At 38.1% G+C, this 280,144-nt stretch overlaps 11 protein-coding genes across 16 annotated transcripts; 7 read left to right on the top strand and 4 right to left on the bottom strand.

Annotated features, from left to right (window-relative positions):
- Positions 1-10,754: 10,754 nt before the first annotated feature.
- On the top strand, positions 10,755-39,399 carry LOC134541159 (ribonucleoside-diphosphate reductase large subunit). The gene is made up of 14 exons (XM_063384385.1): positions 10,755-10,925; positions 11,043-11,131; positions 14,615-14,792; positions 19,529-19,689; positions 20,205-20,407; positions 21,671-21,896; positions 22,756-22,997; positions 23,520-23,721; positions 24,764-24,913; positions 26,041-26,262; positions 31,208-31,420; positions 33,710-33,805; positions 35,080-35,268; positions 35,957-39,399. Exons 1-14 carry the CDS (start codon positions 10,880-10,882, stop codon positions 36,185-36,187), a joined length of 2,448 nt encoding a protein of 815 aa, XP_063240455.1. The 5' UTR covers positions 10,755-10,879; the 3' UTR covers positions 36,188-39,399.
- Positions 39,400-73,014: 33,615 nt separating this feature from the next.
- On the top strand, positions 73,015-87,315 carry LOC134541162 (uncharacterized). Its single transcript, XM_063384390.1, has 7 exons — positions 73,015-73,254; positions 77,097-77,189; positions 78,991-79,135; positions 81,327-81,478; positions 82,987-83,136; positions 85,179-85,315; positions 86,842-87,315. Exons 1-7 carry the CDS (start codon positions 73,155-73,157, stop codon positions 86,956-86,958), a joined length of 894 nt encoding a protein of 297 aa, XP_063240460.1. The 5' UTR covers positions 73,015-73,154; the 3' UTR covers positions 86,959-87,315.
- Positions 87,316-97,820: 10,505 nt separating this feature from the next.
- Positions 97,821-108,555, top strand: LOC134541164 (glia maturation factor beta). Its single transcript, XM_063384393.1, has 5 exons — positions 97,821-98,174; positions 98,254-98,350; positions 100,413-100,462; positions 101,496-101,628; positions 103,222-108,555. The coding sequence occupies exons 1-5, from the start codon at positions 98,169-98,171 to the stop codon at positions 103,359-103,361; spliced, it is 426 nt and encodes a 141-aa protein (XP_063240463.1). The 5' UTR covers positions 97,821-98,168; the 3' UTR covers positions 103,362-108,555.
- Positions 108,556-110,787: 2,232 nt separating this feature from the next.
- LOC134541163 (protein cornichon) lies at positions 110,788-121,861 on the bottom strand. The gene is made up of 5 exons (XM_063384392.1): positions 120,832-121,861; positions 120,684-120,752; positions 119,686-119,798; positions 117,426-117,569; positions 110,788-115,019 (listed from the first exon to the last, which is right to left on the bottom strand). Exons 1-5 carry the CDS (start codon positions 120,910-120,912, stop codon positions 114,992-114,994), a joined length of 435 nt encoding a protein of 144 aa, XP_063240462.1. The 5' UTR covers positions 120,913-121,861; the 3' UTR covers positions 110,788-114,991.
- Positions 121,862-124,045: 2,184 nt separating this feature from the next.
- LOC134541432 (START domain-containing protein 10-like) lies at positions 124,046-155,447 on the top strand. 5 transcript variants are annotated; one of them, XM_063384881.1, is made up of 7 exons: positions 124,046-124,093; positions 130,421-130,622; positions 132,508-132,655; positions 135,828-135,980; positions 137,053-137,174; positions 137,652-137,774; positions 139,249-155,447. In XM_063384881.1, exons 2-7 carry the CDS (start codon positions 130,467-130,469, stop codon positions 139,351-139,353), a joined length of 807 nt encoding a protein of 268 aa, XP_063240951.1. In that variant the 5' UTR covers positions 124,046-124,093; positions 130,421-130,466; the 3' UTR covers positions 139,354-155,447. The 5 variants fall into 5 exon arrangements, with proteins under 5 accessions (XP_063240951.1, XP_063240952.1, XP_063240948.1 ...); XM_063384882.1 differs by having other exon boundaries at positions 124,084-124,093; positions 130,448-130,622; XM_063384878.1 differs by having other exon boundaries at positions 124,088-124,397; positions 130,448-130,622.
- A 4,359-nt stretch (positions 155,448-159,806) lies between these two features.
- Positions 159,807-184,026, top strand: LOC134541470 (protein mothers against dpp). 2 transcript variants are annotated; one of them, XM_063384956.1, is made up of 9 exons: positions 159,807-160,137; positions 168,127-168,418; positions 170,161-170,332; positions 171,474-171,722; positions 172,919-173,046; positions 177,213-177,411; positions 178,096-178,336; positions 180,613-180,792; positions 182,058-184,026. In XM_063384956.1, exons 2-8 carry the CDS (start codon positions 168,146-168,148, stop codon positions 180,770-180,772), a joined length of 1,422 nt encoding a protein of 473 aa, XP_063241026.1. In that variant the 5' UTR covers positions 159,807-160,137; positions 168,127-168,145; the 3' UTR covers positions 180,773-180,792; positions 182,058-184,026. The 2 variants fall into 2 exon arrangements, with proteins under 2 accessions (XP_063241026.1, XP_063241025.1); XM_063384955.1 differs by having other exon boundaries at positions 159,813-160,000.
- Positions 184,027-189,651: 5,625 nt separating this feature from the next.
- LOC134541057 (endoplasmic reticulum lectin 1) lies at positions 189,652-208,200 on the bottom strand. Its single transcript, XM_063384199.1, has 10 exons — positions 207,869-208,200; positions 206,787-206,882; positions 205,146-205,226; positions 204,199-204,334; positions 203,128-203,386; positions 200,626-200,746; positions 199,797-199,856; positions 197,963-198,127; positions 196,759-196,998; positions 189,652-191,454 (listed from the first exon to the last, which is right to left on the bottom strand). The coding sequence occupies exons 1-10, from the start codon at positions 207,989-207,991 to the stop codon at positions 191,230-191,232; spliced, it is 1,506 nt and encodes a 501-aa protein (XP_063240269.1). The 5' UTR covers positions 207,992-208,200; the 3' UTR covers positions 189,652-191,229.
- Positions 208,201-210,300: 2,100 nt separating this feature from the next.
- LOC134541100 (bifunctional protein GlmU-like) lies at positions 210,301-212,917 on the top strand. Its single transcript, XM_063384265.1, has 3 exons — positions 210,301-210,353; positions 211,732-211,914; positions 212,283-212,917. Exons 1-3 carry the CDS (start codon positions 210,351-210,353, stop codon positions 212,526-212,528), a joined length of 432 nt encoding a protein of 143 aa, XP_063240335.1. The 5' UTR covers positions 210,301-210,350; the 3' UTR covers positions 212,529-212,917.
- A 2,121-nt stretch (positions 212,918-215,038) lies between these two features.
- LOC134541044 (flotillin-1) lies at positions 215,039-250,072 on the bottom strand. The gene is given in 12 exon segments (XM_063384181.1): positions 215,039-225,595; positions 226,022-226,186; positions 227,268-227,478; positions 229,620-229,638; positions 229,641-229,806; positions 231,704-231,788; positions 233,034-233,164; positions 242,692-242,811; positions 245,267-245,410; positions 246,194-246,284; positions 247,385-247,460; positions 249,944-250,072. Coding segments are annotated over 12 exon segments (1,278 nt in total). The 5' UTR covers positions 249,996-250,072; the 3' UTR covers positions 215,039-225,577.
- Positions 250,073-251,701: 1,629 nt separating this feature from the next.
- On the bottom strand, positions 251,702-265,250 carry LOC134541111 (putative E3 ubiquitin-protein ligase UBR7). Its single transcript, XM_063384281.1, has 8 exons — positions 264,877-265,250; positions 261,540-261,682; positions 259,882-259,942; positions 258,750-258,899; positions 256,313-256,658; positions 255,226-255,323; positions 254,144-254,309; positions 251,702-253,626 (listed from the first exon to the last, which is right to left on the bottom strand). Exons 1-8 carry the CDS (start codon positions 265,027-265,029, stop codon positions 253,469-253,471), a joined length of 1,275 nt encoding a protein of 424 aa, XP_063240351.1. The 5' UTR covers positions 265,030-265,250; the 3' UTR covers positions 251,702-253,468.
- A 277-nt stretch (positions 265,251-265,527) lies between these two features.
- On the top strand, positions 265,528-276,549 carry LOC134541186 (tetratricopeptide repeat protein 12-like). Its single transcript, XM_063384422.1, has 6 exons — positions 265,528-265,586; positions 266,085-266,217; positions 266,700-266,927; positions 268,281-268,429; positions 272,424-272,667; positions 276,370-276,549. Exons 1-6 carry the CDS (start codon positions 265,554-265,556, stop codon positions 276,402-276,404), a joined length of 822 nt encoding a protein of 273 aa, XP_063240492.1. The 5' UTR covers positions 265,528-265,553; the 3' UTR covers positions 276,405-276,549.
- Positions 276,550-280,144: the final 3,595 nt, after the last annotated feature.

Raw genomic sequence — 280,144 nt, 5'->3', positions numbered from 1 at the left:
CAAAAGCAGATGCATGTATTAATAAATAGAATGTTCCAGATATTTAGTACTTTAAACGTTAAATTGTACTACTACACACTAACATATCTTGTAAAAAAAAACCTGTTCCATTTACACTGTATTTATTCAGGTAAGATTCGCAATTTGTGCTTCTGTGAATATTTAGTTTTACTATAAACATTTAAAATAATTTATAAATGATATACTCAAGGTGTGTATTGATTTACAAACCAGTTATACTTATTTAACAGTGAAAAATTAAAAGAGGCCTATAATTAAAAACAGCTACATACATTATATGTGACTACCAAATTACAGGACATAAGTTTTGCTCAATTAAATGTATTCTTTTTAATTTTACTTTCAATGACATGGCAAATGCCTGTACTCTTCACTGTGTTTTGTATATATCTTGTTCACAATTACAAAATATTATTTATGTATGTAAATTATTACTGATTGTTGTTCGACTCATGGTTATAAAATATCTTGGCAACATATAACGCAGTATTAAAAAGAGTCAGTAGACGTATGAATGATTTCCTAAGATTCCAACACTAAAACTCTGCAAAAAGTAGTTTGTGTATATGTAAAAAAAAATTGCTATCAGACTGTCACAATTAGCTGAAATGTTTCCAGGTGAGAAAATGGTATTCTGTGTGTTGTATAATAAAAAAAATGTATGATAAAGATAACTGATATTGCAAAATGATTTAAAACATTTCATTCATATATATATATAGTGTGATTATTTTTTTACTTCGCCATATATAGTCAAGCCCCACACATGTTACAAGGTACGTACTGTGTGCGTTCTGTATCGTAGTTAATAGACCATTACTCTTTTTTTTTGTTAATGTAGATATTTTTAATTGCTGAAATACATTAGATACTGTTACAAAAGCATTTTTAATACATAATTAAATATGGTCACTGTATTCCACATGGTAAATCAAGAATAAGCATAGTAACACCTAACAAGTAACAATGGTAAACATTTTAGTAATTCATAATTTCAATATTATGTGTAGAATTTATTGTAACAAACTGACTGACAGGTTACATTTCAAAGTCCTAAGTAAGTATTTTACACCTATACGTACTAATCAGTATTTGAAAAATTGTATCTAGTTTACATTTACATCTTGGTGGTTGACAAATACTACCTTGTGAACCATTTCAGAACTTTTTCAAGAGCACTGCATAAAATTATCTTACAACAACCTTTTTTACGTCACAGAGTAGGTCTATGCGAAGCTTCCACTAAGATAATCAATCGAAGCTCTTTTTCATATTTGATTCAACTTTGCCGAGAAATAGGCTATTCGTTTAATTTGAAGCTTCGCATCTGCTGCAAAACTTCGAGACTGATGTGAAGCTTCACATTTGTTGCAAATGTTTAAAAAACATTCGAAGCCTAAGATTCGCTCATGAAAACATTTTAAATTATTTTTTTGTGTTGTGTATGTGTTGCTTGAGCAAAGTTGGTTAACTGAAAAAATCAAAAGAAGGCCCTCCATTCGCTTTATTGACTGCTCAATATTAATATTATGCACAATTATTTTATAACTCTTATTGAATCTGTTAATCACTTGATCAGTTATAAACTTAATTAAATGTTAAACTATTATTTATTTTACTTAAATCCTGTATTTTATAAAATAAGTATATTACAGCTTCACATAGAACAATATTCGTAATTCAATTCAACTTCACGAATATTATAAATATTCAATTTGATATTCGCTTCACAGCAAAAATCTAGTATTCGCACCAGCCAATCACAGAGTTTAGACATATTTATATAGTATGAAAATTAAACAACATTACATGATGTCTATAGCTCACGAAAACCAAGAAAGGTCCCTAAATAGCAATGGTAGGTACTGAAAGTAACGAAACTTTAATTTTGGAACATTTTGTTAACTTAAGTTTTTTTTGTATCCCATTTCAGTTAAATAAAATAGTTGTCGATCATCTACTTAAATCAAGTGTAAATTATGTCTAAAAAGGTTTTAGCTTTCCAACTTAAAAAGTCGATATGTTCGCGCGAACTGTAGAAAATGTCATTATTAAATTTCCTCATGTTTAATTTTGGTTATATACTGTATTTACCTGAATATAATGCTGTGGTTTTTATCGTAACTTTGGAAACTTAAAGTGGGAGTCGCATCATAATCACAAACTTGTATCGTGCCATTGGGAACGGCTTAGTTGAAGAACTACAGGCTCTGCCTCTTAAATGTGTCACTCATGTCACTCGTGTCACTTCAGTCCGGGGCTTTGTGGATCTCTGCACAGGCGTGACAGATGAGAGATGCAGGATGGAGGGGAGGGTGCAAGTGGAGTTTGTCACTTTGTTCTCTTTGCTTCTCTTCACTGGCTCTTTCAACCACCCAAGAGACCACACCACCCTTTCTGAACAGCCACCACTTTTAAAACTTCAGTCATAAAACACTGTTGTTTCTCTAACTACGGCGTCTGTTTCAAAAGAGACCACGTAAATCACTTTACTAACGAAAGTAGCACCAGAGAGGTTCTAGTAAACACAAAATAAAAAAAAAATAATTTAAATAATTTTCTAGTACTTGAAATACAATTTCCAATCCATAGTCTTTTTTATAAGCTCATTTGGGGATCGCGTTATATTCAAAGTCGATATATTTTCAGGTAAATATGGTATTTATTTAAAAATCACCCTGTGATAAAAAATAGTCTCATAGAAAAAAATTTACTGAAAAGTCTTGAAAAAATCCTGAAATTGGTTCACCCATTATTTGTACATCCCCTGCAAAAGGAAATAGATCTATTATACACCGAACTTTGTGTCAGAAAGCTAAAACCTTCTCAGATGATTTTCACTTGATGTATTTATATTTACTAGAGGTTGTCCAGCGGTTGAAAATCGACCAGAAATTGCTAGATGAATAATAAATAAGCTGTATTTCACTGATTATAAAACACAATACAGTATTTACAAATATCATAAAGTAAACAACAGTGCAACTGTTTGACCACAGACATGCAATGTAAACAATGAAATGGTTTTTTTTTTAACTCATTAGATAAATAGATAAACTGGACCTAAGTAAATGTTGTCCATTTATCTTAAAACAGTTTGAAAAATGAATTATTCAAAACTTCTGTGTAGACAATATTTTTTTGTAAAAACACTTTCATCATTTGCTAAATGTCCTTGACCATTATATTCACAAATATAAAATCTCAAACCATAAAATGATCTAACTCTACTTGCTGCAACGTACAATTGTATTATGTGTAAAAACTGGCTGCCTCAATAAAATTCCAATTTTTTTTGAATGTGTGTCCTTGAGATTTATTTACTGTAATCATAAAAGTAGGTATAATAGTAAATTGAGTTCTTTTAAAGGTAAATGGTAAAATAATACCGGAATACGTTAAATTTATACGTGAAATCAAAATTCTCTTATTGCGTGCGGTTCCAGTTAAAACAGCAATCAATAGCATTACGATGCAAAACTTGATGAGCATTCTTGTTCTATTGACTAATGCTTCCTTTGTATTTAAGTTTCTGATCAGGAAAATGATGCTATTAACTTTTAATACTAACTCATGTGGTGGCAAACCACTAATAGTCAAAGAATTTAAAAACTCTACTACATAGTTATTGATTTCATTGTCATCATCACAAATTATCTTATCATAACTGTGATATGTTTATTGTTCACCAGGTATATTCAATTAAGCATATCAGTATTAATGAAAGTGCAGTCATAATTTTTAGGTGCTAAAATAACTGACTTTAATATGTTATCTGAAAATATGTTTTCACAAATATTTCCATACACGTCATTTATAATATTATTTTCATCTCCTATTAATTGCTGAGGTATTTCAATAATATTTTTCTACCAAACTGAGAGAATTTTGGCGCTTCATCATTAACAATTTTTTTCAAGAATTCAACAAATTCTAATTTACTTGGTAAGGCTCTGATATTTTGAGTACATATAAATGTAAATTTAAGAAAATAAACAAATTTATGCCAACTCGTGACACAATTTTCAATTAAAGTTGTATGTGATCCATGTGTTAATTATTTCAGGCCAACTTGAATTGCAAGTCATTGCAATAAACAAAGAAGGCTTTCCGAAATGTTGTGCAATTGTCATTGCATCTAAATAATTCTGATACATATTTCTTGGAGATCCATTGAATGAAGATGATAAAATTACTGTACAGCCAACATTACTAGCATTGGAGTGTGATTCCAAATAATATGTGAAATTGTTGTAAACTTCAGACCTAAGACTTGTTTGATTTTGTTGAATGAAATGTAACCTTGTACCCTCTATTCTCACATACGTATCAACTATCCATTGCAGAAATAATTTTCGTGAATGGAGCAACATGCTAAAATCTTCTCTAACTGCAAGTCAATAGGCTGCATACTGAAGAATGGTTAATTTATTTCTAGGCGCTCTTGAATTAGGTGTGGTTGTTACATTATGAGAAACATTGATTTGCCACCCAGTAGCACCATTTGGAAAAAATTAATGGATACCTACGCTAAAGGGTCTAATGATGAATCCAAAACAGATTTTTTTTTTAATATTACCATTAACTTTCAAAAATGAAAATATATTTCGTTTAAAAGGTGGCTCACCATCAACTGTATTAAAAATTACTGCTACATCAGTTTGAACTGCATCACTGTAACGGCATGGATCTAAATCACGGTTTACTTTAATGAGCATACAAATTTCTTTATTTTGATTTTCAAATCTCTGACAATGATCTTTGATTGCAATGAATGACAGGAAAAAAAATTATTATTGCGTTCCAATACAAAAGATATTTCATACATTATATTGACATTGAAAGTTTGATTAAATTTTTCACGTAATCTATATTTGATAGCAGCGTCAACATCACAAAAATTTTATTGTGCATAGCATGGTGAGCGACCACACCCACCAGTCATTGGACGTGATCGTGAAGAAAAAAAATAAAAAAGGAAATTTGAAATGATACACTTCATCCGTAACATTTTCCGAAATTTTAGCTTCTGAGCATAGCAAATGATGAATTGTATTTACAAATGTTTTCAAAATAATTTTTTTGACTTTCTTTTTATTGAAGGTTCATTTTAAGTAAGTCCCTCATACAATGATTAAGAATATTCATTTTGGGTTAAGACAAGATGAAGTGAATGCAGTCCGGTCACCTAAAGTGACTTCACATTTGTAATGTTATGCATTGCAAAACCTGTGTTGTAATTTATTCAATCCACAATCAAAAGTATTAAAAATTCTTAGAATGGCATTCAGTGTGTATTTAAATTTATCTCTCAAAATGATTTCATTTGAATTTGCATTTAGCCTACTAAGCAGCAAATAATATGTATCCCTTTTATATATATATATATATATATATATATATATATATATATATATATATATATATATACACACACACACACACACACACATACACAGGGGCGTAGCCAGGGGGGGGGTTAGGGGTTCAACCCCCCCCCCCCCCCCTTAGCACCAAATCTTTAATTAATTTCTTATTCATCACTCAAACAAATTTTATATTAAAATTAATAAAAATTTTACCATTACAATATTTAAATTTAAGAACCGAAAACTGCTAAAATAGCACTATTTTACACCTTAAAATCCAAATTTTCCCGGGGGGGGACCCCCCAGACCCCCCGCTTTAATACGGGGGGCCATGCTTCTTAACACCCCCCATACACAAATCCTGGCTACACCACTGCATATACATACTTACATACATATATATATATATATACACATACACACACACACATACATATATAGGGAGGGGGTAGAGAGAGAGAGCATGAGCTTCACAATAGATGTCAAACTATGTGGTAATAAAAATAATTGTATAATATGATGTTGGGTGCCAGATACCTTTGGTACCTTTTTACCACTGTTTAACTTCTAGTAATGCTCAGGAATAATAAATAAACTAATGTTATGTTGATCCAAGGTCAGAGAATTGTTTTGACTTAAAGACATACACTGTAATGAAAGTAATATGTCTGGGAAAAGAAAACACGAAATAGTGGTTGGTCAAAGTAATAAAAAAATATATATAAACAAATGTCAGAAATATTAATAACAAAATTTATGTCTGAATGGGCTGATGTTGCAGATTACCATTAGTAGATTAATTTAACACACTTTACTCTTGTACACATACACTGAGTTACAAATCCATATCGTAAATTAAATATGTTCTGAATAAAATAAATTCAGCTTAGTAAGACTACATGCATAAAATTGTTATTCAACCGGAAAGTTATGTAGTGCAAACATAAACTTTCAAAAGTTCAGTAATATATAGTTAGTAAAATTCTCACTGACTTAGGATTTCATTACATTTTCATGAAATAAATGTATATTCTGAGCTACCTCACTGTTTTATCAATGTCCTGATTTTTACAAGTATTTAGCTTTATCTACTTTAGCTTTACTATCTGATTGGCCAGAAGACTCAGGTTAGGCTCAAAACCTCGGTATCCCTGGCCTACTGGGGAGTTTAAACAAAATTAACTCTGTAGTTATGCCTAATAGGTTGCATAAAATATGTTTTCAAAAATAAAGTCTGATGCAGAATGGATAGTACTTAATAGGCACTTAAATGTTGAATCAAATGTAAGAACATGAAATATGTTTATAATTTCACCTTAGGATAGTGAAAAAACCTTTTGAAACACAGTATCATGCAACTATGTTACCGGAAAGTTAATCAAACTCACTGCTTTTCTTGTGTGTAGATCACTCCTATTTCATAACCCTTTATAGGGTTATCCTAGCACTATTCACTGTACTAGATATATAAAATGTCAAAATTAGCCAATTAGAATTTTTTTTTTTTTTGCTAATAAATAAGCTGGATTACACACGATTTCACCCTCAGTCGCTTTTTGTGTGTTTGTACAATGGCGTTATTTTCAAATTATGTTCCAATTTTGAATCATTCAAAAATGTGCCACAGTCATATACAGCATCCTGATTGGTCGCCTGTGGACTCAAGCCAACAGACGCCAAATACAGAAAACTTTTATTTGGACGTGAATTAACACAAAAATACAAAATATAGATCTAAATTTTAAAATAAAAATAGTTAGAAATAATACAACAATAGAAACAAATGTTTATGTTTAAATAACGATAAAATTATTTCCTACAGAATGCAAGCTATTCCCTGTTGGGGAAGCCTACAACTCACATAGTTTCGGTTCCCTGCAAGAATTTCCGAAGATTTCCGAAGTTTTGCGTTTTGGTATTAACGCCACTTCAGCCGCTAAATCAGAAGTTTCCAATGAAAACAAGCATGTTGTGACTAACCTAACCTAACCCTTCGATTTTTTGACGTGACAACGTTTAATAAATCGATGAACGCCGGCTGCACGCACGAAAAAGTGTCCCACTACGGATGTCCCACTACGGATGTTCCTGTTCGCTCATTGTACGCATGTGTGGCATCTCTTCATGCTCATTGTACGCATGCGTGGCATCTCTCTTCCACTCGATTGGAACGACCATCGATTTGACTTTTCAATCATATTTTCGTTGTTTGAATTATTAATATTATGTAATTTAACGATCGTCCACCGATTTTCAGCACAATCGGTACGGTTATTTAATTTCAATTTTTGAGAGAAATCCGAAGTTGCACGAACGTGGTAGGGAACCGAAAATATGTGAGTTGTAGGCTTCCCCTATTGTTGCGTGTCTGGTCTAGTTCCATAGAGTAAAACCTTTTAGTTACGGAGCAATGCTATTTCCAAATTGGTAAAAAAACAAATGAAAACAGACGCAAACTGAAAATAATTAAAATCATAGAATAAAATGTTTTGAATTGACCACTGTGACTCTTTAAGTCACACTTAGGGATCGTCCATTAATCACGTGAGGCTCGTAAGATGGGGGGGGGGGAGGGGGTCGGGAAAAATCAAGAAATATCACAAGGGTGGAAGGGGGGTGTAAAGAGATATCACGTGTATTAATTTTTTCGCCCGATTTCTACTAAACCGAAAAGCGATGCGTGACCTTGACTCGCCATAGCAAGGCAACAATATCCCTGCCCGCCGCAACATGAACCACCCGGCTCGGCTTGCCAGTGCCAGTAAGACTGTGATTTTGGCGCCGAATACATGCGTAAATCACATATAAGCCTTTCCTTTATTATTTTTATGCCAGTGAGAATAAACCTGCAACCTTAATGTGTGTCTGGACATTTGTCTCACTGTGCTTAATTTTCCAGAATTAAATTAGAATATACCTATATTTAAAGATAATATTCTTAAATTTTTAAAAATATTTTGGACCAAAAAAATACACTTGATTTATTCATGGGGGGGGGGGGGGGAAATTCTAAAACCTCACCACAAATCACTAGGGGGGAGGGGGGGTTAAAAATTTGCTAAAAAAACATCACGTGATTAATGTACGACCCCTTAGCATGTAACGAGTAACAAAAAACCATTGTTCTTATTTTCTACAAAAAAGAAATGCAATGATTTTACAACAGAATATGCGAAGATAGGGACTCTGAAATAGAGTAAATAAAAGTGATAAAACGCAGTGTTAAAATAAGGCAAGAGAGGGACATGTAGTCGGTACTATAAAATTTAAGCGGTGTGAAAAATTGGTATAAAAATGTAATGTTACATCAAAAATTCAGAATTACATTTATTATTCCCTCTAAAACTGTCTACATGAAATTCCATAAAAACTATCCCCATCCCACTAAAAGAAGCTTTTACACGATGTGTAAATCCTGGGCAACACAAAGTACAAAGTATATAGTAAGCTCATCGCTGTCTTAATGATAGCATAACACTGTTAGATAGGCCTGCCTGCAGAATGCCAGCATGCAATGGGAAGTATCCTACCAGTAGTCTAGGGCCAGCATACTGCAGGTAACAGCACTCACTGTTTTACACACAGCAACACTATCATACTTTTTATATCTTTTAATATGTGCATTTGAATTTTCTACAGAAAATTTCTGGGGCGGCAGCATCGGTTGCAGCAGCATCGAGAGTATTGTCGTCTCAAGCAGAGACATTGTGAGCAACGTGTCGGCGTCCGCACAGTGTGACCACTCGGTTTACGTGGTCGTTTGGTCCCAAGGAGTTGTGGATGTGTGAACTTCCGGGGGCGGTGTCGTGACGATTGCGGCGGCGTCTATACACAGCTTCGCTCGGCACCAGTCACACGTAAATCCAAACATCCACGCCTCTTCTCAAGCGATCGGCTGTAAACACTCATCGTGCCTTAGATTCCCTTACTCCTCGCAGAACCATCTATCAGGTGTCTCACCAGGGCATGAATGCGCACCACACATCGTCATGCCATACACCCAGTATTAGAAACAAAATCCACATTCATAATTTGAGAAGTGCTCGCAACTTTCGCCTGGCTCTGGAAAGTCTGCGTTGGCCCAGGACTCACACGCTTCCTGGAAGTCGTTCATGTTTATAGCGACGTGCCGAGTGACAGATCTGGGCGTCGATGACAGGGTGCGAGCAGGTAGGGAGGACCACCTCCCCTCACCACCGAGTCAGTGTCCCGTGCTCGCACGCGTCCTGTCCCACGGAAGCCCGGTGATCCGTGCACGACCGTATGCTCGCGCGCGCGTGATGTCACCTTCGGCCGAGCAGGTGCCGAGCTGTAACTGATCCCGGTGAGACGCTGCGTAACCAATCTCTGCTGTATCTCACGGTGCCGGCGTTATCGCGCCGCGGCGAAACTGATCCTCGTGTCTCTCATCGCTATCTCGCGGCGTCGGCTCCCATGACCTCATGGCGCGCCGGCTTACGCTGTCGCCTTGGCGTGAAACTGTCGCGTCGAAGTTAAGAAAATAAAATAAAATTTTGAGAAGTAGCAAGTGTTATTTTGTGAATAGTCCGGAATTATTATAAAAGTCACATAAGTTGAACGCCACTTGTCGGCCTTAGAGCTACCTCGTGTTCGATTAATTTTGATACACTTTGAAGTTTGAAAGCAGTTTGAAAGTTCGTTATTGAAAAGCCACACTAGTTGGGCGCCATTTTATGACACTCCCGCTGCCTGTATCAAATTGAAAATGATCTCAGGGGGCAAAAAGGAAGGTTCGATCTTGTGGCTGCAGGCAGGAGCGTGTCGTGATTTTAAACCACCTGGGCTGTTCAGACCACCCAGGACGCCTTGAAATAAAAGGCAACTGACTGAAAAGACACTGTACTTTATTAAGGTTTGATACACTTGCTGGTCCAACCCTGGCCGAGTCTGTTGTCAGAATTTTGCCTGTGCATCCACCCCCAAAGCCCTTTGTCATCATGTCGGAAATACTTAGCCCTGCGTTCCCTCTTCCTCGTATACTGTCGTGAGATGCACAGTTTTTTTCCTTAGTATCCACTTGCCACCCATTTTCTCACTAATTCCTGATTTTCGTCTAATCCACCTCACATTATTCCGTTACCTCTCTTTTTGGCGAAGGGCGATTTGCGAGAAAGAATGTAGGGTAAAAATGTTTAGAGACTGTTATGAAACTTTTTTGCTAAATTTTAATTAGTAGTTAACAAAGACTGTCACGTCGTTTTAAAATTGTTTATAGATAACATGTTACCTTCCATTTGGCTAAATAAAGTAAATGCCTGTTTATAGTATATGTCAATCGAACACTATTAAATATTTGTAGGTACTTTTTGTATTTTTACGTTGCCTAACTTAACTGAGAAAAGCCCGCCAATACCATTCGCTGTTCCCCTATTTTGCGTACAAGGAGTATAAAAGCTGTATTAGAATAACCGTCTGAGATAGCGGTTTTATTCAATTTTAATTATTTGTAAGTGGATATTCTATTAGAAATGGTTGCAGGTTTTGGTGGAGGGAAAATGTTCGTCATCAAAAGAGGTAAGTCTCTTATAAATATGTTTTTGGCCGAATGTTTAACCTTTTTGATTGATACACTTGTACGTATTAACAATCTTTTCAGACGTTAATTTATTGTAAACGCCACTTTCTTTTCAGATGGACGAAAAGAAGAAGTTCACTTTGACAAAATAACTTCACGGATCCAGAAGCTATGTTATGGTCTTAACATGGATTTTGTAATTCCTGTAAGTACTTACATTATACTTTTATTGGACCAACCATTGTAGTTAGGGTTGGGGGCCACTGGGGTTTGAGTGGCCAGGTCATTCGCGTTTCACGAAAGCAATCAGGACTCCATTCACAGTGGGTTAAAACCCATTTGTTTTACAAGTGGAAAACTTGTACATTGTCATGAGCCTTTGGATTTCCTTGGGGTTCTTCAAATTTCCCCTCTTGTTCATTCCGTCATTGCACCAATCACATATATTGTCCTAAATAAACTTGGTTTGGACGGAACATTAAGCGCTAGTTCATTCATCATTTTGTTGATGCCCATTGTTTTGCCCACATTTCATTAATTGACTGCATCAAAACTTGATTTTTTACTCCAATTCCTATTTAAAATGCCTATTTGGCATATTACATAAATAGGTAATTATTCCGTATCACGTATCCAAGTTTATCCCTTGATCGTGATGGCAATGATCTTGCATACATTCTGTAGTTCATGATGCTTGCTGTTTTAATTTAGTACGTCGAAAGATCCTGGACATAGTAAACTTGAATATTACAACACAAACAAATTGTCCTATTTTTTTCTTTTGTATTCCTACATTTTATTATTATAATTCATTGTTAAGTCACAAGTTTTTTGTCCAGGATCTTTGGATGGACAATATTAAAACATCAAGCATTATGTACCACAGGATGGTTATATGTATACAGGGTCATGCCATCAGGATCAAGGTATAAAAACTTGGATACATAAGGAATTTTTACTCATAAATATAATATAATTATTAGTGTAGGTATAAGACAATGAAATGGTTTCGGTAAATATGTAGTTGGGCGGTATTTGCGAAAAAAAATGTTAAAAATCCGACAATACCTTTATTTTATGCTCTTCAACGTCCTCTTTTCATTAAAAGTGGCGGAGGTAAGAAATTCCAAATACTTTAGGAGATATCGAATTTTTAAATTTCATCATATGTAGTTGAGCGGTATTTGCGAAAAAAATGTTACAAATCCGAAAATACCTTTATTATATGCTCTTCAACTTCCTCTCTTCATTAAAAGTGGCAGAGATAAGAAATTCCAAATACTTTAGGAGATATCGAATTTTTTAATTTTGCAATACAAGACCTGTGGAACCATTCGAGCGACGCCATTTTTGTTATTTTGCAGTGTGTTCGTGAATACGTGAATCATCAATGCGTAATTAATAAAATGGTTGATTAGGTCAGGTCAGTTACATTATTAATACTTTCAAACTAAGCCGACATTAAAAATAATGTGAATTAATTTTAATTATTCTTTAGTTTTAAATTATTTATAATGTAACTGACCTTACATAACAAACCCGTAACAAAGGATGCACAGTAACAACTCACGTAAATTATTTTTTGTTACTTATTACTTGCGCAAAAATATCAAAAACACAAATAAGACTTTAAAATTAGAAACTTTAAAAACTCACCTAAATTGGAGGCGGTAATTAAACACCGTTTTAAACAATAAATGAACTAAATAATCACGTATTGGTTCGTTTGAATTCTGGCCTATCACGAACAATCATGCGACATCATTATCCAATAAAAAAAGTAGATACTCGTACCTCGTACGTAAACAAGAAACAATGTTAACCGCCACATCACGGCACTGGTATTGTGATGAAATTTAAAAATTTGATATCTCCCAAAGTATTTGGAATTTCTTATCTCCGCCGCTTTTAATGAAAAGAGGAAGTTGAAGAGCATATAATAAAGGTATTTTCGGATTTGTAACATTTCTTTCCCAAATACCGCTCAACTACATATGATGAAATTTAAAAATTCGATATCTCCTAAAGTATTTGGAATTTCTTACCTCCGCCACTTGTAATGAAAAAATGACGTTGAAGAGCATAAAATGAAGGTATTTTCGGATTTTTAAAATTTTTTTTCGCAAATACCGCCCAACTACATATTTACCATGGTTTCTGAAGTTGAATTGCATAAAAAAAATTTAAATTCGGAACGTGAGATTCCATCATTATTCATAAATTTGCTTTACTGTGTATCCTGAAGTGCAAGTATTGTGGTCATGCTACATTTTTGTGGTTAGTTGATCAAAGAGCTAAGATGCATGATGCAGCCTGTGTGCCTTTTGCATTGCCTCGCTTTTGCTATACAGCAAGCAGAAATGTACAAAATTGCAATCAGTAAATTTCCGAGGCTACAGCTTTTCCGTAAAATAAAATAAAATTTTGAAAATTGTGTTTTTCATTACTATAAACGTACTTTGTTTTACCCAGAAAGCAGGGTTTATAAATTTCTACTGTTTTCTGAGAAATTACCATTCATGGGTTGCATGACAAAAGCCTGTGCATTGACGTGGCCACAGTCAGTTTGTGCTTTAATTGCGTGGCCAATGCTGTAGTTCTCCATACAAAAGAACATGTATATTTTGTACTTAGGTTTTATGATGCAGTCAAAGTAAATAGACATAGTAAATAAACATTAAAAAATATTTGAGTCTCTACTGTGCATCCAGACCCAAGCATCTACCCTTGATAGGTTTCGCTTAGCAGTATTGACGTGCGGAGCGCCAACTTATTACTAGCGATAGCACGTAACCTGATGTTAAAATTACTATGCTTGATAATTCCCTTATAATTTTTTATTGCATTTTGACGTGGGAAAGAAGACTATCATTGTGTACAAAATTTTGTGGAATGCAGTTGGTCTGCTCTAAACATGTACTTACATCATACACAAACATCAAATCACTACTTCGTTTTTTAAGATGCAGCTTTTTCTGTTGAATGTTGTAGGGATGTGTGTTAGCATGCTAGACATATCCTAATCCTAGAAAAGCCAATGGATTTGAAAATGGTGAGGATAAAAACCTGGAAATATCAGTGAAAGAGTCAACGGTAACGTTAACTCAAGTTGTAAATTGTTATGTGATTTACAGTATTGTATGATTTTTCTTTTGACTGGAAAAATTCTATGTTCTCAATTAATATAATTTTTGAGTTCCAGTTGTAAAATTAGGTTTATGAGTGAAAATAATATAAAAAATAAATATTCTTCCAATAAAAGAATACAAATTATAGCTATTGTGGTTTAATACTGAGTATGAGGTATGTAGATATACATGCATGATTGAAAAAAGTAAATACGTATTGAAATTCACAAAAGAAGGGGGGAAAAAACTTGTTTGAGAAGCCATGTTACTCTTGTTCACGTGGCAACCGACTGCAGGTAACAAGACGTGTGGAACACCGTAAGAGCCAATTGTAACACACTATGCTAATAGAAAACCCCACGCTGTTGATACAGTCACATCTTTTGCTGGACTGGTGTGATGACGCTAGGTTTTCGAGTATTATTCTCTCCATTGTGTTTGCTAGTCGTCCCAATATCCCAGTTAGGCCAAGGATTTATCACTTGTGTGAGATTCCTCTTACGGGTCAGGACTAGGGTTGGTGCTCCGTACTGCATGATGCTGTGTCCCTGCCCCCACAGCCGGCGGTGACCCAGAAGGTCATCAGCGGGCTGTACTCTGGCGTGACGACGGTGGAGCTGGACAATCTGGCGGCGGAGACGGCCGCCACGATGACCACCAAGCACCCGGACTACGCCCTGCTCGCCGCCCGCATCGCCATCTCCAACCTGCACAAGGAGACCAAGAAGACTTTCAGCGGTGCGTGCTCCCGACCCGTCACCGTCTTCCAGGGTTTCCTCCGGTCTTCCAGGGTTCCCTCTGGTCTTCCAGGGTTCCCTCCTTTCTTCCAGGGTTCCCTCCGGTCTTCCAGGGTTCCCTCCTTTCTTCCAGGGTTCCCTCTTTTCTTCCAGGGTTCCCTCCGGTCTGCCAGGGTTCCCTCCTTTCTGTCGGGGTTCCCTCCGGTCTGCCAGGGTTCCCTCCTTTCTGTCGGGGTTCCCTCCGGTCTGTCGGGGTTCCCTCCGGTCTGCCGGGGTTCCCTCCGGTCTGCCGGGGTTCCCTCCGGTCTGCCGGGGTTCCCTCCGGTCTGCCGGGGTTCCCTCCGGTCTGCCGGGGTTCCCTCCTTTCTTCCAGGGTTCCCTCCGGTCTGCCGGGGTTCCCTCCTTTCTTCCAGGGTTCCCTCCGGTCTGCCGGGGTTCCCTCCTTTCTTCCAGGGTTCCCTCCGGTCTGCCAGGGTTCCCTCCGGTCTGCCAGGGTTCCCTCCTTTCTTCCAGGGTTCCCTCCGGTCTTCCAGGGTTCCCTCCGGTCTGCCAGGGTTCCCTCCGGTCTGCCAGGGTTCCCTCCTTTCTGTCGGGGTTCCCTCCGGTCTGCCGGGGTTCCCTCCTTTCTGTCGGGGTTCCCTCCGGTCTGCCGGGGTTCCCTCCGGTCTGCCGGGGTTCCCTCCTTTCTTCCAGGGTTCCCTACGGTCTGCCGGGGTTCCCTCCTTTCTTCCAGGGTTCCCTCCGGTCTGCCGGGGTTCCCTCCTTTCTTCCAGGGTTCCCTCCGGTCTGCCAGGGTTCCCTCCTTTCTTCCAGGGTTCCCTCCGGTCTGCCAGGGTTCCCTCCTTTCTGTCGGGGTTCCCTCCGGTCTGTCGGGGTTCCCTCCTTTCTGTCGGGGTTCCCTCCGGTCTGTCGGGGTTCCCTCCGGTCTGCCGGGGTTCCCTCCTTTCTTCCAGGGTTCCCTCCTTTCTGTCGGGGTTCCCTCCGGTCTGTCGGGGTTCCCTCCGGTCTGCCGGGGTTCCCTCCTTTCTTCCAGGGTTCCCTCCGGTCTGCCAGGGTTCCCTCCTTTCTTCCAGGGTTCCCTCCGGTCTGCCAGGGTTCCCTCCTTTCTGTCGGGGTTCCCTCCGGTCTGTCGGGGTTCCCTCCGGTCTGCCGGGGTTCCCTCCTTTCTTCCAGGGTTCCCTCCGGTCTGCCGGGGTTCCCTCCTTTCTTCCAGGGTTCCCTCCGGTCTGCCAGGGTTCCCTCCTTTCTTCCAGGTTTCCCTCCGGTCTGCCAGGGTTCCCTCCGGTCTGCCAGGGTTCCCTCCTTTCTTCCAGGGTTCCCTCGTTTTTCTGTCGGGGTTCCCTCCTTTCTGTCGGGGTTCCCTCCTTTCTGTCGGGGTTCCCTCCTTTCTGTCGGGGTTCCCTCCGGTCTGCCGGGGTTCCCTCCGGTCTGCCGGGGTTCCCTCCGGTCTGCCGGGGTTCCCTCCGGTCTGCCGGGGTTCCCTCCTTTCTTCCAGGGTTCCCTCCGGTCTGCCAGGGTTCCCTCCTTTCTTCCAGGGTTCCCTCCGGTCTGCCGGGGTTCCCTCCTTTCTTCCAGGGTTCCCTCCGGTCTGCCGGGGTTCCCTCCTTTCTTCCAGGTTTCCCTCCGGTCTGCCAGGGTTCCCTCCTTTCTTCCGGGGTTCCCTCCGGTCTGCCGGGGTTCCCTCCGGTCTGCCGGGGTTCCCTCCTTTCTTCCAGGTTTCCCTCCGGTCTGCCAGGGTTCCCTCCGGACTGCCAGGGTTCCCTCCTTTATTCCAGGTTTCCCTCCGGTCTGCCGGGGTTCCCTCCGGTCTGCCGGGGTTCCCTCCTTTCTTCCAGGTTTCCCTCCGGTCTGCCAGGGTTCCCTCCGGACTGCCAGGGTTCCCTCCTTTATTCCAGGTTTCCCTCCGGTCTGCCAGGGTTCCCTCCGGACTGCCAGGGTTCCCTCCTTTATTCCAGGTTTCCCTCCGGTCTGCCGGGGTTCCCTCCGGTCTGCCGGGGTTCCCTCCGGTCTGCCGGGGTTCCCTCCTTTCTTCCAGGTTTCCCTCCGGTCTGCCAGGGTTCCCTCCGGACTGCCAGGGTTCCCTCCGGTCTGCCGGGGTTCCCTCCGGTCTGCCGGGGTTCCCTCCGGTCTGCCGGGGTTCCCTCCGGACTGCCAGGGTTCCCGCCTTTATTCCAGGGTTCCTTCCAGCCTGCCAGGGTCACAGATAAAATATACACTCGCTAGTTAGAATACTGTCCCGGTTTCTTGGACCCAGTAATTTCTGCACAACAAGATTGTCATGTTTTCAAAACTACTGTGCAGTTATATGTTGGTGTCTCGACTGAAGTTAATCGTCAGCTGGGAAAAATTTTATGTCATGGTGACCTGTTGCCTGAGATTTGTAGAGCCCCTCTATGAGTATCGTACTGTCTTAAAACCAGGACTGTTAATCATAAATATATACGCCATTAATAATCCAAGTATTTTTAATACTGATTTAAATTTAACATAACCGCTCCACACTACTGTGTATTAATTGGAAGCACAATCAGTATCTTTAGAGTCTTTAGCCAGGCGACAACGGTACAGCACGGCGGCATACGCGCGGACGTAAAAAAACATTTGGTCTTTTACACTCCATAGCCGCAACTTAACTTGCCATAGCTGATGTTTGTACAACAGCCGATAGCATAGTCAGACCTGCGTGTGCATCTCTTCCCCCCTTGTATGGCTAACTGTATGCCATGGCACATCTGTTTACAGTAGTCCAAACAGACTTTGTGGCGTCATGCCTGCAGAGATTTCTCGCTAACAGATATTTACGGACGTGCTATTCAAGACTGGGGTATTATAATTAACATTATGCTAAATGAATTTGTGTAATCTGAGGACGTGTTAAGTGCAGGATTGGTGTATATTACTATTACAGTTGAAATTAGTAGGGTTTTATTTTATCATATTCATATAGTATGATTTTTTCCTTAGTAGCAATACTCCTGTCAAACAGTTTTTTTGGTATGTGTGGGTACCTTAATTGCTGGATGAGTAAACCATTTGCATGGAAACTAAATTCACTATCTTTGTAACTCAGGTGTGGTTTCTTGGCTTTTAAGTTCACTTCTCTTTCATTTGTGACGAGCAGAAACAATAGTGTTTGTTTTGCCGTTCAGGCTGTTGGTGTTTACCTCGCCGTGATAAGGGGTCGTGAACTTGGAAGGCAACCGCTGTGTTGTATGTACAAACAAATAATGTTGTGTTCTTAGTCAACAACGTTTGCAATGTGAATTTGCATAAATCTCTTCAGTTGAATGCTGGGCTGGTTTCTTTCTTCGTGGTAGGCCGTGACTAATTTCTTTTTTGAAATCCATGATTACATACAAAACTTATCTCAAAGTGTTTTGAGTTTTGGTCTCTAATGATCCAGCTGCTGACAAAAAAGTTATTTTGTGTAGAATGTGGTCAAAATAACTTTGGGTAACCAAAAGCTGAGTTCCCACATTCAGGGAAAATCTGTAACACAGGGAAATCTCAGGGGATTTGGAAGGTGTTTTAAAAACCTTGAAAAAAACTTATTAAACACCATCATCTTGTGAAACAGTGCTGTCAGCAATTTTACACATCCTATTGTGTAGTATCTTAATGTCTAAAACTGTATACGTATGTTCGTCATAAATTCGTGAGCCGGTAATAATCCGTAGCACTTGTAATAATTAAACGTAAGGGATATAAATAACGATGTATTAATTTTAAACACAATGAAGAATCAAATTTTGCTTAAACCATTATTTGTTGTGGTTTTCAGACTAGTAGTGTCAGTAATGTAAAAGAAAAAATTGCAGTGCAAACTTAAATATGTTGAATTCATCTCTGAAAAGCTTTTAGGTTTCTAACGCAAAAATTAGCTCCTTCCTGCAAATAGTAGATATATTAGTTTTATTCCTAATTTTGCATGTTGTAAGAAAAAAGTTTGAGCGATTCTTTCAGTACCCGCCAGAGATGTGTAACATCTGACCTCGGTAACGAGCAAATTCACGTGTTCTCATATTACACTTATAATGCGAAACTCGTACACGCAATTTAACGTGTAATTTATAATTATTTAAAATAATCCCAAGCGTGATTAATATGGGCAAATTGTGTTTTCAAATACATTTCTTGACTCGAACGACATGTAGTTTACGCGCTGGCCGCTAGAATTCGTTGCTGGAGCAGCTACGTCTGCTATTGAATCATTTGCTTAGCAGACCAAGATGTTAAAACTACCTATATAATGAAACTGCTAATAAATTTGAATATATATATATATATATATATATATATATATATATATATATATATATATATATATATATATATATATATATATATTTACACACACACACACACAACCCCGGATTTGGATCTTATTTTTGACAAGAAATTTTTTTAAATTACTGCTCAACTTGTTAAAATTCCTTTGACTTTGTGAAGTTTGGTTTGCCCTATCCGCTACAGATGGCAGCACCGTTGTTACACATTTCCGTTCCATGTGATTCCCGTCACATTCATGAAACTTCTCCCACCAAATGCTGTATACCGAGAAATAAGATGTGACATCTATAATTAATGTGTAATGTAAATTAAATCGTTGTAAGTTTTTTTTTTTTACTGGTTCTCAAAAAGTCTTGAAACTGTTTCAGTGGGTATTTATAGACATACTTTTAATATTAATATATGTATGTAAAATGTGTTTTTATCAATTCATTTTGTCCCTTTCAGATGTGATCGAAGATCTGTACACAATGGTGAACAGTGCTACAAATCAACTTTGTCCGATGATATCGGTCGAGCACTACAATATAATCATGAAGAATGCAGAAAAACTGAATTCATCCATCATCTATGATCGGGATTTCAATTACAACTACTTTGGGTTCAAGGTAACATTTTAATTCATCTTCTTGTGCACCCTCTTCCCTTTTTTACACTTTTATATGGGCTTGTGTTGGAGAAATATGTACAAGTATTATTTATGATGGTATATAGAAAATAGGTAATTCGTAGAGTGATGAAATGAAAATAGTCTGCAGTATAGCTCTGAACTACAACTAAAATCACTAAACTAGTCTTTATCTTAAACATGTCGTATCACTAAATATGTTTAAAATATAATAAATTTAATTAATGTAGTTTTTTATTGTGAACTTTGCGTTATTTAGTTTGATCTTGAATTTAGGGTGGGTCGGTCGAGTTCTCAAATCCCGCCAAATCTCCGGTGTTGGCTGAAAACAGCTGAAACTTTTTTTTTTTTTGTGAAGCACATTTGTTTTGAAATACCAACTTGATTACAAAAAAATAATATTTAAATTTGAAAATTTTGATCTTGGAAGTCTGTAAAGCACGTTTCTGATACCAAAGCACCAGGGGAGAACGGTTGGGATGACCTTGTCGCCAGACGCTGGAGCGCTCGTACCTGCTGCGAGTGAACGGCAAGGTCGCGGAGCGGCCCCAGCACATGCTCATGAGGGTGTCGGTGGGAATCCACGGCGAGGACATAGACGCCGCCATCGAGACCTACAACCTCCTGTCGGAGCGCTACTTCACCCACGCGTCGCCGACGCTCTTCAGCGCCGCCACCCCGAGGCCCCAGATGTCCAGGTGCCTCGCTCCCGGTTCCTTCCGTTGCTTGCGTCTCGACGCTGTGGTGCCGTGCGAATCACCCCGCATCGCCCAGTATTTTTTTACAAGAAAAATAAAGGAAATATTGTGAAGTTGTACTTCTGATGCGACTTCCGACAAGGTTGCGTTGAACGTTGTAACGCTCCCATGGAGAATTATTTGCATGCAATTAAAAACTATTTTTTAATGATGTCAAAGAAGTATAACCTCTCACGCGCGTACCTAAGTACACGCACCCATTTTTTTTTATTTTTTTTTTTGTTAAAAATTACCAGAAATATGCACTATACCTAGCAGATGATTACACCACTTTCAGCTAAAAATATCATAACTTTCGGATAGAATAACGGCACTTTGTGGCAAGTAAAAGAAAATGCAGAAAAACTACACTTAAAAAAAGGAAATGTTCTCTCTGATATTATTTTACTTAAACCTTTATAATATTTTTGTAATGTTTTATTATGTGCAAGTACCAATTAATGATTCATATAATTTAAAGTTATTGCCATAATAGTGTTTAATATGTGTAGAAACTAAAAAAAAATATAACATGATGATTTTTGCAAAACCTCTCTTTAAAGAACTTCTCTATAAAGTAGTTTCCAATTTATTGGTCAAATAAAATACTTGATAAATACCTTCCTTAGTAAATATCTACAGTTGCATCTTAGCTGTGATTCACTGTAAATGTACTGTTTGTCAACTACAAAGGTGTTTGTGTTAGAATTTTTAATTTTCCTCCTGGAATATATATTTTTTGAATCTTTTTCCTTGAATATGAAATGTTTTAAATTTCAAAGATTTGATGGTATTTGAGGATTTTATTTCTGTCTCTCTCTAATTCTGAAACTGCGCCATCCAACTTGGTCACACATTAGAGTCATCTTTGGAGGTACAGGGGAGGTTTGTTACTGATGACCAGCGATGGTGATTTTTAGTTTTCGCGAAATAGATGCGAAAATGTGCTAAATTATATTTTTTCTGCTATAAAATGCGAAATCTAGACTATTCCGAGATAAATGCGAAATCAAGGTAAAAAAAAAAGTAGATTTATTTAATGCTTTTTAAAAAATATACTTTTCTTCAGTAATGTAAAATGAGAGAATTGGTTAAATCTTGTTTTTAAAAAAATGCTACAAAATGCTAAATTTCAAATTCAAAATGTTAAATGTTATTATTTTAAATGCTATAAACCACCATATGTACTGATGACTGAAGAGTGTTGTCTGCCCAACGTCGCAGCTGCTTCCTGCTGACGATGAAGGACGACAGCATCGAGGGCATATACGAGACTCTGAAGCAGTGCGCGCTCATCTCCAAGTCGGCGGGGGGCATCGGCCTCAACGTCCACTGCATCCGCGCCACGGGCAGCTACATCAGCGGCACCAACGGCGTTTCCAACGGGATCGTCCCCATGCTGCGGGTGTACAACAACACGGCTCGCTACGTCGACCAGGGCGGCAACAAGGTGCGGCGCTCGGATCCTGACACTTCCTCAGGTTTCCTAATGTTCCTCTCACCCACACTCGCCATTCTCACTCACTCATCCTTATTCACCCGCACTCATCCATTCGCCCACACTCTCACCCACTCACCCTTACACAATCACACTCTTCCTTATCTTACTCACCCACTCACCCTTACACAACTACACACTCACCCATATCTTACTCACCCACTCATCCTTACACAACTACACACTCACCCTTATCTTACTCACCCACTCACCCTTACACAACTACACACTCACCCTTATCTTACTCACCCACTCACCTTTACACAATCACACATCCTTATCTTACTCACTCACTCACCCTTACACAACTACACACTCACCCTTATCTTACTCACCCACTCACCTTTACACAATCACACTCACCCTTACACAACTACACACTCACCCTTACACAACTACACACTCACCCTTATCTTACTCACCCACTCACTCTTACACAACTACATACTCACCCTTATCTTACTCACCCACTCACCCTTACACAACTACACACTCGCCCTTATCTTACTCACCCACTCACCTTTACACAATCACACATCCTTATCTTACTCACCCACTCACCCTTACACAACTACACACTCACCCTTATCTTACTCACCCACTCACCTTTACACAATCACACTCACCCTTACACAACTACACACTCTCCCTTATCTTACTCACCCACTCTCTCTGACTCACCCCCACTCACCCACACTCACGCTTGCTCACCCTGCCGACTCCTGGTCTAGAGCACAGAGTGTGGGAACAATGCTGGATGTCGTCGAGATGCCAGGTTGTGTACATGTTCCTTCCTCGGTTGCCCGCGCAGCGGCCGGGGGCGTTTGCGATCTACCTGGAGCCGTGGCACGCGGACGTGTTCGACTTCCTGGACCTGAAGAAGAACACCGGCAAGGAGGAGCTGCGGGCGCGGGACCTGTTCTACGCGCTGTGGATCCCCGACCTGTTCATGGAGCGCGTGGAGCGCGACGAGGAGTGGAGCCTGATGTGCCCGCACGCCTGCCCGGGGCTCGCCGACTGCTGGGGCGACGAGTTCGTGCGGCTCTACACGCGGTGAGGCTCGACTGGCCGGATCAACCTGTCTCGCTCTTAGTTCCGTATAGAACATGTTGTTTATAAACAAGGTTGGAAATGGTTTTTAGGAAATTATTAAAGTATGTTATCGCATAATTGTCGCACATTTTGTACTAAAATCAAGTTTGAAAAGGAGTGCATTTTTTATGCAAAAAAAATAATCATTTTGTTAAGTAGGTTATTCAGAGAAACAAAACCTAGTCATGGAAAGTAAGTTTATGCGAGAATTCTTTTCTCCAAATTTAGACGCCCTAAAATAACGGTGCAATATTTATGTATATGGTAAACTTAATAGAGTTGTTGGTGACGTTGATCACTTATGGGTTCGTATCGGCACAGCTCCAGTATTTTGTACGGACATGCTTTTCAGTGCAATCTCGGTTTTATCGCAGTTCACCCTGTCGTCTTGTCCTTGGCTGTCGATTGGCGTCATGACTGAAGCTGTACGTCCCGTGTCTTTGGCCGCTCTGTGACGGTTGTTCGGTTGTGTTTTGGCGGCAGGTACGAGGAGGAGGGGAGGTTCGTGCGCCGGGTGAGGGCGCAGCAGCTGTGGTACGCCATCATCGAGTCGCAGACGGAGACGGGGACGCCCTACGTGCTGTACAAGGACGCCTGCAACCGCAAGTCCAATCAGCAGAACCTGGGGACCATCAAGTGCAGCAACCTCTGCACGGAGATCGTCGAATACAGCTCCCCTTCCGAGGTGAGCCGTCTCCGTCGAGGGCTGTTTGCGGCCTTCGGTCTTCGAAAAAAAGTCACTGAAAGAGTTTCAATTTGATAATTCATTCATCGGTCAAAGAATTTTCAGCAAGATTTTTTGTCAGTTCAAAGAATTATCTGAAACATTCAAATTTATTATGTATCCTGATGTGACTATAGCGGATAAATTTAAACTTGTCTAAATTTGAATTTTATTAGTTGGAGTTTGAATAAATTGAAATGCAAGTGATTGTATCTGTTTGACACATTAAGTACCTCTGTTCCGGTTGTTATAAAGAAAAAAGAATTCTGGGTGCTACATTTAATATACGTGAATGATTGCCGAGTCATTATTTAGTTATTGAAAATAAGGCTTTGCAGATCAGGTTTTTATTGTTCCGTTCAGTTTCGGTGTGGTTTCACATCAAGAACCTTGGTTCGCGGTTTTGTTTCAGTTCTTAAGAAGCAAAAAAAAAAAAAATAGTGCAACACTATATATGCATAATATTAACTGGGTCATTATTTGGCTTTTAAAAATTTTCAAAAATTCAAAATAGAGGTTGTTCACTCTCTGCATTAGCATAAAACTTAATTTTTTAAAGCATTTTTAGGCAACCTCAAACCTTGCAATAGGTAGGCCAATTGTTGCTGGCGTCAAAAATGCTGAAGGTGAAGATACATTCTAGTTTTCTGGTTCAGTTTCACTTGTTTATATGTATGTATGTGTGTGTGTGTGTGTGTATACACACACACACATACACACAAACTGTCGGTATACAACATTTTGTAGCATTAATTTCATGATTGGGACGGAAATGTGTAGCCATGGTGCTGCCATCTGTGGCGGATGGCACGAACCGAAGTTCACATAGCCAAAGGGAAACTTATAGCATTACATTTTTAATGAATTTTCACAAAGTGGGCAGTATTTTAAAACTCATATTTGTTTGCCCTTACAAATTTGTACTTCACCTCAAAGATATTTTTGAAGTGTATATTTACATTCTTCTGTATTTTTCTGAAAATAGGTTGTATTTTGTTTCCAGATTGCAGTTTGCAACCTCGCCTCGATTGCAGTGAACATGTTTGTCAGAAAGGATAAAACTTACGACTTCCAGAAGCTTAAAGAAGTGTCGAAAATTGTGACCAAGAACCTGAACAAAATCATTGAAGTCAACTTTTACCCTGTACCTGAGGTATTTTGCTTCATTCAATTACTGGAAAAATTTTAATACATATTTGTAATATTGCATTTTATAGCCAAGGTATGCTGTTAATCATGGGTTTTTAATCACTTTCAGCAAGATCAGACATAGTTGACCAACGATGTTTTAATAGTGTAGTTGCTCAACTTAACTTGACCATTTATAAATGGCTGCAAAGGTTTTCTACACAATGGTAAAATTTTCTGAAGACAAATTCACTTTTTTGATAACAATAGTATATTTATTTTGACTTTTCAACAGCAAGTAAAACTGTACAGAAAGAATGTTTGGAGAAGTTTGTACCAAAAAGTATAGACAGGATTATTTACAAAAAAAAAATGAAATTTATTTTGTTCCAGAATTTTTTTTTTTTTTTTTTCTTTTTTTTTTTTTTTCAAATTATTTTATTGTAAGAGTGCATCATGTTCGGACTTTGTGACTTGTGTCCTTGTTGTGTGAAGTGTTACTTGTGCCCCTTTTGCGTGTCGTATAAACAGTTCAGCAAGATGGCGGGCCGCATACAGTCGGGTCGTTTGTTTTGTATTTGGCTATCGTTTCGTTGTCATATTTGTATTCACTAAATCAGACTTTTAATATATTTATGGTCCTCCGGAAGAAATTCGTTGAAATAAAGAACACATAATTTTCAGTTAAAATGTGATTATTTATAATACACTATATTCATGAATGAATACAATACATAAAAATCAAAACATTAATGCCATAATCTCCTGTTTTAGAAACAAAATTGACCGAAAAATAAAGCCACATCATCTTGTCCCTAATAATGTCTTTTATATACAAAAATAAAACACACTCGTCATTTTGAATAAATAATAATAATAAAAAATAATTTTCTTTACCAAGTGCTATGTTACATTCGTAGGACAATCAATGGTCTTCATTTTCCAGTGTTTCGAAACTGTTACTATGTTCATGCTGGATATTAATACTATGGGTTAGATGTTAGCTGTAAAAAAAATTTTTGATTTAGGTCAGGGAAAATTATTTTCTTTTTGAAGTTACTTTTCCTGTGTTACAAATCCACGGTGTGCCTTCCATCCCGAGATGGCGTCGTCTCCGAGTGTTCTGAAGCGTGCGTGGCTCCCTCCCTGCAGGCGAGGACGTCCAACATGCGGCACCGGCCGATCGGCATCGGCATCCAGGGGCTGGCGGACGCCTTCATCCTGATGCGGCTGCCGTTCGAGAGCGACGAGGCCCAGCTGCTGAACCTGCAGATCTTCGAGACCATCTACTACGGGGCGCTGGAGGCGAGCTGCGAGCTGTCGGAGCGGCTGGGGCCGTACGAGACGTACCAGGGCTGCCCCGTCAGCCAGGGGGTGAGTCCGGCGGTGCTTCAGTCGTGACGACTCTGCTCCTCGCACACACATAACGTGTACACTTGAACAGAATGTGGTTTGCTAATGATGATTACACTACTCGAGAAGACTGTTATTGGCAATTCTTAAATAAAAGAATCTGGATTTAACTACAGTAAAAGTCCGTTATAACGTAAATTTATAACGGCGCCAAAAGTTTATGTTATAGCAAATTTTTGTTATAGCCGAAATTTAAAAAAAAAAAAAATATTTTTGTAGCATTTTTAAAATATATTATTTTCTCGCTTGTTTTTACTAATTCACAACAAAAGTAAAGGAAATATACATAAAACTTACTAAAATAACATTTTTAAGCTATATCAGCACTTGCCGACGGCGAAATATGAGACCGTCACGCATCGTGGCTAAGCGCACAGCTGTTTGTTTACATGTAGACGGGCGGGCGGGGTCACGCAAGGTCATGCCGGCCGCTTCCTGTCGCTTTGACCGCAGCTGGTTTGCTGGAGACATGTGTGCTAGGCTGATGATATCGGGGGCATATTTTCGGAGTTTTGAATACAAAAAAAAATTCAAAAAATTTCTAATTACGTTGGACAACCATACAAATTATATAAAATAATTTTTCCGACAATTGGTCAGTAACACACAAATAATCACTCGTACAGACCCTTGGAAAATAACACAAAATTAAAAATCACTTTTTAAAAAACGAATCAATTTTCGTTTGCCTTGATTTCACTAGACTTTCGGACAAAATAAATGACTGGACCTCTTGGAAGTTCATCAAATCTTTCGTCCTAGCATTTGTATGCTGATAAAAATGACATTGTGTCGAGTGCCTCCATTGACGTTTTCGACGGAACAGATACGTCACTTGGTTCGTCGTCATTATTGTCATCATCTTCAGACGCCGCTTCGTTTTGATTAGAAGAGACGAGCTCGACAAGTTCCGTGTTCGTCTACTCCCCGCACGCTTACGATGCAAGTGTGAGACGAGTTATGCTCATTTACGGGCTACAATCGGGGAAGCCTACAACTCACACATAGTTTCGGTTCCCTGCAAGAAGTTCCGAAGATTTCCGAAGTTTTCCATTTTGGTATTAACGCCACTTCAGCTGCTAAATCAGAAGTTTCCAATAAAAACAAGCATGTTGTGACTGACCTAATCTAACCCTTCGATTTTTTTAATTTCGATATTGAGAGAAATCCTAAGTTGCACGAACGTGGTAGGGAACCGAAACTATGTGAGTTGTAGCCTTCCCCTACAATCGGCGTGATTCTAAATAAGTAATGCTCGCAGCGGGGCCCTGTCTTGCTTTCGTCGCCGCGAGGCAAGCTATGCTCGCTGTGGGGCCCCACCTTGTGCGGTGTTGCCAAGACGGCCACACCATGCGCGTTGTTTCGTTTGCCGGACGCGTGGAATTGTGCGAAAGTGACTTTATCCACACGAAATGAAAGTGAAAGAAAATTTATCAAGTTTCGCGAAAGTGAAACGAAAATGAATTTTTCTATGAGATAAATATATTCTTAACGAAAGTTAAGCGAAATTTTTTAATTAACAAAGAAAAAAAGTGCCCCAAAATTTGCTCTTCAGTAATAAATTCTATTACATAAATCATTTTGGTACCTTTTGATGTATATATAAATATTACTATTTAATAAAATCAACATCTGCCCTAGACCACACAACACAGCCCCATGTCACTCGTAAATTTCAAGAATCAATCCAGATCTTTCAGCGCACAGACTATTTCCTTTACAGTCGTAATGTCGCAGTCTATGATAATATATTTATCACGTGCATGGTACTGATGAAAAAATACGTGAATACTGCGGAACGGCCGCCATCTTGCACCACTGTCACACATGGCTAGCTCAGGAAGCTGTAAACTAGGCAAGGGACATGGTCAAAACATAACAAATGGTTGCTGCCAAGTGGTCATTACATGCAGTGACTTGTTGACCTTTTTGTCTAATTGGCTGTATATTATGAGGATTATATATGCCAGTCAGAGTATGTAAAATTTAAATAAAGCAGACGACAATGTTTTTGTTTGGCTGTGCGCGAATAAAAGTAGGTACGTTCTTTGTTTATGTGTATACGGTAAATACTAAATAGTGTACTAACAGTTCTGGAATGTATGTTTTATGAATATAGTACCTACACTACTGTTTGAAAGCAAATGAATCAGGTAATTTTTCAAATATTGCATGATTTTGTTTTGATACCTAGACCTACTGTAATCACGGTTGAATTTTGTTTACTTTATCTGCCATGTTTGTTCAAATTATGATTTTACTGTATTTTCATTAACGTGAGTTTTTTTCATCACCACGTAAATTAATCTTAATGGAAATCTTTTTTCTAATTAATGTCTTTATATGATTTGCATATGTTATTACATTATTAGTAATAACAAGCAAATCATATAAAGACATTACAGTAGAATCTCAGTGCTAAGTACTTACAGGTACCTCAAGTTTTTGTACTTAGCACTGAAACATGCATACATATCTTTACAAAGAGAAAAAAATATATAAAAAAAATAGCTACAGGAGAGCCGCAATGCCATATGTATTCGCAACTGCGACTTGCTTTTTTCCCCGTGTCTAGTTCTCTGAGTATATCCACTTTTTCCTTAAGCGTGAATTGCTTTCGTTTCTTTTTATCTCCAGGATCATTCATATCGTAGCACAAATACAATGCGGTGTCTAAATAACGTAACCTGAAAATAAACTCAACAATAACAATAAACAATCCCGGCACAGACATCAAACAGTATTTTTAGCGTAGCGTAACACTTGTGTCTAAATAATTAATACTTCTCTCAAACCTCCGTCTTTCGATGTATCGAATGGTGTTGTGTTGCTCACGTCGCATACTACGTACGGTATAATCTATGGTTGTGCGCGCAACTGTTTGTTAACTTTGTTTTGAGAATTTAGAGGTTAGAAAATACGTTGCGGTGGTATTTGTGTATCTTTGTTCCACTACATTAATCATTTAGCTGGAAATTTATTTACCAGTTTAAGTAAATTTTGGTGTAGTAATGCCACGCTACTAGTAGAATTTATACGTTATAGTGAAAATGATACTTTAAACTGAAACCGTTTTGCATGGCGAAGATACGATTTTTGGCGGGGACTTAAAAAAAATTCGTTAAGTGAAATATACTTTATAATAAGAAACGTTATTGTACCGGTATTATACTGTACATTTTTATTAAATTACGATTTCTTTTTCAACTAGAACAAACGAACTTCGGTAAGCTATTGAACTTTCGTTTGGCTCGAAATATTTCGCTAAAAACGAACTTCGACAGATGAAATTCTTACCGAAATCGAAAATGAAAGTAGCAAAATTTCGATTTCGGTATCGGTATACCGAACATTCGCACAACCCTACTGTTTTTCATTTATTAAGGAAATTGTAGATGTTTTCTCATTGTTTTAGAGCAAAATTGCAGGTGTGTGATCTTTCGCTATAGCGAAAATGAGCCCACACTGCATTCGTTATTTCCGAAATTTTTATCCTACGCAGCATATGCAAAATTGACGGTGCCGATGGCAATTATCGTTATAGCGGACTTTACGTTATAGACCGTATTCGCTACAACGGACTTTCACTGTACGTGTAATCTTCATCAACTTCCCGAATGAAAATACATTTGCTGGGCCGCCGAAACTGCACGACCTCTCGGCCGACAGACGAAACGAAGCGCGGTGAAAAGTGGGGGACTTCCCTGGAAAAAACAAACCTACCTTCCGATTGGCTACACACAATTTTTCTTACAACTCAACTATTCTGTGATTTCCCAGGTATGAAAGCTTTCCCAATGTCCTGGTGAACGTCTCTGTCCATCTCGAACACTGGATCGATAAGCTATCATCTGTTATTTCAGCGCCTTGATATCGCACATCTATCTTTCTTTCACAGACTGCACTCTTCTACAATGTAAAAATGTTGACGTTCATGAACCACACACGTAAAATTTTAATTGTGGGAAAAAAAAAAGTTTGGAATGCAATCAACTGCTGAAAATCACACACAAATATTAACCTAGGCAGCAAAGTGAAAACCAGTAAAAACATAAAACAGGCTTTTGCTAAGCTAGGGAGGGCATGATTTGCAACGTTACACATTGTTATCGGCCAACATTCCCAATTTACTGGATTTCTGATATACCGTGTTTTATCGCATAATCGTCGCACATTTAATGCCAAAATAAAGTTTGAAAAGTAGGGGTGTGACTTTTATGAGAAATTTTTTTTTTTGGAGGTTAGGATTTTCATAACAAAATATCTTGCAAACTAAGTACATTTAATAAAAAAAAAATAGATTTTTTCACAACGAAACAATTAAAGTTAGTTACTGAAAAATTTATTAAAAGAAATAAAAAATCTTTGAAAATGCATTTGTTGTCATTCGCGAGTCATTTTATCATTGTAACCTACAAGAAAGAAAACAAATTTTTTTTTTAACTAAGCAATAAGTAGTTTAAAATAAAACACTGTACCGGTAAATTAAATGATTTAACTCATCAGAATGACTCGGCATCGCTTGCCTATTTCTGTACTTACCAACAGTTACTTTCGCCGGGGTTGTCGTCGGAATCGTCGCCGTCACTCTGCCAGATGTCGTCATCTTCACTTTCGTCGATGGCGTTTGAGATGCGCAAAGCGTTTTGGAATCCAACAGCGGGACCGGAAACATTACGCGACTGTAACGCAGCGGCCGGACCAAAAACATCGGGCGACTTTTATGCGCGAATTGTTTTTATTCCCGATTTGGAACGCCCTATAACAACAGTGCGACGATTATGCGCGTGCGACGATTATGCAGTAAAACACGATAATCATTTCCAGCCAATAATTTTGTCCGTTCATGTCGTGCATTTGAAGTTCTCTGCGGGCGAGTGCTGACGACCCGACGTCCTGTCGCCAGGTCCTGCAGTACGACATGTGGGGCGTCGAGCCGACGGGGCTGTGGGACTGGGCGGCCCTCAAGGCCAGGATCGCGGCTCACGGCGTGCGCAACTCGCTGCTGCTCGCGCCCATGCCGACCGCGTCCACCGCCCAGATCCTCGGCAACAACGAGTCCTTCGAGCCCTACACCACCAACATCTACACCAGGCGGGTGCTGTCCGGCGAGTTCCAGGTGCGGGAGCCGTCACGCTTGAATATACTCGTGCTTCGTGTTGTCTCAACATTGTTTGAAGAAGAAATATTAATTTTTGCTCTTCATGCTGGCTTAAGATTTTGTGAAGAAGAAATATAAAAGCAGTTTTTAGGTTGTCAAATTAAAAACAATTGCCTTTGACTTTTACCTACCATTTGCCCACTTCATCATCATCATCATCAATCATCCATCAATCCAATCAATCCATCAATCATCCATCAATCCAATCAATCCATCAATCATCCATCAATCCAATCAATCCATCAATCATTCAATCGATCATCCAATCACTCATCCAATCAATCATCCATCAATCAATCATTCACTGCTTCTAGGGAAGTAAAAAATACATCTATCTTTCTCTGTAGTTTCATCCTCCATTCTGTTCCAGTCTTATTCTCTCTCGTGCACTCCTTTAACTATCTATTTAGAATGGGAGGTCGTAAGAACTTTCGATAATTTGTATGTAAAATAGATCCTCATAAATTTATTCTTGCCACAATTGTGTATTTTCCGGCCAGTAAGGTGACTAGCACTAATATACTAAAAACGTGATAAATTATTTTAAGGTTAGATCACAACCGCAATCGCCTCCATTAATCATAACACTAAACCAACAAAAGTTAAATTTTTGTACTTGCGGGGATAACATTGTAAATTTCATTTCAATACAACAGCTTTATTTCATAAATACAACATTAACAACTTTTTTTCTCCACTCGTTAAAATATCTTTAACTTCCAACGTCGGCAAGCAATAATGATGCCATGTTGATTTTAACGCAGGCTGGCCAACCGTGTTATTGATAAAAACTTTTTTTTTTGTATGCTAAATCTAATTTCACATACCGTATTGGCCCGAATATAAGGCGACCCCGAATATAAGGCCACCTGCAGTTTCAGAAGGCCAAACAAATGTAAAAATAATTTTTGGTAGAAATTAATGTGAAAATTCATTAGACATACATTTTGTGTTGATAAATCGTTTTTGCATTTATGTATAACAATTAATTTATATTTATCACATTACTTATTTAAAATAAGTTTGAATGGCCTACCCTAAAAGTCAAAAGAAAACAATTAGAAAATATTTACATTTTTAAGTATTACACTAGAAATTTTTTCGTATGTTTACTCTAATGAAGCTGCATAATTGTCATCTTCAGAGCTGTTTATTTGTCTAGAGCTCGTTCCCCGCCGTTCCACCGATGTGTGATTGTTCATTTTTCACAGTTTACTGTATCTACGAATTTAAAATTTTTACAATGGCTATTAATCACTCTTAAAATATAGCATTTAACTTTCAGTTTGACTTAAGCTACGTATTACCACAGAACAAGGCGTATTACTATTTAGTAGTGTGTTAAACGTAAAAAAAAGCAAACAAAGAATGTATCTTGCCGGAACAAAACAAGTGGCTAGCTGACATGATGAAGCATACGGCCATGAATAACTTCGGTTACGTGACCGCGTATATTTGTCCATATTACTCTCTGACAGAGAGAGTCTGTTCTATGAATTTGAAAGAATAATCTATTATAATTATGAAAGGTTTTTACATAAATAAAGAGTGGATTATTAAAATAGCTTTTGAAGCAACGTACCAAATTCCTGTTAATATGGCGTCTTCGTGCGTGTTCGGCAATGTTCGTTTTACAACAAAGAAATATTGTGTAAAGACAGTTGGCAGCCGTGAATTTCCAAACATATCCGAAATGTTTGTAAACGTAAACAATCGTTCTGAAAATAACTGTGATATTTTAGTACAAATATTTCCGTTAAAAATCTGAAGATAAATTACCGTAAATGTTAACACGCGATTGTACACAAAGTACAAATATGAATTGTGAAATAAAAGGTTGCCATTTTGAGATGCTTCAACATTCACGTTTTTACTCAAGAACAAATATTTTAATTTTCAACTTCAAACAATTGTGAATTACTGCAATATTATGTGGATTTATCGTTTTTCCCCGTGTGAGGTAACAAAGTTTTAGTTAATATAAAAAATTGTGAACGTTTTGTTAAACAATGTTTCTACTGTAGCTTTCAGCTTGGAACTAATGTTTGCGGTTCTGACGTCTTGGGTGCGAAAATAAGGCGACTTCCAATTTTTGCATCTTTCGTTTATGTAAAAATGGTCGCCTTATATTCGGACCAATACGGTACTTTTATCCATCCATCATCCGTCTACCCTGCATCACCGTGATTATCTTTATAGTACTAATGATGCACAAGTGTGTGAGTGGGTTGCTGGTGTTCCCTGCAGGTGGTGAATCACCACCTGCTGCGAGATCTGACGGAGCGCGGGCTGTGGAGCGACGAGATGAAGAACCAGATAATAGCGCAGGGAGGATCCGTGCAGGTAGGAGTGTGTTCCATTCGATGACATGCACACAGGGACACGGTCGTGTGGTGAATTACGACATTGCTAACATTGGCACTTGCTTCACACACGCAAATGCATGCTCAATTAATTAAATTTAATCCAAACAGTAGCTCTGACTTAATTGTTCTAAGTGCTTTGTAAACCACTGTCAGAATTACACTATTTTGGTGAATTTTGTACCAAGATAAAGTTTTGTGTCATGTTTGCTGTATAATACATTATGATTATGAACAAAAATTTAGCTACAGCAGTAAATGGGAGCTTGCTGTGCTCTGCTACACGTGGTTAGCAGATGATGAGCTTAACTTTTTCTATTCAATCACATTTGTGTGTGTTATTTTTTTATGCATGTTTGATAGTGTAAAAAACATATAATTCCGCTCCCTTAATTTGATTGGGGCTTCTGACATGCAGTTGGCAAGTCTAAAAAATATAAAAAAAGTTAAATTTGGTTTTCTAAATATTTTAATTTTTGTTTTTCATTTATATATTGTTTTCCTGAACTTTACACACAGAGATGATGTCATCTTTATTTACTTATACTAGAGTAATAACTAGTTTGTATTGATCGAAACTTCAAGACCAAAGTTTTTGTCCACCCTAGCATTAACTAAGAGCATGTACTTATATTGTATATGGGCTTGCTATTTGTTTGTGTCTAGCCTTTTGACATGTGAATTATGAACGATATGCAAAAAAAAAAATTAATTAAAAAATGTCAAAGACTATACACAAAAAATTACTTTAAAACTTATACAACATGATTATATGATCTTAGTTCGTGCTAGGATTGACATAAAAAAAATTGCCTGATGTTTATAAAAATTATTCAGTAAATATTCAATTTATAAAACACTTAATAAACAACTGATTATTAGAGACTGGAAAAATTCGCGGATTCATTTCGTGATAGGCTGAACTTCAAACATGTGTAAAATTCTGCTGGTTCTGCTATTGGCTCGCAGTTTAACTGGAGCTCTCTGGGCCAATGAGAGACCATCGACCAAAGAAGCGTCGAAGCACGAGCTACCCAGTGGAGACGCCTCACAATTTACTACCCAATAACACGCGTGTTTACTTGAGAAATGCAGAGGATAATGGAGGCTATCCTAGAGGTCATTGAACCCGCGAATTTTGCCGGTCCCTACTGATTATGAATCATTGTATTACAAATTTATTTAAAAACGAGGAGCAAAAACGCGGAATTGCGGAAGGAGAGCAGTGTAGGATGTGCGCCACTCCCGGGCCAGGGCGTGGACATGATCCCGGACGAGCTGAAGGCGCTGTACAAGACGGTGTGGGAGATCTCCCAGAAGACCATCATCAAGATGGCCGCCGACCGGGGGGCCTTCATCGACCAGAGCCAGTCCCTCAACATCCACATCGCCCAGCCCAACTACGGAAAGCTCACCTCCATGCACTTCTTCGCCTGGAAGTCGGTGAGTGTAACCGGGGGTTGGTCAGTCAGATCCTTGGTATTCGAAAGGATTCGTTATTCGAGGGAAAATATTACAGGAAATAAACTAAATTAAAAGAATTCCAAAACTGATAACCTCAGAAGTTCACTGGGTAAATTTCCCCCCCCCCCCCCCCCCCTCATACATATCTGGTTACCATTCCCCAGTATATATTGTAATTTAACTTGCAGTTGTGTACGTAAAATTTCAATATCCATTTGATTCGGGAAGCTTAGTTTGCGAAACAAACATTTATAAAGGGTTGAATTTTTTTCAACACCATGGTTAACATTTTTATATATTGTGCATTACCTATTTCATTTTTTTAAGTATGTAAATTGATATTGGTGAACTATTTATTTGACTCTAAAAAAAATGTGTAATGAACGTTTGAAAGGCTCTGTATATTTGAAATTATTAGTGTTTTTATAGTATAAGGTAGTGAAAAGTTGGGAAAACTGAAATACGTATCTCCTGAAATGAGGATTCGTTGGAAAATAGTTAAATAATTTTTTTTTTTTTGTTGCCTTTGAACTAAACAATTGATTCCCAGAGTTTAGTCATTAGTGACAGACATTCTGTATGTCATTTGTAGCACTTGCTCTTTTTCGCGAACCTCTCGATTTTAGTGTGAATGGCTTTTGAGATGTTGCGACCCCCGACTGCGCAGGGCCTGAAGACGGGCATGTACTACCTGCGGACGAAGCCCGCCGCCTCGGCCATCCAGTTCACGGTCGACAAGAGCAAGCTGGCGACGAGCGCGGGCGTGGGCGCGAAGCCCGAGCGCGCGGCCGCCAACGGCGCCGCCTCTCCCGGGGACCCCGAGGGGGACATCTTCAACATGAAGGCGCTGGCGTGCTCGCTGCAGAACAAGGACGACTGCCTGATGTGCGGGTCGTAGCTCGCGTTGCCTCCCCCTCGCGAATACTCCGGAGACTATCACCGCTCGGTTCAGGCCTTAGGCTTTAGGCCAGGCTTACAAACTACGCAAGAAACACGAGTCGCAAGAAGTCGGACAAGTTTTCCAAATACCCATTCAATCGCAGTACCCAAGAATTCAGTGAGCATCGGCCAACTTTCAACTTCTTGCATTTTTGGCTTGCACTTACGCATTCCATGATTCAAGTGGTGTGTGCCAAAAACTTCTAAAGATTAGTGTAAATTTTTTTTTTTTTAATATATGCAACATGTTTTAAAAAATCTCAAGGTACACGTAGAAATTTGAAATTTTTATCATAAAGGTAAAATAATTGTATGTGTTGATAGGTCCAGTGATATTTTTTTTTTTTAACTTTATTATACTGGAAAATTCTCATAACTAGGATTTTTTAACAGGTTTTTATAGACAATTTTTAATATTTTTTTATTGCGAGAAACAGGAATTGTTGAAAGAATCTCTGAGAAGAAATTTTTTCTGCTGTTTTTATTATTTCAAGTTTTTTAATCGTTTCTGTATTCTTATGACTTTAGTGCTTCATTAATGTTCGTGAGATTCTCGTGTTTCATGTTGGTTGGTTGGTTGGCTGGTTGTTGCGTTGCATTCCTCTTGTAGCTTACGGCCTGGCCTTAGTGAGACCCACTGTCCGAACGGCTAGGCTCATGACTCGTGAACAGCCTCAAGGCCCAATGAGTTAAGAGCAAGCTTACTCTGTCCCGACAACTCGTGCCTTCTCGAGATAGGGCTGCCATTCTTCTTAGTTTCAAAAATAAATTTTACTGTTACATATATAGTTTGAAACGGCACTGGTTAAAGAATAGGGAATGTTCTGTCACAAGGGAGAATCTGCAAGCATAGTCTTACAATTGACACCAGAAAATAGAAAATTGTTAAAGTGGTACTGTAGCTCAAGGTTAACTTTAGTCGTCATGAGGCATTTAAGAAATGATGTGAAAATGTTGTCCGTGTGTTTCAGAGTAATAAACTAAATACTTCACGCCATCAGGAAGTATTAAAATCTGTATCAGAATACATAAGGATGCGTTCATAGCACACACATCCCTACATCCCTTATCGATTGCAGCCACAATTGAGAGGACTGATTTCTAATGGATGGATTTTATCCAACTACTTTTTACTACTAGTTGGTCGTACTAATGTGCACATAGCCATTTCGAGTTGTGATATCTACGAATATTCAACAAAAAGTAAATTACAACACCATTTTAAAAAAATTCCATGCTCGTGCCAGTTATAAATGTCAACCAAAAAAATAATAATAATAATTTTGTTATAAATCTCAAATTATTAAAATTACTAATAGTGAGAATTAAATACCCCTGTAAGTTTGTATTTTCGTTATCATTTAGGCTTATAATGTTTTTAATGAATCTTATGTAAAAAAATTCATAGTAATATTATATGCAAACAAAATAAAACATGGTTCCGAAGCTAGTGGATGTAGGGACGCACAAGTGGATATGAATGTTGCTTCCCTAGAAATCACGATTTAAGTTGAATGCATCCTTCGTGAGAATTCTGAAGTAACACACCTTTGAGTGCATCTCTTAGCTAAGGGGTCCATTAAGCTAGTATTCAGATGCAGAGATAAAGTCTGCTTCGTTTTCGAGGGTGCAGTCCTACCTTGATGTGGCCGCGACTCATATGCCTAACCGGTTCGGATCGACTGTCGTTACTAGCGAAGTTGTACATTTTGGGCTCCACTCATTTTGGAACAGTGACTTTCCTGTCTTTGCCTTTCAGTTGGCAGTGTTACCTTGGAAGTGTGATGGCACACACTTCAGTGTGAGTTAATTTCCCTTTGCATGGGGAATACTCGTACAGGAAGAAAAAAAATAGAGCATAAGCATTCTGAGACGTTGTAGTCTAAGTTAGTTTAAGGTGGTTGAATTATTTTGAGTGAACCTTAGAACAGTATGTATTGTAGTGCTCGCTTTAGTTAAAATGTAACCTAAACTGAGATTACTCATTGCAGTAAAGATATCATTTTTTGGACTCTCATTAGGCCTACGCAAAATTCCAGATTTCAAAATAATACTTTTAAAAAAAATTGAATGTGTATTTGTTTAAATTTCTAACATATTTTGAAGTAATGAAATTTCTGTTGTATTTTTAATGTTGTGATGCTGTTGCACATGACCTCATGTTAAGTACTGGCATAGAGGTTGTGCATTATCAACATGTATACTGAACAGCAGAGAAGCTAAAGTTCAGACAGTGGAACAGTCTGTATTCTCAGATATTTTTTCCATTGGTTGAAAACAAGCATACTTTTTTAATTGTTCTGTGTTAATTGTTATTAGATTACAACTAGTATTTTAAAATGTCAATTTTTGCTGCACGAAATCATTAACAGTTATTAAAAATAATTTATAATGAAAAATTTTATTTTTTATCTTCAAATTCAATTTGAACTGAATTCACATATATGTTGTGCAGTAACAACTCATTACAAAAAAAAAACACTATTTTGGTACTTATTAATGAAAGTGCTTTATACTGAATTATTATTTCTTTTAAAACATTTTGTATGGATCTGATAATATTTAAGTACTCTAAATTGATAAACCATTTACTTTATTATGAGGTTACTGTGTGTATTTCTTAAGTTGTTTTTAAAAGTTTTATTATTTTGATTTAATTAATGATTTTTTGCCTTCTATTTCTGACCAGACTCTACAAACATATTTATACGTACTTTCATTGTGTATCGTTAATTTTTGTACACTTTTGTGGCATTGTTTCAAAGACAATTGTCACAGCTGCCTTCAGAAATCTCACGCCTATTATTTTGTCTTGTTTTTTATTTTTTTTGTTGGTTGTGTATGTCTCCTGCCACATTTTTTAAGTTCCAACCTCATCATTCATTTATGAGGTTTTATTTTTCTTACATTTGCACTAGTAATTGCTTGTTAAATATCTCTTGTGGACCAACCACTGCTCAATAACTAACAATTCACCTGTACTTCCTATAAATCTTCATGTTCTCAGTAATATAAGTTGGATTATATATGTGATGTTTAAAACTTATTTATTATTATTATTATTATTATTGTCAGTTGCACTGTGTTATACTCTTATTTAAAACATAAATGTATGCATGTAATTTCCTTGTTTATATACATGTTTTAGATTCCAAAATAAAAAATTATCTATATTATGTTTGTAATTTTTTTTAAAAAAAAAAACTCTTCTTTACCTGCTTTGTTCGATTTTTAGGTTTTTGCTAATTCCAGATTGCTGTGACTAAATGTTTCTAAAACGGAACTGTAGAAATTAAGCTATCTGCATTACCGGCCATGGAAACACAAAATTAACTTCTAGCTAGTGTACGGTTGCAATTATTAGGGGGGGGAAATTGTTCCTGATTACATAGGTATATTGTATATAGGTTGTCCACAGGTGACGAAAGGTATGAAACTCGGTTTCAAAAACAGTAACATTGTGTCGGGGTTCGGGTTTCGAGAGGGTTGCTACGGTGTTTGGAAGGGCACGTGGACCCGGCTATCATCCGTCTCGGGGCATGACGTCTGTGTGAGGCAAGACTAGACCCTCGGTTAACTCCCGTAATACGCTCAGACCTGACCCGCTCTCAGCGTCGGGCACGCTTATTGTGTAATACGTAATATTGGGCTCTCCAGGCATCACACACGCCTGCTCACAGGGTACAGTTCGTCACGTGGTCGGTGCAAAAAAATACAAGGAGACGATTAGAATTAATACGTTTAATACATGCTCGCTAACAAAAAAAATTTGTCACTTTTGTGTGAATGGTAGATTTATTTTGTATTATATTTAATTTTTTTTAAGGTACATAACAAAGGCTCTATCTATGATTAAAAATTTCATAAAAAAAAAATAATAATGAAATTTTCTGGAATCTATGTCACGTGCAATATCGACATATCGTCAAAAAAATTTATCTAAAATGTTGCCTTGAAATTCATAGGAGAACTAACAGAGTACATTTTTATTTGTCGCGTACCCGTCGCCCTAGGATCAGGGCCGGTGCAAGGTAAATTGGCACCCTAGGCGAAAAACCTTAATCCCCCCCCCCCCTCCCCCACGGGCCGGACACCCCAAAAAAAAATATTCCTTGCCTCAAAATACATCACGTAAGGCTAAGATTTTGTCAACAATCAAATGTAAGCAGGCTGTTAAAAAATTCCATTTTCATCTAGTTTCAGTAATCGTTAAACATATTGTATCAGCTGTTGTGTGTCGTGCTGCGCCGCCCCCAGCTACTTGGTGCCCTGGGTGGTTGCCTAGTTCGCCTGTTTAGCAGCGCCGGCCCTGCGTAGGATGCGTGGAGCCGTGGCGGAAGTCTCTCGGCCGTAGTCTTGTATTGCCCGGCGCCAGCTCTCGCGTAGAGCAGCCCCTTGCGGGGAGGCAGGGGTGGACCGCCCGGCCCGCGTAGCTGCCGAGGGACGTCTCCCGCGCTGGTGCAGGCTAGCTGTGTTAGTCCACGTGTTTTGGCCCGCGGACACGCCCGGTACAAAACAACACTCACGCTCATGGTAGGAAAAAAAAGAAGATAAAAGAGATTATAACACACTATAGAACAGAACCAAAAGCGATAATAGCAGCGAGTTTATGGAGTGTCTCGCGAGGGAAGCCTACAACTCGCGTAGATTTGGTTCCCTGCGAGAATTCCTGAAGATTTCCGAAGTTTTGCGTTTTGGTATTAACGCCACTTCAGCCGCTAAATCAGAAGTTTCCAATGAAAACAAGTGTGACTGACCTGACCTAACCTAACCTTTCGATTTTTTTAATTTCAATTTTTGAGAGAAATCCAAAGTTGCACGAATGTGGTAGGGAACCGAAACTACGTGAGTTGTAGGCTTCCCGTCTCGCGACCGCGCCTAGCCTCGAAGCAGGTGGCTCGCGCGGGACTGGAGACCAGAACGCGGGGGCACCACTCCCACGCGCACGGAGCGGAAGTGACGGCACCCCCAAAGTCGCGGCGCGCTGCGGACAGGACTGTGATCCGGGCTTTAACCCGGTGGTACGGAGGTACGACGTCATATTATAATATGCCAAATAAAATGTAAGAAATTAAAAACAAGTTTTTAGATTTTTTCATTATTTTATAATTACATCATTTTAATTCTTTACATCATATAATTAACTGCCATTTCATAAATACTTTTAAAAAAATTAAAATATGGTTCTGGTTGCACTATGATAAACAAGTCACCTTTTTTTGGTTTGTTCCTTGGTTTGTGATCTTAGTGTTTTAATTTTTTTTATACAGAAGAATGAAGAGAGTAGAGCTGCCATGGTTATGAGCCATTTTTGGCTGCTGTTCACAGCTAATTCAGGGCAGAATTTTTTTCCCCATCAAACTAAGGTATTTATTGTAAGAAAATCTTAATGTTTCAGGTTTGTACTGTAATTAAAGTCAGCACATTAACCTAAGTAATATATAGAAAATGTGTAATTGATGTACTTATGATAACAAAGATAGATAATTTATTTCGATTGCAATTAAAATAATAACTGTCCTAACATTTACCAATACCGCTGTCAGAAATATATGAAACTTTTCTGGAACTTTATTTCAATAGTTTTGGAAAATTTAAAATAAAAAAAAATGTTATTTATAGTATGCATGTAGAAAAAATTCCTTGCTAATTATATATAGACTTGCCATACGTCCCGGTTTCGCCGGTACAGTCCCGGATATACTGGGTTGTCCTGGTGTCCCGCCCGGTTGTTGAAATTGTCCCGGTTTAGATTCAGGGCACAGTTTCTTGGAAATAATTGAGCAAAATTATTAGATCAGAGAATGATTAATCTGCTCTTGTGTGATCAGTAACATTTTGGTAAGTAACACAGTAATACAAATTTACAGAAGTCGGCAGCAGAGAAGTCCGTTGGAGGCGAAGTGCCTGGAGTGATGAACGGGGTATGATGCATGAGTCCACTAGAGGTGTAAAAGTAACGAAAAAAAGCGTACCCGTATGTATTCGTTACTATAACAATCAGTACTCGTTACTATCGTATCGTTACTCGTTACTTCTGATACCGCATAACATGCAACGAATCGAGTCGTATTGCGTACGCGTACAATACGACGTCGCGTAAATAATAATAAATAGAATATATACAATTTACAATATTTGATAATTAACAGTTTTTGTTAACCAAGAAACAATTAAATCTCATTACAGCGGCCTTATTATATTATCTCTTATAAGATGATAATAAAAAAACGTGAATATTCGCGATAATAAAAAAACAAAAACATACATATTTCTAATTTGTAAAAAATACTTTCTTACGTTGTTTCTGTTCCAATCTCAAACTTTGTCTACACACACAATACCTTTAATAAACAGTAAAAAAACTTGGATGACGAATTTCCAAATTATACTTTACTTAATAAACAAACATCGTTTTTTGTAACGTAAATTCATCGAATATGCGCGCGCATGCGTGAAACATACAAAACATGCGAGTAACGAAATGCAGCCGTGTGTAACGTTTCGTTACTCGTATATAGACTGAAACCCACCTTCCGGTCAAATTGGAAGGGAGGTCCCGTCCCCGACTCACCCTGGGTAACTATCAATATCAAAAACGAAAAAAGGTAATTCACACAAAGTTGCACCCGGGCGGTCGAGCTAAGAAAAAAACCGTAAATACTACAAAAATATATAGCAAGACTTTGGCTCATTTCAACAATCAACATTTTATTATAATTTCCATCCTCAAAACATCCAAAATACCTATATAATCTGAAAATACAAATACTATAAAAATAAATAATAATAATAATTATAAAAGTTCCAAAAAGAGTCCTACTGGGAGCCGGGTTTATTTACGTGCACGATCATTAATATCTGCAGGTCTTGCTTTCCAAGAATCAAACAGCTGATGCGCGTGACCTTCAGAAAATACGTAGCATTAGTTCAGTCAAGTGCGCCAGGCAAAAAAATCACTCAATCGCAAGGAGGCGGTTGCAGTAAAAATGTTTTTTTACTTCAGAGGGCATATCTCGCAGGTAGACGTAATTTAAAAAAAAAATAAATCTCTTCAGGGCATAACATCAAATTCTACACTCCACCTTATCATAGTCCAGCCAAGGAGCATTGATCCATTTTATACAACGGCAAAGTCTAATCTATATGCTTACACCGTTATACGCAGTTCAAATAAAAGTTCGCCTCACAAAACTATGCTTCTTTTTAATAACAAATCTTGATCCACAACCCGCTACTGCCAAAGCTAAGTGTCGCCTCTTTACCTTAGCGTAGCTTACGAATATCTTGCCGCTGAAGACGCCTCTCGGTCAGGCAAGGCACCATCTCAGCAGGCCCCGGTGAGGACTGGCCGGTGCAGAGTCGAAAAGCCGTATCTCCTGCCTCGCAACACACGTCTGGTCGCGGCGACTCTCCAAAACCAACAGCCCGCGGCGCACAGCAGTGATGTTAGATAGATGTGCTTCTGTAATGGTACTGCGCATTCAAAATTATGGTACATTTGTAAAAAATATGGTACATAAAAAAATTGTCTAAAATCAAAATTTAGAAATGATCCATCGCAGAGAAAGGAATATTGTGAGCAGCAAAATATGCTGCAATCCTTATTTCTGCTTCTTTTACCTGGTTTTGATGAGGTGTAAAAGATTTACTCTGGTTTAAGAAAAAACTCATACAGTTTACTGATTTCATGTTCGCATCCTTCTTAGATTTTGAATGTTTGCCCGAGTTTCCATGCAGTTTTAAAACAGATATGTCAACTTTCATTTCAACACTACAAATTTTACATTTTGCTTTTAAACAGTCTTCCAGGACTGGACTCACCCACAGTTTCATGTCATCCAATTTTTCCCATTCCCGACGATATTTCTAAACACTTTTTTTTATCACCTTTGAGAGCACATTTTTTCTGAATAGGAGAATGTACTCAAAGATAATCACTATCTTCTCCGCATGAACTCATTATGTTAGCACACACTACCTCTAATCTCTAAAAACAACACTAAAAAGGCAGCTAGCAATATTAACTTTTGATGTACCTATAATTCCAATAATTCCGACTTTATAAAATATTATTACGGAACAGATATCACAACAACCGGCGAGGCGAGGTAACTAACTACTGAAAACAATCAACAATGTGCTGTAATTCGTTTCATGTTCAGTGTGATAAGCTTTCCTGCCTTTCCTTCCCCCTTCCCGCTAAGATTTGAGCAACGCGGGAACTGCCATCAAATGATCTGACAGTCCCGGCAGCCCAGTTGGAGTATTATATTACAGATAAGTAAGCAGGCGTGTGAACAGGCGACACTACGAAATTAGAATATACACTGGGCACATTTTATCTACAAGGAAGCCGATATGGCGAATATAATATACAACAAAAATCGCCAGAAACCTGATGGATAGTCAGATTATGGTACATTTGCGTACCATGACGACCTTGCCATGGTACATGGTACACTAGGTCCAATTATGGTGCAAGTACCATGAAAATGGTACGTCTAACAACCCTGGCGCACAGTTCCGTCCGACTCCGCCGGCACACGACCGCTCATGACGTCATCGATGCATCGCATCCGCGCTCCCAGTAGCCGGCCATGAAAACACAATCGATATGTATAAATAGAATAACAATAACACTAGAAAGACACCAAATCAGAATAAAACTATAAAAGAAAAAAGTTACAATAATTAAATAATTAACCAGAATAACACTAAATAAAATTTAAGACACATAAATCATTTAAAAAAAGGAAATAATTGATAAAATCAATAATGAGTAAAATAAATAAATTACATAAATGTGGCCTGGGGGCCACAAGACGTCGCACCCGTTACTCAGTAACGAATACATAAGGTTTGCTACAGCTCTAGAGTCCACAGTCCGCGGTTTGATGGTGTGCAAAGTTAACTTCGGACTTAGCTGCAATGAATTTTATGAAAAAAATTAAAGAGAAGAAGGACTTATTAGGTTTGTTTGACTCGAGGTCTCTCTTGCTCTTCGGGAGTTGAAAGAGTTGGGAGCAAGTTGACCTGAGGGCAAAAAGAGTCGGTAATTTTTAATACACGAAGAAAACGCGATTTGTTGTAAAACAATGATGGCGGAAAATATAGCAGACATCGTGAGAAATTTGTTTGGAAATGAAGATTCATCTGAAGATGAAGTAGCTATTGATTTACCATATATTGGACTACAAATTATGAGAGAGCTTGATGAAGGTAAAAAAATATATATAAATATTGCTTTTTGACTTTAAACCGCCTGTGGTATGCATAAGCTAACCTGTACTAGGAAACAATTGCAAATCTTTTTATTGGCTGTATCCGAATACTGGCCTAATGGATCCCTTAGCTAAAGGATCCACTAAAAGTGCATCGTAGTGGACGCGGCCATCTTTGTGTTGAATCCGAATTCTCACAAGGGATGCCGATGCATCCCTTCACGCATCCACTAATTCGAGATTTCTAGGGATGCGACACTCGCATCCACTAACGCGTCCCTACATCCATTAGCTTCGGAATCTGGTTTTATTTTGTTTGTGTATAATATTACTTCAGATTTTCAGCATAAGATTTGTTTAAAGCATTATAAGCGAAAGTGATAACTTAAACAGAGACAAATGAAGACATTAATAAATATAATAAAAATACGACTTTAAAGTTAAAGGATAATTCAAAATTCATAATTATTTTTAAAGTTTACAATTTATAAAATGTATTTTATTTGGATCGCTAACATGTATAACATACACGTTACATTATTTTTTAATTGGTAGGTATTTATTATTTACGTTTTGCTGAATATTCGTAGATATCCCTACACAAAATGGCTGCGTGAACATTAGTACGACTGACAGTCAACAGGTGGTGCTAGCAGTAAAAGTATTCGGATACTATCCATCCATTAGAAATGCGTCCTCTACATTGTGGCTGCATTTGCTAAGGGATGTAGGGATGTGTGTGCTAAGGACGCATCCCTATGTATTCGGATACAGCCATTGTTAAATAAAGGACGCCAAGTAAGTTATATTGTAATGTTTTTCCGCTTCAATGTCGTCATCTATTAAAATATTACCGTCATCACCAAATGTAGCTTGATAATATATTGACTACATCGTCAAAGTCGTGCCAAAACAACCAGCAGACGACTTGCCCTCGAGAGGAGGAGCATCGAGAGCATGACCTGAGTGACCTGAGTGCAACTTGCCCCTGCGAGTAAAACGACCATCCGCCATACTGCTTCCGGAAAAGGGCGCCCCGTGAGTTGACAGATCAAAAAGAGACCTCGAGTCAAACAAACCTATTGAGAAAGGTTCACTCAAGTGAAAAATATGAGTGGTACAACAAGTAGAAAACTGTTTTGTTTTGTAAAAATATAATGTTTGTGTACCATTATGAATAAAATAACAAAGATTATCTATTCTATATTTTAAGTGTTTTTTACATTACTGTTTTCATTACCCCCTCCTCCCCCCCTTTCCCACTGAAACCGACATACCTAAAAACCTAAAGTAAAAAAAAAACTGTCCCGGTTGGTCCGTGAAAAAATATGGCAACCCTAATTATATATAGACGTTACCTTTAGATATTTCGATAATGTTTAATTTTCGATGGATCGATTGTTTAGGATACGATCATAATCGATTTGAATCTTCGATGTTGTAAGTCAGTACCAACATTATAGACTTGCGCATAATAGTTCGCGACCGGGAGCGCTCCTTTTAGTTCGCAGCTCCTTGGCGAACTAGGTCGCTCTTTTAGTTCGTCCGCTCCCTCTCGAATTCAAAGAAGACAGGTCACAGATAGTTCGTTCGCTTTGCTACCACTACTGCAGGCGATCTTCTTTGTATGTTATAGTAGGTATTTTTTATAATGATCAGTGTTGTGAACGCCTAGATTATTATCTTTTTTTGGGTTATTATACATCAAATGAGTAAATAAAACAATAATTTACATAATTCGGTAAAATGGCCTATATAACAGTTATGCTTTTATTCTTCACTTAACATACACTATAATCGAACAAATTTAATTTATAAAAGGATTTATTTTATAGCTAGTTTAAGAAATATTATTTATGAAATGTGTTATTTTAGTGAATAAAATACTGTTTTATAAATATACAAATTTTAAGTCGGTGGTCGTCTCTCGGGGTGTGCGCATCTCTCTCGCGGGCTGTTGGCTGGGAGTTGGGTAACCGAAGGCTGGCAGTGCGTGTGGGATTTGTGTGCGTGCTGGGGGCGGCCTAGCAGCGCCAACTGCTACCGACCGCGTCCCGCGGGTGGCGGATACGGGAGCCCAGCTCGAAAGTTGCAATCTCGCTGGGGTGGCTGTGAATAACCAATAGCAGTCCGCGGACCAATGGCCGGCCTGTGGAGTCGTTATTACGGCTATCGGGGTGAAAGGTAGCCTGAATGTAGCTCGGCACGTGGCAGGAAGCAGCTTCGTCGGCGAAGGCACCGCAGGGGAGCTCGATGTGCCTTAGTAGCGAAGTGTAGACGAACTGCGGGCTGGAACTTGCGGAGTTGTGAACTGCTGCGCGCGCAACGGAATTGAAATGCATCGGAACTCTGAAGGAAGACATCAGGAACCTTCAGCTGGGGCTACTGTAGGTCTGGCAGTAGTAGCCTCGAGCGGCGCGACCTTCAACCGTCTCGGGGATTTTGGGTGGCGAGGTTGGTTCCCTCCCCCCACCCTGGCTTGAAAAGTACTGCTGTTAACCTGAAGAAGGAAGATGAAGATGGCACAACGTCAGGCTGCCTTTCGCTCCGTGCGCCCGCAGTTCGAGCCGGTTTACTGGCTCGTCTGCCCACTTCTGTCTTAACTATGGCTGCCTGGGCAGCTGTGGCTGGGCTGACGAGTGAAGTCACCCGCCCCTGGGGGCGCTTGCGCCCCTGGTTAATAACAACCCAGGGGTTCCCAAACTTTAAATGCGGGCCGCAAGGCCCAAGCACCCAACTCCAGCATGGTTGATTTTTCTGCCCCTCCAACTCTTCTTACCTGGACCCTTCTTCCCTCTTGTCCAGTAGCTACCTGCCTGCTTAATGCATGATAATTGATCCCCGCATGACCCGGCCCAGGGTTTTACCTGTGTCTATGCAGGTTTTACCTGGGTCACATTTAGCTAGCTTTAAGCTAGGCGACCAATGGGGCGTCAGTCATGGTGCCAATTGCAGCCATGGCTGGCCAGTAAACCCCACTACGCACACGATTGCACGCACCCTTGTCCTGCATGGTTCGAAACCCGCATGGTAGAGTGTATAGGCTTCGGCCTGAGACACACCTAGGTCCTCCTCTAACCTGGACCCTCCCCTACACACTTAAAATTAACTTAGGCTAGGAAAAAAAGTTATTACACATTTTAATTTTTTTTTTTTTTTTTTTTTTAAGTTTTAGACATGCGCATTCACAAGAGCTAAAGACATCTGATCAAAGAATATAGCATATAGGATAACATGAAAAGTATCTACAGTCGACAATGTCAAATGTTAAGTACATAGTAGTTAAGAATTTTTTCACATACACACGCGAATTATAGAAGTAATAATAAAAAATGTTAACAATTAATATGAGTAAAGTTAACAAAAAATGTGCTCCACACTTATTATTTTTGAGATAATTACTTAACACTGCATGTACTGGCATTCTAAGACAGTCATAAAAACAACTTGTTTAGTTTATTTTTTTATTAAATGAAAAATAAATAATAAATGAAATGTAAAAATAAGTTTATTTAACAATGGTTTTATATTAGTCAAAATTTTAATATTAAAGTTGTCATCAGCTGTCAAAATTATTTTATGAATATTCAAATCATTTTGTAAACACTGATAAAAGTACCTAATGTAATTATTTCTGAAATGTTCTCAGTATACACCACGGTTTCCCCACCGCGAAGTAACCCTGGGGTAACCGTGCTCGGACACGAGTATAAAGCTATCATCAACAAAACCATATTTGAAAATGTATCATTGCAGTAAACATTTGCAGCGATCAAGAGTCAACATTTTTGTAAAGTCAGTATCCGTTAGACGTCTGAAATTTCAGCTATCCGACCCGAGCAGATAACGATAGCCAGCCAAAAAGACCAGCGACAAAGCCGTAATTAATACCCAAAAGGGAGAACGAGTGACGACTTTTGATAAGAGCCAGATCATGTGCACAGAACTAAAAGAAGGAGATAGGAAAAAGAACGAACTAATGAACTGAGGTGCGAGGGATCTGGGAACTAGTTCGCGTAGTTCGTCTGTGGGAGCGCTCTTCCGAACTAGTTCGTTCGCGAACTACACAAGTCTACCTTATTCTTCTCTGTCTCTGCTACACTACTGTCATTTCTGCTGTCACTAGGAATGAGGAATACTTACTCCATTTATATGTGCTTTAAGGCAATAGACTATCGGTATGATTTTGCTGATAAACTACTTATCACCGGACAGTTCTTTGGTAATGTATTCTATTGGCTTCAAAATGTTTAGTATGTAATAGTTTGATGTCGTCCGGGCCTGCGGCCCCTTTGAGCCCGATATGCCACCGCCCAACCACCATCTCTATTCAAACCTCCCGCTCGTGTGTGCGTGTGTGCGTGTGTTGCTAGCCCGGCAAGAGGGCGCTTAGCTGCAGTGCGCCGCACCCCTAATAGATAGTAATTAATATTGTAATCCTTTTTCTTTCCACCCCAAAACAGTGTAACGATGGCTATGCATGTATGTGTTTTTAATTAATAACTTCATGATCTTTTATTATTTAATAAGTCCAAGCACGAACAAGGACGCTCCCTAGCGGGCGACAGAGGAACTAGCGTGCAACTCATTTGAACCCTGTTCTATGTTTATAAGTAATTATTACAGACATTCTGGACATGGAAGTAATTTAATAATTATTGTAAAATTAGTTATGTATTTTCTATAGTAACCCGGGGCACGCTACAGCAAAGTTGTAACGGCAATTGTGTTCGGCGCGAAGGGCGCCATGTTGCCACCTGCAAACCATGAGCTAAGCCCAGTCTTTCTCTCCCGCCGGCCGAGGGCGGACGTGTCTCTGCCTTGAGGCGGCCACGTGCGTGGTTCGCCTCCTCACCTAATCTGACTCGTGCCTCGGGCGTTTTACAGTTGTATCAGTGGAGGATCATGTAAGGACGTGTACCGTGAGTAGAATAAAAGCCAATTAACTGTGTTACGTGTTTTGTGTTCGGGGGGTTACGTGGGTCCCTAACCTGGTCAGCGGCGTGTGGGACGCCCTGAGAGCCCACTGCGGTAATTAGAAGCGTGCCCGACGCTGAGAGCGCGCTTAGTTAGGGACAGGAGCTGCGTTGAACATCTGGAGGGCTAATATCTCGCCGCACACGGGCCACGTAACACCCTGTGTTAGAGTCTTCCAGCCGGGTCCACGTGCCCACTCACGTGGTGGAACCCATTAATTTCCACCGATATTTTCACCTCAACACCGGTACGCCCTCAAGTTTAATATTCTGTATTTCTAAAGCCAAGGGAAAAGCGAAAAAAGTACATCAAAATAAAAGATGTTTACTAGTGTTTACTTGTTGGAATTTGAAAGATTTTTTTTCCCGATGTCTCTATTGTGGGGGCCCTCCGTTTATGGAGGCCCCGGGGCTTTCGCCCCAGTTGCCCTTCCCTAAATACGGCCTTGGATGTACAATAGGAGACAGTTCAATGTACCTTTCAAGCATGTAATAAAAACAATTCCAATGGGTCTTTACATCTTGAATCAACTTAAGAGGGATCTCCATTTGTTAGTTTTTTCCTCAATAAATCACTATGAATGACACATGACATTGTTGATCAATAATTTGAAATCACTGACAATCATTTTCAAATCAGCAATGTTTATTGTGTTTGTGAAACAAGGCAAATGCTTATTTTTACCCAGTAATTTTGTTAAACCTGCTACCATATTGGCACCAACATCATATAGATATTTTGTATTTTATCGATATCAATATAGATAATTATTAAAATTGATACAACATAAGTTCCAGAAAAGTGTTTATTCATTATCAAAATTTAAGAAATATAAAAATAAAACTATTTGTTAAACAATAAATTTGTTCTATTGGTGTTTTAGTTTAAAACGTATATTATCTAGTAAAGTAACAGTTTCACTTGTGGCTGTGACAAGTTTGACGTCGTCCGACCGAAGGCCACCCTAAAGCCCGACCTGCAACCGCCAGTATTCAACCCCGCTAACGGAACGCGCCCCTAGCCATGGCCCACCCGAGTCTGGCGAGCCACCAGCAACCAAGGTAGAACCCGCCCCCCCCCCCCCCCCCCAATAAACAGACCGTCATTACAGCCGACCACGTTACAAAAACAAACACAGAATATTAAACAGTATTGCGTATAAATTCAAAGTTGATTAACGAAAGTGCGACGTAGGAGTGCCCGGGCACTCACGTGTGTAAATACGTCGATACGTGTGTGAGTTTCCCCCTGGCGGCCTTCTGCCTAAATCAGTTAATTAACCCATGTGACATAATTATTAACCCCTTGTGTTGCGTTATTACCTCCCACCAGAGCAGTCCGACAAGAGACGAACAGTCGCTGGTGTGACGTATAATTTAAAGGTCATAATTCGTAAACATACTAACTTCAATTTGTAGAAGGGACGAGTGATGTTAATTTAGCCTTAATAGTTAATGTAGGAATTTAACGCCCTTAAATTCTCTTATTAACACATCACATTGGAAACTAACGTAATGAGGTCAACCCTGGCGCGAGGGACACCGAGCCTCGGCCGGACGCCATGACATCACGCCAGTACAGCGCGACTCGTGGACCGGGGCGGACGCACGTCCCATGGAGAGACATCATCCATTGTCTGCATTGAACTCACTTCTGGTAATTATAGTCACTTTCTCGAAACCTCTTTTTACTAATCTCTCCGTGCGTACCCGGTCCAATTTTCGGTCCAGGACTTAATCCGGCCGCATAACTTTTAAAAACCCCTGCACCACACTTGGTCTGCGGGGTAGTTTCAGTATACGGCACGGGCCGCCTCCCGAACCACAGAACTTTAATTAAAACCAGTCGCCCCGGCGCTGACACCACCCTATAAGGGAACTTGAACGAATTTAGCTGCGGTCCGCGCTCCACCACAGTGGACGCGAACACCGCCTCGAGACATTGATATACGGGATTGGCCGCCTCCAATCGCCTTCACCCCTCTTTTGGGTAACCAGGCTCAGAACCGCCTAGTGCCACGCTAATACGTAATATTTAGTAACTTTGTGCGACGCCTTGAAACTGGAGCGTTTTCTTTTTGTAAACTTGTGCGACGTGCCACCACATAACGTTCATAAACTTGTGCAATGCACCTTCGCGTAACATTTTTTTTTTGTAAACTTGTGCCACGTCTTATTAAGTAACTTTCAGACTAACTTTGTGTAATTGTGTAACTTCTGTATTGTGTGACGTCACCCTCTGTACGACGTGGTGTGTGATCAATGGTATTACACCAAACCCACAGTCGCATGAATAAACGACGCACATCATTTGTTACATTACTTCAGCGCCTAATCAATTAACCACCCGACTCCCAATCACCACCAAGTAGGGAATTCCTCATAACCCACGCAACAACGACGACGATCCTAGTGGGCCACCCAGGGCAACCGACCCCACGACCCACCTATCGACTAGAAACAGAGCTAGTCTGGCGCCCACCCGGAAACACTACATCGACAACAGCCATTCCCGCTAAAAGCCGCACCGGGACTCGAACCCGAGACCCTGGACGACGGCACTGTGTAGTTTGCCATTTTAAATTCAATAATATCATCCACATTATTTTAATTGCATGGCAGGTAGGTAAGATCGGAATGAGAAAAAATATATCATTTGTTTTTAGATTAAATTGCGATCGGGCAAATTTGCCTTATATCTGGAGTCTTTTGAAGTAGTACATTAAAATAGGGTTACTTTAGTAAGAATTAATGTGCATACACATGACATCGTCCCCGCTGCCTGTTTTAGAATTCGTGAATTTAAATTGTGAAAAGCTAGAATTTTGACTCGAGGGCGGGGTTCTTTGCCTCGTAGCTGCAGGCAAGGACACATCGACGAGGACTCTCCGGGCTGTTTAGGGCACCCAGGATGCCGTAACAATTAAAGGAAAACACTTGAGTGTTAAACTGATTTTATTTACACATCACCTGGTACAGTACGTCACATGGTACATGGCGCTGTCACATAACTGGCCGTATCATCGTCTACCTTCTAATCTCTGCAAACGTAGCCCTCGAATGGTGGCACTGATTCACGGTTTGCAGAGCACCCCGGAATTACCCCACGGAGGTTTGCAGGCTATCCTGAGACTAGTGGTAGGGGATATGATGGCTCATGGCGTCGAATACGGGTGCGCCAGACGACGAAACAAGGATATGTCTTCGATTAACTAATAAAATACCTTCACAGTAAACTAGAGAAAATTATGGAGCTATGAAAATACACGTGGCGGCTATCTCCTCACTTAGCACGCTCTGGACATAAGTAGAATTACACACATGGCTGAAAGCTAAAACTAAGATTAAAATTATTACTGTTAAAGAAACTCTGACTTAGCATTGTTCTGCAGAGTGAAGGGAATTTGGAACAGAATTATAGTTCAGGTTAGACTGGCATAATTACCATAGTCCCGTCCTCATTGTGGCGTAGAGGCCGCGAATGCTGGGTACGGATGCGGTGGAACCGGGGCACGGAAATCTCACACACAACCGCGGTACGTCCCAGAAGCTGATTCATTATTAAATGTCACTGTGCGCTTTTAGCTAATACGCCACCCTGCTTGGGCAAAGTCCAAACTCCTGGCGGAGGTATTATAGCGTGAAGCACGGGCACATCGCCGTGCTGCCTCTTAACAAGAGTTCTTACGTATAATAATAAAACTGCTTATGCCTGAGTCACATACAATTATTGATGGAGTGCACGAGACTTCGCACGGTAGATTTAGGGCCGGCCGTGGAGCAGATGAAAACGGATTAAAAGATCGAACTATTGAAACTACATGCTGGTTTTGGCGTGAAAAGTGAGGGCTCCACGTGCGCGGAGCTGCCGGCCCTGATGAGTGCTTGATGGTGACTGACTCTGCTCCCTGACAACCCGGCCAGGGAGGGCTCGATTTCCCGCAGAGCGCGGGAAGATGGTGACGGCCAACGGTGTGACACAAAAGCATATAAATCAACATGTATCAATTATTTGTAGATTTTAAATACATAATAAGTTTTAGCTTTTCCCTTAATTACAAATTTCATGTGCACTATGTTCCGATGGTGCATCGGCACACCCGGCCGGGCGCAATGCACAACACAGCCAGCCATGACTGGCGTCACGTTCGGTGCACTGACCTAACGTACTCTACCTGGCATGCGTGAGCGTGTTTGTTACACTTGTCCTAATCAGGTGTTGAGGACACATAACGTCATGTGCTCTCAGAGGGAGCACCGACAGCAGCGTCACACACACGACCAGAGAGAAAGAATGTGGCCAACCCCCCTTATACCGGGGTAGTTGAACACGTCCGCACCCGCCACGCCAGTCCCGTATACGCGTCTCTATTGACATATTGAAAATGAAAGTGTCGTAAAATTAACTTAAATAGACGCGCATGGACTGGCTTAAAATTTAACCAGTGCGCAAAAGCAATCATTAACGTACTAAATTGACCGACAGCCCTGCTAAACTTATTGTGATAGTTAACATATATATAATGAATTACCAGAAATAGAATGACCAGCATTAAGTACTGTAAAAAAGGAAAGCAACCTATAAATCCAATTCGTGATACCATTTCAATTGCTATAATTAAATTTAATGTACGTCGGTGACATTCACATACAAACACTCTTACACTATACTTAAAATAAACCAAAGTCCCATAAAGTCTATTACCGAGGAGGGGAGGGTGAAAAAACGAAATAGTGACGTCTAGATAGTTCTACCAGTAATTTCCATCGCCGCACTCTGTTTTAAACACGTTGCCCGCAAGTCAAACCAGCGGAGTCAAAAGTTACAAATCCAGTTCTTGCACTTACTTGTTCTAGAGGCATACCTCTGTAGTCGGTGTGCGCCAGGGTCGGATGTAAACCCCGCTCACCTTGTAGCGCCTGTAGCATCGCGCTACATTGATGACCAGTGCACTAGGCCCACGATATCGCATTTTCATACACCGCGCCTGGTGTTACTTCGCCGAGGGTGTATGGCATTACCGTCATCTTCAATATTAATCATGTAACGTCGCACTCGTAGCTCATCGCTGAAAAGCCAATTCTCGTCTCTCCTGGATAGTTCCGCGGCCCGCGCTCAACACATACAGTCTGTCCGAACGTCAAAAACAGCTGGCCAGCGCCTCCCCTCTCTCGTCAGGTGACGTCACCCCTCCTCCTGTCCTGCCACCCCTGACTCCGCTCGATCATTCTGGTTAAATCTAGCGGTTGCCACTACCGAATAAGGGTAATAAACGTACAACAAAACAACAAATAAATAATTTACATACACCATTAACTAATATAATACTATAAATAATATTATAAAACAATTTACTGATCTTAAAACAACCTTTACGCACCATAAAAGTTATAATAAAAATCAAGACGACTGAGGCCGCCATAAATGGCCTCAAGAAGTAGAGAGAGGGTGAAGGAGGGAAAAGAGAGAGAAGTTCTGGTAGTTATATTACAAGCTATTTCTCACGAACCGATATTTTTTATTGGTTGGAATGACACTCATTATGGAATTTTTTTAAATTTAATATATTAATGGCTGTTTTCACCAACGCCTCCTAAACACACCCTCAGCAAAGGACTGCTTAAGTTTAGGCGTTCCTTAAAGTCAATTCTCACGAAATTGGTTTTCACCATCGTCACATTCACTTATGTAGGGGTTGCTTAGTTAGGGACTGGCTTGCCATAGAGCGAGGGTTCGTACAGATATAAGTACTAATAGTTTTCAGGTTGGTACTTCGAACTTGATGTCACGTGACATACATAAGCCAATTAAATATTTTTACTAATCAGTTAACAAATATCAGAATGTTTATTAATTTCGCGGTAATTGGATGGTACGATGTTAGTGTTTTCACGGAAAGTAGTAGCTATATGGTCGTTGCAAAGTAGTGTGAAAATGTTTGAAACAGAGAGAATGAAAACGCAAAACTTTTCTTCTGATGAGAAAATGAAGGTGTTGAGCCTAGTTGAGAGGCATAAAAATATAATAGAAAATAAGAGGACGGATGCTGTTTCGAGCAAAGAAAAGGACGCAGCATGGGAGAATTTATTCGCTATTGTAATTTTGTTTAAGTTTAAACTAAGTTTTAATAGCAGATGAAAATTAAAAAAAAAAATATCAGTTTATTTCCTTTAGGACATACAAAATTCCTTGTAATAAATGTTCTTTTAAGACTTTTCAAAAGAAAAACCTTTAATTACTTCCTTATTAAATGAGTTCTTAAATAAAAGTGGAGTATGCGAACATTCTCGAATGTATTTATAATAAAGATTTCACATTAAGTTCAACTAAAAAATGTTCCACAACTTCAGCAATAACATTTATATCAAAAATAAAATGTACATCTTCGGCTAGTTCTTCGAATTCCTCCACAGCATCCATTTTATTTTTCTTGTTTTGTGACTGTAAGTGCCGCTTAAATAGTTAGGGGCCCGATTTCCAACACTTAAACTAAGGGATGCTTAAGATTACTTAAGAGTTCCTTAACTGTTGGTGAAACGATTCAATGTGCTAGGCAGCCCTTACACATGCCTTAAGAAGCCCTTAAAAGTTAGGGGACATTGGTGAAACCGGCCATAAGGCATGCTTTTAAGCTATCACGCATAGATATATAAATATTGAAACAGTTAAAATAGTTTTATTTTATTGGAAAATGAAAATAAATAAAATTTCTCTTCCGATAATAATTAAAAAGCCAGATAGATAATTACTTCTAGAATATTCGTATTTTTTTATTTTATTCACTATTTGAACTGATTGTTAACTTTACTGTTTAAAAATATATCTTTCTGTAATTCATATTTTAATTTTGCAATATATATTAAAATAAAAAATAATTAAGCAAGTATCGAACTTGAGCCCGCTGAATATAAGCCCATTATTTATACCAGTACAGAATGCCACTGACTTAACAATTGAAGAAAAATTTTCGGTTAAATAGTATTTTTGTTAGATTAAAACTTTAACTGAAAATTGCAGCAAAGTTGTGTGTTATCGCTATGTATTCGAACCCTTTAAAGCTTCCAAATAAATTGTTAACCTTATAACTTTACTTAATGTTTAAAGTTTTTTTTAAAAATATATACCTACTTTTATATTAAACTCCAATTTAATCAAATGTTAATGAAGATTACACTTACTTTTAGCGCTGTTAGTTCAAATAACTGCCGCGAGCTTCACTAAGGCGATGGAGAATGAACGTAAGTTGCCAGACCATCTATATTACCGTGGTTTTACACGGTTTCCTGGTATGCCAATAGATGGTAATAATTTTTATTAACTTATCGAAACCTATAACTGTTTCTGTGTATCAATATAAACATATATTACTTTGAGATAAAGACAGAAATTTATTTCTAATTTAATAATTATATACTGTAAACATTAATATGCAAATGTGAAACAAATCTAGAAAAAAAATTACTTATCACCACTTTTAATATACCATTCTTTGTGATATAAAATTATACACTATCAGTGTAATGTAGCGAGAACAACCAAAATTTATAAATATTGCTTTGAAGTTCCTTTAAGGAATGATTTAATATAAATAAATAAAACTAAAAAATTGTATTAACTAAAATAATTCTGTCTATGGTATTTGGCTAGTGCGAAATTCGGTGGAAATAATTCGATTTCGGGTGCGATTCGTGTGCGAGACGATGCCTGGACAACTCCATCAGCTACAGACATGTTAGTGTTTTTATAATTTAATTCGCTCACAAAACACTTTTGTTATAAAGTTGACATTTGCTATTTTTAACCTATAACAATGGGATAGATTGTGCTTCAGTTCCCTCCAAAACAGGATCACCGTCTACCGCACACACGTCATGTCACACCTCACGTACGCCTGCCCCAACTGGACACACTCATCTCTCTTCAACCTCCGACCCATCACCAGAACATATTTCCTCGGCACCAGACTCATCCTGGGACTTCCCCGCTCCACCTCACGACAACAACTCCTGCAGCAGACCGGACTCCCCCACATCCATGACATCATCATCAAATCAACAAAGAAATTCCTCAAAAAATGTTCATACAGCCTCAACCCCCTCATCAGAATCAATGCCGATCCCCCCCCTGACTCACCACACCCCAGAAGACCCCTCTTCACTACCGACCACCTAGAAGCGGAGGACTCTGAAGATGAAGAAGACGACATCCCAGTGGGCGAGGCCGGCGGCTAACCCAGGGGACCAGCAACTCTACAAGAATGCGCTGCGGGACCAATGATTCACAGTACTCCAGCACCTCTATCATGACCACCCCACCGAAACATCATCCCAGTTGCCGTCTGCACAGGCCAGGCCCGAGCCAAACGGGCCTGGTCTCACCACCACACCATCATCAACTTCACCAACACATGTAAAGAAACACTTCACCGCTCATAAATCACCAGCCCCCAAGGACTCTTGTGTTGGGAGGGGCCCAGTGCCTTGTGTATCATATTGTAAATATCTGTTTTTTATTGTTTATTGTGTCAAATTTTCTCTTTCATGGAAATAACCTTTTGTACTACTCTTTTTCAAATAAAGATACTTTTTTTTTTTGGCGGGGTGGACCCCCTGGGGGGGTCCCCCATTAAAAAATAAATAAATAAATAAATAAATAAATTATAATGACTTCTAGAGGTGTAAAAGTAAGGAATAAAAGCGTACCCGTATGTATTCGTTACTATAACAATCAGTACTCGTTACTATCGTATCGTTACTCGTTACTTCTGATACCGCATAACATGCAACGAATCGAGTCGTATTGCGTACGTGTACAATATGATGTCGCGTAAATAATAATAAATAGAATATATACAATTAACAATATTTTTTAATTAACAGTTTTTGTTAACCAAGAAACAATTAAATCTCATTACAGCGGCCTTATTATATTATCTCTTATAAGATAATAAAAAAACGTGAAAATTCGCGATAATAAAAAACAAAAACATACATATTTCTAATTTGTAAAAAATACTTTTGACAACGTTAGGGCCGTTCCCGTGGTTCGGAGTCGCTGCCCAGCTGCTCCGGTAGAGAGGGTACGTGCCACGTGGCAAGGGAACTACCCTAACTTAGGTGAAATGAAAGAGTTTTTGACGTTAAGGTGTGTTTAATGCACACGTCACACACTGTACATGGGCTGTCACGGCTCCCCTCTGTGACAGTCCATCAGGGCGAGGCCCGGCTCCACGCACCTTGAGCGCGACACGACACTACCAGTGACCTGACTGGCGGTGACACGACAGTGACGCGACTGACAGTGGCGTGGATGACGGTGACGTGACTGGCAGTGTAGCGAATGACGATGACACGAAAGACTGACGTAACTGCCGACGCGAACGACGGTGACGTAACTGACGACGCGAACGACTGTGACGTGACTGACGATGACGTGACTGACGGTGACGTGACTGACAGTGACGCGAATGACGATGACACGAAAGACTATGACATAACTGCCGACGCGAACGACGGTGACGTGACCTTCGCGACCGCACTCTCTCATGCCACTTAGGCGACTGACTCAACCCACGCTCCGCGACGTCCCAGCGGCCTCCCCCCTTGCCGTGCGCACATGAATCTCCCCTCTTCCCTTCGTGTGCGAGTGCGTGGAGCCACATGGTCACAGGCGGGGAGACGCGACTCAGTCGCCCGGGAAACATATCTACAGGAACACAACAAGACAAAAGATATTCACACCCTCACATAATTACATAAACAAAACCTTTGTTACACTTTTGCGCACGGGCGCCGGCGCACACGCAAGCCTGAAGCAGCAACGGGCAATAATGGCCTCAGCGAGCCGGAGGAGCACTTGGGACGACGTCACTTTCTTACGTTGTTTCTGTTCCAATCTCAAACTTTGTCTACACACACAATACCTTTAATAAACAGTAAAAAAACTTGGATGACGAATTTCCAAATTATACTTTACTTAATAAACAAACATCGTTTTTTGTAACGTAAATTCATCGAATATGCGCGCGCATGCGTGAAACATACGAAAAATGCGAGTAACGAAATGCAGCCGTGTGTAACGTTTCGTTATAGACGTCGCACCCGTTACTCAGTAACGAATACATACGGTTTGCTACAGCTTTAATGTCTTTAATTTCGGGTGCAACACCGCTCTTAAAAACTACGATATCACGAACATCGATGTTCATATGTAAAAGCAATGATGTCAAAAAACATCGTTCGGACAACCGGTGAATCGAAGTTTTAACCGATGATTTAAAAATATCAGGAAAAACATGTCAAAATGATTTAAATTATAGATTGTAGCCAAAAACCATACCTATCACACAGGGGTGCAACAACTAAATTTCCAAAGGGGGGGCATTATATGGTTTTAAATAAAGAATCATCGATCCCCCCTATTGATGCGGGGGTCAATGTGGAAAATGGTGCTATTTAAGAAGTTTTATTATCTAAAAATTGATTACACAGCACTTTGTTTGCCCCCACTTCAAGGTTTAGAGGGGGGGGGGGCAAAATACCCTTGCCTCCCCCCCCCCCCTGCTAAACCCCTGCTACCGCAGGTTCCTGACCACAATATCCACAAGATAGCCGTGAACGTTGAGCGGTGACCGTAACTTTATATAGCGCATTAATGAAGATAAAGGTGTACTGCACTGCCCTTAAGTGGTTTCAAGATTCTGTATAGGTTGTTTTATGCCTAAAAATTACTCCGAAAACATGCCTATTAGCCATTTTCACTCTACTAAAAACACAGTTTAAAAACTTAATCCTAATTCAAAAGTACCTTTCGGCATTCAGCAAACAATTAGATGCTTTCTTAAACAGACCCCACTCGGATATCTTGAGTAGTTTTCAAATCACGTTTTTCCTGAAGCTCTGCGCACCATATGTGTGCCCGGGCAGACTGCAGCATTAAGACACAGGCTTACTTAAAATAAAATTATATACCCTTATTTTTTATGTTTTTAGTTCATCTATCTATCCAAAAACCATTGCGATACGACATTTAGTTTTCAAGAATCATTTTTTCTATTTTCGATACTTATAAAACTTACATTTTTAAGTATAAATAAATGTTGTAAAAGCTAAACCATTTTGGTTGGTATCCTTATAATTTTTTTCCAGTATTTTAAGAAGTCTAAAAACATTTAAAAAAAAAATAATTTTTTACACAATTTATTTTAGGTTGAAAAAAAAATGGGTAAAAATATGAAGTGTATGTGCAGGTTTAAACGTAACATTAATTTTCTCGATAGAGCTAGCGAGACCGTGTCGGTACCAATCAATAGCTTGTATGTACAACAAGCTATGAAATTGTCCATAAAGTCTCACTGCTTTTTCCCTATATTTGTCAAAATTTAAAAGAAAATTCTTATGTAAACAAATTTTTTTAATGGTATTTATTTTTTCCAAATGATTTTACCCATCTTAAAGCACTGGAAAAAAATTGATACTGAAATCAACCAAATAGTTCAGTATTTACAACATTTTTGATACCTACTTAAAAATGTAGGTTTTTATAGTAAGTATAGACAGTTAAAAAAATTGTATCCTAAAAACTAAATGTCGTATCGTAATGTTTTTTTTTTTTTTTTATATATTGACGCCGACCGCCGGTGCTCCCTCTGGTTCGCACAGGCCGTTATGTCACAACAACACCTCTTAAGTGCATCGAACACGCCCGAACGTGATTTCCGCCGAGTGTATAAAAGTGTGCCGCGACGAACACCAAAGCGACGACAGCGCCCGGCCGGGTGTGGCAATGCGCCGAATTAAATACGTAATTATTCTGTTCAAATCAAAACAACCAATTTAATAACAATTTAAAACATAATTAATTCAAGGGAAATCATTTATAATTGTTTTATAATCATATATTGTGTAACATGTCTTTTAAGCCCAAAACTGGCCGGATCTGTTTTCCCGCACTCAACGCGTTTAGGCGCGAGGCCGCAGGGCGGTCTCGAACTCAGTTACCGTCGGGAGCTCGCAGGGGTCTGACGCTCCGCGAACGCAGAGCCATCAACTTTCGCGCTACATCCACACATCAGCAATAGTGTAAGTTTTAAAATCCTTTTACCAGCTCTGCGCCGACCCCACCCAGTCGCACGATATTTCGTGCGACTCGTAACTAATTAATTTTATCCCAACAGGGAACCTTGCATTTTCTACATAATTTCGTGTCCAGAGATTAAGGACAGCGTAATTGAGATACGCAGTTTCAGCTTCACAGCCACTTAATTGTTATCATCGAAGACTCTTAGCAACGTGTGTCGAGTTCTTACTCACTAACTTTCGCCTCTTAATTTTCATCGTCTATAAATGTGTAACTTGTAACGTGCAATCTAACCGAGTAATTTCTGATTAATAAGTGACTGTAATGTGTATGATTCCAGCGTACCGGGTTACATACTTTTCGGGACCTGAATATTTCGCCACAGGTTAGATTGCAAATAACTTTGGAACATATGTGTCATTCTCCATGTTAACGTAAATGTCTGCATAAATTGTTGCAGCACAGTAGCTCCGCGAATATCCGCCGCATCTTTCACGTTGACAGTCGGCCACTGTATCAGTACGTATATACCACTTTGCAACCTATCCTGGTCGCGCGCACCGTTCATGCTTAAAGATACGCGTGTCGCAGCGGTCAGACAACAGACACGGCCAGTGCCTGGACCAATAAGTGTATAGGCTCTGAATAAAGTGCAGTGTCGTGTCAATTCGTTTACCAGTTATTTATAAGGCGTCCTGGGTGGCCCGAACAGCCCGGGTAGGTTTCGAACCGCGATGCGCACCTACCTGCAGCCACGAGGCCGAACCCCGTTAAAACCCCTGAGATCTTTTCAAACCTTAAGAATTCCTTAAAAACTTAGACAGGCAGCGGGTGTGGCGTCAGTATTATAATAAAACTGCTCATGCCTGAGTCACATACAAATATTGATGGACTGCGCGAGACTTCGCACAGTAGATTTAGGGCCGGCCGTGGAGCAGATGAAAACGGATTAAAAGATTGAACTATTGAAACTAAATGCTGGTTTTGGCGCGAAAAGTGTAGGCTCCACGTGCGCGGAGATGCTGGCCCTGGTGAGTGCTTGATGGCGACTGACTCTGCTCCCTGACAACCTGGCCAGGGAGGGCTCGATTTCCCGCGGAAAGTTGCGGAGCGCGGGAAGATGGTGACGGCCAGCAGTGTGACACAAAAGCATATATATCAACATGTATCAATTATTTGTAGATTTTAAATACATAATAAGTTTTAGTTTTTCCCTTAAATACAAATTGCATGTGCACTATGTTCCGATGGTGCATCGGCACACCCGGCCGGGCGCAATGCACAACACAGCTGGCCGTGACTGGCGTCACGTTGTTCGGTGCACTGACCTAACTTACTCTACCTGGCATGCGTGGGCATGTTTGTTACACTTGTCCTAATCAGGTGTTGAGGACACATAACGTCATGTGCTCTCAGAGGGAGCACCGACGGCGGCGTCACACACACGACCAGAGAGAAAGAAATAGAGAGAGGGTGAAGGAGGGAAAAGAGAGAGATGTTCTGGTAGTTATATTACAAGCTATTTCTCACGAACCGATATTTTTTATTGGTTGGAATGACACTCATTATGGAATTGTTTTTTAAATTTAATATAATAACGCATGTTTTTAAGCTATCACACATAGATATATTCAAATTTTAAAACAGTTCAAATAGTTTTATTTTATTGGAAAATGAAAATAAATATAATTTCTCTTCCGATAGTAATTAAAAAGCTGGATAGATAATTACTTTTAGAATATTCGTATTTTTTTATTTTATTCACTATCTGAACTGATTGTTAATTTTAACTGTTTAAAAATATTTTTTTCTCTAATTCATATTTTACTTTGCAATATATATTAAAATTAAAAAGTAAAAAAAAATGAAGCAAGTATCGAACTTGAGCCCGCAGAATATAAGCTCATTATTTATACCAGTACAGAATGCCACTGACTTAACAATTGAAGAAAAATTTTCGGTTAAATAGTATCTTTGTTAGATTAAAACTTTAACTGAAAATTGCAGCAAAGTTGTGTGTTATTGCTATGTATTCGAACCCTTTAAAGCTTCCAAATAAATTGTTAACCCTATAACTTTACCTGATGTTTAAAGTAATTTTTTTAAATACATGCCTACTTTTATATTAAACTCCAATTTAATCAAATGATAATGAAGATTACAATTACTTCTAGCGCTGTTAGTTCGAATAACTGCCGCGAGCTTCACTAAGGCGATGGAGAATGAACGTAAGTTGCCAGACCATCTATATTACCGTGGTTTTACAAGGTTTCCTGGTATGCCAATAGATGGTAATAATTTTTATTAACTTATCGAAACCTATAACTGTTTCTGTGTATCAATATAAACATATATTACTTTGACATAAAGACAGAAATTTATTTCTAATTTAATAATTATATACTGTAAACATTAACATGCAAACGTGAAATATATCTGGGAAAAAAAATACTTATCACAACTTTCAATATATTCTTAGTGCTCATAAAAATATACACTACCTTAAAGACAACAATTGTAAATTATTTCAAATTAAACCATTTTGAAGTTCCTTAAAGGAATGATAATACAAAGTAGTTACAGCAATTTTCGGTACCTGATCCTGAATGATACTGACTGACACAGGAGTGTAACTAGTTATAAGTATCTGATACATTTTTGTATCAGAGAAGTAACAGTCTAGTGGTTTGTTGTTACAGCTTTTTTCGGTATTTTTCCCAACCTGATACTGATACAGCATTGTACCATGTAGAGGTGGGTTGGGACAGCAATTTTCGGTATCAGTCCCAACCTGATACTGATACAGTAATGTACCTAGGTACAAGTCTCTGATACTTCTGTATCAGACGGTCCCAGGAGTAAATAAAGCTCCGCGTACGCAGACCGTGCGACCGGAAGGAGAATCTGATACATTATTTATTACGCCTGGTAATTCTCTACCTCTGATACTCTCATGCCCGCCTGATACAACCAGTATCAATCAGTTCAACATTCTCTGCAGTTCGTCCTGGCCGTGTATCACCATGTTGCGGGCTGTCATGCTTTGTAGTTAGTATTTTTATAGTGAAATAAGGAATGGATAAGTGCACGAAAAAGACTTCATTTGTGTGGAATTTTTTCACGGAAAATAATGAGTTTGCTAATTGTAATTTGTGTAAACAAAAACTGAGTTATAAATCATCGACTAATCTGAAGAAACATTTGAAACGTAAACACTGATATAGTATGCTCACTAATGTACCTATCTGTTTTTTATTTTTTTATTTTTGATAAAATCGTGAATTTTTAATGTATAAAAACACTAGTTACTAATTGTTATCGAAAAAAAAGTCCATATGTTGATTACATCTGTTATTAGTGTCAACTGAGAATTTATTTGCATTTTCATAGCTGTTAGGTGCACAAATATAAATATTATATCTTGTATTAATGTACTTTTTAATATTAAAATTTCATTAGTTTTATTATTGAACGAGACGGTGCACGCACTGCGCACTGAGCGTACTTTGAAGTAAGACAATAAACAAAATGACTTGTAACCAGGGCTGCCACTCTGATATTCATGAAAAACCTAGATAACCTTAAAAAAAAACCAGACACATGGGTAAAAAACCCAGATGCGTCTAAAATGCTATCGTTGAAAATGTTTGCGTACTAATTCAAAAATATAAACATAACTGGTTTTAATATAAAACAATTAATTACCTTACAAGACTGAAAACGGTTAAATACAACCAATACAAGAAAATTACACTGCAGCAAAATGGCTGTATAAGTAATTCTTGGACCAGCACATATCATAAAAAAAACCTACAAATATATACATGACAAAACAAACACCATCACTGCATACTTTAAACCGGTAAATGTTTTTATAAAACTGCATCATGTACGTGTTAGTCTTTATTCAGAGTCTGATTCTACAAGATTGGTTTGAAGGTTAATTGTTGCATTGGTTTTGTGTTCTGCAAGCCTCTTTGAAGAATGTGTCTAATTTAATATTCGACTTAGCTTCTTGAAAACTAGTTTTGTGTTTATATGTATTTTTGTGTGTGAAACACATAGACTTGTTTGCATTTATCAAACAGATATTGCAACAGATACAGTAGCTACTACCTTGCGGTGCAAATATGCAACATTGGACTAGCCGATGATTGACATGCCCAGGCTGGCAGCACAATGTGTCGGGCATGCATGACCGTGGCAGCTGGGGCAACCTGGGAGCTGCGGTCATATATATACAGCTGCAATATGTACTTCTTTTTCAGCTAACCTGGCTGGCTGGCAGCCTGGCGGGAAACGACTAAGTCGCCCCCTAAAAACCAGTCCTACCAAACCTAAAATGCGGACAGAAATGTCCAAGTGCCCGCCCTTGCTTAGTAGACATTTTCTACTCTTCCAACTCTTCTTCCTGAGCCATCCTTCTACTCCCGTAACCAACCAGCATGAAATTAATGCATGAATTTTTGCATCCCGCATGTCAGTGCCCAGGGTTTTCCCTGTGTCTATGCAGGTTTTACCTGGGCCCAACTTATCTAGTATAGTCTAGTATAGTCAAGTGAGGGGAGTTAGTCATGGCGCCAATTGCTGCCATGGCTGGCCAATCCCCCTCCTTAGCACATATGCATGTTCCCTTCTCTGCATGGTACCCCCTGCATGATTAGAGCGTATAGGCTTCGGCCTGAGACGCACTTAGAGTCTCTCCCTAACCTGGACCCCTTCCAATACACTTAGTTTTAAACTTAGGTTAGGAAAAAACAAATTAGCTACTACCTTTATTATTGTTTTAGGTATAAAAATAATTAAAATTATAAAAAACCTAGAATTGTTGGAATTCATTATTTAAAAACCCAGAAACCCAAACACCATTGGAAAAACCCAGATCTGGGTGGAAAAACCCATGAGTGGCAGCCCTGCTTGTAACAATATCGCTTTGCGCCTCTCCTTCAAGGCTTCAACGCCTTCCCCTGCGCTTCCTCCCCTACATTCTTTCCCTTCTTTATCCCTTATTCGTCGTTCCTGCTCCCTCCCCTTTCACAAGCTCCGCCCAAGTGACCGTTTTTTTTTTCCTAACCTAAGTTAAAACTAAGTGTGTAAGGGAGGGGTCTAGGTAGGGAAGACTCTAAGTGCGTCTCAGGGCAAGCCCTATACGCTCCAAACATGCGGGTTTTTAACCATGCATAAAAGGTCACGTGCATCATGTGCTAGGAGGGGATTGGCCAGCCATGGCAGACGTTTTCGCCATGACTAACTCCCCTCACTCTTAATTCTAGACTAAAACTAGATAAGTTGGGCCCAGGTAAAACCTCCATAGACAGAGGGAAAACCCTGGGCACATACATGCGGGATGCAAAGGTCATGCATTATTACAAGCAGGTGGATTACAGGAATAGAAGGATGGTCCTGGAAGAAGAGTGGGGCGTGGTAGAAGTTCTACTATGCAAGGGGTGGGGCACTTGGACTTTTAGTCCGCATTGGTTTGGTCAGGTCTGGTCTTTTTGGGGGCGGCTTATGCCGTTTCCCGTCGTGCTGCCAGTTAGCACTCATTGTGGCTGTGTAATATGATCGTGTAAGTGGGGCGGTCGCGAACTGTGGCGTCGGACTAGACTCCAGAGTGGTGACATAGCTTCAGGTCGACCTGTCGCCAGTAAAAGGCTGTCGGTCAGTTAGAGAAATTGCCACCATCTGTCATTGAAAAGTCCTAGCTGCAGTACTACGCTGTGTGAGCTGCGATCGCGAGCAGGGCATCGAGCCAGACTCCAGAATGGTGACATAGCTTCAGGTCGACCTGTTGCCAGCAAAAGGCAGTCGGTCAGTTAGAGAAATTGCCACCTTCTATCATTGAAAGACTCTAGCCTAGCATCTACGCTGTTAATCTTCGAAGGATAATTTACTTATTCCATTAGGGCCCCGCTGGGCCAAAGCACGACTATTTGATTCGCCTGATAGTTTGTGTTGTGCAGTGTGTAGTGGGATGATGTGTGCTTATATATAATTGGGGCCTAATATTAACTTAACTTAATATTAACTTAATGTACGTGAGCTGCCAGCTTGTGTGCGTACGCTCCGCGCGCGTGTTCTCGCGCTCGGAGCAGGGGGAGGGGGCGCGCTGATTGGTCCGCGGGCTGCCGGCCAATCAGAGAGCAGTCCCGCCGCGTCCGCGTCTACGGCGGGCGGTGTGACAGGATAGATTTTGGGCGTTTATATTTCTCATTAATGTCTGGATCATAATTTCCTAATGTAGAAATATGTGGATTTAAACTATTTGCGCATTTATCGTAAAAAGTTTGTGTAGTTCTGATGTAGAAGTCTTGTAAGGTTTCCGATTTCGTTTCACGATGCAAGGCTGCTACAGCACAATACACTGGGGCGTCTGTAACTGCCCGAATACATTTGTTTTGTACTCGTTGTAGCTTTATTAAGTGCGATTTCGCAGCAGTTGCCCATACTGGGGCTGCGTACGTAATTATGGGGCGAATGAGTGCTTTGTAGAGCAGCAGACCATTTTTTACTGTGCCTCCACATCGCCTACTCATGACTGGATATAGTGAGCTCATTCTAGCATGGGCTTGAGCCCGCTTGGCGTCAATATGATGGCGCCAGAGCAGTTTCCTGTCCATGTTTACGCCTAGGTATTTTACTACGTCCTTGTGAGGGATTTGTTCGTTGAACAAATGTATGGGTGGCCTGCGTTCTACAGGCGGAAGGTTTTTGCGGGTAAACACAATAGCCTCTGATTTAGCTGTGTTTACTTTTATTCGCCAGGATGTGCACCATTGCTGGTACACAGCTAATGCATCCTGGAGTCTGGCCGTGGCCAGCTGGAGGTTATATGATCTACTGTAAAGTATAGTAAAATCTGCATAGCAACCTATCTTTACTAGGCGGTGTTCAGGGCGTGGTAAGTCATATGTATATATGTTGAATAGGACAGGGCCAAGAATACTGCCTTGTGGTACGCCAGCTCTTATTTGTTTAATATCAGACAGAGCTCCTTCAGTTGACACTCTGAAGGTTCTGTCTGCGAGGCAGGACGCGACTAGCTTAATATAGTAGTCGGGGAAATTAGTTTGAAATAATTTGTAGATCAGCCCCGCATGAAATACCCTGTCGAAGGCTTTTTCTACATCTAAAAACGTCGCAACTACATAGTTTTGAGCGTTAAATGCGCTAGTGATCTCTTCTGTGAGACGAACTAATTGATGTACTGTCGAATGGGTACTTCGGAAACCGAATTGCTCGTCCGGCAGTAAGTTGTGATCGTGTATGTGTTTGTTAAGCCTGGATAGTAGGATTTTTTCCGCGACTTTCGACACAGTGCTTAGTAGGCTTATTGGCCTGTAATTCTGAGGCATGGTTTTGTCTTTCCCTGGCTTGTGGAAAACAATTACTTGTGCTTGTTTCCACTGGGTAGGGAAAATATGTAGTCTGAGCATTGCGTTTATGCATTCAGCTAAATATTCTAGTGCTTCGTCGGGGAGCTGTTTTAGGACAACTGCCTGGATGCGGTCGTTGCCTGGTGCTTTACGCGGCTTCATTTGCTTGATAGCTCGCTTAATTTCCTGGGCCTGTGTTAATAGGGGCTCGGAGACTGTGGGCTGGTGCAGTTTAGCGCGTAGTTCGCGGTAAATCTGCGCTGTGAACGGCCTATCGCAGGGCTCCATGTTGGGCTGGAAGGCGTTTTCTAAGACATTAGCGAAAGCTTGTGCCTTGTCTTGGGACTGAAAAACTATGCCGTTGTTTGTTTGAAGGGGAGGGATTTTATCAGTTTTATTTAAGAGTCGCTTCGTCATGGCCCAGGCACTCCCGTCCTGGATCTTGAGTTGCGAGATCTTTGTTTCCCATTGGCTGCTGCGCCAGAGGGAAATTTCGTCGGAAATGACTGTTTGGATTTCATTTATCCGGCGTTTTGTGGCTTGTGTGCGCCGCCGAGTGTATTCACGGCGTAATCTGTTTTTTTGCGATATAAGATCGCTGATGTAAGCCGCCCAAGTGACCGTCATCTGCGATCGCGTACTGCGCTCATTGGCCGTGGTGTTGTTCCAGGTGAATTCTGAACTGATACTAAAGTCTCTGATACTTTTCAAGTGTACTCGTTTGCCGTTCCTGATACAGGCGCGTATCAGTGACAAAGTATTTGGTTGATATTTTTCGACCCACCTCTAGATACAGCCAGTATCAATCAGTTCAACATTCACTGCAGTTCGTCCTGGCCGTGTATTAATTACCACCATGTACATTGTTGCGGGCTGTCATGCTTTGTAGTTAGTATCTTTATAGTGAAATAAGGAATGTAGACTTGCGCATTATAGTTCGCGACCGGGAGCGCTTCTTTTAGTTCGCAGCTCCTTGGCGAACTAGGTCGCTCTTTTAGTTCGTCCGCTCCCATCTCGAATTCAAAGAAGTTAGGTCATGGATAGTTCGTTCGCTTTGCTACCGTTACTGCAGGCGATCTTATTTGTATGTAATAGTAGTTATTTTTTATAATGATCAGTTTTGTGAACGCCTAGATTATTATCCTTTTTTGGGTTACTATACATCAAATGAGTAAATAAAACAATAATTTACATAATTGGGTAAAATGGCCTATATAACAGTTATGTCTTCACTTAACATACATTATAATCGAAAAAATTTAATTTATAAAAGGATTTATTTTATAGCTAGTTTAAGAAATATTATTTATGAAATGTTTTTATTTAAGTGAATAAAATACAGTTTTATAAATATACAAATTTAATTTTTTTTTTAAATTTTTAGACGTGCGCATTCACAAGAGCTAAAGACATCTGATAAAAGAATATAGCATCATAGTAGTTAAGAATTTTTTTCACACACACACGCGAATTATGGAAATAATAATAAAAAATGCTAACAATAACTATGAGTGAAGTTAACAAAAAATGTGCTCTATACTTATTATTTTTGAGATAATTACTTAACACTGCATGTACTGGCATTCTAAGACAGTCATAAAAACAACTTGTTTAGTTTATTTTTTTTATTAAATGACAAATAAATAATGTATGAAATGTAAAAATAAGTTTATTTAACAATGGTTTTATATTAGTCAAAATTTTAATATTAAAGTTGTCATCAGCTGTCAAAATTATTTTATGAATATTCAAATCATTTTGTAAACACTGATATAAGTACCTAATGTAATTATGTCTGACTTGTTCTCAGTATACACCACGGTTTCCCCACCGCGAAGTTACCCTGGGGTAACCGTGCTCGGAACAAGTATAAAGCTATCATCAACAAAACGATCGTATTTGAAAATATATCATTGCAGTAAACATTTGCAGCGAACAAGGGTCAATATTTTTGTAAAGTCAGTATCCGTTAGACGTCTGAAAATTTAGCTATCCGACCCGAGCAGATAACGATAGCCAGCCAAAAAAGACCAGAGACAAAGCCGTAATTAATACCCGAAAGGGAGAACGAGTGACGACTTTTGATCAGAGTCAGATCATGTGCACATAACTAAAAGGAGATCGGAAAAAGAACGAACTAATGAACTGAGGAGCGAGGGATCTGGGAACTAGTTCGCGTAGTTCGTCTGTGGGAGCGCTCTTCCGAACTAGTTCGTTCGTGAACTACACAAGTCTACAACATTATATTCAATGGTACCAAAGAGCATACAAGCATTGTGTTAGTACCAAATATTGTAATACAATATTTGTTAGTACTAAGAACTTCTGCTGCAGTTACATAGATAGCAGCATTGTGAGCGGTGTTTCGTCCAACTAGTCTTCTTTAGTTTTGTAAATGGTCGTTGACACCACTTGTGTACACAAGAGTCTAGCGGCAGTACCGCTACTTCCTGCAACTGGCTGCAAATGCCGCACCGCTCACGCTCGTTCCGGGGCCGGCGGCGCGATTCCGCAACGGGAGAGCAAAACGTCCGATCGTGCATCTTGGGGGGTTCTTTTTGTTCATTGTAAATAAATATGGAGGTGTTGTTAAAAGGAAAGACCATAAACAAGGCAACGGTATTTATTTTTAGTTGTTTTTAGAGGAAAATACCTAATTGAAGAAACGTATTTCGTGGATTTGTATATTTTTCATACCGTATAAAATCTAGGAAGTCTTTGTCTTCCACAAATATTCTCGGGACGTCCCATATTCCCTTGCAATTTTACGCAACTTGTAATTTTCAGGTAACGACATGATAACTAATGGTCAATTAGGTTAAGTTAGCTACATTATAAATACTTTAAAACATTGTGGACGGTTGATTTGGTTAGGATAGCTACATTAAAGATACTGTGAAATCATGTAAACGGTTTCCTAGCCCTGGATAGCTACATATTAAAAAGTTATTTGCTAAGCAACCATAAAATGATTTCACAGTATTTTTAATGTAGCTATACTTACCTAATATAACCAACCATCCACTAAACAGTCTGTGTGGCTTTTTTATACTGGAGAGAAAAAACGCGCGCGTAAAAATAAAAAAAAAACATCCAGGGGGTAGGCGCTCCCGATCGGCCAACTTCGGAAAGGCTCGTCATTTTCAGCCAGTTGCAGGAAGTAGCGGTGCTGCCGCTAGACTCTTGTCTTGTGTACCAACAAGGTATTTGAGTATTCGACACGCGACGCTTGCAGAAGGAAATATAATTTAGTCGTGGTAGAGCACACGCAATGATGCCGAGTTGTTCTTACATAATGAAGAGCGCAAGTGAAATAATTTTCGTGGGGTTGCTACTTGTATCATCGCTGGCTTCAAGCTGGGCGAAATTACGTGAGTAATCTTGCACCCGCAAGCACACTTGTAAACTTTTTTTTTTTACAATAATAATTTTGGGGGCGATTCGTTAGCCATTAAAACTACATACCTAAACAATAATTATCGTGTGTGTTGTGATATAGCTCTCGAGTTGAGTCGTTCATTCCTACCTACCTTACGCGGCATTATAGTTAAAATGACTTTGCTGAAGTTAGCTCTATCCGCTGGCTCTATCCAGCCGTCCGGGTGTGTCATTCTTCAGCGCGCTTGGGACAACAACGGCCTAAGTCATTTCACGCAAATTCGAACTATGACATACATATTTCTGAATTTTTTTCCCCACTTTAGCCGTTGTGAACAACAGGGATGGTACATATAAACCTTCCTACATGTCTAAGCTATCAATTAAAAATATATTTAGAAAGAAATATACCGTACAAGATGCACAAGGGCCTCTGAGGGCCTCCAAAGTGTGGTATTCAAGGTATCTATCTCAAACATTAATATTTTTGAACCACTTTGGCCGTTGGTAAAGATAGAGCTGATACACAGGGGCCTTCCTACACGTATCTGCTAGCAATAAAAAATAAAATTGGAAGGGCAACTCCCGTAAGGGTTGCACCAGGGCCCAGTAGCATAGCCAGGATTTGTGTATTGGGGGGGGGGGGGGGGGTTAAGAAGCATGGTCCCCCCCTATTAAAGCGGGGGGTCCGGGTGTTCTCTCCCGGAAAAATTTGGATTTTAAGGTGTATAATAGTGCCATTTGAGCAGTTTTCGGTACTCAACTTTAGATATTGTAATGGTAAAAATATTATTAATTTTTTAATAAAAAAATTGTTTGAGTGATGAAGTAAGAAATTAATTAAAGATATTTTAATCAATCCAAGTGCCTTGTCCACGTCCACTCAAAATCATAAATCATGCTCGAAGCTTGACAATACAAAAAAAAAAAGTTTGGGTTTCGGCAGAACTGGCCTATTCCTGGAAACAATTAGCTTTAGCTTGAAGAGTTACCCAGTCACCACCTGCTTATAATTACCACGCTGGTTAAATACAGTAGGTGTAAGATATTTGAAAGCTTGGGACCCGTCACGGCGTCACAACCTCATAGCTTCTGCACGCGACAGGGGTGGGGGAAGGGCAGGAGAATCGGTAGGGCTCGCTTACTCTTCCCCTCCAGTGCATTGGCCGGTGATAGCAGTAAGACACCCAGGCTTTTAGCTAACCTGCTTACAGATAATAAAAAAATGGTGGCTGGGGGGGGGGGGGGGTTGACCCCTAAACTCTCCCCCCCCCCATGGCTACACCCCTGCCAGGGCCTCTGAGGGCATCCAATTGTGATTTTCAGGGTATCTTGCAAAACATTTTTTTTTTTTCATATTTCGCCGTTGGTAACGATAGAGATGATACACAGGGGCCATCATACAAGTATCTGCTAGCAATAAAAAATAAAATTGGAAGGGAAACTCCCGTATGGGTTGCACCAGGGCATGTGAGGGCCTCCAATGTGTGATTTTCAGGGTATCTGAAACATTAATTTTTTTGACCCACTTTGGCCGCTGACCCAAAAGGAGGGGGGGGGGGGGGGAGAGAGAGAGATCCCCCAGGTCTGGCCACCAGGGGGCCTGGTTGAAAATTTAATTTTTATGTGTACAGCATTTGGTGGTGGTAATTTCGTGAATGCAACGGAAGTCGCTTGGAACGGAAATGGGATACCAGGGTGCAACCCTCTGAGGTGGATGGCGCTAGCCAAAGTTCACAAAGCAAAAGGGAAACTTTATATTTTAAACTGTTTTATGAATTTATTGTCGAAAATCAGGTCCAGCGCCGGGGTTTGGTTTCTTTTAAACTTTTTTTATTTTATTTTAGCCATTTAATTATGTAGTTTAAAATTTTGGTCTGCAAATAGAATTATTCGATAGTTGACGTAGCTGCTCCGTCAGCGAATTCTAGTGGCGGGTGCGAAAACTACGTGTTAGTAAATGTAGTTGAAAACACAATTGGCTTTTTTTTTTTTTTCATGCTCTGCATTATTTTAAAGGGATTTTACGTAAAATTCATTGTTAGAGTTTCATATTATAAGTGTATTTGCACATGAGAACACATGAAATTTTCGTTACCGACCGAGGTTTGATGTTACACATCTCGGGTGGGTAAACCTACTAAAAGAATTGCTCGCTTTTTTTTGCTTGGGTTTACCCTGATAGGATGGAAATTACAAATAGTTTTCTAATGGAATTTGTAGGAAATGGGTCCGACTAAAATTATTTTCCCCGGGGTGATGGTTCTGCGGAGACTCTCAGATCTCACTCGCCAGCAGTTTCAGAGACGCCAGTTACTCTGCCGACAAAACTGATAGTACTGACAGTACTGATGAGCACTAGCGCGAAACTGCCCATCAGCACCGTGTGCGAGGCTAGAAGAATCTTTGAAAACACTGAAGCTGTAGAGGTTGTTTGGCTACTGTGAAAACGGATACCTTTATTTGCGTGTCATTAATGTATTGTGTGTTCTCTGAAACATATCTGAGGTCGTAGAATAGGATTTAATTAAATGCCTTATATCACATCGTATCTAACCAGTATGCCCAGCCGCCATGTGGAATGACTTGGACCGTGACCATTTGGATTATGACGTCACATCCGCCGTTTTGTTTTCTAGAAAATTTTTCAATTTAAAATCGTGTCATGTCTGCCATCTTGGTTTCATCTGTTGGAGGCCACCATCTTAGTTTCTTCTGCTGGAAGCCACATCTTTTGTATATAAAAAAAAATTAGAAATTTTATCCTTGCTTTACCCCACCACTTATTTACCCTATCGCAACATACTTAAAACATCTTACAGTCAAAACAGTCACCTGACTGGTTAAATTTTCCACCTCGTAAGAAACCTCCGAAAGAAAATTGTGCACCACAAGTAACCAAATATCCCTTGTATGTATCTGCGGATGCTAGCAAATTATCAATCTTCCAAGAAAACTTATTTCGTGGCTGTAAATTTTAAAACAGTCAGAAATTAAGCTGAACCATAAAAAATACTGTTGTAAGAAGAAGGTATTTTTCTTAATGCTTTCAAGAATAAAATTTTACCTGAACAGAATTCTTGTGAAGTTATTTCTGATTTCTCTGTGACTTTAATCACCACGGCAACGCAGAGCAAAAGCGAAAGGACGCTTAAGTTTGAACCCAACTCCCATTAAGTCTCTTAGTGCACTAGCATTGAGTCTCTAATCAAGTGGATTGCAGACCACTCAGCTATCGTGGAAACCCTTTTTTAATTTTTTTTTTTAAGTGACACTTTAGTGCAGTTTGTAGAGTAAGTCTAGGCAATGATGTCATCAGAGTGCAATGAGAGAGCGTAGCGGAAAAAAAAAATCGGAGCAACTCGAGTACAGAGTCGGACAACTGTAAGACTCTATGCAGATTTTTGGTCGCATGCTTGTTGCAATTGTAAACTTATATTGCGTACCTATAGTGTGTATATCATTTGCTATCAAATTACTTGCGGGAAAAAACAAAATGACAGCATCAGTGCTTGACGGCATGTTTGCACATTTGCCCACTAGTACACTTGCATACTTGATCAATCTCATACTTCCACACTCAGATACTTGCACACGTTCTTACACACTTACCTGCTCACTTGTTTACTTAACAATTGTACAGGTGTTTCAACTATTTGTGCGATGTATAAAGTTTTACTTCTAACACGTGTGGTGACCATGCACTATATTTTTCACAAAAAAATAATGTTTACCTCTTATTTTTAACTAAACAAGGTTTTGGGTTTATACTCTAAGGGAAACTGTTTTTGTAGTGTCTGTACATGTTTATGTTATTCTTTTTTTTTTTATTCAGCATTTCAGATGAAACCATGTGCAAGAAACGCAACCGACTTGGGGGATTGCACTTTAGAAATGGCCAGTCGTGCAATGTCGTACATTTTGAATGGTAAGGAGGAACCTACAAATTCAAAATATTTATTTTTAAGAATAAACATAAATGGAAGAAAAACATTTAAATGCTCAAACTATTTTAATCTACTACATTGTTTAGATGGTGGGGTCCTAGGCTGTATGTCTTGGTGATGCCACAGAAATAGAAGAGCTATCAGTAGGGGGAGAGGACCGGTTCTGGGGCACAGTAAACAATCAAACAGGTGGGTGTGGCACTCCAACAGGTGGGCGTGGCAGCAGGTGGGCATGGAACCATGTGGCCGGGAGCCACGCGGAGGGAATCCTCAGGTGGTTTTTGACATCACGTGGAGCATCGTCTGCTCAGGCGACGGCATCTTGGTTCTAATTAAGGAAGCTAGGGAATGCTAGTGTCACGTGTCACATTTATTTTTACAAGTACGAAAATGGAAGGTTTTGCGATGGCGGGGATTCGATCCGTCATCCTTTGGATTGGTAGTTAGCAATGCTAACCACACGGCCACGAGGCCAGTTGGAAATAATAATTTAAGATGTATATATGCTTATAAAATTTTTTTTTGTGTTGTGGAAGTTTTAAAAACATATGTAGTCCACCATGTTAATTTTTTTAAAGTACTAGGCGGGAAATTTAAAATAAGTGTCAGCTGCTAGGCGGCCGCCATGTTAATTTTTTTATAGTACTAGGCGGGAAATTTAAAATATTGGCTATTGGTGTATTTCGGAACCACTTATTACTGTCAGTAAGGAACAAAAATCACGTGCCAAAAGTAGTACAGGCTTCAGTTTGCATCCAAGCACAAGCACAGTCCAAACTGATCCCCTTTTGAGGGCCCTGTCTATCCGGACACATTTGAAAACTTGTCAGAATATCCGAGTGGTGTCTGTTTATGAAAAGCATTTAAGAATTCGCTGAGGGCAGACGAATGGTTCTTGTTCAGTATTTTGTTTTTAATCTGTATTTTTAGAAGAGTGAAAATATCCATAATGCGTGTTTTTAGGGTAATTTTTAGTCATGAAACATCCGTTACAGATCTTGAAAGCAATCTAGGGATTTGCATAACGTCGTCATCTTCATTTCTCTGCTGTATAATGTTTGCCGCTAAATTTTCGTAGGTGCCCTTCGCACTGCAAGAAGACTGCGCACCAGTTACAAACAATACCATGCTACAAGCACCAGCGAGCATTACACTTAACCTATCCCTAACCATGTGGGCCCCACAGTAAACAAGCAACTCACTGAACAGAATAGGCTAGCAGCTAGACACACATCGCGACCTTCGAAATCAACTGAAAACATGTGGGTGCCTGTTAAAAGGCAGGTGGTTAAGAGGAAGTCCACCTATGTGAGAATAAGGTTATTTACCGAGATTCTTAACATTTCTTATACGTGCTGGGGGTTTTCGTAATTATTGTTTCTGTCGATAGAATGTGAGTATAAAGTGAAATAATGAGTTTTAAAGCAGTTATAATGTACAGAGTACACATACACCAAACAGCAGTTCTCCCATCGGGTCCGAACCCGTTTTTTTTTTTTGCGAGTAGTGCGTTGAGCCAGGAGTTTCTCAGACTACTCCCGTTCCATCCACTTCCCAACTTGTTCTTCATTCCATCAATTGTTTCACTTCATTATGCTTGCTGGGGATTTCTTAAATGGATGTAGCATTTACTGATTTTGTCCGTCCACATTTCCCCTTTCCATGTTGGCGTGTTTTTTTCTTCTCAGAATGCACATACTAGAAGTGGTACGAAATGTTGTTCATCATTATGCGTTGCTTCCAAGAACATTAATTGAAATGTACATTTCTAACTTTTTGCAGGTCGCTCTGAGATTTTCGGCAAGTTGGACTCCATTCCACTTAATGACTATAATTTTAAATCCGAAGGGAGCGACGTAGCCATTCATGTCAAAGCGAAAAGTATGTGGTGGAAAGGTATGAATACAGCGATCATAAAAAACTTCAGGTAAGTACGTTCACAGTGTTTTATGACATGCGTAAGGTTGACCTGATTAACAAATTTTGTATCTCAAATATCATCAATTTTTTACATTTTTGCTGTAAGCTTTCACAATTAATATTTTCTACACTGCCTTTATTTATGAAACACAATTCCCATCTCAGTAAACCATTATAGTAAGCAGTCAAATGTGTTCGTCTTACCTTAGTAATAAGGATGTTGTTTTAGTTTTTGTATTTTCTCTCGCCTGTAAAATTTGCATTCAGAAAGTTATGAGATTCGCTAATTAGACCAACGATAGTTACTAGTAACATGCATATCGTCACTCAAAAGGCAAAAGTTTTTGTGTCAAAAATTCCATTATTGCTACATATGACATTTTGTTATTTCCACCTGGTGTGTCTTATGTCATCAGTCAAATTTCAAAAGGTTTTTGTTATTGTAGCTAATTTTTGTAATTGCAAATAGACCTTTTAGCCTTAAGGCAATCTACTTTTATAACTTTGAGTGACTATATAAGCCTTGTTACATTTAACCAATGTATACCAGTTTAAAAAAAAAAAATGGGTGGTGTGTATTATTGCTAAAGTTGGATTCTATTTTTAAGTATTAAACATTATATTCTATGTGATATACAATGGTAAATGCACACATTTGAAATAACTGCCATCTAGTTTTCACTTGCCTTACTATATTGAAACATGTGGTCAAGTGAAAAACATAAATACAAACAGTAGCTCTACAGTGATGTTCAATTGTCAATTTCATATCAAGGTGCACCACATTCAAAACTGTTCACTACAGTCACTAAAAAAATTGTTAGTTTCTAAAAAGTTTTTTTTATTATTATTATTAAATTTTATTTGGGTATTTATATTCCCACGAGGGCATTACTTGTAACACTGTAATTAATTCTCAGAAGCTTAATGCACAAGGTGATATTTTGGTAGTCCTGAACTTATAAACCCAGAAAGCTGAACAAATGAACTTGCAAAATTTTTATAGCTTAAGTCAGATTCAAATAATTCATGTTATGTAAAAAAAAAAATTATGAACACATATATGCACAATTACAAACAAAATCCTATAGTCATTGTTTTTAACTATTAAGTTTTTATTTTTGTTTGAGTCAAATAATGGTACATTTTTGTTACTATGATGTTTTCAACATGGAATTTGGTACTGAAGCCTCAAAAATGATACAAGTACCACGGCAGTGGTTTGTTGAAAGGCTAGTTCACGATTAAGCATGTAATTAACAGTAATAATTAGTGCTGTTCGTAAACTATGACTGTACGCAAGTGTAACTGTGTATTATTGTCAATCACATATCATTTAACTTGTTTACATAGTGACAGGACTTTATCTGACGTTGTACAACCTGGGAAGGTAATGGCTAACCACTGCAGAATTACCCTACCATGGAAACCCCAAGTGTGCTCTGACTTCCAACCACCATGGTCGTACCATGGTGCTCCGTTTTAGCTGGGATCACCGTGATCGGACATGAGTCCGAGGAATCATCTTCATGAACATCATAATCTTAATCATCATCAATAATAATCATCACAATTATAATCATAATCAATCATATATTATTCTTCGATAATCAATAGGGACGAGATTTTTATAGTTTTTAATTTTTTGTCAATTTCATTTTCAAAACAGCATATTATTTTATACATAGTTTTTTATTAATGAAAATGGTGTATTTTCAACAAATACAAAACTAAAATAGGCTAATTTTGACTGAATCATGATGCACTTATACAATACAATCATTAGTAATAAGTGTGATTAGACAAAACTACTTAGAAAAATAAAATAAAAATAAATCAACAAATTTTTGTGTGTTGAATAACTTCATTTATGTTTGATCAAATTTGCGGATTAATTTAATGTTTTTAGTTACATTTCAGTACTAAATGGTGCATTAATTTGCACTTCTGTGCTATATGTTGTATTTGCTATATGTTGTTTTTACATGCTTTGCTGTTTTATTTCGGTTTTATCACAGATCATCATATAATTTTGTCCCCTTTAATTAATCAATCATCCACCAAGAAACCAAAAAAACTCCCTTATTTGTAATATACTAATATTTAAATATACTACATAAAATATTTTTTAGAATGGTATTGTAATTGTGAAGTGCATTGTATAAAAGATTTCGCATGGATCGCCACGGGTGTTTCAGGTTTGATTTGGCCTCCTTGGAGCTGTTTTTCGAGCTTGTTTTTCCTGCTCTTAAATTTGAAGGCACTTGCACTGTCAACGGACGCGTCAACAACGTGGGAATATATGCGGATGGTGTAAGGTTCCCTTTAGCCTCATTGTCCGCCGTTGAAAGTAAGAAAAATTTAATTTTATATGTACTTTTACCTATTCATGTCCAGTGTTATCATCTTCTTGCAATTTCCTTAGTTGAATCTGCAAGTATTTTATTAAATTATTTCCCAAAAAAAAAAAATTATAAGAAAGATTTGTGTACCAGCAATGCAATGAAACAAAATGTCTGGACGCAGTATGATTCACGTAAATTATCACTTAAATAAAATAACCAGTTATGTCAGTTAAAAAAATAACTAGTTATTATAGGCTAAGTAAGTTGTTTCCGAATAGTAAGGATGATCCCCTTAACCGATGCAATCTTACACAAAGGATCCTTCAGTTTCTAAGCTTTTTTTTTCAGTTAGAAATTAGCTGTGAAAAGTAACCAAAAATTCTTTTGATGCCAACATTGTATATCGACGATGAAGTAGCCCGCCCAATTTTTTCAGCAGTCGTTTGTTTTGCATTTACAAATATTTGACCAACTCGTGTTAGACAATTTTATTTTATACAGGTTCAAGCGCATCATTTGTCTGTGTTAGATAAAACACAAAATGGTAGGCAGCAGTTGGTATGGTGGGGCGAGGGGGGGGGGGGGGGGGGCTAAGCATTAGACCAGCGGTTCCGAAAAGGTGCTCCGCAGAACCCTGGGGTTCCGTGAGTCAGGATGAATGTCATGTAAAGCGGCACAGTTATTGTCAAATAACTTTTTTTTGGAGGAGTTGGGCGTTCCGCTAAAAGAAAAGTCAATCGTAGGGTTTCCTGGCCGGAAAAAAAATTGGGAACTGCTGCATTAAACTATCGTTATATGTATTTCTACTGAAAGATAGTGCATCAGAGGCCACAAGTGTGCTGGAAAGGATGTCTTTCCAACGAAAGGATACCTCTGCGATTCTGCAAGGATGCAGACAACTGTTCGAAAGTCAACAAAAGTGTCTTGACATCCTTGGTGCAAATGTCAAATATTCTTTATGCTATAGACTTCTGTAAGGAGGCGTGTATTCGGGAACAGCACTATTTGTAAGCATAGCAATGCCAAGTCTTAATTTAAAGAACCGTTACTGTAAACTTTATTTTATCAATACCATGTAAATTTAATTTGTGAATTTTCCAGTATATAAGATGAGCTTTTTTTATACATTTTGAGTAGCTTAAAACTGTTGCTCATCTCGTATGACTACAACACTTCCTTCACCGCCAGATGTGAAACACAACCATAACAGAAATTCTTGAAATTGCTGCCCTCTTTTTGTCAAGTCTCTGATAACGGGTTTCCTGTTTGAGATAAAATATAACATACTGTTTAGTTTTTGCCTAAGTTACATATTGATCGGCCACAGATCAAGTCAAGGCATTTAGCACACCTTTGCATACAGTTTACATGTCTTCGATTAAATGTATCTCTGGAGACTATTTCTCTAGTTATTATAATTGTAAAAATAGAAGAAAGTCAGGTTTTTGGATCAAGGAAAGCATTAAGTTTTTGTTTAGTTTTTTCAGACACAAATAAGATTGTTCTGTTTCAGGCGGATTCAGTGCAAGTTTCGGCTTCCAGCTCGAAAGACAGACCAATGCTTCAGGGACATTCCTGGTTTCCAAAATGACCGCTTACGACCCACGACCCGGAGAAGTGACTTGGACGCTGGATAACTTCCTCCCCCCGACTTATACACCAGGTGAGTTCGGCAAATCGTACACCACCTTCACCAAAAGGTAACTATTACTTTCAGCCAAGGGAAGATACAGCATTAACTTCTGTGGGGAGGATGGAAGTGAGGAGGGCACCGAAAGTCTGCATAACCCCCCTTTCCAATCAAAATGGCTCCCTCCAAAAAAAAATGTAATTGTTATCAGTTGAATTCACTTTGAGATAAAAGTTATTGTAACATGTTGATAAATATAGGTTCAAAATTTAGCCATTTTAATTAATTAGAATTTATTTATCGATTAGTCGATTTATAAATTTAGTATTAACACTATATCCTAAATTACAACAATCTGAATGACTGTCCACACATTAATCACATAATCACTCTTGAATAAGTCCTCTACTTAACGCCCCCATTGGAGCTCGGCTCGACAGTGGGTCTTTCAACTGTTTGTCCCTTACCACGCACCTCGGTGCCAGCACACTGCCTCGCACTACTCTCTCGTCTACGCCACTTGAAGCCCGTCAAGTGTCTCCCGCCATCGCTCGCCCATAGGGTCACTCACTTCACTCCACTCCACCCTTGCATCGCTTGGAGGATTCGCCAGTACCGCTACCAGCGTCTCTTTCGCCGCAGGCGAGACCTCGGTAAGGTCTCCGGAGTGTCGCATCATCGGGTCCTCCGACTTAGCACTCGAAGCTGCGAGAACGCTGGTGTCCCGGTTACGCCACTTTGCGCGGCGTTGCATTAGAGGAGGGACCATTGCTACATGTACCTTAAAGTTTAACTATGCTTAAGTTCTTTATTACATTTTAAATTATGTATTTAAAAAAACAGTTCAAGAATCAATATGTTATATAACAGAATAAAAGTTCAAGAACTTCTTGATATTCAGTTTGACTTAATATTTATATTCTAGTAACGCCAGACTAATTTATTATTGTTAATAATTATTGCACCATCATTGATAAATATTTAAAATAATATATAGTCCAAAAATTTACTTTTCAGAAGTAATTTATTTCATTCCGTTCATCTATTACACATTTCCTCTCCTCTGCCCCCTCCGCCCCATGGCCAAATCTTTCAGAATCCACTCTGCTCTCAACTACTCAAAGCACTCAGCTGACAAGCAATAAAAAAATATCCATCCACATGAATCACTTTCAACAGTCATCTGCCACTAAAAAGACAAATTTTAAAAAAAAATTGATCTCTCACACAAATGAGGTAGCCCTAATAAAAAAATCTTAGAGGCTGTGTTCTTTCATGCTGAATTGTGGTGAAGCAATAAAAAATTGATCACAATTTTGGGTCCATTTATTTTGTTGCATTTCAAGGCTAAGGGCTCTTATAACTTTTGAAAATATTCAGACCATCCTTAAATTGTTAGTTAAATGGTTAAAACTGCAGCAGAACATTATTTCGCCTTAAGCCTGAAATAATTTTTTTTAAGTGAAAGTTTTTTCTGGGGGGGGGGGGGGGGGGGATATATTTAAACTTACTTCCATGAATAGGTTTTGTTTTTATGAATAACTTCACCTAGTAAAATTTTTTCACATTAATGTCGCACCTCTACTTTTCAAACTTGATTTTAGTGTAAAATCTGACGTTATAAATCCTGGGAAGGCAATGGCTACCACCGCAGAATTACCCTACCATGGAAACCCCAAGTGTGCTCTGACTTCCACCATCATGGTCGTACCATGGTGCTCAATTTTTTATTTTTTTTTTTTCCCACGTTAATGTCGCACCCCTACTTTTCAAACTTGATTTTAGTGTGAAATGTGCGATGAAAATGCGATAAAAGCACGGTATTTTGATTTTGGAACCAGCCCAGCATTCGCCTGGAGCGATTCAGGCCTGCCTGCCTGGAGGGACCTGAATTAAGAAGACCTGCGCCTAGTTTCGAACCCGGGTCCTCGAGAACGCGAGTCTAGTGGCAGCGCCACCCGCGCCCGTCGGAGCTGACCGCGGCTGTTCTCGAAACGTGCGGTGCGGGCGAAAATTCGGTCGCGCCGCCACCGGCAATTGCGACATCCACGAACCTCCTGGAAATTCTTTCGCAGATCACGATGCGACAGAGAGCTTGCAGAAGGTGAAGGACCAAGCACGCATGCCCACGAAGGATCTCTTGAGCCAGTTCGTGGGGCAGGCGGTCCCGCAGTCCCTCTCCAAGGTCTTGCAGCTCGCCACATACGACCAGGTAATTTCTATATCGTTGCTGTTACTGCAAAAGGTCGTATGTCAAAAATTGGCATTTTTAAATGTTTGGCTGTTTGTGTATTTCGGAAGGCAACCTATGTTGTGGGAAAAAGTCATTCGTCAATAACTGTAAAGTAAGAAGCATAATTCTAAGAATACTACCAAAATTTCATAACATATGATAACCCTGATGAATGAAACAGTTTTTTTGATCTCCTGGAAAGTGAGACATTTTGACATATGACCTTTTGCAGTGACAGCGACTATATATCATCTCGCTAGGGCCATACTTTATAAGTTAGAAACTAGTTCATCTCTGATGCTGGAATCACCATAATGTGATTGTGCAATGCAAAGATGGCGATGCAACTGCATAATGTTGCGTTATTGTATATAAAATATCTCTTGTTACATACGCACCACACATACGACAGCCATCATAACTTGCAAATGCTTTTAAATCGATATGTTTGAGAAAGTAATTTTTAAAATCCAAATATAACATTTAATAGCAAATGTCAGTGCGTGTAAACAGATCAATTTATTTGAAGGAAAAAAAAAATAATAATTGAATTTTGAAAACTAATTTTTGACGTGCATTACAGTAACGCAGCGCCCACAATCCGATGGAAAAATAAAATATTTATAATTAGGAATTCTGCCACATCCGCCATTTTTGTCGTGCCGACTTCATAGATGTGTTGAACGTGATTGGTTGGAAATCGACCTGTCGCCACCGTCGTGCTGAAGTGGTTACAGCGCAGCATGAGTGTAGAAGTTATTGGCAAAGCCTTGACAAGGGAAGGGGGGGGGGGGGAAATTGGTAATTGAGGGACCTAATACCCTTCTGCACCATCTTAGACTGGACAAAATTATGTGTTCAGGAAGGAAAGTAGTAGGGGGAAAATTAGTTTTTGAACACAAGCTTCTTCCTTCGTGATCATCTGCACTTATCACTTATTGTGTTCGTCAGAACTACTTGCTGTTGACAGAGACATGATTCTGTGGTTTTATTTTTTTATGAAATCTGTTTATCAAAGACGATAGCACATTATTAATTAAACATGACACTTAAATGTTCTATGATACATATTTCACCAAAACGGTGTCATTTTGACTAGTACATTATGCACTTTTGCAATATAATGATTTGTAATAAGCATAAATTGTGGTACAAGCTTCATGCCAAATACATTACTTTCATTGAATTAAATATTTAAAAGATTAAAGTATTTTTTACTAGAGTTAAGGTTTACTTGAAAATGCTGAGTAAGTTTCGTGATTTTAATTGCTATTCGGTGCTTTGTTGTGTATTATATGGTGTTATATGGTGTACTGGCATGCTTTTTGGTGTTATTTCGGTTTTACCACAGCTTGCCATACGATCTTGTACCGAGCTACTGACTGATGGTCAAGGTTTAACTCAAGGCATCCACTTGAGCACAGTGCATTGCCGATTTCCGTCAACGGTGACGACACCAAGTTTCCAGAAGTGGAGCCTGTTCGGATACAGTGGTGTGTTTTCAGTTCTTCCCCGTGACGGTATCTGCGGAGGATTTACCAGACGGCGCCCCAACCCTGAAGAGCGGCTGGCTACCGGTCACCCTCGCACTCTGCTCTGCTATGCTGTTGAAGATTGCCTAGCAGCTGGTAGCATTACCCGTGCAACATTTGCCGTTGCCTGTGCTTCCGTCGGCATTTTTCCACACGGCCAACGTTAAGGGGGATCAGGCCCCGCCTTCGTGGATTTTTCCCTCTTTTCGCTATAAACTATTCATCACAATTTAGGCATGTTGGTTTGTTACGACCGTACATTTACTAACAGGCCCTATTCTGTAAGCGCCGCGAGGAAATGAACTTATCATTTCACGCGGGCGACTATAGCTGTCATGGTTTGTCAGACTATATTTTTCTTCTACACCTGCAGTGTATTTAAACATTATATCTCGCTTTTGCATCAAGTATTCACACACACGAAAAATACAAAGAAATTTAACGGTTGCCCGAGTGCATTCATTTCAAAAAAACCAAAATATAAACTGTGTTTTCTTGCAATATACTGCATACACAAATTCATTTTAAGTTCAGACTATACCTTTAACTTGGTTCATTAAATTTTCTGGAGATAGGTTTTGCAGTAGGCTTGAGTGCCAGTCATTGTGCCTTCTTCGGCATGGCAGGATTCCGGTGTTGCATTGACTTTGCGTTCACTACGGCCTTGAAACGGAAGGAGGTAGCAAAGTCCCACCAAGGCAGCTAAGTAATTCGTAAAATTTTCTCTGCCATTTTAAGAAGAAAGAGATTTTTAACATGTACTAAGACTTTTTTTTTTTAATGAGTTTAGGTTTCCGTCCCACATAATTCTGCTACCAAATTTACTCAATCCTACAACACTTTATATATATATATATATTTTTTTTTATTTTTTTTATGAGCTCAAAAAATTGGCTATCACTTATAATTGTTGGTGTCTGGTGTTTTAAATTTGAGTATGGGGTTGGACTTATAATATTGATGACTTCCTATGGTAATTCAGGATATGGTACAATAAACAGGAGCGGCTAGTCAACTGTTACATTAAGATGAGATGCTGATACCTGATAGTTACAAGTGCACTATGTGAGGGAGGTTCGTGTTAATTTAAGAAAGACACCAAACACTTTACGTGTCAAAGGAACAAACTCTCCTTACTTAAGGTTGTAAAACTCAAATATGCAAGAAAGTATTTTAATATAGGTGCACAGAATCTGCTAGGCCAGTGGTTCCCAAACATTTTCAGCCGGGGACCCACCTTTTCTTATAGGAATACCTCCACGGTCCATCGGTCCATGGTGGAGTAAAAAACCTTATTTGTATTGTATCCCTTCCTCATGTTTATATATTTTACCATCAAATATTGCATTTATATAGAAAGATAGATAGATAGATAGATAGATAGATAGATAGATAGATAGATAGATAGATAGATAGATAGATAGATAGATAGATACACACACTATATAAGGACATTTAACGGATGGAGCATTTTTCGTCGTTATAGTGTGTGGCAGTTAAATGAAGAGAAATAAAAGATATCATTTTACATGTCTATAAAACCATGATAGCATCGCTTGATCCAGATCTTCGTATTGAGGTTTCTTTAATTTCTTAGCATATTTTCCATCCTCCTCTGTTTGCAGAATTTTTTCTTCGTTTTTCCATATTGTAGACACGGTAGAGCAGCTAAATCCAAAGCATCTTCCAACATCACTGATCTTTTCTCCCGCCTCTATTGAGCGTATTAATAAAACTTTTCGTCAATGCACAAAGATTTTCGTTTACTCGCCATATTTACAGTTTGAAAGTCTGTAAGCAACTGCGATAATGATAACATGTAACAACTTGACAAAAGTCTTAGTGACCGAGGTAAACATGAGCAAGTTCATCACACAAAAACAATAGACAATATTTCTTAGTATCTCTGGTACTTCAGTCGAAGTAAACACGTGCCAACAGCAAACAATAGAACGTACACAGCTGCAGTTCTTATCAACTTCAGCAACTTAGAAAGTACTGCTTAATGATTTTTAATGCCGTATTGTCGTTAAATAGAGTGAGCGTGACGCTGTATAGTGATTATTGTATAGAAAACAAGGTAAACCAACCCAAGTCAAGCAATTTCGACGTTTTAAGGAGTTTGTGACGTTAAAAAGAGTTTACACTATATGTGCTTTTTTGAAGATACAGATTGTTTATTGATAAACAATTTTTGTTCCCATTTTAAAATGGTTGAGACAAATTATAAGCACTTTGTGGCAAAACAGTTATTTATTTAACAATAGATATGTATGTCTGCAATTTATGCAACAAGTGGTTTCATACTCACTAAAAAGTGTTCCTAGGTGCAGATAAAAATTACAATTATAAAGACCATTTTAATTTTTCAGTAAGACTGAGTAACTGAGGTTAGTAAACAATAGAGCTTCGACAAGGTAGCGGTAGAACTGGAGGGGGGAGTGGCGTTGCCAGAGTGTGCACCGCCTGTGTGACTGTGAGAGTCATCTGGGAGGGAGGTAGTGGTTCTGTTGTCTGCCCCAGATGCCAAAATTCAAGAACCAAGAAAGCAATCAAATCACAATTTGATTTGTTTCAATTTTTCTTATCTTTTCTGATGGCTTATTCAATGGTTTCCGATAGTTTTAGGATCGAGTCGCGACCCACCGTTTGGGTACCGCTGTGCTGGGCAGTGATGAGGGGATCAGTAAACTTTTTAGAATTAATGCGACAATATTATCATTCATCTATTACAAATAAATGTGTTGCTTATATTTAATTGCAACATGTGTTTGTAGTTAAATTTGTTTCATTTAGAGAAATTACAGGATGAAAATGTGTGTGACGTGGCGCCCCTTCATTAGTAATATAGTTTTGGTAACGGTTTTGAGTTCTATTTGGATGGCAGCCGATGAGATTTGTAACTCGACTGCACATCGGCACACAGTCGGGGGAACAGGAGACTTTTCAGGGTTAAAAAAGGTTCATCCCGAAGGCTGAAAGGTGGTACCTTATCGGTTATCACGCTACGCAGCGGATCTAATCCTGGCTGTAGATCTCCGAGACGCCTCTTAACTGAATAACGACTGACAAAGGTACCAAGTACATAACTTTTGTTTATGAATTGAATGAACACACTCTCCACCTGCACCTCGCTACTACTGCCAGTCACGATATTAAGCGCTCTAACAATGTGGATGGATCACGGAAACAAGCTTGCGCTTGGAAACTGTGATGGCCGAGGCTTGTGGCCAGAGTTACTGAAAGACGGTCTGCGATGTAATTACGGTCGAGCACGAAGTCACTTGCGACCTGAAAACACGCTCCGAGGAAGCTATCTTTGCGTCCCTCGCGCCGACTGCCTCGTAGGAGCGGCCTCTTCTACCTACCCTCACACGCGCGCGCACACACAACATGAACACCGGGCAGCGCAAACATTCAACATTATTACAAACACTATGTTCATACTACATACTAACTCTCGTGACTGAAACCTAATTGTAATTAATGGACACGAGTTCCCGCCGTCAAGTGTTCGCTGCTCACACTAACTTGCACTACCTCAGTTCGTGTCGGGTTGGCAACATTCCGTAACTGTCTGAAAAGTAAGGAGGGCAACATCGTTGCACCTTAAGTGGTACATCTTAGAATCAGTTGTGTCTTATGTTCAAGTTAACTGTGGTAGTTGGCACTAAACTTAAATTCAGACAGAGTTTTCTTATGAATAGAGACCCGGAAATTTCGCGGATTCCTCTGGCCTCAGGATAGAATTCAAAGTTATAGGTGTGCTCGACCCATGTTTACTTTCCCATTGGTTGATTTCTTAGCGAGAACATTTTAATCCTTGTTATTTGGCACTACCTGATTCGCTTACTTCTCTCCTAGCTGGGGATCATTGGCTTACGGTCATAGACAACTGCGTGCCAATCATGAACACAGTGCGAGTGTGTGAAGGTTTGTATTCTAGCTTGCGAGTAAATTAATCCGCGAAATTTCTGGGTCTCTACTTATGAATAACCTGACACAAGCAAGTTTCCCATTAGCAGAAACGATATTTGGATTTATACTGTTTTAAATCTGTTTTGTGATATAACCAGACTGATTACAAGAATCTCTTGTTTTTTTTTTTTTTTTTTTTTTTTTTTAATGTAAGCCTGTTATAGTTTTCTCTTTTAAGAATTAATGTGATAACTTTTGTAAAAGTTTTTTTTTTATACTCAAGGAAATTTTGTTTGCAATTAATATTGAATATAAACCATTTATTCAATTTATGGTGAATGTACCTCATATTGTAAATTGTATTTTTATAAGCATATGTGTTGGCAGTACATAATAGAAGAGTATAGAGTATAGAACTATGAATTGTTTTATAAAGAAAAGTTTTTGTAAACTTACATCTTTAAAACTAAATATAATTATTGTAATAATTAAATGATGAATGTGTGTGTTTTTTTTTATTTCATACATTCTAATAAAATAAAAACATGGAAAAAAAAAATTTATTGTGCCTTTGCAGTGTTAAATATGTGCGTGTGTGTGTGTTTGAGAAGGTTGTGGGGGGGGGGGGGGGGGGGGGGGGGGGGGGGGTAAGAGTAAAATATTTTTCACTTCATGACCTTCACAAATTTTATAATCAACAAAACTAAACTTCTGCACAGAGTTTAGAAGATATAATGTTCCAGTATACCAAACAATTTTATAATTTTCTTTTCAATAGTTTTTAAGGCTATCTGCTCAGACACTGACACTACTGGGACTAACTTTATAATTTATTATCGTAATCCAAAAGTTATTCGGCAGATATGAATCTTCACGTTGACATTGTTGGGCGGCTACGCTCAAGAGAGCCCAATACAACTCGCCTCTTCCCCCCCCCCCCTTCTCGCAACCCAAAAATTGTTTGTTATCCTGTTATCCTTAGTGAGTGCTGTGAGTGGTGCCAACTCAAGATAGGTGTTAGGGAGAGCACGGTAGCATCAGTGCCACACACCCCTATTTAAGAATAAACCTTTGGGTTTTGCCCCAAGTGGACGTACTTTCTTTAGTGGATGGCATATACACATTAAGACAGGTTATATTTTTTAAATAATTATACAATTAATCAAGTAAAGTACCCCAAAACTTCCTAGCCAAGTGAAATGTCGCAGAAGCTGGCCTAATTTAAAGTTTTTTTTTTAAATTACTATTTAGTAAGGATATTTACATAAGTGTAATGATGAGATTGTCTTCCCCAGTGGCACGAAATTGAACTAACCTGTGCTGTATCCCTGTGACCGAGATCATATCCCTGTTTGTGAGAATGAATCCCTTTAATGAATCAAAACTAAACATTCTTGCTCTTGTACCATATTAGATCCATACTAATTGGTATGACAGTTCGAAGACTCTTTTCTGCTTGAAATAGGTCATTACTTGTTTGGAAGGATTACCAAGTATCAAAAAAAAAAAATCATTGTTTCATATAAACTTGTCCTATACGCCTGGCATTGTACATGACTTGGCCTCTTGGTTCAAAACACGTGGCCTAAATGCCTGATATTGCGCATGGCCTGTTTATTTTGTTCGCCGAACATTGCCAAACAATATTATTGGTTCGGAGACGCTTGGCCTGCATGAAGATTTGTTGGTTTCTTCTCATTTGTGGTGATTGTCTTTTTTGACAGGCAATATGCCTGGGTTTTCGACTCTTGTCAATGCACTGCAAAAATTTACGGGGTGCAAATGTTACATTTGTAGGCCAGTTTTCTAATCTTGATCGGTTTGTCGTATACTTTGAAGCCATTTCTACAAGTACTTTAGATGTACCGGGTTATGATTTTGAACGTGTTTTTGAGGTACTGCCGTGATGGTCGGTGTGTCGCATGCCTCGAGCGAGCAGCCAGGTGGACTGCCGCATCTTTTAAAAGATTGTCCTAAGCAGCTAATATACATTTAAAGTGAATATAACAACAAAATTTTACTTACCAGAGGAATGATGCTATGAAGTGTGATATACATAAATTCTAGCCATCTCGTGAAAACAAATTTGCTTAAAAAAATTTCCCAGTGCACGGCATGCAGCGATAGACGGGCCTCGTCCGGGAATTATCCGTCTCTAGCCTTGAGAATTTTTTAAAAAACATTTTGGTAACGTGCTTGAGTTTAGGTACTCTGACTTTTAACTTCACAAGTATTGGAAGTTATTTTTCTACGCAAGGCAAGAAAAAAATACAAACTTCGTGGTGGGTATGTGTTTTTTTAAGTTATTGTATCCTGGACTTTGGACTGTTTAATATATAATTTCAAAAAAATTATTAACTCTGTAATGCTCTGGTAAAAAAAAAACCACGGGCAGGAATTGATCATTATTTAAATGTGTAATATTTTTTTTTATGATTTTTGGATTTTTCCTCGTATTTCGTGCTAAAAAAATTACAGATTTTCAAGATGGCTGACAAGATGGTGGACACCCTGGCAATAACAAAATACTGCACTATAGCGGGGAAAATTTAAACTAAAGCGGCGGCAGCATACTCTAACGAACTAAAATGATGTCAGATCCAAGATGGCTGCCATGACATACTGGCTGACGTAATATTTGCCCTGTCATTAGTGGTGGGAGGTCAGTCTGCCAGTGGCTTCCGAGGAGGAAGGATCCATCACCAATTTTAATCGATAGCCCTCGCTAGGTTCGAACCGAGGACTTCATGGGATAGGTACTTTTTATTAAAATTTAATTAAGTAAATTTTTTATTTCAAATTTTTCTCCATTTTTCTAGCCGCAAAATTAAGGATTTTCATGATGGTGACTGTAACGAAAATTGCAACGATGGGGGCCGAGCTCAAGGTCCTGATCTCGGCGACTTAGTGTGGCTTGCCGATAAAGAATGTAAGGCGGTTTTTTTAGGAATTTTCAAGCCTATTGCATTTTTGGGTAATAAAATGGAAAATGATCTTTCAAAACGGAAATTTTTATTTTTCCAATTTTTGGAGAATTTTGGTGAAAATTTTTTTTTCTACAATCTGGAACTTTTGGCAAAATTTGGGCCAATTTTTGCCAAATGTTGAATGTCGAGGTCATACAAGAGATGGCCGCCATGATGTCACAATCCAATATGGCGACCGTAACTAAAAGTGCAACGATGACGTCATCAACCAAGATGGCGGTCGGTTCCTGCTCTGGACCCGGGACCCTGTGCCTGTACTTTTATGCTTGGCATCAATATAGCCATTTTCTAGAAATGGTTTAATATTTACAAAATATTTTATGTTTAAAAATGTGTTTTTATAAATAGAATTGCAAATTTAAAAATAAGAGTGCATGTAACTCTGCACACGTAATAGAAGTCAAATTTCTGTGGCAATTCAAACTTCGACTCATAAGTGCTCTCTTTATATCTCTTTGGCATCAGAAACGTTTCGAAACACTGTTTCAGAAAAACTTGTATTAAAATTCTGCCTTTAAATTTTACTGCCATCGTGCCCAAACTAGGTTCACTTTAAAATAACAAATAAATTAAAAAAGACCTAGAATAATTTTATATGAAACTTCACATTCTGACATTCTGAGAGAATTTGCTTACCGCACACAATGACTGTTTCCAAATGGTAGGGATTCGTCCTTTACAGATGCAACCATTAATACTTTTTTTTTTTAATATATAAATGCTACAATAATTAGTGAGAAACTAGTTGTTAAAAGTGCTCAAATTATCTGATTTATCAAAAAACGAAATACTTTTTGTGGGTGGTCATTTGTGTTAACAGATTATCCATTGTCTATTTATAAGCAACTATTAATTTTGCATGTGTTCCAATATTATGAATTCACAATACACAGGGAAAAAAAAATTATAGACCGCAGTTTGCTGGTTCAACTATTGACTATCGTAGCATTTGTACTGCTTGGAGCTTTCAACGCCCTTGAATAGGGACACGGATGCACGTTAAGAGCGTGAGTGACCCGTCACTTCATGTAAGGCAGCACCGGAGGATCCTTGCAACCATTCTGCAACTCAATTTTGGTGTCTAACTGACAGGCCTTTATGACAAACGAGGGCACTTCAAAGTGCCACTACAAAACACACACATGACTATATAAGCACATACACAAGGTCCATTGCTTACATCTCGGTGACTAAACTGAAGGTGGGTTTACGATTGAAAATAAAGAATTAAGACTTAAGACTTAGTCGTGTACTTACCCTATGACTCCATGTAAACTAGTGGAATGGTTTATGATTGTCGTGTGTGAATTTTGACGGGTCGTGTGTGAACCATATGATGACTTGGTTATATTTTATATTTTTCGTTAAGACTTAAGGGAAGCGACCAATCACAACAAACCGGAACCTTTCAACCGGAAGTTTATGTCTTATTATTGGACCGAGCGAGGCAGTATTTTGGGTTAGAATTCGTATATTTTTCATTTGTAATCATCATCCATTTCGAAAAATAGATATCCCATTTGTCAATAACCTATTTCAAACCTGCTTCTCCGTTTCGAACAATGGCCGACCATGTGTTTTGTGCTGTGATTGGTTAGAATTAACGACTTCTATGTCAGTCATAAACTGGAAAATGTAGTTTTGACTTAATCGTGTGCTCAACGTTAAGTTATAATTCTTAAGGAAATCAATCGTAAACCCAGCTTTCCAATGTACAAAACAACTGAATGGAGACTAGCTGAAAAAAATGGGACAATAGATGGCGGAGTGCCTCACGACCACTTCTAACCTCAACAGTGGACCAACCCGGTCTGGAGATCAGGATTCTGGGGTGCCACTTCTGCGCGCACAGAATGGAAGTGACATCACAAACACAACTACAATGTGCTGCGGACATCGTTGGAACCCAGACTAAAATTAAGGGGACAATAAGGTATTTCGTCAATATAGACTTAAACGTTTGTAGTTTTATATTTGTGGGTAGAAAAAATTATTATTGTGTAGTTTTTGATGAAATGAGATATTAGAAAATTAGCTGTTGCGTTATGATACGATTTTTTAAAGTAATTTAGAACGCATTGTAGTAATTATCACAACTCTGTATATAACCTATAAGGCCCCCACAGTCGTGGCGTGACAAATGTTTTAAGTTATATGAATTATGACGGTTACTGCGGCCTTCTAGTGTATGCGTGGAACGACATTTAACAGCTAGCAAAATACATATATTATCAATGGTCAGGATTAGATTCATACATATAAAATTCCTGTGATAACAAATTGATATTTAAATAATGTTCAAAGCTAGTTGCCGTTACGGTGCACACAATCATTTCAAAAGTTCATTTATATTTATAATGTTCTAAAAATCTCGGGGAATTTTTTTTTACACTGCTCCGGCGTAGTTCGATAAGGTATTTCAACGAAATGGTACTCTCATGACTACTAGTCTTGGTAACTCTAGTGTGTAAAAATGTATAATTAAATTTGTTAAAATGTCAAAATAGTTCACCTTGAAGTCCTAAAGTCATTAGGAAAACGTGATATAACGTGGTGTTACCTCAAACCGTAGCAGCTACAGCCTTCCTTAGCCGATGGATGCTGGGGTCCAGATGTGAACGCAGATATCACACGCACGTAATAATCGCGGAGGGTAAATATGTAGTGTACGGATTAGCGCCAAAAAAAATCATACAAATCTGAAATAACTTTCATTATATGCTCTTTTACGTCCTCTTTTCATAACCGCCTGCGGAGATTAGAAATTCCAATTACTTTTGGAGATATCACCGTTCTTATTTTGCAATACAAGAACTATGTAATCATTCGACCATTGCAATTTATTATTTTGCCATGTGCGCGTAAATGCCTAAATAACATAAATTTTCCATTAGATTAGGTTAGTTACATTATAAATACTTCAAATTAAACGGAAATTAAAAATAATATCAATTTATTTTACTTGTATAGTTTTCAGTATTTATAATGTAACTGACCTGAACTAACAAAACGGGACAAAGGTAGATTAGGTCAGGTAAGCTACATTATAAATACTTTGAAACTGAACGGACTTTAAAAATAATAAAATTAATTTTAATGGTAATTTAGTTTTAAAGTATTTATAAAGTAGCTGACCTAACCTAACAAACCGGAACAAAGGATTAACAGTAGGAACGAACGTAATTTTTTAAAGCATAAAAATTTGAAACGTTAAAAACTCACCTATGTTGGCCTATTGGTTCATTTGAATACTGGCCGAACTATCAATGACAAAATATTCCAATAAAAAAAAAACAATTGATACTCGTAAACAAAAAACAATTATGAACGCCGTGTGAATGTGCAGGTATAGTGATTAAAATTTTAAAATTCGATATCTCCAAAAGTAATTGGAATTTCTTATCTCCGCAGGCCGTAATGCAAATAGGACGTAAAAGAGCATATAATAAAAGTTATTTCAGATTTTATAAAACATTTTTTACAATAATTAAAATTTAAAAATTCGATATCTCCAAAAGTAATTGGAATTTCTTATATCCGCAGGCAGTTATGAATAGAGGACATAAAAGAGCATATAATGAAAGTTATTTCAGATTTGTACGATTTTGTTTGGCGCTAATCCGTACAATACATATTTACCTCGCGGAGATTATTACACACAAATGTTCACGAAGATGTCGCGAAACCGATTTAAATATGACAAGAGTGTCAGTGCGCGGATTATTAACAAAATATCCTGATTGCCGAGATACCGTCGGCAAGGCACGCACTCAGGACAGCCGTGCAGAAAAAACCTTCTATATTTTACATTGCTTTCGTACCGGCCGCTCCTCGGCCGGCCAATCACGACGCACCATCGCGGAAAAGGCTGTTGAAGTTCTAATTAATTTCTTTATTTACTGAAAATGGCTTAAATTAGCGCAAAAACAACTTCCAAATGTATTAAAAATTAAAATAAATAAGTCTGGAATATTTACTGTTTATATTTGTAACAAATAAACTTTGTTGCTAGGCAACAACGGTAAAAACGTAACACGGCGGGCGGACAGTGTTAGAACTCGGTATTATAGTAGATACATATTACAGTATAGACAGTCATATTAAGAAGACAATATATTTGGTAGCTTACTTTGGTACTGTTTGTTTGGCTTAATTTCCGCTAGCTAATATTCCGTCATCGATCACATGCAATATCTTGGGTGTTTTCCAATATCGGTTTCTTTGTTCAAATCGTTGGTCTCAAAGTGTTCTTGCTTTATCCACTGTATCTATGATTACGTTTGTATTAAGATTTTCGTCTGCTGTCAGAGTTAGTATTAGAGGTTAAATCTAGTTTTATCAATCAGTTTTATTGCATATTTGCGTGACGTAAGAATTAACTATATTAAATTTGAAATGATGGTAAGATTTTCCTAACATTTTTGGAGCTAAATTTTTTTAGTTATACAATGATATTAAAATCAGTATTTTATTTTTTCAGCCTCATAATGTCAAGGTGTGCGATATAGGTGATGATGTGAAAGAAGCTCTGAAAAAGTTTCGTTTTCGGAAAAATGAAAAAAATGCGGCTTTGATAAGTAAGTATAGAATTACAACAATAAAAAACACCGATATAATCTAGCTTATTATGTGAGTAAAAGTGATTAGATTTTAAACGAATTTGAATGAGAAAATCACGTGATGCTATAAATAATATTTATGACGTCACAATCATGACAGCACTGATGTCATTACCATCCCCTCCCTACTTTCGTACGGTACAAGCGCGGGAATATGGAGGTTTTCAAGCGGGGAACAGTTGGAGCTTTTTCGTACAAAATAAGTTTTTTTGAAGTGAAACTTCTTTGGGCTACAATTTTCGGGCGTTACGAAAATTCCTATCAAATGAATGGAATAGGCACATGGTGGGGGAATCTGTAGAGGAGGAGAGAGCGTCAATGGCCACCCCACTCTGCACTAGTAGTCGAATGGGGAGAATGTCAAGAAGGGGGGGGGATAAGTACATAGCGTAGTATGCTAAATGCTAGTTGTAACGGCTGGAATGATACGGCAGGGGAGAGGTAGAAATGACGCAGCAGTGATGCTACGTAATTCTCGTAAAGCTGTTTGTGTTTGTCTACGCCTTAGTTTTCGTAACTGCCGATGACTGAAGCTACCATAATTCTATTATTTAATTTAAAGTATATCTGCATTTTATTTATTCGGGTGGTAAAGGGCTATTTATTTGTACAATTAACTTATAAGAAGCATTCATTTATATGTGAATAGTGTGTTTGAAAATGAAAATAATTTATCTTCATCTAGTTATACCAAATAAGTAGGGGCAGGAATTTTTCGCGAATAAATCTGAACGCCTATTAGACTGCAACAAGGTATACCCGCAGCAACGGTTTCTTCCTTGCCATTGGCGGCTGTCGGTGAGAGAAGTCGTTGCCCTTTTTGACTGAGCCACTCAGCACTGGTTTGCTTTCGCACTGAACTACTGTGATTGGTGTTGTATCAATCGACATCTACCTGAAAGAAATTCACCCAATCACGAAACACAGACGGTGTGCTACAGAGTTTTAACTAATAACTAGTCTCGGAATCTTTTCGCGAAATATGCATGGCCCTACTAATAAGGAAGAAGTTTCACTTCAGTCAAGCGTGGACTCCACGTGCACACTTATTTTTTAATGAATAAAGATTTTGTGTATTTTATTATGTTCTACAGCCCCAACAGTTACTTATAGTATAGAACACGATATTAAAGAATTTTTGAAGTGAAAACTTCTATGGGAAGGTTTGGATAGGGGGAGTAAATTCATGTAAGTCGTCATCGACATGGTCACGTGATGTGTTAACGATAACACTATATCTGTTACTATTAGTATAACTTATTGCGCTTTTAAATCTTAAGTATACAATTACTGTACAGTAAAAAGTGAGTATGAAATATATTAATATTCTCATATAGATATATAGTTTGAATAACGAAGAAAACTTAGTCTTTGTAGCAATATAACCTAAAAATTAAAAACATCATTTTTTTTAATACTATGCAATGCATATTTTATAGTAATTTAGGAGTTATTTTACTTATTGATAAAACAAATCAGTTGTGTGATATTTTTTCGTAAAAAATTGCGAAAACATTTTCACTTCTGTCGGCAGTCCTCATGACTGGTTTTAATTATTTTTTTTTCACTCTTTTGTATAATATCGTTAAATCACACCCATTCTGTATATTTTTTGGTCCCGAATTTCTATAAATTAATTGTTCACCATAGATTTTGGCAACCTTGACACACACAGTGCGTCCAGGGAATACCTGCCACACAGCAGATCCATAACCGATTGAAGCACTCCCATTGGCTAGCTTCATCCATACAAAAAATATTCAATGTTAAAGTACAAATAACACCATCAAAAAACTTTTTTTATCATTGCCTACATTCAGTAACTTTACATTGTCATCTCGAATTGACCAATCACATTAAAAGAGAAATTTCGAAACTACAAATAGAACAACCCAAAATAAAGACGGTGAAGGATTTTCATCATTTACAGCAAATGGTTGTGTGAAGAGATTAATAATTTTATTTTTTATCAAGAAACTCAGAAAAAATAACATGAGTGTGTTTCTTTTGTGATTTACAGTGAAAGTGAATCGGGAGAAGCAGTTAATATGCGTTGATGATCTTCTTGAGGTAAGATGTATTTCGGGCATCATTGTGTGTGGCCAACTAATTTTGGTCAAGATTTTCCTTGTGCATGACCTAATTGCTTGAAATAAGTTCATGCATGAACTGCACTAGCTGGGCCCAGTAGTTCTATGGATACGAGTTGCTCCGAACAGGCCAGCATAACCTATCAGTAGATGGAGCAGTATTCAGCAGATTTGGCACAGCCCAATCGAACATAAGTTGTTCTAAAAAAACTTTGCTATTATAATGTCACTGATTTATGCCGAGGTGCAAATCTGTAGAATTCGCACGGGATGTGGGGGACGGGCGGGCGCGGAAATTCGACAGTTTTGGGCGTGGGTTTTAAGCGACGCAAATCTATGGATGGGGAGTTTGCACGTTATACGCTGCCCATATTTTGGCCTGTATGCATGCAATAAGCAGAAAACGTTTAAGTACACAGAAAGTTTTCCATTAAACCTAGTTTTGACGTTTAATTTTATCAGCTTCGTTTCACAGTTGCTATTTTGCAAGTGCAAGTGGGCCCCCTCAGTGAGGGTCTTCTTGATTCCAGGGGGGCAGGGCCCCTGGGTCTACTGATCCCCCCCTCAGCGTATTTTTAAATGTTTTTTTTTCTGAAGCTCTGCACAGCCGTATGGTTGTTTATCTAATCTAAAAAATTTTGTTTTGAAGATTGTGAATTAGTTGGTACAGTAGGGGGACGCACCACAACGCCGAACGTACAATAACGCCGAATACCGTAACGCTGAATGTTAAAATTGACCACAACGCCGACAGCTAGAAAACTGCTGTGTACCACAACGCCGAATTACCACAACGCCGAAATACTATAACGCCGAAAAATGTCGTTTCCAGGACTGCCACAAAGGTTACGTTAGGTAAGGTTAGCACACAAATTCATTCAGTTGTTTTTTTCATTTTGCTCCTGTGGCCCCCCCTTTCGGCGTTATTGTACGTTCGGCGTTGTGGTAACGACCCGTACAGTAGCATTAGTCTGTGATTCGAGGCGTGAGCGCGCGGTGTGTGATTGGCCCAGGACGTGACCATCGACGACGTGCGAGAGGTCTTGCCCGGGCACCAGCCCCGCTACGTCGTCTATAGCTACCGCATGGCCCACCCGGACGGCCGGGTGTCCTTCCCCATGTGCTTCATCTACGTGACGCCCCGGGGTGAGTCGCTTGGTTCGGCACCTCGCCTGCGCTCGTCCATGTTCTGTGCTCGGGCGGTGTGGTGATGTATCACACCTGCGGGTGTCAGGCTTGGTCATCCCTCGACCCCAATGCTCCCCATGACCGTTGATTAGAGATTACCGAGAACAAGGTGGCATATTTCGAGGGAGCCCGGTTTGAATCCCATCCTGACCGCTGCGATTGCAGTTTTCCATTAAATAACTTCGAGCCAGCGCTGAGATAGTGTCTTTCTTGCGTTTATACAGAGGCCTCTTATTTAAAGATAATTGAAGCATTAGGTAGTAAATAGGAGATAAGTTGAGTACTTGAACCGCGGCAATTTGAACGTTATTCTCCTTACGTGCACTTCAAAAATTCTGTTCGTAGGTATATAACATTTTTGAGGGTCCAAATCATGGTATGAGATGTTTGTGCTGTTGGAATTTTTTAAAATTTTTTGTTGTGCATTACCAATTATCAAAGGATGAACATTTGTTGTACGGTAGTACTATTCTAAACATTAGTGGCCGTTACAGTAATGGTCTATTAAGAAAGGTGGCCTTTTGAGATCTCAAAAAAGTTGGTTACAGACGAGAACATTCTATGCAGTTTATTTTAAAACATTTTGGCAGTTAATCGTCTCATTATTCAAAGGAAATTGTTATACCTTTAAGTGCAGAAACTAACATGCTGCAAAGATTCTGTTAACATGAGCGGGGGGACGGGGAAAGTATACGAAAACGCGTGCGAATTTGAATGCAACGTTGTGTTGACATTTAAAAGTAGCCGGAGAAGAACTTTTGGAGTTTTATTTATTTATTAGGTACCTTATTTTAAGTGGAGAAGTTAAGGCGTACCACCTTGTCTTACACTTAACCACATACATCTTTACTAACTAGGTACACATACCAAAAATTGTCACAAATACATTTAAATAAAAACTGAATTGACATATAAATACAAATATGAAAATGATAAAAAAATGAGCAATTACGATACACATGAGCTACCTGAAGTTTTAACGTATTATAGGCGTACTATAAAAAGGCCTTCGAACGAACGAGCATTTACATTTTTATTCATATGTGCAGGGACTTCGGAACGTTTTCATGAGTGGGGGGGCGGAAAGATGTATCACACTTACCTCAGTCCTAGAGTGGGGGGTCCGGGGGCCCTCCCCCGGAAAAATTTGTTATTTTAGATGCAAGATTGTGCTATTTAATGAGTTTCCGAACCAAAATATTAAATATACCATTCCAAGAATTTGATGACGTAGTATGTATTAAATAAAATACCATCTAGGAATTTGCAATCATTTTACAATATATTGACAATCATAAATTATTTGATTTTCTAATCAATGTGATCACCAATGCAACGTTTGTAACTACTGGTTGATAAAAAATACTACTAGGACCAAACATTTATTCTGGGAAAAGGAGGGGGGGGCGAAATGCTACTCTCGCCCCCCGCATACATAACAGCACGGGGGCGACTCGCCCCTGCTGGCCCCCCCTCCCCCCTGTTCCGACGTCCCTGCATTTGTGTGAACTCGGCTAGTTAATACACATGTGTGTGTGTGTGTGTGCGCAGACAGCCAGATGGAGCTGCAGATCATGTACGCCGGTACCAAGCTGGCGTTGCAGAAGGAAGCGGACCTCACCCGAGTGTACGAGGTGCGGGAGCTGGAAGAACTGACGGAGGAGTGGCTGTGCGAGAAGCTCAGCAAGTAGCCTGCCGCCGAGGGCAAACCCCCCCCCCCCTCCCCCCCGAGGAAACAGAACAGGACGATAAGGCCACTGGTCCCGGTCCGCCGCCCCTGAGACGAAACCCCGCTTCAGAGACCCGGGGACCAGCGTAGCTTCACGACGAGGTGGGAAAATATTTTTTTTTGTGCCAAAAAAAAAAGGCGAATCCATGTTTTCTATATGTGTATATTTTTTATCGAAATGTATTTCAATGTTGTGGCTACTGTGTTTGTTACTACAGTGTGTTGTTTGTTTGAAAGTGTTTGGTTAGTACAGTTTTGTATGATATCTTCTAGAATTTACGCTCGACTGTGATGTTTGACGGAATGTATTTAAAAACTAGAGCAGACAGTTAGTATTTGTCACATTTCCTTTTGCTACGAATATTAATTTTTTTGATCTGCAGTGAGAAACTGTAGAAATCCTGTCAATTAACTTAAGTTTTTAATTTTTTTATTGTAAGAATAAAAGTTTTAGGTGTGTCAGAAACATTTCACAGTTACAGAAGCTTGATTTAAAATACAGTGCCTAATAAAAGTTTAGGACAGCACTCTTATTTCATATAAAATTACCTAGTTTTTGAATATGTTTAGTAATCATTTCATAACATGATAACGTGATAACTTGTACAAGCTATTGAATGGTGACTTTACGTCTCGCTAGCTCACTCAACAATATTTATATTTAAATATACAAATGGACATTATTTTTCCCTATATTTTTCAAAACGAATTTACACATCACAATACTGTTAAAAATTTGATATCACCTTGATATTACCCAATCGGTTTAATAGTTTCAAAATATTTCATAATTCATGATGTAAGTTATTTATAATAAGCATCTTAAAATAAATTGTATCTTGAAAAATAAATGTTTCGCAATGTTTTTTGATTCAGTATATGTCTTACGGTTTGCACCGTTCACAAAATATTCGTGAAATGATAACTGAAACAATTTAAAACTAGATTTTTTTATATGAAATGAGTTTGGGGTCTAAAACTTTTGTTTGGCACTGTAGTCATCCATCACCAACCGCGGGGAGGAAACGTTTTTACAAAATCGTTACGTTTATGAGACCGCAGTAGGGTACAAGTGCTTATGGGAAACATGGGGATATGTTACGTACATTAGCATTTTGGCTTACCAGTGCTAATATAGTTGATGACGACATTAAGGGCAGTTAGTCAATCCGTCTCATCCAGGACTGTGTAGACTGTGAGATAGGTCAGTGGAGTCTAGTTTCTCTTTTCCCCCTAGTTTTGATTTGTTGAACTTGTGTGCACATGACTTCATTGCTGTGACTCTGCCAGGAAATTAGAAACCTTTTTTTGGTTTCAATATTACTGCATTTATACACACACACAAACATTTTATAGTAGCCGGATGTTTATTTTCAAGTACCGTATTCATTCGAAAATAATGTGATTATGTTTACCAAACGTAATTAAATTAAAGTGGCGGTTGCATTATAAATTTAAAAAAAATGTCTGTTGCAGTTGAAAGAATGTGAATTAATAGTGATAGAAGGAGCTTAATTGGAAAACCTCACGCTCTGCCTATAAATTGTATGCCACTTTAAACTGCTGTTGTTTATTGCTTTCTGAACTTTTAGCACAGGCATGACAGATTAGACAGGATTACACTTAAAAAACTTTTCATAATGAAATTTTTGAATAGTGGTCGAGGAAATGGTCTGCAAAATATAATCCGTTGATAATCAAATCCTGCGGTTGGTGAAGGATTATTGAACAAAAATTCAAACTTGGAGAGTTAATGTATGTCAAAACAGTAATACCTTGACTTACGCTACCCTGTCTTAAGTGAATCTAAAGTTTTGCAATTTTAAAATCTTGATTCTTTTGTCTTTTTTTAATGTCTCGCAACTTTTGATTCTCTACTCCGTCCACACTATTGTTCTACTTACGACATGTACGTTTGATGCGGAGGAATTGTGTTAGATTTTATGAAGCCTTCTACAAAATGATGTCAGTTTATGTTTTTGCAATTCATAATAATACAACTTGTTGTATCATCTAAGATTTTCTTACACATTTGCTTTCTCAATTATTGTTTTCTACATTGTTTGTATGTATTTATATGCAAAATTGTACCCTGACTTAACGCGAATTCAGTTTACACTGTTATTGCTCATCCTACCTATCGCATAACTTCAGGGTATTACTGTACTGAAAACTAACTCTATGGCATGGCTGTGCAGAAATGTGTGTACCAAAGATCCTCAAATCTTAAAGTTTTGAATGCTATATCATTGTTAAAGTGTTATTGTCAATTGAGCTGATCATTTGAGTTTTAAATTACACTAATCCACACTATAAAAAGAAGGTTGAATTTTTTTACATCAGTGTGGCTTCTTCTCTTTCACTTAAAATCATTCACTGCAGTAGTTCATGCTTATGTTTACGGCACAAGATGCAAGAATTAAGCAATACAGACTATGTTTAACCTAGTGTATTATTTACAAAGTTTATACATTTTTTAATAGAATGTTGCACTGTTTTTTTAGAAATTATTAATCAGTGGGAATGGTTTTTTTCCCCAAAGCCAAAAACTAAACTTGAAACAGATATTTGAATATTTGGCATTTGCAGTTTTTAATTACAGTACTTTCAAGACAAGGCATTTGTATGCATCGGTGTGTGTGTTTTCCACATATGTGATTGACGTGCCATTTACTTTAACGTACATGGACAGAAAAATATTTTTCAGTAAAACTAATCAGATTTTCCAGCTATAATTCAGACTTTTTTTTTTGTAAAGTTAGCTGATCAAAAGCTTTAATGAGTGGAAAAATTATTTATGTCTGGGAAAAATATTTATGAATATGTTATGTAATTTTTTTGTGGGCATTAAATACAAATTTTTCACCTGTAGCATGACATTCCAGTGTTTATGTAACTCTTAAATTTGTTTTGTTTTTTGTGCACAATATCTAGCTAGTTACACAAATCCATAAACTTTAGTGCCATGTGTTATTAATTTACGAGTATTTACAGTTGAGTGTTAATTGTGTGCGCAATTTTCAGAGCTTTATAAAAGTGCCTGAATGTATTCTGTTGACACTTCATTTCCGTTTCTCTCTGGTGTCGCAAATGTCGTGAATATGCTCAACTTCATTAGTTTTCACCCTTCATTGTGGCTGTTCAAGCTTAAGCCTTATCTCATGTATGTGGCAACTGGCTGTAGTGACCTCAAAGAGTAAAATAAGCAGACTATTTGCTAAAAATATTCTGAAGTAAGAACCTTTAATACCGTTGTTTTGGTTTTAATGATACGGGCCTGTGCAAATATTGATTTTTTGAGTTGAATTTTAATGTAGGAGTCAAATAGTAAGAGTGAGAGAGAAAACTTTAAATGACAGTAAAATTTTTTTTTTATGAAGATTGAATGCCATCTCTACAATAACCTGTACTTGCTTTTATGTTGTACCAATTAATATTTCATTTTAATAGTTAATGAATATTTGAAAAAGTAACTGTGGGGTGTTTTTCTTTGCAATGTTTGCAATATTTTTTGCCACCATCTACAAATTGTGAATGTGTTTAAATTAATCAAATCTTGTATATATCTTTTTTTTTTTTTTTCCCACAGGCTTTCTTGCACTTATGATTTTGTTTGTATCTACTATATAGTAGCCATTTCTAAGGACGAGAAATCAATCTACCTTGGTCCCATTTTGAACCTACATTTCAGCAGTTTTTAAAAATAAAAAGCACATGTGCTAGAAATGGACTGAGATAGTGACATTGAATGGGCGTTCTGTAGGTGTTGAGGAATGGAAAAGGATTGTGTTGCAGTCGACTCTTCCGTCACTTTAGTTGAAAATTAAAGCTGTCAGTGAAGACCCCAAAAAAGATGGCGGGAAAATTCACAAAAAAAAAAAAAAAAGACATTTAGTATGTTTTTAAGGTTTTTCACAAAATTTCAATGTTCAGATTATTGACAAGAAGTTTGGTGCCAAATGTAACTATTTCCACGAGTTGATTGACACCATTTATGAAAACATCCCATGGTAGATCATAGATTTTTTACACATGAAACAAATCTCAATAACAAAGCATTTCAATATCTCGAGCATAGTATATTTTCTACTACCACGCCAATCAATATTATTTATAAAAATCTAAAACCTGATATTTTTCTCTTTGTGGTGTGCGTAAAACAGAAAGTTACACATCTTGTATCTTCATCTTTGGTTTATTTAGTTTTAAAGCAGGATGGCTTTGTATACAAGAAAGCTACTAAAACTTATTTATGCCTGCTTTTAAGTAACTTTTTTAAATTACTTGTCTTGACACTGAAATGTAATTTATATCATGGAATTAAGTAGCATGTCACCAAATCTTATTAAAGTTATATCAATAATTAATATTTTATTGTTTGAAATTCAAAGAATGTCGTTATTTCTGGACAAAAAATTATACCAAAATGCATGGATCAGAATAATTAATTTAATTTGTTTGTGTGCATTTCTTTAAAAAATCACTTTTAAACCACAAATCCTCTCTAATTTATTTATATTGTTCTGAATGTAGCTGTTTTAGATCAGTTGATTACAAATTTTATCATAAAAATGCAGCATGTAAATTTTACCGCTATTCTAGTGGAGTAAGTATTACAAAACAGCCTTATGTAAATAAAAACGATACCACCGAAATCCTCTGTTTTAAAAATGAAATTGAACCAAACATAAAACCCATAATCTCTTGCCTCCAACCATAGTATATGTATAACAGAATATTTTCTCGTTATTCGAGCTTTGAATATTTGCACAGACCTTAGAACCATGCATTGTGTACAAATAGCTCTGTGTTCCTAGTACTGTTTTAGCCAGTGGCAAATGTATTTTTGTGTTAGTGTGTGCTCTCTGTTATGCATTTAAAACCTGTTTTTCACACTTTTTATAATTGATTTTTTTTTCTTGTGTAGTTTTCACTATTTCATTCCTCTCAAGTGTACACCTATGTGATTATATGTACAGAGCATTTTGAAGGTTACTAGTACAATTAATTATGAAATAATGTTAAGTGGACCAGGATAATGCTTCTTAGTGCATACACTTTTTTGCTTGCAGGCTGATATTTATCTGAAGGAAATGTAGTGATATTGTGTTCTGTTTCGGCACTTTAGACCACATGCAATACAAAATAATTGTTTATGTTGTTGAGTTTTTTTTTTAAGACCTTTCCAATTGTGCGTATACGGTGGCCACTATCGGCAAAACACAACTTCAGGTTTTTTCCGCCCTGGATATTTAAGGTTTTTCTAAGAAATTACATAAAGTGTTACTTCGTTAATGAAAACATATGCAACGTAGCTAACAATGTTGGTTACATCAGAGCTGAAACCAAATTGACCCTTTAATTATAATACCAACCTTTTAATATCATGTAAAATATAAAGTATTCTTGTAATACTATCTTACTTGTGTGATAACTGTGTATTTCATGAACACAACTTTGTAGCTATTGTATGTTGATTACATTATGACAGTAACAATCAACGGCAAAATTTTATAAAAAATAAGCATTGGTATAAATAGTACAGCAAACCATATGGGCTCAACTAAATAATCTACACATTATGAATTTTGAGTTGTAAATGTACCTCCCTACTTGTTCAGACTATTATTTATGTATTTTTTTTTAATATTCACTAAAATCCTTTTAATACTGTCTGTTTAACAAATGTACATCAAAACTAAACATTGTGGTAAAATTTTAATTAAATTTTTTTTTTAGGGTAGCCATTAAACTAATTAAAGCACAATGGAAAAAAAAAATGATGGCACCATCCTTAGTCTAATTTATTCCCTGTTAAATATTGTATTAAGGTTTTATTCTGCGATAGAGCCTCTAGTCATTCACGTGACAAATCACGGTAATAGTTTTCAATCGTGGCTTCTGTTATTACTGTCTTTGTAAAAGTATTAAAAAAAAAAGGCGGGGGGGGGGGGGTTTTGTTTGTCTGTAAAGTCTGTTTACGGACGATAATTTTACGTGATAATGTCATGAGAAAACATTGATAAAAAATTGCATTCTTTTTAATTTTTAAATATTATCTACAGTTTTTGCAAATTTAATTTAAATAATTTGTTTAAATATAACCACGAACAATTAGTTATAGAAATAAATTGAAATCAAATCAATGCCAATAAATTAATTTGAAATGACGAAATTGGACACACAGATAAATTTTTGAAATTGCTGCTTTTCAAAAGCCTGCCCTAACCTGTTTGATCTTGCAGAAGAATCTCTCACACGTTGGTTGGCCGGTTCTTGCACGCTCGGCTCAGGCGGAACGTGACAATGAGTCATGTTTTTTTTCGTGCATGCAGCCGGCATTCATAAATTTATAAGACGTTATCACGTAAAAAAAGAAACACGAGAGAAGAACGATAAGAAAATGAGGGGTGTGTTCATGGACTTCCAATACCTCCGGCTGATAGCTGGCAAACCCATAGTGTCGCATTCCTCACGTCCGCTGCGCACCAGTAAACAGCACTCAAAAATGATAAGTGCTGCAGTTTGTAAGCACAGTGTGTAGTTTTTAACTGAGCTGTAAACAGCGCTGAAAAAATGGCATAAGTGACACAGTTCAAGCAATTTTTCAATTTGCTAGACAAACAAATACGTAATTCCGAATGACTTTCAAAAATTCATTTGTTCTTCAGGGTTTTCCTGGCATAAGAAAAAAATCCAGGCTAATTTGAGATTTCTAGATTTTCCCACTTGGTTGGCCATCCTGACATGTTTCTAGTACATCTATGGACAAAATTAAGTCTATTCTCAAGTTTTCTTGTGTTCTGCATTTACTTGTGTATGATCCTTACATTTGAAACCAAATTTTAACCTTAAAAAGTGGCGCACACGGACTGTCCATGAAACGATTTTACTGCTGGTACACTGTGTCTTAAAGCAGTTTCACTCTGCCGCGCTGTCATAGAGCAGTTTTACTGCCGGTGCACTGTGTACTAAAGCAGTTTTATTGCCAGTGCACTGTCTCGTAAAGCAGTTTTACTACCGGTGCACTGTGTACTAAAGCAGTTTTATTGCCAGTGCACTGTCTCGTAAAGCAGTTTTACTACCGGTGCACTGTGTACTAAAGCAGTTTTATTGCCAGTGCACTGTCTCGTAAAGCAGTTTTACTCTGCTGCGCTGTGTCGTAAATAATTACAATTTTTATTATATATTTTATTAAATTATTACTTTGTGCCCTCGCAAGGTTAACACCAGGTACTTCAAGGTTACTGACATAAGTTCTTTATATAAATTTTTAGGAAAATATCTTATTTATGCATTTTTGTCCATTCAATTTTTTTTTGTTTAAACTAGGAACTCAAAAATCAATGACTTTATTGCGTTGTTTATTTAAAAAAATTTTATTCAAATTTCTGATATTAAATTTTTATTAAGTTGTTTAAAATCCAAGATGTTGACAAAAAGTTACCATGTGTGTCATAGCATAAAAAAAGTTCCTTTTTCCACAACCTTTAATGTTTGTAGGATTGAGTTTCCTATGCTCACCCAAAAGCCACAAATACTTACATAACTGACACTTTGATTATTTTCACGAAGAACAGTATTATCAGTCGAGTCCTTTACTCATAATCACACTAACCAGTTTTTCACCACACCACAATGTATGAATATCCTTTGCAGTTAACATACCTACACTAGTCATTGATTTGATTATACTATGTGCAAAAGAAAATAATTTATTACATGTCGAAAAAACAAAAAGTATTTCCCAACACACTACACATTTCATAGTCTACTTACTACATGAACTAGAATTACAAATACTAAAAAAAAAAATTTATACTTAAAACAGTAAGTATTCATGCACACAATGATACATTTAATTCATATTTCAACCATTCATACGCAATATTGCTTACGCTAGTTTAGAAATACCAATTCTTTTGTTTGAATGTGGATTTCTTTCTTTCCCCTTAGTTTTTAAATGGAACATGATTTTTTTTTGTTTGTATGTAAAATTAAGAAGGATAACATTTTATATTTTGACTTTCTCTCATTGCATTAACACTTTCTGGACAAATATTGCATGTGACTAATGAGTAGTTTGTTTAAAGTGTTTATTCGCATCACATACAATGCAGACACTTCAGGGATTTATTTATATTTTATAATGAATAACTGAAAAGAAGACCTTTCAAGCATTCTAACCATGTATCATAATTCTATGCATGAATTAAATTTTATCTTCCAATAAATTTTTTTAAAATATGAATTTTTTTTTACACTAAAGAGTGCACAAAAATTTGCTGGTCTTGAAAGTGTTAATATTATGTAAAATGTGTGGTTCATAACAATCTTAAATTTCATGAACACACAAATGACCAAGACACACTAAAAGTACAAAGATAATTGGTATGCACATGGAATGGTTTGAAACCCTACAATTATGCAATACATTTGGAATTGTCTAGAGCAGCAGATCCCAATTTTTTTCTCAGCCAGGGAATTCAATAATCGAATTTTCTTTTGGCGGAACCCCAACTCCAAAGAAAGTTATTTGACAATAATTGTGCCTGCTCTATATGAAATTCGTTTCGTGGAACACCTTTTGAGAACCGCTGATTTGGAGACTGTACTACCTTGTCACATTTGTGTGATTGAACAACTTATCAAGCTAACACAGGAAAAGAATTCGAAGCTAGCATAGCTCTCTAACCCAGCACTTTCGGGACCGCAGCTGTTGGATTATCAAACATCCGTCTAGGTTTAAATGAAACACCAAAGAAACGTTATTATAAAGTAGGGACGGGCCAATCAAAAACTCAAAATACCATCAATCCTTAATACAATACTCAAAAGGATTCAATATTTGAGTAAAAAGATTCTACAAAAAATGCTAGAGGAAACAAGGTAAACTAAAATTTTCAACAATGATAACCCATGAAATTTACTAGCTTAATTTTTTTTCCTACGTACCTATCATATTACCATTCCCCACTTTTCACATGAAAATAATATGAACAAAATTGCAATGTTATTGATTCTGGAAACTTAAGTTTGCCAAACAAACATGTAAAGGGTTTTCTGTTACACCAAAATTAATAATTTTCATTTCTTATATACAACTATATTTTTGACCCTTGGAGCCTAGATTCAGATTTGAGAAAAATTTGGATGATACCATCACTAATATAAAACAGTATAATTGTATTATGTTATAATGTTCCTGCTTATAACATAACATTTTTTAAGTCCCGACATGTTCCCCATAAGGACAATGTATTTTTTCCTGCATATAACGTTTCACGAATGGTGCATTTTCTCTCATAAAGTGTGCCAAAATTTAATAAATGGGGAAAAAAGTTTTAAAAAATGAATTATTCCAACACTTACCCCATCTGTGAAGTTTAACGTGTTAAAAGATTAACTTCACACGTTACGTATGGTTTTGTTTACAATCACTGTTATATTGTAGATGTAGATAGTTAAAATACGATTGTAGCAATGACAAATGTTGCCAGGTTTTCTTTAAAATATCATTCTTGCTCATTTCAGCCCTTTCATGGAAATTTCAATCATTTTCCTACCTAGCCAAAATCTCTTTTAGTAGATATTCAAGATGATTTTACAACTCATTGGTGTTAAAAGTTTACAAATAGAAAGTTTAAATGACCAAGTACAACTGTGCTGGGAGTAACGTTGTTATAGCAGATGCAGTAGAAAAATTAATCATAAAGATTTATGACTAATGTAACACACTCCATTAAAACTTTTTTAACCGAATGCAAATTGTTATAACGACTACAGTACAACCAACAAATGTTTAAACATGGATAGTTATGGTGATAAGCACTTCCACAACATATAACATTCAGAGAGGTCTGGTTGCAAGTGACATAAATTCAACCCCATTCCTTTGTTTATTTTTAGTTGATTTAGCCGGCAAGAAATTAATGCAGCTGTATTTGGTAGTGTGTAATGTAAAGGAAAATATTAATAACTGCAGAATTAGATACTCAGTAGTTCAATAATTTCTGAATTTAATTCCGGCCACCCTTTTTTTTCCTTCGAAAATTGCACTCTGATGTTTTTATAGCATGACACCTTGGGGGTTGGGGAAGCTATTCGTCACAAATTAGCCAACCCACATTTTCTCAGTAACCGATTACAGTTCTTCGAATGACAATGTGGTACAACATTCAAAGCTTCTGACTGGCCGAAAAACCAAAACACAAATTTAGTAAAACACGGTATTAAGAGTTAAAACTAGCTCTACGAATGCATCTTAATACTAATACAGTGTTTGTGTAAGTGCTTATCACAATGTACAATAATTGTAGTTAGTTACACTGAATTGGATGAAGTTCAACTGTAGGTCCAGGTATAATGTGAAAACTTTCAAATATTTTGTACGCATAAAAAGGGAAATAACCCAATAGTTTCAGCTGTTCAACAAAATTTTTTCACTCATTTTATCCCTACTTTCAAAAGTTGAATTCTTTAAACAAGGAACCCAAAACTACAGCACATGACATTCAGCACCATGCAATAAATAAGTTTACAAAGAAGGTGCTTTCGAAAACCTAACCAGGCTAACTCGATCAGAGTAAGTGTTTACATTAAAGCAAATAGGATTTAGTAAAGTAAAGCTAGACACACAATGATCCATCGCATATGTTCATCCACCATCTGTTTTTCCGTCAACAAACTGAGCGATTCACGTGATACGCACATCCGTCATAATATTTTTCCACTTGGATGTTGCCAATTGACTAGGTATAAATTTTTTTTTTAATTTCCTTGTCGAGGTATATTAATTTGACAATCATGTATGCTAAGCACTTATTTATCAATAAACTATTTTTTTTTTCACTAGTATTTGGATTGCAGAACATTATTAATTACACTTTTATGTCTAAGTCAATTTTTGGTCCAAATAACACATTTTAAAACGTGTTCAAGTGCAAGTTAAAAACATAATTGGAAGCAGATCTACTGAAATAATCAAACTAAAAAACTTTTTTTTTTTTAAAAAAGACCATCATAACCCCAAGTAGTTTGTTTACCCACATTCAAAATCTGGAGATCTGATTAACTCAATGCTTTACTCGATCGCCTCTGGTTTAATCTTGTGTGATCACAGGGTGAGCTGAGTGAAGCTGTCGTCAACCACAAAAGAGCAAGAGAAAACCAAACCAAATATTTAAAAAATAAACAGTTACTGTTTGGTATACAAAATATCATAATTTCATTTGCTGAAACCTTGTGTTTGTATTTTAACCAATGCAAAATAAAAATGTATGACGTTTTTGAACTGCGGCTGTTTCAAAATAATACGTTAAGAGTGCTTGTTCTGAACGAGTCTGGTCACTGAGTCACTATGATCGACCAAACCCAATCGCGCGGCAGGGGAAAGAGAAACGAGATTGCCTGAGGTTTCCGAAAGCTCCCAGAGGTACACGCTCGTGGTAAGACTAGAAGCTGTGTCCGTCCACAAAACCACCAGCTGAAGAAAAAAATTTCCAACTTGAGTCCCGACGCACGACGTCATTGACGCGAAGGAAGGACGAAGTTTGAGACGCGTGGCACATCCCCACAGCAAGGATTCTGCGCTTAAGTAGAAATCAATGCGTATATCATCCTGCAAGCAGACAAACCACATGACCATCATTTTGTCTTCTTTATACAGTACACTCCCTATTATCCGCGCATGCTACGAAAAAATACAGCAAATATGTAAATCTGTATTTTATTACACGTGAGCAAATTTGAACTCTACTGACGAGTGTATTGTGTGCAGTATACAGTAAAACGCCACAGGCCTTCTCGGAACTCACACAGTAGGCTGGCATGCGTAATTATTCAGTAAAATACAAAACTTTTAGCATCATTAAAAATTTTTTACTGTTCATTGTAATGTTTACTGTACATACATTTTTAGATTTTTAAGTTTAAATTAATGTTTCCTTTTTTGTTTCCCATTTTCGGCTCTTTGCGGATTATCCGCGGTGGCCCTGCCACTTAATTTCGCGGATAATCGGGAGTGTATATGCATCTGTTCTTATTCACATTTCAAACAAGTACCACCACACTAAATCTTTTTACCAAACAACAATACACTAAGTGAGATAGCGCAACGGGAAATTAAGACTTAAGAGGCCACTCCAGTGTTTCAGGGGCACTACGCAACCCGCGTTAACCTCATAAGATTCAATGCTATTTTCATTTTGCTTATAACTTATTAACTAATATAGATTTCGAAATGATGCTTGCTTGATATGTAAGACAACGATGCTCTTATCAAAGACCCTTTCTTCAAAAACGTGCATAAATTATGGTTTTATACTAATCTTTACTAATATGCATAAGTGTATTGTCTAGGTTTGAAACCATAATTTATGCACGTTTTTGAAGAAAGGGGCTTTGATAAGAGCATCGTTGTCTTACATATCAAGCAAGCATCATTTCGAAATCTATATTAGTTAATTAGTTATAAGCAAAATGAAAATAGCATTGAATCTTATGAGGTTAACGCGGGTTGCGTAGTGCCCCTGAAACACTGGAGTGGCCTCTTAACTATAAATTCAAAAGGAACCCATGTTTGAGACCCAGTCTGGGATACTCAATTAATTTTTTTTTTTTTTTTTTTTTCAGTTTCCTGAAACTCCAGGCAAATGCTGGGTCATTTTTAATAGGAAATGGCACAGGATGTCCACACAAATTAGTAGTAATAAAATTTCCCTGATCAAAATTTCAAAATTTCCCTGACAAATTTTAAAACTGATCTACATATTTTGCAATCTTCTGGAAGGAATAAAGAAAATCCATCCTCTCAACCATCACCACAGCTGACCTAGTTATTGCTCCGCTTTCTTTACATCAAATCAAAATCATGGATATGTAACTTTATAGTGTGTATTGACTATGGCAGGCTGGAACATGACATTTTACCCTAAAATTACTATTACTCAGGATTTACCATGACTTTTCCCTGATGTTCCAGAATGTGGATACCCTGTGGCAGATTCCTTCTTCAGATTTACCCTACATCGTTGTTCGTCACCGTCGACAAGACAATAAGAGCAAAAAAACAATGCCTTCTCAATGCAGTGGCCTTATATTATTTTATTATGGACAAAAAAAATTCTAAAATTATGTATAAAGTAGAAACAGACCCTTAAATACTCTAATATTTCAACAAATAATAAATAATTACATACCACGTTCACAAAAAAAAACTTATGTTTTTCATTGAAAGACCAAAAATTATAACCAAAAGCCAACTATTTCACTTAGGTATTCAGTTTAATCGAAAAAATAGTTTAAAATTACAGAATTTCAATTTTTTTTTTGTACACTGAATAGAAGCATTATTAATTACTTTAAATATTTGTTAAGGATCTTTAATTCTCAAATATTTGGGCAAAAAACTATATATTTTTTTTTTTAGGTTATTTGGTTTATGATTATGTGTAGTGACTTCCTATGAAGCATTGCAAGGAAAAAGATGAGTTAATAATTTTTCATGTAATTAGGGTATAATTACATTCAGGGTTGATTAATTTTTTTAAGGTTGAATATGGTACCTTTGTTGAAAGATTCTATAGGCATGCGGTTGGGCCAACAGCCCAGCATTTGCATGGATATACCGTATATACGCGAATCTAAGACGACCTCAAATCTAAGACAACCCCCAAACTACAGCATCATGTTTTCAGGAAAAAAAATTTTTTTTTATTTTTTAGAGTTTCATAATGCTGAAGAAAAAACTAGTCGATAAGATGGGCGCCATCTTGTGCTGTAGAACATTCCAAAAACATTGGTCATAACATGTGCAGCCAGTAACTACTGCACAACCTGAAAAAATTTACCCCAAAATAGGTATCTTTGCCTAAAAATCAGTGTATCTGAATCTAAGGCGACCCCTTTGTTTTGAATTATAAATTATGGTAAAAAAATGTCGTCTTAGATTTGGGTATATACGGTAATTTAGGGAAACCATGGAAACTGATATTTATCATTTCGTGCTGGGCGAAGAACCACTCACCCGTAGAGGTAGTAGAAGAAGGACAGCAGGTAGAACGCCAGCTTGATCCAGCCCTCACGCTGGCACTTGGTGAGCACGTCTGAGTTCATGATGCTCGTGGGGTCGTAGAGGCCGGGCCCCGTCATCACGGGCCTCGTGCGGTACCTGGGGGGGCACCCGAAACTCTCTCGTCCCCACCCCCTCCCCTTTCTCCAAACACAGGCACTCGAACAACGCTCTCCGGCATACGAGACGAGAACGTTACGTAAAACTGAAGACAGTGCCCGCACAAATCTGTAATAAAATACCCCTAACCTTTCCTCGACGAAAATTGTCTCTGAAAATAGTTTCGCTAACAAAATTTTTTTCAAATATTCCCATTAATAGTAGATCAATTTTAAACTCATTTTTGATTTTGCTTACTGTACATAAAAAAAATGACCCTGTGACATAAAATAAGATTAAGAAATTTTATCAAACTTCCTGAAGTTTTTGAATACAACCCGTACTAGTCTCATATGACAGGGTGTCTTTATGTGGAAGTTCTTAAGGTGGGCTGATAAGAGTGATGTTTAGTGCTGCATCTAGTACCGTATCGTCTCTAAGAGTAAGGCTGTGTACCGATGCGCAGTCTTCTCGTCATGCACAGGATAACTATGATATCCAAGCGGTAACCGTAACATTACATGGCGGAGAAATGTAGAAAAAAGGGTTAATGCAAGTCCCTTGAGAGCTTTCAAAAATCTGTACCGGGTGTTTCATGCCTGAAAATTATTCTGAACACACACGTCTTAAGCCCTCAGCAAATACTTGGATGCTTTTCGTAAACACATGCTACTCTGAAATCTCGCGCAGTTTCAAAATAGCGAGTATTTTTTTTCTCCAGCCGTCCACAGTGTTTGTGTGCCCGGATAGGCCGGGATCTTAAAGATTGGCCTCAACTGTCGTGTTTGACTTTTTTTTTTTTTTCAATTTTAAAACCGTTTGGAAATATTTTAATAATGTGATCAGAGAACGTATATTGTGCACATTACCAAGCGTATGAAGAACAGAAAATTAAATTCTTGACACAATTAGTCAGGCAAAAATTTTAGTTCATGAATATACGGCTTACGCCACTTTTGCATAGCGTCCGTGCGCTCTGCAGTAAGCCGTGCTGTCCAAAAACACTCCTTAGGAGTTGTAAGCGTCTGGAGCAAGTGGACCCGGTTGAGAAAGAGTTTGCAACACTCAACATGTGAAGAGAACAACTACACCTGGTTTCCCACTCTCTTAATTCACTCATTTCCCTGAGTTTTCCGTGTGCCACATAATTTTTTTTTCCTGTCTCATCGGTACACCTGGCTAAATAACAGATAAACTAAAAATTAAAATTCTTATTGAAACACATTTCCACAAACATATTTTGAAAATTTGACAAGTAGTTTTCCTGCACAATTTGTACTGTCATCATTTTGATACACAAAAACGTAACCAACACTGTCAGTTTGATAAAGAAAAAAAATTACATTTATTTAAAATCAAACTTTGAAATATACCTATAAATATTTGATCCTGCCCTTAAATTCAATTAACGTTAGCGAAAATCGGAGCAAATTAATTTATGATTAAAATACATTCGGTTTAAAGACATTTAAGATACTGTGCGGTACAAAGTTTTGGAACTCGGCCATTGGCAAGTTTTCCTGCGTTTTTCAGGTTTTGAAGACTTTTTTGGTAAATATGTAGAATAGCGGAATTTCTCATCTCCGCCGGGTTTAATGAAAAGAGGAAGTGAAAGAGCATGTAATAAAAGTATTTTCGGATTTTTAACATTTTTTTTTCTCGCAAATACCTCTACACTACATTACATATTTACAGACTTTTTAAACTCCCCAAGTTTTCGAGATCTTCCCGTGCGCGCAGGAACCGTGCTGGCATCACGGCAGTGAGACGGCTGCGAAGCGAACATTTTATAACCAGAGACCCGGAAAAGTCGCGGGTTCAATTGACCTCCAGGATAGACTCCAATATCCTTTACACACTCGGGCAAATGCCAACTGTTCATTGGCTGCTGAATTGTAAGACGTCTCGACTGGGTGGCCTGTGATTCGACACTTCTACGAGTGAGGGTCTCTAATTGGCCCTCAACAGTGGACCAATAGCAGAAGCAGCAGTAAGGTATAACTATTTGAATTTTAGCATAACACGAAATGAACCCGCGAATTTTTCGGGTCTCTAATCATATGTATTATGGACTGAATACTGTATTTTGCCTATGAAGCTACGGACGCACGAGTACCTGTTGATGTGGTACGCCAGCAGTGGGATGTTCAGACAGAGGGAGAACCACTCTCCCGCAGTCACGAACAAAATGTTGAACACCAGGTGCAGGAGATACTCTGGAAGGACCAGCTGAAAAAAAAAAAAAATGTTTACATAGCTGATATAACAAAAACCCATACAAATGTTCAAACATTATTTTAAATCAAGCTAACACAACCTAATCAACCATCCACAAGAATTTACAGAATTATAAATGTGCCTAACTAACGTTGTACACCCAACCGTTAAGAAGGAATATAACTTGTATACTACCTAAAAAAAATTGAAACAGAATTCTACAGAAGAAATGTCAGGAAGTACTATTTGATATTTTCAAATGGTTTCGTCCGGATGCAGATCTTCTCTTAGATAAACGTTAAGGCGTAAGAGAGCTGTTAAGGGCCTGTTTATGTTAGTCCAAACCTGTAGGCGGTCTGTATCCTTATCCCAATGTAAATGAGGTCACTTTGTCGCATGGAAAACAGCCCTGTCTACAATTGCGTTGTCCGATGTCCGAATCTACTGATTTCTAAAGTAGTCACTAGAGCGCAATAAATACAGTGTGCCAAAATAAAAGCGTTTAGATTATTTTTATTTACTACTTTCAAGTTGTGTAACTGTGTACGCAAATAGTTTCGAATCTTTAGTTAACATGTGGAATTTGTGGTTATTCAGTAAGATTTATTTTTATTATGTAAACCAAAAGTAAATGCTAATAAATTTTCATTATTTTCTGTTTACCTTTTTAAAATGAAACCGGAAACAACTAATATCACGAGTGTTCATTCTTCTATGCTACCAAAGGACACAGATTGGGACAGAAAGTTCAAGTTGACCAATGTATTCGAACCAGGGAGATTCGGACAATCACCGACAACACACATGACGACAGGGGGTCTCGTGGGCCAATCAGTGATCAGTGTCCGTCGGACACAGGTTAGAAAATTGCAATTGTAGACGGGCCTTAGGTCTTACCGGATTTAAACTGTTGCACTGATCAATAGGGTTCTTGTAGTCCGTTTTTAGCTCGTCGAATGCTATAACCTAAAACAAACGACCAAAAGATTAAATAAATAAACAATCTAATGTACAACTATTCCAAATATATTAGAACAGTACTTACATGAAAAATAGCAAAAAATATTAAGAATGCATCTATAATTAAGGCCACAATGTAAGAAAATGCCGGGTAATTGAAAGCCATTTTATTTCCAAATTATTTCTATCAGAAATATTTGATATTAGAATATACAATACATAAAGACAAAAAATTAACACTCATCTAAACACTCCCTCTCATTACAATCAAAGTATTTACTTTTTTTTTTTTTTTTTTAAAGATAACACAAACATCCAGTTTAAACAACCTCACTAACGCATGCATTTCGAAACAATAAAAAAACTAGGAAGGAGTTATAATTTTATGAAACTTCCACAGAAAAAAGTAATAGTATCAAATAATTCCAGTTAATTTTTTTTCCTTATTCCTATCAATTTTCACGCCATTATGATCATGCTTCCAATAACCGTGACGGGAGATTTGACGCTACAACTTGTAATTTGTCAACATTGGATGAAACAAGACAAGATGTAACATCACACTACAAGACGCCACAAGATAGGATCAGTATGTTGAAGAATAAACTAATACTAAATGATAATTCAATATTAATCAAAAGTGCGGTCCTAGAGAGAAGAAAAGATGGATGTAAATAGCTGATAAAAGTAGGAAGCAAGAGAGATTTAGCAAATTTAAACACTTCTAAAAGAAAATGAAAGAATGCTGTGACGCGGCCCCCGCTACCTCTGACTATTTAGACGTGATTTTTGCTCGGGTTCGTGATCTCAGGGAAGGTTCGGCCTTGTGGCTAGAGGTAGGGGTTAACGCAGTAGGGCCCCCCGAGCTGTTATGGCCACTCGGGACACCTGAAGAATAACACAAAGTTTCTGAAAGATAGTTGGTGAATTTAATACAGCACAGCCCAATACATGGTGCTGCCCTTTCTGGCCGTAACGGTTTGCCCGACGCGACTAGTCACACGCGCAGCTCACTTCCTCAGTGGCGGCTCACGATTTTAATGTGCGTGAGGGGCGGACTTGTACACGTGATGCGATAGTTACAAAAATACACTCTGACATGGCACACGATATCTTGACGAACAATACACTTCACTAATACATAATACTTAATAAACTGGGCTAGCGGCACGTAGGCCCGTGTCTCCGGCGACCATACGTGATGTCTAGATGTGTCCCAGGGACTGAATCGTTATTATGTTCGACGGCACGTGTCGCCTGCTGGCTGCCCCGTGCGGGCCAAAACTAAGTAGTCTGTAGGCTAAGTTGGGGCATGAAGCGCCGATGTAAATTCACGTAAACTCCCCACAGTACTTACGTATGACGTAGAACACTCATCTTGGAGCACTGATTTAATTAAGTTAAATACCTCATGGTAAATTGAGGCTGACCGCGGAACTGTACGTAAAAGGTTGAAAAGATATTACACTATTGAAAACTACATGTCGGTAAAAGCAAAGGTTGATGATTCCGCGTTGCGCGCAGGCTGCCGGCCTGGTTGAGCTCTCGAAGGACACTGCCTGTGTCACCGCGCGCGACCCCCCTCCCCCGCCAGCCCTCCCGCGGAAACGTGTAAATTTAGCGGGAAACTGAACCGGCCAGGTTCGGAACAAAAGCACAGTGAGACGTAATTTTGACAGGACTGAATTATTAATTAATGAAAAATAATGTTTAATAAAAACCTGTGGAAAAATATAATTAAAATAATTTGTTGTAGTGCGGCGGAGGGATATGCCACACCCGGCCGGATCCTTCCGCCGGCGCAGCACTCGTTGCATGGCGTTCGCCTCATCGCACGCACTACACTTTGCTGCGCGCAGGGGCGCGTTCGGTGCACACGCTTTTGCGAGACGTTGATGAGGCATAGCGGTCTATACGACATAGAGGAGCATTGGCGGTCGGCGTCAGCTGAATGTTAAGCACAACGTAACACATTATAATAAAACTTTCAGTCTTTGGAAATGATGCGCGGGAAATTATGAAGTGCGGCCATTGGCAGCATGTCACATTACACGAACAATTTAAGTACATTTTTTGATAAAACGTTTTACGAGAAGAAAACAGTATTTGGAGTTAAGCATGGCCAGAAAACCCCTGCAAGCCCGTTTCTCACTCGTACAATGTGTGTCCAACTGCAGATCCTCACATAGTGTTAGCTAGTTTGAGAAATTTTCCACATTTGGTCTGGTGATGGCCCAGTGTGGGCGAAGTTAGCATAGTTCAGGAGTAGGTAGTTCATCCTACCCGATGATGAGTACGCAAGTGCTGCCCATCAACTACGAAACTGAAACAAACAAAAATACTCTAGAACATGTTACAAGGAACTAAATTTTTAAGTAAAGTGGTGGGCTTTTTAAAACCACACTGAAATTATGCTGGCAATGGGGCCGATGCAAAAGGTTTGAAGTGAATTTAAAAATTGATTTTGTATACCCATGATGCGCTGACTCTTCCAACCCCGATGCCATGTGAGCAGCAACTGACATGGTCCAGGCAGCTTGGAGCTACGCTGGACAAAGTTACCTTACGCGAAGTACATAAAGCATGGGAATGATTCTGGCTGAGTTTTACGATGAGATCGCACAGTGAACAATAATCGTTTAGGAATTAATGTCAAGTTATGATGTTATTTTGGTTTACATCAGGGATTTAATAAATTAATAATCTTGTCTGAGAACGAAGGCTGACGGATGAATACTCAAACTTCAGACCCAAAGGCGGCTATCAAACTATCAATTTTAAAGTAATATCATTCGTCACACTGAATCTTACCAAACTACACGCATATGCGTGTTCGTTGCATGCGCACCGTCTGAGGAGCTGAGGTATAGATAAGGCATAGAAGCCGGTGTTACCAGTGAGAGCACCATTGGCCGGCGTCAATTTAATTTCAAAATTGAAGAAAAAATTAATATTTTTACATATTTAAGATTTAAAATAAATTTTTATAGGATGAAGTTATTTAAAACCAATTTAAGGTTATCTGTATAAATACATTTGATTGAGAATATTGGAAGCCATTTTCCATCCAACACATTCTCAAACTTTATCATAAAAAATATTGGAGATAAATGTTTGATTCTGTGACAGGGCCTTTAAAAATCAACTCTAATAAATTGAATTATTGTAATAAATGTTTGCGATACCCCTGCCTGAAAGAGAATTATAAATTAAATTCCAAAACACAAATAACACCAGCAATATTTACTTTAAATCTTAAATAAAATGGAAAAAAGCAAGTTTGCTATAATTTTAAACAGAAGGCCATCAAACATTTCTTTGCAGAAACTCTTGTCACTGCAGAAGTGGTAAGCATTTATAACCTAAATCTGACATATTTAAAGTATAACAATAAAAGGTTTTTCTTGGAATAAAGAAAAAAAAATACTTATTGAATGCTCGCCTTTTTTGTTGTTGTTTCGATTACTTGTTTTCATTAATGGAGAGATTTTATGCGTAGGTTTTGTAGGTTGTGTGGTTAGTGTTTCAAAACTTCGAAAATTTTCGAATTAATATTGCATTGCGACAATATATAAGTGTGATTGGTTTCTTGCGAAAATTACCTGGAGTGGTTTTTTTTAAATGACTTTTGAATAATATACATATGTGGCGGTATGTGTTTAGCATATGGAAAATGGTTTTATCATATGCTGGATGGGTAATTGTTTAGTCGGGAGTTAGCCAAAGAAAAATTAGATGTAAAAATTCATTACTAAAAATGGTTTTATATTTCACAAAAGGTAAATTTTGTGTTACTAAGCTTAATTTTTTTGTACATTTTTGTTTGAAAATAGTTCACATAGTATCGCAGATGGTGAATAACAGTGTATATCTGTTTAACTCATTGTAGAACTGGCTTAAGATTTTTATTGGTGTCGCTGTCGCATACTGCGGCTCTGGGAGCAGAGACCACAATTCTTGTTAAGCTGGAGTCACAATGCCATGACCAACACAACAAATTCAATTAGGCTTCGTACATTTTTCTAGCATGACAGAGTTACTTAATAATGCAGGGTCACTATACCAGGACAACATTACCACGACGAACTGTAATATGGCAATCGTGAAATCATTTCAAGCCAAATGTGTCTATAAATTGCAGCATATAATGGACCAGAAACAATGTAGGCCCTAAAGGAATTTTATTTCCTATTGATGGCTGAATTCATAACAATATAACATTTAGTCGTCTATTGTACAAATCAAAATTAAGTATATTTTACATACACGTAAGCAAGCTATAGATATGTTGATAAGGAAATGAAAATTAATCCGCTGTTAAAAATAAATGTAATAAACAGTTGAAATCACACTACAAATTTGAAAGTAAAATCGAACATAAAACAAAATTTAGTTTTTCAGCATAAAGGTTTACCACGGAGGTGAATATTTTTGAAGTATAGTTCCGTAATGTTTGTGTTTTGCTTTCCGTTATGCTACACGACACGACTAAATTAGAAATAGAATCTAATTCTTGCAGAGTGTTGGGGAAAGTATTTTGTCGGGTTGACGTAATGCTGACCTTGTAATTCATTGGCCACATTAGCATGTCTGGTCTGTCGTGTTGTGTTTGTCATGGCATTGTGATTCCAGCTTTGCAGTCTTAGATGTTTGCTTTTGTCTGGGACTCTTGTCATAGACCTGCTTTATTGGAAGCCACGAGGGCTGAGTGGTCTAATCACTTGCCTCCGGCGGGGTTTTCTGACCAAATTTTTTTTGCAATTGGAAATTGTAATGAATGTTGCCAAGAACAGATGGGTTACATTGGGTACTCCTGTTTTTTTTTTCCAGATAACTTATTTTGTTAGTTTCCCCATTTTCATCATCTTGAATGTTCTTTATGAGCAAGATGTCAGCCATCAGGGAAAAAACTTTGAAGTCTCTGAGAGAATTTTCAATATCTATGAAATCAGGGACTAGTAATGGAAATACATGTTAGGTTAGGGCATTCAAATCAAAAGTTTAGACAAAAACACTTGTTCTCTATCGCTAACACATTAACTGTTGTGTTTGGGTTCATGAGTAGTTGCTTCAAATTTAGATAACTTTCATTAATTAAATTCAGGAAGGCCACTTCAACTGAGCTATACACCTCGCAAACACACATTCCTCATCCAACACATTTCACTCCTTTATCATTTTCACTATCGTGGAGTTTTTTTTAACCTTTCCGTTATCATTCTCTCTCTAACAATCTTGCTCGAGTTCTCAGTTCTACTTCCAGATTTTCTCCTCATCCAGCACAACATTTGATGTACCTTAGACTCTCTCAGCCTACCATCTGTCTTTTAGGCTTTCCCACCCCATTTCCTTCATCAGATCTGTGAAGCCAATAAAAAATACTCTACCTTTTAATTTCTATCCATTCGCCTCAACTTTCCCTTAACCCCACCTAACTGCTCGCCTCTGCGACCCCTCCAGTTCTCTCTCCGGCATGTCTGTGTGAGGGTCCCGTAGTGCTGCGGTGTACTCCAGCGAGGGGTACACCATGGTGTACAGTTTTATGTGTTCCTCTTAAAATAATACTATGTTATTTTAGTTAGATATTTTAATAACTTTGTAAACATAAAGTAATAACTTGAGCCACGAAAATTTCGCGGGTTCATTTAGTCGCAAGCTAGAATGCAAACCTCCACACTGTCGCACTGTGTTCATGATTGGACCGCAGTTGTCTGGACACGCCCCTCTACGACCGTGAGCCAACGATGTCCAGCTAGGAGAGAAGTGAGCGAATCAGGTAGTGCCAAATAACAAGGATAAAAATGTTCTCGCTAAGAAATCAACCAATGGGAAAGTAAACATGGGTCGAGCACGCCTATAACTTTGAATTCTATCCTGAGGCCAGAGGAAACCGCGAAATTTCCGGAACTCTAGTAATAACTTAAGTTGTATTAAGTAAAAATTATCAATATATTTATTATATTTTTTATAAATGCAATGGATTATAACATGTGATAATGCTTGAAAGAAATCATCAAAACTTGCCAAGCATATTAGTTTTCATTCAAAACAAAATCCAGTCTTTCCTTCGTTATCTCTAACATTAAAGGTATGTGTAAAAATTTTTTTTTTAAATTTGAGCGAAAAATAGGTTTTTCTGGCCTATGAACCAATTAATTTGTTTTAGAAAAAATTTTAAAGCCTAAGTATTTTAACATTATTAATTTGTAATATTAATAACTGTTTACAATTATAAGTTAATACTATGTGTTTCACAAAATAAATTTTTCTCTAAGCACTCTCTCCAGCATACCCCAATACCCGCCTGCTCTTCTTGATCTCCTTCTCCACCCCGGGTTTCCTGGCAGCACCACCCTGGGTATTGGTAGCTTTTGGCTTCACCTGTCTCTTCACCCCTCCATCGGTGGACCCTCCTATCCACTGTCTTTTGTTTTTTGACGTGACAACGTCTAATAAATCAATGAACGCCGGCTGCATGGACGAAAAAGGATGACTCATTGTCCCGTTACGCACATTGTCCCGTTACGCTCATTGTACGCTTGCGCCGCCATCTATCTCTCTTCCACTCAATTGGAACAACCATCGATTTGACTTTTTCAAGGCACATTAAACTTGAAACACTCCCATTCGTTTCCTACTTTTCCTATCATCGTCCTATCCTTAACAGAATAACACAGATTGGAAGAAGTTAAATAGCAAACATGTATAAAAGTTATAGTTAAAATAATATCTTCGTTAAAGTAACAAACATATTTGAATTAATGAGTGCAAATAAAAGTAAATTTATCAATTAAATTGTAGATTTCGTTTCACTCCTTCTTTGTATCCATACAAAATAGTGATAATTCAATAAAAATGATTCAATTTTATTCATAAAAGTATGCAATCATTTCATCAATGATTTGTTATGACGTCACGTTAAACTATCGCCCGTAAACCGACTTTACAGACAACCTATTTTTTTTAGTTTAATCTCCTCGCCACCTTTGTTTTGCCCATGTTTATACTAGCGTCACTCCTCTGTACCCACTCTTCCAGTATATTCAAGTCCTCTTGTAACCCTCCCCCCTTCCCTGCTTCTCCATATTTATTTTAATTATTTATTTGTTTTACATATCATTCGACCCCATTTCTGTGGTATGGTACAATTCAAATACAATAAAATCATAACACTGATTATGTGAAACTAAAAAAAAAATTAATATAAAATAAAATGTGCACCATTTTGTATGCAACCACAATAATATAAGGTAAATTTATATTTAGGTTTAAGTTATCCTACAACATCTTTATTAAATTTTTTTTTATTTTCATAAAATTTTCAATATAGCATTTGAAAGAATAGAAAAAACAATTTTTGTGCTGGTTTTTTGCAACTCTATTGCAAAAGGTTTTTTATTCTCTTCATACTTTTGGGTAATTATTCCGTATAAACTATCTCCGAATGGGATCTCTCCGACTGTCTTTACTTTTGTGAAAAAAAGAAATCTTGTCACGGCTCGCACCTTCACAGTTGATGATGCACTCATGAACGCCATTGTCGAAAGCTGTTGGTACGCAGAGTCACGAGATCTTGCGTTCCCTTTTTTTTTTAGCAAATAATTGCATTTTCGTTGAATGTTTGCCTGCTTAAAAATGTAATTATTGATATGCCCTCGTAAGAACACGGAATTTTTATTTATTTATTTATTTAAATTTGTTACATGCTCACCGACAGTCTTGAGACTTTAGAGGTGGGCAGGACACAAAACAAGTAAAAACAAACACTATCACAATAAATAGAGACAGCACAGGATTAACACAAAACATGAAAACAGAAATGATATAAATACCAAAAGGACAAGATAACATGACACATTACTTAGTGAAATATTAATTACATAATTATTAAACCTCAGTGCATACATTTACTATACACAAATCATACAGAAAAATTGATAATACAAAATATAACATGTGAGTAGAGGACAAATTTTTAAGTTTAGACAGTTGATTATTATTGTGATTCCTAACTAATCGGTATATGATGTCATTAAAGTTATGTAGAGTACAATATGTTTGGTATAAACGAGAATTAAACTGTGGTATTTTTAACCCAGTGGTTTCCAGGAGATAAGTACAGTTAATTTTAGTGTTAAAACAATTTTCAACAAACAGAGAATCTAAATATACTCTACGTGCACCAAGAGAAGTTAATGCAGGTGTAGGAAGGTGTTTTAAGTTTATTAAATTAATTAATTTTGTTTGTATACTTTCTAGTTTATTTGCATCGGCCAACTTGATGTCATTCCAGATTACTGAACAATATTCTGATTTGGATATTATTAAGGCAAAATACAGGGAGAGAATTTGAGTCTGAATTGGTAGCATAAAAAAGTAATAAATTTGATCATAGCAAGGGTTTTGCGGGAAGACACGTATAAATAGTTTACATGATTATGGAAAAATAATTTAGAATCTAAAATAACACCAAGATCCTTAATTGTTGAACATTTCGTGATTACTACAGAGTTTCTAAAAATATAATCAAAATTAAGTGGTTGATATCTCCTTGTAAAGGATATAACAAATGTTTTGTGTTTATTTAGTGTAACCACAAAGAATCTAAATATTATAATGTGGGGAAAAATTTTTTGCGAGAGACGCGGAGATACGGCAGGTGTTTAGTTTCGTGTGCTTGGCCAGACACCTTGTTAAGTGCTGCGTCTCCCCCCCTAAATTTCATTTTCGTTAAATATCTGCCTGCTTAAAAATGTGATTATTGATATGCCCTTCGTATGAACACGATTGTAATGTGGGAAAAAAAAAAAAAAAATTTTGCGAGAGATGCGGAGATGCCGCGGGTGTTTAGTTTTGTGTGTTTGGCCAGTTAAGTGGTAGGTCGTTGAGGCGGTGTGTGTCGAAAGCTGTCGGTACGCGGAGTCACGAGATCTCACGTTTCCTTTTTTAGCAGATAATTTCATTTTCATTGAATATTTGCCTGCTTAAAAATGTGATTATTGATATGCCCCTCGTATGAACACGTTTGTAACGTGGAAAAATTTTTTGCAAGAGACTTTGGTTTCAATTTGTATAATATTAACATATTTATTTATTTTATTTTATTAATATTGTAACATGCCCACCCACCAACAGCCGAGGGCTTAAGCGGTGGGCGCGACACATATATACAAGGACATAATGTCTTCCAGGTAATGTAAAACACTTAACAACATTTTAACCGGAGATGCGGCGGGTGTTTAGTTTTCGCTTTGAATATATATACTGTATAGAAGTCGCGAGTGGATAGGATTTACTCTACGTTTTTCAGAAGCGAATGATGAGCAGCTTGGGAACTTCACCGCTGCAGTGCGCTGCCGTAACGCCCCTGTATCGTCTCAGTTGTTATTTACACGTTAGAGCGCAGCAGTGTCGCCCGCTGTCATTCCCCGCACCCCCCCACCTATCATTCACTGCAGCTCAAGTTCGTTCAACGGGAGGGGGAAGGGGTGTTTGAAGAGTTCCGACACTTGTCCGCTAGGGACCACCACAAGTCGATGCCCTACAGATGGTGGCGATTGCGGCGGTGAATTAACCAACTACCTCAAACCCGTATTAGAAATTTTAACCTGGGCTGGCGACTTCTATACAGTATATATATTCAAAGGTTTTCGTGTGTTTGTCTGGCCGGACAGCTCCCCCCCCCCCCCCCCCCCCTGCAGCGACGGGAGGCCGGCCGGCATGGACGTGGGCGTGGTGCGCGTGGCGGACGACCAGGACTTCGCCAAGCTGAAGCAGCTGGTGGACATCCACGCCGGCTGGAAGCTGGAGTACAACAAGGGGGCCGCGAAGGTGTGGACCAAGCCCGTGGCGGGCACCCACTTCAAGATGATCAAGGTGCGGGGGCCGGACCGGACCTCTCGTTTGGAACCCTGGAGGAATTTCATTTCCTATTGACGGCTGACGATATCATAACAATATAACATTTAGTCGTCCGTTGGACAAATCAAAATTGAGTTTATTTCACATACACGCAAGCAAGCTACAGATAAAGGAACTGAAAATTATTCCGCTGTTAAAAATAAATGTAATAAACAGTTGAAATCACACTAAAAAATTTGAAAGTAAACCCAAACGTAAAACAAAATTCAGTTTATCAGCATAAGGAGGTGAATATTTTTGAAGTATAGTTCCGTGATGTTTGCGTTTTTGCTTTCCCGTCATGCTGCACGACACGACAAAATCAGAAATGGAATCTAATTCTTGCAGAGTGTTGGGGAGCGTATTTTGCCGGGTTGACGCAATGCTGACCTTGTAAATCGTTGACCACTTTTAGCATGTCTGGTCTGTCGTGTTGTGTTTGTCACGGTAGAACACAGCAGGGAAACCGACCGAACGTTAGTTACCAAACTGGATCATTAATTTTTAGTACTATCGTGATCCTTTAATGAGTTAAACGGGGTTTATATGTACACCTCATAAAATTTTCAGTATCTTCGAAAGAATAGAAAAATAATTGTTGTGCTTTTTTTTTTGCAACTATTGCAAAAGTTTTTTTTTTTTTGTTCAAACTTGTAGGTGATTAGTCTGTATAAACTATCTCAGAATGATGGGTCTCTACAACATTCTTTTTCCTTTTGTAAAAAGAAATCTTGTCACAAACTCGTTGCTCCTTCACAGTTGATGTACACCTTATCATCCTAAAAAAAAGTCCGTAATTTGTATTTAATTGAATTAGGGCCCTTAAAAGTCCTAAAATTTCACTAAGAATCCTTAAAAACTCCTTATTAAATGTCGATAACATGAAAGTAACTGATAAATACAGGTATTTCAATGTTTTTTGTTTTTTTTCAGACTTGGCGGTAAAAACTGTTTTGCACATGCCCAGTACAAGTGGAGAATTTTGATTACATTTTATATACAAATAATTTAGTTTTTTTTGTGCTTTTTTTTGTGTACCACCTTTTAACTAAAAATATGTTTTTTTTTTTTTTTAAATTTTATTTTACTGTCTTACTGTATACTTATAAAGTAAATGTAATTTGTAATAAAATTAAATGTTGGGGCTAGGTTTAGATATGTGTTACAGAGATAATTCTGGGAATTGAAAGAGAAGGGGGGGGGGGGGATGGGGGGTTAATCTGTAAGAATTGAACTAAACACCAAAATTATTTTTTTGTGCATTAACTATTTAAAATTTTTTTTCCCTTAAGGCATTATATTACAGATAGACAGCATTGATTGTGTAGCATTGATGGAAATGATGACAGTTCATACTGTGTATCGTGCTTGTTTTAAGACCAGTATGACATGTTAGGTGTGGTTAAAATGTTTTTCAATAAGTATTTGTAGTTTAATATATGTATGTTATCTTGCAAGATTGATTGATTGATGAGGCAAGGAATAATTGTATGGTTGTACAAGGAAAACATTAAAAACTCAGGGAAATAGTCTAGAGAAATAGTGTTGGAACTTGAAACCCTGAACTTAATCCACGTTGCCCATTAGAAATGTTAGTTTTCCGGAAAAGTAGTTTTGGAAAAATTATTTCCAGTAATGTACCAGAATTTTTTATTATAACTGGATCCAGATATAATACGTATTAAAAAATATTTGTCATTTGATTCAAAATTATGTTCGAATAAAAAAAAAAACGGGAATCGCAGAGGGTTATTTAAGAACAGTTTAAAAAAAAAAAGGTGGCTGCCCTTGAAGAATGTGGGTTCGGCCACTTGCTGAAGCAACAGTAGTTTGCAGAGACTGTGTTTCTGTTCCCGTCCAGATCCGGAGCTTGTTCCCGGACGTGTCCCCGATCCAGATGTACGACGTGCTGCACGATCCGGAGTACAGGAAGGTGTGGGACCAGCACATGATCGAGTCTCATGACATCGGTTGCCTTAACCCGAACAACGATATCGGCTACTACGCAAGTGAGTGGGCGTGGCGCTGGCTGCGGAACGTAGACCTCTTTTTGAAGTTATACTTCTGATGCGACTTCCAACAAGGTTGCGTTAAACGTTCAACTCTCCTGGGGAGGGGGAATAGAAAAAGAGAGAGAGAGAGAGTGAATGCCATTGTAAGGAACTAAGTTTAGAGAGTAAGGAAAAAAATAAATATCCTGACAGTTTGTAGTGTCGCCATATTTGTTTCAATTTTCAATACCCTTTTTGTATATTACAATTTAATTTGCAGAAAAAAAAATCATGTTTCATAGACACATAAATAGTGGGTGTGTGTCATTTCTCTATGTCCACGAGGTCTCGCCGCGTCAATTTTCTCCTTGGGGCGAAGCCGTCCGCTTAGTTAAATAAACAGCTTTTATTGTTGAATGATTTCATGATTTATTTAATGAAAATCTGCTCTCATAAAAAAGTTAGTTTTATAGATATTCAATAGGTGTGTGTGTGTCTCTCTCTCTCTCTCTTTCTCTGAAAATCAATCTATGAATCGTTACAAATTTATTTCCTTTATTTTTTTAGTTTGATTTGATACAATATGATTTCACTAAAAATCAATTTCTACCCCTTCCTATTTTCATTTCCACATTACGAAGTTTCACTTCTTCCGCGCGGAGGGACTCCACGCACTATTTTTGCATGCAATTAAAACTATTTTTTAATGATGCCAAAGAAGTATAACTTCTCATGCACGTACCTAAGTACACATACCCATTTTTTTGTCTTTAAAGTTGGGATGCGTTACTGCTACGGTAGACTCCAAATAGTCCGGTTAGCGGGTCAACCGTGCCATATTTCACTTCCACACACCATAAATACAAAAAATAATTTTCGACTATTTATTTTTGTGATTCTTTGATGTGACGGAGCATTTTATGCTGTGTTTCAAGAAAAAAAAAATATGCTGCCAAACATAGTGCATACATTGTTAGTATGCATCATGACCTTTGAACATTTTTCAAACAAAAGTATTTAACAGATTTATTTTGTTTGTTCCTAAAGTTATACATGCTTATTACTTAAAAATATATTTTTAAAAATGCATAATGTATTGGTGAAAATGACACTGTTTTGGAGAAATTAGTATCATGGAACATTTAATGTAATTTTTTTTTCTCAGTAATATGCATCTTTTTCAATAAACAGATTTCATAAAATATAAAAACAGTAACAACAAAATCTCCTGTTTTAAAAATGAAATTGGCTTGGAAATAAAACATAAAATCTTATCTCTACTGATAACTTTGCTGTCCTGCCATTTGTAAATTTCTGTTGATCTACGTAAGGCTGAGGTATCTGTTGACCTGCGCAAGGCTGAGGTATCTGTTGACCTATGTAAGGCTGAGGTATCTGTTGACCTACGTAAGGCTGAGGTATCTGTTGACCTACGTAAGGCTGAGGTATCGTTGACCTACGTAAGGCTGAGGTATCGTTGACCTACGTAAGGCTGAGTTATCTGTTGACCTACGTAAGGCTGAGGTATCTGTTGACCTACGTAAGGCTGAGGTATCTGTTGACCTACGTAAGGCTGAGGTATCTTTGATCTACGTAATGCTGAGGTATATGTTCACCTACGCAAGACTGAGGTATCTGTTGACCTACGTAAGGCTGAGGTATCTGTTGATCTACGTAAGGCTGAGGTATCTGTTGACCTACGTAAGGCTGAGGTATCTGTTGGCCTACGTAAGGCTGAGGTATCTGTTGACCTACGTAAGGCTGATGTATCTGTTGATCTACGTAAGGCTGAGGTATCTGTTGACCTACGTAAGGCTGAGGTATCTGTTGACCTACGTAAGGCTGAGGTATCTGTTGACCTACGTAAGGCTGAGGTATCTGTTGACCTACGTAAGGCTGAGGTATCTGTTGACCTACGTAAGGCTGAGGTATCTTTGATCTACGTAATGCTGAGGTATATGTTCACCTACGCAAGACTGAGGTATCTGTTGACCTACGTAAGGCTGAGGTATCTGTTGATCTACGTAAGGCTGAGGTATCTTTGATCTACGTAAGGCTGAGGTATATGTTCACCTACGCAAGACTGAGGTATCTGTTGACCTACGTAAGGCTGAGGTATCTGTTGATCTACGTAAGGCTGAGGTATCTGTTGACCTACGTAAGGCTGAGGTATCTGTTGACCTACGTAAGGCTGAGGTATCTGTTGACCTACGTAAGGCTGAGGTATCTGTTGATCTACGTAAGGCTGAGGTATCTGTTGACCTACGTAAGGCTGAGGTATCTGTTGGCCTACGTAAGGCTGAGGTATCTGTTGACCTACGTAAGGCTGATGTATCTGTTGATCTACGTAAGGCTGAGGTATCTGTTGACCTACGTAAGGCTGAGGTATCTGTTGACCTACGTAAGGCTGAGGTATCTGTTGACCTACGTAAGGCTGAGGTATCTGTTGACCTACGTAAGGCTGAGGTATCTGTTGACCTACGTAAGGCTGAGGTATCTTTGATCTACGTAATGCTGAGGTATATGTTCACCTACGCAAGACTGAGGTATCTGTTGACCTACGTAAGGCTGAGGTATCTGTTGATCTACGTAAGGCTGAGGTATCTTTGATCTACGTAAGGCTGAGGTATATGTTCACCTACGCAAGACTGAGGTATCTGTTGACCTACGTAAGGCTGAGGTATCTGTTGATCTACGTAAGGCTGAGGTATCTGTTGACCTACGTAAGGCTGAGGTATCTGTTGACCTACGTAAGGCTGAGGTATCTGTTGACCTACGTAAGGCTGAGGTATCTGTTGGCCTACGTAAGGCTGAGGTATCTGTTGACCTACGTAAGGCTGAGGTATCTGTTGACCTACGTAAGGCTGAGGTATCTGTTGGCCTACGTAAGGCTGAGGTATCTGTTGACCTACGTAAGGCTGAGGTATCTGTTGACCTACGTAAGGCTGAGGTATCTGTTGACCTACGTAAGGCTGAGGTATCTGTTGACCTACGTAAGGCTGAGGTATCTGTAGACCTACGTAAGGCTGAGGTATCTGTTGATCTACGTAAGGCTGAGGTATCTGTTGACCTACGTAAGGCTGAGGTATCTGTTGACCTACGTAGGGCTGAGATATCTGTTGACCTACGTAAGGCTGAGGTAAATGTGTTGTCGGTGAGGTGAACCGTCCGTGCCCGCTCTCTCTTGCAGTGTCGTGCCCCGCGCCGCTGAAGAACCGCGACTTCGTGCTGCAGAGGTCGTGGCTGGACACCGGCCAGGAGCAGTACATCATAAACCACTCCGTGTACCACCGGGACTTCCCGCCGCGCCGGGGGCTCATCCGCGCCACCTCCTTCCTCACGGGTAACTCGCGACGTTCCCCCCCCGTCTCCCCCGAGCACACGTGCTCGTTCAGCTCTGTCTGGGAGCAGCCCTCGCCTGCCCGGGCCCAGCTTCAGAAACTACCGTGCCAGTTTGAAAAACTGCTCAAGATGTCCTTGTGGGGTCTGTTCACCAAAATCATTTTAAGAACTACGCTGAGGATGGATGAGAAGTTTTTTATTTTATTTTGTTTCTTAACTTTTTTTTTTTTTAGAAGAGTGAATTTTCGGACTAACTTTAAGGCACAAAACATCCTGTTCAGTTTCTCCAAAACACTCAAGGGACTTGCAGTATGCCTTTATATTAATTTTACTGCCAAATAATGTTATGGTGGCTGCTCAAATCTCATTAGGTGTCCTATGCACTGCAAGAAGACCACAGCCTTGCGTTTGGAAGCGATACTGCGCTAGAAGCACATCCATCATCGAACTGTTAGAAAATTTGTACTTATAAAAAAAAAGGTTTTTTTTATATAGTTTTTACCCTTTTAAAACTTGCATTGCTTGCATTTTAAGGCAAATCACCATAATTTGTACATGTCCTTAATTTCCTAAAAAAAATTCCTTAATTTGCTATGTGCTGCAAATGCACTTTGTGAGTGTTTCAAAATGCTGTTAAGTTCCTAAAATACCTTTTTTGTCTAGTTTTTATTGTCACTTGTGAAGCAGGGGATTTTCAAAATCATAAAATTTTTTGTTTTACTCATTTACAAGTTATTAAAAAAATATGTATATTTTCATGTAAATCTTGTCATGAAGAATCCTTAAAAGTATCCTTTAAAACTTCTTAGTTTATCTTTATGTAAAACAGTGTGAATCATGATCATGTTTAATCCGGCCTTTCGGTGATCCGGATAGGGTTCGGTCCCATCTGGTCTCGATTAGCGGGGCTTCACTGTAGGTAAGTAATTAAAAAAAAATTAATTAAAAGTCCGGGATGTTTCATTGCAGACTTGTTTGGCCACACTGTTGCACTGTTGTTCGGCACAGGGAGGCCGTGGACCGCCGCACGGCACGGCTGGACGTATGCTTGTTGGTGCTGTTCTCGGAGGAAGGCTTCCTGGTGCGGTCGGCGGGCGAAGGCGGCTGCGACCTGGGCTACGTGTCCCAGACCGACCCCCAGGGGACGCTGCCCCCCTGGATCGTCAACAGGATCACGCAGATATTTGCCCCTAAAGTAAGGCACACCAGTCGACAGGAACCATTACATTTCAGGTTGCGTACATGTCAGGACTCTATAGATATCTCGCGTACCAAAAAATAAACAAATAAATAAAAAATTTGCTTTTAAAAAAAATGGGAAAAATTCTATCATAATAAAATCTTAGAACAAAATATATTTCAGTGATTTTCGTTTACAACTGCATAATAGAGTGTTTAAATAAGTTAAAATTATAGTAAAATATAAATTGCACTCAGTCATGCAAAGTGCGAATATGTATTGCAAGCAGATTTTTATTTGCAGTGTGTAACATTAGTAAAAAAAGCTAGGAAATCAAGAAAGTTTTGAAAATATCGAAATTTCGGTGATAGCGAAGAACACTATTTCACTCTTTTAAGAAAAAAAGGTTTTACCTTAGTTTGTCGCAGATTCATTTCCAAGAGACAAACGTCAGGGCTTCTTGGAATTTCCTTGCACCTGGACTTCTTGCAGATGGTGAAGAAGTTGCTGAAGGCGTCCCGGGGATACCCGGGCTGGAAGCAGCAGAACAACCCGAACTGGAAGCCGTGGCACTTCCCGGAGCAGATAACCATGCCCAGGATTTCTGTCCAGGACGTGAGTGTCGCGCTACGTTACGGTCTTCAGATACCAGTGCACTCTGGAACTCTGAAGAGTCCTCAGGCGGCCGTTATCTCTAAAGCTTAGCGCTCGTGGGGCATAGGTTGTGGATAGTGGTTTTTTGATATCGAAACACCTTCTACAGTGAAAGGTCTTTCATCTGGCATTCTGTGGTTTTGGTATATTTTGTAATCCAGCACCAATTTATCCCAAAGTCTATGCACCTCCTTAATTACCGTATAAACCCACGTACCACCCGCACCTTTTTTTCAAAAAATCAGGTTCGAAAAAGTAGGGTGCGGGTGTTACACGGGACTTGGGCCATTTTAGCGCGGTGATGAAATAACGCCGGCGCGACTGGAGGTTGCTGTGATAGACAAGAGGGGTAGGGGAAAAGGAGGGGCATGTGTTAAAGCTGCGGAAGCTGTAGAATATGCCACATTTAGGCACAAGGTTTTTTATTATGCATGTAATAAAATAGTTTTTATTATGCGTGGCTAGAACTTGCGTGCTTTATCGTTTATTTTGTTTGAACGAGGTCATTGCCCAGCGCACGATAATGGACGCGGAAGATTGTAACTGTAAACAGCTGGGAGCTGGGCAAGGTCACGCGCACACACGGCGTGTTGTTATCGTTCGCGCGCGCCGATGCCACGTTCTACTCGCGCGATGTTGCCACATTGCAGTTGCCTGCCTTCTGTACACTTTTAACGAAATGCCGAGGCTGTAATAAGTAGCATACCTAGTACTTTTTTGGTAATTATTTACGATTTGTTACTGTTTGAAAGGAAAAGAAATCACGACAATTTTTTTTTTTTCCATGCAGATTTGCAATAAAAACATTTTTTTCCCACCATGGCATTCTAAAAATAAGGGTGTGGGTCTTACCCGGGGGCGGGTGGTACGTGGGTTTATACGGTAATATCCTTCATAACACTTTAGTTTGTCTTTAATTTCTAGTAAGGGGCCTTTAAAGTCCTAAAATTTCACTAAGAATTATTAAAAACTACTCAGTAAAGACTCGTTATGTTCAAGTAATGGATTAAATTTGGCCACAAGATTATATTTTTTTTTTTTTAAAAAAAGTGTTTTTTGATTTGTTTTTATAATTGTTTATCTCATCAATCTATAAAGGTTTGTTTTACTCTCTTGCTTTAAACTTATAAAGTAAATGTAATTAGTGATCATGATCAAATTAATAGCAAGGGCTAAAAATTTCAGATATTATGCTTGGGTTAGATGCTAAAAGAGGGCCTTGAATTTGAATCTAGTTCTCAACAGTCAAAAGTAAAATAATATACAATATAATCTCTGAACACAAATATGGAAGTTTTAAGTTTTGTAGAAATATTAAATCAATTAAATTTTTATTTTTAAGAGAACAGGGAACATAGTGGTACGGAATTCTTCTGACTCTTAAGGTACTGTAACGCGGACTCGTGTGTGCATCGTCGTTCTCCCTTGTTCGCAGTGTGTGAAGTCGGCGGCAGAGAAATCCGTCCACTACGCAGACGAGACGGGCATAGACGACAGCAGCGTCGTCACGTACTTGAACGACGCAGACGACAGTGACTGATCACTGGCGCTTGTTTTTGTTAACCTTCAGACTCGTGACCGTTCCGTGTAGCTAGCTACCCCTGTTTGCTGGTGTTGACTGTGCTGGGTGGGTTGGGGTTATCTCCTGTCCGTGAGAGAGTTTGTGAGATGTGATTTACACATCTGATCAAGACCAGAAACAATTCTGACAGGTATCATGAAAAAAAAAAAATAATAATTAAATAATGCTTCACGATTGGTTACTTTAGCTGCCTTGTAACCTGTTAGATAAGCATACTGGTGAATTATTTTTTATTGTTCATTTCATTAAAATCTGTTTAGTGTTAAAGGTTCTGCATGTATCTATATGTATTTTTTTTTTTGTGAAATTTCACTTAACAATTTTTTTTTGAAATTTCTAGGGGGGAAATTTTTAGTTGGTTACTTTTCATGATATCTGTTTGGTCAGTACAGATTTTTTTTTTTTTGTATTCAGGTGAAGAAATTGTAGAAAATTAGTATTTTATCTTCTTAGTTTAACATTGTGCGTTAGTACAATGTGTGGTGTTGACGTATGCTGGTCATTGTGTTTTTATTGTGCTGTGATATGCTACAAAAAAAGTGTATGTGATAAAACTCTGTGAAAACAGACAGTCCAAAGCTTACGTTTTAAATGTGTTTACTTAAAAAAAAACCGAAATCTAACAGTGTGCTGGCATAATGTTTGCTTGAAAAAATAGACGTATTTGGATTTTAGGCTGATACTACGAATAATCTATTACAAAGTTTTATACTTGCAAACAAATAGATTGGTTTGAAGTTACTATCAAAATTATTTTTACTGTCCCCTGAAGCATGGTCATGGATCCTTGGGGGGAGGGGGGGGGGATCCTTGGGGAAGGGGGAGCACTGGGGCCCGCTTGCACTTGAAAAATCATAACTGCGAAAGGGAGTTGATAAATGTAAACATCAAAACTATGTTTAATGGGAAACTTTCTGTATATATTGAAGTTTTCCTGCTTATTGTTTGTATGAAGGTCATTCAATAAGTAATGAGACAAATCAATGTGGATCAAAAACGGTTTATTTAATCAAAATTAAATTTTAGCTATTTTTCAACATAATCCACCCCCAACCCTTATACACTTGCCCCGTCCTTTCCTTAAGTTGCATGTGTCTCTGGCATAAAATTCCTTTGGCTGCTTTCGGAGCCACATTTGCACCTGAATCTTGACTTCTTCGTTGGAGCTGAAGTTTTTGTCGCGTAGAGCTTCCTTAAGGGGACACTTAACATATGAAAGTCTGAAGGGGCGCGATATGGACTGTAAGGAGGGTGTGGAAGAATCTTCCAGCCCAGTTTTTGAATGCACACTTGCGTTATCTGTGCTGTATGCGGCCGTGCATTGTCGTGAAACAATATCACACCTGTTTTCAAAAGTCTACGACAATTAGTATGAAATGCGGGCTTTAATTTGTTTTCCAGCATAGCAGTGTAATATTGACTGTTGATTGTTCATTGGTCTTCGAGAAAATCAGATAAAATAGGTGCTTGCAAGTCACAGAAAAGTGTAAGCATCACTTCACCACAGCAGATGGCTAGGTCTTTAATTTTTTTCATGTTAGAGAACTTGTGTGTTTCCACTCAAGGTATTGTCGGTTTGACTCAGGCTCGTAATAGTGAATTCATGTCTCATCGTCTGTTTCAGTTCTTTCAGAAAAAATCATCTTTCTCAGTGGAACATCGAGCTTTCAACTGTTTACTGATATGAAGCCTCGTTTCTTAGTGGGCGTCCGTAAGTTGTCTCGGAACACATCTCGTGCAGGTTTTCTTGTATTGCAGTTTATTTTGAATGCTGTTGTGGACAGTTCCAACACTTGCAGACACTTTTGCAGCTATAATTTCGACGGTGATTCTTCTGTTGTCACGGATTATCACGTCAATGCGAGATTCAAAGGAGGAATTGGTAACTTCGACTGGTATGCCACTTCGCTGCTCATCACCAATACTTTTGCAGGCACTTTTAAATTGTTCTACCCACTTAAATGTCCGAACGGTTTAAACAATTGTTCCCATATGCTTTTAACATCCTTGCATGGACATCGTCACTACCTTTAACATCTTCCGCTACTAAAAATCTAATCACGGCATGTGGTTCTTCCGTGGTGCAATTCTCAATCAGACTTGAAATCTTTGAAATGACTGATTTATAGGTTATGTTTACCAAATCGTATCGAACAGCTGATCGGAAATCATTGAAAGGATGCCAACTTAAACTTTTGAAAGGTTCACATTTATTAAATAAACTGTTTTTAGCTAAATTGATTTTTCTCGTTACTTATTGAATGACCCTCGAATATAGGCCAAAATATGGGCAGTATACAACGTACAAAGCACCCTATACATAGATGACTCGTGTCGGTTAAGAATCGCCTGCAAAATTCCTTTCCCCCCGCTCCCCCAACCCTACCCCTTGTGATTTTCCGCGGGCCTCCCCCTTGCAAGTCCTACAGATTTGTTATTTGTGCCCCTGCCCTGAAGTAATTGCTGACAATTTACCTACCAGAGTGTCTTCAGGTTCCAAAAGTCTCAAAAAAAAGTAACAAAATCTGAAAGACTGGTCACGAATGTTGCAGTACAGGAACGCTGCTAGAAGTCACAAAACTTCAATTTATAGCAGACCTTTTTAAAATTGCATTTTGGTTTATTGATGCCTCACTTGAGTTAATGGTTGCACTATGAACATAAAAAGTTGACGGAGACGCTTGCACTGTAGACTGATATTAAGACTTTTTTAGGGATTAAAGACTACCCGGGCACACATTCATTATGCGGAGCTTAAAAAAAAAATTACGCAATTTAAAAACTGTTCAAGATGTCAAAAGTGGTGTATGTTTATAAAAAAAAAGCATTTAAAACGTGCTGAGGGCGAACAAGTTGTTCTTTTCAAGTATTTCTTTTACAAGCTGTATTTTCAGAAGAGTTAAAATGGCTTGAACATGTGTTTTTAATGGAATTTTCAGGCATGAAACATCTGGTGAAAGCTCTTGAGAGCAGTCGCGGGTGTTGCATTACACATTGAGCTTCGTTTCTCGGCCATATAATTTTTTTTGGTTACTGCTGAAATCTCGTAGTCGCCGTACGCACGACAAGGGGACTCGCGCCAGTCCACAGCAGTGCCTTTAGAGGAGACGCAGCACCAGAAGCACCAATGAGCATCGCACTTATCATCCTGGCTCACTTTCACAAACACACCCCTGACCTGACCAGATCCCTTCAGGGATTGGAGGTTTAGTGCTTGCCTGGGATTAACTGGTTTCATCACGTAAGGAGAACAGTATCTCGGCTTCTTAAGTGCGCCGTCTGCCAGGGCACACTTATGGTACTCAGTGCTTCAAGGAAATACAACGCGATTTGAAAACTGCTCAAGCTATCCGAGTGGGGTCTGTTTTCGAAAAGCATCTAAGAATTCGCTGAAGACCCGAAAAGTACTTTTAATTTTGGATTAAGTTTTTAAACTGTATTTTTAGGAGAGTTAAAATGGCTAAATAAGCTTGTTTTCAGAGTAATCTTTACGCGTAAGATAACTGTTACAGATTCTTGAAAGCACTTAAGGGCCTTGCATTGTACATTTACCTCCATTTCTATGCCATATAATGTTACAGTCCCGCTCAAGTCTTAACAGTTGTCCTATGGAATGACAAGAAGATTGTGCACTAGTTCAGAGCCTTGCGCTTAGAGGCGATTACCGCGCTGGAAGCACCAGAGAGCATCACTAACACACATACACCCAGACTAGAGGGGCCCCTTAACGGCTGGAGGTGCAACTTTTTGCTTTAAAAATACTAATTCCTTCGTCATTTATTAATACATTTATTCACTCATTCACGCGTAGCATGCCCGCCTGCTCTTGCGAAAGCACGAATGTGAGATGGGTTTGATGTCAAAACTATATGTTTAGTGAAAACATTTTTTTTTTTTTTTAAAGTTTTCTGCTTATTACAGGCGTGTAGGCCGAAATATGGGAATTATACAACGTGCGACCACTTCGTTCAGAGATGTCTTGTGTTGGTTAACCCCACGCATGGAGACCCTCTTGCAAACCCTACAGATTTGTGCCCGTCAGCCAGTACCGAGCGTTCGAACGAGCCTAGTTGAAAGCCTCGTCATCGCGGAGGTCGTCGGCAGCCGACGAAGGGGCGGGACTATGAGGGGGAGGGGGGAGATCTTTGACGAAATGTTTCGAGCGAGGCCAGGTTAACGTGGAGTACCTTGAGAAAAACCCAAAGGGCGCAAGGCATCGACTGCCCATGTTTGCCAAATTGTGAAAAAAAGTACGGGATGTGTCCCGACAAGGAAATTGACCCCTTCACCACGTTTAGGGGTTATAAGCGATCTGACTGGTCGACCACTCTGCCCCAGGAATAAAAACAAAAATTTAGTAAGAACAAAGACTGATCAGTAAAGACAAGATTTTAATTATTTTATTTTGAAGACAATTTCGTGTTTTAAAACGTGTTATTTCGGTGTCATTGCTAGAGACAAATTTTTATGGTTTTATTTTTAGTCCATTATTTTAAAAAACAAGATTTTGGTGTTATTGTTTTTTTTTTTTGTATGAATTCTGTTTTGTAATACTTATTCCACCAAAATAGTGTGATGTTCATATGCTGCATTTTAGTAATAAAAAAATAATGTGTAATCAATTTACTTTGAATAGATACATTCAGAAGAATAAAAATAAATCGGCAAGTATTTGTTATTTAAAAGTGATTCAACAAGAGCTGCACGATCAAAGAAATAACTTAAATATTTTGTCTGGTCCGTGCCCTTTGGTATAGATTTCGTCCGGAAATTATGACATTTTTTGAATTTCAAACATGAAAAGTTTTTTATTTGTGATTTTAATAAAGTTTTGGATAAATGCTGTTTATTTACATGATATAACTAGCATTTTGGTGCTAGTTTATGGTGTTTTAACTTTTATTTCAGTGTTAGTATATGGCGTATAAATATTCTTTTCAGTGTTATTTCGGTTTTATCACAATTCAACATATATATTCTATCTAGTTAATGTTTTTATTTTTATAAATTTGTTTTATCTGTAAAGATAGTATTTCATTTGAAGAAAAACTACGTTCAGATATTTCTTAATATTAATTTCACCAAAATTGTGCCACATTGATTGATATGTAATGCCCTCATGCAGTAAAATAATTTGTAATAACCATGTCTAGAGCAGAACTATTTGGAATAAGAATAAATCAAGTGTTTGTGTGTGTGAAAAATGGTACCGACATAAGGAATGTAAAAAAATGAGTTACTATGTAGTGAGAGATGTAAGCTCAAAGAAAACAAATTATTTTTTTTTTTTCCAATCCTTTTAAATTATATATGTATTTTGGTACAAACTTCTTGCTGAATCCATTTTGTGATTTTAGTTTGTTTTTTTTGTTCTAATGCTGATTAATGTGATGATTTCAGTTTCATTTCGGTGCTTCTCGATGTATTAACTTGCATTTTGCTGTTATTTTGGTTTTATCCCAATATAATCTTGTCATTACTGATGAGGACTCTGGATCTCTTCAAAGTAGTTTTCAGTGTATATTTTCAAAACCCTATAAGATGTTTTTCATTTGATAACACTTCAGTATTAAGTATTTTCATAATTAATTACTGTAATAAAGGTTTTTTCAGTTACATTGTAAACACTTATTGTAAAAAAATTATTTACCAAGTGTTATTTGGTTGATTGCTTACTTTGTACTTATCCATCAACACTAAATATGATTTTTTTTTCTTTTTATATATAAATATATATAATTTGCAGTAAATTGTAGGTTGTGTACCTAAGTAGGGTTTTTTTCAGTTGATAATACTTCTTATTATATCAGCTTAGCTTGGTAACATATGCACATTCATATAAAGATTGCATTGTATGTAGATGTACCTTGTGTTGCAAAAATTTCACTTAAGCCTGTGCAGGTTCTGGTAAATTTTAGAGCGGATGGCAGCACATTGTTTCATATCACAGACATTTATACTTTATTAATTTCCTTTTTCACGTACGTATTTATCTGATTTATATATGTTTGTTGTTCAATGGGAATGTTTGTATTATGGGTTTCTTGTAGTTTAATGTAGATTATGTGTAAATATTTATCATTACAGTAATCTTGTTCTAGGTTAAAAGCCCTGTTTGTATTTCAAAAATTCAAAGTGTTGATGGGTTGAACCGAATTTATGCCGGTGAATCTTCCATTAAGAATCAGAATGGAAGTATCAGAATTTTCAAATATTTTAGTACATACCATATCTACTCAATCATAGAATTATTTATATAACCTTGAGTATATAATATGATACCTAGTATGTTAAGATGTTAACACTCTTTCAATATGTTAAAGATAATACATGTTGGTCTACAGTAGTTTCTCTGTTTCAATTACAGATGTATAGCTGTTGCAACATTTTGAATGAAAATAGTGTTTTTTTTTTTTTTTATCTAAGGTGTATCATTAGGTTTCCTTGTAAATAACTGGATACATTTTCATTAATACATAAGTATCTCTGAATTTATAGTAGGTTCAGAAACTCTCAAGTATACTAAAAAAAATTGAGAATTTTCTGAATGTGAGAGTTTATTTAGTACAATTAATGAATTGGGAATAGAATCGTGTTTGAAGAATACAAAACTGATTCACTGCTATTTGAAAGTACATATGACTATTCGAAGTGCCTGCCTGTGTTCATTTCATTGTTATCATGTCACTTGGTGGAACATTTGTGATTATAACGGATACCCGGGAATGTTAGAAGGAGTGTTATTTAAATTTTTTCCTGCACAGTTGCTTAGTTTTCGGTGTACCATTAAAAGGTCTCTTGTAATATGTTCTGTAACACTTTCCCCGCATTTTGTTAATCAGTAAGTTTGCGCAAATTTATTCATTCCATAATTAATTTTGTTAATTATTTGCTTTTGCGATTTTTCTGCAGTTATTGTTGGTCCCACTTTTATTTTCACGCAGTAGAATTATAATTACGTAATAGAGACAAGATTTTACTCCACTAAAATAGTGATAAAATTTCTTTGCAGCATTTTTACCATAAAATAATGTAATAAATTGGTCTAAAACAGATAAATTCAGAACAACAAAAATAAATTGGCGAGCATTTTTGGTTTAAAAGTAATCCAAAAATAGATGCGCGATAAAACAAATTAAATGAAATTTTCTCATCCATGCACTTTGGTACTTCAATTTTTTGTCGGTAAAAAAAAAATGCATCCTTGAATTTCAATTATTAAATTTTTTAAATGCTACTTAATTCCATGATATAACTTGTATTTCCGAGCTATATGGTGTATTAACTTTCATTTCGATGTAATGAGATGTTTTTCGCATGCTTTTTGGTGTTATTTCAGTTTTGTCACAGTTCACCGTATAATCATGTCCCTAATGATTATATGTTATGCCAGGGTGAAGTTCAAGTGTGTAACGTCCTGAGTAACTGTGCGGGCTTTGGTGTGTTTCCACCGCCACTTCCGGTTACTTCTCGCTGGCTACGGGCTCGAGAAATTTGTGCGTGCTGATCTCCGAGTTGCGAAATTGGCGTGCGCCTCTGCAGGAACGCACGTGTGCAAAGTCTGACTGGCCTCGGAGTAGTCGCAACCTTCAATTGTTTTGAATCACAAAATAGGATCCCATGCATAAGCAAATATGGAGATGAATGCACCGCAAATGTACGTTGTGCGTCGTTCGTCAATGTCGGGAAATGTTCTGCGAGCCCTGGAGAATATTGCGTCGAAACCTGGGTAGTGCTGATAAATTTGGCTGGATTTTATTATTTAGCCTTTGAACATGTTGATAGCTCCAGATTACAGTGAAATCTCAGATGAAAAAAACTTTCATTTTTAATCCTTAATAATAAAAGTACTTTTGTGTCTATTTTGAAACGTTGTAGGGATTTGAAAGCCAGAATTACTTTGAAATGAAGTACTTTGTAATGAGATTTCACTGTATTCGAGTCTGCATCATCAGATTTTGGTTGTAGTTGTTCGTAGATTATTATTTATGAAAATCTGTACTTCATTTCCATTTTTTTCCCACAATTAGTTGCTAGGTTAATGCTGGTTTAATGTTTTGGTGTGATTTTCTTTTCTGTCAAAAATTCAGACTTTAAATTAATACAAGACCAAAGGACAACCATAGATTTAGCATATTCTTAGAGTTTAATTTTACTTAGTGTGTTACATGACCTAGCATTCAAAAAGTATTTTGTGCAGGTTTACATTTGTGTTTTTCTAGAATCCATTTCCACAGTTGTATCTTTGACTCTGGATTTCAGTGTGACAGTTCCATAAATGTTTATTTTTATTATTATTATTTTTTAGGTAAATATGCTTGAAAACTTGTGGTGTTTTTTTTATTATTATTTAGCTTTGTAACAGTGCTTTATGGTAGCAAAATGGTTGTGGTATTCAACTAATTAAGCTGCATTTCATGTACCAAAGATAGTGTATTGAACAGTTTTTTTGGGCTATTCTACTTGTATTACTTGTTACGACTGGCACTATATAATTTTTCTTGTTTTCTCAAGGTGGAATTTTTCATGTAAATAATGAGATAATGGAATTTTTTTTTTGTGTTTCTGGTAAGTGTTTGTTATCAACTAGTCTCAGGCGGCACAGTTATGGTAAAAATATCAATATTATCATAACTAGTTTCTTGTGGGGCTTGTGGTGAAAATATATAGTTGTGTGAATGTTGCATTGTGTGCAGTTTTTAATGTTGACCCGTGGAAATGTGAATGTCTTGAAAAAGTCTCAAAATAAACATCTGTGCTGTAAGTCATGAAACTTAAATTTCCATCAGCGTTTTGCTACTTCAAATTTTATTTTTTTGACTTCTCGCTTCATTTAATGGTCCCACATAAATATAAAAAGTTGGAGACTTTCAAGTACTTCGGGTGGAAATTATTTCCTTGGCACGTGCCTGCGAATAGAAAATTGAATATGTATTACATGTTTGTATCTTTAATTTTCCTAATTAGATTTTGTGTTGATAATAAAGATCCTGGAATTGTTTCACCAGGTATTTGTAGACATCCTGTAGTTTTGTAGATAGTTCTGTATAATTTATTATTTGGTGAAGATTGCTATTAAATTGATTCTACGGTCAATATGTTATAAATGACAAAAGATTAATACATTCATTGTAGTTCAAAATCATTTTACAGATTTATATGTCTCACTCTAATTTGGTGTTTGGTTGCTTTTGACTCAAATTTTGTTGGTTTAAGAGTACTTTGCAGATATTATTCACTTTTTGTAATTTTTGTTGAGTGGTTTTTATCAAGTGAATGGGAAATTTTAGCTGGTCAGAAAAAGTATTTAAAAGTGTTTAATTTTAATATTTTAAACTTGCTTGAAAAGGTTATGTTCCTAGTTGGATGGCAGTGAAAAGAACTGTTTTTTTTTAAATATCATTTGTCAACTTGAGTAAATAGCCTATATGATTGTGTTTTTTAGCAAATATTTAGTGCTGTACACCATATATTATTACCATAAATGGATTCCTAAGAACCAAGTGTTCAACAGCTTTAATTAAGTTTACAAAATTGAGATTTTGTGGAATTCATTACCAATGCTGTTTTTGGACTAATCAATTTTGTGCCATATCTTCACTGTTTTATGCCTAGAAATCCCAAAGATGTTCATGGTTTCAAGATCCCTAGAATTTTTCACTTTTGCACCAAACATTTGTTGCATTCGAGCTACTTTTGAACGTGTATGAATTCTTGCTGAGTTTTTATTTCAGTAAAGAAGCAGTTGAAAGAAGTAACTATACAGTAGGGCCGCGACGTCTTGGCGTGTCGTTTTGCGGGGAAGCGGGGAAGAGTAAATGAGAGGGGAAGCAGCTGCGCGCGCACATCAGCCGCTATGCGGTTCATAGCAAAAACATCAGGCGCCACGCTCAAAGTCTGAAGTGATCAATGGAGCCCGACGCAGGACATTCAAGATACAATAAAGTAATACATAGTGGGGAGAGGGGAATTATTAGTAGTGTAATCAAGTGTTGTGATGAAGCTGCCAACAAATGTCTGCTAGTACCTCTTGCAAAAGCAACCGAAAGAGCTGCGCGATACACAGATATAAGCCAAAGATCAGTTTCGCGCATCCGAAAACACAACAGAGAGACGCCAAATAAAAAACAAACAACAACATTATAAGTATTTAAACGCATTCCCCGTAATTTCACCCGCGGTTTGTTTGTTTTGCATTTGGCAATTTTCCAAACTTTCTGCACCGCTTGTTAGAATATTTGTTAGCTACAAGTGTAGCCAATATTGCTACACATTATATTGCATTATATTACATGATATTATATTACGCTATATTACATTACATACATTATACAAACACATACATTATATATTGCATTATATATTTTATTATATATATGATTTTATGATATATATTAATGTATATTATATTAATATATTATTTATTTACAATTTATGTGTTTATATTTACATATATGTAACACTCCTTTATTTGACCGTGAAACAGCCTCTCGTGTTTAATTATTCATTTCAAGCCAAAAAAAAATGGGAAACGTTTGTTGTCAGTTGATGACTTTGATAGAAGTGCGATCAGAGACACTAGCCACAAATTATATGCAGTAAAAAAAGTGGTTTCCACAACAAGGAAATTACTGCCAGTTTTGAAAGAAAAAATCGAATGGAGTTGGGGAATGACATCGCTGCGTTAAATACTCAAATAAATGGGTTTTGTGTGGAGAAGAAGCCAAAATAAGCGAATACTTCTTCTCGAAAGATCTGATGTTGTTGCTTGGCGATCACGGTACCTGACTCAGATGAAACAGTGCAGGGAGGCTGGGAAGAAGATATTTTACATGGATGGATCCTGGGTTGACACTAATTTAACCTTTCAGAAATATTGGCAAAAGAAAGGTGACTTTGAAGGTGTAATGGCAACAGGAAATGCACAGACTGATAGTTGTAAGCGTTGGTTCTAGGCAGGGCTTACTTCCCGGAGCCTCTCTTGTTTATAAAGCAAGCACAACAACAGGAAACTATAAAATACGCGAGGATGGTTTGTTATAAATATGGTTTTCGGCCCGCTCGAAATGACTAAAATGGTTCTTTTAGAGTGCTGTTATGGAAAAAATACCAACCCGTGTGCATAAAAGTGGTAAGGTTCTTGAAGTGCGTGAAAGTGTCATGTCGATCGTCTTCACATTTCAGCCAAACCAAATGGAAAAGAAAGCATCAGCGAGGGAGTTACATGCAAGTCTTAATTAATTGTATTTCCTACAGCAACCTACAATTACAAATTTAGTTCTTAACTTTAAAGAATTGTATAGCTATGTTTAACTATGTTTAACTAAGCTGCCCAGTCGAGAAAATGGTGCACTACCTTTAAATAATAAATTACCGTAAAGCATTATCGCATCTTTGTATCATTAAGATCTGCGCTGTGTTGCACCGTACGTGGGATTGTTCTCGACTAATGTTTTCGGAACGCCATGAAGACTTCCAGGCCGTTGCTATCTGCGGAGCAGGCAAGGCGGGACGTGTCGATTACAAGGTCGCTGAGCTCTAGGGAGTCCACCCGCCAAGACGTCGCGGCCCTACAGTACTTTTCTTGACACGTCATTGAGTGGAAAATGTTTTAGGACAGAATATGTGTTGGTCATAATTTTGTGTTGCAGTTAACGGGAATGGCCTGTCAAGTTTGTTCCAAAATCTTCGGATGACCTGGAACGCTTTATACATAATGTTTCAAAATTCATAAGTCACAGTAAGAATGAATGCTCTTAACTCAGGCGGTGAAGCACTGGGGGGTGCTCATAAGGGGTGCAACAACTAAATTTCCAAAGGGGGGCATTATACCTATTTATAAAGAATCATCGATCCCCCCTATTGAAGTGGGGGGTCCGGGGGTCCTCCCCCGGAAAAATTTGTATTTCAAGGTGGAAAATGGTGCAATTTAAGCAGTTTTATTATCTAAAAATTGATTACACAGCACTTCTTTGCCCCCGTTTGCCCCCACTTCAAGGTCTCAGAGAGGGGGGGGGGGGGGTCAAATTACCCTTGCTCCCCCCCCCCCCCTGTTGTTGCACCCCTGGTGCTCATGAAAGCACAGTTGACTGCAACCTGTCTTTTTTTGCTGTGGATCTCCGAGATGGACACACGCGTCAACCTAGAAAAGATAGACATGCATCACAAGTACGGGTGTACATTTTGCTGGGCCACTTAACTTCTGCGGCAGGTACCTTGATATTTTGGAGAGGGGTCTCGTTTTTACACCAACCTGGCTTTCACGGACATTGTCTGAAGTAGCTTGGCTTCTGTTTTGTAGCCGTGTCCTTGGCGAATAATTCACCGACGTTTCGGTCGACATTGCAGTCGCCATCATCAGGGAGCAGTAACCTACTGAGAAGGTCTGAATTATTTGCCAAGGACACGGCTACAACCCAGAAGCCAAGCTACTTCATAACACCTTTTGACAGGTTTCAGTATTCCTACACTTCAAGTGTAATGTTGATAAATTTTAATGGTGTAAATGATAAAAAAAAAATTGACTTGAATTTGAAGTTTATGTATGTGTGAAAGGTGCATTGGAATTGTTTTGAGATGCACATAGTACTTACAGATTTGGTGCATGCTTTGTTCGTAACGAACGTGAGCACAAGTTAACCAAAGTGCTTCAGGATAAATGTTGTTCCTATTTTCTTGAATTTTTCTGAACAAAACATTTGTGCATTTATTTTACAATATCATGTGATGATGACTTGTTAGTGAAATATGTGAAAAGCATTTATTTAGTATCTGGTGTTCTATCCGTAGCAATAAGATAATGACAATAGTCTATGCGTTGTTATCAAAATGTTATGCATTTCATCTGTAATGACTTTTTGATGTATATTTAATGGGAAGTGCCGTAGAGTAAAATTGTTTCAGGAGAAATGTGGTGGTTGTTATTTTTAATGATTATATTTTCTTTTGTTTTTATGTAGCTTGCAGGATATGCATATGTATGTAACTTATTTTAAAATGGTTTATTACGTGCTATAATGAAGATTAATTTTAGACTATTCTATCTACTAGTTGCATTACATACTATACCTAGAGTAAGAAATATTTTATCTGTTAGTTTCTGTACCATGGCATTTTTTGTCGGTATATCGGTCAACATCGTTTTAAGCAGCACACGCGCTCATTTTGCTTGGCTCGGACTGTTCCTTCAGTCACAATTAGCTGCCAAACGGGTTGTCATATGTGTAAAGTAGTGGTACATATTGTTAAAATGAAGAAGAAGGTATTATCATTGTGGTTTCTTAGTGACAGGTTAGTTTAACTTTTGATAAGTTTCTGGGTTCATAATAAAAAATTTAATGAGAAATGATTATGGTGAATTTATCATCTGTTACCAGATTTGCTTCAGGATTTCATAATGTAAAGTAACAAGATTTTTTGTGCCAGTACGAAAAATATACTATTGAGAAAAAAAATGGAACACACGTGTTAAAAAGTTGATAGCTTTCGAGGAGCATTTAGGTGTTTGTGCTTGAGTAAATACGTGTATATTTGTGTAGATAGAATTAGGTGCAGTGAATTTTAAAATTTATTCTTAATAATTTTCACCATTCTGACTATAATTACATGTGTAAAAAAAAAAGTAAACGTATTCATAAAATCAGTACACGTACTCTCAAAAGATACAACCATCAACATTGTCGCCTTGTAGACTGATCGCACCTTCAGAAAAGCAATCCAGGTCCGATGCCAAAGCTAGGCGATAGCAAAAAATTTCCGAGACAAACAAGCCAACCTGTTCCGATCAAGTGTGCGACCTTCTATTTGAAAGCATTCATTCATATGATTGTCGACTGGTTCGAACCGAGCTGATCCGAGCTGAACAAGTGTGCGTCCTTCTTTTACGGGAATACCTAAGGAAAAATTAATATATAGTACAATGATATTCAAAACAATTTGTAGAAAGGAAAAAAATGTTCACAAACACTGAGTGATTAAAGACGCCAGTGTCGCAGTGGGACGACTTGATGATCAAGATAAACAAACGCCAGAATCCACTCGAAAAAAAATCCAAACGAGAGAGGCTCGATGGATGCTGGGATACAGAACGAGCCGAGCTGAAGAATGCTGACAGTTCTTGGAATGCGAATGAGCTATTTGTTCTCACTGGATGATGGTGTGCGAGAATTAAAGCTGCCAAAGTTAGGACGAAAACGTATCAATTTTTTTCATTACGGGTATTAAGCGTGTAGTAAATCCATGAAACCAGTGTCGGTTGAATTGTTAAATAGTTGTTACCATTCATCTATGAGACTTGGTTTAGAAACTCTGCAAGAAACGTAAGTAACGCAAGTTACAAAAAGTGATACAACAATATTTTCAAAGAGCCGTTTATAAACTACTTACGGCTCAAAAACACAACACAAGCATCTGCTAACTTTCAACCGTTCAACTGCTTACATTTCCACCGTCCATATTTGAAATTAAATTTTCTGAAAACTTTCTAGTTCACAGTCATTATGTGCATAGGAAAATACAATTTCTTTTTATGTAAATTAAGTTTTCACATGTACATAAAAATTTTGCACAGTGACAGAAAATAACACTCTTAAATCATATTATTGACAGTTTCATATGGTCTCATGATAAAACATAAATTATCAAAAAAAAAAAAGGGAAGAATTTTTTTTCTCTTTTTTACAATTTCTAGTTGTAAGGTTGGTGTCATCTTGCTACACTCTTGCTTTATAGACTGATGATTTACTTGCATTGATTGTATTTTTTGCATACCTGGCGTAGTTTATTAACCCAGCCTTACAGATAAATTATGCTACTCAACATGAAGTACATCTTATATCTACAGGTTAATTTTTCTAGAGGTACCAATGATTTAAATTGGATTGTATGTTAGAATCGATGGTGTCTTAGATTCGAGGTAGAATGGCATTATGTGGGATAATTTTTTTATTGGATACTTCGCAATAGGGTTTTACGTAGACTGAAAATAATTGCTTGTTTAAGAAATTATTACTTCAGTTAAATTATTTCTTCTGTGCTGGTGTCCAATATTTTAGGTTTGAGGTTGTGCAAAGATTAAATAATATTATAATTATGTACACAGCAGGTTTCAGTAGATATGTTAAACATGTCACTATTGATTTTACAATTGTTTTAAAATTAAATTCTATAAATTTGAAAATTTAGTTTAATTCTTTGTTCTTATTGAAATGTACAAGCATTATATTAGCTTTGTAATGTGGGACCTCTTGGTACCTATATTATTATTCTTTCAAAATAAAGCTTATTTACATGTCTTGATCATAGAGACGAGATGTTTGTAAGAATTGAGAGATAAATTCATTAGCAATTTGGATTTAGAATTGTCTCATTTATGTTGATTATAGGTTACCTTATTAATAAATCAACTTTATGGTGAGATATTTTCTAATGGTTTATAAGTTATTTACATTTGCATATCTTTTTTCTGTTTTTATAACTTTGTTTTATAAACCCTACGATGTTATTTTACTTTTTGATGACATATTATTTCAAATATACCAGGTATGTTTACCTGTTTGAAACTTTAAACTTAATTATAAATGATATGTGTATATCAACTGTAATTCAGTATGAATTAAAATTACTTTGTCTCCATAATAAATATATTTTTGTATTCTGCTTATGTTATTACAATAGATTCTGTATAGTCATCTTGTTATTGTAAGTAAATTTGTAGATGTAATATACATATATACATAGCCTCTGTTTGTGTAGTAATAAAGGAAATGTTAAACAGGTTCCAAAATTTAATTTTTTTTTACCCTTTCATTATTTTACAGTAAAACTTTGTTGAGAAAATCCTCAAAATACTTAGAAATTTAGACTTTTTAAAATGGAAATTTTATTAAAAGGGTAAAATTTATGTTTTTATTTGTCCAGTGCTAGATTATTAAATTTATTATGCAAGAAATTTTATCAAGGGGATTTTCATAAGACCGATTCACTCACTATATTTGAATGTACAGTTTACTTTGTGAACTGAAGGAATAAAACCAATATTTACATTGCCTTTTTTTTTTTTGCCAAAATTTTTACCCTCTTTTATTGCACAATTGTCGCACTCGCATAATCGTCACACCTATATTTGGGCCGTCAAAATTGGGATAAAAAAACTTCACGCTTAAACGTCGCATGTTGTTTTTGGTCCTGCTATTAGATGCCGAGCCCTTTTTGTAGGTATCTTTTCCCCTATAAAACGATGTCTTTTAAAGTAGATCTCTAATATTTATTTGGACATTACCACTTATTTAATTAACGGAAGTACGAAGTTGTCTGACGTGTAAATTTTCTTTTAAAGACGTTTTTAAACGTTATTTCCTTTATCTGACCGTCTGACTCGCCGCCGTGTACTGGTGTAGGTATCTTTTCGGTATAAAACAATGTATTTTAAAGTAGAAATCTAAAATTTAATTTGGTCATTACCATTTACTTATTTAATTAACGGAAATACAAAGGTGTCTGACGTGTAAATTGTCTTTTAAAGACGTTTTTAAACGTTATTTCCTTTATCTGATCGCCTGAGTTGCCGCGGTGTACTGCTTTGTAAACATGTATCCAGTGCTAGTTGACATCATTCATGTTTGGTTATGTTGCTTCCCGTATAGAGCGCGTGCAAGTAGTCGAATATCAATATCTCGCCGATTCATGCAATTGCACACACTCTGTCGAGTGCTGAGTTAACTACATTTGATAGCCCGCATTCTTTCGTGGCTAGTGTATACTACGGCGGTACTTACGCGTTAGTTCACTACACAGATTCAAGTCGCTTGCGTTCGGGTCACAGATTTTGTTTTTCCATCTAAAGTTGAAGAAAGGTTTTTGTTTAACGAATTATTAATATAAATTGTTTGGCGTGGTCTTGTATACTCCACCTTTTTTTTAAATAAACGTACTTTCCATGAACGGGTTTTGTCTTTACGAATAACTTTACCTAACAAAATTTTTTATTTTTATTTATAATCGTCGCACCCCTACTTTTCAAACTTGATTTTAGAATAAAATGTGCGACAATTATGCGAGGAAACACGGTACATACAGTTGAGTAAATGATGTGCATGTATCTCAAAAGTACAGTAGATCTTTTTCCACATAATTCATTATTTTTAATCAACTTCAGTACAGTATTTTTACATTGGTAGAGTTATTACAAATTTGCTTTTTCTTTTACATGGACACAGTATCGTAGACAGGATATGTGTATGGGGGGTGTTAAGAAGCATGGCGCCCCCGTATTAAAGCGGGGAGTTCGGGGGTCCTCCCCCGGAAAAAATTGGATTTTACGGTGTAAATTATTGTTATTTTAGCAGTTTTCGGTTCTTAAATTTAAATATTGTAATAGTAAAATTTTTATTAATTTTAATATGAAATTTGTTGAGTGATGAATAGGAAATTAATTAAATATTTGGTGCTAAAGGGGGGGGGGGGGGGGTGTTTCAACCCATGAAACCCCCCCCTGGCTACGCCCATGCATGGACATATATTTTGAAGAGAATCTAATTGTTTGGAGGGGGGTGGGAGAAGTATGGATTAGATTCCCTGGAAAATTAAATAGCCCAGGGCTCCGTAACAGCATGGCAGACTTTCAACATTTGCTGAGATGGCCAATGTTAACATGGTGTACAGCAGCGGTGGCACTGGACTTTGCGGGGCCCTCCCCCGGAAAATTTTAAAAAATGTACTCTTTCAAAGAACATCACAACCCAAACTGTAACTTAAAATGTCGACAATGGTATTTGCTTATTTATTTTAGGATGTTCTGATATTATTTCCTGATAAATTATCCTCAGATCAGTTTTACAAATGCTTACTGAAGAATTTCCGGTAGAATCGCTTCATTGTTCGCGACGGTAAAAATCTTCGAATTTTTTTTTTCTATTCTGAAATCATGATTTGAAATGGGTATTGAACAGTAAATGTAAGTTACAAGATAATAAAAATTAAATTTTCCTTTTTTTTTTTTTTGCATTAATGTGAATTATTTTTTTCCATTATAACGCTATACAAATTGAAGAAAAAAAATTTCAAGCACCCGCGTGGAGTCCCGGGCGATTGCCTGGCTCGCCCTGCCCTGCAGGAGCCCCCGGTGCACAAGAAGGCTAGAGGAGTCGTAGCAGAGAAAGTTCATGCTTACCAATGACGCTTCCCCAACAGATGTGCGCCGAATGGGAAGAAGACCTTTGTATGTCTCGACCGGCGACCACGTGAATCCCGGTTGCATACTCTCGGCCAGTGAAGCGTGGGCTGCCCGTGGAATCCAAATTCGCGTGCTACTGTTTGCGCCTGTTCCTTTGCAGGGTTTCTTTCCCAGACCAGACACATGTCCCTTGACAAAAATTGCTTGTGTTTTAACATTCCCCTGCCACCCATTTAATTTATGCTCCATCTGAAGATTCTTTGTAATTACAGCACATTACCAAAACCTTTACAGAAAATGTTAGATATATATATATATATATATATATATTTTTTTTTTAATGTATACTTCTATGTTTTTTTCTTCTTGTTTGACGTGTAAAGATTTGAGAGATGTGGGTCTGATACCTACAGTGAAGTGACTCATTCCGTAAGAACTAGACCAGTAGTGGCCGGCCCGTGTTCGGCTAAGCTTGGGTAGTAGAAATTGCAACGCCTACAGAAATTGCAACCTCAATACGTTTTTAGCAAAACGCCAGAGAAAAATTTATAAGTACAATGGTATTTAAAAAACAGTTTTACTAAGCTGCTCTATAAAAAAAAAAATAATTCACATGGGTGTGACTGTTCAAAAAGTTGGTCAATTGGGAAATGTAACCCGCTAGAAAACAGGTACACTGTACTGAAATGAAAACAGACAGTGATGATAAACTACAAACAAACTAAAAAATTGCCGGCAGCTCAGTAATGTGACAGAGCAGCCAAGTTTAAATGCCGGAATCCACCAAAAATATCTAAACGGGAGCTGTTCAATCGGAGCCCGGATTACATAATTTGTAGAAATGTCGAATACCAGACGAGAGATCTGTTTCCAGAAATATAAAATGTATACAACATAACAATTTCTTGCAAAATTTCTATTTGTTGAATGTACTGTCCAACTGCGGTAATTGAGAGCTATGATTTTACTGATAGAACTAGTCCACAAACTAGTCCTTAATGGTACTTATAACAATGTTTTTAAGAAAATCTGTAACTTCAATTTTAACTATGGTTTTACCAATTTATCTTCAAAAAATTTGATTTTTTTTTAGTAAATTATGCTTTGGTTAGTTTTATAAATTTTTACGATAAAATTCTGGTAAAATTGCATTATTATAGGTGGCAATAAAATATTTGAATGTTGTTCTAATACAATATTAAGAATTTAAATTTATCAGCACTTTAAATGATGCATGCTAAAGCAATTTAATTTTTCTTTTCCATTAATGACCAGAATTTTCACAGAAAAACAGGGGAAGTAAAAATGAAAAGGCTGGCATAGGGCCCTAAGTGATAGCCTGGCTGTAAACATGGCATAAAATCAGGGAAAATGGAGAGGGTTGTCTAATTTTTATATTAAAGGGCCATACAAAAAATCAAATCATTTAGCTTGCTATTCATTTAAATGATTGATACCCTTGGTTTTGTATAATCTCCATTATAGAGTGAAGTACCCACATTTATGACATTTTATTTTTTTATTCTATAAAATCATTTCACCTTAGGGAAAGAACTGAACCTATTCAAATACAAGGGCATGTTATATTTCTCAATCGTGCAAAATTGTCTTGCTAGTGGTGTAATTTATAAGATTAAAGACAGTGGTTAGCTGTAGCTGCTTTTTTACCCTAGTAAAGAAATATTGATACTAAACATTTAGCTTGGTGAACTGTTGAGTGGGATGGGGAATCGGAACTACAAGATGTGTCATTTTGTTGGCCACCCTGATTTGAAAAATTACATTTCCCAAGGGCACTGGGAAGATACTGGGTGACCATCAGTATTAACAACAGCTTTTTTAAAAAAAATATCCACATTGTTTTTTGGCTTGTTGTAACCCGAGAAAAAGATGTAGTTTTAACCAAAGTGTTCACGAGCTCACGCTAAAAAGGATATTTACTTCAATACATTCAAAGTATCTTTAAGTTGGGGCATTCGGTTCCAAAGCAATTGATTTAACGGAAATGATTTGCCCACAAGTGTACACTCTTAACAGGCATCCTGTAGGCTGTAGGTAATTTCGCACACCGCGGTAATGACCTACAAAGTAGTTCTGTGAGCAAAGATAAATTATTTTATTGATACACACTCGATGACCCGGCAGCGAAGTCATTAAATTTTATTCACCTATGAAAAGTTTTATGCGTTGGACGCAGGTAGTAAGTTACGACATCAAACAATGTGGCCTAGGTTCTGAACATATGTGCGGATTGATACAACACTGTTTTCTTCTGCGGTCGCCGACTTCACGTCGCCAGTGCTACGAGCGAAGCCATAATGTTTTGTGTAGGCCTACGTGCGACGTAAACATTTGCAAAGTGGCGGTGATGTGACAATTCACAGACATTACGTCAATTAATACAAGATATTTAGGGGTAGAGACTAGCTGACGGTAATTTTGTTCATTCTTTATTCACCACTGTGGTTGCTAAATTCACGTAGATTCTGCTGCCTATGTTGAACAGTAATGTTTTAATGCCCTTGTTCATTTCACAGAAGGGTTATATGTTGTATTTTATTTTAAAACAGGTAATTTTTTCTCCAATTTCATTATTTGTATTATTATGTCTGTAGGTTATCATTTTAGTGCTATCGTAGTGTGAACTTTCTGCTCCGTTGTTTGGTGGTAGAAGGCGGAAATATTTATGAATCATAAGTCGAACCGACACTTCACTCGGAAATGATTGAGTAATGCATAGGGAAATTTGGTTTGATTATTGTACTGTTGCTAACATTGGTTTTCCCGGTTCGATTCCATGAATGTTCTATTAAATTGCAAGTAGTAGTTGGAGCCAAGAATTGTGAGGTTAAATAATTTATGCAATGTCTTGAAAGTAAAATCAATCGAAATTTATGTAAGTATGTAGTATATACGTCATGTTTGTATCAATCTTACTCTTCAGTTGTTTCGAATGGGGTGCCAGGTTGACAATTGATAATTGGTGTATAGTGCCAAAGCTTTATAGTTTCAAATAATAGCATGGCAAAATTTAACAGGCTTAGATGCATTGTGAATTGTATCTGCAAAATTAGGTTACAAATGTGACTGAAAATATTTTTAGCAATAACATTTACCAAGTTTTTTACTTGTAAAAATTCAGTGTCAATACACTATGTAACTAAGCTTCGCTTAAGTTAAAGGTTTTTAAGCTCAGCTTGAGAGGTTTTAATATAACCATAATTTTCTCCATCCCACTAATCTTGTGTAGTAACACATACCTTAATTTGATTTATCATTAGAAAAACATTTGCAATGCAGTGATTCATTTTGTTAGTTTTGGGAGCAAGTATAATTGATTGTAATGAAATGTAGTTAGTTGAGAAATGAAAGTAATATTTTAATTTCTTAAACTTTCAATAGGCCTAGCCTGTATTATTTCTGTTTATTAAGAGCTCTGAGCAATTAATTTTTATTGAAATAAATATACAGTATATTTTTTGCACACACTTACAAGCAAGTAGTGTAGGAACTGTATAAAATTTATCATTAAATTCATCTTGTAATTTATATTTATATGAAGAAAAAGTAGCAGGCCTAGCAATTCCACAGAGTTGTAGTTTGTGTGGTGAATCACTTCCAAAGAGTAGTAGTTTGTGTTAATCACTTCCATATAGATGTGGTTTGTGTGAATCACTTCCACAGAGTTGTTTGTGTGAATGACTTCCACAGAGTTGTTTGTGTAAATCACTTCCACAGAGTTGTTTGTGTGAATCACTTCCACAGAGTTGTTGTTTGTGTGAATGACTTCCACAGAGTTGTTGTTTGTGTGAATGACTTCCACAGAGTTGTTGTTTGTGTGAATGACTTCCACAGAGTTGTAGTTTGTGTGAATGACTTCCACAGAGTTGTAGTTTGTGTGAATGACTTCCACAGAGTTGTAGTTTGTGTGAATGACTTCCACAGAGTTGTAGTTTGTGTGAATGACTTCCACAGAGTTGTAGTTTGTGTGAATGACTTCCACAGAGTTGTAGTTTGTGTGAATGACTTCCACAGAGTTGTAGTTTGTGTGAATGACTTCCACAGAGTTGTAGTTTGTGTGAATGACTTCCACAGAGTTGTAGTTTGTGTGAATGACTTCCACAGAGTTGTAGTTTGTGTGAATGACTTCCACAGAGTTGTAGTTTGTGTGAATGACTTCCACAGAGTTGTAGTTTGTGTGAATGACTTCCACAGAGTTGTAGTTTGTGTGAGTGACTTCCACAGAGTTGTAGTTTGTGTGAGTGACTTCCACAGAGTTGTAGTTTGTGTGAGTGACTTCCACAGAGTTGTATTTTGTGTGAATGACTTCCACAGAGTTGTAGTTTGTGTGAATGACTTCCACAGAGTTGTAGTTTGTGTGAATGACTTCCACAGAGTTGTAGTTTGTGTGAATGACTTCCACAGAGTTGTAGTTTGTGTGAATGACTTCCACAGAGTTGTAGTTTGTGTGAATGACTTCCACAGAGTTGTAGTTTGTGTGAATGACTTCCACAGAGTTGTAGTTTGTGTGAATGACTTCCACAGAGTTGTAGTTTGTGTGAATGACTTCCACAGAGTTGTAGTTTGTGTGAATGACTTCCACAGAGTTGTAGTTTGTGTGAATGACTTCCACAGAGTTGTAGTTTTTGTGAATGACTTCCACAGAGTTGTAGTTTGTGTGAATGACTTCCACAGAGTTGTAGATCTCCTTATCAACAAATGTCAAATAGTTGTAAATGAAGTTTATCACTTCAGGAAATTAATTTTAGTAATATTCTTATAGCGGGGCTTTTATGTAAAGTAAAAATAAAAATACCATAATACATTTTTCAAACACTGCACATTCCTATACTAACCCTGAAAACAGTGTTTCTGTATTCCTACTAGTTTCTGAGAAATCACAGTTAATGTTTCTTTACAATACCTGTGCGTTGAAGTAGCCGCTACCATTTTTTGCTTTCCTGTGTGGGTCAGTGTGTGTGTATGATTCGGAAAAATGGAGTTAATTTGTGAAAACGGTAGATTACGTTTGGTTAGCAACATAAAAAAATACCTCAAAACAATGTGGGTGGGTGTTTGGGTTAGTATTGCTACATTAAAAATATTTTGAAATCATGTGGATGTTTGTTTGGGTCCAGATAGATAGCTACATATAAATTGGTAATTCCTAATCAACCATTAAAAATACTGTAAATTATTTTTAATGTAGCTCTACTAACCCAACCAACCATCAATAAGGTTTTATATATTATTTTTAACGTAGTTAACCTAACGTAATAGACCATTCTCAAGAGTTAAATCTTTTTCTCTTATTTAAATTGATCATTACTATGCAACTCAAAATACTATTTTAAATGCAAATGACAGAAAACAAAGATTCTGTTATGCAATTATTTATTTACGAAAACAACAGAAAATAGAAACATTAAAAAATTACCCATATAATTGCAGTATAGTCATCATATTAACACTACTTTAATTATCAAAACAATACATCTGTTTAAGAAATTTCTCCATAACGCACACACCCACATGGGAAAGAAAAAAATGTCTGCGGCCACGTCAATGCACGCACATTGTAATGTAAACTATAAACTGTGATTTCTCAGAAACCAGTATGAAATCTGAAACACTGTTTTGAGGGTTGTGTTGGGAAAAAAGTGTATTCAAAATTTATTTATTTTAGTCTATTCTGAAAAGCCCTTCTGTAAGATAATTACCTTATAATTGATGACCTAAGGTGGATCAATTGCCCCTCACCGCATGTGAGGTGAGGGGCCTGTGGACCCGGCTACTACTCTCAATCATGGCCGTGACGTCGCCTGTGTGTAGCGAGACTCTAACCCCCTGATCGTTAACTACGCTGAGAACCGTCTGCTCGAAGCAACGGACACGCTTCTTGAACTATACCTAACGAGAAGTCAAGTGGGCTCTGAAGAGTCGTCCAACATGCATGCCTCAGTCTTGAATGTGAACTCATTGCTCATGTGAACTCAAATGTGATTACAGAGAATTCGTTTTATTACTATTAATTGTCACTGCGTATTTCTCTGTCACATCAGTTGAGCAGTTTAAAAGCAGTGTCACATGAATTGCGTTAAGTGAGGTTCGGTCCATCTCGTGGACTGATCAAGCAAGTTCATTAGTTCCAAAAATAATTTGCTAGGGAAATAAAATATTACCTAGTTAATGCGGATAAGAGAAAGTGGTTTGGACATCATACGATACTAGATGGAAACAGATCGGTGCAGCCAAGAGTTGAAGTCTTCAAGTGTGGGGGAGCGTCCTACCCTGACAGCAGGAATTATTCTTTCCACCAAACTAAACCACCCATTCCTTCGCGCCAGTCTGACGCTAACAGCGAGCCACAGTTGTCATTTACTGTTTATAGTGTGGCTTTAAAATGTGTGACAAAATAAATGTACCTGCAAAGTGTGAGGTTCATAATGCAACATGCTTTTTGAAAGTGAAAAAAAAAAAAAATTCAGCCCTGTCAAAATTCACAGTCGGATAGCTGAGGTTTATGGTAATGTGACGAATGAAGCTTTAGTTGGAAATTGGTGCATCATGTTTAATGGCGGGCGAATGAACATTCATCATGAAGAACGCTCGGGTCGTTCTCAGTTGTGACTTGACGAACACAAATCAAGGATTCAGGGAAAAAAATTAAACAGCATAGACATTTCACTATATATGAACTCTGTTAGTGACTGGTTCAAGAACTTGGTGGTAACTTAGTATACGGGGTTGCTATGATTAGGGAAAACCTGGAAAAGTGAGGTATTCCATGTACCCTGGTAAAGTCGGGAATTCCATGTACCCTAAAAAGTCATGGAAATCAAAAATATTTCTGGTATTACTGTACATACTTAAAAAAAACACAAATTTTTTTTTCCACGCTGTTAAAATAAAAAAAATTCGATTTTTTTTTTTTTTTTTTTTTTAAAGAAAAATGTTTTTTTTCTCTTGTAATCACGACAGACAAGACAGCGTATAACGAATCACAATAGACCTTATAGCATGTCCTGTGATTTTGACTAATTGACACTTACTTAGTGTGGAATAGCATGCCACTGTGACGTACATTGAGACCAATGCTTTGGCGATTTTTATTACCTATTTGATGCAAGCAATATACAGATTAAATTCTTGTAACTTCCATGGCATGCTGTAATTAAAGCCTAGCTATAATCACAATTGGTTTAAGCATTGTAAGCAAAGAAACAAAAATTTTTAGAAAGGCTCTGGATGAAGCCTAAGCTAACTATTTGATAAAATATCTTCAATTGTCAAGCAACAGCCTTATAATGTTGTGAATGATGATTTTGTTTACCTATTCATCAATACTGCACGTTTGTTCATTTGTGGCTCTACACACATGAATATTGAAAATTTTATGTTTTGGTACATTTTGGACAGTTAATTTTTTTGTTCTACTTGAAGTATAAATGCATATAGTTAAATCACTCATTAAAAAAGATTACTTAAGCTAACTAATGCTAAGAGACTAACTCTGTTGTACAAATCATTAGATAGTCATGCTGCAAATATGCTGAAACACAATTGCAGTTTACAAACTTTAAAAAATAAGTTACCAACTACGATTACAATCATATGTAATGATCTTGACAATTTTCCACGGAGACTGAAAAACCTGGAAAATTCAGGGAATTTCATATTCAAAAGTATGTAGCAACCCTGTGTGCAGAAACCATATAAAAACTGGTGATAACACTATGACAAATGTTTAAATTTGTATGGTGTCTATGAAGAAAAATAGCTAAAGTATTATGGGTTGTAAAATAATTTTTTTTTTATCTTAGATAAAAATATCTAGAGAAACTTTTAGAATGACCCTCGTACTATAGAGTATAATAAATCTTAATTATTACAAAACAGATTCCCTGATTCAAATTAGGCGGGCTTTGTAAATGTCAGCCGGGCTTGGAATTTTTCGGGTCATATGAATATTTAAGTATAACCTTTGAATATATATACTGTATAGAAGTCGCCAGCCCAGGTTAAAATTTCTAATACGGTTTGAGGTAGTTGGTTAATTCACCGCTGCAATCGCCACCATCTCTAGGGCATTGACTTGTGGTGGTCCCTAGCGGACAAGTGTCAAACTCTTCAAACACCCCTTCCCCCTCCCGTTGAACGACCTTGAGTTGCAGTGAATGATTGGTGGGGGGTGCGGGGAATGACAGCGGGCGACAGTGCTGCACTCTAACGTGTAAATAACAACTAAGACGATACAGGGCTTTACGGCAGCGCACTGCAGCGGTGAAGTTCCCAAGCTGCTCATCATACGCTCCTGAAAAACGTAGAGTAAATCCTATCCACTCGCGACTTCTATACAGTATATATATTCAAAGGTATAACTAAGAAAAGCCATGTCTTGAGGCTGATGCTCCATCCGTTAAAAGTACTAAACACCAGCGGCAACTGACTGTTGCGTGTCTCTCAACTGCTAATGGCAGAAATCGTGCATTGGAAAGAACTTAAATGCCCATTAAAATGCATACTGCAAACCATGGATGGGACATTATGTAGCCCCATGCACTGAATGAAAAAGTCCATGGATAACTTTAGCTGTTCCACAGAGGTTTTTCCGTAGCAAAGGCACATAACCAATATAGTTTGATGTTCGTACCCCGCAACAGTTGCCTATACTGTATTTTCTTTTGCTGGGATTAAGCCCAGCTATCTTGAGTGTTTATAAAACACTACCTGCTATTTGCAGCGCATATTTTTAATTTCTTGAATTTGGAAACCACTGAGTATAGAACACTTTTAAGTCAGAGTAACTGTTAAGTGAAATGCTGAGAATAACATGAATTCAGTTGTAACAGCGCTTTTGAATGATTTTTTTTTGACACCATATCACTCCAGTAATTGGGTCAATCGTATATGCTAGAAGTAATAAAAAAAAAATGAGTACAGCCCAATATGTCTTGGCATCACAGCTGTGGTGATAAATTTGGATTGAACATTTTTATTTGGCTTCTTTTGTAGAGATAAAAACTATTGTAGGCCTATGCTAATGCAATTTCTAGAAAGTGAGGGAAAAGTCATGATAGTTCAGATTTGTCAGGGAAATGTCGTGGAAATATCACAATGATAGTATGTAATTTAAGGGGGAAATGTTGTGTTTGTCTATTAGCACCCAGACTGTGATGGATATTTTTTTCAGATGTTTTAATGCAGAGTCCTACACACTATAACATTGTGTATGTAAGGTTCTGTTTGAACTATGTCAGCTTAGGAAATGGTGAAGGCTGGATTTCTTTTGTAAACGTGGGGTCCTTTTTGGGCATAGAAGATGATGCAATAAATTATTTTTCTCCTGGCCTTTTTGAAGTGAAACTTCCTTATAGCCAGTTGGGTAGGGTAAGAAGATGCAATGGCTTCATCAGAGTGTAATGAAAAGTGCAATGTCAATTTACTTATCACATTTTAGCTGTCAAACTACTTGTCAAAAAAAAAAAAGTAGTAGCAGCACTTTATTTAATTTTAGCGTTGTAGAACAAAAGCTTACCTACTTGTGCACTTGCTTACTTGTACTCCTGCATATTTGTACTCCTGCGTACTTGTGCACTTTGATATTTGCACAATCGTACATGCTTATTCACATACTTGCATACATCCTTATACACATACATACCTGAACACTGGCCTGTATGCTTATATAATTTCAGACTAGTATACGTACATTTTACATATTTTTGTACCCTCTATCTGTTAAGGGGCCATGTATTTGAACAAATGCTAGTTTATGCCTTTGAAGTTGGATCTGAACAGATGGTTTACTGCAAACCATAGGGAAATTATTGTAAGATTGAACACCAAGCTATACCCTGTCTGAATCGAAAAGAATATGCAATAAAATGCACGCAATACAAGTTTCAGAAGGGTAAAACTATAGAGATTTAAAAAAAAAAATAGATAAGAGCCTTATTTTAGTTTTTAAAACTGCTTTTAAAAGTAGTCCTAAGATTTAACCTACAAACGTTAGTAAATTCTGTTTGTTAGTCCCGTCCGGATTTGGCAGGACTCAATTGTGTTTCGAAGAAATGATTTTTAAGACAACAGTAGTGTAGAGACTTTGTAACTCGGGGTCAGTTGAGCGTTATCCAGATGTGTATGTGATGAGCGTGTCGGAGGCAGGGGTGTAGCCGGGGGGGGGGGTTTAGGGGTTCAACCTCCCCCCCCCCTTTAGCACCAAATATTTAATTAATTTCCTATTCATCACTCAACAAATTTCATATTAAAATTAATAAAATTTTTACCATTACAATATTTAAATTTAAGAACCGAAAACTGCTAAGATAGCACTATTTTACACCTTAAAATCCAAATTTTCCCGGGGGAGGACCCCCGGACACCACACTTTAATACAGTGGGGAGGGGGGGGGCCATGCTTCTTAACACCCTCCCATACACAAATCCTGGCTACGCCACTGGTCAGAGGGAGTGGGTCGTTGCAGTGACCCGGGGCCGTGATCAGTTGAGCGTTATCCAGATGTGTGTGTGACGAGCGTGCGTGTGGGTCGTCGCAGTGACCCCGGGGCGGCCGCGATGGACGCGGACGAGGCGGAGTCGTCCAGCTCGGGGGGCCCCATCTCGTCGCTGAACAGCCTGTTCTCGTTCACGTCGCCCGCCGTCAAGAAGCTGCTGGGCTGGAAGCAGGGCGACGAGGAGGAGAAGTGGGCGGAGAAGGCCGTCGACTCGCTGGTCAAGAAGCTCAAGAAGAAGAAGGGGGCGATCGAGGAGCTGGAGCGGGCGCTGAGCTCCCCCGGGCAGGCCAGCGAGTGCGTCACCATCCCCCGCAGCCTGGACGGCCGTCTGCAGGTGAGGTGCCCCCTTAACCACATTATCTCACTTGCAAGACAGCACGAGTAGAGACCTGCAAAATTCGCGTTCGCGGATTCATTGACCTCTAGGATAGACTCCACAGTCCTTTGAATACTCGCGGCAATGACACCTGTTCATCGGCCACTGACGGGCGAGACGTCTCAACTAGGCTGTCCCGTAATTCGGCACATTCTTGGTTTAGTGTTTCCCATTGGCTCACGGTTCCCCGGATAAAATATGTGGGCCAATCGCAGAAGCGGTAATAAGGCATAGTTGTTTTGATGCTAGCCTATCGCGAAATGAATCCGCGAATTTTTGCTTGTCTCTAAGCATGAGTAATTTTTATTATCATGCAAAAAAAAGGAAGTCTGGTAATTTATTTCAAATCCGGGAAAATTCACGTAAAATCCCCGATTATGATGTCATGCTACACAGTCAATCATCCAGACTGTGAAAGTGTTTTTTTTTGTTCTTCTCCAGATAGTGTTTTTGTGCATAGTCGTACACAATATAAAAAGCAATATGGAAGGTTCTATTCGATCGAAGGTGTGGTGATGGTGGAGGCTAGATTTTATTTATTTCAGAAAATTGAGAATAGGTAAATTGTTTTTAAAAGTTTAAGTTTGGAATCTTGGTCATGGCAAAGTTGGGGAAATTTTATTATTTTGGCGTAGACATTTTGTGTGTATAATTTTAATGTATTTTTACCGTATATTTGTGTGTGAGTGTCAGTGTGCACAGTAGCAAAGTGGCAATACGTCTAGTGTTCTTAAATTATATTTCTATACTATCAGGCCAATTATGGCATTGTTAATTTCTTTCCCAATTATCCTGCATTATATCTAGTGGCAGATACAGGAATTAAATTTTTTTTGTGTGAAGGGGGGGGGGGGGGGGGGAGAATTTGAAAAGAGAAAAAATTAAAAATTGGACCACGTGTATTAAAAAAAAACTTAACATTTCTATTGACATACACACACACACACTGGCATGGGCCTACAGACTTAGCATATTAGTATAGTATTAACAAAATTTTGCAAATTTTCATAAAATTTATGGTGGTGGTGGGGGGGGGGGGGGGGGTGAGAGGGGTGTTTGTGTGTTAACCACTGATTGTCAGTTGTTCTATGAGGCCATCTTCAATGATTTAGTGTCTGATAAAGTGTTAGGACAACAAAATAAAAATTGCCTCAGAGTTTATTTCTGTACTATTTTCTACACTTTCCCCTAAATTTCATCAATCTAAATGACTATCCATAAATCAAGTCCACTGTTTACTCTCCCCGTTAGAGCTCGGCTCTGGTGGCTCGTTACACTGCTTCATACTACTCGTTCGACGTATTGTGAAACCATCCCTGATGCTCCGATCTTTGCACATGAAGTTCGTTGCCTGCTATCGCTCCCAAGGTGTCAGTCACTCTGCAGCTCTTGTATCGCGCCAAGGATTCGCCGATGTGGCCGCCAGCCTCTTTCCACAACCACCGCAGGTCGACAGCCATTTAACCTCTGAGGTCCTGCAGTGCCCTTCGAAGTGTCTTGTCATCAGAGTCTCGAAGCCGCGAGAACAGTGGTGTCCTAGTTACATCACTTCACACATAGTACTCTCGGTTGGGGGGAAATTTGAAATTTTGGTCAAGGAAAGGTTAGGGAAGAATTTATTGCAGTGTTCGTGTGGACACACTATCAGAAAGAGCCGGGCACGGAGTAAACACGAAAAGTGAACGCACGTCTTTCGCCAGGTGTCTCATCGGAAGGGATTGCCGCACGTCATCTACTGCCGCGTCTGGCGGTGGCCCGACTTGCAGTCCCACCATGAGCTCAAGCCGATGGAGAACTGCCGGTTCCCGTTCTCCGCCAAGCAGAAGGAAGTGTGCATCAACCCGTACCACTACAAGCGAGTCGAGAGTCCAGGTCTGTGCGACTGTTGACTTATCATGCAGTGGTGACCGTTTGTAATCTTGAAGGTTCGGTCTCATACACAGGGTTTTTCATTTTTTTTTTTCATTAACTGTTATTAAAGGAAAGATATATGCATTTAGTTCTCTTGCATTTTGGTTTCTTTTCCAATTTTCTCTACAGATAATTATTAAATATTATGTAGTAATTGTCAAGTGATGCAAGTGTTTGTAATTATAACTTCCGTGATCATATACGGCTCGAGTACATTATTCAGTAAATATGAGACCTAGGTTCGTGACTCAGCATAAAATATGAGGGAACTATTGTGATAAATTTACAGGAAATAACTAGTGATGGATCAAACCCAATATTATCAAATTTGAATCCCAGACTACTTCGAATATACCCCTCGAATCCAAATCAATGTGTCAAGGGTCAAAAATAATCATTGTAAATATAAACAATGTTGTTGAAACATTTTTCCCCTCTAAATGGTTGTCATGAACTAAATTTCTAAAATCTATACCTATTGTAAATTTATTTACTTAATTACATTTTTTTAAGTACACTATCTTGAAAAATAGTAACTTGGATAGGAATGAGACAAAAAAAAGCTATTTAACTTAACGAGGTTATCAGTGTTAATATTTTTTTTCTCGCAAATATTGAATCCTTCGAATACTAAGGATTTGATTAGTATTTGAGGTTTTCATTGGCTCATCGCTAGAAATAAACCATTGAATTACAGTAATTACAAACATATTATAGTGTGGACACACTGCGGAGAGAACAGTTTGGGGTGGGGAAGCCTACAACTACAACTCACGTAATTTCGGTTCCCTACCACGTTCGTGCAACTTCGGATGTCTCTAAAATTGAAATTAAAAAATCGAAGTGTTAGGTTAGGTCAGACACGACATGCTTGTTTTCGTTGGAAACTTCTGATCTAGCGGCTGAAGTGGCGTTTTAATACCAAAACGCAAATCTTCGGAAATTCTCGCAGGGAACGGAAGCTACGTGACTTGCAGGATTCCCTTTGGGGTGCTTGTTGCCTAGTGTTGTGGGTAGGTGTGGCGACGCTGGTGGATGCTGTGAGGGGGCAGGGGGAGAGGAAGATGCGAGGTGAAGTGCGAGAGCGTGCCGGTGTCCGCAGTCCTGCCGCCGGTGCTGGTGCCGCGCCACAGCGAGTTCGCGCCGGGCCACTCGATGCTGCCCTTCCAGCAGCTGCCAGAGCCGGCCATGCCCCACAACGTGTCCTACTCGGCGGGGGGCGGGTTCACCAACGGCGGGGGCGGCCACTCGCACCTGGGCGGGGGCCCCACCTCGCCGCTCAGCGGCGTCTCCAGCCCGGGCAGCCAGCACTCGGGCCCCCAGAGCCCCTACGGCAGCAACGGCCTGCCAGGTGCCTGGGCCAATTGCAGCACACCAAAGAGCGTTGTTTTGTCCAGAGACGTACGAGACCGTAAAATCCAGATAAAAAACGACACAATCAATGACGATTCACTCGCGAACGACTCGATTGGCGGCAAGCGTGCACGATAGCGCACAGCTCGCCGCCACGACGGTCGAACGACGACTGCTGCTTCGTTTGCCGGAAGCCGACAGGGACATCCGCCTCGGCAGGCGGCCAACTCGAAGAAAAACTCGGCACTGCCGGCGAGCAGCGCGCGGGTAGTTCGAAATTTCAAATGTTTCCGAACACCGTACGCTAAAATTACACACGATATTTACAAGTCCGAACAGAGCGTGTCAAAAACACCGCGTAACACCAGATTGCAAGTTATGTTAGGAAATCAAGTAGTTTGTTTAACTAAAATAATCCTTTAATGTTTCGAGATTCACGGAAGGCTGTTATTTCCGGGCAAAAATTTGTACTCAAGTACGTGAATAAAAAAAATGTATTTAATTCTTGTTGGCCATCATTATTGAATCGGTAATGAACCACAAAAATGCTCTCATTTATTTTTTATTGTTTTTTTGAATGTATCTGTTTCAGACCTATTTTTTACAAATTGTTTGATCATAAAAATGCAGCGTAAAAATTTTACCACTATTTTGGTGGAATAAGTATTACAAAACTGCTTTTATAAAAATAAAAAAAATTATGAAATCTTTTTTTAAAAATTAAATTTGACTAAAAATAAAACAATAAAATTTTGTCTCTATGCATAGGGCGACTATGCAATTTGAGTGGTAACCTTGTGTGCCAGAAAAATGTGCTTTCAGGAGTTTCTACAGAGTTTTGCCCTAAACATAGTTAACTTGAGATATCGTCAGCAGTTTTAAAATTACTTGGTTTGTTTTGAATCTCTCCACACATTGTGTGGACAGATAGGTGGTGCCCTTAAGGAGATAGGGTGGATTACCCAATGAGATTAACACAGATTTTTAATTTTATTTTTGTTGTATTCAATATAAATTTTTAAAAAAACTTAAACCAAAACAAGATTATTGAGATTATAAAGAAATGTTATCCCCAAGAAATAAACTTAAAAAAAAAAAAAAAAAAAGCTACGTTGTGATGAGATGACTGTAAATTGTTGTGGCTGTGGTATTTAATTGACATGAACGGGGCTAATGCTTCCTCTGTTGCTGCAGAGACGCCGCCGCCCGCCTACAGCCCCCCGGAGGACAGCCAGGCGGGCCAGAACTCCGGGTTGTCGGACCCCACAGCCATGGACACCAACAACATCATGAGCTCCGAGGTTGCTCCGGTGTCGTACCAGGTACTCACCGTCGCGCCTGGGAATGTCGCAGGAAACTAAGGAATATACCTGTAGATGAAATGGAAATGGATTGAGCTTGGTTCAGTTTTTCGTTGGTTTGTTCAGTTCGGGTTTCGGTTCTTGTAGAGAAAAAGTTTAGTGCTACACTAAATATGAAAAAGGTATACACCCTTTGCATTAGCTTACAATTTTTAAGTATTTCAAAACTACTCTCAAACCATGTAATAGGTTTGTGAAACGATTCTAGCATTAATATCCTGAATGCGAAGATACATACAGTAAGTCCTCTATTTACGTCGTACCGATTTACGTCGTTTCGGATTAACGTCGCTAATGTTTGAGTACTCATGTTTCAATTTAAGTTGTCGCCGATTCACAATAACGTCGTTTACAATGACCGCAAATCTTTATTTTAACCATAAACACCGTATATAATTCGTTTATATTTCTTTGTTTCCTTCGGTAGTTAATTTATGCTATGTTGCGTAAGCTACACGTTCACCGCCTTATCTTATCATACATCATGAGGGACGCTTCCTGCTCTTACGTACAGTATGTGCTATATATCTGTTTTTATATTTCAATCAATAAAGGTAATAAAGCAGCTGGTTAAATAACCATTCTATAAAGCTGAGAAGTACTATTCTCCGTTCACTCTTAGCTGAGTTCTGAAATAAACAAACACCGCCGTATCACTGCGCCGCGTCAGCAAGTGATAGGCTGAATTCATCTGGCGCGCCAAGCACTAGTTGCAGCACACACACACACACACACACTTCAGTACAGTCGGTGCTAATAAAATAACGGAGACGTAATATAACAGGAAGCACCGTAGCACTTTGTTCAGCGTAGGTGGTTCATTTGCGAAGAAAAAACTATGCAATTTACGCCTAATAACCGTCTTCACAAAATCATCACAAGTTTTTATAACAGGATACTCAAGTTTCCTTTTCTTCCCGGAAGATGTAAATGTCCCGGTGTCCTGTAATTATTTCCTTGCACGAAGCACACTGCTCTTCGAAACACGCCTAAATTCCTCAGTTAAACTCGCGATATCGTTCACACGACAATCCGTATATTTGTCTGAAAATGTTTTAAAAACATTCAACACAATAGTTTTCTGTGCACTTTTCAAAGGCTTTCCCGTTCTGTGTTTTACAAAACTCGGTCCGACGTCAGCCATAACAAACCGTGCGCGCGCGAATCCGAAATGCAACTGTTGCGCCGGGCATCAACTGTACACTGTACAGTACCTTTTGTCTATGCCACCGTACACACGGCGTCTGCTAACATAATTGTAAGTACATACTTGCTGACACATTAAACTGTATTGGAAATTAATGATGAATCGCTATAATGCTATACATCAACAATTGTTATAAAAAGACAGTGTAAAAATACTTACAAATGGTACGTAACCAAGGGACTATTTCTTGCGCACGAATAATGTGCGCGGCGGCTGGCAGCCAATGAAAATGGTTGTTTACAAGAGGCTTTGTTTATTCCAAAACTCAGGTAAGAGTGAACGTAGAATAGTTGGACTTGTTTCCCACGCTGTCGGTTGTAATTTGCTGATAAAATTGCCCGTTGTCACGTCTGTATGCCAGCGCTTCCGGCCGACCTTGGGCCGTGGCCGGCCGGTGGCATGAAACATGGCTCATTTTGCGTCGTTTCTATTTACGTCACGGTTTTCAGGAACGTAACCCCGACGTAAACTGAGGACTTACTGTACATTCAAATTTTCTGGTTCAGCATTTTTGGCATTCATTTATGTATATATTTTTTACAATTCAAATGTAATTTTGTTCTTTAGTCTACATTTTAATGCACTTTGATTTGTAACCCAATATGTTTCGCTTCCATGGTTTGTTTGTATTTGTAATTGGCCTTTAACATAAAATCAGCAAGAAATTTTTAACATTCTAACCGGCAAAAGAATGGTTCCAATAGATGAAAGGCGTAAATTGTTTCAACTTTGAGTCTTATTAGTCTGGTTTTGTTGTTTGAAATATCTTCTTTTTTAAGGCAGACATTTTATTTCATTCAAACAACATTTGGTGGTATTTTTTTTATTGAACTCGAAACATTTTTTCCAACTGCCAGCAAATTTCTCCAAGTGTTATGTGTGTAGCGGTCGGACCAAGTAGTGCTGGCCAGAGGTCTGCACTGTGACGTTGTCCCAGGCAGGGCCGGATTTAGAGGTCTGGAGGCCTCGGGGCAACAGAGGAGAGCGGAGGCCCCCTGGCCCCAAATTATTTTCCAAATAAAATGAACAATTTTTTTTCAGTCGAGTTTTCCAATGAATAATTTATTGTGAAATCAAGTAGATTCTCTTAGTACAGTAGAGCACCCCTTAACCGTAATTCCCACAAACGGAACTCCCGATATCCGGAACTAATTTTCCATAAAAAATTGAAACACTTCCGCACTGGAACGAGGCTTTTTTTTCTTTTGCCTGACTGTACATGTCTTGTAGGTGCGAGCGCGCACGTCTGTCAGACAGCTAATTATAGCCAGTCTTTCCCGTGCATTGCGTAAATACACCGCTGGTTTTCGCATGGGATGTTAATTACCGTATTTACTCGTGTATAGCGCGCCCTCGTGTATAGCGCGCACCACGATTTTTGCAACAAATTCCAAAGAAAAAAAAAATTTGAAATTTTTTTTCCCATAAATAAATTTTACTAACATTTTGTGGTACCTCATTATTTAAATTGATGTGTGGTGATGCGTCAGGAAAATACTTAAACTCTGCTGTGTAGACGGAAGATAATGAAGCGCTGTATCGTCACGTGGGCGGGAGGAAGGGAGGCAGGCAGGAATGTGACACGGACTAGATGACTCACCGGTAGCAGCTGCGACGAAGCGAAGGAAGTGGTAGGGGGGGACTGGTGTCAACATTTTCTCTCTCTCTCTCTCTCTCTCTCTCTTTCTCTCTCTCTTTTATTTTACTAGCTGTAGAGGGTGAGGTCTAAAAATAAACAAGAGACCTGCGAGCTTGCGCACGTGTGTGTGTGTGTGTGTGTGTGTGAGAGAGAGAGAGACCAGGTTGTGTGTGTGCGTGCGTGTGTGTGTGAAAGAGAGGCCCTGTTGCTTGTGCGTATGTGTGGGGGCTGGCCAGAAACGTCACCCGTCACCGGCAGTTAACGACTTCCACTCCTCCCCGCCTCCCCCCCCCCCCCCAATTTTTTTTTTTCCGTGTATAGCGCGCATCCTTATTTTTTTCCTTTACTTGAGGGGAAAAAAGGGCGCGCTATACACGAGTATATACGGTACTATAAAGATGTTTATGCTGTAAGTAGTTTTATTGTTTCACTATGTCAAGCAAACTGAAAATTCCGGCCGGCCCGAGAGTATGTACACAGACTCCCACTACACACGCTAACACACGTGATAGCCAGTAACATTTACTTCCAACGTGTGATGCTTTCACTTTGTAGACAATAATTTAGTGTACAAATATGTATTATGTACATATTTATACGTTAATATATGGTTAAACAGTCTACATTTACCTGTATTTCTCTATCTCTGTGTTTTTAAACAAGATGCTTGAAGTATTCTTGTGTATGTGAAATGTAAACTGTGCGTGGCAGTGACTATACACTCTCCAGGAAGTGTGAATCACTAGCACGTCAACACAGAAGTAACACAACACTGTAGCTGTAGTCCTACTACCTCCCCCGAACCCTCTTCAACATCCTCTTCGCTCACGCACGCACCCACCCACAGAGATAAGAAACACGTGCCTGCCAGCTTGCTAGAATGAAGGTCATTCAACCGGCCCGGAGGCCGGCCCTACCGCAACTCCCCTTACCCGCAATTTTCCCATAACCGGAATAGACCTCCCCCCAATGATTCCGGTTGAGGGGTGCTCTACTGTATGTAAAAAAACGTACATAAATATAATTGTAGACAAGAATTATAAGAAATTAAATTTTAGTGTTAATGAATATTTCAGTTAATATTTAACAATAATATAATCATGTATGTACAAAGTACTGTAGGTAAAGGTAAAACAGCTTAAAAAGAATATCAAAGGATTTGTGGTGGCCCTCCGTTTGTGGGGGCCCCGGGGCTTTCGCCCCGGTTGCCCCTCCCCCTGAATCCGGCCCTGGTCCCGGGCTGTACCGCCGTCGTGTTGACGGCCGCCGTGTGCGGTGCAGGAGCCGGTGTACTGGGCGGACATCGCCTACTACGAGCTGAACTGCCGGGTCGGCGAGGTGTTCCACTGCCAGACCAACGTGATCGTGATAGACGGCTTCACCAACCCCTGCAACAACTCGGACCGCTTCTGCCTGGGGCAGCTCTCCAACGTCAACCGGAACTCCACGATAGAGAACACGCGGAGGCACATAGGCAAAGGTATGCTTGCTTTGTCCCTCCCCGTAATTCGCCGTAAGGTATAACGAACCTAGACTGGTCGCGTAAAAGTTCCGAATTAAACGATAATTGGACGTAGTTATGCAAAAAAGGAACCAAGCCACATGAAACCTATTCTGAGTATTTTGAAGTTAAAGGTTAATTATAAATTGTGATTCTCGTACTGATAACATAATGCGGGTATATTTAATGGTCTATAAATACTGATATAATAATAGCAACGACGGTACGATCAACCTTGACCTATTTTAATTTATTTTCAAATAAAATATAATACAATTGTGTGTTGGTTCCTTTTTGCATAACTACGTCCAAATATGCTGGAAGTAAGGAAACTCGAGTTTCCATCATCTTTTCGCTAAATTTTATTTTTGTTAGTAATGAGTCGGGTTCCCCAGTTTTCTCTGATCGGAATCTCTAATTTGAATTTTGGTGCGAGGCCAATGATAGTATATTTGATAAAATATTCTTTAGTTCGATGAGGTTTAGAAGATGGTACAGGGTTTTGGATTTTGATTCTTTTTTTTTTTCTTCTGTTCTTGTTTGTTGGAGATTTTAATTCTATTTTATTTTGGCACTTGTGTCGAGTTAGTGTATTTGGCCGGAACACTTGTCGGGGTATCGGAAGCTGTGTGCATGACCGTGTTTTTCCGGGGCAATGTCCAGGGGTTCAGCTGTTCTACATCGGCGGGGAGGTGTACGCGCAGAACAAGTCGGACAGCGCGATCTTCGTGCAGTCGCGCAACTGCAACCACCACCACGGCTTCCACCCGTCCACGGTGTGCAAGATCCCGCCCGGCTGCTCGCTCAAGATCTTCAACAACCAGGAGTTCGCCCAGCTGCTGTCGCAGAGCGTCAACCACGGCTTCGAGGCCGTCTACGAGCTCACCAAGATGTGCACCATCAGGTGGGTCGATCGTTGTTATTATCTTTGAAAGATTTGTGCAATGGAAGTGCATGACTTGATGTAAGTTTTTGGACATACGCCATTGCTAAGAACTTTTTCTGTTAAAGAAAAACTATAAAAAAAAAAAAAAAACCACCCACAAAATAAATTAAGCAAAAAAAAATTCTGTTGTCAACAAGGATATAAACACCACAAAATATTCCGTAGCGGGAATATGGTCAACAAAACAAAGAAAAACAAAGAAAAATGTACTAAGAGAACGAAAAAAAAAACCACAAATGATGATGACACAGAAATATTGAACCCAAAAAAATTCAGCACTACGGTTGAAACGAAACATAAACACGACAGAACGAAAAGACGAAACAAACACAATAGTTTTCCAAAACAGAATAGAACGATAAAAAAAACCCACAAATGATGACGGTACAAAAATACTATCACAACTTGTAAATAACTATAAATAGTAATTGGCGACAGATTTCGTGACCAAACGTAAAATGTGAGGGCCATGATTACTTTTCTCCAATGGTAAACACAAATTCTTTTTACTTCATGTGATAAATAAACGTTAAAGCTCTATATTTTTTTTAGTCTTTTACGTGTTAAATCTAATATTTCTTTTTTGATACTTTTATGTAAATAATTTACTATTAAAAGAAGATGGTTGAAACTGGGACTTGTGCTTATATCAAGTCATAAAATGAAATGCCGAAATTTTATTTCCATAAAAACGGTTAGTAGGCCTGTGTGACAACTAACCCTGAATGTTTTTTTATATATTTGTTCTTTAGTCTACATTCTAATGCACTTTGATTTGTAACACAATATGTTTCTCTTCCATGGTTTGTTTGTAATTGGCCTTTAACATGAAACCGGCCAAAAATTTTAACATTCTAAATGGCTAAAGAATGGTTCCAATAGATGAAAGGCGTAAATTGTTTCAACTTTGTGTCTTATTAGTTTGTTTTGTTATTTTAAATTTCTTCTTTTTTAAGGCAGACATTTTATTTCATTCAAACAACATTTGAAAGTATTTTTTTTATTTAACTCAAAGTTTTTCCAACTCCCAGAAAATTTCTCCAAGTGTTATGTATCTATATATGTATATACAGGAGAATCCCGTTATAGTGAGCACTGTAATAGCAAGAACACGGCTATAACGAGGTCTTTTTGAGGAATTTACCGCATGATCGCGTGAAGCGCGCTTTGGTTATTTGTCTGCTTTATCTCCACCCCTCTCGTTCGCCACTAGACACCTGTCACATTCTTCAGCCGTGCAGTCGCCAACTAAGTGCGTGGCTTTAAAAAATAGAATCCCGTCCGTTCTTTCTTTTATCAAACTTCCGCTTGGCTTCAAGGCCAAGGTATGCTCGACTCAAATAAACCAAGCCTTTGAATATACGAAAGTCAGAGCCGTCTTTATACTTGTTGCTAATTGATCGCGTTAATAATACACAAATATTTATAAACTTGTTTGGAATTATTTTAGTCGTGACACGTTTACAAACACGTCACGTTATTTATTTTACTATCTGACAAATAGTAGGCACTACCGTATTTATTTCCGAATCGCTAGGACAGTTTTTTTGTTACTTTGTTTCGGTCAGTTGTTGGGGTATCTGTCCGGGAAGAGGGTGGTGATGGTTTGGGTTTAATCCCAAATTTATTTTCAAAAAATGTTTACAGGGTTTTTTAAATGAAAAAAAGTATAGTTTTACAGCGACTATTTCGTTTGAGGCGTGCGTGCGTTGCCGCACTCCTGCTTTTTTGTAAGGAATTAAATCGTCGCGCTACACTAGCGCCGCCTGTTAGCTACATCCCGAACCAACATGGTCGCCAGCAGACAGCCCGCGTCCACAATAGATAGCAGCACAATGCTGCGTCGGCCGCGGGCCAAGTCGAGTAATCGATTGCAGGCTGAGATGCTATACTTACGTGGCGTGGTAAGGTATTCTGGTTATTTTGACGCATTTGATGATCGCATCCGGACTTGTGGGGTATCGTTTTAAAGAGAATTCACACATCTGCTCACAGAAATTAAGATTTCGTTAATAAAACCTGTTATTTTCCAATTATACAGGTTTAAACATAATTTTTATGCTATTTTCGGTAAATTTTTATTTTTTGGGGGCCAAAATTTGTCCAATTCGGTTATAGCGAGGAACAAACCCGGTACCGTGACACCTCGCTGTAACGGGACTCTAGTGTATGTTTGAAATGTGCAGTATCGTGGAGAGGTACGAGAGTGTGTGTGTGTGTCGGGGGGGGGGCAGGATGTCGTTCGTGAAGGGCTGGGGCGCGGAGTACCACCGGCAGGACGTGACGAGCACCCCCTGCTGGGTGGAGATCCACCTGAACGGGCCGTTGCAGTGGCTGGACAAGGTGCTGGTGCAGATGGGCTCCCCCATCAACGCCATCTCCTCCGTGTCTTGAGGCCCGGCCGTCTCCTGCAGGTAGCCTCCCTCTCTCTGCCGCCGCGGCAGGGATCCAACCTCAAGAGGGCGCTACGTGAGATCCAATGCTATTTTCATTTTGCTCGTAACTAGTCAACTAATACAGATTTCGGAAATGATGCTTGCTTGACGTGCGAGACGACGATGCTCTTATCAAAAAGCCCCTTTCTTCAAAAACGTGCATAAATTATGGATCAAGCCTAGACAATACACTTATGCATATCAGTAAAGATCAGTATAAAACCGTAATTTATGCACGTTTTCGAAGGAAAGGGTTTTTTTGATAGGAGCATCGTCGCCTTGCATGTCAAGCAAGCATCATTTCGAAATCTATATTAGTTATAAGCAAAATGAAAATTGCATTGAATCTTATGAGGTCAACGCGGGTTGCGTAGTGCCCCTGAAACACTGGAGTGGCCTCTTAAGAGGTTTTTAAATACCGGAACTAGGGTCACGATTGTGTGGTGAATTGCAACGTAAAGCGTTTTAATGCACCACGCAATGCCGAAATGCAATGGTACAGACACAGAATGCTGTTTTATTTGACAGAATCTTTTAAGGCAATTGTTAATTTAAAATGATTATGCAAGTCCAGAAAAAAAATTCATAATAACTTTAAATATGGTTCCATGGTCTGTTTTTTAAGTTTGGTGCGAGGCTTATTCAAATATTTTTTTGTTTTACGGTTCAAATATCACGGGTGCGAAGTTTTTTGATAGCACGGCCTAGGTAATTCTAAACAATATCCGCCACTTTTCTCTTAAAAAATAATTTTAAAAAACTCCAATTATAATTTTTTTTTTAATTCCTGAAATTTTCTACAATCATTACTAAAGCCAAGATTTTATGTTGTTTTAAAAAGGCAAATTTCAACATTAAAAATAGTGGATTTATCTTTTATTAAAAATTAAAACACATTTAATGAGTACATGTCAAGCACAATTACAGTGATCAACTGTTTGTATTAGTATTAGATTTGAAATAAAAAAAAACTGATATTTACGCAGGCCTCGTGGAACCTTTAGTGCTTTGACACCTCACTTTTCACTGTTGTATCCAAGATGTTTTTTTTTTTTTTGTGCTTAACAATGATTTCTTTCATACAATTTATGGAAGTCTCTCGAAGGGAGTGAACCACTGTTTTTTCGTAGCTTGACGACGGAATTCAAGCTCCTTTGGAGTGGTTTAGTGTCAGTTTAGTAATTTTCCTTCCCTTGGTTGGGACCGGACGTCTGCTGCGAGACACTGCGGACTGGTGCTTGCAGGTCTTGTGGGCCGTGGGCGGGGAGGGAGCTGGCCCCCTCTGCCGCCGTCCTCGTCTGAACCTGGCTCCTGGGGACGTCGCACGTGCGTTGTGTTTCCTACTTGGATCTCCCGGCGGCGCGACCGAGACACGGTGCCGTGTCTGAAAGGTGGGCTGGGGTCGACGATTCTGCCATTCGCAATTTCAGCGGGAAAGCCGCTCGTGCGGTTCGCTGCGTAACGACGACGTGTTGCGACACGTTTGCAAAGACGTCGCCGGAAAGCCGTACAGACTTTAAATGTTGTGAAGTTGCTCAATGGTGAATAATTTTATGTGATATCTAGGACTTCTGAGGAAACTGTAAATACATAACGTTAATTTTTTTTCTCGTGTGGAGGGGGAAGAAAAAAAAATGTTATCCTCGCACGTGTGAGTTTTGTGTGTTTCGTGGAAATGTTGCTTGGGAAGGTCTGCGAGTGCGGTGTGTGTAATCACCGGTGCAGATGCGCCGAGCGTCGGTCTTCGAAAGACAAGGAAGAAGGTTTTACATTTTTTAAGTGCCCATTTCCGTTTGTGTGGCGGCGATGTGGGATTCTTAAAGGGGCTACGTTTCGGTAGTCCAGTTTTAAAAAACAAACGTGTGGCGGGGAGGATAGTGACAATGCAAAGCTCCATTAGCGGGAGCTGAATTATTGATCTCTACATAATTATGCTGACTTCACTATTGTAGTTTTAGAAGATTTTTTTTTTTCTTTCCTTATTATCTTCTCCATTAACGTCTGCATATTTTTGACTATTGTTTTGTACAGTTCAGTGCTATGTTTGATAGTTCAACAATCATGTTTGCAATGCAGTTAATTTGTTCCTCTATATGATCTAAACGAGTGGTTTAGCATATTCAATTTATATTTGGGATGTTAAAGTGTGTGTAATTTTTTTAGTTAACTCACAAAGTACAAAATAATCTGAATGGTGAGGAATGTGATTACTTTTTCAAACTTTGTAGACTGGAAAAAATATTTTTATATGCCTTTATTTCAATTATCCCGATTGTATTTAGATGCCTATACGTTAAATTATAAAATCTCAGGTCAGAATATTTCTCTCCGAGGCATAAGTTCTTGCAAAAGTGCTCTATATGTTGCGTAAGAAGGGTGATTGATAAAATTGGCTAGGTGTGAACTACCAATCATATAACTGGATGCAAGCTCAATCTGGGTTTGTTGTTTTTAGCTGTTGCACATAGCTTAATGTCTGTTGAATTGTTTTTTATATTACTTTTATTCTGTGGAAATTTGTAAATGTGGCATTTTTTCATTGCTAGATCATCATTGTCGTGTAAATACATAGTGACGTAAGATTCTGTCAGTTTTTTTGGCTGTTAAGAAGTGGATGTTACATTTTATTCAAGTTTACAATAAATGAGGAGAGTTGATAGTTGTTTATTACTATACTTTTTTATTTTGTTTTTTATTTTTTCTGTATGTTGGACTTTTCAGTGTCATATTTATGAACATCTGATGTGTGTTAAATTGTAATTCAGCATGAAAGCAGTTGTATGTGTAGTGATTTTCAATGTATTATTTATGATTGTGGCTATAGAATTTTGTTTCATAATTTATCATGGATATGCATGCATGTAAATTTATTTTAAAAATTTTTTTCAAAATTTCAGGCACATAATTATTGAATGTGAACACGAGGTATCAAAGGCTGTATTATTCAAAGTACAGACACTCATTTTAATGTTTATTTGCAAGAGCAAAACACTCGGTATAAATTAAGTCAACCTAATGTTTTCCTTAAGAATGAATAATGCACCTAATTATGTTCATCTTTGATAATTTGTAAACTGCAGTGGAACACTGCAGGTTTAATGTTACTTTCACGGTGTAAAATTTTACTTTGCGACTTTGTGTACTTTTTGACAATTTATTTTGTAACTAAGCAGCCAATGTTCTGAAAATTAAAATGTTTATTTCCTCAAATAAGTTCAGTTTTGTGTTTCATATTTGCTTTACCTTCCTATGACATCTGGAATTGTGGGGTTTCATTATGCAAATTGGTTGTAGAGTGAGGTAAAATTTGTGTGCTCAGTAAGTAAAATATGCAAAAGTGGAATTAAACTCTGTATAAAAGTTAGTATGGTTTGTAAAAATTACAAAAAAAATGTAAACCTTCCTGCTTCACAACTTCTGTCTGTATGGGAAACTCTCTCACATCCAGCATTATTCTTGATCTTTCACTTGAAGATGTTAGGATCAGGGTGTCCACAAGGAAAAAATATTTCGTACCAACTTAGGCGAGAAACTAGTACTAGATTTGAAAAAAAAAAAAGTACTAAATTATAATTTGTTATGGTTTTTAACAATTTAGGAAGTTATTATGACATTGCAATGCTTGAACTTAAATGTCACACCACACACACATGCATGCCATAGTTTTTAAAAATAATTACGCTTAATAATAAAACATATTGGAGTTACTATAATATTATTATATTAAAGAAAAATGTACTAGATCTGTACTAGACCACTAAAAAAGTTAATAAAGTACTAGATCTAGTACGAAAGTACTAACTGTGGACAACCTGGTTCGGATGAAATAACCGGATTTAACACTATGTACCTCTGCAGACATGGCATAATCTTCTGAAGTCATTTCTAGGTAGGGTACCAATTTCTTGGGATAAACCAGGAACGTATCTTTTCCGAAAAATTGGGTGGGTAATCACTTTATCCTGTTTCCTGATTTATTGTGGCGGTAAGTGCCATGTGTCAATGAGGTGTTTATCAAACTATTTTAAAGTCAGTAAATTCAAGAGATGGAAAATAGACTATTTTCAGTACTTTAAATTCGTAACTATTAACTGTAACTTAAAAACATTCACAGGGATGATCGTAATCCATTACTTCATCCAAAATTTGAAACGCAGGAAGAAATAATTATTTAATTCACTTCTGCTGCAAAACTGGAACTGAACAAATCAAGTCCACTGTTTAAATCTGGAGTATTTAGGTAATACATTAAATGTGTAATAAAAGTACAACAAAAAAAAAAACATTTGTTCCACTTCATGTACCGTATCGGAAAAAACACATGAAATAAGCAAGACCAATAACTAAGTCAACAAAACTACTTCAAGTGGATTACTGTTTTAATAACTAGTTCGGTTTACATGTTAAAATAATGTGAATTTGTGAGATTGGTAACTGGGGTTAGGTTAGCTACATTTTAGTTACAATAAAATTTGAATAGTTTAAGAATTACCAATTTAAAACATAGCTAACTTAACTTTACTAATAAAGCTGTAAAGTACTTTGAGTATCACAGTGTCCTTTCTTTTCTTTTCCACACTAATAAATAAATCAAATTGTAGATACCTTGAATAGAAAAAAAATGTACTAAAATACTTATTTCATACATTTAAAACTATTTTGATTTTAAATAATTCTTGAACTTGAAGCTTGCAAATAATTAGGCAGTTTGTGCAGCTTAACTACCGTATTTACTCTCATATAGGTCGCCATCGCAGATAGGTCGCACCCATAATTTGAGGTCTTGAATTTGGTATTTAAGATTCCCCCCATATAGGTCGCACCGGTAATTCATTACCGCGCCGTGCGCCGTGCGGTGTGTGCCGTGCGCGGAGAAAGGTCATTGTACTCGATCAGCTGCTGTTACGGCGCGCCTACCGGCTCTCTTTGTTCACTGAGCTGCGCATGCACAGTAGAACTCGCTCAACGCTCCGCCCAGACTCGTGACCTTCCATCAGCAGCCAGCCAATAGATGCGAGCTTAGCGGAAAAAAATATAAGCTCCACCTCCCGTGTACCAGTTTTGTCCAATTCTAATACCAGTTTATTGGTATACGCACCAGTTTCCTCGGTGCCGTGACATGTTCAAGTTTACGTCCATCTTGATGTCTTGATACCAATAATTAATTAATTACGATCCCCAGAAATAAATTGTTAGTTTAAAAAATATGCGTCAACTGTACAATACTTACGAAATTATAAAATACGTATAAAACAGTTACCAAGACTCCGCTCATTTTATCTTGTGAAGTTTGTCTCGTACCAGTATTTCGGCTAAGTTGTGACATAAATACAGTATCAGAAATTAACAATCAGCCACGTTCATACATTCGTGAGTTTACGTTTTTCTCTCGTGCATTTTAGATTGTCTCCTGCTATAATTACTCGGACTTTTACACGCCTAGGCTTAAATTATTACATGTTTAGAAATAAAAGCAACTTTTCATGTTATAAAATATGTATATTTTGCGATTTAAAATGTTCATTGCTGACTATAAACGTTACGTTTTTCACTATGTTTTTAGTGTTTTTAGGCCTACTAGCTAATCTTATCTACTCTTTAAGTACTCACGGTATTTTCTGGTTGTTTATGGTTGATACGTGACGTAAATAGCGGGATGGATTCGATTTTTGAGTCGTAATTTGCGTGAAAGTATTGTATTGGACTAAATGGGAACTAAACGGGACCTGAAGAATATAGTGAAAATAACGGGAAAACGTAAATAACGGTAACATAAATAAGGGGTTTCACTGTATGTGTACATTGTAAATAAATTTGCCTATACCTATATAAACTTATTTTTCGCATTTTAAAACAAAATATTGCAAAAAAAAATTTCTCAAAAATTTAAAAAAATTTTTTCTTCACATATAGGTCGCACTTCATTTTTTTCCCATCAAATCTGGTAAAATTGCCACGACCTATATGCGAGTAAATACGGTAATTGTCCAAATGGGCATGTGCAGTCTGAGGTAGGTATCTGGCACGTGAAAGTGACAACACGGCATATGAACTGGACCTAGCTCGATGCTACTTCGTTGAGCCACAGTCACACACAGCTACACTCCGATCCAGAAATATTCACGCCTCTTAGTTGAACTTAACATATTTACACACATGTGGGTTCATAATCATAATACAGTGTTTGATTTAGCCAATTAAATTACTAAACATTGCAAACTAAAGTGTGAAAAGCGTTATACCGGCAGAAATATTTAGTTGCACAGCTAAAACAATACTGATTTACACAAGTAATTAAATTAATAACACATACTTGCAAGAGCAATATTGTCTTGCGAATGTGGTCCGTAACGCTGTGCACTACAATAAGCTCAAACCCCGTTGTGTTGCCCTCTGCCCTAATAGACTCCCCTACTAGATGCCAGCAAGTCAGGGACCCGCCTATCCCTGCAACATGGCGGGGTTCAACCACGTGGAGCCCGCTCAAGGCTGCTCCAGCGATCACCGCCCGCACCAACGGCCCCGGAGTGGGGATAGCGCCAGGGTGTCCACAAGGAAAAATTATTTCGTACCAAATTATAATTTGTTATGGTTTTTAAAAATTTGGAAGTTATTATGGCATTGCAATGCTCGAACTTAAATATCACACCACACACACACACATACATTCCATAGTTTTTTTTTTTAAAAATAATTACGCTTAATAATAAAACATATTGGAGTTACAATAATATTATTATATTAAAGAAAAATGTACTAGATCTGTACTAAACCACTAAAAAAAGTTATAAAAGTACTAGATCTAGTACGAAAGTACTGACTGGACACCCTGGATAGCGTGACGTCCACCCCCAAGAAACAACCGTGCGCGAAAGTGCAAGTATGCTGCGTCAATTCTACCTTTCTCTGCTGTCTCCTATCGGTTCCCCCACCACGTATGTACCTATCTATTCCCCTCGTCTTCTCCCGGTTACCACAACCACATACCTAGTTATTTCCCGTCATGCCATCGGAATTTTCGTAACGCTCAACAAATTTTTGCTCCCCTCACAAATAAGTTTCACTTTAAAAACATTTCTGACTTCTCATAATTTTTTTTAGGGAAAAGAGGCTATCCTTCAGAATTATTACTTTTGCTACATGCTTGCCTAGTTTAATTTAATGCCACAAGGAAATTTCTTAAGTTGGGTGATTCGTGTAGAGCATTCACTGCAACAGACGGGACCATAGAATCCAGAGGGAGGCCGCCCAAGCGGAAGATAACTGACATTGTCCCATCGTCGAACCAGGATAATAATTTGTGGGGAACACGAAGAAGACGTTTACCTGGTGCATTTCCGACACTTCTCTAACCATTTCAACATCATGGGATGCACATAAAACGATTTTAACAGCTACACTAAGACACTGACAATAATATTGATGTACCTACATTAATTATCCGAAACAGGTCTCCATGTCCATTTCTTGGAATTTATTGCTTATAGGTTATGCCCCAGACACAGCCCATGTTAAGAGGTCCGCCTAGTCAGGGGTGTGTATCTGTGTATGTGCGAGGCGGGATGATAAGTGCGATTTGGACTTTTGTAGTACATGGGACGACAATCAGATTTGAGTGATAACCACATTATATGGCGGAGAAATGAGGATAAAGGTGTAATGCAAGTCCCTTAAGTGCTTTCAAGAATCTGTACGTAATGTTTCATGTCTGAAAATTACTCATCTGCCCTCAGAATACGTAATCTTAAATGATTTTTCTGTACACAGACCCCAATTGGATATCTGAAGTACCTATGTAGTTTTTAAAAGTTGCGTGTTTTTTTTTTTTTTGCACACCATATGTGCACCCGCGTAGGTGAGACGCTTAATCTGTAGTTGATTTAAAAAGGGTCCGTTCAAGGAAGTTTCACTGTGTTTACACGACACATATTCAACACTTTGGATGCTGCCCTCTTCAATACATCTAGAAGCAATCATCTGCCGACCTTTTCAACAAAAAGACGCAACATGAGACGTTTTCATTATTACGTTGTATTATGTATTACTAGGCTTTACGAAAATTCAAATTTTTTAATATCAAAACTAATCTTTATTATTTGTATTTGATTATATTTTGAATGTTAATACTTTTAAAAAACCAATATTCATTTGATTATGAACAGGACAATGTGGAATCACGGAAGATTTTCTTGTTTAAATTTTTTTTTTAATACATAACTACTATAAGATAAAGATGCACACTGTACATTCTTTTTAAACCCACCCTCTAAAAGTATATTCACATACTGCACTTCCCTTGTATATACCCTTTTCATTGTTTATTAAAATAATTTCTCTTTTGCTGATCCTGTTTGAATACCATGAATATTTCAACAAAATTTCGCCTATAATTATTGCAGGACTTAATCCAACCACCCTTTCACTTTAGTGTTATTTGTCTAATTTCCCAAAAGACACTACACTACACTACACATTTACTTTTTCTTTCACTGTGTAATTGTTATGTACGTATAACAAATTAAATATTTTGTGGGGTTCTAATTCTCATTCTTACAATTCGAATTTGATATTCGTATTTGATTCAAACTAAAAAAAACTGATACTTGCACAGGTCCTATTATTGCATGAAACTACACATGTTGGATTTAGGTGTCATCTTGCCAGCGGAGTTTATAAGCACAGCACCCAAAGACAAAATTATTATGGACTAGCTTTATAAAGTCATACCAAAATAAGCATATAATTACTTCAGAGCAATGACTGCTATACAACTTTTCATTTTGTTATTTGATATTTAGTATTTACTAAAAAATAAATACATAATTAAAACTAACAACATTGGATATTAATTACGTTTATTTATACCAACATTACTCTTTTGGATCATGATTTCAATTTGTATAAATATTTATCATCCAAATTATGTATTCAAATCAAAACATACTGAACAAACAGCAGAACTTTTGCATTCAGGAAAAAAAACAACCTTCACACTTTAAAAAACATGCCTTCATTTTACAACAAATGTACCTCTTCAACTGAACTTCAAACAGTAATTTGTAACACAATTTTGGTAATATGAATCACTTATCACAGACAAGGAAAAGTCGCCATCTTCCGAGTTAATTTTCACAAAAAAAAACACACTCCCAGCTGTCGATTTAACACACAAATTGTTTTACCAAAGTTTTAAAAGAAGGAAGAAGAAAAAAGCAACAATATCTATCAATGCTTTGAATCAAATACAAATGCGAGTTCTTTTGACAAACTGTCAAATGTTGCGAGATGGGGGGCAGCTTTATTTTTAGGAGAAATAAGAATGTTTAGTATGTACCGTATGCGTGTGTGTATTATATATATTCACGTTATAAACATGTACTATGCACATACATAGGTATATGAGACAGACCGGTGCATGGGTGAAAACATTTTGATAGCACAGAAAAAAAATAACAGAAGAACCGCATTTGGATAACAAATACAGGAAACTTGTTGAACAAAAAGAACTGTTTTTTTTTTAAAAGTTATTTGACACCAAGCAACTTCTTGGCTGTAATTGTGTTTCTTAAAATAAAAAAAATAAAAAATTCTTAAACTGCAAGTGCTTAATCCAACATTCACCATTCTCAAGAAACTCATAGCATAATACAGTGGCGTAGCCAGGATTTGTGTATGGGGGGTGTTAAGAAGCAAGCGCGCCCCCCCCACCCCACCCCTTATTAAAGTGGGGGGGTCCAGGGGTCCTCCCCCAGGAAAATTTGGATTTCAAGGTGTAAAATAGTGCTATTTTAGCAGTTTTTGGTACTTAAATTTAAATATTGTAATGGTAAAAATGTTATTGATTTTAATATGAAAATTGTTTGGGTGATGAATAAGAAATTAATTCAAGATTTGGTGCTAGGGGGGGGGGGGGGGGGGGGTTGAACCCCTAAATACCCAACCCCTGGCTACTCTAAGATAAAGATGCACACTGTACATTCTTTTTAAACCCACCCTCTAAAAGTATCTTCACATACTGCACTTCCCTTATATATTCCCTTTTCATTGTTTATTAAAATAATTTCTCTTTTTCTGATCCTGTATCGAATACCATGGAAAAATATTAATTTAAAATTTTTCTTTCAAAAAATTTCGAATATTTCAACAAAATTTTGCCCATGATTACCTGTCGCAGCTGACTTAATCCAACCACCAACCTTTCACTTTAGTGTTATTCGTCTAATTTCCCTAAAGACGCTACACGCTACACGTTTACTTTTTTTCTTTTCACTGTGTAATTGTTGTGTATAGTGAAATAAAAATTTTTGCGGGGGGTTTATAATTCTCATTCTTACAGTTCGAATTTTGATATTCGTATTTGATTCAAACTAGAACGCCGCTGAGCAGGAAGCTAGAGTCCGCGGGTCGCGGCGGGGCCTAGTCGTCCCCGCTGGCGAGGGTGCCAGCCGCGTCGTCCTCCGAGGAGACGACCGCCCCGTCGTCCTCCGGCTCGGCCTCAAACAGGCCGTCGGGGCCGACGCGGGGCAAGAGCCCGCACACCAAGGGGGACTCCACCCCCAGGACGTACTCGCAGGTGTGGGGCTCCAGCAGGAACAGGGCGACGGATGCCCCTGACTCGTTCTCCACGCACTTCAGCCTCACCTGCGCACATTCACCACCATCACCATCGCAACAATCTAACAATATATCGTTTCATGAAGTGTCCAAAACGTCGGCACAAGCTGTATTTCCCACTTTAATTTATGCTGATACGAGAAAAATTTTTTTTTACAGAAATATTAGGTGATTTACATTACTTTCCCAGGTATTTCCACGACCATTTGGATTTCCCTGAATCTTCCCTGTCCTGTGCGCTTGTGGCCAGGGGCGCAACAACAAAATTTCCAAAGGGGGGGGGGGGGGGCGCAATATACCTATTTATAAATGAATCATCGATCCCCCCCGGGAAAATTTGTATTTCAAGGTGTGGAAAATGATGCTATTTAAGCAGTTTTACTATCTAAATTGATTGCACAGCACTTTCTTTGCCCCCGTTTGCCCCCACTTCAAGGTTTCAGGGGGGAAGGGGGGGGGGCAAAATACCCTTGCCCCCCCTGTTGTTGCACCCCTGATCAACATCACCAATCAGTCTTGCTGGAAGAGATAAACCTTAATGTAGCCTCCTCGCAAACTCAAAACTTAATTATATACATACATTATAAAATACAAATAAAATACTACACATTACATAAATAAATAAAATGACAAAACAATATATTCTATTCTCAATTAAGTACGTAATTAAAAAATATTTTAAAGCATGAGGACTGCAGACAGAAGTGAAAATTTCCACAAAAGTCTACATTAAGGTTTGCTGCTCCAGCAATGAATTCTAGCGGTCAGTGCATAAACTACATGTGGTTCGCGTCGAGAAATGTTTTTGAAGACACAGTTTGCATATATTAACCGTGCTTGGCATTATTTTAAACAATTATACGTTAAATATTCACAAACTCAAAACGTAATTATATAGGTACATCATGAAATACAAATCAAATTTACTACACATTACATAAATAAAAATAATGACAAAACAATATATTCTATTCTCAATAAAGTAATTAAAAAATGATCATAACTAAATAAAAAAAACAATTAAAAGCAAGATAAAATTTATTAACACTAGTTTTAATAATTTATAAAAAAAATAATTTATCTTGTAAATAAAAAAAAAGAATTTAAAAATTCTTACGACTTCAAAGGAAGAAAACAATCTATCAACAATTCCCAAAACAATTATTTTAAATAAACTACCCTTTGCATAAAATTAACATTACAATAAAGATAACATTTGTAATAATAAAACATCCAATATGGCAATATCTATAGGAATAATCATCATTTTACAAACAAAAATAATTTCAATAACATGGTGTTGCAAATGATGATAAGTACTTGCACACTTTGTGACGAATTATCGAATGGAGTAAAGTCCAGCTAATCTGGCCCATGATCGTCCAGACACTATTGATCTGGACGGAATTTAAAACGTACTGTGGTTTTTCTTTGTATTGTACAATAAATAAATTTTGAATTCTAGGTTAAAAACTTACACAATAGCACGAAAACTAAAATCAAGCTGTCAAAAAAGTTATATTTATGAAGAAAAATTTTTATATAGTTATGTGTACATTATACTTGTATTACGAGCATTTTAGGGCAAACTCTGTTTAATTCAAAGTTTTGGTGAATCAGACAGGGCAGATCCCACATAGTCTGAACTATCAAGACTTTACTGTATTTTAATTTGAATCACAGTTGAACACAAAATTCACTTTAATATTTTGCTGCACTAAAAAAAAAAAAAAAAAAAAAAAATTGTAGATGCAACTTTGGGTGTTTGAACATGATGTTTAATCTGCACATCTTGCATACTAAACACTGAACAAGAACCATGTAGGAAATATTTGGCATGTTAACTAACTGCCCCCTGCTTGTAAATAAAAAAAAAGAAAAATCAAAGTCTATGGGGCAAACAGGTCAGCTATGCCATCAGATTTGTAAATACATATATGCTTACTTTTTTTTTTAATGAAAATGTACAAGATAGACAGACAGATAGAGAGAGAGAGAGACACACACACACAGTTTTATTTATAACGTCGATCAGGCTAGGCACCTCCCTAGAGCCCAATGCGTGTCTCACACTGCGGCACTCCAATTCAGGACAAACCCCCCCCCAACCATAACTCTCTTACACAGAACAAGGAGGGAGATATAGAAGTGCGACTCTTACAGTGGAAACTGAAACCATGTTTCACGCGACATGTGTCGCTATCTGTTGGGCGGGCCCATAACTACCAGCAAATAAAAAAATCGGAACATATACGTTTTTTTGGTTATATTAAGTTATCTCCTTGGCGGCGCAAAACTAATTTAATCGATGCGAAAATAATTAATGCTGTTTTGTAATGAACCGTCATGTAATAAATAAAGGAGAAGGAGGTGCAAAAACTCATTTCATTACACACCACAAAATTAGTGGCTACCTAAATAGAGTGAATTTTTCACTGGTTTGTTTGCCTGATAATAGCTTATACATTACTTCTCCTAATAAATTAATGTAGTAATGTCGGCAATATATTATGAAAACTACTATCTAGCGGACGGGCCCATAACTACTTAAAAAAACCAGGTCTAAGTCTCGGTCAATAGAGTTTCTCCCACATGCTCTCTTATATCTCTGTTTGCAACTACCGCCACGGAGTGCGTGCATGCCTGTATTGCGCCCGAGCGACAGGAGTAAACTCAAAAGCCACCAACTCTATTAATATTTGCACAAATTTCCTGGAAAAAAAATATAACCACGTATTATTCTAGGAATTTTTTTTTCTCGATTACTAACATAAGATTTACATTATTTAAGATATGTTGATATATATATATATTATAAAAATAATTCATTGTATGCAGATTGGAAGGCACCGTTCAAACCACAAAATTTTGTTCCTATCAGCTGGTAGATAGCAGCACGTATCGTAACAAATCCTCAAACGTTAAGGGAGGAATTAGGTGATAAAAAAAAAATACAAAATTTGTGTTTTACTTGGTTTCGTTTGTAGGTAAAAAATAGTTGGTAAAATTTATTTTTGTGTTTCCGTGAAAGATATCTTAGTCAATTACCGGAAAGGTCTTCAAGAACACTTTTCCGGAAAACTAATATCCATGCCTTGAGGTTCCGTGAAAGGTATCTTAGTCAATTACCGGAAAGGTCTTCAAGAACACTTTTCCGGAAAAGTAATATCCATGCATTGAGGTTCCGTGAAAGGTATCTTAGTCAATTACCAGAAAGGTCTTCAAGAACACTTTTCCGGAAAACTAATATCCATGCATTGAGGTTCCTTGAAAGGAATCTTAGTCAATTACCAGAAAGGTCTTCAAGAACACTTTTCCGGAAAACTAATATCCATGCATTGAGGTTCCTTGAAAGGTATCTTAGTCAATTACCAGAAAGGTCTTCAAGAACACTTTTCCGGAAAACTAATATCCATGCATTGGGGTTCCGTGAAAGGTATCTTAGTCAATTACCGGAAAGGTCTTCAAGAACACTTTTCCGGAAAACTAATATCCATGCATTGGGGTTCCGTGAATTATATTTCCCAGTAAATCTCTGTAAAGGTCTTCAAGAACCTTTTTCCGGAAAACTAATATCCATGCATTGGGGTTCCGTGAATTATATTTCCCAGTAAATCTCTGTAAAGGTCTTCAAGAACCTTTTTCCGGAAAACTAATATCCACACATTGAGGTTCCGTAAAAGATATCTTAGTCAATCACCCGAAAGGTCTTCAAGAACACTTTTACGGAAAACTAATATCCATGCATTGACGTTCTGTGAAAGATATCTTAGTCAATCACCGGAAAGGTCTTCAAGAACACTTTTCCGGAAAACTAATATCCATGCATTGAGGTTCCGTGAAATACATTTCCCGGTAAATCACCGGAAAGGTATTCAAGAATACTTTAACGGAAAACTAATATCCATGCATTGAGGTTCCATGAAAGATAATTCCCGGTAAATCACCTGAAAGGTTTTCAAGAATACTTAAACGGAAAACTAATATCCATGCATTGGGGTTCCGTGAGATGTTTCCCGATAAATCACCGGAAAGGTCTTCAAGAACACTTTAACGGAAAAATGATATCCATCCATTGAGGTAACGTGAAATATATTTCCCGGTAAATCACCGGAAAGGTCTTCAAGAAGACTTTTCCGGAAAACTAATATCCATGCATTGGGGTTCCGTGAATTATATTTCCCAGTAAATCTCCGGAAAGGTCTTCAAGAACCTTTTTCCGGAAAACTAATATCCATGCATTGAGGTTCCGTGAAAGATATCTTAGTCAATTACCGGAAAGGTCTTCAAGAACTCTTTTCCGGAAAACTAATATCCATGCATTGAGGTTCCGTGAAAGATATCTTAGTCAATTACCGGAAAGGTCTTCAAGAACACTTTTCCGGAAAACTAATATCCATGCATTGAGGTTCCGTGAAAGATATCTTAGTCAAATACCGGAAAGGTCTTCAAGAACATTTTTCCGGAAAACTAATATCCATGCATTGGGGTTCCGTGAATTATATTTCCCAGTAAATCTCTGTAAAGGTCTTCAAGAACCTTTTTCCGGAAAACTAATATCCATGCATTGGGGTTCCGTGAATTATATTTCCCGGTAAATCACCGGAAAGGTCTTCAAGAATACTTTTCTGGAAAACTAATATCCATGCATTGGGGTTCCGTGAAATATATTTCCCGGTAAATCACCGGAAGGTCTTCTATAACACTTTTCCGGAAAACTAATATCCACACATTGAGGATCCGTAAAAGATATCTTAGTCAATCACCCGAAAGGTCTTCAAGAACACTTTTACGGAAAACTAATATCCATGCATTGAGGTTCTGTGAAAGATATCTTAATCAATCACCGGAAAGGTCTTCAAGAACACTTTTCCGGAAAACTAATATCCATGCATTGAGGTTCCGTGAAATATATTTCCCGGTAAATCACCGGAAAGGTATTCAAGAATACTTTAACGGAAAACTAATATCCATGCATCGAGGTTCCATGAAAGATAATTCCCGGTAAATCACCTGAAAGGTTTTCAAGAATACTTAAACGGAAAACTAATATCCATGCATTGGGGTTCCGTGAGATATTTCCCGATAAATCACCGGAAAGGTCTTCAAGAACACTTTAACGGAAAAACGATATCCATCCATTGAGGTTCCGTGAATTATATTTCCCGGTAAATCACCGGAAAGGTCTTCAAGAAGACTTTTCCGGAAAACTAATATCCATGCATTGGGATTCCGTGAGATATTTCCCGGTAAATCACCGGAAAGGTTTCCAAGAATACTTCAACGGAAAGCTGACACCAGTGCACTCGCTGTCCAACGAGCGCCACGGACCTCGGTCTGGCGGGGCTTCTCCGCCTTGTCGCACCAGTCGCCGCCCGAGTAGAAGTGCGACACGTGCCTGCGGCCGGGCAGCGGCCGGGGCCGCTTGTGCGGGTTGCGCTCGAGCCAGTGCAGGTGCTCGTCCCGGTCGAAGCGCCCCAGGCTGATGGTGACGCGGCTGCCGTCGCGCTCCTCGTGGAACTGCTCCACCTTGTCCCCGTGGCAGAACTCGTACTTCCACCAGCCGCTCCCCTGCCGACAAGCAACACCAGCCCGGCTCGCGCACTCCCCGACACCATCAAACACGAACACTTAAAGAGGCCACTCCAGTGTTTCAGGGGCACTACGCAACCCCGCGTCAACCTCACGAGATTCAATGCTATTTCCATTTTGCTTACAACTAATCAACTAACATAGATTTCGGAAATGATGCTCGCTCGACATGCAAGATGACGACGCTCTTTATCAAAGCCCCTATCTTCGAAAAACGTGCACAAATTTGTGGTTCAAACCTAGACAATACACTTACGCGTACTAGTAAAGATAAGCATAAAAACCATATAATTTGTGCACGTTTTCGAAGAAAAGGAGTTTCGAAAAGGGCATCGTCATCTTGCATATCGAGCAAGCATCATTTCGAAATCTGCATTAGTTAACTAGTTATAAGCAGAATGAAAATAGCGGGTTACATGTCGTCATTACGTTCAGGTTTGTCTTGCAATAAAGATCGCACAGCAATCAAAGCCACCTATCTCATACACATCACGTGCAAATACATACGAAAACAAAAAAAAAAAAACATGGGTGCGAGGCTGGCACACATGTTAGAAAGCACAAAAATGTACAAGAATGTATGCAAGTGTACAAGTTAGCAACTACGTGCGTGTGCAAGTAAACAAATGTACAAATGTGCTATAATGTAAAATTGCCATTTTGTATCCCATTCCTTACGCCTAGAAACCTCCCCCCCCCCCCTTTTCCTTTTTTTCTCTACCATCGAGTGCTCCAGTCCCAATAATTTCATTTTTTTGTTGCCCTTTCTTTGTAAAAAAAAAAAAGTAACTTTACTTGGTCGTAGTTGTTGTGCTTCTATTCTACGTAATGTTTTATCAATTTGTTTGTAGAACATGTGTACGAGTTGCCGAAAGGCTTTGCGGAACAGCCATGTAGGGGTCCGGGACGGCCATGTAGGGGTCCGGGACGGACAGGTGCTCACCCCCTGCAGGCAGTCCTTGCCGGACAGGAAGCTGGCGGCGGGCGACACGTCCTGGGCGGGGGACGGCGCGGCCGGCCTCAGGGTCCCCACCACGCCGTCGCCGCCGTGGCCGTCCGGAACCTCCAGCGGCCGGATCTCCAGCTTCACCACCTGCGGCTCCCCGTCCTGCCGAGGGGGGCACACGACACCGCACTCGGTCCCTCCCGTGTAGGTCCTTAGGGAGGGGTAATATTCCCCCCCTCCTCCACCCTCCCCAACCACACACAGACCTGCTGCAGACCTCACCCGATGCACACCCGACCAGGGTCGGTGCAAGGTAAATTGGTGCCCTAGGCGAAAAACCTTAATGCCCCCCCCTCCCCCTCCCCACGGACACCCAAAAAAAAAAATTGTCCTTGCCTCAAAACACATAACGTAAGCCTAATATTTTGTCAACAATCAAATGTAAGCAGGCTTGTTTTTTTTTTTTTTTTACTTTTTTACTTTTTTACTTTTTTACTTATTACAAATCATCAACAGGTCACCGTGGACTTTAAATAATTATACTTACATCAATATAAACATTCCAAACTGTTACTGTTACAAATATTCCATTTTCATCTAGTTTCAATAATCGTTAAACATGTTATATCAGCTGTTATGTGTCGTGCTGCGCCGCCCCCAGCTACTTGGGGCCCCGGGCGGTCGCCTGGTTCGCCTGTACAGACGCGCCGGCCCTGCACCCGACAGTAATCAACCAATGCACACAATTCGAACACGCATCAGACAAACCCCACAAAGTACAACACCAGATACATACCTATTAGACTCTGCAAAAAATAACAAACATTAAAAAAATTACAAAGGTTTGTAAACCAAGGAAAAAAAAAAAATTAAAAGCTAATATAAGTTCCAGGGTTCATATTTTATTTTGAATACTTTTCAAAAGATTTACCTCCTTATTACAATTAAATACATGTGCAATATTATTCGTATGAATCACTGAATCCAGAGAGTCCTTAAACGTCTCTGTTTTCGTAACAAATGCGCAACGTTCCGTAGTTTCCGTAACCGGACGCTGAGTATCTGATACCTGGCAGTGGTGCACATCTGAACTTTGAATTTGGTTGGATTCTTTTTTTTAAACATATATGCCTGCATAATTTTTATAGCTATTATATACTGTGTGCAATTTTCTTTACAAATAAGATAAAACTTCAGTATTGACGACTTTTCAGGACGTCGAATATGCAGTTAAAAAATATGACACTGAAGGGGCTAAAAAATTTCGGACTACCCAACAAAAAAGTGTTCTTTTTACAGTGCTACAAGCCACAACTTATTTGAACAAAAAAAATTAAATTGGTCAAAATTGTGTTTGAATAAAATATCTGAAATTGTATGGTAAAAAATGAGGTAAGAGGAGGTGAATTTTCAATTGAGGAGATTAATTGATTTTTACAACCCACCTGGTCTGAGTATTTTTCTAAAATATATATATTATTCATAAATTTTCATATTTTAATTAATACAATACTGTCGTTTAAATATGACTTGACACCAAGGAACTTCTCAGCAGTAATTGTATGTTTAGAATGAAAGTCAACCCAAATTAGTTAACATTTAAAAAAAAAATCATCAACTTCAAGCATTTTATACAAAACCTCAAGAAACTTATAACGTAAAGCAACCAAATATGCGACGAGCAGACAGCCACGTCTAAGGCGGTCATAAAGGAACACGGGCAACAAAGGACAGGTCTAGAAAGACAGAGAGAGAGAGCAGACAGACAAAAGGAAGCAATGCCCGAAGGCAAGTTCGTTCTGTCGTAATGAAAAAAAAATTTGGAACAAACCTGTCCTGGCTCGCCTCTGTTTACTGAGAAAATAGCATATATCTTCTGCAACTTTTCATCCTGTGGAAATAAATGTTCACCTCATTAACACATCATAATATGATACCGATTCTGTTATATTTCAAACAAAAAAAAATTAGCATAATTATAAAAATGATATATCATAAAAAAAAATTAAAAAATTGAAATTGTTTTCATGAAACACTTAAGATACCAACAAAAATATATAAATAAAATTTAACATAAAAAAATAAGTTAAAAAAAATAATTAAATATTGGAATGCCACACTGTAGGAGCTTTGAATATATATACTGTATAGAAGTCGCGAGTGGATAGGATTTACTCTACAATTTCAGAAGCGTATGAGGAGCAGCTTGGGAACTTCACCGCTGCAGTGCGCTGCCGTAACACCCTGTATCGTCTTAGTTGTTATTTACACGTTAGAGCGCAGCACTGTCGCCCGCTGTCATTCCCCGCACCCCTCATCAATCATTCGCTGCAGCTCAAGGTCGTTCAACGGGAGGGGGAAGGGGTGTTTGAAGAGTTTGAGACTTGTCTGCTAGGGACCACCACAAGTCGATGCCCTAGAGATGGTGGCGATTGCAGCGGTGAATTAACCAACTACCTCAAAACTGTATTAGAAATTTTAACCTGGGCTGGCGACTTCTATACAGTATATAAATTCAAAGGTAGGAGTGAAGTGATAAATAAGGTATAAACCAAAACTGACACACACACAACACACGTTCTCAGTGCAAAGGTAACCACGCGGGCCGTTCCCTCTCGGCACGGCCGGCCACGGAACGACGAGATAGCGCGGACACTCACGGTGTACTTCTGGTGTCGCAGCTTGATGCTCTCCGCTTCCATGGCCACCAGGTTCCTGGGCTTCTTCGGCGTCCCTTCCAGCGCAAAGCAGTTTATCGGGTTCTCGTCGGACTCTTGGGGCCTGCGGGAAACCAACGCAACACACGGAATTTAACGGCATGTTTGCTCACTCACTGTACGTTCTGGTGTTACTGGCACAGTAACTGCACAGGAGCCATTCGCAGCCGAGCTGTGAGCGGTCACGATTGGAGGCGGGATCTGGTTACTCCGTTATCGTCAGATGCTGAATTAACAGGCTACATTTCCACTGCATTTAGCGGGAGCTTTGGTGTAATAGTCACACTGTAATGCTCATTAATTTATTTTTATTATTCTAAATAAACCTGTTTTAAACCAATTTATTACAAATTATTTTATCGCAAAAGTGCAGCATGTAAATTTCAGCATTATTCTGGTGGAGTAAGTAATACAAAACAGATTTTAAGTAAATAAAACAATAACACCAAAATCCTTTGTTTTGAAAACAAAACTGGACTAAAAATAAAAAAACATAAAATCTTGCCTGGATGCATACAGTGTTTATTCAAATGTACAGCACGTTTGATACATTTCTGATTTAGTTCACAGCTTCTCTTCAAGAGGAGTTTTTGCAACCAATTTGTGACTCTTGTTCCATTTCCTGTAGAGTAAAATGATAACATGTATAACACATGTTGTGTTGTACAGTAATATTTAAACTGTGAAAACATTCATTTTCGGCGGGCGGTGTGTATGTGATAAACGTACATCAACTGTCAATTGTTTGAAGTGTAACTGAAACAAAGACAGTGCTGGAATGAGCTTAACTTGATTCCACGCTCACAGAGAGGAAGCAAATTACCTGAATTAATGGATTTGGGTTAAAATGTATCTTGACACTGATGTAATTAGAGAAGGATGACAAATGAATGGTGATCAATTCACAAATATATCCTGACGGTGTCTCGCTTCGTCCCTCACTCACCAAGTTTGACCTATCCAGGAACAAAATTTGAGTGACCTTGGGGAGAGTTATCTGACCCCCTGGCCACTCAACCCCCCCCCCCCCCTCCTTCCCTTAACCCTGTTACATCCCAAACCCACCACTAGCTAGAGATTCAAGTTTCCCTCTTCCCATATGAGACCTCCAATTTCCTGGCTACTGTAGCATAAGAGAGTGCACGGAGAAAAAGGGAGGGAGAGTGATGATAAAAGTGTGATAGAAAGAAGATTGGGGGGGAAGGGGAAAAAGTTAAGGGCAAGTGGGTGAGAGAAGACTAGAGTGAGAGAGATAGAAAGGGAGTTAGCGGGATTATGGGAGTGAGTGGGAGAGAGAGCAAGAGAGAATGGGAGAGCATGGGAAAGAGAGCGTGCATGAGCTAAAATAGGATTAAGAGTGTAAAAGAGAATCAGGGTGTGAAAGAGAGAAAAGGACAGTGTGAAAGAGAATGGGAGAGAGAGTTGGGAAAGAGAATTGGAGCATGCATGAAAAAGAGAGGAGAGAGTGGAAAAGAGAATTAGAGTGATAGAGTGAAAGAGATAAAAAAAGGAGAATGTGAAAGGGAATTGGAGCATCCGCAAAAGAGAGTGGGAGAGAGAGTTGGGAAAGACAATCGGAGCGTGCGTGAATGAGAGTAGGAGAGGGTGTGAATGAGAGAAAAGGACAGTGTACAAGAGAATGGGAGAGAGAGTTGGGAAAGACAATCAGAGCGTGCATGAACGAGAGTAGGAGAGGGTGTGAAAGAGAGAAAAAAACAGTGTACAAGAGAATGGGAGAGAGAGGTGGGAAAGAGAATTCAAGCATGCATGAAAGAGAGTAGAAGAGAGTGGGAAAGAGAATTAGAGTGAGAGAGTGAAAGAGAGATAAAAAAAATAGAATGTGAAAGAGAATGGGAGAAAAGAGTGGGAAAGAGAATTGGAGCATGCGCAAAAGAGAGTGGGAGAGACTGGGAAAGATAATCGGAGCATGCGTGAACGAGAGTAGGAGAGGGTGTGAAAGAGAGAAAAGGACAGTGGGAGAGAGAGTTGGGAAAGAGAATTGGAGCATGCGTGAAAGAGAACCAGAGTGAGAGAGTAAAAGAGAGAAAAGGACAGCGTGAAAGAGAGTGGGAGAGATGGAAAGACAGTTTGAGCCTGCGCGAAAGAGTGGGAAAGATAATTGGAGCATGCGCAAGAGAGAGTGGGAGAGAGAGTTGGGAAAGACAATCGGGAGAAAGCGTGAAAGAGAACCAGAGTGAGAGAATAAAAGAGAGAAATGGACAGCGCAAAAGGGAGTGGGAGAGAGAGTTGGGAAAGACAATCGGAGCAAGCGTGAATGAGAGTAGGAGAAGGTGCGAAAGAGAGAAAAGGACGGCGTGAAAGAGAGTGGGAGAGAGAGAGTCGGGACAGACGATCGGGAGCCAGCGCGAGAGAGAGTGAAAGAGAGAATCGGAGCATGCGCAGCAGGGAGTGGGAGGGAGAGAGAGGGGGAGAAGACACGCGCACCTGAAGAGCGGGTGGCCGCACAGCAGCGGCGACAGCACCACGGTCTCGTACTCGCAGGTGGACACCTCCTTGAAGGTGACCACCTCGTGCTTGGCCCGGGCGTGGCACACGTACAGCACGGCCGTGAGGCGCGCCTGCCCGCTCAGGTCGCACATCGTACCGCCCGTCATGTTGAGCTGCAGGTAGGGCGTCTCCGCCGAGTCCACCTTCTTGCGGGGGGCCGGGCGGCCGTCCCGCATCAGCGCCCGCTCCCACTCGTCTGCGCACAACGCACCCTCTGCCCGTCCCTCCGCCGTCGCCCTACAACCCTCACAACCCTCAGGTGAACCGACACTGACAAGCATCGAAACACCGCCCGCACAACACCAAAATGAAAGTTACTACACCATATAGCACAGAAATGCTGGATACATCATGGAATCAAGTAGAGTTTGACAAAAACTTAATTGAAATCATAAAAAAAAAAATCTCTGTCCTTTTTGCACCAGAAACAAAAATTTTAACCAAAACGTTGCATTGAAATTCGGCCTTGAAAATTTTTACTCTCGCCGCACCTCAAAAATAAGTTTCACTTCGAAAAAACACCACGGATGCATTGCCACCGCGTGTCACTGGAAGTGAAACTTTCAAAGAGATAGAGGTGGAAGAATGTGTGCAAGTACGTGAGCGCGCAAGTGTGTGATACGGTGTGAACATGCCATCGAGCTCCTAATTCCAGATGCCCTACCCCCTCTCTGCCATGGAGCGCCCCACTTCTGATCACTCCACTCTGAGCATCATGCTCTGACGACATCATCGTCTCAGCTGTAGAGGTCTTTGTCACTGCCTGTAAGAAGTTGTATGCAGCTTTTGATAACCCTCCACAGGTGAGGAAACAGACACATACACAGCATGATATAAGTCGAATTTTACTCATAGAAGAGGTTGAGAGGGCACTGAACACTATGACAGATTCTTCTCCTGGTTTAGATGGCCTTAAAAGGAACATCCTAAGTCCATGAATTAAAAAGGACCTGTGCGTATTGGCTAGTGTCATGTGGATCCTACATTACATTACGGAGTTCAACTCACTGATCCGAGCGGCGTCCGACTTGTCCCACTTGCCGAGGTTGAACTCCTGCACCTTGACCTTCTTCCCCTCCCTGTCCTCGTGGTACTGCCGGATGTAGCGGCCGTGGCAGACCTCGTACGTCCAGTACGACTCCAGCTGCGAACACCACACGCCACGGCTCACTCACTCACGAGGCGTGCTCCTAAAGTAACCAGAGCGTGATTTCAGTAACGTCCACCGAGCGCTGTGACAAGTCCCATCGAAGTGGTGTGCATAGGTAGAGATTCCGGCCACCCATCAGTAGCCTTTTACCCTTCAGATGCAGCGTTCCCTCAAACAGGGTTATGCAATTAAATGATGCATTAAACTCAACAAATCCGGACCAACAAATCCTTGAACGATTGCGGACGAGAGTTTTGAGGGTCTTCGCGGATCCTTCGTCACGACAAAAGCACCTTGCCACACTGGCCCGTCCATACGCGAAATTTCGGCTCAGAAAAACATACCAACACTTCCCCCAGCCACCCTGGTCCAGATATTATATATACAGGCACACCAAAACAAATGGCAGCATAGTAAAATCAACGCAGTGTTTGTGAACAAATTGCTTTTGCTTCACCTAAAACTATTGAATGTAGGCTATCAAACTTGAATGTTAAAACACTTAAAACATGTAAACAGTAAAAAGTCCAGGATTTCATGAGAAGGATAATCAATTGAATTTGTGATATTTAACAATATGTATATCGTTTTCTGAAGTGTCTGTCTAAACATCAGCAGAAGCGGTATTTCCCACTTAATTTATACCGATACGAGAAAAAAAAAATTCCATAAATATTAGGTGATTCACATTACTTTCCCAGGTATTCCACGACCATTTGGATTTCCCTGGATCTTCCCTGTTCCGTGTGCTTGTGGCAACCCTGCTGCCGTACGTGTGCGTTGTGACTTAGCGCGGGGCACTCACCCGGTAGGAGCAGTGCTGCTGCTCAAACAGCGTCCGCAGCAGTTCCAGGGCAGTCGGGCCGCTGTAGGTCTCCACCGCGCCCTGGGGGGAGAAGCAAAAAGTCCTAGTGCCACGCAATCTCACCAGGGGCGCAACAACGGGTTGGGGGGGGGGGGGGGTAAGGATATTTTGCCCCCCCTCTAAAACCTTGAAGTGGGGGCAAACAGGGGCAAAGAAAGAGTGCTGTGTAATCAATTTTTAGATAGTAAAACTGCTTAAATAGCATCATTTTCCACCTTGAAATACAAATTTTCCCGGGGGAGGACCCCCCCCCGGACCCCCCGCTTAAATAGGGGGGGGTCTATGATTCTTTATAAAAAGGTATATTGCACACACCCCCACCTCCCCCTTTGGAAATGTAGTCGTTGCGCCCCTGACTCTCACCAGAACTGCACGGACTGTGAGGTGGTAGCGTGTGCGCCCGTTTCCATTCCCTGTGCTTAACACGTGCATAGCTCGTCTCGCATTTACTCTCTCTCTCTTTCCAATGCACATATATTTCTGCCATTAGCACTGTGCTGTATGTCGAGACATAAAAGCGACACAAATTTGTAATGTAATGAATTTTTTTTTTTTTCAAATCCATCATAAAACAGTGTATTTTGAAAAGTGAAATTTGGAATGGGAACTTTTGTAAATACGTTTTCCTGTTGTGTTTACATCGAGAGCATCATTTAATTTCATTCATTTTTATTTTTAAGGAGTCATCGGTATCAACTGTTTTTTGTCAACAATCTTTTTTATATCTCTTCAAAATAATTTTTTTTATCTTATGAGCATAGAGCACAATTTAATTAAAGTGTATCGGTATTAATAATGACCCACTGCTACAAACAGCTAGGTTCTCCTGTGAAATGATAATTTGTGTTTAACACTGAATATTTTTTTTCTGATGGAATGTCTACAATTGAAGGGTTTCTGGCAAAATCAACCAATGTCAAAAAATTCCAAAATTGAGTTATTAGTAGACTGGGAATAACATTTGTGTCATTTGTCTATGGACATCTCATATTCCACAAAAACATCCATAGTCACTCAGATACAGGTGCATGAAATGTTGGCACTTCTGCAAAAACAACCAATGTCAGTTGGCTTTCCAGTAAGAAAAACCATAGTCACATGACAATGGTTGTTTTTGCTTACAAGCTATAAACAGTCATGATTTAACATTAAAAATAATACTAACAACATTATTTGCAATAAAGTACATATAAATTATCCTTTACATATAAAAACAATCAATATTCATTAGTGTGCATAGTGCAATTTATGGATTTTGATAAATCCGGAAAATAAACTATTAACATTATATACTCTTCTATACTAATCAATAATATTGGGAAAAAAATAAATTACATTCAAAATTCCCGCTAAGAAAAATTGTCGATAGACACAAATTAATGTCTTAGGAAAATAAAAAATTAAAAAAAAAGAAGGAAAATTTAAGAAAATGTTAAAACATATTATAGTTGAGAGATGACTTTTAAAAATAAAATGCAGAGCAGTTTTCAGAACTAGGTATTCAATTGAACGAGAGCAGATTGAACTAGAAGATGACGTGAAGTATTGGAACAACCACACAGAGGCAGAAGGTTTACGAACCGTTGCCTTCTCCTGCGTCCGCGGCAGCTGGCACTTGTACCGCTCGTCGCTCTGCGTCGTCACGAGCATCGCGTCCGCCTCGGGCAGCTGTGCGTCCTGGTGGGAACACGCGCGCCTCACAACTCTCCGTGAACAACCCCCCACCGACAAGGCACAAACGCCCAGCCGAAGCGGCTGTGCTCGCCCCGAACGGAACACGATCCAGACAAAACACACAACAGTAAGGGGACGTCCATTAATCACATGTTTTTTTTTTTAGCAAAATTTTTTTAACCCCCCCCCCCCCCCCCTAGTGATTTGTGGTGAGGTTTCAGACTACTTACCCCCCCCCCCCCCCCCACTCCCATAAATCACGTGTATTTTTTTTGGTACAAAATATTTTTTTTTAAAAATTTCAGAATATTATTTTTAAATATAGGTATAGTCTAATTTAATTCTGGAAAATTATTTCTCCCCATTTATCATTTGTTTTATAAGTAGATTTTCAAAATTGTTTTTTTTTTTCTTGTCGAAGGTGCGGAATTGCCATTTTCACGAGGGGCGTGAATAATTAGCAGTGTGAGTGTGTTTTTCCTCTAGACTGCCATAATCAAGCACAGGCGAGCATCGGCTAGTCCTTCACATAACCACTAACTAGCGCTAGAGTCTTTTCCCCCCTTCCCCAAGCCCCTTGGGAGAATGAATGAATGATATGGTCAGGTGATGGCTTATTAGACCCGTTACTTCCACAATCTACGTGTCTGTGGTGTTGGTACCTCCTCAGTGCTGTTCCTACCACAATCAACGCAAGTTTCTACATCCATCTGCTTACCAAGCAAGGTGGCACGGACTCACATATGGGAGGGACCATCATTAATTATGTTCCCTACTATCTGTTGGACTCTTGGAACCACTAGAGGCAGATAAGCATATGTTTTGAATTTTCCGAAAAGCCTCTCTAGGCTAGGTTTACGATTACCTTGTAAACTATCATGAAAGTAATTTTGTATATATTACGTGACGTGGAAACCCATATATTGTTCAGATATGAAATACCAGACATTAAGTTAGACCTGTAACTTATCAAAAATATTTTTTCTTACCAAAATATTCTGTTCATCTCTCCCGAGCCAATTAATTTTGTACAGTACAGTGTCATCAAAACTCCGGACATCACTTTCAGCCTCAAAAACAAATAGTAGCACGAGGGCAAAATACGGAACCATTGTGTTCACGTAGACACTTCATAAACTACGAGTACTAAAATTCATTATTTACAAATTCCCATATAACTTATCAGCTATCAAATTGAAAAATTTGACACACAACCAATTATTGCACACCACGTCATTTCGGTGGCATGTTTGTCAACATTGAACAGCATTATTTGGCAGGTTGTCGATATAAACACGGTCGATAGTGATTGGCTACATGAACAATGTTCCGATTACAAATACTCGAAACTTTACGGTACTGACACTTTTTTTTTATAGAACATGAAGTAGTATTTATCAATCAAAATTAAAATGAATAAATTGTATTAACCTAAAGTGGATCACTCCGCGCGAAATAGCGGCCCACATCAGGCACACCAACTACCTGAATAGGCTACCAAATGGAAAAAACTGTTATATTATACTGATGACACCAAACTAATCTCGCAACCATCACAACAACCCGATCACCCATGCACGGGAGCCACCGCATTCCATGAACCCCGGGATAAATCTTCTGGACCTGAATTTGTGAACCCAAAATCCCTCCAAAAAAAATTAGGTACCTAAACTATAAATACAGGCATGGGAAAACCATTCTCGAGCTCAATCAAATCACAGACAGGCTGTGTCCCAGGGACCAATCACCCGAGCCTACGAACTGGCTGGGCCTACTACCCCGAACTTATATGAGGGGTCCGAAGTGACTTCACCTGACGAACCTGTCAGTCCGGCCACCCCAAACTCAGACGAGGGGCCCATAGTCATTTTACTCAATGTCCCCCCCAACCCAAAGAACACTCACGAACAGAAACCCGAGATTTATTTTGGGTTTAACTACTTATGAACCATTTATATTTCTGATTAATGCAGTGAAAAGGCACATGGTCAGGGCTTAGCACTTTTAAATTGTAAGAAGGAATTTTGTAACCTTATAGTCATACTGCAATTGATCCCGCAGTCGCCAGTTAGTGCTTTTGTATTCATGATCAGAATCTAAGTCCTGCCACAGTTCCCATGACAGACCCTGTGTTGACTCGCAGTTCTGGCAACGAACACCACCACGGTTTCCTATGACGGCATCCCGATCTAGAATCTCGCTTTTAGCAGTCGCTAGCAAGCGACTTATAGTGTGTCGGGATGAGATTCGGCTCTAATATAATATCTAGACAGGCCATGTGCAGGAACAGTACAATGTATGAGGGCTGTGTACACAATAAATACTGTTCTGTAAATGCTCTTTTATTCTGTACCTACTCAGCATAGCATCCTGTATTTTACAGCTTGGTTAATGGCTAAAAACCACACCCTGAGGAGTTTTACGTAGCTACTAGCATATGCGTCTGGGCATCTGGGCAATAACCACCACTGCATTAGCTAAGGCAGGTATCATGGCTACAAATGATTACTTTTCGTTTTGTCTATTTAATGTCCGAAATAAGTCTTTTGATGATGGTCCGATTTGGACAGCAAATTTATTAAAATAAATTAATAATTTAACTTATTTTTTTGCGAGTATTTATCTGCCTTTGTGTTCAGCCAATGGGGATTATATAGGGTTGCTAGCTCTGCAAGGCTATCTACATGGAACATGGTCAAAATTATTCAAGAGGAAATAAAGAGGAAATCAGAAAGAGGTGAAATTTGAAACTCTCGAACTTTGGACTCGAAGCTTGGACCCCACTTGGAAACATCGATAAAAAAAAACATAAAAATGACAATAACAACAACAGTGACAAAAAAAAATAAGAAAAAACTGGGAGAAGAATATATTGATAGGTTCCACTTACCACTATGGGGAGAAATTCTGAAACTGCATCATTGGAACACCTAAGCAAACACCTCAAATAAAGATAATAGTCACACAATCAACCAGAAAAAAATTACTGGTACTTCCTACATGATGTGACGAAACTTAAAATGGGGAAGGGAAAAACTCTTTTCGTTTTATTAATGATATAATATATTTCCAGTCCAGTGGCGGAAGCGGGAATATTATTTTATTGGGGTATGGATAAAAAATATAAAAAATAATAATTTGCACATGTATATTAAAAAACTTACATTTCTATTAAGACACACTCACTGACATATGGGCCTTCAGTAGTAGCCGTAGGCGACGTGGCTTCTGACACAGAAATGTACTGGCATAGCTTTTTGTTTGGCCTAGTTTTTCATTTTTTTTTCCCTAACCTAACTTAAAGCTATTTTTCATAATTCGCGGGTGAAGGCTATTATCTCCCTCCCAAAAAAAAAATCTTTTTCTAAAAAGGCACAAAAATTCTTCCACAGCTCGTCAGTGCCCCAGTCTTAGGCCCCAGTCTCGTCTACAGTCTTTGTTCCAGTCGATTTGTTCGATGTGTTTACATTGATGGTAACTAGTCATGTGACCTCCAAGTATTTCTTTACAATTTCAAAACTTTATCCATCCGCTCTTGTTCGATATATTCGTGACCACCGATTCTTGCCTTCTATGAATATTTTCCTAAATAAATTTGTTTATGTGTAGGGTGATATTTTAGCTATTTTCCCATAAATTTCCCTAAGCTAGTGCTGAGATGATTTCAAGCATACATTCTTGTCGGCTGCAACTTTTATATTTCTTACGTATTTATTAATTTATGTGTTAACTTTTTTCTCTTTTGTCAAAGTCCGTGTCTCGAATGCTGACACTGTTTCCATGTTTCCTTTCATGGTTTTAGGCAACCTCAGCAAAGCTTTTTTTAAACATAATGAATAGTTTTCAAGAATAATAAATAATTTTGTGGTACCTAGCTATGGTTTTTCTTATCAAATATCAAAAATTGAATTTTTATTTAAACTTAGCCAAGGTTTTTGTTTTGTTTTATAATTTGAAATGCATCACACCATGATTAGTTACAACAATAACCAACAATGTGATTATGTTAACATAACAATAGTAGAAGAAAAATACGTTGATTATTTGGAGAACTGTTAAACTTAAGACCAGTTGCATGAGACAGACTACAACTGTAGAGGATTTCATGGCCAGGTGTTTAAAATTGGAGTAATCCTTCATTGTACTTCTGTGCAACTGACACAAACCCTATCATATCAATATAATCTTCTGATGTGCAGCTGTGTAAATAATAGGTTTATTTATTTTTCGTTAAACGTCCCACAGACAGCGATGTCATTTGAAACTATATCAAACTACATTTTCCAGGGATATTGGGAAAGAAATCGGCAATCTAAACCTTTGCCTGGAGAGATTTCAGGAAATCACGGAAAACTGAAACCAGGGTGGGCGTACCAGGATTTGAACCCAGGTCTTCATTCCAATAAGTGAAATTATGATACCCCTATGCACTCTTATTTTGTGCACACCAACTTTCTGGTTCTCTAGTTTTAGTCCTGGTTCGACGTCTGTACTCCCACGTTCCTGCGGAACACCCCACATTTTACTCAATATTTTGAAGGTGTCGTGTTTGTACAAAAATATTGAGAGTGTGAGGAAATATATTGCGCAAAAAAAGGGGTGTTCAATATTTTGTGCAGTGTTCAAAAGTTTTCTGAAATTTTAGAAAAGTTTTGCGGACCCGTCAATATTTTGTAGTACGAGAATGCCATGTGAGGGGACTGACAAAATATTGCGCAATATTTTTGCGTAGTGTGAGGGGTCCAGACCATTCAATATTGTTGTACAATAATGAGCTCAATAATTGTGCGCAAAATATTGAACGAAATTTTTGCCAGTGTGAGGGCCCCTTTAGTCGCCTACCATGTTTCAGGAGGCGGTGCGAAGCGGCGTGGTGGTTTACCCCATGCGCCTGCTGCCTGGTGCGGAAATCAAGTCGTCGCTGATCGAGTTTGTGAAGGAAAACAGATTAGAAGCTGCCTTCGTCGTCACATGTTGCGGTAGTCTCACAAAAGCCACACTCCGTTTCGCAACCTGCGAGAATGGGGAACACACGGTATGTTTTAAGTCATTCCAGGTAATATTTTATGAATTTTTGTTTTAGATGCATATTAAATTTTTCTAAGTTTCTTGGTTTTTCTGATAGATCTTGCTAATTGCGTGAGTATCGACTCAAACTAGTTATTTATGGTTAAATAGCAATATGTAAAGTTTTATTTTTATACAACAGGTTTAAATTTATGTATTTAAAATTCTTTATTGCATAATGCCCCATCGTAGCTAGTTACAACAGACGTTTGAAATCGGGTTCTCAACGGTTGGGTGGTCTGATCATTCAACCTTCCTCCAGTTTCGCTGTGACAAATTATCAATGTCTTTCTTAACAGCACGAGAGCAAACTAAGGTGGCTGACAATCCCGATAGGTACGGACGCTGCAGCAGTGTTTCGAGATCGTTTCGCTGGTTGGGACCGTCTGCCGAGACGGGGCACATCTCCACGCCACTTTGGGGACGAGCGACGGGACTACAGTTTCCGGGCACGTGGTTGGAGACTTGGTCGTCCAGACGACGGCTGAGATAGTTCTCGGCGTAGCCGAAGGAGCAAGATTCAACAGAGTGTTCGATCCATCCACTAAGTTCTCCGAACTGGTTGTTACTCAAAAATCATAGAAACACTGCCCGAAGTCACCTTCAAGGTGAATCTTCATAGTCATTAAAAATATTTTGCACCCTTTTTTTTTAAATTAAAATAAAAGCTACAGAATATAATTATATTATCTCTAATAAGCTAAACACAATAAAAAAGTCTGTTCCCATTATGACTTTACATATAATTAATTAGTATTTTATTTCCAGTGCCAAAGCATATGACTTAATGGGCAGTACGTAACATAACTCGACGAACTGTTACTGGTATTTATTCTAACCACACGTAAAAAATAGTGTTTGTACTGTGAAATAATATTGCAGTGTTGGATGCTTGAACGCAGAAATTATTATTCTTGTACAGTGCTGTTTCATATGTTAATGTCTAATAAATCAGAATTTAAATATATTTAATGTTTTCTGTTGCCTGTGCTATTGGCCTGTTCAGACCTTGCTTGTCGTACCATAAATTAATTCATTGTGGTGGTTTTGTTCTAAGGAAACAACCACATTTTAGCCATCTCACCGTTCATGAAACCTCTATCGAGGATAATTTATACTACAATCGCTCTTTCAGAATTAGTACACACAGATGATGTTTTATTCAACAGTTCTCATATGCCTGACATATATTTCGTATTCATTACAACTGGCTCAACACAAGGTCATGTGGACATGTGCCAACATTCAGAATCAAATGTCATTCATCGATACTGACGTGAAATTGAGTAAAAGAAATATGTGAAAACCCTTTCACTAAAAATTTACACTTTTCCTTCAATTCAGTTAATTATTTGATGGTGTCGTGTGCCATCGTAACTAACAGTTGAACTCTATGAACACCTTTGCATGACAGCTCAAAGAATTTTTTAAATATTGAGACTGAAATTTTGCACACTCCAATACAATGGTTTTCACAGAGCATCCTGATGTCCCCTGTGGTAGTCCAGAGAAATATGTATCCAGATACAAAAATATAGTTTACTCTGTTATACCATTTCATTAAGGATATACCACTCTTTATTATTAACCCATCAGTATAGTGTAGTGATGGGCTAAACAATTCTTTTTACCCAGTCGATTCATTTGAATCAGTTCCGTGTAATGATTTGTTCAAAAGATTCATTCTTTTCGTTTTTCGTACTTGTTAACCGTTTAGAGTATTAGTAAAGTCTTTGCATCTGGCTGGTTACAATAATCTGCTCGGCTTGGATAGCTGAAATTCCAGACGTATAGCTTTATACTGACTGTTAGCTGATGACAATTTTAATATTATAATTTTGTCTAAAATAAAAAGTGTTGTTAAATAATTTTTTTTCATATGTTATTTTCCTTTATATGATATTAACTATAACACCTGGTTTTAGGACTGCTATAAAAAAAAGTACAAGCAATGTGAAGTAATTAATCCAAAAATGGTAATATGGTGCATTATTTTGTTGTTGCTTTCTCTGTTATTTTTAATTTGCATGGTGTGTTTAGTTTTTTATTTCCAAAGTTAGTGTTTGGGTAAGTGAAAAATAAATTTTAAACTACTACTACTTAGCCATTGACATTGTCAAGTGTAGATACTTTTCACGTCGCCCTATTTTATTTTATAAAGTATTGTTTGCTCTTGTGTGTACGCACGCTCACACAGCGATTACTGTGACTCCCGACGTCATGATTCATTTCTAGGACGAATCAGACAGGCCGTATGGCCTCTTCTTGTTCTTTCGCCGATTCGTTCTTCTGAATCGTGTTCAGTGTCGAGCTTTCAAGGAGTAGACTCTCAAAGAACCGATTCTTTACAGCGCGAACAAATCACATGATTCCTTTGCTGAAAGATTCGTTAGTTCACGAACGACACATCACTAGTTTAGTGTGTTATTTGAACGACTCGACAGGTTTTTGCTCAAACAGTGCAGCGCTGCAGTCGCTCGTTACTGTTTGTAAACAATCCTGAATAAATTTAAGGTATGTTAAAAAATTTTTAATCACATTTTTATTTGTGTAATTTTTGACTTAACTTCATAGCATATTATTTAGAAATTTGTATATGGTACGCCTACAGTTATTTGTAGGATTTTAAATCTGCCCAGACTACAAAAAGTTTACTACTACTGCTCCAAGGGAACACACAGTTTTACTGAGTGAAGAAGTGATTTGGGGGGAGAAAGGGGGGGGGGGGGGCGACACATGTTTTAGATACGTTCACGTAGCAGAAACATTACAATGTTACAAGTAAGCTTGTGAAACATTTAAGAGATGCAACTGAAACACTGCATGCTTACGGAGAGTGGACACACTATGAAAGGCTAATGTAAGATCTTATTCCACATTTACTAAACGAGTGACTCTCACAGCTTTACATAAAACCATATTACTACACATGATAGCTTTCACTTTTTCTTTCATGCCATACGACATACTTGCTGGTTTACTCTTTTAGTTTTTAATTCTGGTGATTATTCTTTCAGATTCATAAAAAATTAAGGTACACCGGTAATTCGTGTTGCAGAACAGGAATTTTTATTCACAAGTCAGGCCAATTACTGAAATAATTTTATTTACTACAACATAAGTCGACACAGTACATGCAAACCTAAAACACATACACTTATAAAATGACAATAGTTTTGGCTTTGTACGTTACAAACATTTTTGGTCATTTGGCTTTGTGAAACTCAATGCCACATCACATTCTACACAATTTCACCAACTTGGTCAATGTGAGAGTAATTATTATTTAGTCTACTGAAAAAAGAAAAAAAAAAATCATACACCAGAAGTTATTTAATACATAATACATTATGATGGCAGTGCATTGAAAATTTTTACTTTGTAATACACACAAACCATTAATATTACAGCAAATACACAAGGCTATTAGGTAATTCTAGGACCCCGCTACAAACAATACAGGCCACTTTATTTATTCATCACAAGGATAGGAGTATAAGCGACATTTCTTCAAATTTCCCCACCAGTCATCTGAATTATTAAATTATTAGCTGCTCTCTATAACTTTGCTCTAACAAGCACAAATTCCTTCTAACAAGACGTACAGACAATAACACCATCTCTTGTTTAGTCATCATAACATAAAGAAATAAAATCTCAAATCTGTTCAACATAAAAATAGTAAAATGTTTTTAAAATCTCACATGTGAGTACAGCATCCCAGCTAATTTGACCACTTAATCCCTTATTAATGTATATGTTGTGAGCATAGTCTGTGTACCTCAGGATGATTTTAAAATGAATTTTTGAACCATTAAGGCCAGACATGACAGTGAAATTTATGCCACGTGTTAAAATTAAAGGTAAATACACTATAATAAGGAAACACAAAAATTATTGCAACATGCATGACACATGATGATGTTTCACCAAGTTTAGCTACACCATGTAGAGTTGAGGAATTAGTAGTTCCTGGTTCCTAAAGAAACCCAAAGTAACAACTTGAAACTTCCTCATTTTGCTATCACGGTAACTACTAGAGATTCAGTACAATATGCTTTCAAAAAAATAAATAAAAAGGTCAGCCTAACAGAGATTTGTTTTGATACCTATAAACTTGCTCAAACACAGCCTGAGACACAGCTTTCTTATGAGGCTCACAGACTTCGAGCATTGAGGCATGTGCAAAGTGTCTGGTATTATAATTATTAATTATGTACTTCCAAAATGCTTCGTATTAAATCTACAAAGGAACATTCCATGATTATCTCCGAATACACATAAAGTGGGTTTATATTAAATGACTGATGAAAAGATAAAAAAAAAAAAAAAAACATGCTCATGGGTTTTTTTTCCTCCAATAACATGTATGCTTTTTGTGGGAGAGACAATATTATCAAAATATTTCTAACATTCATGTAATGATAATTTCTCACAAATAAAAACAAACTGCACTTCAAATAAAAATATATTTCTCCTGTACGTCTGTATTCGCGGAATCGCATAGCTGAACATGCACGGACTACAACTGTGTTTACTTTCCACCTCACTCACCACAAATGTTTCCTTCAGAGCTGGGCAAACATGCGTTACGCCAGCAGGAGTTTCAGCTTCTGTGTTCGCGAGTTACTTCCTTCACTTTCCACGTGTAGCTAAACCTTTCACAGCTATCTACGGACTTGTTACAATTGGGCAACACTTAGTTGATTGTCTTGCACGTCACGAAACAACACTTAGCTAACAGCTAACACCGGCTGCAAAAAGACTGCCTCGCGTCGTACAAACAACCGGCAACAAAGTCACAGATTCACAAATGACCCCCCAACACCCCTAAAACTTATCTTTCCTCACACCAATTAACATGAACGAATTGTTCTAAATATCAGCCTGGGCATATGAAGTAATAGCTATGAACAGCATCAGAACTTAAAAATACACCAACGTCTTTGTGACATATTAAAAATAAAATTACCTTCTCAAAGTCACAGTAATTTCAAAAATAATATCATATCAGTAAACATCAAGTCAATATACATAGAGTAACAGTGAAACACATACTCTCTACGCAAAGCAACATACTATTACATAAATACTGTATAAAGGGCATGTATTTTTTACAGTTGCCACAAAGCTTGTACAAAATTGTTTTCATGTGATGTGACTGTCTGTAACCACAAAATGAATGTGAATCACAAAAAATATATACATAAAATTACTTTACTTAAAAGTATTTTTAAATGTATAAGTCTCACAAATAAATGCAAGATAATTTAAAATTGATAACATTTGTACATGCAAGTTTGAAAATAAAAGTGTCAAGTTATCCATACACGAAAAAAGAAGTTGCCCAGAAGCAAAAGACTCTGAAAATTATGTGCAAAGCTACTGAAAAATACACAACACAACTGCATCTTAATTGCTACGCGACGAGATGATACAGTCACAGCTTAAAACAGAAGCATGCTTGCGACAGAGACGTTGCACAGCGAGTCTTCACTAGCAAACATCACTGTTGCCACGTCGTGTTCGTTATTTCATTTTCCTTGTCATCACTCATCACTCATCACCAGTCAAATCCTCACAATTCGAAAGATTCAATATTCAAGGAAAAAAAAGATTAGAAGAAATGTACATGATGAAGGGAAATGCAGGAATCCAAACAGTAGGGAACTCTATAAGAAAAATATTGGTGATAATGTAGTAGTACGTTCAAAAATTCAACAATGACGAGTCTGAAGTTTACTACGTATATTCTTTCTTCATATCCTATTACAATTCCCAAAGATATTGCATGTTTGATATGTAATTAACTAATTAAATATCTTGTGTGTGTTTATTCTGGATACTTAGTGAAACAAACATTTTAAGGGGCCCACACATACGATGAGCTAATCTTCAGAAGAAAAAAAAACCACACTTTTTAAAATCTTAACAGTTTTTAAAAACTGCTCGGGATATCCGAGTGGTGTACAGTGGCGGATCCAGGATTTTTGTTTGGGAGGGGCTTGACCCTGCTAGGGCTAGGCTTTATCAAGGCAAACACTAAAACAATAGTGGACCCAGATGCTTTTGGAGGGGGCTTGAGCCCCTTAGCCCCCCCCCTCTGGATCCGCTACTGGTGGTGTACGAGGGCGGATGGGTTGTTCTGTTTCCGTATTTATTTTTAAATTGTTATTTTCAGGACGGTGAAAATGGTTAAACTGTATGTTTGAGAATAATTTTCGGACAAAAAAAAAGGCCCGGTACAGATTCTTGAAAGCACCCAAGGTCCTTGCATTACACCTTTGTCTTCATTTCTAGAACACACAATGTTACGGTCACAGCTGGCCCATGCACAAGAAGAAGACTGCGTGTCTGTTCAAGGCCTTGCGCTCAGAGGGGATACCAGGCTAGGGGCACCAGAAAGTGTCGCACGTGTCATCCCACAGATACACCCCTGACTAGGCGGGCCCCTTAACCCTTTTGTGGCACACAGAAATTTATTAAAAATAAATTAGAATCTATTGCGTAACTTTTAGCAGACGTGGCGGAAGGAAAAATTTAAGCAGCCAATGTAGCTGGTTCTTGTTAGGATCGCCAGATAGCAGCACAAGGTTTACTCATGCGAGGTTTTTCGGCAATACCACTGAAACATTGCGAATAGTAACATTTTTTTCAAAGTGGTATCATTCAAATACCACTACAAAACACAGGGTTAAGGGTTGAAAGTTTCAACACCATATTTAATTTTTTTTTTCCATTCTCGTACATTATTTTATTTTTGACACTTAAGACACCTAGTTTTGGATTCGAGCTGTATATTCGAGGCTCTCTTTGGGATATGAATTCAAGATTCAGACTTGAGAAAGTTGGTATTCAAACCATCACTACTCATTACTATTAATTACAGGCTATTCCTGTAGATTTATCATGACTTACCTATAACATTTATTGTTTATTCGCAGGAACATGCCGATTTTTATGTTAAAAAGCTAAAACCGTTTCAGAGATAGATTCCATACAAGTTCGGTAATTGGATAGTCTCCCACTATTTTCATGTTTAATGTTAGACTACAAACAGTACTGGAATGTTAGCTCCCAAACAACAGTAATGAAAAGAAAATGAAATAATCAACGTGGCGTGCGAGAGTGACCCTTAATGCATCAATCCTTATAAAACTAGAACATGCGAGACATCCCTTATATACAGGACTCTTAGTGCCAGCAGGATAGGAAATAATAAGGCATTATCCCTGGGTAGGCTTGTGCGAATACTTGTTTTCTGAAGCAAAACAAAATATCAAATCAAATTTTTAAAATTTTTGCAAAGTCGAATTGAATTACAAATATTTTTTTCTCGGCGAAGCTGTGTAACACTTATCTTATAAAACATAGGCTTGAAGTAGAAAAAATAATCTTCTTAATGTTTGTAATGTTTCAACCGTTGATTTTACATTGGATCCTCGGTATAACATCATTCAATAAAAATTATAAAACAACCATGCATAATATTAATATTGAGCATTCATAAAAGCAAACAGAGTGTCACCTTTTGATATTTTTAAGTAACTAACTTCATTCAAGCAAAACATAAAAAACACAAAAAAAAAAAAACTAAATATTTTCATGAACTATGTTTTAAATGATTTAAAGCTTTGCAACAACTGCAAAGCTTTACATCACAACCTCGAACTTCAAATAAAACGAATAGCAAATTTTTTGGCGAAGTCAAATTTATTATTAAAAATAGCTTCGATTGGTTCGCTTAGTCGAAGCTTCGCAGAGGCCTATCACAGGGTAGGAGTTATACAGGCTAATGCACACTTGTACGATGAGAAAACTGTATCAACAATGTTTCGAGAGTGAAGACCGTAACTTTGCACATTATCCAGTAAGTCTGTTATCTTCATTTAAGTGTGCGTCTCTTTTGTACTCGCTGCCTTACAACTCAATCAGTGGCATTAAGAAATTTTCTGCGATAAAAATAAGAAAAAACACTTTCAACTTGTGTGCAACTACTTTTGATTTTACCTCTGGTAATTACAATAATCATACTGCAAACTCTAATAAAATTAGGTAAACAAAAGTAAGTGAATTATCACACTATTTGTATAGTCTTACCGGTAACAAACATGACACACATCACATAACATTATACGACTATCGGTACATGAACGCATTACACCAGCTGCACAGAAATCCAGTACTGAACGAAAATTAGCACAAGACCACCAATCAACACAACACGAATGTATTAAAATTTTTCAAGAATCTAAACCGTCTCCCACAATGCCACATCACATAACCGACTCTCCCCGCTTGCCGAAGCATAACCGTGCAGAAATGAATTCTCCCCAATGTTGGTGTTATGCCTACGTGATTTCTATCCTATCTCTAAACATTCATAATACATTTAAACACAGCTGCACAAAAACTTGTAATAAACACTACAATAATTACACGTTCAGAAACTTCTGTAATTGATTACGAGTGTTTTTCTGACAATGAACATATGCAAAACACCTAACTCCGTTTATTATTCAAGTTCCACAAAGACATGGGCTTAAACGCGAAAATGAGAAGATGCGCTGCTAACAATGTGTGGCTAATTGAACCAGCAAAGGGAGTTTCAATGGATGAGTGAATAAAGAACATTATCAAGATACTGATTTGGTTGCAATTAAACACAGGCACCTTCCACCAAAATAGCAATGTTATGAACTAGGATAGAAAAATTCTTATATTACGAGTCTGAACAGCTTTTCAAGCCAAATGCAACGAGAGATTTGTAAGAATTTAACCTAAACTACTGGACTTAACATTCAGGAGAGATTAGCTGCCTTAAATCAAGCAAGGCGAGAAAAAAAAAAAAACACTTATCTTAAGATACTTCAAAAACCCACACTTAAAAATCATGATAGCTGAAAGAATGCCATAGTCAGGGATTCTTCAGCACGTCCAAGATTCTTCACAAAGTTTACATGCAATGACAAGTTATTTACAAATTAAAAACTAAAATCAAAAACTGAAGGAAAAAATGGGGAAAAAAATCAGTCTTGCACCATGGAGTAAAATTTCACGCAAACAATCCCCATTGAAACATTAATTTTCAAAACAACTTTTACAAACCGCCCAAAAAAACTATTTGTTAAATGAAAAAAGTTCAGAAGCTTTAAAGGACACAATACATAAACTGAAAACATATCGAGTTTGCACTTTCATTTCATTTTAGTAGTGCATTAAATAGACGCATATTTTTTAAGATTTGATCAGTAGCAATTTACATAGATGATTACTGAGCTACAGTATAAACAATTCTGATTTGCTCAGTCAATCTCATACAACCGAGTACAAAGGACGAAAAGACCCTGAACTTTGTATCCGCTAGTGAGCATGCGAAAGTGTTGGAAATACGTTACACACTAAATAACTGTGGTACTTGCAACATGAAGTTGTTTTAGAATGCCTCTCATTCAAGACAAGAGTTCAAATCTGACCGACCACAATGGGGATAGTTTTCCTGTGCCCACTTTCCAACCAAAATTCACGAGACAAATGATGCAATTCCCAAATACATACATCTCCACTTCCCGCCCATTACCCTAAAATTTTGGTTAGTCAAATCAATCATTACAATTACATCTAATGACAGCCTCTTACGTTAAAACTTTGGTGGGATACCTTCAAAGCAGGTACTCTAGAGTCTCAAATACCAAGTCTCTAAAATCAAAGGTTTCGTGTCATCAGAGACTATCTGTGCCATGCTGATTTCAAAAAAATTTAGTAGGAAAACTTATTAAAAAAAAAAGGAAGCAAAAGGAGAGGATTTAACCGATGGCGGTGAAAACATTTATAACTTTCTTGTCCACTTGTTGTTATCACCACTACGTCTACTGCTGTGGCGTTCGGGACGACTGACAAGTGACTGTCAAAGACAGAGCTGTCTGTTTCGACAGCACTAGCACCAAAGTGTGCATGCGGGAGGGAAGGGATTAAGTGGGGGGGGGGAGGAGGAGAGGGGTGGACGGAAGTAAGGCAGTCAATGGGGTGCTACTACGAGAAAAATTAATCAATGTGTCTTCATAATCTGTGGTTCGTAGGAAATGATTTGTAACCAGATTAAGTAACCTCCATTACAATGTACCTGAAAAAAAACCACTAAAAATACTGTCAGAACAGTTAATGAATGTAATACTTTGTACTCAGATTCTGTATTTTCTAGAAGTGACTCTGATGATTGAAACACTACTGTAGCGAAACTGACAAAGAGTTTGTTAAAATGATTTCCAGCAATTTACAACCAAAACATGTCAACACCAAAAGGGCGGAAAATAGCCTTTATTATAAAATAGCTCACCCCCAAACTTTAAAGACAAACAACCTAATTTTTCAGTTTGTAACAGTAATTACAAACAATTTCTAAACACATTACCATCACATACATTCAGCAACACTATGCAAGTTGATGTAATTTCAAAGAGCCTACGTTTCAAACCTTATCTTAAGCTAGTCAAAAGCTAATACATAATATTATGTTAAAAGGAAAATTTTACTTGGTAGTTTCCTAAGTGCATACTTATTGCTTCAAGGCAGAATGAAGCAAAACTTATTGAGCAGTCTGCAATCAAAACTGCCAAAATCACCAAAAAATTTATGTTCTTAAGCGTTCAATATAGCTCGCCTGCATCAAAAGGCACAAACTTACCCTAAATAACTGCTGCTTTAGTTTTTGCATATTATTTCTACAAATAAAAACACTATCGCATAAAAACCACACCGTCAATATTTTTAACTGTGCTTTGGTTATCGGAGATTCTTGAAGCAGTTGCACTAAAACACAACTGGATGACAATTATGCTATTTTAGTAAAATGTTTTCTGAGCGAAAAAGGCAAAAATAAATCAATATTTTATAGCAAATATTTCAGAAGTGAGCTACAGTAAGTGATATTGATTGTGGATATCATCATATTACAGACCTCAAAAGTTACAACAAAAATGCAACTTCGATCAAGTAATTTCAACAAAAAAAAAGAGATGCATTCATGGTCAGAATGCAAATAAAAATCACACAAAAAAGTACATCTTTAAATTGAGTAAATTCGGTACCATAATTATATACATGTTTTGCTGTGTACAATATGGCTCCTACTCTATTGCAGGTGATCCAATAAAAAGGCAAGAAAAAATACTCAGGCAAATACAATCAAAACAGCAACAGACTTTAGTTCCAAGAACATGAAATACATTCCAGTCTCCTATAGTTCACTTTCCCATTGATAAATTAGTAGGTATTATATATAAAAAAAAATTAATATCTTAACACAAATATTCAAATATAGAATCAATATTAAATACAGTGAAATATGTTTTTGATCTTTTCATGAAATTAGATTAAAACCTTTCCATGGGACATGAGGGAACAAAGTTGCAAAATGAGAAGAAAAAAAAAAGGGGGGGGGGGGAAGAAGAAACCATAATAGTGTTTTACTATCCAAGAATTGCTAAGAAAAAAACAAAAAGTTATTTATAATAAGAATGTTGACGGTAACAAACTCAAAAATGGACTACAGTCCTTATTTCGAAGTGAAAACACCAAACTGTGCCCCATTTCTTCACATAAACCTTACTTTCAGCCACTGGTTCTACAGCTATAGCTTGTGCAGTGCATAAGCATTAGGTAACAAAGCTTATTTCTTGCTAGATTAATCACAGTTACACTCACCATATTTCAAATAGAAGTAGCAGTATAGTAAAATAATTACTACAAAGCACGAAAACAAACAAATTAATTTTTTTTGACAAACAGTAAATTTCACACTCTGTAATGGAACACTAAATTTACACAATGTAACAAAAATCTTGGTGTAAATAATATGTAAATTTTAAAAATGATTACAGTAAATGATTATTAATTTTAATACTTTTCACAAAATAAGAAGACAGTAAAAAATGGACCTACAGCATTGATTAATTTGTTTTGTCTTTTATCGACTTAACAAATGGGATTTACAAGTTACCTCATAAAGACTAGCATTGAGAAATTTTTTACCAAAAAGTTGGATAATCAGAGAAAAGCCCCTTTTTTACTCACTTCTTAAAAGGACAAGAAAAAATTGATGCAAAATGCATGAAAGTTTAAGACAAGTAGTGATATAATGCAAGAAAGTCTAAACAAAATAAATACCTCTGTATTCTACAAATGCATTTATTTACATATATCATGTGCAGTTTAAGTATTGCAAGACCATAACCCACAATGCTGCCTAAAATAGCACAAAATGTAAGGCCAAGAAAGATCTGATGTACATATTCCAGTGAGCTTTACCTAAAGCTTGTATAAATGATTGTAAACACTAAACTTACGCCAAAAATAATGACAAACTTTATTACAGACGGTGAGAGAGAAACCCACACATGAAACAAATAAATAGTAAAAGCACATAGGTAACTTTACATTACCTTTACATGGAATTATGACACCAAAATTTTCCTTCCAGATTTTAAAAACATTATTTTTAAAGCAAGGTTTTAACTAATAGAGGTGTGGGTGAATTATTTCGAAGGAAAAAAAAAGTGTTTCGCAAATGTTCACATCCTTGCAAAGAAATACTGTAATGGCTTTCACAAAGTTAGTAAATATGGTATGCAAACTCCCCCAATTACCTTACTTTCAATAATTTTCCTTTTTTCTTAATTGGGTATACAGGTAACATATCTTTGAAGTTGTAAGGACAGCAAAAAGATATTACCAAATTAACCACAGGTTACGGACAGCAAACACAGAAGGAAGAGAGTTTGAGTGCAAAGCATTTAAGCATGAAAGCATTTAAGTTAAAAAGTGTACACTAAATTGATTCAATCAGAATTTTTTTACAAAAATACTAAGAATGAAATTAAATGGTACATAATAGCAGATACTACTATATATTGAGAACGTATGTGTTTGTGTGTAGTTCTACTTACAAAGAAAATTTAATACATTAACGAGAAAGCAAAAAAAAAAAAAAACAATTCAAAAGCTGCATAGCCAAAATATCAATGTGTATGGAATTGGGAATGCATGATTACAAACTGCAGAGAAAAAAAAAATCATGGATAGTTTGACACAAAAAAAAATTAATAAGAGAGTATTTGCATATTTTCCTGGCATTCATGTAGTGTACAATGTACAGGTACAAATATTTTGAGAGCAACAGCATGAGTGAGAATTTGTATGGATTCCGATCAATTCGGCACAATGAAATTTTTAAAAAAAATTTAAATCACTAAGGATTCTAACCAGCCGATCTAAATCAACTAAATGCAAACACTATTTATATAAAATATGTAATAGTCAGCAATTATCCTTACCACTATCTCTTGATTATATAAATAGACTGTAAATTTTCATGTAACATCTTATATATAATTTTCTCTTTACAAAATAGTCTTGGAAAAAGATATCTGGCATTACAAATGACTAGACACTACTATAATAAAAACAACTAATATTTGGTGCTACGGTCAGAGAGACAACAGAACACTGTGACAGGTATAAAAATTAGATCCTCGAAAACCCGGCAACCGACGTCAGAACACTTTACACAGCACGACGAGTAAATGAAAACAAAGCAAAAGATGGGAACTGCATCTACCTGGGCTGTTGGCACTTCATAAACCGTGGATCGACTGGAAAAAAGAAACACAGTTATAAAAAAGCAGAGTCACAAGTCGGCAATCACTAAATCATAACACGGAAGATTTACACGCACTTTTAACACAACATGTTAATTACATTCAACTTTAAAAAACCTTTAATGAACGGAGCAGCTACATTAACTATCGAATCATTTGAATTTGCAGACCCGAAATTCAAAACTATATAATAAAACCGCTCCAATAAGGACGAAAAAGACTATGAAAAACTCAACCCTGGCTACGGGCGTGATTTTCGACAATGAAATGTTATTAAAATTACTGCCCATCTTGCTTAAAATTCGTTAAAACTGATTAATACTATGAAACTTCCCTTTGGCTTCGTGAACTTCGGCTTTGCGCCGTTCACGAAATCACTCCTACGGAACGCCGTACACAGCACGTCTGGGACCAGCTCACCTTGGCGAGATCCACCCCGGTGAGCCCCTTCACGACGTCCGGCACCTTGGTCATGATGGCCAGCACCTCCCCCGTCAGCTTGGCCGCCCCCACGTCGCCCTGGCCGCTCGACACCATCGTGATCTTCTTGGCCTGCGACAGCGGGGCTGCCACCTCCGCGGCGACCTGCCACCGGCCGTCACGTCAGCATCGTCCAGGGTCGTGTGAGAGGACAACTAGCCGCCAGACTTTTTTAAAAAAAAAAATAATTTACCACCAATTTTGCAAATTTTCCGTAAGAAATAAAGGCTTATCTAGCCTCCGCCATCCCTAAAGGCTCTGCAGAACCCTGCAATCGCCCTTTCGCAGTGTGTCTGGGAAAAAAAAAATTCAAAGTCTGGGTCATGGCATACCTTAAATTACAACCACTGAGGAATTTCGATGACTTTTTCCACGTTTTAAAGAAATTTCCCCCTGATCAATTTCGACTTACCTGACTTTCGCCATATTTTTCAGAATGTAGACCCCCCCCCCCCCCCCCCCCCCCCCCCCCCCCGATACGGTCAAAACTCAATAGAGACCACACAATTTGGTCAATTTGAAATAAAAAGGCTTGTTCTAACACAACTATGTACGTATTACAAAAATTAATCACAATTTAAAATAATTTCTCAATCAAATTCAAACAAAGTTCAAAAAAATATTATTTCGATTTTTATACAGGCATAACACACCTAAAAAAAAAAAAATTTGCACACAAAAATTGTATACAGCGCCAAAAGTACTTGTTTTTTAAGGACTGTAAAATATTACTCCCACCAAACGCCGTACAGAAAGAGCCAAGGAGCCATACATCAATAAATCTGCACAATCATCTGAGTTTCACATAATTTAGTTGTTAGGTTTGCCAATTACTAAGAGACCGGGAAAAAAAATTCGCGAATTCATTTCGCGACAGGCTGAACCACAAATAGTTTTTACCTAAGTGCCGCCTCTGCCATCAGCTCGCAACTCACCCTGGATGACCTCTGGGCCAATTAGAAACACCAGACCAAAGCTTCATCGAATCGCACAGGCCGCTACTTTCGGGACGTCTCACGAGACGGCAGCCGATGAGCGGGGGTGGGCATTCGACCGAGCGTACGTATGACTGTGGAGTTTGTCCCGCGGGGCGTCGAACCCACGAATTTTTTTCCGGTCCCCTGTCAATCACACTGCAATCAGTCCCGAGGGTTCACGGGAACCCGGGGACGTGGCGAGGCCTCACCTTGGGCAGCGTCTCCAGCAGCATGTCCACCATGGCGGCCGCCTTGTACTCCTTCCAGGCGTCCGCCTTCTTGGCCGCCTGCTCGGACTCGGCCCGGGCCTTCGCCTCCACCGCGTACGCCTCCGCCTCGCCCCGCACCCGCACCGCCTCCGCCTCCGCCTCCGCCTCCAGGATCACCCGGTTCCGGTTCGCCTCCGCCAGCTTCTCCAGCCTGCCGGCACCCCCGCGAACCCGTCCGACGATGACCTCACAACTTGGTGCGTAGACAGACAGTACAAGCCACAAAAAGTCACCGCCTCGCTCCCCGACCGAAACGACCCCGTCACTACCAGTCGCTTCGTCTGACGATAACCTCACAACTTGGTACGCAGACAGACAGTAGAAGCCACAAACGGTCACCGCCTCGCTCCCCGACCGAAATGACCCCGTCGCAACCAGTCGCTTTGTCTGACGATAAACCTCACAATTTGGCACGTAGACAGACAGTAGAAGCCACAAACGGTCACCGCCTCGCTCCCCGACATCTACTAAATTTCCAAAGGGACTTAGTTTCTGCCTCAATCCATATAATTTGTCCCGGATTCTCAATGACTGCAATTTTTCTGCAAACTGAACACTGGAAATACCACCAACGCTCGACTGATTCGGGAATAAAGTTAGGTAAATGATTTTCGGCAAATTCCAGACGGACACGTGCGTTTTGAGTCAGGAATGTCGGTGAAGGAACCACCCTGGTCTACTTACTGTACTGCCACGAACCCGTGACCACTAGAGCCATCTGCGTTTGTGACTTTGTCCGGCGATAACCTTCCAATTTTGTAGGTAGACTAGACAGCATAAGTCTGAGAGTGTTCGAACATCTGATATCCAATCATAATTTAAAAAAAAAAACATATTTACAGACACCTAATAGGCAGGTGTGGCCAATTAAATTATTAAGTTTGTCCACAGTTAAACATGATTAATGAATTTTTTTTAAATATCAAGTAAAAACACACGTGGCTTCAAAATTATAAAACGCATTACTTTTATTCCTGGCTTGGAATCCAAACAGGATAGTGTCTATGGAGATACTGCATTAATCAAAGAAAATAACAATCAATGTATCGTATCTCAGCTGCTGTGATATTCACACGGTGAACGCACCACTGAAGATAAGCCACGGTTCAGATAAGGAAGTATTAACACTTAAACGTAATCAATGTCTGTAAGTGCCCCTAATATTTTAAAGGCATAACATATTAATACAAAGTGTTAAATGTAAAGGTTGATTATTCTGAAGTGTTTTTTTCATATAAAATTGTTAATACCAAGTTACTGAATCTTTAATCATCTGTCCATAAATAAAATGCAACCATTAATTGATGATATAGGATGTTCAGTGACTTTAAAAAAAAAGGACCATTTGTATATACATCTCATTTGTTTGTGCTTGGAGCGTGGACACATCACAGTGTTTTTTTCTTTTTTTCTGTCGGTTGGACGCGGACAAAACTTTCTCCTTGCTTGTGTGTCCAACGAAGGACGGTGAAAATTAAGATGGCCGCCTTGACAGAAGTCGGTGCCGGGCGCTACTAGAATTCTTTAACTTGCGTAGTCACGGAACATAGGATACTCGACTTGATGTAAGCTTTTGGACATACGCCATTTATGTCTGTAGAAGAAAACTACAAAAAACCCAAAAGACAAAAACACAAATTAAGCAAAAAAAAAACCCCCACAAATGATGACAGCACAAAAATATTGAACCCAACAAAAAAAATTCAGCACAACAGTTGAAACGAGACAAAAACACGACAAAACGAAAAAGATGAAAAAAAAACACAACAGTTTTCCAAAACAGAAACGAGCGACATTTCGGGAACTGCTATCTGCTCCCGTCCTCAGGCCGAGACGCACGTGGTATGGAAAAACACGGGTGCGACCGAGCAGGGGCTGGAAAAACGAGTGTACATATTTATCAGAGAACAGACTACATCAATGACAACAGCAATTTTTTTTTTATTTTTTTTTTAGCTTAATCTGCTTTTTTTTTTGTCTTTTGTGTTTTTTTTTTGTGGTGGTTTTCTTCTACAGACGTACATGTGCTCAGCAAATGGCGTGTGTCCGAAAGCTTACATCAAGTCGAGTATCCCATGTTCCGTTAAAGAATTCTAGCAGCGCCCGGCACCAACTTCTGTCCAGGCGGGCCATCTCAAATTTCACCGTCCTTCGTCTCGGACGCGCGAGCGAGGGAGAAAGCTTCGTCCGCGTCCGTCCACGCTCCAAGCACACTGCACGAGTCTTTCGAAGATGACACGGGGTCTGGTGATGGGACGAGAGAGAGAGGGGGGGGGGGGGGGGGGCACGCACCGGTACTTCTCGGCCTCGCGGGGCGGCGCACGGTGGCCTCGAGCTCGCGCTCGCGACGCTGCACCTCCTGGTCCTGCACCAGGATCTCCTGGCTCCGCTCCACCACCAGCACCTGCATCTGCTCCTCCTTGATGCGCTGCTTCGTCTTGGCCGCCTGCAGCTCGTAGGCCAGCTCCGCCTCCGCCTTCTGCGGGCACGCACACACGCCAGGGTGTCCACGAGGGAAAAAAAAAAAAAAGTACCAACTTAGGCGAGAAAAAAGTACTAGATTTGAAAAAAAAAAAAGTACTAATTTATAATTTGTTATGGTTTTTTTTAACAATTTAGGAAGTTATTTAGACATCGAAATGCTCTAACTTTATATATCAAAACGCACACACACACATACATTCCATAGTTTTTTTTAAAAATAACTACGCTTAATAATAAAAAAAATATTGGAATTACAATAATATTATTATATTAGAGAAAAATGTACTAGATCTGTACTAAATCCATTAAAAAAGTTATAAAAGTACTAGATCTAGTACGAAAGTACTAACTGTGGAGACCCTGACACACGCATGCCTCAGCACCCGCGCAGTCCGCGGGTCACTCTGGTTCACGAGTGGTTGTCCGCTCTTAAGTTAAGGTACGCTCGCCTCAGCACTTCGCGCATGGGCGTCGCACAACGGTGGGGGGGGGGGGGGGGGGGGGGGGGGGGGGGGGGGACACGTCTACCCCCCCCGATAATAAAAAAAAAGTCTTCAATTTCGTCCCCTCCAATAATATATATTTAGTTTCGTAGTTCGCAGTTTATCCTGATGTTTAAATTAAATGATTTTGTGCGGATACAGCACCAGCAGATATATGTTAACTGTGTTTTTTTTTTTACAAAATTTGTTCTCTGATGATATTTTTTTATAAAAATAAATTATACATGCAAACAACTATAAGTAGAATATTTAGGAAAGAAAAATGCCGAAAAACCACCTTTTTGCACCTTCAAACCCCAAATTTTCCCGGGGGAGGACACCCAGACTCCCAGCTTCCTCAACAACTAAATGAATTGAAGTCCCCCCCCAAAAAATCTTTCCTTGCGACGCCCATGCCTCCACAAGTCACTCTGGTTCATGGAAGTATTAGTCTCCGGAGTGGTTAAGGTAACTCTGGTTAGTAAACGGTTACCGAAACAAGCCATAGCTCCATCAAGGCCTCACGCTTCAAGTTTGTTCAGCTCTGAAGGAACTCGCGAAAGACAAACTGTAAAAAATGCCTGTTTGGACTTGTAAATATTGTTGTGCAATTTAGTGTATAACGTTTGGAAACATTTGAATTTTTGAACTTCCCGCGCCTCAGCAGCGAACTACACTACTCTCGCGCGCCACACGAACGGGGGCTCCGATTCACTGTTTTCGCACCAAACGGATATTGGTATGCACAGCAAAATATTCTTCTAAATGGAATTGAAAAAATGAATAAGAACTACATATTTTTAATAAATTTGTACGGTATACATGAAAGCAACTGCATCGATGCAAAACACCTGTTCGCAATAAAAGCGTAATAAACAATTTAAAAGTCCAATCGTTGAAAATTTTTTGTTATCTTTTATAATAGGTTTAAGAGAAAGGTATGTTTGTTTGTACCCGGCGAAGCTCAGGCGATACACATCATTTACACATCAGGGAAAACCCTGCAGGACATATCTACCTATAGTTACTTGATGAACTGGAAATTTTTAATATTTTAACGCCTCCGCAACCCACCTTGGGAGCTTATTTTCGTGACATCCTTTCATAGTCTACGGAGTGGTTAAGGTAACTCTGGTTAGTAAACGGTTACCAAAACAAGCCATAGCTCTATTAAGGCTCGTGCTTTAAGTTTGTTCAGCTCTAAAGGAACTCACAAAGACAAACTCTAAAAATGCCCGACACATATAGTGCGTTTTGCTTAACCAAGATATTAACACATCCAGGTTTAGTTTGGAAACTTCATCTTGCCAAACAAATTTTCCACACTCTGAGAGCTTGTCGGAAAAATAAATTGCACACTTCTTTACTATGCATAACTAGTTAAAATAATCTACATAAAAGAATACTTACTTTGGTCTGAACTTCTACATCATAAGCAGCTTTCTTCAGTTCAAAATCTCTCTGAGCTTTCGCTATTTCAGTATCATTTAAAAATCTGTTAAAAAAAGAAAATACAATTAAACATTTTTCTGAGCAAATAGTATAATAAAAGGTAGCCTGTACAACAACTTTATAATAAATACTTATAAATAGCTAATAAATAGGCACCTCAGGATATTCTATACATTAGGACAAGATTATATGGTGAATTGGAAAGAAACACAAATAACACCAAAAAAGCATGTCAAAAAACAGCATAATACATTATCTCTTGCAAATTTAATGTTGGTGTACTGTCATTAAAATTTCATAAAGAAAATTGACTAAAGAATTTTTTTATTACTTATTTTGCTTTTGCTAAGGGTTGAAACTAGGGCTGATCCGATTTCCCCCACCTCCTTCATTTTCTAATACCGATGTCCAGACACACTCCACAGATTTCTGAGGAAACAACCAACAAGGCCACAATTTATAAACAAGTGAAACATATTTTTTTTTTTATAAATTTGTTGGTGAATTTCGTAAATTTATATTTAAATCTGAAATATACATGATCTAAAATAAGAGCAAGCTCATTGAAACACATCACATAATATTAATTACTATCACAATTTTCCTTTAAAAATACAAGTTGATTGACAAAGTGCGTCACAATCAACAAATAAACAAAGCATGTTTTTTTGAAAAAAAACCAAAGCTGTGCAAGTATTTCTTTTCTCGATACCACCGAAAGAACGAAAGAATCTCACGGACTCCTAATAGCTTTAGCCCTCCGGGGTTTTCTGTGTCCCTTTATAATTTCGAGGTACATACTTTGTTTGTGGTATCGTCTACCAATCAAACAGGGTGTTTTTTTTTTCTTTGTCGACCCGGCGCCCTTACAAGTCTCGGGACCGTCACGGGCACGGGTAACGGATCATGCCGTACACGTAATCAGAAATCGGCCAACTATTTCGAGGTACTTTGTTTGTGGTACTGTCTACCAATCAAGCAGGGTGTTTTTTTTTTCTTTGTTAAATTCGGCGCCCTTACAAGCCCCGGGACCCCCACGGGCGTGGGTAACGGATCAGAAATTGGCCGACCAGACAGTCGGCTGTGTCCCTAGCCCTAGACTCAGCCCTACCGACACCGCATGGCGATCTCCCAACATCATCCCGGGACCCCTCGTGACACCCAGACTACCCGTGGGGTCCGGTTGAGCCCGTCCAGGCTAGTAACTGCTCGCGAGGCTGGGGAACCCCGGCTCCGAGGCCGGTGGCGGGGGGGTCGAACGTCGGGCTGGTACAAGGGGCACACCCACCTGGAGGCCATGCGCTCCTCCTCGGCGATGGCCTCCTTGATCTGGGCGTCCCGCCGGGCCTCCGCCTCGCCGATGCGCGCGTCCCTCTTCACCTCCGCCGTGCGCGCCATGCCGAGACTCTTCAGGTAGCCCTGCGCACACGGGCAAGCACCTCAGCGTCCGACCCCTCGTCCCCACGTCCCTGGCCCCACCGTCGCCGGTGACGTTAAAACCAAAATTTAAAAAAAAATCTGTCGTCCGTAAAGTCGGTTTACGGACGATAGATTTAACGTGACGACGTCACGACAAAACATCGATGAAACGATTGCATACCTTTACGAATAAAATTGAATCATTTTTAATCTTAATAACAAAAGAATAAATACTTGAATTTATACCAGTAATCAAGATCTTTAAAATGCAAGAATAATTAACCTTTATTGCCGAAATTGTTGTTGTAATAAGCAATGAAAACCACATTAACTTTTCACTTCACTTTATGAACAGTCAACGAAACAGTTCACGTGTAGATGACTTTTAATTAATTTTAAAAACTGGTGTTTAGCTATAAATTTTAAATATAATTATAAACAAGTTTTCATATAAATAAACTGTAATCAAATATCTATCATCAATTATATGAATCACCATAATTTTTTAGTCAATTGTAACATGACCTATTATTACTGCACTCGCCGACAGCGTAACGGAACAATAAGCATAACGGAACAATGAGCATAACGGAACAATGAGCGTAACGGAACAATGAGCATAACAGAACACAGCGTAACGGAACAATGTGCATAACGGGACACTTTTTCGTGCGTGCAGCCAGCGTTCATCAATTTATTAGACGTCACGTCAAAAAAAATTTTAAGGTTCAATCCCACACACCATGTTGTTTCGTTACCTTTTTTTTTGGAGAGCTATTTCTAAAAATTTTAAAACTCTATAAATACCTCCCTTGCGTTTGTTCTTCTACCGCACACATTTTCAACAGATATTCACTTAGGGGTAGTATCAGGGACGTGAAAAGTCCGCAAGTGATGATAATTGGAATACCTGTGTGCAATTTTTGTGCTCGTGTGTGTGTGTATAAAGACACATACACAGGAGGTACCCAAAAGAAACCGAACCTTTTTTCTTTTAAAGTATTTATTTACAATTTTAAACAAAATGAAACTGAAAAGTACTCTCCACTGGCACTAATACAATTTTACTTTTTTTGACATTTTTTGATGTCATCTTCTGTGATGCCCAAAAGCGCCTGTGTTTTATTTTTTTATTTTTCACCTCAGCAATGTCGGCAATACGCTTTCCTTTCATGTCTCTTTACATTCTGAGAAATAAAAAGGAGTGTGAAAAAGGGGGGGGGGGGGGGGGGGGGGATGGCACAGGGAACATGAAATTTTTTTTGTCAAGAATTGGTGCAGAGATGAGAGAACAGGGGTGTTGTCATGGTGGAAAAACCAGCTGCCCGACTGCCACAAATCAGGCCTCTTCCGCTGCACACTGTTGTGCAATTTTTCAAAACTTCCAGGTAGAAAGCCTAGGTAACAGTCTTACCCTGTGGAACAAATTCTGAATGGACTACCCACCCTACATTAAAAAAACAAAAAAATCAACACTGTTTTAACATTTGATTTAACTTGACGAGCTTTGTTTTTAAATAATTTCAGACAGGGTTGGCTGATCTAAACCACAATGGTTTAAAACACGGTTTAACCATGGTTTAAACCAGATGGTTTTTTTAAAAGAATATAATTTTTTAATGAAAGGTCTAATTTCACTCTAATAACAAAAGTTTGCTCATTAATGTTTCTTGTGATTTACAAGAAGAAAAAATTAGATACTAATCAAGACCTTATCAATTATACTATCTGAATAGGTTGTAAATCATACCCAGCTACACACTGCTATAAAATTAAAAATATTAAATATTTGATTCATATTCTGTGGAAAATCCCAGACTGTACTGAAAATCCCCATTCTGTGGGAAACCCCAATTCTATTTCCTGTAGGGAAATACCCTTCACTAGAAGCGAATGTCGCACTTATCATTCTCAGACACTAACTCAGACACTCCCCTGACTAGGCGGGCCCCTCAAATGCAAAATCTGTGCTCGTGAGTCAACTTGAAAAGGATGTCCACATGAATATGCGATAAAATTTCCTTGACTTTTATCCAGACGAAAATTTCAATATTTTCCCGACTAATTTTTTAATCATAATTGACCTATTTTGCGATTTTCTGAAATAAATAACGAACATACAGTCTCCATCATTCCCATAGCCGGCCTAGAATTATACAACAAAAACAAAAATTCAAAAAGAACCTTGCGTATGCCATTTCATAGTGTGTATGACTGCGCACAAAGACACCACACGAAAAAAAAAAACCTTTAACATTCTGCACGTTAGCAAACTGGAGTATGATATACATTTACATGACTTTTCCAGGACAGCAGGTTAATTCCCTGACTTTCCAGAATGTGGACACACTGTTAAATAAGCTTGATTAAATTTGAGACCAAAAAATGTTTTTTTTTTTATAAATTATGCAAGGAATATTAATACGTCCAAATAAAATATTGTAGAAATAAAAAAAACTGTGAAGGTCCAACTGATATTATACCAAACTAAGAAGCAAATTTGAACAAATGCTGGAAAGCAGAAATTTAAAGGGGGAGGGGAGTGTTGAAATATTAAATATCCAAAAACAATAAAACAGTTATAACATTTCAAGCAAAATAACATGCCCAATACAAAAAAAAGTGCACGAAATAGCTGATTGGAGCTACGCATGGCATTCACAAACTGCTGATATCTACGCAATAAAACAATTGATCACTTACCTTTAACACTTCATACATTAAAAAAAAAGTGATTAGGTTCCTGGATCAAAATGTCAGTTTGCAATGAATGACACACAATGTTTTAAAATGCTTTGTCTGTTTACACAACCGGTTATTATGACTTAAGAGATTTTTAAGGACATGTTCCATTGATGTTTTTTTTCACTGTACATCATATAGAAACCACAAAAAATGAGTGAGAAAGATGAATACAAAAAAAAATCAGCCAATGTCAAGTGTTTAACAAATAGACAGCACAGAGAATTAAGCGGAATGAATTAGAAAAAACCATCATGACACAGACGAACGGTGGGCTGGCAACTACTAATCAGTTGCATTGACCTACGTTGTCGTTTTGTCTTTTTTTTTCTATTCTTGTAACAACCATCTCATAATTCCTACCCCACTGTGTTTGTTTGTGGAATATTTTTTTTTGGTGATTATTTCCTTCCACAGAATTCTCTCTGCTGTATAAACACTAAACGTTTGACATAGACTGATTTTGTCTTGTTTTTCTACGTAGTTTTGACTTAATTTTTCTCATTCAATTTATGGTTTTTCTATGACACAAAGCAAAAATCAGCAGTGGCGTACGTCCAAAAAAAATGTTTTAAATCAATCTGCCCCATTGCCTGAAACATTCAAAGAACAAGGTTACTATATTTATTTATTTTTCATTTCATTAAACATCTTGTCAGCAACAACGCCATCACAGAGGCATACATGCGATGGGCGAAGGAATTAGCTATGGCCTATAGTCAGCAACCCTCCTAGATTTGCCTGGAGCAATTTGGGAAAACGATGGAAAACTGAAATCACGACGGCAAGGACTACGATTTGATTGCGAGTCCATTGTTCTTAACACTTCCTTCACCTATCTTGATAAAATTTTAATTCACCACAAATTCAAAAAAAAGTTAAAAAATAAACCACAAGTCCTGTGTGACATCCTTTTTAAATGGTATACATAACATGTAACACAATGTTTATATTTACTTAAGTTCTCAACAGTTAATCAACTTTTAATTTCGATGATATTCAAAATCATCTGCTGATCGTGCAGTGCGGCCAAATCGTGAACGCAACACACACGAACATGTAGAAAACCACGCACATGATCACGGATTAAAAAAAAGCAAAATAAACATAGATATTCAATATAAACCACAAATCATTCCAAAAATTCTATTAATTAAAATAATTTTCAATAATAATCACATCAAAACAACTCTTTTGCCACGTCACGTATAATTACCTACATTATTTTAGCTGACAATCCAAAGAGGTGGCAATACACAGAAACATGCCATGAAGGTTGTAGACCATAGAACTTTGATGGTGACTGTTAATAAACGTGAATTTAACACACAAATAAAATAAAGGGTGCCTTCTATATATAAGTGTGTGTATACTAGTTTTAATAGTGTTAGAAAAAATACTAACTATAATGTAAAATAGTGAAACAGGAACCAACTGTGATGTGGCCAAACACATGCAGTGGACAAACAGTGCAGTGTTACAAGTTACGGTTGTAACGTGGAAAATAGAACATACCTTGGCCCCCTTGAAGCGAAAAAAAAAAAAAGCCAAGAAATAGCATTGTAAAGGGAACTATCAATATACACACAGGTAAACATGTTCACTTGGTTTCTACTTTACATACTTAGCTAGCCAAACTGTCAACCGGACCAACTTTAACAAATGGGCTAAGAATTCACTCTTAACACAATATATTTAAAGCAAAATACATTAATATTACTATTATTTATTTACAATATAAATAATCGATAATTGTATTATGACAGGTAAATCACCAAACTAGTGGAAGAAACTTAAGGAACTATAAGTTACGTGACACAAATAATAATACCACGTATGTTACAAAGGAAATCATCACACATATTTACATGAAATAAAACAATTTTGAAATTAAGGGTCTGTCATGTTGAAGATTTGCTATTTTTTTTTTTTTTTTTGGCTACATTGAGGGACTCCAAAATATGTTCGTGATGTGCAAGACATTTTAAAAGCTGTCCTTCAACATATTTTTGTAACATGATTTCTTTTTGTAGAAAAGCAGACTGTGAACTTAATTACAAATTCATAGGAGTTGAATACACTATGGATTCGACCAAGGTATTTTTCCAAGTGAGCTGGAAAATGTTCAATGGATCATGAATCATTTCATCCCGATTTTTTTGTGATTTTTTTCCTGAAACCTAAGAGTTGCCGTTTATCTTGCTACAGGAATATCTCAAAAATCACAGGCAACATGTATTTAAAAAAAAAAAAAAAAAAAAAAAAACTAAAATTTAATTTACTACTTTTGTAAATAATTCGCTTAACAAAATAAGCATAATAATGTCAATGTTGTTGATATCAGCTTGGCAATAAATGCTCACATCATCTTCACCCTTTAATCGTTTGTTGAACTTTGACATACAAATTTGGACAAAACATTTTGACATACTGACAGAAAATTTTGAGCACACTGCTAGAACATATTGGACATAGCGACAGAACATATTGGACATACCGATAGACCATATTGGACAAAATGATTTAACATATTGGACATACTGGTTGAACATACTGGACGTTCTGACAGAACATATTGGACATACTGATAGAACATATTGGACATAGTGACAGAACATATTGGACATGAGTTTACACAGAAATTCATTTAGGGAGAAGGAGGAGACAGAACCACTTTGCCCACTGTCTGCTTTCAAATTCTTTTCTTTTGTTGGTTGGAATGATAACATGTAAAACTGTACAGAAACGAAAACTGACAGTAACAATAAACTCTGAGTGAACTAGAAATGTCGGCAGCACAGTAAGGTCAATATCTGGAAACCAGCTGAAAAAAATATTAATGAGAGTGATCCAAACGGTGCTGGAATATCAATGAATGATTGAGTTCAAGAGGGTATAGTAGTTATACTTTTCACCTGATTTTTAATCTCTTTTTTTGCTTTTTGATGTGTAACATCTTAGATCTTGGTACACAGCATTTGGTGGGAGACATTTTGTGAATGTGATGGAAGTCAATGACAGAAAATGTGATAACAACCATGGTGCTGGCATCTGTGATGGATGGTACGAACCAAAGTTCACAAATTCAAAGGGAAACTTTAGAGTATTAACTGTTTAATGAATTTTAACAAGAGGGGAAGTATTTTAAAAAAGATTCCTTGTTGAAAATCAGATCAAAATCCAAGGTTAGGTATTTTTTAAAATTCTTTTTTCATTTTTAACGGAGCAGTTGCATTATATATAGTTTAAAAGTTTGCTCAGAAAATTGAATGCTACGATAGTTGGCATAGCTGCTCCGGGCAGCAAATTCTAGCAAATGTGTGATCGAGAAATGTAGTTGAAAACACAACTCGTGTATCATTCATCACGTTCGGATTTACTTGAAAAAAAAAAAATTCTACGATAGATTTGGTGTCCCAAGGCCGGAGTTTTGTATCGTAAGTGCATCTGCAACATCCGAAAAACGTGAATTCGCTTGTTACCGAGGTTAGTCGTTGCACATCTCTGGTGAGTACGTACTGAAAGGCTCGCTCACATTTCTTCTGTGCATCGGTACATTTTGTGCATACAGATGTGTGCATGTGCATGCAGTTGTGTATGCAAGCATTGTGGGGGGGGGGGGGGGGGGGGGGCGAGGCAGACACTACAGTCACATGTCTGATGGTTCACTTCGCACAATGCCTTTGTTCCCTCGCAATTAACAGTCGTAACTGGCAGTACGAATCCACACCCGTTACCGACATACAAATTTTCTCTGAAGCTAAATGTTTCTACAAACTAAACAACACAACCAAAAAAAAAAAACTGTTTCCTTTCATCATTGAAGCATCCAAAATTGGAAAATTATCAAAAGCCATTTTGAGATAATGAAAAAAAAAAAAAATTAAATTTCTTAGATTCTGATGAATACTTTTTGGATCATTTGTGCTTTTCTTGCCACACAAAGAAACCATGATATTCTCAATATGATAATGTACCGACACTGTAATATTAATACTATATAAATCGATATATTTATGAACAAAATAAAACCTACTGACTCACTTGTCAAAAATTATCCGAAACTGTAAGACCTACAATCTTTAAATTTGGCACTATATTCCTTTCGCTACATAGGCATCCACTAAGAACAGATTTTTATGTAAATCAATTTCCAAGGGTGGTTCCAGAGATGTTAAAAACCAAAATTTCGCGATTTTCAACAATAAGTTCCATTGACTTCATACTCCAGTTAATTCTCACACTCTCGCTGGAAATTAGTGATGGGTCAAATTCCAAATTTTCACGAATCCAAATCTCGAAATTATAATCCCAAAGATTATCTCGAAAGTACCCCTCGAATCCGAATCTTAGGTCTCAAAGGTCAAAAATAAAATAATGCACAAGAAATGAAAAATATTAACTATTGTGTGTACCCTCTAAGTGTTTGTTTCATAAACTAAGTTTCCAGTGTCAAAACATACTGAATTTTTATTTATATATTTACAAGTAAAAGTACGCTATCTTGGGGAAAAGTAACAAGATAGGTATGAAAAACAAATTGACCAGGTAAAATTTAGAGATTATCAGCATTGAATTTTTTAATTTACTCTATTTCCTCTAATATTTTTCTTCAAATATTTTTTCCTTGAATATTGAATCGTTCAAATACTAAGGATTTGATGGATTCAAATATTTTTCCTCGAATATACTGAATCCTTCAAATACCAAGGATTTAATGATATTCCGAGGATTTGAGGATTTGATTGGCCCATCCCTACTGAAAATGTATAAGTGAAACTACCATATTGAACATATACACTAACAAATGCTCATCTCTTGCTGTAGTGAATTCATTTCAATTGCACACATTCAAAGTTAAAACTATTCTACTTCAAAAACATTAAATGAAATTTCATAATGCAGAAGAGAGAGTATTCTAACTTCTAAGACACACTGCTTTTGCTACACTAATATTTTTTTACACTATTTATATAACTTAAATCCACATTACTATGCACGTGCAAATAATATTTCATCAAACCTCAGTAGGCTATGCACTACCATAAACATTTCTCATACTCAACAGAAAGTCTGACAATCAAACTGTAAACATTCACTGCAAATAATTCTGTCATTCACTGCGTCTTAAAACAAATTTTGTTTTGCCCATTTTTCAGGATATACAAAAATATACAATCCCCAATCAGAATACTTAAAAAAAAAATCAACTTTTGTGCAACATGGATTTTTGAATGCTACATACATTTCCAATTTACTACTTTACTCCTAGTACTAATGATATACATTTGCATGACCAAGTTTTTGGCTGCAAACATTTAAGAAGAAAATTTAAAAAAAAAATTATACTTCTTTATACACATATAAATGAATCAACACATGCACTACGTAGTTTCCTAGCAATTACGTAATTTAAACTCTGAACATACTTAACACTGCCACTGTGCAAACTATGACTAAATGACATTTAAGTAGTGCTACGCTGTAGACAACAACATGCAAAAGGAAAGAAGACAATATTGCAGTCTCTTTGTAACTACAGTCACAATATTAAAATTTGAAGCAGTGTTCAACTTGTAACAACCCAGGTTATTGGTCTCCCACTTCGTAAATGAGTTTACTAAAGATTTATTATGTTTTTTTTATAATCTTGGTTAGGTTTTCTATCATTACGTAAATAACAGCTGTTTATTCTTTTGAGACGCAAAAGGTTTGATAAACATAGTTAACATTTTTAAAATTTTTTTTTAAAAATAATTCTAATGGTTGATTTACTTTATTATGAAAAAGTCATATACAGATATTTTTACTTAATTTTTGCTTACACATTTAAGTTTTGATGTGCTTTCACATTGTGATATGGTTTTTAGTACGGAAGAGAGATGATAAAACATACCGTGACAAGGAAGTCAAGATGGAAAGAGATCGTGATAGTCACGTGAAACTAAAAGGCGTGAGAAAGACTGTAGGGAATTGACTGTGTGTAATATGTATTGTGTCACTGGTCGAAACAGTAAGCTGTGCTGTGATTGGTTGTTGATGGGCATCACCAGTCCAGCTCCTTCCAGTGAACAAGAAGCTTTAGTCATGGGCCGCCAATTTAGCCATCACTCGGGCAACTGCGAGAATAGGTGTGTTGGGGGGACGCGAATTCGCCAAATGAACGTTTTAATGTAGCGCAGAAAAGAATTCCACGCCTGTGGTCCGGGCCGTGCTGAGGAACATTATTTCGGAAAATTTTGCAATTACGAGTTTTCGACCACAGGTGGCAGTGGAGTCTCAGTTGGAGCCATTTGATATAAATTGATGGCTCTGCCATGGTCTGTCGGCCATTTTTACAGTACATCACAAGTGACTACGGAATTTAATTAAACAACAGCAAGTAAATATTGTGCCCAAGAGATGAAACCAATTTGTTTTGAGAAGTTGAACAGTGAGTTTCTGCGCTATCGATTCAAAGGTTACTGCATCGTAAAATGGCAGCCACATCCAGTGTTTGGTAGAGAGAAAAATAAATCGACACACTTCATTTGTGACTTCTTTCATTCATGCAACGGCATTTTTCAAGGCGAACAGGCCTAACATCAAAAAGTAAAATCCTACGGAACTGAAGAGGTTCTCGGTGCCCAGACAAAAATACTTCAAGTTTATATGCACCTGCAGTTCAGATCATAGCTAGCCGGTGAGCAGTCTGGATCGGCACAAATCGATACAATCAGTCTCTGTCCCAGCGACACACACTACATCATTTGTTGGATTGCAACAACATGAACAATCATGCTCACCTCCTCATCACGAATGTCCTTGAGGGTGTACGAGACGACGGTGATGCCCATATTGACCAGGTCAGAGGACGCCACTTCGAAAACCTGCTTGCTGAACTTCTTTCTGTCCTTGTAGATTTCCTGCGAACATCATCGTGAAATAATCACCAAAAAACCAGCGCGTGTTCTGGAAATTAACAACTACCTTACAAAATGAGAGTGTCTACAAGTATCTAGTAAAATTACCTAAAGGGTAGAATACCTCTGTCACAGAACAATAATTATTTCTGGTACCAATTTAAAATGTTTAATTTTATCTCCGGAATACCGTGTTTTATCGCATAATCGTCGCACATTTTATTCTAAAATCAAGTTTGAAAAGTAGGGGTGTGACGATTATGCGTAAAAAAATTTTTTTTTGTTAGATAAAGTATTTATAAAAACAAAACCCATTCATGGAAAGTACATTTATTTACAAAGTGAAGTATAAAAGAGCACGCCAAACAATTTAATTTAATAAGTCATGCAACAAAAACCTTTCTTCAACTTTAAATAGAAAAACAAAATCTGTGATCCAAATGCAAGCCGAACGAATGCGTAACTACAGTAGTAAACACCACGAGTGAGCGGGATATTAAATGTAGTTAACTCGGTTCCGCATAGAGAGCGCGCGTTGCATGCAATCGGCGAGATATCGATATTCGACTACGTGTGCGCGCTCTATACGGGAAGCAACATAACCAAACAGTAATGATTGCAACGAGCGCTGGCTACATTTTTGTAAGCGGTACACTGCGGCGACGCAGACGAACAATGAAGGTTATAACGTTTAAAAAGTCTTTAAAAGAAAATTTACACATAAGACAGCTTCGTATTTCCGTTATTTAAATAAGTACGCTGTAATTTCTGAATAAATATTATATTTATATTTTAATTTTAAAATACATCTTTTTATACAGAAAAGATACCTACACAAAGCGCTCAGCATCTAATAGCGGGACCAAAAACATCATGCAACGTTTACACGAGAGGTATTTTTTTTAATATAAATTTTGACGCACTAAAATATGGGTGTGACGATTACGCGCGTGGGACAATTATGCGATAAAAGAGGGTATTTCATAATGTTTTAAGTGTTTTCTTCTCACTATAGCTTATACTAATTTCATGTTTACTCTTTATTGCAAATAAAAATTTTGCTGTTATACTAGTAGACCAATGAAAAGTCTTGTTTCTTCAAAGCATAAATTGAGGAACATGATTTTAAGCTATTATATGTATTATTTTAGGAACTGAACATTCAAAATTGAATCATTCTTGCTTGAGTGCAGTATATGTTGTTACTGTCAAGTTACATGAAAATTAAGGAATTTGATTTTTATATGCAGGTACGTATGCTATTTGATGACAAATGTCCATTACTTTCAGAACTTTTTTAGGACCTTTTACCAATATATATTATTTTTAGTTTTTTAATAAAAGAGTCATCTACATACACAACCAATATTAAACATCAGAAAATGCAATAAAATATTTTCTACAATCCACAGGAAATTTAAGTTAGACAAAAAGCTAAAACTATGTTTCTAGTGTTCTCCAGAATGAGGTTTCTATTATTGAGGTTTGAATGTACATGCATAAAAGTAATACTGTAAGAATTTTTAAGTACTTACAAGGTCAAACATTTTTACGATAAAAGCCAGCATTGTTCACCTCTCGTCAAGGTTAAACATAAGTCTCTTGCACACATACAGTTGTAGAGAAACACAGTCAACAAACGTTTGTTTACATAACGATAAGATAACACTAAATTCTGAAGGGGTTATGGTTTTCATTTTCCATCTTTTTGTCCAACACAGATAATAGGAAACACAACTTTCCCCCTCGACCAAGACCAAAATTTAAAGTAACGAGTGATACAAATCATCAAATTCCTGACCATTACCCAAAATTTCAGTTTTTCCCTTACCATTAAAGTCTTTAAGTTGACCTAACTGTTTACTGGCCTCTTTCCAAATACCTATTTTTTTTTTGCTGAAAATTTTTCGATTTGTAGTTTTAAGTGTGCATATTCTAGATTCCTTACTTCCAGTGACCATTTTCCGAATACCTGGCCCGTAAAGATTGTTTGTTTTTTTCGGAAATGTACGAATTGCCCCTGGTTTTTATCTTTGAAAGATTTGTGCAACGGGAGTGCGCGACTTGACGTAAGCTTTCGGACATACGCCATTGCTAAGCACATGCATGTCTGCAGGAGAAAACTAAAAAAAAAATACCCAAAAAGACAAAAAAAACACAAATTAAGCAAAAAAAAACATTTTTTCTTTGTTTTTCCTTTGTTTGTTGACCATATTCCTGTTGTGGAATATTATGCGGTGTTTATATCCTGTTGACGACAGCAAATTTTTTTTTGCTTGATTTGTGTTTTTTGTCTTTTGGGTATTTTTTTGTAGTCTTCTCCTACAGACGTACGTGTGCTAAGCAATGGCGCGTGTCCGGAAGCTCGCATCGAGTCTCGCCCCCTGGTTCACTCCCCCGAGTAGTTCCCGCAGCGGGGGGAGAGAGGCGCGGGCGCGGTCGGCGATGGGGGGCCCACCTCGACGGTCATGCTGCCCATGATGGCCCGCTGGTGGCCCTCCAGGGTGACCAGGGCGATGTGCAGGATCTCGCCCTCCGACTTGCCCAGGAACTGCTCGCAGGCCGCCAGCAGCATCTCCTCGTTCTGGCCCTGGATCTTCACCTGCACACGACCAACGCGCCCTCAGCACGGCTCCACGCTTCCCGGAACAGCGGCCACATCTCCAGCTTTCATTATCAAACTGCATTTTCAGAAGAGTGAGGATGGCACACGCGGTCTCCACACTCCCACTCTCAGCACGCGCATCATGTGCACGGTACCAGGTCCAGAGGCGTAGCCAGGGGGAGGGGGGGTTTAGGGGTTGAAACCCCCCCCTCCCCTTAGCAACAAATCTTTAATTAATTTCTTATTCATCACTCAAACAAATTTCATATTAAAATTAATAAAATTTTTACCATTACAATATTTAAATTTAAGTAGCAAAAAAATTGCTAAAATAGCACTATTTTACACCTTTCAAATCCAAATTTTCCCGGGGGAGGACCCCAGGACCCCCTGCTTTAATACGGGGGGGCCATGCCTCTTAACACCTCCCATACACAAATCCTGGCTACGCCACTGACCAGGTCTCCCGGGTGGGGTCCACCAACGTGAACCATTTAAGAACGCGCTGAGGGCGGAAGAGTATAGCTACGTTTCCAGCTTTTATTATTAAACTGCATTTTCAGAACAATGAAAATGGCTACAAAAGAATGTTTTCGGAACGGTTTTCGTGCGTGGAACTTCCGGTAGAGACTCGCGTTACACTTTTTACATTTGTTACGGTTGCAGCTACACTCTCACAATTATTCACAAGTAAAGAAGTGAACATGAGGAAAATCATCGGGCGCAACCAATGGTATATGAAAGTGTAACGCGCGACCGATGCAATCCGAGGACTCTCACCTGTGCGATTCCCGTGACGGAGATCGGGACGCCCTGGCTCGTGTACACGGTGGGGCTCTCAACCTGCAGGGTCATGGTGTTCAGGGATATCCTGCGAACGACACCGCGAGGAAGGTGAGTGAGCAGAGTGGCTCAGATGTTCTCTCAGGGTTGTTCATTCCAGATGCTGAACATTCATGTCAGGTACTGACTCAGACACTTAGCAAAGTCAAAAACATCGGAATTTGGCCAGCGTCCACGCGAAATTGATGAAATTTCCCTGACATTCCCTGACCAAAATTTCTTATTTCCCTGACTAATTTTTCTTATAAATTATGTACCTATTTTGCAAATTTTCTGAATACATAAAACATTAAACCAAATTTTTCAATCCCTTATCTGGAACTTACAATACAATACAATACAATACAATACAATACAAAAAAATGCTACTTTACATCAAATTAGTAGTAAAAATATTTTCAACATTAAAATTACATGAAATTAACTATAATAAGTTTACATAATCAATTCTTTCCTCCGCACTTCACCTACATTGCGTCAACTTCTACACATGGCATTTATTACCTGGTTTCAAAGACTGATGTCCATCTTAGAAGCTATCACAAAATTAGCCACCAAAAACCTTCAAAATCCTCCCGATGGTGGCGGACGCTCGCTCGCGGGCATATCCCGCTCAAAATGGAAAGGAATTCAGAATTCAACCGCTTTCGTGGGGAGGACGGCTCATGGCACCATACAATAAATAATAAACCATAACAAAAGGAAGAACATCATTTATTCATTTAGAGCCAATTCATGGAGATACGCCATACAATTCACATACTCACAGAGAATTCGTGGAAGTAAAATGATGATGATGATGATGATGATGATGATGATGATGATGATGATGATAAGAGTAATAATAATAATAGTTCTCAGTGTGTTTATGACGTATTACTCTTTTGGTCTGTGTCCATTCTAGAGGTTTTCCGACGTCATCTAGTAAAACTGGCGTCTGTCCTCGAAATTGTTTTTGAATTGACTTGAAACAACTCTCCCCACTAACTACAAGAATCATATATAGAGTTTGTGAGGATAAGTTACGAAAATTTCAAGCTACCCCTCCTTGATCTTTTTAAAAAAAAAAAAAAAAAAAAAAAGGAGGGGCCATTGCCGTATCCCCCCGCTGATAGGCCTCGCGCTCACCTCTGCACGCACTGTATCGCCGGCCACACGAACGCCCTTCCCCCCGGGACGAGAAGTGGCTTGGTGTAGCAGCATCCTGCGCAATTACAAAAGCAACCACGCACTCGTAAACATTTCCGATATCTCTTAACAGCCGGGAGGCAAAAAAGAAACTGCCGACCGAAAACCAATTGTTTGTATCCGTTTTATTTCCATTATTAACCTTGTTAAGTTGGTGTTCACAATTGTGCAGAGTATTCACATCACACATCTTCCATCAACTATCTGATCCATTGCAATCAAAATAACATTTTTTAACAAAAAAAATTGTTTTTAAACCGATCATTTTTAAAGGGCTTGCACTCAAAAAACAGTTATAAAATTCAGATGATCATCTAGTTTGCTAACCTACCAAGAGGTGTTATTACAGCTGACAAAAAAATATTACCCCCCCCCCCCCCCCCCCAAAAAAAAAAAAAAAATTAATGACAAAATTTTACAGCTCTGCTTCTCAGAACATTAGCAAAGTGCAAAAGGCAGGCATGTCTACCTGCTGCATTTAATAACTTATTTTAAAAAAAATAACAAGTAAGGTTACTATTCTAAAATAATCGTTTATCCAAAAAAAAATTCTAAAGAGGTTTTTTAATACTATTAAGTAAAAAAAAAATATTTTGAATGCCACTAGCCTAACCCAACCACCATTGACACCAATTTACAATTTTTTAAATAAAGCTTAGCATAACTACCTGGCATAATCAACTGTTCATAACATTTTTACAGTATGTATTTTAAATAAAGATTAACTTAGATAATAAAGCAACTGAACAATTTTGCAGTATTTCAAATATAGCTAGCAAAACTGTTCAAAGCTGTAAACATCTTGAAAAATGTATTGCAATGCTGTATTACGGAATCATCAAATATAACGAGAAAAAAAAAAAACCATTTTCCAAATTTTATTTCAACGTTTACAGACGAACCCCTAATCTAGGAAAATTACAGATATGTCAAACTTGAAATGCTCGAGCTACAGGAAGCAAAGTAAATGACATTAGTGATAAAATTGGAACTAAAAAATTTGTTAAAGGTAAAAATTACCCGTTGTTAATTGCCCCTGATGAAAATAACAAAATGTTAGTAGTCGATACAGAAAAAAAGTATTTCATTAATTAATTCACATTGTTTTGAAAAAGCCCTTAACTTAAAAATTTACTAATACTTCCAAGTGTTGGTTTAAAAACAACTTCAACACAATTTTTTGTGTTAAACATATTATTTTGGTTGCAATGGACAACTATGTTTACTAAGACTAATAGCATAGTTCCACAATGACACGTAAATGGTGACAGCTCACATAAACCCGAGGCAAATCTCATGGAACAGAGTTTCTACGATAGCACGGAGACAGAACTGTACAGATTAAGCTCGGCAATGCTGAGCTTTTCCGTTATCGCTGCTCCAAGAGACCAATATAAGTTGAGTACTTGGATGTGGTGGTAGCCATGTTTGTTTATGTTATAAATACGTTAAAAATTGTTTCAACCACTAGACTTATCAAGTTATTCAGTATTATTACATACGTAAATTCTGCCTGCGCTATGATTTCAAAGACAATAATTTTTTTAAATTAAATTAATATTTCATAACCTTGAAATTCAATATCATCGGTGCCATTTGTTACTTTTCCGAGTTTTGTAGACGCAGCAGATACAATGGTGAAATGTTTCGGGGGATCCGTCTCTGTGCCATTATAGAACGGGCCTTACTTAAACAAACACGGCAGTACTTGAGAGGGAGCTGGAGGGGGTGCAGAGGAGAGCAGCTAGATGGGTGAAGGGCAATCGGAGGAGAGCGGACAGAGAAGGGAAGGGGGAGTGCAGTACCACAGAGACGATGATAGGAATGAGATGGGAGAGCTTAAAGGACAGAAGACTGAAGGAGAGACTGGTCAAGATGTACCAGGTGCTGAGTGGAGTGGGAGGATGGGGAGAGCTGGGGGGAAAAGTCAAAAAAATGGGAATGCCTAGAAGTAGGAAGGAAAATACTAGGAAGGTTTTCAAACAGAGGAGAAGAACAGAAAGGGGGGAAAATGCGATGGTCGTGAGGACGGTAGGGGAATGGAATAGGCTGGAGGAGGAATGTGTGTCGGCTGGGAGTGTGGATCAGTTTAGAAGAAGAGTGCAGGGAAAGTAGGGAGAATGCTTGCCACTGGGGACTTCTGTACCCATTTGCAGCTATAATAATAATAATAATAATAATAATAATAATAATAATAATAATAATAATAATAATAATAAACTCAAAGCAGATCCAAAACCCAAGATATAATAATCACTTCAATGGGCGCAAAAGTTTCATCTCGAATTTAAAAGTTTTTTTTTTTGCACACTTAACCAAATATGCTTAAAAATATTTACAATTGAAAGATGTAACGTACAAAATAAGAAATGTGAGAGTGCACTAAACAATTCGCACAAAAAAAAAAAACAACGCAAATAGAGTTTTGTTTTCTAACACTGAATTCGTAAAAACTCACGGCTAGCCGCTAATTTTCATACTGCACACATGCAAACACACCTGACACAACCAGCGCTTCGTTCGGGCCACAAGTTACAAACCCCCAGGTCATAACGTTTTAATTCAATTACAGTTCATACAAAACTCAGAAACGCAGATGATTGTTTTTATTTTCCTAATGGCTGTAACCTGAGCCGAAATGTCAAGTAACAAAACAGAAAGCACACAATGTTGCCAATTTATTGAAAACAATTCCCACGGAAATTACTCGAGGGAAATTTGCATTGATATACGAATACGATATCAAAGTCTCTTTTAGTAAAAATAAACAGTAATACAGATATTTTTAAAACGTGGATAGGGAAGTTAAATAATAAATAAAGACGTAATTACATTAGACCGTCACGTAGGTACGCCTGTTCGTCAGCCACCGAACGATTTACAACACTCCATTCTTTCGTTTTAATATTTACCCTTACGGTTGAGAAAACTTAATTTAACGAGAAAATTTATTATGTATTGATGTCAACCGTCGCGGTGCTTAGCCGGCTTCGCTGTTCCTTCAAGGCGTCCCCCTCGTCCGTCGAACAAAACAAAAATAATGCCAATACAATCCAAGTGTAGTGTAATGTGTGCTTTGCAACGAACGGCCCGCGCGGCTATCGAAAGATGCTTGTGTATTCATCTTCCGTTCTTGAAATTAACCAAATAATATAATAAATCTATTTGTTTAAATTTTCGTCACATATCTTTAATAATATCACTTCATTCAAAGTCTCTCAATTCAATGTGCGACCACGTCTCTCAAATATCTGTCTTATCCATCAATCTCGTAAACTGCAGCCAATCTGATGGCCGTAAGAATTACATCCGTCTACCAAACTTACCGAGCTTCGCTAGTGTAGGTTCCAATAGTATTTTTTTCAATACCTTTGTATTGTTCAGTTACAAGTATAGTGACCCCAATTAAAGTTAAGGCAGTGTCAGAGGGACCACTTAACCAAGGACTTTGTGGCACCTTATTTGTCAAATTTGCCATTGCATTCAACAATATGGAGGTGCACCTAATCAAAGTAAATACTGTGTGGTATAATTTTAGACCAAGATGCAAATTTTCCTTAAATGATAGATCTCCAACCAAAACAGAAATCAAACCTAAAGCTGTGGCTACCCCCTAGTAAAATAATACATTATTTAAAAAAGTTTACCTTGCCTATTCATTTTAATTAGGTATACTTTTTAAATCAGACATACATAAAGAAGAAATTGAGAAATTTAGGTCATCTTCCTAGGGTTTTATTAAGAAAATTGTGGAAAAAATAACTTTTTTCAGGAGGATTCGAACCCAAGTCCTTCGGAATGTAGAGTCGGTCGACTCAACTGTTATGCCTTAATCCATTACCATGCAGTTTAAATATGGCCAGGTACATATTATTTTGGGCTTCTGGCTAACATTCTCAAACTATTACATACAGCAACTGGATGCTGAAACTGTGGTGTTTTTCAAGAAGTCTTTTAAATATTTAAATACACTATTTGCTTAGACGAAAGCAAGCATTCAATATGCACATTGTGAAATAATTTTGACACACATATGCTACATGTGAAAAATATTTGATATGTATGTTTAATTTATATTTGCCTTCTACTAAAATTTCCTACTAAAAATGTTTTCCCAATTATTCTTTTGAATCACAATTCTGGCGCAGTCAAACTAGTAGCGATTAATTAAAATGAATCTGATAGTACACTTATCGTTAATGGACTGACTAAAAATACAAAACACTGAAAAGGGAGAAATAAAATACTGTACAATAATTTATAAGAAAACTTGATTTATTTTGTGAAAATAATCTACAAAGTACATACAACCATTACCTAACCCAAAGTCTTATCAAATGTAAAAGTCAACAATGGATCTGAAAAATTAACACAGGTTTTACATGCTACGGTACAAAGAAAACCATTCACATAAAAAATTTATAACACAAAAAAAATCCCAATTTCATAAACTAGAGAAAATTTGTGTTTGATTACATAAAACACCACTACAAATGTACTGAAACAGCAACAGAACAAATCAATTTTTCACACAATATTTAAGAGACAAAATTAACAGAATATGAGAATTATTGTTAACACATTAAGAGTGTATCTATCAAATAATAATACAATAAAATTTAAAAAAAAAATGTATATGTTCTAATTCCACTCTATAAACTTCTACACAATGAACTTATCATATTTTAAGTGTAAAAACATGAAACCAAACTATTACTTTGTATCTTCACACAACTATCAACAGCATAGTAAAGTAAGAATAGGTACTTATTTTATGAGGTCCAAACTCTGCTTTATATTTATGCCTATACCATCTTCGTTTCGTATCAGGATCATGGTTGCAATCATATTTTCTTCTGAAATTTTCAGTACTTCATTGAGTACTACATCTTTATTTAAAACGTTTGTGAGCGGCAATGGAATTTTTTGTATCCTCTACTAAAAAAAAGCACTTAAATATTTTATTGAAAACAGAGACTCAAAAAATTGTAGCAGTATGTTTATACATATCATACATAGAGACAAAAAGATATACAGACTGTCTTGACTGAACAGTAACTTAAATGCATACAAAAAATTGAAAAAATTATATCATAAAATTATTTGTATAGAGTAATAAATAATATTAAGGCAACAAAATTATTTACTTTTCCTTTGTCGATTCTTCTGGTACTGCTGGTAGCACTTTTGAGATAAAATATATTAGAAAGGGTACCAAAGGCTATATATAACAAAATCTCAATAGGATACACTAAAAATAAATCATAATTTTTAGTACTTAGTATTTAATTTGCTTGAAATGAACTGCTCTTAACTGTAAAGCATATTGTGCTGATTTAAAATACATACTTTCATAGTGAAAAGTACTTTAAAGTGAGGTAGGTACTTTCTACTGAAATTCCACTGTATTTCTTCGCATAGGGTGAAAAATCATTTTAAAATGTTATTCATACTGGCTTCTATCACTTAATTCAAATAAGTTACAGAATTCCAGAGTAATTCATGAACTAAAATAACTGACATAAATAGAGACCGGAAAAATTCGCGGGTTCAATGACCTCCAGGATAGACTCCAATATCCTTTACACACTCGGGCAAATGCCAACTGTTCATTGGCTGCTGACTTGTGAGTCGTCTCGACCGAGTGTCTGTGATTCGACACTTCTATGAGTGAGGGTCTCTAATTGGCCCTCAGTCCTCCAGATTAACAGTGACCCAATGGCAGAAGCAGCACTAAGGTATAATTATTAGAATTTTAACATAACACGAAATGAACCCGCAAATTTTTCAGGTCTCTACTTATTAATAATAAATAAACTGTTTTCATTCTTGAATTGTTTTGCAAAAACCTAACCAACATACAGAAAAAAACCTTTCCTTGCAGAGACTAACCAGTATGTAATTCTAATTTAAAAAATAAATCATACATTAAAACATCCCTTAGGTAGAAATGAAAAAATTGTTTACAGTCATACAACTGCAAATTTACTGTACACAACTGAAACATTTTCATAGAAAATCTTACTAGCGACAAAAGTACGGAATCTGCACTTCTAACCGCTGCTTTTTTCGGGCTTCCATGCCCGAAAAAAATTCTCGGATGTCTTCTTCTCTGACCACTTTCTTATTTTCAGCAAACTTCTGCAAATATTCTTTCAGCTGGGTTTTCATATTGTTATATTCTGTAACAAAAAAAAAATCATGTTTGCAAATCATAATATTTCGAACTTTATTGTGTTTGTGCAAAGTTGAATTTGAGCATATACAATATTCGTGAAAAATTACCTATCAAAATACAAAAGGAATCACAATTTTCGCAGCTGTTTGTACACAGAGTGTTTACACATGCATGGTAAACTAATTTTAGGACTTTTACAGAAACATTTTAATGTCAGTGTTATTGTTTATTCTTATATAAACAATATTTTTTTTTTGTTATCTACATGTTTAGCCATCCTAAAATTGTGTAATATAATTTACACAATCTTAAAAAAAAAGAAGTGCATTTGATGCGGTATAAAATTTTGCAAATTTTAAGTTTATTTTTTAATAGTGTTAGAAAATATGTAAAATTTGTGACTAAATTCTGTCATAGTGTCGTTAATGCAAACCTCGTTATGGCAAAGTGTTATTGAGGTTGGACGTAACTCTACTCCTACGCTTGGCTGATGCGGTTGAATAACGTGATGTGCGTGTTACCTTCGATGGCTTCGACCTGCTTGACGCGGTCGAGGGAAGATAGGGCCTTCATGCCTTGTTCGTACTGCGAGGACACCTGGGCTTTGGCCTTGCCTTTCTCTTCGTACGCCTGCACCGTGTCTTGCTCGTCCGTCAGAAACTTGACATTCTGAGCGTCGTACAGCGCCTGGAAAACAACACACGAAAAAACAAAGACGTTAGGTAATACTTTTCATTCAGAGAACCAAAACTGACATGCCCCTTTTGGAAATTTCTGTTCAATTTCTTTTACTTTACAATACAAAAGTTAAACTCGAGTAACTTTAGGGAAACGTCAAATTAGAGTTAGTTCCTGCTTTCACGCCATTATCACATCTGTCTGCTCTCGTTTTTATCCTATCAGGTAGGGGAGCAAGTAAAATTATAGAAAACCTTAAAATGTTTTGCTAAAGAAGTTAATATTAGAAACGTAGTGCTTTTAAAAGTAAGTGCACATTTATATAAGTTAAATGTTAACATTTTCTGCACCAACCCCACTAAATTACATTATTTTACACTTACGTTTCCTGTAGTGAAAATTACTCTTTTTTTTTTAAATAATCGTTTACTCTTTTCTTTAAACTATATATCTCAATAAGTTTTTACGTTCATTTGAAAATCTATTTCGTAAATTCAGAAATAAAAATTTAGAATAAAAACATTTTATTTTAAAAGCACAAGAATAATAAACCCTATTTCTTTAAATAAATTGATTTTAAGATTAAGATGCAGTAGCCCGTCATCTCTGTCAATCATCTGTCAGTTGATGATGCGACACCAACCAAGCCAACAAAGGGCACAAAAAATTACACCCGTCCGTCTGTCAAATGTTTGGAAAACTCATACAGATGGATTACATCAATGCTTTGGTTGCGGTGGCCACAGTTATCAGAATACTTGGAGTTTGTATTTTTTCATTGAATTCAATACTTACTCTGAAATTTTCAGAGGATTCACGAATACATAGACAAGAATTAATGGTTTTACTTCTCTACAGGATTTAATTGTATTTATGTAATGTTTATCAGAAACACACACAAAAAAAAAAAAAAAACGCAAGTTACCTGACAATCGTTGCAGCGACACAAGTTCTTCCGCCACCCGTCGCTGAAGAACACTGCTCCGGAACCTTTCACGAGTTTCTTGTCTTTGATCAGGCAACCTGAAGACAAACACACCATTACAGTGTGTGGCAAGCGTACCAGCAGTCTCTTTTCAATCCATCTTTATAAGATTACCAACCCTAGCATGCCTACGCGAATATTTCAATTTTCGAATATGAATGATAAACTATTTGTATTCGATTCAGCCATGAATACTAACACTCTGAAATAAGGAACATTCATTTTCTTAACGCAGCATACCTCGTCAGTTTGTCATATACCATCATGCACTGCTGAGATTAAGTAATTTGTGCAATATAAATACCCTTTTTTAAATGTTTTTATGGGACTTCATAATCATAAACATGAACATTAGGAAAGCAACGTTTTAAACATGCAACAAGTATTCAAGGTTTTTTGTTTCCGCCACTGTCTCGCTAAACAGTAAAGGAAAAAATTGAGTAAACGATTGTATACCTTTCGTCAATAAGTAGGAAAAAAATAAACAAACGTCAACAACCATGGACTACAACACCTCACAGCATGGAACCAATGACATCTTCAAACAAGGAACAAAAAAAATGTTATATGAAAAAAAAAAAATCTAAATGTTTATGTTTATGAAGTAAACACTTCAAGATGGCTGCCACAATGACTGTGAATTTTCTTAGAGTAGCAATAATAATACATTAAAATCAGCTTGTGTCTGAGACACATTATTTTAGTAGACGAAAAGTCGACAGTAAACATATTTTCCTGGAACTTACACAAATTTCAGCGATCTACAATAATTTATTCAAGTGTTAATGAAACATGCATGGCTACTCCTGGGCCAGGCAGTCTGGGGTGCAATAAACACAGCAAAGAGGTGGCACAACACGAGACATTCACTGAGCACAACAAACTTCAAATGGGGCGGCAAAACCTAGTTGATTCCCCTCCGTACCGTACAAATCATCATCTGGTAACCAGAAAACTTGGTGGGGAATGTACCGAGAGTTATTATTTTTTTTTTAATTTTTAAGACCACCCACAACTGGTTACGTACCACGTTCGCGACCATCCACACTGTTGGCTGGCTTCCGGCCGTCCTGAACGCCGTTCGTCGCGGTTTCACTGCCGTTGACCCCAGCACAGAGAGCAGCCTTGTCGTCACCGCTAGAGCCGGCGCCCGCTCCGTCGCCGCGCAGACCGTCGCAGTCCCCGGCGTCTCTGGAGTTGCCCGCGGGGGCAGTGGTGACGTCCACGTGGGACTCAGGCCCGCGGCTGCCCTCCCTCGCGACCTTGGTCACGAACAGGCCTCCGTAGTGCCACAGGAACTCGTGGGCGTGCATGCAGTCCAGGCACACCATCTCGGAGTAGTCGTGCTGAGGGGGGATTGTACTTCCCAAATGCTGCAGGAAACACACACCAGCTCACTGTTAGCTCACTGCTCCCTGGTCGCACCAACGGTACACATTTTACATCTTTTTATAATAAAATAATAATAATACAAAACACACCACCACTCAAGTTATACAAAATGTTAAAATTATTTATTTTCCCCTTTTTACAAGGAAAAAATAAAATTGTCACTTGCCCGACAGCAAATGTTTTAATTTTGATACTTAGGGTGAAAAATATTATTAACGGATCAAATCCCAAATTTTCTCAAATCCAAAATCTTGAATTCGAATCGCAAAGATTGCCTCGAATCTGCCTATTGAATCCTGAACACAGGTCTCGGGGGAAAACATAAAAATAATGTTGACTATGGTGTTTTTAACATTTTTAACTTATTACTGGTTCGTTTCAGAAACTAACTTTCTCTAATCAATACATAAAGTAATATTACTTATATAATTACAAACTAAATGCAATCGCCAAGTTGAATTTTGTAATTCAAATTTCCTTCCATAGGTTTTTGACAATGTTTTGACAACGACCAGGGCTACGCCCTCCTTAAGCCCGATGTGCCTCCACACCACTGCCGACCCCCTCTCCTCCCACCGACACCCTCTGTTTCGAACCTCCCGCCAACAAGTGCTTGTGTGCGTGTGTCCGGTCGCTCTGCGCGGGCGCCCACCCTAACTGGAGCAGTGGAGACTGCATGTTTTTTTAAATAATGTAATTCTTAAATATCTGTAATATTTGATCCTTAAATCTTCATTAACTTGCAATTTTTTAAAAGGTTTTAATAGTTATGTTTAACTGTCTTTAATATTAACGTACTAACGGTAAGTTCAGCACTTCCTGCGGCCATGACACCCGGGGCCCGGGGCAGTCTCTTCCATTCGCCGTGCGGGGTAGGACGCACCTCAGCACCTCGTCGACTTCAACTTTTGCTCGTAACAGATCCGTTAACACACGCCATCATAACATTTTTTAAAACTTTTTTAATCAACCTTCGAGGCCTACCCCGGCGGCAGACTGTTTAACTTAATCAAATAAAGCTCCCTGGAGCGTTTTTAGATTAATCGGCAGACTTATACTTTCGGAGCCGGGGCACGTGGTGTCCTGGTCAGCAAGAAACCTGGACTATGTGCTGTTTTCCGTGTGCGTCTTGAGTGTACGTGTCGGCGCCAATAAAGCTCAATATTCACTAGGCTCGTTGCACTTAATTCTCTACCACGAGTTCCCCAGCACAGAGACGGAGGTGTGTGGGGCGCCTCCAGACCCCCCGAGCAGTAACATAGCGGGCCGGTGAGTGCTAGCGGGGGGAAGTCGAGCCTAGCTCCACACGGGTCACGTCACGGCCCTGGGACAGAGTCGGTAGCCAGGTCCACGTGGTGGCGCCCAAGGTATACACGTACGCCGATTCGAAAACCCCCCTCACGACAGTTTCTTTGAATACCAAATCTTTCAAATACTGCATTCACCCAAATAAACCTAGCACAATTTTTCGTAAAATGTTTATCAGTCAGGCAAGAGTGGGTGCCATTCACTCTGTACTGCTAACTTTAAGTGAGACATACTATATAAAAACACAATCATTTAGTTTCTATCTTCATTATCTTTTGCTAAGCACTTTTTCTGTAGAAGAAAACTAAAAAATAAAATAAATAAATAAAAAATATACCCAAAAGACAAGAAACACAAATTAAGCAAAAAATTGGGTTCAATAATTTTGTGTCATCATTTGTGGGTTTTTTTTTTCCCCCCGTTCTCTTAGTACATTTTTCTTTGTTTTTTCTTTGTTTGTTGACCATATTCCTGTTACGGAATATTTTGTGGTGTTTATATCCTGTTGACAACAGCAATTTTTTGCTTCATTTGTGTTTCTTGTCTTTTGGGTATTTTTTATTTATTTATTTTATTTTGTAGTTTTCTTCTACAGAAAAAGTGCTTAGCAATGGCGTATGTCCAAAAACTTACATCAAAGTCATGCACTCCCATTGCACAAATCATTCAAAGATAATTTCATCATCCAACAAGAAAACTGAAATCCACAGTGCTGCTGTTCAGACACCAGCCGCACAAGCAAGGCGCAAGCGAAGGGAACGCACCCTGCCGTGGTACCAGTCCTCGCACACAACGCACTGGATCATCTCGTCTTCGACCTCGTCGTCGGGGTCCGGGTAGGGCCGGTGGCACGTGCAGTACAGGCCGTGGAAGTTCTGGTTGTACGAGTTCAACTCGTTGCTCGGCGATTTGTTCTGCGAACGGAAACACGGCATGAGAAGCGACAAGGAAGAAGAATCCCAACGTCCGTCCCCAGCACGAGGCTATTTTTTTTATTTATCTATTTATTCAATTTCTGTTCTGTAGATCCCATATGGAGGTAAGGACTCCGGGATATAGAACAAGTCAATTAATACAAATACATACATATATATACAAACAAACTGTACAACCACAAAAACTAAATATTACAGAGTACATACTTTTACATTTCAAAAGAAAGAGATTTAAATAAAAAAAAATAAAAAATGGGTACATAACAAATTGTATAAACTGAAGTCTAAAGCTCAGAGTGAAGAGTTAGTTTACGAAACTCAATATTTTTCTCCTCGTATTGTGACGTTTTTAAATAAAATTTACCAGAGTTTAGTTTTCTTATCTGTTATTAGGTCAAAGAATTCTATCAGATTAGGAAGGATGTTCTAACAGAACTTGTTTGATTGTTCTTTTGAATATGGGTAAATCCGTTATATTTGTGACATAACCACTAGTAACGGGTGATACGGTTATGTAGCAACATACCAATCCAATAACCATCAGATATCTTCAACGGATCCAGCAACCAAAAACAAAACCGATTCAATATTTTGTTTTGTAAATAACCACAGTGCAATTCTCCAAAAATTCAATATTTGTAAGTAATAAGAAATAAAATTGTTTACTAAAAATGTTTTGATGGATGACTAAAAAAGTATTTCATGGCATAAAATTTGTGCATCACACAAATCACACCATTTAACTAATTAATAAACACAAAATTTAAGTGTAGTTAAATTAGAGAACAATTTGAGTAAAAGATGCCTACGGAACTATAAACAGGCACTTAGAAATAATGGATAACACTTGACTAAAGTTGTACTTTTGTCAATTTATAGGTTATTTTTTTTAAGTGTGAAGGATGCAATAACATATATCGGAAATTCAGATTACCACACACGACCTTATGTTATCACTCACCGGCTCCAGATTACATTTTCTACTGGCAAATCTGCTGTTCCCACAATCACAGCGGAAGTTCCTAAAAAAAAAAATTAATTTTGTTACCACTAAAAAAGAAATCAACTTTAACAGATCATAGTTCTGAAAGAAACAAATTGACTTACATAAGTAACCAATCACACACATACACAGAAAAACATTATTAGGATAAAACGAATAACTTCAGTACAATATCAAATTGGAGAACATAATTATTTTTGTTTCAATCATCACAGCATTAGTGAGCCCAAAAATTACAATCCCTACGAATACAATCAAGCAAATACTGTATTATTAACATAATTCAGCTGAAGACCAATCTAAATTATAAGTTCTCACCATCATAAGAATGTGCTTATAAATTTTTGGCACATCAAATCAATTTCGACTCAAATGTTGATATTTTGGCCAGTAAAACATGAATCAACATGAAATAATTTTTTTTTTACCTTTGAATCTGTACATGATAAAACCAAATTAAATCAAAAGGAAACATATAAAATAAATGATATGAATAAAGTTGATGTTAATGCTAAAATGTTAAAACATTAATTTAAAGCTTTTAAACTTTCAATATACATACGTATTAATACCAAAAATTATCTGCAGAGAATTTTTTTTAAGAGTATTCGTTTTTCAATAATGCAGTATTAAAAGCTGATTGTATAGTTCAAGATCTGTTAAAATGTAAGCCTATTTATATAATTTGCAAACATTTTTTTTTCTAGAAGGCCATTTAGGTTTTTATGTCGAGCAAGGTTCGCCATTCCTAATTTCCTGTTCCAATCCCTTGTTGAATCTGGCTCTCCTGTCCCTTGGAATCACATTGCATAGAACAATTTCACACGATTCAAGAAATTAGAGAGCTATACTTGGAAAAATAATTGAGCAGGATTTAAAATACAGAAAAACTTGGTTCGAAACAGGAGTTCGAAGGGTTATAATATAAACTTCGAATCTAACTTCTGGTGTGCATTGACGTGGTGTTTCTGCTGGAATCAGTGTGGTGTGTGTAAATAAGGGATCGTCCATTAATCACGTGAGGCTCGAAAGAGGGGGGGGGGGGGGGGGAGGTCGGGAAAAATCACGAAATACCACAAGGGGGTGAGGGGGGGTGTAGAGATACCATGTGTATTTATTTTTTCACCCGATTTATACTAAACCAAAAAGCGACGCGTGACCTAGACTCGCCGTAGCCAGGCAACAATATCCCCCCACCCGCCGCGACACAAACCACCCGGCTCGGCTTGCCAGTCACCAGTAAACACTGTGATTTCGGCGCCGAATACATGCGTAAATCACATATAATAAGCCTTTCCTTTATTGATTTTTTATGCCAGTGAGAATAAACCTGCAACCTTAATGTGTGTCTGGACATTTTTATCACTGTGCTTAATTTTCCAGAATTAAATTAGATCATACCTATATTTAAAGATAATATTCTGAAATTTTTAAAAATATTTTGTACCAAAAAAAAATACACGTGATTTATTGGGGAGGGGGTAAGTCTAAAACCTCACCACAAATCACTAGGGGGGAGGGAGGAAAGGAGGTTAAAAATTTGCTTAAAAAACATTACGTGATTAATGGACGACCCCTAAGGAAGGTAGAGGGCGGGGAGACGTCGCCCCGCTGACCTCTTGGTGTACAGCTCCACCAGCTCGTGACCTTCGTGGCAGGAGTAGCTGCACGCCAGGCACACCCCCGCCGGCTCCCGGCCCTCGCTGGCCACCGGGACGCACGTCTTGCAGGCGTACAGTGCCTGCCTCCTCACGTAACCCTGCCGACACGACATTACAACAACTCAACACTGTTCTCGAGCCAGGGCTTGCCGATTTAAACCACAAAGTCATTAATATATATCTGCCGACACTATCGAAAACACACCCTGAATGCTCTAGAAAAACAAAATGGCGGAATCCAAGATGGCGGAAAGTTCTAGAAAACAAAATGATGAAATGCAACCTGTCGTCCGGGGTCAAGGTCAACATGGCCGGGTACTGCAGCTAGTGTGTGTGTGTGGATATATATATATATATAAATCCTCACACACACACACTAGCTGCAGTACCCGGCGTTGCCGCGGGCTAAACACATGGAGCTTTTATTGCCTGCGAGTTAAAGCAAACCGGATAGCGCTACATGACAGTGTGTTGTTGGACATAGAGAAATGTCACATGATTACTGTTTGTATGTTTTATGATCTATGATTTTTGTTTATCCATGGCAAACGGTTATTTATTATTAATAATAAATTATTAAGACCATTCATCAAAATAAAAACTATCCTATCTCTCATAAATGCCAATTTTCATCGAAATCGGTTGACTTGGTGAAGAGTTGACTGGAAACAAAATATCAGGATACTGGATTTATATATATTAAGATGAAAAATAAATGATTTTTTTTTAAATTGTTTTTAAATAGAATATCTTAAACCTTTTTTCATTGAAAGGTCTGATTCTACTCCACTGACAAAAGTTTGGTCATGAATGTTTCTTGTGATTTACACGAACAAATAATTACGTATACTAATCAAGATTATATCAATGGAAGCTTTGTGCGTTGCCGCCCTTTGAATTATGGGTAAGGTATTGCACTGAAGAGAGGTGTTCATGTTTTGGCACCCCTGGCGCAGTAAAGCCTATTGTGGACTAATTTTAGTGCTGAATTACATCGGACACATAATTTCTCTACAGTGAATTAAAGCAATAGCACTCGTACACCACTGTGATTGTTTGTGGGTGATTTCACATAATATCGAGTGAACAGTGAGTAACGGAAGTGTGGTCCAGCTACGACAGTATCGCCCACAGACATCTTGTAAGTGCTGACGAACTTTTGGCCAACTAACCAAAAGTGACACTTCAATGTTTTGGGGCCTAAATTATGTTGGAATTGGCCCGAAACTGTAATTAATCATTACTGACAGTGTTTTCATATGTGATTACGTGATAATTTCGCCACAATAAGCAATAATGTTTTATTTATCAGCGGAGATACACTCGTAAAAAGCTAACTACGCTCAGAGTTTAGCATGGCAAAATAAACTACCATTATTTTAATTGTTTCACAGACTTCTCAAAGGTATTTGCCGGATTTGTCTTTTGATAAACATTTCATAAAGCACGTCCCATCCTACTGGCATCGCTACCAGGGCCAGCTAATGCCAATGTTCGTTTTCTTTTTGTGGAAGTGTACCTATCTCAGGACCTAGCTATATATGTATATTTTCCTCCCCCATACAATTTGTGTTTTATTTTATTTCATTTTAACCTAAATCCAACATCATTATTGGGGCGCTCATGAGCATATCAATATTTCTGGTTATGATTTAATATTTTTCATTTATTCCAAACAGTTTTTTATTAATAATTTTGGTTTCAAGCGTATGCGTGTTCATATTATTGGTAGTACCTGTCAAAGACCACACACTTTATCTGTACCTAATTTCAAAGTAAGTCTGAGTCAGCATCTAAGCCAGCATCATCATACTCAATATAATATATATTTATGTATAAGAAAAACGTAACACATAGTTATGTACATATAGGTATGCATATGCAATTGGAGGTATATTTTAATATATATCATTATATATTACAACCACATTACGAAATAGAATTGCATACTTAAAACTGAACAGTTGCTGTTGTAAAATATGAAAAGTCTGTCATTACTCTGTTGATAGCCTGTGAAAACTTCATGCTGTCCCTGTACAAACAGTATGGCATGAGACACTTCATGGAACACAAGTGTGTTCTGAAGGATGAACTAGTAGGAAAACTGTGTTCCAGCTTTTTATAAAGTAATGATTCAAAACTGGGACGGCTTGGGTAAATGAAATTTTTCCTGTCGTTGCTATTGTTAGGTACTACAATATTTTCCAGTGTGTGTGTGTGGGCTGGGGGGGGGGAGGGGGGGGGGGGCATTATTGTTCCTGTGAACAATTTAATTTTCCTTATTTTTCTGTGCACTATGTAAGAATTATGGTACATTAATGTACTACGTGGTACACTTTGTACTATTTGGACAATGCCTTTACCATATTTTAAATGTTGCTGAAAGAACCTAAACAAACCTTTCACTTTTGTTATGTTTGCCTACATCAGAGAAATCCTAGGTTTTTTTCCACAGCAGGTAAGTTTTTGTATGCCTAGAAGATCATAACAAAAGCAAGAGGTTATGTTTGGCCAGCATCTTCAAAAATACCTAACATAAAATATTTGTTTAACTCCAAAGAATCACATATCATAAATTAACTTTAATAGGTATGAAAATGGCATAACATTAACAAAACTATTAAACAATGCTTCACAGGTAAAATACCACTATTAATGTTTTGATTTCTCCAATAACAAATACTACAGTATAAATGTCAGTGGCTACTTTCAACATTTACCAAGCTATAGGCTCACACACAGGCATACCAGTCTCCTGAAATTCATCCATTAGAGGCTAGGTTTTCAGTGATCTATGATTTACCAATTATGTTTTAGGTTAGCAATGGTCAATATTATTTCACCCTTTAAAGGCTAGGTTAAAATTATTTAGTAAGATTTCCCAGCCTTGGTTACTTTGTTAAAGTTAAGTGAGCTAGCATGGTTGAAGACCAAAACTATAAAAGCACTAGAAATATCTGGGAAAATAACCATTTTAAAAGGTATTTATGCATTCTATAAAAACCACTTATATGAAATTAATACAGTAATTCTAAACAGTTTATAAAATCCAATAAATTCCGTTGGTTGAAAAACTATAAAAACAAAGTTTTAAATATTTGTTTTACCACGATTAACAATTCTACAGAAACCAAAATTTTATTTACTTCCCAATGATCAAAAAACCATACATCATCATCCTCACCTGACTTAAAAATTATGTGATTCTAAATCATTAAGTTTAACATTCCTGTAATTTTCTATCATCTATACAATAGTTACCTACGCACATACATTAAACATATGATCGTACCTCAATGTAAGTACAATTCTTATCATCCGAAGCACCTAAGACCGCTGTAGCATCGTCTTCTAATTCTTGTTCTTCCTCCAACACATCTAACATTGTAATTACATTCGTATCTTCGCCTACCGATCTTGAGGTCTCCATCACGTTTTCCGCCATTATTCCTTTTGAACTCGTGGCGGGAAATAAAATTATAACTACGATAACATTTCAATAGAAACTGTAGCAATTGAAATAAAGAATATAAAAATTAGATCGAACGTTAGTCACAAAATTTAAACAAAATTAAGACAATAGCTAACATACATAACGAATTTTACCTTAACAACGCAATAAAGACATATTGCAATTTGGAAACCATGTTAGAAAGTTGGAACTGTTTTTTTTTTTTTAGTTTACATGACACTGTTAGCAGAAATAGCCATAAACAACTAAACATTATTTAAAAAACATTTATACTTTTTTCTTTGAAATAATTTCAATTAAAATTCCACCATTAAAAAAAACGTTATTAACGCATGAGGAGACTACATAAATTTAATATATACAACACACTCAAAGTAATGTCAACCAAAAATATATACAGGTACAGGTTGTTCCGATGTATTTCGTGAGGTTTACATGCAACTATTAGGTACTCTACCACGGAAGCCCTCTTCCGCACAAACAACGATTGAACATTGATGTGCACTAAACATCCACCATGCATCATTAATGTGAGATGAGTTTTTCTAGCATAAATGTCACAACACATATCTTATTATTTATCTTACTTAAAAGCATTGAGTTGTAAATAATAATGTGTGTAATTAATGCCATGTTTGTTTAAAATAATAATTTAAACCTTCTGCAAATTGTATAAATTATTCTATGAAAATTTTCCATTATTTACATATCCTTGTTTAGGATCAGTGGCTGAATTGCTCGGGATTGGTGGGTCCGGCTTAGAAGTTACTTATTATAGTTTTGCATTAGCTGACAGTGAGTTCGCTACACAGAGACTGTCACCACTGTTCCATCGTTTGTTTAAGATAGTCTGGCTATTAATGAATCGTAATTCACCAAACCACATGTATTAGATTTTTGTCTGCGACCAGTTTTTCTTACACACTACTTGATTAACAGCTGTGTAACCACATCTAACAATAATGCCCTACTCCTAACTTCTTACTATTTCAAGCTCTATGCTATATATTTTTGATTTTTCAATACAGAAAGAATCTCATTTCCATGACAACCACTATAATCACTATTGCTGTCAACAAATGCTACAATTAAACAAGTTTGAAAAACCATTAAGGATGGATTCAGATTTTGAAGAGTTCATGCTTAAAGTGGAAAATATAGGCAAGTACTGTAGTTAGAATTAAAAAATAATAATAATGGGCTACACATATTCCAAAAATCAAACAACCAAAATTTTCTTGCCCTTTATGGTATCGCTGACCCACTGCAATCAAACATTTACAGTTATAGTAATCAATTTATTTACTGTATAGAATCAGAATCTTTTTACACTAAGATACATAATAGCAAGGGTGACAGCTACCTATGCAATAGTGTATAGCTATCTGTTCACTGTAAAGCATTAGACTGCAATTCAGTTAAAAATAACATTTTTAAACCTTTGTAATGTGTTTTCTTTCAGCCAATAAGGTATTCAGATATGAAAATACTGTAATAAGTAGTTAGATTAGTGTGCAAGACAGGCTAGGTATTTCGTTGAATTTTGCGCTGTCATAAACTGCTACGAGATTCTGAAATGTCCAGATGTTTCCTCTTGGGCTGTGTTCAAATTATTAAGAATGCCCATGTTCTGGTTTCAAAAGAGTCCATCGTGCGCGGGTTGCAGTCAACGAACAGAGATGAGGTCGAGGTGGCAACTCGTCGTGCCGAGGCCCATTTGAACCAGGCGGACTGTCACCCCAGCACTGGGAATCAAACAGAGGGTCGTACCAGCACCAGAGACGGTGCTGGCGACTCAAAGATAAGGTGCGACAGGACTGCGATAAACAAGTGGTCGGGCGGGCCATCCCAGCAAGACTCCCTTTCACCAGGTGTGTTCTGCTAACAGTTTTAACTTCAAGCAGTTGCATGGAATGGGAAAAATTTTCTATTTCCTGATAGTTTGCACTAAGATAATTGTCCCGCCTGAAAGGTGATGGACGGTGTGTTAGGTCGTGACAATTTTCCCGCTGGCAATTGGGCCTCTACCTTGTGGCAAGGAGTTCTTCCGCCACTTCACTCTCCCTCCCATTCAAGCTTTCTCCGTAGGTCCTTCGCACCTCTTACCTCCAACACCTTTTCTCCAGTCCATTCCACAGCCCCGCACAATCCTCATCAGGAACGAGTACCAGGTGTTTTTAGACACCCTGTTAGAGTCATTCCATGTGAAATCAACAAATTATCAATTATTAGTTGATCAACCATTTAAAAAAAAAAAAAAATTTAAATTTTATTTTAATTCCAAAATAAAGCCCTATCAAACAGGGCCTTGTAGAGGTTTTTCTGAAGTTGGCCTTGTCTCAAAGATAGAAGTTTTTTTGTGTTTTTGCCAATAAAAATAAACCTTTATAGGCATACATAAAAATGTATAAAAATGTATTAAATCAAATTTGGAAAACCTAAGTCAAATGTCCTTGAAATGTGCCTTGGGGTTGGAACCACAATACCAAAATTTGTGTGCAGTTAACTTCGGCTAGAGTACATTCAAGTTGTGTTGAGTTAAAGTATGGGTTTTAACTTCTTCATGCAAAAGTTTCAAATTTTCTTATCTTCTTGTTTAAAGAAATTACCTCAAAATTAGAAAATTTAGAAAATTTGATGAAAAAAAAAAAAAAGAGGAAGGGTTTAAAATTTGCACTTTAACTGAACACAACTAGAATGTACCGTACTCTAGCCATCGTTATTATACAGACATTTTCGTCTTGTGGTTCCAACACCCAAGTCACCTTAAAAGGTCATGAATAATGTTAAAAATGTTCAATATTTTGGCACATTTCAAGGTCATTTTTACTTAGGTTCCCAAAATTTATTTATTATATTTTTATGCATTGGATGTAAGCCCTTAAAGTATTTCTTTTAACAGCCAAGACAAGAAACTTCAATCTTTTAGATAAGGCAGTGATACAAAATGACAGCAGATAAAAATAAAATATAAAAATATTTTTCAGCTAATTATTAATAGGGCTTTATTTAGTAAAAAAAAAAAAAAAAAAAAAAAAAAATTAAGTTTTTCCAAAATGGTCAAGCAAGTACACCTTGATGATTTTACACTAATGACTCGGTGGTAAAACATCCGTAGGAATTGCAATAAATCATAAATATAATAAATAATATAAATAATAAATGAATAACATAAATAGCCTACGAATTCTTCCAACGAATGTAAAATCGCTCAATGTTTCCAGAGGCGTTCATGAAGCAGGTGGAGCAAGACGCTCAGGACAGAGCCGCGGACAGAGAGCGTCGCAAACAATTGTCGGACTCGTACGAAGCCAGGGGTGACGAGGCTTTCAAAAGGCAGGACCACATTAAGGCGCTGGACATGTACGACAAGGTACGACAGATACTCGGGCAGCGGTGAGTAACTATTTTTTTTTTTTAAAGACGGATTTCACTTCTTTTTGCGATGAATTACTACTGATTCCCCCTGATGCTTAATTTCCCCCTGATGCTAAATCAGTTAATTGTCGAAGTGGGACTTCGAGGTCATTAGAGACGAGACTGGAGCAGTGATGGAATGATAAGAGTGGGGGTGACAGGAGCACCCTGGGAAAACCCGGAGGCGCACTGCAACGTCCGCCGTGTTTCTAGTTTGCGTGAAATGCGAGTTTGGCCCCGTCGGGAATCGATCTCGGACCAACTTGGCGTGGGGTGAGTAGTGTGACTACTTGACGACCACCGCCCTGAAGTGGCCTGCCTGTCAGGGGTGTGTCTGTGTTGGTGAGACGGGATGCCGGGGGGGCCGATGACTCTAGACACGGTGTCGCCTCCGCGCGCAGTTTTCATGTCGTGCGTAGAGCAGTGACCATAACATTCATTACATGGCGGGGAAGTGAAGGTAAAGGCGTAATGAACACGGAACGCTAGTTCAACGCCTGAACAAATAATTCTGGAATAATATTTTTTTAGCTGTTTTTCACTCTAATAAAATACATTTTAAAAACTAACTACGGAAACAGAATGGCTCATTTACCTTTTGCAATAAATGGTTTGAAGAACGCTTTTCCATTGCGTAAAAGAACACAAGGAATTTTCTCGTTCCATATTCCGTAGCCACAGATAAATTTTTTTTCCTGCCCGACGGCGTTGGAAACGTTTTAAAACACACCTTTCTTCGAACCATTTAGGTGGGTTCGAACTGGAGACTATGAAACTAATAGCGTAAAAGAATTGTTTATATAAATCTAATATTTTAGTTAAATGTTTTTTTTTTTTTTTTTTTATAATTTAAACATGCTTTTTGTAAATGGACCACCATTCCGATAGCTCCAGCAGTTTTCAAATCACGTGGGTTTTTCTGAAGCGCGGCACACCGCGTGTGTGGGGTAGGCGGGGGCGTAAGGGCCACTCTGGCGCGTCACACACTGGGCACAGCTTTGGAAACGACCCCAAGATTTACTGCGTACCTATTTCATCCCTTCGAAGTATAACAATTTGATGTCGTAGAATCTGAATTTTTTTTTTTACTGTTTAAAAACATCTGAAGTACTGACAAGCCATTTGAAATATCTAAAAAAAATTCATTAACTTATTAACTTAGGTAACAACATTTATGGAAAATGTATCTATATAAAAAAAAGTTACTGATAAAACTATTTCAATAGTACTTAATCTTTGGACTAATTTATTATTTTATCTCATCCTTTTTTTTTTTTTTTAGGCGTTAGAGCCTTCACAGTTTCTTATGAGAAATATCTATATTATTTAAAGACCTATTATAATTTCTACAACAATTACTAACTAAATATGTAGGTATAACAACATAAATATAAGTATAACACTTATAAATATCTAACTGACACATTTTGTGAATTTCTGAAGATGAAATGAATTGTAAAAACAAAAAAAATCAAATTTGATTTTTCAAATTGTAAGGTGCTAGACAATGTTCTGTCAAAATTTTTGAGTTTTGCAGAATTAGGAATAATAGTGAACAATGAATGAATTTTATTATATTTTATTTGGTCTTGTGTAACTGTTAATTAAAATTATTTTATACTTCACATAACTGTTTATTTTTGAGAATGGTCTTTTTAATCACAGCAAAATTTGATAAAAAATTAATATCAATGGAAGATTATGCTTTTTATAAAAAAGACAAAAGATGTTTTAATGCTCATAGAAAAAATTACAAGGCCTTTTTTACGACCCCTAATGATCAAATTGAAATTAAGGATTGTATGAACCTTCCTACCCTTATTATAAGCATTATGTTTTGATATCCAATCGAGCAGAATTTTTAAAGCTAGTAACCAAAAATCATTACGCCCTTAGTTTGTAGTTGAGAGGTAGGCCTATATTTTGTGTCCCAATGCAATCAACTTGCTTCATGGCACGAATCAAAACCATTACGAAACGTGATTTTTGTATTTTCTCTCAGTCTCTCTCTGATTTACCTGAGGTAGCAAGAGCAGATGAAGCTGTTCTTTATGAGCCAAAAGAGCAGTGCTGTAACGGGAATGTCACAATAATTTTTTTTTTTTTTTTTTTTTTTTTTTACGGAGAAATGAGTACAAGGGAACAAACACCGATTTTTAGACTTTTGGGCCGAGCGCAGTTTCACTTTATTCTCCTTCTCTGTACCTGGGGATTGCCACATGCTCCCGGCAACAGAAAGAGCTCACCTCGCGAACAAACCTAGGGTCGTCGCGCACATTTCGGAGGTGACCGGCGAGGCGGCACGACGGCTTAGCGTTGTACTTGCACCCCGGAGCACCAGGGTTCAAACCTCAGTTCGTCCTCACAATAGGCCACGGTTGAACAAGTTGAACAAATCAGTGGAAGTTGACTACAGATCACGAAAGTCACGAAAATGCCCCCTAAATAAACAGCAAACAGTTCTATGAAGTTACAGAACTTTTAACTTCAGGCAGCCTTGTGCTAACTTGTATTTTGTATTCTGACCCCTCGCTTCTGTTTATAATCGTACATTAAATACAAATAGTTTGAGACAGTCCGCTTAAATTTTAGTTTCTGTGAATAGTATATCTATATTGTATTATGTTTAATATTGATTATTAGGCCTATATTACAAAAATTACAGTGTAAAAAAAAGGTTTTAATAATATTTTATGTGTTATATCCGAGCTCTCAGTATACTGCATTTGGTGGAAGTAATTTCATAAATGCGATGGAAGTCCCGTGGAACGGAAATGTGTAACCTCGGTGATGCCATGTGTGTGGCCATAGGCACAAACCAAAGTTCCTTAAGTCAATGGGAAAATTTGTAGCATTAACCGTTTAACGAATTTAAAACAGATGTGCAGTATTGCAATAAAATCACTTGTTGATAATCAGGTCCAAAGCCAGGGTTTAGTATTTTTTTTTTCATCTTTATTGCTTTTACTTTATTGAAGTTATATAGTTCAAAATTTCGGTCTGCTAATCAAAAGATTCGATAGTCGACGTAGCTGCTCCGGCAGCGAATTCTAGCAGCGGGTGCGGAAACCACGTATGATTCGTGTCAAGAAATTTAGTTGAAAACACAATTTGCTTATATTTATCACGGCTGGCAGTATTTTAAATAGTTCTAGGGTTAAATCCTGTGTTGTCCGAGTTTCTTTCGTATTGTTAGTGTATTTGCAAAATGAGAACACACAAATTTTAGAGCTGTAGCAAACCGTATGTATTCGGTACTGAGTAACGGGTGCGCCATCTAGTAACGAGTAACGAAACGTTACACACGAATGTATTTCGTTACTCGTATTATTCGTATGTTTTACGCATTAGCGCGCATATTCGATGAATTTACGTTACAAAGAATGATGTTTGTTCATTAAGTAAAGTATAATTTGGAAATTCGTCGTCCAAGTTTTTTACTGTTTATTAAAGGTATTGTGTGTGTAGACAAAGTTTGAGATTGGGACAGAAACAACGTAAGAAAGTATTTTTTACAAATTATAAATATGTAGGTTTTTGTGTTTTATTATTGCGTATTTTCACTTTTTTTGTTCTTATCTTAAAAGAGATATTATAATAAAGCTGCTCTAATGAGATTTAATTGTTTCTTGGTTAACAAAAGCTGTTAATCATCAAATATTTTTAATTGTTTATATTGGATTTATTATTATTTACACGACGTCATAATGTACGCGTACGCAAAACAACTCGATTCGTTGCTGCAACATAACATAGCATGTTATGCGGTATCAGAAGTAACGAGTAACGTAACGATACGAAAGTAACGAGTACTAATTGTTATGGTAACGAATACATACGGGTACACTTTTTTTTCGTTATTTTTACACCTGTAGTAAATTTGCTCTTTTTTTTTAGTTTGTGGTTTTGAAAACGTTCTGACGGTGCTTGTGGCCATCCCGCGACCCCAGGCGATAGGCGAGACGAGGCACAGCGGCGCGCTGCACGAAAAGCGAGCGCGGGCTAGCCTGGGTCTCGGGCTGAGCCTCCGCGCGCTGGAGGACTGCGACCGAGCCCTCGGCCTGCCCGGCGCGGGCCTCGGGGCGCGCCTGGTCCGGGCCCGGGCGCTACACAACCTGGGGCGGGCCGGCGAGAGCGCGGACGCCGTCCGGGAGGCCCTGGAGCGGCACCCCGGCGAGGCGGGCTTCATACGAGGTGAGTGAACGACGCAGCTACCGGGATGGCGGCCTTCATACGAGGTGAGTGAACGATGTAGCTACCGGGATGGCGGCCTTCATACGAGGTGAGTGAACGACGCAGCTACCGGGATGGCGGCCTTCATACGAGGTGAGTGAACGCAGGGCCGGCGCGTCCATACAGGCGAACCAGGCAACCGCCCAGGGCGCCAAGTAGCTGGGGGCGGCGCAGCACGACACACAACAGCTGACATAACACGTTTAACTGATTATTGAAAAAAGATGAAACTGTATTTTTGTAACAGTTTGGAATGTTTATATCGAGATAAGTAATCATTTAAAGTCCACGGTGACCTGTTTATGATTTGTAATAAGTAAACAAGTAAAAAAACACAAGCCTGCTTACATTTGATTGTTGGCAAAATCTTAGGCTTACGTGATGTATTTTGAGGCAAGGAAAAATTTTTTATGGGGTGTTCGGCCCGGGGGGGGGGGGGGGGGGACATTAAGGTTTTTCGCCTAGGGCGCCAATATACCTTGCACCGGCCCTGAGTGAACGACGTAGGTACCGGGATGGTATCGGCTCAGCGGTTAGAGATTCTAGCTGGTGAACCTGAGGCGCCAGGTTCGACTCCTGGCTGGGCACTCGTATATACGACGGCCGTCCCAGATCCGGGAGTGCGGAAGGCAAGGGTGAACCTTCGCAGTTCCACCTCCCCTAGTTCGCCCCCAGTATCGCCATGGCCGACTACACCATAATTGTTGTCGTAACACAGTTGACGTGCTTGCGACGACAGAAAATTCGCGCAAGAGTGGAAATTGTAGTGTGCACGCGTGCCATGAGAAATACAAGGTTGATTCTTAGATAAGTGCTGGCTGGAATTCTAGGAAACCATTTTACTATGTGGAAACTTATTGCATGTTGGGATACTCAAGTGTTTAATTTAAAATTTAGAAGAACCAGTTTCTGTAGTTAAATTAATTAATTAATTATTATTATAAATGCAGCTCTTTGTAGCATGTCACATGGAGCAAATACGGCCCAGGAGAGCTTAGCATCTAATTGACATCATGAGCTTTGTAGATAGGTGAGGGGTTAGGCGATGTGAACGGAGCAGTGATATAAATCCATCTCTGGGGGGATCAGGAAAAAACCTAGAGAAAACTCACCTGTTCATGGCAACGTCTGCTACGTTTCACCATTTGCGAAATACCCGTGTTTGATGCTGCCGGGATTGCCTTAATTATTTTTTTTTGTTTAATGGGAAAAGGGGGGGGGGGGGAAGGTATTTGTCGAATCAGTTACAGTGACCTAATTGTTTGAAGTCTACTTTAAAAATAAATTTTCAAACTTAAGAATAGTTAGCTCAGCCTTCATTGAAAATGCTGCAGAAATGAAATGAAACCAGAATACAAAGTTGGAAGTTGATTCTTATGAATTGATTTCCATTGTTAATTATCAAAATGCAAACTACAAATAGGAAACAATGATTCCATTCCAAACTTATTATTCTTTCAGTGATGTTAATGTGATGTTGGGGATGAGAACTAACTGTGTACTGCCATTATCTAGCTTTTACAAATAAATATTGAAATCACTCTGCTCTATGTCAGCTTGATCTCTGGCACAAACCCCAGCATTTAGGGCCGGTCTTACCATCCCTTGGCAAGGTCCGGGTAAAATTTATCTCCTTGGCAAATGACAAAATGTGTCTTACCACCTATGAGTAGGCGTACCCGGAAGATAAATAATTGTCGATTTTACCGGGAGGTTGAAGCTCTGGGTAAATCGCTACCCGGCAGATAACTATATAATCTGTGCGAGACATCGTGGCGCGTTTATTGCAATGTGTTGAATTGTGTTCATTTGACAAAACGTGGTGCATGGACTGTAATTTTCTTCCCTCGTTTATCTAATTGGCCGAAGCAGGATTCGTCTATGTCGTCAATAATGTTGGTAAGATTTTTGGAGACGATGACGACGATGAAGAGATCATTGAAGTAATCAATGCTTTAGCAAGAGGTCCACGTATTTTTAGAGAAAGACCAGACCATTTGAACCAATGGAACGATAAAGAGTTTTCAGCGAGATTCAGGCTAAGTAAAGATACAGTTCTGCACTTGGAAGAGTTTGAACTACTGATTAGATCGCGAACAGACAGGTGATTGCTTTTACCAAAAAATGCATTTGTTTTTACATTACAAATGTATGCTTATGCTATATATTCTGTAAAATTGAATGAAACTGATAGGTTTATAGGTTATATCAGAACATAACATGTGCTTAATGTTTAAATTGTCAACATCGCTTCAATAAAATATTCCTGCTTTTATTTTGTAAATTACATTCAGAATGAGCTTTATTTTGGCTGTTCTGAATTCTCAAAGTGCCTATTTGTATTCCTACCTCAGTGTCCTAACCTACATGTAAACAACCGTTTGTCATTTTGTTGCTTTTATTTCCCCCATAAATCATGCAGTCTCGCCACTGAACAAACTGTTGCTGACACTGCAGTTTTGTGCCCTGGGAACAATGCTATCCAGTGTTGGAGATTTGTAGGTGTCAGTAAAGCAACAGCTTATAGAATAATTAAACAAGTGACATTTGGAATTGCTTCATTGAGACCTGCATATATTAGGATGCCATCGACTGAGCAAGAAATAAGAAATGCTCAGACAATTTTCTACGAAATGGCCCAGTTTCCAAAAGTAATTGGTGCTATTGATTGCACACATGTAAGACTTTAGTCCCCAGGTTGGTATTTTTTAAAAATCATGTTTCATTAATATAATAGGGCATAAGTTTGCGTATACATGAGCTTTAGTTTTTTGCACGTTTTGCTGCCCCCCCTTTGTTGCATTTGGTAAACATAAACTATGGTCACAGTGTGAATTACAGCTGTAGCCTTATTTGACAAGAATTGTTTTAAAAGGAAATTCTAATTTAAACTACCTCAACCTCTTTTCCTTGACAAGTGTTTATTTATATTCCCAAATTACCGGGCAAATTTTCATCACAATGTAAATACACAAAGCCTTCGGTACTCTAATGTTTAGCAAGATAAAATAAAAATCTGAGGGCCAATCACAATCATCGTTTCTTCAATATCTCTGTCAAAAATATACCAACCTAACACACATCCTCGCTATCCACAGGGCAAGTTCCAGTTAGCTACACAGAGGTGTAAATGGGATGGTAAGACAGGACCATCGGGTAAAGGGTCCGGGTAGCTTATCCGCAGGGTAGCTACCTGGAAGTTTGCCCAGAGGATGGTAAGACCGGCCCTTAGTGCAATGCCAAAAGACAGGAATGAACGTTAGGGAACAAAAGGAAGTAAAAATGTGGTTTCAGTATTCCAAGGAGAAGCAATGATTCTCATAGGAAAAGAAAAATGAATACTTGGCCTAGAATCATTTATGGAGTGAACGAGCAGACAATGTTATTTATATGTATACCACAAAATAACTGCTGCTGTTAACATGTTTACGCATGATATATGTTTAAAAAATATTGTTTCCTCTTTCAGGATGAGATTAGATTTTAACAGCCTGTGCACTGTCACACTATCTGTATGTTGTGTGTGGATGTGTGCATGTGTTTTCCATTTTTTCACTTTTCACAAGTATATATTACTAAGTTGGTTTTTGAACGTTCTACTTTAAGCTAGGAATTTACATTTTATTATATTTATGGAATCTAGTATTTTCTTTCTTTTTTCAGATTATGTCTCCAAGTTCAGTAGCATTACTGAATAAGAACAGTAGTTGCAGCATACAAGCACTGCCGTATTATATTCCAAATTCAAACATTGTTTTCTATTTATGTGTGTTTAGAAGAAATACTTGTAACAGATTGGCAGTGTTGCTTTGTCAATGAAAATTAATTACAAATAAATTATAAAGCCACAATCAAAACCTATTTTATTTAGTTAATTTATTGGAGATTAGACTTTTTATCCTGTATCTTAAAACAGTTTCAGTTTAAAAAATGTGCAAAGATGTTTAATGAAGATTCACTTTGAAGGTGACTTCGGACAGTGTTCTATGATATTTGAGTAAAAACCAGTTTGGAGAACTTAGTGGATGGATCGAACACTCTGTTGAATCTTGCTCCTTCGGCTACGCCGAGAACTATCTCAGCCGTCGTCTGGACGACCAAGTCTCCAACCACGTGCCCGGAAACCGTCGTCGTGTCGCTCGTCCCCAAAGTGGCGTGAAGATGTGCCCCGTCTTGGAAGACGGTCCCAAACGGTGAAGTAATCTCGAAACACTGCTGCAGCGTCTGTATTAGACGGAATCGTTCAGCCACATGCTGTTAAAGACAGTGACAGTGTACTAAGGTGAAACTTCTTCACAGCAAAGTGACTGTAGGCTGAGGCGATGAATCATCGACGCAGCTGCTAGATGTGGCCGACGGCTGGACAGCTACTCCTCAAGAGGCAAAAAGGGAGGCGGCCAGCTAGGATACGACGAACATCCCGGAAACAGGCTTACCGGAGACGGGAGAAGTGGGAACGCCGGGATACTACGCTGGCGTGACACTACAAACTAAACGATGCCTGTTCAACGGTCCCCGGCCCCAAGTGCACAGGAGCTTGTCGCCGCCACTTCAACGTGACACCAGCGTGGACTCCCTGCAAAGATGCGGACCTGGGATGAGGCCGACACTGCAGCGGCGGATGCTGGCAATAATTGGATTCGGACGATACGGAGGCAGTGGAGCCACCCTTCTCCACCCGGGATGACTGGGGCCACTGATTTTCCTTTACTGACACAAACAGGCTGGGCTTAACAAGAAGGAAAGAAAAAATGTAACTTGGCAGACTATATCATGGGAGCGGTCCGACCCATAGATAAACAAAATGGCGGAGGAGTCCCCGCCTGCTGTCCTCGAATGAGAGGGCGGCGGTACGGTCTGCGACCACTGTGACAGGTACTGCTGGCGGTAATAGTATTAGGATACTATCCATTCACTAGAAATGTGCCCACTACATTGTGGTTGCAACCCTGTCACACTGCCAAATATGTGTCTCCATTATATTTTGACAATAGAGTTGGACAGGAAGTTTTGGATGGAAAATGTCAAATATAATTGGATAGATAACCTCAAAATATGTTTTAAATCCCACACACGAATACATGGTTTTGGCCTAGAACCTTGGCTCTTTGCCGCGAAGCAGCAGGAGCCCCTGGGCAGTCATCGTGGCTAAACGCAATCTCCGTACTAGCCTAAGTTTTTGGACTTGTGTAGAATCATTGCAGGAGTTTTCTTTTAACATGTAGTATTTCAAATATGGGATAGTTTCCCAAAAACTATTTTGCCAATACATAGTTTCATTTACTGGCATTTAGTTTGATTTTTCTCTTGTTTTCTTCAAGTATGTCATGTTACTCATTTAATAATGGAGTTTTCTATTCTCCTGGACCTGTGTCTTCATGGCTTGATTCAAACTGCAAGTAGTCTACCCACATAACTGGTAAGTGGAAGCTAACTTTTATATCCTTTCTCCTCGTTTTGTAATGCCTCGACGTAATGTGGGACATCATAATTTTCTTTGTAGTTATTTTGACAGAACTTTTTTTTTGCAATGGGTTCCAAGTTACCCCCATGGATCCCGCGCCTTCATTGTGTCCCTGACATGCGAGACTTTTCCACTGCTTCGCAGGTTTATCTTTGGGGAGGCGTCCTCAGAAATGCATCTCTTTGGATGCATGCTGGACCCCTTTCATTCAAGAGAAGCTCCTATTTTTCTTCTGGTTATCTAAATACGAAAGTACTAAAAAATCTGCGATGTTTTCTGTTTGTAAACACTTTTTTTTACAAATCACATAATGTATGAAAGGGTCCCTTTCTTGTAGTTTCTATTTGTTTTGAATTACTTTACTCTGGGTAAAATGGGCAATAAATACCACTCTTTTTAAACAAACATACAAATAAGAGCGAGTAAAGTGTGTAGTACAACATCTATAAGTTTGTGTTAATTATTTTCATAGTTAAAGCTGATAATCTGTAAGGCTCTGAACCACTTAAATATATATTTCCCTTACAAAATTATATTGATGTGACGAGTCTCTCGACCTCTGTATTTAACGATGATAAAGTTAAACCAGCACAAGACTCTATTAATAAAAGATATATCACAGAGAGATAGTTAAAAGTTACACCTGAGCATTGTAATATCTTCACAATTTCTTGCCACAATATGTGATAAATATAAACAGTTCTCTAGTCTCACCAGAATGGCTTTCTACTCTACTCTCATTGGTTGCTGCGCATGCCGTTAGACAGTTTACGGAGTTAATCGAACTCAGCCTACTCCCCCTGCCCAGTCACCCACCTGGGTGATCTTCGGCACAATGTACCATATGAGTACACTCGTCTCACGAACCTAGTGCTAGTGAGCCAACCGCAGGTCTTTACCACTGTGAACAAGTTAGGTCTCACGACGATCACCGAACACTCCGTCCTGATGGTTCCACATCAACCGCCGTACAAGAAGGTGTTTGGGTTTGGGCCTCGGGAGCAGGCTGCTATGAAAGAAAAGATAAGCGAAATGCTGCGAGATGAGTTATCGAACCCAGCACCTCCTCGTATAACTGCCGAATAGTAATGGCTAGCAAAAATGACGACATGCTACTTTTTTTGCGTGAATTTCAAATCAATAAATTACCTCACTATTCCAGCCCGCTATTCCACTATTCCACTGCTAATAAGGTGTTAATGAATATTTATCTCAAATACGGCTACTGGCAGGTGCCAGTGAGTCCAGCCGACTGCCCCAAGATGACGTTCATGGCACCTGACGGTCGGCATTTTCAGTTCTCCTCCATGCCATTGAGGCTGATGGATGCCCCCACTACCTTCCAGACCATGATGGTCTGCATCTTGGATGGCTACATTGGCAAGTTTGCCACGATTTACCTAGATGAAGTGATCATCTAATCACATAAATGGGAGGACCATGCCCATCATTTGGCCCTGGTCCTCGTATGGGTTGCAAGACATAGCCTTACCTATGCGCCGAGGAAGTGTCACATCGGGGCCGGGGAGATAGAGTACCTGGGGCACATTGTGTTGACAGAGGGCTGCCGGCCACGGCCTGTGCAGCTGGAGCCTATTGAACACAAACCGGCGCAGCACATCAGGAAGCAGTCCAGAATTGCTGAATTGGCTCAGGTCGTTCGTCCCACACTTCGCCACAGTCACCACCCCGATGACCGCCCTCATGTCCCCAAAGTCTAAGTTCCGGTGGATAGCTGCCGCAGACGAGGCCTTCCACCAGGTCAATCAACAATTTCGTAACAGCCAAACCTTGTTTCTCCTTAAGCCCGATCGCACACTCTTTGTCCAGACTGATGCCAGCCAGGATGGGATGGGTGCAGTCCTTTACCAGGTGAGCGACGAGGGACAGAAACTCGTCGAGTACGTAAGCACCAAGTTCGGTCCAGCTGAGAGGCACTACCACGTCAATGAGTAGGAGTGCCTCGCAGTGGTC

This window comes from Bacillus rossius, chromosome 18, assembly GCF_032445375.1.
Source record: "Bacillus rossius redtenbacheri isolate Brsri chromosome 18, Brsri_v3, whole genome shotgun sequence".
Taxonomy (NCBI): Eukaryota; Metazoa; Arthropoda; class Insecta; order Phasmatodea; family Bacillidae; genus Bacillus; species Bacillus rossius.
This window is presented reverse-complemented; position numbering and strand designations above follow the sequence as displayed.

Excerpts from the sequence above, each read along its gene's own strand:
- LOC134541057 (XM_063384199.1), bottom strand. The coding sequence starts at position 207,991 with ATGGTTCCGTATTTTGCCCTCGTGCTACTATTTGTTTTTGAGGCTGAA. Across the intron at positions 204,335-205,145 it reads AGCAGCACTGCTCCTACCGG|CTGGAGTCGTACTGGACGTA; the intron begins GTGAGTGCCCCG and ends TGGTGTTCGCAG. Across the intron at positions 191,455-196,758 it reads AGAAGCCCCGCCAGACCGAG|GTGAGGCTGAAGTGCGTGGA; the intron begins GTCCGTGGCGCT and ends GAATGTGCGCAG.
- LOC134541163 (XM_063384392.1), bottom strand. The coding sequence starts at position 120,912 with ATGGCTTTCAATTACCCGGCATTTTCTTACATTGTGGCCTTAATTATA. Across the intron at positions 120,753-120,831 it reads TATTTTTTGCTATTTTTCAT|GTTATAGCATTCGACGAGCT; the intron begins GTAAGTACTGTT and ends CGTTTGTTTTAG. Across the intron at positions 117,570-119,685 it reads CTGGCGTACCACATCAACAG|GTACCGCACGAGGCCCGTGA; the intron begins GTACTCGTGCGT and ends GTGCCCCCCCAG.
- LOC134541162 (XM_063384390.1), top strand. The coding sequence starts at position 73,155 with ATGATGCCGAGTTGTTCTTACATAATGAAGAGCGCAAGTGAAATAATT. Across the intron at positions 81,479-82,986 it reads CTCATTGTCCGCCGTTGAAA|GCGGATTCAGTGCAAGTTTC; the intron begins GTAAGAAAAATT and ends GTTCTGTTTCAG. Across the intron at positions 85,316-86,841 it reads AGCTCGCCACATACGACCAG|TTCTTCCCCGTGACGGTATC; the intron begins GTAATTTCTATA and ends GTGTGTTTTCAG.
- LOC134541470 (XM_063384956.1), top strand. The coding sequence starts at position 168,146 with ATGGACGCGGACGAGGCGGAGTCGTCCAGCTCGGGGGGCCCCATCTCG. Across the intron at positions 173,047-177,212 it reads TTGCTCCGGTGTCGTACCAG|GAGCCGGTGTACTGGGCGGA; the intron begins GTACTCACCGTC and ends TGTGCGGTGCAG. Across the intron at positions 177,412-178,095 it reads GCGGAGGCACATAGGCAAAG|GGGTTCAGCTGTTCTACATC; the intron begins GTATGCTTGCTT and ends GGCAATGTCCAG.
- LOC134541186 (XM_063384422.1), top strand. The coding sequence starts at position 265,554 with ATGTGCACTAAACATCCACCATGCATCATTAAT. Across the intron at positions 266,218-266,699 it reads GCTTAAAGTGGAAAATATAG|AGTCCATCGTGCGCGGGTTG; the intron begins GCAAGTACTGTA and ends TGGTTTCAAAAG. Across the intron at positions 266,928-268,280 it reads GCAAGACTCCCTTTCACCAG|AGGCGTTCATGAAGCAGGTG; the intron begins GTGTGTTCTGCT and ends CAATGTTTCCAG.
- LOC134541159 (XM_063384385.1), top strand. The coding sequence starts at position 10,880 with ATGGTTGCAGGTTTTGGTGGAGGGAAAATGTTCGTCATCAAAAGAG. Across the intron at positions 20,408-21,670 it reads CCGAGGCCCCAGATGTCCAG|CTGCTTCCTGCTGACGATGA; the intron begins GTGCCTCGCTCC and ends CCAACGTCGCAG. Across the intron at positions 23,722-24,763 it reads AATACAGCTCCCCTTCCGAG|ATTGCAGTTTGCAACCTCGC; the intron begins GTGAGCCGTCTC and ends TTTTGTTTCCAG.
- LOC134541100 (XM_063384265.1), top strand. Across the intron at positions 211,915-212,282 it reads GCGAGAATGGGGAACACACG|GTACGGACGCTGCAGCAGTG; the intron begins GTATGTTTTAAG and ends CAATCCCGATAG.
- LOC134541164 (XM_063384393.1), top strand. Across the intron at positions 98,351-100,412 it reads AAAAAATGCGGCTTTGATAA|TGAAAGTGAATCGGGAGAAG; the intron begins GTAAGTATAGAA and ends TGTGATTTACAG. Across the intron at positions 100,463-101,495 it reads GCGTTGATGATCTTCTTGAG|GACGTGACCATCGACGACGT; the intron begins GTAAGATGTATT and ends TGATTGGCCCAG.
- LOC134541432 (XM_063384879.1), top strand. Across the intron at positions 132,656-135,827 it reads CGATATCGGCTACTACGCAA|TGTCGTGCCCCGCGCCGCTG; the intron begins GTGAGTGGGCGT and ends TCTCTCTTGCAG. Across the intron at positions 137,175-137,651 it reads CGCAGATATTTGCCCCTAAA|ATGGTGAAGAAGTTGCTGAA; the intron begins GTAAGGCACACC and ends GACTTCTTGCAG.
- LOC134541111 (XM_063384281.1), bottom strand. The coding sequence starts at position 265,029 with ATGGCGGAAAACGTGATGGAGACCTCAAGATCGGTAGGCGAAGATACG. Across the intron at positions 254,310-255,225 it reads GTCGCTGCAACGATTGTCAG|GCGCTGTACGACGCTCAGAA; the intron begins GTAACTTGCGTT and ends GTTGTTTTCCAG. Across the intron at positions 253,627-254,143 it reads GCAGGTCGAAGCCATCGAAG|AATATAACAATATGAAAACC; the intron begins GTAACACGCACA and ends TTTTTGTTACAG.